The sequence below is a fragment of the Perognathus longimembris genome, chromosome 8, assembly GCF_023159225.1.
Source record: "Perognathus longimembris pacificus isolate PPM17 chromosome 8, ASM2315922v1, whole genome shotgun sequence".
Lineage (NCBI taxonomy): Eukaryota > Metazoa > Chordata > Mammalia > Rodentia > Heteromyidae > Perognathus > Perognathus longimembris.
The window spans coordinates 8,419,178-8,697,426 of NC_063168.1; the positions used below are offsets into that span (position 1 = coordinate 8,419,178).

General features: G+C 45.6%; 2 protein-coding genes and 1 non-coding gene across 3 annotated transcripts; 2 read left to right on the top strand and 1 right to left on the bottom strand.

The window, feature by feature from the left end:
• The first annotated feature begins 27,656 nt into the window (after positions 1-27,656).
• Positions 27,657-157,359, top strand: Nck2 (NCK adaptor protein 2). The gene is made up of 5 exons (XM_048352480.1): positions 27,657-27,928; positions 98,655-98,822; positions 121,735-121,976; positions 142,876-143,618; positions 156,065-157,359. Exons 3-5 carry the CDS (start codon positions 121,751-121,753, stop codon positions 156,257-156,259), a joined length of 1,164 nt encoding a protein of 387 aa, XP_048208437.1. The 5' UTR covers positions 27,657-27,928; positions 98,655-98,822; positions 121,735-121,750; the 3' UTR covers positions 156,260-157,359.
• LOC125357008 lies at positions 48,590-48,699 on the bottom strand. Its single transcript, XR_007212040.1, has one exon. It is a non-coding gene; the product is annotated as a U6 spliceosomal RNA (small nuclear RNA).
• Positions 157,360-258,825: 101,466 nt separating the features above from the next.
• Positions 258,826-270,109, top strand: Ecrg4 (ECRG4 augurin precursor). Its single transcript, XM_048353542.1, has 4 exons — positions 258,826-258,952; positions 262,942-262,989; positions 265,560-265,717; positions 269,595-270,109. The coding sequence occupies exons 1-4, from the start codon at positions 258,865-258,867 to the stop codon at positions 269,754-269,756; spliced, it is 456 nt and encodes a 151-aa protein (XP_048209499.1). The 5' UTR covers positions 258,826-258,864; the 3' UTR covers positions 269,757-270,109.
• The last annotated feature ends 8,140 nt before the right edge of the window (positions 270,110-278,249 follow it).

Genomic DNA, 278,249 nt, shown 5'->3' on the forward strand with positions numbered 1-278,249 from the left:
CTAAGCTGGCAAGCTATCGCTGGGCCAACCCTTCAGCCTTTTCTTTGGCACTGGTTATTTTTGAGGTAAGGTCTTGCTTTTTGCCCATGTGTGACCTTGAACTGCAAATCACCTATTTCATGCTTCTGGTCAGAGCTAGAATGACATATATGTTACCATGGGTAGTCTTTTCTCTGAAATGGAGCAACATTGGAGCTGGTCTTGAACCATGATCCTCTTGATTTCACCCTCGCATGAAGCTAGGGCACTCACCTTTGTACCTGACTCCATTTCACAATGATTAGTTGCGTGGTGTCCGATACCTGTGAAGGGATGAGAGCAGATCAGGATAGGCCCTAGTCCACAGGCTACCCAGGATCCCAAGCGCCTTCCCTCCCATGGCTCCATCATCCCCCAGGGCGCCATGCTTGTCCTCATGACCACTTCTGGCTCGACACTGGCCAGGCTGAAGCTGGTCTATGACAAGCAGAAAGAATAAAGAGCATAGGGCTGGGAATATGGCCTAGTGGCAAGAGTGCTTGACTCGTATACATGAAGCTCTGGGTTCCATTCCCCAGCACAACATATATAGAAAACGGCCAGAAGTGGCGCTGTGTCTCAAGTGGAAGAGTGCTAGCCTTGAGCAAGAAGAAGCCAGGGACAGTGCTCAGGCCCTGAGTCCAAGGCCCAGGACTGGCAACAACAACAACAAAAAAGAATGAAGAGCATGCAGTTTCTTTTTGAAGGAAAATGCTCAGGGCGTTGCACAATCTATCTACCTGCCAGAGAGCTGAGTGAGTGAAGGTGGCCATCAAGTTCCCCCTAATGCCCTGAGGGGTCACTGGTCAAAAAGAATAAAAGCCAGGTGACTCCTGCCTGCCATCCTAGCTATGCAGAAAGCCAACACGGGGAAGGAAGCCTATGAGATTCGGATCAATTAACCAACAGAAATACAGAGGTGGAGCTGTGATTCGCGTGATGCGAGAGCCAGATTTGATCCAAAAAAAAAGCTAAGGGACAGAGCCCAGTTCCCGAGTTCAAACCCCAGTACTGGCACTAAAGGAGAATGAGGAGGTAGAGGAAAAGGGGTCAGGGAGGAGGAGGAAGAAGGAGAAGGAGAATAATAATTATTATTAATAATATTAATATTATTAGTTTGGGAGCCACCTTCAGCTCACTGTATATAGATGACCTGCTCTTAACAGAATATTGATTCCCAGAAAAAAAAGCGTGTGTGCTTATTACACTGTACTTATTACACTGCTGTTCTTACTCATTAATGTTTATCAGAGATATTTGTTTTCCAGTTTATCAATTTTGCATAAGCATTTTGCCATTAAATCACTCCAACTAAATCATTTAGGTTTCCAAGGATAAAACATAAACTTCTCAGAGATCTATCAACGAAAGTGTAACATTATTCTAAGTTCAATGGATAATAATGCAGCTTCAAATGTAAGGCAATGTTTAGGATGGGTCTTAGATTCTTTAGATGAGTTTTGTTGTTTGTTTCTCTTGTTGCTGTTGTTCCAATTCTGGGGCTTGAATTCTGAGCCTGGCTGCTATCCCTGAGCTTTTTTACTCAAAGTTAGTGCTCTGCCACTTGGCTCATAGCTCTACTTTCGGCATTTTGGCACTTAATTGGAGATACAAGTGTCATGGACTTTTCTTCCCCAGGCTAGCTCCAAACTGTGATTCTCAGATCTCACTTTCTTTCTTTTTCTTTTTTTTTTTTTAAGCCAGTCCTGGGGCTTGGACTCAGGGCCTGAGCACTGTCCCTGGCTTCTTTTTGCTCAAGGCTAGCACTCTGCCACCTGAGCCACAGCGCCACTTCTGGCCGTTTTCTGTATATGTGGTGCTGGGGAATTGAACCCAGGGCCTCATGTATACAAGGCAAGTGCACTCTTGCCACTAGGCCATATCCCCAGCCCAGATCTCACTTTCTTAAGTAGCTAGAAGTATAGTGTAAGCTACCAGTGCCTGGCTTCAAGTCTTGCTTTTTTTTTTTTTTTTTTTTTTTTGCCAGTCCTGGGGCTTGAACTCAGGGCCTAAGCACTGTCCCTGGCTTCTTTTTGCTCAAGGCTAGCACTCTACCATTTGAGCCACAGTACTACTTTCAGCTTTTTTTTGTATATATGGTGCTGAGAATTGAACTCAGGGCTTCATGCATGCTAGGCAAGCACTCTACCACAGGGACACATTCCCAGCCCATCGAGCCTTGCTTTTTTAAAAAATAAGTAATTTGTGAGAATATCAATGAAGACAGGCAGATAAATTTTCATAATCTAGATAACTTTTCATAATCTGTAAGAATAGAAATGCCATTTCCCCCTACACTGAAAACAGTACCAACTAAGTGGTAAAGGATAGACTAGGTCTGACATTTCCATCACAGAGGTGGTAAAGAATAATTTAAACTTTTTTGGTACCACTCCCGGGCACTCTCCTTGACCTTTTGCTCAAGTCTAGTACTCTACTATTTGAGCCACAACTCTGCATCTGGCATTTTGGAAACTAATTGCAAATAAAGAGTCTCACGGACTTTCCTGACCAGGCTGGCTTCAAACTGTGATCCTCAGATTTCAGCCTCCTGGGTAGCTAGGATTATAGGCATGCGCCACCAAAAAAAAAAAAAAAAAAAAAGATTTTTTTAAGACAATAGAAACTAATTTGTGAGAGGGGATGTTTAGCAGGTACCAAATGCAGGGTGGATAGCAGGAATTACTACACTTAGTGCTATACTATTACTGTTATATGTGCTGGTACTGAGATTTGAGCTCTTGCTTGGTTTGCAGCTGGTGCTATACAATTTCAGTCATGCCTTCAACCCAATTGGAGATGGAGTCTTTTAGACTTCTCTGCCATGGCTGGCTTTGAACTTCAACTGTCCAGATCTCTGCCTCCTGAGTCGATAGGATTACAGATATGGGATTACAGATGTGAGCCACTGGTATCCAGCGGCAGGAATTGCTTCTCATATTTTACAGAACAATGAGATAATTCTGGTCGTCAATAATTAATTGTATATTTCAAAATAGTTCATAGAGAGAATATTGAATGTCTCCAACACCAAGAAATGATAAATGTCTGAGACAAAATATAGGGCCAGTAACTCTAATGTGGTCCTCAAACATTGCTCACATATTGAAATGTGGTACCACACGCCATAAATACGTATGATTACTATGTGTCAACTAAAATGAAAATGTACTTTTTTAGAAAATAAAGATGAGCTTCATTGGAGTTCCCAGAGCTCAGGCCCATTTCTAGAGGTTGTTTCCAGAGCTCAAGAAAAAAAATGCATCCAGGCCGTTCATTTGCCATCTGGGCTCTGGAAAGGGGAGGGAAGAATCACTGTAGGAATTCAATAAATATTCACGTGCAGACTGTTCTGACTGGCAGGCTGTAAGACCGAGTAGTTTCAGAGCTTCAAAAGGAAGGAGAAATCATTTCCTGAAGTAAGTTAAAAATTTAAAAATGAAAAAAAGTGTAACTTCATGGACTTGTCTTCACAATTTCTTCCTTGTCTCCAGTGTGGACAAATGGTTTTAGATCCATGAAAACCATTCCTTTAAAAAGACTTGAGATATCATCCAATTCATCTTGCTGCCCTAGGCAGGATAGTAATTAGACTCTCCGGAAAAAAAGAAATAATGAGAATCTATGTGCTTCCAAAAAGGTCTTTAGAAATAGTTGGTGAGTGTTTCACAGACTGGCAGAGATTTTCTCAGTGGGGATGCATGAGTCCCAGGGAGCGGGGAGAAGGGACAGGTAGGTCAGGGTAATAACAGAAAAGCTCTACAGGCCGGAGGGGCCTCAGGAAGGTTTTCTAACTGCACCTTTCCCTCAAGTGGAAGGAAAGCTTTCCTTTCAAGCTGCAAGGGCTGCGGTCTCAGGCAGAACAATCTTTCCAGCTTCTCAGTGAGAAGGCAGTTTCCGGGTTCAACACGTCCCTGCTACGGCAACCACCTGACCCTCTATCCCTACATCAGAAATATGCTCAGTCTTGCCCTGTGATCTGATGGATGACTGTGCCAGAATGTTCTGTGGTTTCAGGGAAAAGTAGGCCAACATGATCAGTTCTTGGAGAGAACCAAAAAAGGTCCAAGAAAGGGTTCATCTCCCTTCCACTGCCTCAAAATTGTTTCGGTCATGGCTCAAAGCAGATGAGGAGCAGAGATCCGAGGCCGGGGTGCCCAGTAGAATGGGGAGAAGAAGAAACGGACATTGGGCAACGTTAGAGGAAAAGGAAGAAGGGTGATTTTCACTGACCTTGGACCTTATTTGGAATGTAAGAAAATGGAAACAACTAAAATATAACAAAACCTTAGGTCAATAAATATAATAATCATCAAAATCCTGATGGAGGAATAGTTTCTTAAGCCCGGAAGGAATGCAGGAATTCCTAGAGGAAAATTTTGACCATGTGAACTTCTGTTATAGCATGACTTGGACAGCGAATCGCCGAAGAACAGTGGATTAGACAGCTTTTGGTCACTGGGGCAAGGCCTTGAGAAAATCGAAAGGAGGAATGGTTTCTGTGGCTTATGGTTTCCGAAGTTTCTATCCATGGTGAGTGGACTTGTGGAGTGACAGAGCCTCATGGTGAGGAAACAATTTAAAAGATGGGAAAGAGCCAGGGGCCCAAATGATTCCCTTCAAAGCCATGGCCCCATCACCTAATTTCCTTCCACTAAGTTCTGCCTCTTAAGGGTCCCAGAACCTCCTAATAGTGCCACAGGGTAGTAACCAAGCATTTAGCAATGAGCCTTTTTTTTTTTTGCGGGGGGGGGGGGGGGACATTTAAGAACAAAACCAAATAGGGAATTAAAATTACTAACAAAAATATGAGAGAAACCTCAAGGATACTAACTTGTAATCAAAGACAGGTAAGCAAAAGCAACAACATGACATTTTCCATTTTTTATGTTGAAATAGCAGATAGATAGACAGATCGATAGATAGAGACGTAGAGATAGATTGAGATATATTACCCAAGTTTACTCAGTGTGCAGTCCTGGTGTCTGTATTACATTTTTAAGGGAATGTGGAAAAAACCATAAACAATACAAAAATTCATATCCTCCTTCTAATTACTTCACGAGATTTGAGTTAGAGGAACCATTTCCAAAAAAGGAAAGCATCTGTACAAGAAGACAGCGAAGAGCTTGCGTGAAAAAGTCAGAACACTGTCCTGCGGCTGGGTTGTGGTTTCCTCACTCATGCAAACATGAAAATTATAACATGTCGCGAAGAGCATGTATTAAGTAAAGAAAGTGTGAGGTCTGGGACAGGCAATAAAAGGAAAATGCTTTTGCTTTCCTGGGTGCTGTCACAGAGAGCCCATATGATAGGTGCTTCATCAATAACAAGCCTCGCTGTTTGTTTCCCACAGTCCTGCAGGCTTCGCAGAGCAGGTGCCTGGAGGGGCCACATTTCTCAACCATGGAAACTTCTTGCTCTGTTCACACATGGAAGGAGTAAGAAGCCGGCACTCTTGGGTCTTTTTTAGGTGTGGCTATGGCTTCATTGTGTCACCCTGAGTTTTAATGCGCTGGAAGCTTGGTTCTAGGATGGCAATGTTAGAAAATGCTAGAATCTTTAAGAGCCGGGTTCAAGGGAGAAGTAGGACATCGTTATGAATTCATGAATGCTATCTTTTGGGTTTCAAGCTTCCATGGGATTAAATTCTGGTGAGTTTCTGTCAGCAAGAACTATATGGAGTCCCCTCTGCACATGACTAAGTTATGGTAAGTTTCTACACGTGACTGTTACCCTTTCAGCATTCATGACACAGCCAGGGAACCCCTCAGCCCATCCAGTGGCATGCTTCTTGGACTTTCAGCCTTCAAATCTGTGAAGCAAATAAAGCTCTTGGCTTGACAATTTTCCTAGCCGCTGGTGTATCGTTACAAGGTCAAAATGGGCTGATACACAACACTAATATTGGTTGAAAGGGTTGCATCTTGATGACTTGATCACCTCCTAAGCATATCATCTCTTATTTATTAGCATTGCTGTGAGTGTTGGGTTTTAACAGGTAAACTTTACATTTAGAAAGGAATACTCATTTGAGAAAAAAAAAAAGCCGTCAAGGAATGTAAGCCCAAAAGTTAGTAATGGTTAGACTGTGGCCTAAAATGATTTGGGATTACTTTATTTTCAAATGTTTTGATATATGGTTCATAAAACATGTTTTTAAAGAACAGATTGATAAAGCTAGGTGTGATGACTCACTTCTGTGATTTTGTCACTTAGAAAGCCGAGGCAAGAAGACTGAAAGTTCAAGAGAAGCCTGAGCTACCCCGTGGGATTCTTGCCAGCCTTGAATGAAAAAGCTAAGAAACTGCCCAGACCCTGTATTCAAGCTCCAGGACTGGTTCCCCTCCAAAAAAATTTTTTAAAAGTGCTATTTGAGGAACTACTTGGAGAATTCAAATATAACCTTGGCTTCATACTGAGGAGCTCATTAAGGATGTGCTTTGAACTGTTTGCCTGATGAACAATTAATAATCATATTTCAGAATGTATCTTGTGCCGGGTCAAGAATGATCTCCAAAGATTTGGAAAGAATGCTTAGGATGAAGCAAAGGCCCCAGCTGCTCACCCTAATCTTCAGTCTCAGGTTTAAGGGTAACGAAAGTTTATACACTTGGGCTAAGAATAGTTATGCCTCTTTCGTGAATGTGCATGGCCTTAAAATAGCTCCTGACACAACAGAACTCTTGCTCTCCCCCCCCTTTCTAGGATCTGCCCGGGAGAGGCCGGGTTCCCTCTCCCTCACAGAGTCAAATTGCTCCTAGCTGCCAGTCCCTGGCAGCCCACTGAACTCCAAAGGTCCCAACATTACACTTCATCCTGCCTGGCAAAGCCTGCCACCTCAATTTAACTCTTAGAAAGGAAGATGGCCCCTGGCAAGGCACGCGGAGCTGCACATACATTGAGTGATGTCACTCAGATGGATAGAAACCAAAGCCTGTTCGTGCTCAGTGTCCCTATGTCAGTCACTCTGCTTGGGTGGCTCTTAACGGGCGTGACGCTCCATCTTGTCCTCAGGTGGACACTGCCATCGCCTCTTCGTCTACGCCGCCTATCAGGATGAGAGTTAATTTGTGACATGAGTATTTCCATACGCATGCACATCTTGTCACATAGAGACGCTGTGTTTCCTTTGAGTCCATGATGCAGATGTGTATGTCAAGAGCAGCGGCGGCGGCTGACAGGTCAGAATGAAGTCCTGCCCAGGTGGCATTGTGTAGCTGTTGCTAACTGGTGAAGTGGTGACCCAGGCCATCCAGACATCTTGGCATTTTCAGCAGCAGTTGAAGTGAACGTGGGACTAAAATCCAGGTGCACGCCAGGTAGCAAGCTCTGTAACCACTGAGGCAGCTGGCCAGGCTAGGGGAAGGAGGCTCAGCTGCACCTACCTGCTGGACATCAATCTTGATAGAAGAAAACGGGTTATTTCCACCTTAAGAAGTCATGCAAGCTGGTTGCCAGTGGCTCATGCCTATAATCCTAGCTACTCAAGAGGCTGAGATCTGAGAATCCCACTTTGAAGCTAACCCAGACTGATAAGTCCATGAGACTTTTACCTCCAATTTACCAGGAAAAAAAGTAGGAAATAGAAATGATGTTCTAGTGCTTGAGCACCAGCCTTGCCCTGAGTTCAAGCCCCAGTGTACACACACACACACACACACACACACACACACACACACACACAGAGAGAGAGTTTTATATATATATATATATATATATATACAATATTATATATTTAATGTAGATAGTAATTTTGATGCCTACAGCCTCCACAGCCTGTGGAAAATTATAGACCTGGTCTGATAAACTAAGGTCAAGAACTCTCCTGTCTGACATGTAGGAGTTTTTAGGACTGTTTGCCCCTATATCTACAGACCTCAATGAACGTTTGAAGTCTTGGTATTCCCAGTATAGTGCTCCTTCTTAAGCCTGACTGCTCTCCTGTCTGGAAAGTGCACTTTTGCTCTGCTTTTGCAGTAATTTGAATTAATAAACCTGTTCCTGCTTACTCCTCTGTGTTTCTCCTTAAATTCATTCTCCAAAAAAAATCCAAGAGCCTTCTTGCCTCAAGACTTGGTGATATTAGTAATATTAAATGTCAATATGATATATGAAGGGCCCACTCGAACAACAGCGGCCAACTATGTGATTTAGGGCTGACTTGGGTTGCTATCTGCTACATTGGCAACTGGGCAAACCCTGAGAGTAGGACTGCAGGAGAGATGTCAGGTTTCTTCCTAATACCTTGTGGGGATGAACTCTGGGATGAGCTCTGATAATCCCTACCCCTGGAGTCAATATCCTCAGGTAATACCTGTCCCTGAGATTACCTTGGGCGTTACTTCTCGTAGAGTGGGCATGGGAAAAGTGATATACCTTCGCTATTAGGTTACAAAGATCTGTAGCTTCTGTCTTGGCCATGCTGTTGTGGTACTTTTTATTTTAATTCGCTGAGAGGTCACCTGCCATTGTGTGATCTCATCCGTGGTAGAGAGGCCCAGGTGGACAAGAACTAAGTGAGCAGCCACTGAGATCTGAGGTTAGTTCAACAGCCTGTGTGAGAAATTGAAGCTGTAAACAAGCCTGCGGGTCATCACAGACGCAGGTTCCAGAACAGCCTGTGGGTGCGAAGACCACATCCACAGCTACAAGCACAACTGTACCTCATAAAGGGCTATACACAGAGGCCCTCAACTAAGCTGTATGAAGAATTCTGACCTCTGTAGTTTGTGGGATAAAACATATGCATTTCTTTTTTTTTTTTTTCCCCCCTTTATTGTCAAAGCACAGTACAGAGGGGCTACAGTTTCATATGTAAGGCAGTGGGTACATTTCTTGTTCAACTTGTTACCTCCTCCCTCCTTTTTCCCCACCTTCTTCCTCCCCCTTTCCCTCTGCCCCCCACCCTCCCGCCATGAGTTATACAATTGGTTTACACCAAATGGTTTTGTAAATATTGCTTTTGGAGTCGTTTGTCCTTTTATCCTTTGTCTCTCAATTTTGGTATTCCCTTTCCCTTCCCTAGTTCTACTACACCTATATACAGTATCCAGGTTACTAAGATCAGATACAGTGATAGCAGGGGTAAAACCACAGGAAGGGAATACAACAGAAAAAAAAGGGTACAGTTTCACATGGCATGTTGAAAATAATTACAACAAGGATATAGCACTTGCTTCCATACGTGGAGTTCATTTCACTTAGCATCATCATATGTGTTCATAAGGGCATAGACATTGGGCTATTGTGATCTTCTGCTATGACTAGCTTCAACATGTACTAATTATTCCTATGAGGGAAACCATCAAACTGCTGAGCTTCTGCATGGCAAAGGACATAGCTTGCAAGATAAATAGAAAGTCCATAGATTGGGAGAAGATCTTTACTGGCCATACAACAGACAAAGGCCTCATATCTAAAATATACATAGAATTAAAAAATTAAATTTCTTCAAAACAAATCCTCAAAGAACCAACTGCCCCCTCAACAAATGGGCTAAAGACCTAAAAGGAGACTTCTCTGAAGAGGAAATGAGAATGGCCAAGAGATATATGAAGAAGTGCTCTACATCACTGGCCATAAAAGAAATAGTAAAAATGGCCATTATCAGGAAAACTAATAATAACAAGTGCTGGAGGGGATGTGGCCAAAAGGGAACCCTACTACATTGTTGGTAGGAGTGTAAACTTGTTCAACCACTCTGGAAAGCAGTATGGAGGTTCTTCAGAAGGCTAAACATAAAGCTCCCCTACAGCCCATAAATAGGTTTTATACATTCAAATTCATAACATTACTCACAGTGAAATTCATTGAAAACATTAATGTGAATGTACATTTTAGGAAGTTCAGATGTTAGAAATGAGAACCAACCCAGATGCCCCTCTGTAGATGAGTGGATCAAGAAAGTGTGGTACATATACACAATGGAATTCTATGCCTTTATCAGAAAGAATGACATTGCCCCAGTTGTGAGGAAATGGAAGAACTTGGAAAAAAATCATACTAAGTGAAGTGAGCCAAAGAAACATGGACTCTATGGTTTCCCACATTGGGAAGAATTAGTACATGTCTAGCATAGTCCTAGCAGAAGATCACAATAGCTCAGTAGCTATGTCCATATGAGCACATAAGATGATGCTAAGCGAAATGAACTCCAAGTTATGGAAACAAGTGGCTTGTTATTGTTGTTATTTTCAACATACCATGTTAAATTATGCCCTTGTTTTTTTTGTCTTTCTTTCCCGTGGTTTTATCCCTGATATCACTGTAACTGATTTTAGGACCCTGGATATTGTATATGCGTGTATTGGAACTAAGGAAGGGAAAAGAAATACCAAAATCTAGAGAGAAAGGATAAAAAGCAAACCAATGCAACATCAATACTTACAAAACCATATGGTGTAAACCAACTGTACAACTCATGAGGGGGAAAGGAAAATGGGGAGGGGGGAATGAGGGAGGAGGTAATAAGTTGGATAAGAAATGTACTGAATGCCTTACATATGAAACTCTAACCCCTCTGTACATCACTTTGACAATAAAGAAATTTTAAAAAGAAATGTTTATATCTTAAATCCCTTTTGGTGTGGCTGTAGACTAGTCACATAATTGTCATTCATAAAAAAAAACAGTCTCAAATGGCAAGGAATTTGAAAATGGTTCATCTTAAAATTTAACATTCATGCTAGTTACACTAATCCAGACACTTGGGTAATAGTGATTTTTAAGCATGTTTCACAAATCTTATAAAACCCAACAGTTCTTACTTGATAATCATTAAAGTTGAAGTACATTAGCCAACCTTACCACTGGGCAGACGGCACTTTCAATATATCTTTGTATAGTATAAAAATATAAAAAGCATAAACTGAACACTAGGGGCTCATACCTGTAATCCTAGCTATTCAAATGGCTGAGATCTGAGGACTGTGGTTCCAAACCAGTCTAGGTAGAAAATTCCATAAGACTCATATCTCCAGTTAACCAACAGAACTCGAGAAGTAAAGGTATGTCTCAGATGGTAGAATGCCAGACACCCTTGAGTGAAAAAGCCAAAGAAAAGCACCCGGACCTTTCAAACCCCAGTACCAAATTGCTTTCCCAATAATCAGATACAGTAATCCATAGTGTGTGGTCAAATCATTGTTTGATGTTTCCAAGTAGTCTAACTTCCTTTGTTTAGCATATTGACTCCAATCCATATCTCTTTGTTTCATGCTGACATTGTTAGTTGTAATTTTAGTCTCAATAATATAGAATCCTAACACTGCAAATTTAATTATTTAAAAAAATATCGCCAAGGTGTGTAAACCAATGTAGCTACGGTATATTTAAGAGTTTTCACCGAAAACACTGCTACTACACAAGAGTAAATTTCCATCTCAGTGGCAGTCACCACACGATGCCTTTGCTTCAGGACAGCCAGTGAATTTCACCAGGAAAGGAGATTCTGTTACTCACCACATTTATCACCCAAAGACTTGAAACATGAAACCAGTCCCTTAATAAAGTTATCCATTTCTGCGACATCACCCATTGCTTCAAAATCACAGTTGCCTTTTTCTGTTTCTGTCCAAGAAACAGTACTTGTTATGCAAAATATGCTACTTCTGCACATATTACCATTGATTTTTATAGGAAGATTTTTTGTAACCGCTGCTGTCATTCATTATATAGACATTGCTATATATTTTTTGGGTGATAGTGGTACTGGGACTTGAACTTGGGGCCTCAAACTCTTGCTTAGCTTTGTTCAAGGCTGGTGCTCTACCACTTGAGCCATATCTCCATTTCTGGATTTTTGGTTATTTGGAGATCCCAGGCTCATGGGCTTTCCTGACAGACTGACTTCAAACCATGATCCTCAGATCTCAGTGTCCTAAGGAGCTAGGATACAGCTGTGAGCCACCATTGCTCTGGAAACATTGCCACATTTTAACACAATTGTTTGTGGTGTGTTACTTATGTCCCAATCATTTTGTTATCTTCTCCTGCAGATCCTTCAATGGTAAATATTTTATATAGTGACAATTATCCTTCTTCCCTAAAGAACATAGATAGAAACAGTCAAAAGGGAACAATCACTGATACCTATACACTTGTCTATTGGAGATGTAAAAATGATGTTAATCTCAGGCTATTATCCCTCTTAGATTTGCACTCTAAGAGACTTTTTTAGATCATGCTGATGGACAATTGTAATCTTCATGTTACATAAATCTCTTCTCAGTCTACATTTTTAGTAATAGCAGCAACACAGCCAATAATATTTTCTGAATATTAAACACCGAGATTTTAGAAAACTTACTAACTGCAAAGTCAGCATCCTGTAATATCATGAATGCTGGTCAGGAGATAAAAGATTCTCTGGTCCGAGACAAAGGGTATTTGGTATACAGGCCAGTAGGGAGCAAGAGCTTCACATTTGTTTAACGCCTGTGTCTTCTGGGTCCTATGATGAGATGACAGAGCATGGCACAGGTAGCAGAGGGTGTCATCACCACCGAGGACCCCAGAGCTCAGGGAACTCGAGCCTGCGCAACCACTTCACTGGAGAGAAACATTTTCTTCCTTCCTGGACAGTGAATGAGGCTCCTGATGGTCCTTTGGAAGGCACTACCTCTATTCTCCTTTTGAAAAGACAATCTGGAAGAAAAGTTGCCAGTGCCTCTGTCTGCAAGCTATGCAGAAACATGCGCGCTCTGTGGAGAGCTCTCACAAAAGCCAAGGGAGCAGTCTCTCGCCTTCCCCTGAAGTTTTGTCATTTAATTTGAATGATTTTATAAATGTCTTTCATTTCCACATTTCACTTTTGTCTGGAGAGTCCTTCAAATAGTTCAGAGGAATGCCATGGCTTGAAAAATCACTGTTCCAGTACAAATCCTTACTTTATAATGAGAAATGTGCCCACAAAGAAATAGCCTGTCCAGATCCCAGCTACTTTAGTGTCAACTTCAGGCAATGGAATTACAAATTCAAGTGGTACTCGACAATAGGCAAAGCATCCCCTTTAATTAAGGAATTGATGCTTTTAAATACATACAGTAAAGGAGTTTCCAGCATATCATAAAGCGGGTTTTCCCACAAGCAACCTGAGACACGGATTAGATTGCAAGAAGGAAGGAATCCCAGGAAACAGCACCAGCAGAGGAGAGGAGAGGGGCAAGGGAGACAATGTAAGGTTTGTTGTGAACCAGGAGACTGCTAGGGACACCTGGCACTTACTTGAATGGGGAACTGTGGGCCAGTGTAGAATATGCATCTCAGAGGTGCCCAAGGGAGGTTGGAACTGGAGAATATAGCAAATATCAGTTCCCCTCAGTCCTCAGTTGAGGTGACTCTGGTAGCTCTAAATATACCAACCGTCTGTCACACATGCACACAGATCAGACTGTGTTGACCAAAAAATACTTCAGAGCTGGATAGCAGTTGCTTCTGCTACACTGAGTTCACCGCTTGTTAATAACCAGCGTACCTTCTCCAGTCTCATGCTGCACTTCCGCATTTAGTTGATGTGTCTGAAAACCTAATAGTGCTAGTGATACAGTTCAGACAGGCAGATGGAATTGAGGTCGTTTTATAATGAAATGGTGATTGCAAGAAAGGGTAAAGAATATAGAAAGACCCAATCACAGTGAAGTAAGGAAACCTACCTGAATGGAATGAAAAGCATTAGCTGAATAGAAAAAGACAGAGAAGCAGCAGCAGAAGACAAGCAGAGCTAGAAGAAAAAGAGATGTTGTCTCAGCAAATTCCACCAAAATAAACTATCCAGGGCTGAAGGGACTACAACAGGAAGCAGGTGGCAGATTCTGTGTAGGTCACCCACGGACACTCAGCTGAGATACGCATAGCTTTTATTCCAAAGGACAACAATGACTCCAAAACCCTTCAGGAGACAAGTGCCAGTGGTTCACGCCTGTAATCCTAGCTATTCAGGAGGCTGAGATCTGAGGAGGGTGGTTCAAAGCCATCCTGGGTAGGAAAGTCCCTGAGACTCTTATCTCTAATTAGGCACCCAAGAAGTAGAGCTGTGGCTAAAGTGGTAGAATGTCAACCTTAAGTGGAAAAGCTAAGAGATAACACACAGGCCATGTGAGTTCACACACACACACACACACACACACACACACACAAACACACATATTGTGGGGGGATCTCTTTGTATATCAATGATGGTTGCCAAGTTCTTCATGTATTAAAGGTTATAGTTTAACTATTTACTAGTTAAAATAAAATAAAAACAACAATGAATTTAGTAGTCTCACAAAGTGAACTTTGGCTTTAGTCTACAGAATGACATATATTTAAGAAAACAGCAACTTAAATATTTGCAAGATGAGACTTGTTAAAATCCCATGTGGAGAAATGCACTGGTTCTAAGACCTGCCACAGTGGCTTCGCCGGGCCCTGGTCTGAAAGGTGGTCATGATGGGAGAAACCTGAGAGAGATCTGCCTACCATGTTTTAGAGGTCTCCAGAGAAGGACCTCCCCAGGGGGATCTGTCTCCCAAGCTCCCCCATCAAGCAACATTAGTTGCGCACCTAGCTGCAATTACATTGAACAATGGCAACAGGAAAGCAATAAAGAAATAGGTACAGAGAAAGAAAAATTTCTTGTATCTATACTTGCATTTTTTTGTGCCAGGACTTGAACTCAGGGACTCACACTATTGCTTTTTTTTTTTTTTTTCACTCATGGCGGGCACACTGCCACTTGAGCCATATCTCTACTTCTTGCTGTTTCCTAGTTAATTAGAGATTAGAATCTCTTGGACGTTTCTGCCCAGTGTGGCATTGAACTGGGATCCTCAGATCTCAGCCTCCTGATCAACTGGGATCACAGTTAGGTTCACATAGCCTGGCCATACTTGCATTCTTTGTGGGAGAAAGGCTGCACTATGAGCTCCAGCTCTAACTTTGGGGTTTTGCAATTCAAGAGTTCAGGGAACCTGGCTTGGAATATTCAGTTGGTGATTTCTGATTCAGTGGTGAAAAGACTCTTGGCTTTGTCACACTGATGTGCGTGTGTGTTCTTTTTTATTTAATATTTTTATTATCTTTAGTTGTACAAAGGAGTTGCCATAATAACTTTGGGTTGATAAGTAATTGTCTTAATTTGAATTCTAACCCAGGGATAAGGATTTGGGTGTAAATAATTCATTGATAAGTAGGCATTGGGAACTAAATTGAGTTTGCAATGAAATTCATTTATTGAAGACCTAACCTCCAATGTGACTCTACTCGGGGAAAGGGCCTTAAAAGAGGTGATTAAAGTTAAATGGAGTCATAAGGGTGGACCCCTAATCTAATAGGATTGGTGTCCTTACAAGAAGAGGAAGAGACACTTGGGTCGTTGTGCTCAACAAAAAGGCCATAATGGGGGGTGGAGGGGGAATGTTCCCCTTCATAAACGAGAAAAGCCTCTGAGAAGCCGACCTCTGCCAGCACCTTGGTTGTGAACTTCCAGCCTCCGGGACTGTGAGACAATGAGTGGTTAAAGTCTATGGTACGTTGTTACGACCTCCCTGAAAATTTAATATATCAAGTGTCCCAGCAAGTATAGGAGACAGTTAGAAAGGGAAAAAGGAAGGAAGGGAGTGAGGGAGGGAGGGAGGGAGGAAGGGAGGAGGAAGGAAGGAAGGAAGGAAGGAAGGAGGGAAGGAAGGAAGGAAGGAAGGAGGAGAAGGGAAGGGAAGGGAGGGAAGGGAAGGGAGGGAGGGAGGGAAGGAGGGAGGAAGGATTGGCAGACAGGTAGGCAAGGAGAAGTAGGTTAGGTGGGGCTCACTTCTGCTGGGGAGGAGACTGTAGCAGATACCTCAGAATCCCCTCACTGGAGTGAGGAAACTGAGTCACTCACCAGCAGACACACTTCCCCATGGTGGGTTCTCCATGAGTTCTTAGGCCGCTCATACTCTGCCTTCTGCCTCCCAGGACCAGACATATTCTCATAGCCAGAGAAGGCCCAGGTGAGAGCAACCAAGGCCTGAGCTAGGAGGCCATGGCCAGGAAGGGAGTGGGTGGCCTGTCTAGTAACACTACCAATGAGCCTTGGTTGGATGGAGGGCAGGTTGGTGAGTGATCACAGTATCTGCTACAATACTTTGAGTTAAACTATAGCATCTACGTTAGATTTACTTTAGGATGTATAAACTAGTATGGGCTTTAAACCAGTTCCTTCAGCAGGATCACTTTTTTTTTTGCCCTCTGCTCTGACTAACTGGATAGGAAAGAGAATGTACTGGCACGCCCCCTACCAGTTTCTATGTTATTTTGAGACTCCATCTATAAATACCATAGGAATTTAAAGGTTTCAGGCTCTAAGGCAAATCATGCTGGGAATATGTGAGCCTCGGGCTTGAAGGAATCCAAGGGTAACTTAGAAGAGTCCTTCCACAGGGTGGCCTTAGCCGCGAAGGGTGAGACCTGACATACACAGCGGAGGTGGAGTGGAGTCTGCGTGCTCTGGAGGATGGGGGGAGTGTCCCTCCTCCCAAGGAGCTCCCCTGAAGTGTGATGGGGCTTCTGTTAGGATCTCCAGCTGGTGGCTGCTCTCCAGATCCCCCATGGGTGATGAGAGCATGGCTGCTTGAAGTGGTACAAACACTCCAATGAGCCACGTCAAGGCAGCTGCAAGGGCCTCCCCCGAAAGTCAGGGGAGCCCTCCGGGTACTGGTGGCTCTCACCTGTAACCCTAGCTACTCAGGAGGCTGAGATCTGAGGAGCTCAGTTTGAAGCTAGCATGGGCAAGAAAGTCTGTGAAACTCTTATCTCCAATTAACTGCCAAAAAGCTGGAGTGGAGGTGTGACTCAGGTGGTAGAGTGCCAGCCTTGAGCAAAAATACTAAGGGATAGTGCCCAGGCCTCGAGTTCAAGCCCCACTTCTGGCACAGGCACACACACACACACACACACACACACACACACACGTCATGAACATAGTTAGGAACAGCATGGAAGGTTTGCCTGCAAATTTGACAGCCACAAGAACAGTTTCCCTTTACTGAAGAAGATAAATTGATACATCCTCTCTTTACTTCCACACTGATGCTTGGATTGTTTCTCCACCTGTACCCCAGTGAGAACTAGGAAAAGGAGAGAAAAATATTGGAGCTTCCATCTGAAGGCATTAGGAGCTATGAGATCAGCTAGAAATGGCAAGGCCATTGTCTGGGAGAGGATTTTCTTTTCTGGCTTTCCATCTCTGCATGTTACCCACCTCCCAAACTGTTCATTCCTTAAGCTACTTACATGCAAGCTCTTTTCTCAGGCCCTCTGCTTTGGGGGCTGTATGGTTAAACTGCTGATAACCTTATGGAAATAGATGGGACTCAGGTAGCCAAGCAAGAAGCCAGATGGTAGCAGTCTAAAGCAGGCTCCTCTTCCTCAGATCTGGAATGAATGAACAATGGGTGTCTGTAGGAGAAAATGTTGGTCAGTCTGAGGGCCACATCCATTCCAAGACCCAACCAGAGGCTCCACACAGCCTGCAGGAGCTCTCCATGCATTCTTCAGCTCCTCTGACAGGGTGACCATTGCGGCCCAGACCTCTGGGGTCCAGCTAGATCATTGTTTACATGCAAGTCTAATGGGCCATGATGATATGCCCAGGGGCATACATGAAGGTCAATTTAAGGCCATGGTGATGTAATGTCTAGGGGCCTGTATATAGAACTGGAGGAGCCCTTTGTTTAGATTGCCTAGCTGGGCTTTTTATTCTATTCTCATCAACACCATGACCGCCACATTTCCTTGCCTGTCCCTGCACCTGCTTGCATTCTACTCAGACCCATCACCTCCCAATTCACCATTTATGTCCTTGATAACTAGAGCACACCTACCTAAATGAGTGGGCCAATCAACTTAAAAGTCAAACATCCGCTGTGGTTTGGATAGGATATGAGGGTGTCCCCCAAGATTTCTGTGTTGAAATTTGAATTCTCACATGAGGATTAGATCACGTTGGGAGGTGATTAAAATTAGATAAAGTAATCAGGGTGAAGCCTCCAGTACTGAATTGAATAGTGGCTTTACAGAAACGGCGAGGGACCAAAAGACACACATGCTGTCTGCCTCTTTTTCATGTTATGTCCCGGGACACTTTGGGATTCTGCCAGGACAAAAGCCCATTACCATGTGGCCTCTCGACCTTGGGCCAGAATCATGAGGCAAAAGAAACCCCTTTCCTTCAAAAGTACCCAATCTCTCCTCTATTCCAATGATAATGAAAAGTACACTCATAAACACCTTTATAGCCACAGCACTCACTCATAGTCTAAAAGACCCCTTCAAATTTCTTCCTTTCCTTCTAAGAGCACTCTGTTCTTTCTGTTTCCCCTCAACTGGAGCTAATGTGTTGAGTCTTTTATCCTATTGGTCCAATGTCCATCTCTCCTTCTTTCTTGGTAATATTGGTGGAAGGAGGCAGGTCTTTTATCTTGAAGGTCCTCACAGTGTGCATTTTGCTAATTACATTCCTAATATAGTTGGGTATATCCACTGGATTTCCTGTAATTTTATGGTTGGATCCAAAATATCTTTTCAGTGGTGTCACTTCCTCACTCAAGAAACCACAAGCTTCTCTGAACGCCTCTGGGAGGTTCTGAGGTAGGGTGCAGACTTGTGAATGGAAATGGGCCTATTTCCATTCACCTACGAGGTTGAAGAAAGCGTCCTCACCCATGATGCCCTGGGGCAAGGGACTCCAGGATGCACTACCAGAGAGAAGTTTTCATTTCTACACACCTGGCACACTCATTCTCTCCCCATATCCTTCAGGCGAGCTCATCCCTTTCCTCTTGACTCAGCATGTAGCGTTCTTGGCCTGGCCTACCTCCGGGCCCTCCCCCCCCCACCAAGTCTTCCTGGAAGTCCCTCCAGGATTTAGCACTAGAATCATGCAAGGCATCCTCACTCTAATTCACAGGACCTGTGGCAAAGGATTTACAGAGGTGAGTTAGGTATGAACACTGAATTTGGAAGGTGACCTTGGATTCTCCACGGGGAGACCACTCTACCTCCAAGCCCCGAGGAAAGGTAACCTCATCCAGTTGGCGGGAGAGTGACTGACTCAAAAGGGGAAGCGTGATCAGGAAGACACATCTGTCTACCACCTGTCAGGTGGCGTCAAGTGAGGGATTTTCCATTTGGCACCATGTAGATACGATGCTGAAAAACATTTTGGAATGTGGTGCCTATTTAACTTTGAGTTTTCAGACTAGGGGCGTTCAACCTAGAGTACACAGAGAAACACATCTGTATTTCAAATGGATAGTTCCCTAAGTGGCTGATTTTTATTTCTTACCTGTCCCTCCCAAAGCACTATTGACTTTGCAACATCGTGTGGGATGTCAGCAAGATCCTGTGGGAGGTTCAAACCGATCATTCTTGCCTTTAATCAGTGTACCATCTTGGAATATCATCTGGACATAAATTACTAGAAAACAAGGCAGCTTTGGCGAGGTGCCCTGCAGAGGTTCAGAGAATAAGAGGAGCTTCCAAGGAAAAAGAGCTTCTGAATCGCGAGTGGAGGACGCTATCAGGCATGGGCCACCAGGCATGAAACTAAAGAAGATTATTCTCAAGCATGGCCAATTTCTAGTCAGAAAATATCCATCAGATTCAATGCAGTTGCATTGCATAGGGCACTGCTATTAAAAGAAGACACATAACAGTATCTCTAAAGCACGCTTTCCTACTAACTGATTCTTCTCCCTTTTTCTTTTGGCAGTGCCAGAATTTGAACTCAGATCCTCATGTACGTTAGGCTGTTGAGATAGTGCTGCACCACACATTCAACTCTGCTCTTTGCTGGTTATTTTGGGAACAGGGTCTCACTTCCTACCTGACACCCACATACTTTAGGCTTCACAGGTGTATGCCACCACATCCAGTTTCCTTCCATGGGGACCATCACAAGCACTTTTCTTTCAGGGCCCTTCTAATCTCAGTCTCTCCTGGGGCATGTCACCATGCCTAGTGACGGGCTGAGAATGAGTCTCACCAAGTTTTCTGCCTGGGATGATCCTTCCATTCTCAACCTGCTAGGTAGCAAGGATTACAGGCATGAGCTACTGGCACCAGCCTACTTATTTGTTGTTTAGCAAAGAACGGGATTAATAAAGGAACCATTCTATTCATCAGTGTCCTGGGTGGGAACTGCCTTTTATTTTTGATGTTTTTGCTCTTAAAGTGTGCATGTAAGCACTAAATAACTAGACATTGACTAACTAGGACATTCATTCAACAGAAATATCTCAACAGTTTTGCAAAAAGACAAGACAGTATTAAGTACAGCAAAACAAGTCAATTTTGTTGGTCCTTAAAAAAGGTAATCAGCACATGGCTAGGATTCACACAGATCCCACTCAATTGGTTGCTCATTTGCTCTGTATGATGAAGGTCTGTGTTCAGGATATTGACCCTGAGACACTCAATTCCTTTACTATAAGGCGATATATCAGTGGGAAATACAGGAATACTTTTAAATTTCAACTTAAGTTCCAGATAAAAGGACTTTCTGATTAATCTTTAAGCGACACAGAAAAGTAATTAAGTATCATCTTGTGGTGTTCTGATTAATTGAAGGCTGATTGTATCACAGAAATGTCTCCAACATGGATGTTCACCTAAAGGCAGATTCTTCAAAATGGAAATCTAAATGAAACACTTTTACCCTCTCTACAGTTGTAGAATTCTCTTCAGATTGTTCCTAGCTGAAATGAATTCTGCCCTGCTGCTAGCAATCACACCCAATTTCAAGTTTGATCATTTATATGCTTCAGAGCAAGTTATACCCTTCAAGGTTTTAAGTTAGGATGCCTGGCCTCTGCTACCACAATAAAACTCTGACCAAACACACACCGAGAGATTAGTTACCATATGATCACACTTACTTTTCTTTTTATTCTGAGTTACATTCAACTTTACAGTGTTGCTTTGTCTTCTTTCCTCCGCATTTAAACAATTAGTAAGTGCATCGTTTTTTTCCTGGATCCAAGATCATAATTCAAAGGTATAAGCAGGAGAATCATATTGATCTCATATGAAAACATCTCACTTTTGGGGATGCTTACAAATGTAACTTTTTGCAATTATGTGTGTGTGTGTGCGCGCGCACACGCACACACATGTGAGCTTGCTTGCTTTTGCTTGTTTGCCATGCTAGAGCTGGAACCTTACGGCCCAGGTACATGAGTCAAGCACTCTACTAGTGAGCTACACCTCCATTCCTACAACAGTGAGTTTTGCAAATGTTCAGTGCTGTCAGTCACTGAGAGAGTTTCCTCGGTTTCTAGCTTGTTTGCTGCTCCCTTTAGAGTCACAGGAAATAGAAGGTTTTTAGTAGTTTGGGTAAGAAATCTCCATGCCATCTGAAGATGCGCGTGACGCTTCCTTTCCCCGAAGCCCACGTAGGTGAAAGGCAATCTCAACAGCTCACACGGCTGACATCTGGGGATCATAGCTTGAAGCCAGCCGGGGCAAGCGAGTCAGCGGAGAATCTTATCTTGCATCAACCAGCAAAAAAATTAGAAAGGGAGTTGTGGTTCAAGCGGTAGAGTGCCAGCTTTTAAGGCCAAATGGCACAGGCACGCACACGCACGGCACAAAAACACACACACACACGCACACATGATAAAAGGCACAGTTAAAGAGAAAAAAGATTCTTACGTCAAAGGATTTTCACAGGAGTAATGGCTCATTTTCTTGCAAAAAGACACTTGAGGACAGATATTTTTTGACTTGATTATGAACTTTCTGTAGTGCCCATTCCATATAGGAAGTTGACCAAAAACATTAAGTAAACATAACAGTATATACAACACCAAAACCTGTTCTACTGTTATAAGTCAATTTCCCTAGCTTTCTTTTTGTTTTGTCCCAGTCCTAGGGTTTGAACTCAGGGCATGGGAACTGATCTTAAGTTTCTTTTGCTCAAGGATAGCACTCTACCACTTGAACCACAGCTCTACTTCTAGCCTCTTTGGCAGATTATTGGATAAGAGTCTCACGGACATTTCTGCCTGGGCTAGCTTTGAACTGATATCCTCCCATCTCAGCCTCCAGAGTAGCTAGGATTACAGGCTATCAGTGCCTGGCTAACTTTCCTATTTTTGATGTTGGTACCATCATCTTTACAGTTATCTACATCCAAAGGCTCAGGTTTATACTCATTCTTGCTTTCTTTGGTTCCTACATCAAATGGCTACCAAATCCTTTTGAGTACTTCTTCTACATTCTCCCAAACCATGTTCCCATCCATTTCCTGATGGAGAGCTAGTTATAGCTAACAGATACATGTCATTGATGATATATGACACACCTGGTTTGGGTTATTACTTTTGTAAGTAATATAAACTTATACCTGTTCTTCTGAGCTCCAGGTATTCTTGGGTACATGCACCAAAGAAGCTTAAGATGTTCAACACTGACTAACGTATCCCCAGGCCTCTATTCAGAATCTGTTCCCAGAATCCTCTGCTTCACGTAGACCAAACAGCCATTCTAGTTCCTCTGGGGTCTGAATACATCCCCATTCTCTGCAAAATTCTATGATGCTTTCTACTGGGATTGTCTCTGTCTTGACATTTCCAAATTGTACTTTTCATTCAGGGGTTTGAGCTGTAAGAGCAAGTGCCTTGTGACACCTTAAGCAGAATAGAATTTATTGGAAGCATATCAAGTAGCACCAGTGAAGTAAGAGAAGGAGTGAGAACCAAGTGGGTTAATGGCTGCTGGTGCCATTTTGGACACAGCAAATGGAATCTCATATTCCCTAGTCCCTGTCACCCCCTCCAGTTTCAAAATATGAGTGGGAAGTTCTGTTGAGAATTCCCAGGTTCTTCCCTGTCACAGGGCCTCCTCAGGAGATGAACAGAGAAAGGGAGTTCACCTCTCTCTCTCTCTAAAGTTCTTATGGGGGCCTTCCTAAACCGATGAAGGACTTTGTATGGGGACAGCCACACTCTGGCTTCCAGCTCTCTCCTGGACCATTTCTAATGCCAGCATCCTTCATAAAGCCAAAAGCCACTCGTGATTCCCAGGACATGGAAAGCTTTCATATTTAGCTATGTATTATAATGATTGGCGTGTGTGGTGTTTTGGGTTCTGTTTTGTCTGAGAACAGGATTGAAACTCTTGATGCTTCTGAAGCTTTTGATTATTGGCTGATGCTCTATCACCTGAGCCACACCTCTAAGCCCTGGTGTGTGGTTTTACTATCTTTATTTGAGTTTTTTGCTCTCAGTTTTTTTCCTGAATAGTTTTTTCCCACTTTGGTGCCAGTACTAGGGCTTGAACTCTGAGCCTGGGCTCTGTACCTTATAATAATAATAATTATTATTTTTTTTTGCTCAAGGCAGGTGTTTTACTACTTCAGCCACAGCTCCACTGCTAGCGTTTTGGTGGTTAACTGGAGATAATAGTCTCACAGACTTATCCTGCCAAGGTTGGACTGGAACTGTGATCCTCAGATCTCAGCTTCCTGAGTACTAGGATTACAGGTATGAGCCACTGGAACCCAGCTAGTTTCAAAGTCACTCACTCTACTCTGGGCTCTTTACCACTTTGAATAATGCAAATTTACCCCTGCTGTTCCTAACTTTGGCATTTTTTGGTGTATATACCGATGAATGAATCCTGGGTTGAATCTTACAATGCCTTCCAAATGGAAACATACCAGGCATGCTTAATTGAAGTGAGGGTTAAGATAGAAGGTCATAGAACAGTCAGCCTAAGTGTTTACCCTAGCCAGCACATTGTTGACTTGAGCCATGTTTATCACATTTAATTAGAAGAGTACTAGTGGAGTCAGATCTTGAATCAGCCACTCAACCCTCCATGAGTTGAAAAAATGTTCTGGAAAATAAATGTATCTGGTCTGACTGTGTACAGCTGTTTCTCTTGTTGTTACTCCCTAGGTAATAAAATACACATTTTTTTGTACAGCATTTTATTTACATCCTATTAGTATTATAAGTCATGTAGAGATGCTGGAAAGCACACGGAGGATGTGTGCAAGTAAGATGCAAATATGACACCATGTATACAAATGACTGGAGTATCTGTGGATTTTGGCACGGGAGGCTAGCTCAGCACCTCTGGGTTTGGACATTGGGAGAGGGAGGGTAGTCTTGAGAATAATCTCTTACAGATACCAAGGGACAACTGTATTATTTGAGGCCCAGGATGGTAAATAACCCCAAGTCCCAGATTCATGGGGGAGTCTTGAGGCTCTGAGGTCTGTCTAGGACAGCCTTCCCAGCCTTACCTTGTGTTTTCAAGAAGTCTAAAGATGGAGTTGGAATAAATCTTGCCTGAAATCTCTAGGAAGAAGAGGGGATAGAATTACCAGCTGCCTCCATACTTGAGGAGGCAGAAATTGTACTTGGTAGAGCCCTGTGGTAAGTACAGTAACTGAAGCAGATAGCTTATACTGGGCAGAGTTAAAAAGAGGGAGAGAGAGAGGGAGATTGTTAGGGCAGGAGTAAGTGTGAGAAGCCTTAGAGAATAGATCATAGGGATTAATGCTGATATGATCTTAGGAAAACATTTACACGTTTTGCTTTTAATACCGCGTTATCGAAGGCATTTTTAACTGTAAAACAATGGACACAGGAATGTAGTAGAAAGCAGAAATAAATACCGTTTACACTTTTAGATGAAACATAGGCTCCAGAAAATACCTACTCAGTGTCGGGGCCTGTAGCTCATTGAATAATGGCCCCAAAGATGTGTTTATCTGGAAGTTTGAATGTGGTCTGGTTTAAAAAAAGAAGTCTTTGTAGACACTGCAAGCGAAGGGTTTTGAAATGAGATCATCCTAAATTAGAATGAGATTTCAATCCATGGACAAGTGTCTTCATAGAAAAGAAGAATGGGGAGAGGACAGACAGACAGGGATCAGGAAGAGACAGGTAGGGTCTGGGGTGGTACTGCTATACGCCAAGGAAAACCAAGACTCACTAGAACCGGGAAGGTGGTAAGAAGGGTTCTCTCCAGCGTTTGTAGAGAGGCTGGCACTCTTGATTTTCAGACTTCTGATTTCCAGTCCTTTGAGAAAATAAAATGGTCTAATTTGTTAAAGCCCCAGCACACTAATGCAGCAATTTAGGGCTCAATCCTCCAGCCTTCCAGAGCTGCTCCGGTCTTGTGCCATGAGAGAACTTTTGAGAAGACAAGGGTGGGCAAGGGGAGCACAGATGGAGCAAGGAGGAATGTAGTTACTGAGACACCAGCTGTGAAACAGTGGGAGTAGGGAAAAGAACAAGAGATTTGGAGAGGGGTACATGTAGCTCTGATCCTAGCTCTTTCCCTTACTATTTCAGTTTTTGCATCTGCAAAATGGGAAGAACACTCTGTGGATGAGAGCTGACAGATGTCAAGAATTCAGCCAAGATTCATTCTAAGATTCATTCATTGCTGGGAGTGATAATGTTTGGATGCTATACTGGATATATAAAAAGAAGGCGCAGTGAGAGAGATGTCTGGGAATCAAAAGGAGCTAGAATCATGGCGTGGACTGAATGGGGCCCTGGGGTCCTCAAGTCCTTTCCTCTTTGCCACTGTGTGGAGCGGAAAGAGAAGAACAGAGGCAGTCAAGACAGTATTGAGCTTTCTCCTGGGATGCGAAGTGGACTTTGGGCCAAGCTGGAAGCTGACAGAGGAAGAGTTAGTTTCTGAAGGTCAGTTTCATTTTGAATTCTTCCCATCTAGAAGAGAAACAAGCCATCTGCAAGGAGGGCCAGTGAGCCACAGGCTCTACAATCACAGCACAGGAATGAAAGTCCAGACCAGGACCAACTCCTTAAGAGAATAAAGGTATTTCAGAATAAAAACAAAGAGCTGCATCGGCTGCTAGAAGCCGAGAGGCAAGCTTATCCTCTAAAAAGGAGACAGATGAACAGATAAAAACGGTAGCAGAATCAGAATAGAGGTATGAGATAAGCAAAGAGATAATGGAGCTTATAGGAAACAATTGAAATGCCATGTGCCAAAAGTTTGGATGGGATAGAGTTTGAGAATGGACCACTGTGTTAGGATAGAGAATGCCATTGAAGAACTTTATCAAGAAGCCTAAAAGAAAAGGAGCCTAAGAGCCATGATTCCGTGAAAGTAAAAGCAAACAAGTAAAGGACTGCATCAAGGCTGTTATATCTATCTTTTGAGTAAGTAAACTTAAAATGAGGTCCGGCTATTGATTAGAATCTTGGATTCCTTACCTTGTAGCTAGATGTAAGCAAGAGATCTGCTCAGAGGAGTGCCCAGAGGAAGCTGCTTTTCCAAGGTCAAAAGAAGGAAGTGGCTGTCAGATTTCCTGACCTTTCCTTGATTCCTCTCAGAGGCTGGTACCTCCTTCCACATCCAGAGCTGCTGAGACTGCCCAACTGTCAGGCAGCCTGCCAGGCAGTTTACATAGGTGCTAAGCAAATATTATCTCATTTGATAAATTTCAGAAAGGTTAAGAAGCACCTGCGTAAGGTGACACGCTTTGAGGGAGCCGGCTGCCAAACACTTTGTCTGCAGAGTGCCTGTCATACCATATCTAGTTAGCCCCATGTAGGTACTTCCCTTTGGAAAGGAGGAAAAGGAGGAAGGCGTCCAAAAGTACCTTGCCGATTCCCCGTGGGTGAGCTCTCCCTTCTGAAATAAGGAGAAGCCAGGAGACTATGGAAGTCATTTCGGTATCATGGATGCAGGCTAGCCCACCAAGGAATCAGAATCATTTCAGCATTAGGCTTTCCTCTGGGAAACCATATGGGAAAGTGTTTGGAGAAGAAACATCTGGATGCACGCGCTCGCTCCTGGGTTTTCGCCTCCTGTACGTTTGTTTGCCAACGGGGCAGCCAATGCTGGAGGATGGACCATGGCGATTCCCTCTGGACCCCACCCCCACCCCCACCCCCCACGCCGTGGGGTGTGCAAGGAGAATTCTGAGAATGCCACCGGCTGGGGGCTGGCCGCAGGTCCGGTTTCCTCCCCTCCCCTTCGGAAGGCGCCGGGTCGGGGAGGAGGAGGATGGAGTGAAAACGTGTCTGGTTGGGAAAGTAAATAGAAGCAAGGCAAATAAATAAAAATGCCCACCAGCAATTACAGGGAGGAAGTGACATTTTTATGTAAGTGACTTTTCTGATGGACACCAGGCCTGCTCGGCTGCGAGTGCCGTGGGAATGCTTCCGGGAGGGGGGCAGTCGCCAAACAGCCGGGGCGCCTTGATAAGAAAATCAAACAGAACCGAGGATGCCAAGCCCGCCCGGCCCCCCCTCCGGGGCTGGAAGTTGTGGCCAGCGAGCATCTCCCCCTCGGGTCTTGGTCTTCATCCGCAGTGACACCCCCCCCCCCTACCTGGCGCCGGGCGGTTCCAGGTGGGGACCCTTCCTCCGCTGGGCGCGCGCGCAGCCCCCTTCCCCGCCCCGGCTCCCCGCCAGGTGCAGCCTCCCGGAGCCCCGTGCCCGTCCCGCACGCGCGCGCCTTCCGGAGCCGGGCCCCGGGCGCCCCCAGGTGGGTCTGGGCCCCCGCCCCGCGCGCGCTGGGCCTGGGCCGGCCCCTGGGCGGCGTCAAGGCGCGGCCGGGGAGGAGCGCGGAGGAGGAGGCTGGGCGCGGAGGAGGCGGGCGCTGCGCGCCGGGGGAGGGTCGCCGCCGCTCCGCCGCTCCGCCGCCGCCGCCGCCGCCGGGATCGTCAGGCCGGAGCTGCGCGGCCGTGCGGGCGGCGGGAGGCGAGCCGGGCTCGGCGGCCGGGAGGCTCTGGGCACCTGGACCGGCGGGGTCCGCCGGGGCCGGCATCGTGCGCCCGGCGGCGGGAGGAAGGAGCGGCGCAGACAAAGAGCGGCGCCTGGCCGGGCGCGGTGCGGCCGCCGCCCCGGGACCCGCGCCGCTGCCCTCCGGCCTCGGCGGTGCGGCCCTCGGCGAGGTGAGCGCGGCCGCGCCGGCGCCGGGTGGGGGCTGCAAACTTGGGGCCGGTCGGTGGAGTTGGGAGCGCGGCGGCGGGGCTCGCGGGCCGGGGCGCGCCGGGAGCCGGGCTTGTGGGGTGGGTGGCGGGCTGGCAGGGGGGGGAGGGCCGGGAGAGCGAGTCCCCTCCGCCTCCCTCCCCCACGCCCTCGGCCCCGCCGCGGCCTGGGCGTCCCCCGCGGCTGACCGTCCGGGCTCCTGCACCCCGCACACCTTCCTGCCCGCGCGCCCGGATCCCCAACACCCCCCCCCCTCCCTCCCAACCCGGGCCCGCGTGGGGGCGGGGCGCCCTGCCAGGGCGGGGGCCGGGGCGCGAGGCGTCCGGAGCCCCCGAACCCCGCGCACTGCGCACACACACACACACACCCCGGGCGGGCGGGCGGGCGGGTGCCGGGCCTCGTGGGACCGCGCGGTGCCGGGGGCGCCGGGCCGTGTGTGCCGGGGAAGGGTGAGCCGCGCGGATCGGCGGGCCGCAGGACGCCGGGACGCGCGGGAGGCCGCCCTGGGCCGGGAGAACTTACTGTGTGGGCATCCGAACTATCCGCGGTGCCGCACGAAGCTGCTGTCACCGCGCCGGAGGAAGTCCTGGCCTCGGCCAAGGGCGCTTTTGTGCCGGCTTCAGCCCCGGCGCCCGGCCCCGGATCCCCGGCACGCGGCGCAGCCACCTGAACCAAAGTTTCTCCCGGTCGCGCGGCCCCTCGTCGGTGTATTCGGGGCGACTGAACCACCCTAGTGGCTCGGGGAGAATTGGAGGAGCCACTTGGAAGGCACCGGCGCTTGTCAACTCCCTTCAGTTGCTGTGGCATTGTGTGCACGGGGTTTAACATTTGCAAAACGCTCGGGTTGGTGGACAATAACGAACGACTCTCCCTCCCGGAAGGTCTGCGTGCCTGGTTGAGCCGCTGGCTGGCTAATGGACACCTGATTTAAATGACTGTTGCAAATAGCTTTGGAGACAAAGCAGGGACCCTGAGTGGAGCTGGCTTGTGGCCTTGGGCCCTGGAGGTTGCCGTGTCCCTTTATTTGGCTTGATTTATTTTCCCGGTGGGTTTGAGGCTCATTCTGCCCGCTGTGTATCTGTGTTAGGGGAATAGCCACCCCACCCCCTTAACCCAGTGTGGGCTGGAGGGGCCCTGGCGGCTGCTTACTTTGACCCAAAGAGAAAAGGAACCCCGGAGGCCAGTGGGCGTGGCTTGCCCGGGACCCACGCGTGGGGGGAAGTCCTCCCCCTGAGCAGCCTATCCCAGGCCCTTCTGGAGGGATCTATTTGGTGTAGAGGTGAAATTCGAGGCGTGTCCCACGCCAGGGTTTGTTTTTTTTTTTTTGGGGGGGGTACAGTTACCCACCCGTGTGTTTTAAAAGTAACTGAAAGGGAAAAATTAACCTGGATTACTTTTAAGTTATGCTCCTGAGCACTCCCCTTGATTCACTTACCAAGTGCTTGTAGATGAAAACGAATGAATGAATAACAGGGTTTTCAAGCATGTGTTTGAAGCTCACTCTTTTGTGCAACTAAAAACTAAAAATAAAATATGCACAAAAATAGATATGAAGCCAGAAAAAAAAAAAAAGAGAGAGGGAATGCACGTGAGGAACCAGAAAGTGTACTTCTCTCAGTCAGAGGCCCTGGGTTTTAGACGTTTGGAGTAGGGTTTTCCTAAGATTTGGTATTGATTCAATTTGTGAGAATGTGGCCACTAAGGAAAATTCTACCTTAAGGTCACTCTCCTCCTAGTAGTAGGTAGATGTCAGTTTGAAGAAAGAGGCCTGCCCTTTGTCTGGTGGCTACCTGAGGCTGAAATTGAGACCCTCAGCAGCGGGAAGCTGTGGAGATTCTGGCTGCTCTCCTGTGCGCTGAGCTTAGCTGCGGCCTCCACCATGGGGCTGAATGGTGGCCCATAAGGTGGAACTGAATGGTGAATTGCCAGCTGAGAATGAATTGGCTACTCCATGCCCCTTGCCCAGTGGTGGAAACAGTGATCCTATGAAAGTGGGCGGAGCCTGCGAAAGACCTTTTTCAAGTTGCTGAGGTCGGTTTCCAGGCTTTTGAGTTTTGCTCTCTTACATGCCTGTGTCATATTCCCAACCTCTGTCATTTACATTGGTGGTTACAGAACTTTGTCAACACATAGTAGATCCTAAATAAGCAGCCAGGGAAAGGCGATGCCACCCATATTAAATACACCGGAAGTCCCCCTTGCATGGACACAGACTGGATAACCCTTTAAGATGCCCCCAAGACTCCCAGCGTGCACAGAATGACTTAGAGTCCTTTACTTGATCACTCGCATTAGCTTAATTCGTCCTGGCAACATCGGAGTGCATTGCTCTATGGGATACAAATCTCCTAACTGCTCAGACTGGCTAGCAGTGTGCCCCCAAGGTGACAAGACAGATGCAGATGGCTTTCTGACATTAAAAAGTGAGGCTTCATAAGCGAAGAGCTCAGGGTTTCATTGCTAGAGCTGCAGGGGTGAGTGATGTTTGGGAAAACTAGTAAGCTAACTTTTCTCACAAATGAACTGGAAACTCCCAACAACTCCCCCCAGAGGCTTAGGAAATGAGTTTTCCTATCCAGAGGGACTGCAAATGGAACTTCTAAAATGTTTCTCTTTCCTAAAATGAGGGATGGAAATACTTCACAGCATGTTTTCAAAGTGCCTAAACTAAAAATTGATATCATTTTTGTAGCTAAAATGCATGAATTAAGGCAGCTGAGAAGGAGGTCAAACAGCCTTTCAACATTTACCAAAACTATGCAGCTACAGTGGGAAATAATTTGTCATTTTTTCAGGCCATTGGGGTAGTGTAATTTAAAGGATTAGACTTTTTCTGCATGATACTTTGAACAATCCCAGAGTATCTTTGTCTGTCCAGTTGGTATAAACACAGAGCCAGGATGAGCTATGCTTTCCTCCTACCTTAAGACTTTGAGAGGCCATGGTAATGAAAAAAGTTCTTTGGTTGGCATGTAGTGTCATGGTTGGGGTCACAGTATCTTGAGCAGCCTCTGTGTTCGCTCTTACTTTGCTCAAGTCCTTGGTGTCTCAGGTACTCATGCTTCCCAGTGCCCTTTCTTCCCACATCTTCCCAACTCTCTTCAGAGTTAGTTTTGTTTTTTTTTAACCTCCATAGTATTTTCTTTGTGTCTTTCACTTGGTATTTGTGACGTTCTTCCCTGTGTTTTGACTTCATCTTTTCTTTAATAGACCCCAAGCCACTTTACACACTGTATGCCTACTTCATGTACAACATATACTTGGTGACTGCAGAAATACTGAGTTGGAGCTGTAGTATTGGGGTGCTGGGTTCTCATGGAGGTGTTAGCTATAAGGGAACTCCAGAATCCTTGTCCCTTTGCCACTTCTTGGATTGCCTGGTCCCTAGGATACCCAGGTAGTGGGATAATTGGTATAGGGATACATTTGGTAACTTCTCTGCCAAAAAGATAACTTCTCATTTTCAAGTTGTATGTATAAAACAGAATCACAAAACTCATTTGTTCCTTTCATCTACACCTGACCCACAGAGTGTGGGTAATTTTATATAAGCTTCCCCCTCCTTTTGCACATGTATATTTTAACCTCCACAAACCAACCAAACCCAATTTCTTAACCAGCTGACGTGCTGACAAGATTCATCAGTAGATAAGTGTCAATGGCATTTCAAACTGGAAGTTGAAAAGGTATTGATGTTGCTGCTCTCCATTACTTAGGGTCACCCCACTTCTTTCTACTATTAGTATTTTTAAGGAAAGAAACCTCAAGCTCACTGAGAAATTAAATATGAGTTCAGGATGTCTGATCTAAACATCTGAAATGCCCCTAAATTAAAGCCTTCTGAATACCTACATGGTACCCCAAGTGGAGAATTCTTAACCTGGTGTGACAGGTTGGAATCCAACTGCAGGGGCACGTAAAACACTATATAAAGTCACTGCGAGGTTGACTGTATAAGGTAAAAAAGAAGCAAGTAAATTTAGCTTGGGTCCAAAGTGTATTTAGACTTGAGTCTTTTCTTAAAAGTACTAACAGATATGAATGAAGAAAGAAGTGGACTGACTGAGAGCAAATATTATACAAGCTGGCTAAGCAGTGCTTTGCCTGGGTTTCCAGTGCATATATATCTTGTTCTCTAAGTAAAAAAAAAAAACACACACACACACACACACACACAAATTTCCAAAATTTGAGAAAAGTTCGGAATCTGAAACACTTTTGCACCCCCCTCTCCTTTTTTTTGGTTGTGGGGCTTGAACTGTGGGCCTGGACGCTGTCCCTGAGCTCTTCAGCTCTACCACTTGAGCCACAACAGCACTTCTGGTTTTCTGGTGGTTAACTGCAGACTTTCTTGCCCAAGGTTGCTTTGAACCGAGATCCTCAGGTCTCAGTCTCCTGAGTAGCCAGGTGCCCAGCTCCTCCTCTCCTCCCCTTTTTGGTATGCTGGTACTGGGTTTGAATTTAGGGCCTCAAGCTGTTACTTAGCGTCTTCACTCAAGACTGGTGCTTTACCACTTGAGCCATACCTTTACTTGGGTTGTTGTTTTGTTTTGCTGGTTAATTGAAGGTAAGAGTCTCATGGATTTTCCTGCTCTGGCTGGCTTCGAGCTGCGATTCCCAGATCTCAGCCTCTTGAGTAGCTGTGATTATAGGCATGAGTCACCAGTGCCTATCTTAAGACAATTTTGGAAGAGTGGATGCTTTTACCGGCCAGTTAATTGTTAATGTAGGCCTAAGATGCAATAACGAGAGAAGAGTAATGCACAGTAATGATGGTATGGTAATTTGTAGCTTATAGAGTTCTCACATGTGCCATCTGAGTTAGTGTTCTGAGTAGCGTGGCAGAATTGGCTCTCATCCATAATTTTATGTGAGGAGGCATAGAGCTAACTTAAGCAGGCAGTAGATAAGACGCCAGCTTCACTGGGCGAAGGTGTTTTCATCAGAGGCCTACATGGAGCAGAATGTCCTGGGCCTTTGAATGTGTGCCACGCCACCCTGTGCCTGTGTGTGCCAGCGTTGATAGGAGTGGTCCCTGGATGGAAGCTGATTCCTGGGAGATGAGCTGTGTGAGGGCAGACAGGAGCAATGTCAAGTATCCTTGTGTCCCTGTTAGGGACCCCAGTTGGTCTGGAAAGCCACCTCCCACTCGGGAGTGTTTATTCCTGCTTAATAATGTGTGTGTTAGTCTGCTTGGGCTTCCGGGAAAGAATCCCACAGACTAGGAGGTGGAAGCAGCAGAATTTGCCTTCCCATGATTGTATGGCTGGAAGTCCCAGATCAACGTGCTGGCGGGGTTGGTGTCTGGGAGGCCACCTCCTGGCTCACCTGAATACGTGCCCTTCCATGACCTTCTCTGCAAACACAGCAATGTCCGACCCCCGTGTCTCTTCTTCCCATAAGGACGCCAGTCCTGTTGGATCAGGGCTCCGTCCTTATTACTTAATTTCCTCATTAAATGCCCTGCCTCCAAATATCCACGGTGGGCTGTGCATCACAGGATATTCAACCAACTACAGATAAAATATTTGGAAAAAAAAAAAAAACCAAAACCTGTATCTCCACCCAGTACCAGATAGAGGGCCTTTAGAGAGGTGCAGGTGGTGTAATTTTTCTTAAACAATACAGTAACATTGTATTAGATATAAGATATTTTGAAATGATTTGGAGTGACCCAGGAGTATGTGCTGTGTGTAGGCGATAAGCAAATGTGATGTCATTTTATATAAGGGAACTGAGCTTGTGAAGACCCAAGGGGCCTGGAACTAATCTTCCACCAAACCAAGGGACCATTGCATTATCACCTGGCGGAGTAAGGCTTGAACAGGAGTAAAGGGGGTTGTTGTGCCTTTAAATGTGACTCCTCAAACAGGGCTGATCCTAGAATGTGCCATTCCTCCCACCAGCCCAGATCTGGAGTCTGTTTATTCAGGGCCACCTGCCAGTGATGGTTTCAGAACAGTCAGAGGCACGCGGGGACTGTCAGCTCCGTAAGTGGTAGTCAGAGATCCCCATAATAGGCAAGAAGCCTTGGTGCTGGCCTCCCAAAGGCTGGTCAGGTTTTAAGCAGAATGATTCGAGAGAAGCTTGCCTCGTTCCATTTACAGGTGCTTCCTTCCTTCCTCTCCACGTGTGTGGATTCCCCTGGGAGGTTTGGTCTGTTCGTTGTCCATTTTTCTTTAGGGGAACCATGATAAAATGCCAGAAACATCCGAGATGTTGGGTTTTGTGTAGGAAGGAAGGCAATTCCCCTGCCCTGGATGAGGCCTGGGTGGAGAGGTTGTCTGGCCTGGGCTGCCACCCCTGTGGCAGAGCCTGGTGAGCTAGTCCCCTTGCTGGTGTGTCTGTGTGGTGGTGGTAGTGAGGGGCTGAGCCCCGTGGACATGTTTCTGATGTTCTTGTTGGAGATGACATGGGAAATATGCCAGCTCTACAGCTCCAGATAGGTCTGTCCTTCCTTCCCTCCCTTCCTCCTTCCTGCCTGTATTCACACGAATTGTCACTGGTTGTTTGCTTCTTTGCACCAGTTCTGGGACTTGAACTCATGCCTAGGTGCTGTACTTGAGCTTTTTTGTTTTTGTTTTTGTTTTTTTTTTGCTCAAGGATAGCTCTCTATCACTTGAGCTCTATTTCCAACTTTTTGGTGGTTAATCGGAGTTAAGAGTTTTCTGGATTTTCCTTCCCTGGCTGGCTGCAAACCCAGAGATCTTTATATCTCAGCTTCCTGAGTAACTAGGATTACAGGCTTGAGCCACCAGTGCCTGGCTGTCACTGGCCACTTTTAAAACTAAGTGTCCCAAACTGTCCAGTTGTCATCGATTCGTCCATTCATTCTTGGATTCCCCTATTTCCCCAATCCAGTTTACAACCCCAATTGATTCTCCCTCCCACGGATCTCTTGCAGCTGAACCTTTCTGTGCTCACTTCTTTTTCTTTTCCACTTGGGCATCAAAACAGCATTCCCACCACTCCAGCCAGACTGATGCTTGTTGCATTCTTACATTCAGCTCTGCTCACCTTTTGTGCTCGGTGACTTTTGATTGTTCTCCGTTCCTTGTCCCAAGTACCCAAAAGGTGTGTACCTGTCGCGTTCACCCCTTCCCACTATTCCCAGAAAATGTCCTAATAAAACCTGCCCTCCACCCGAGTTGTTTGCTAACAGTGACACCAAAACAACAAAGTTGGTAATCTGTTGGCTTCTGTCTGTCAGGACTGGTTTAGGGTTATCCCTTGTAACAAGGGCCTAGTTGCAAGCGACTGCTTTACATAAAATTCACCCTGATCCCGGCTTTCCCTCGTGGGAGGAAAGGTTGCCCTTGGAAAATGGGCTGTATCTGCTAGGGACAGGTAGCTCCATGACAGAGGCCACCGAAAGCTATCTGTGGCAGGAACAGTGCTATCCCATTGAAATGCCATGTGAACCCAGATGTGAGCCCCAGTTGTGTGTGTGTGTGTGTGTGTGTGTGTGTGTGTGTGTGTAGGGTATCATCATGTAGCCCAGGCGGGCTTCAAACTCAAGATCCTCTTGTCTTAGTTCTGAGTGCTGAGCTTCCAGATGTAATTTAAAATATTCATGTAAGATTAAAATGTAAGGGGGCTGGGGATATGGCCTAGTGGCAAGAGTGCTTACCTTGTATACATGAAGCCCTGGGTTCGATTCCCCAGCACCACATACATAGAAAACGGCCAGAAGTGGTGCTGTGGCTCAAGTGGCAGAGTGCTAGCCTTGAGCAAAAAGAAGCCAGGGACAGTGCTCAGGCCCCGAGTCCAAGTCCAAAGCCCAGGACTGGCAAAAAAAAAAAAAAAAAAAAGTAAAAAGAAATAATTATACACACAGACAGACAGACAGACAGACACACACACATACTTTTTTTATTTTTAAAGCAGTCCTGGGATTGAACTCAAGACCTCTTGAGCTTGCTAGGCATGTACTCTACCAGTTGAATCCTGCCTACAGCCCTGTTTTACGTTGGTTATTTTTAGGGTAGGGTCTCACTTATTTCCCAGGTTGGCCTAGACTCATACCTCTTATTTGTGCTTTCCTATGTCAATAGAGATGACAAGCACTGTCACAGAGCCTGGCCATTGTGCATCCCTTTTGTAGCTGGATTAACAGGTTGACTCTACCACATCCAGCCACTGGTTGGGATGGAGTCTTAGATGGAGTCTTGAGTACTTCTTCTGGCCCTGGCTGGCCTTGAACCATGACATTCCCCCTCCCATCTTTACCTCCCAAGTAGCTTGGATTATAGGCTTGAGTTACTGAGTCTCAACTCTTTTACCTGATGTATCCATAATACTTTTCATTTCTACATGTCATGAATCTAAGACGTAATGGGAAAATGAACATTCTTTGTGTGTGTGTGAAGTCCTCAGAATCCAGTGTGTATTATATTTTTACAGTATAACCTGATTTTCTCTTGATACATAGTCTTTTCTAGTCGCTTGGCACAGGTGGCTGGAGCTACTGCACATGGAGAGTGGAGGGGCGACTCCATACTTCATGATTTCTGCCTCATTTGTTCCACATTTTCAAGTTAAGATAGCTCAAAAGACATAGTGGAAATAACAGAATAATAATAGTGGTCGTTATCATTTGTACTTTATTGGGAAAGGAATAACCTGTGGAGTTTTAAAGAATAATGTGATATATTGTACACGCAGTTGTAAAATGCTAACCATCATATTTGGTTGGAAGTGAATGCATATAATCAACATATCTTGTTTGTTGTCCAAATCTTTTTCAGGCATGTTTTAATTGTAGAGGTTAAATTGCTAGTGTAAAATAATCTTTTGGAGGAATCGGTCTGCACCCTATTTCTGATACACGTTAAGTGCTTAGTCCATAAGTGTAGTAGCTAAAAATCATGTCTTTAAAAAAAAAAAAAAACCTTAGCATTAACTTCTTCCTCACACAGAGACATGCATATACACCACATAGCAGACGCTGTAATTATGCATTTGCATGTATCCTCACTAGAACTGAGTCAGGAACTTTGTTTCTATCCTTATGGAAAGGCTAGGAAGGAATTGTGGAATTCACACGAACCTTCAAGGTTACCATCCCTTCTTAAGATGTATCCATCCAAACATCCATAAACTTTTCTGATTACATAAGATTTGGGAAAAACACTGATAGGGAATCGTGGATAAGGAGAGGAACCTGGATGTAAAGGTTCCTGCTGGGAACTTGGAATTGGCCATGTTATGGAGGAGGCCCTGGACTTTGCGTGGATGAAATGAGTAACTGCTCAGGTGGCCCTGGGTGGGTAGCCGTGAAGGGTTCCATTGACATGGCCTGTCTCATCTGGCCGCTCTGCATTATCCTGTAGGCCTAACTGACCAGCTCTCCAGTGCTTATGTGAGCACCGGCTCCCTAGAGGAAGAGTTGCACTGGCTCATTGGCGCTGCGATTTGTGGTGGGACTTGGAGATTTTGCTGTTTTAATCTGTTCTCTGGTGGTATGTGTTGGGATGGGCCTCACACTTTGAAAGGTTCCATCAGAGGAACTTGCTCCACCCTGGGGTGGGGTAGGGAAGCACTCGGTTTAGTACAGTTTGAGTATTCCTTCTTTAAAATGCTTGGGACTAGAAATGTTTCAGATGTGGGATTCTTTTCTAGAGTTTGGAGTTTTTGAAGATACATAGATAACTTGAGGATGTGAGGCGAAACTAATCAGGAGATTTATTTATGAGTTCCATATACCTGGTACACTTAGCTTAAAGGTTATTGTAAACAGTGTTTTTAGTGTGTCTGTGGCTTTTTTTTTTTTTTTTGCCAGTCCTGGGGCTTGGACTCGGCCTGAGCACTGTCCCTGGTTTCTTTTTGCTCAAGGCTAGCACTCTACCACTTGAGCCACAGCGCCACTTCCGGCCTTTTCTGTTTATGTGGTGCTGAGGAATTGAACTCAGGGCTTCATGCATGCAAGGCGAGCACTCTCCCACTAAGCCATATTCCTAGCCCCTGTGTCTGTGTTTGACTGCGTCTTTGCCCTGTAGGTACCATGTCATGGGCCTGTGTCATAAAGGACTGTGGTGGGTGCTACTCAATCTCCCCCCAAATGGAGGCTGAGCAGGATAGAGCCCGTGTCTTCTGGTACTTTTGATTGGTTTCTCACCTCTCATGGGTTGGAATTCCTCTTTCTGGCTGTATGATTTTTTTTTTTAAATGAGTTACTATTATCCATGTATAGGTGAATAGGGTATTTGTTGCCACTGTGAATGCTGCTGGTACTCTGTCCTTTTCCTTGGTGCTCTATGACATCTGTAAAGGTCTTGAAGAATTCCAAGGTGGTTATTGGCTTTGTGTCTACTTCTCATCATCTTAATCTAGATTCTTTAAGCAGCTGCTACCAGGTCCCTACGGGAACTGTGAACTTGGCTGCCATTCCAAATTAGTCTTGTATCTGCCAGGCCATCCTAAACCTACCCTTCCAGGTTTCAAAGGCTCCTGGGGTCATCTGAGGGCTGATCACCTTTCTTCCTGTGCAGATGGGCCTGAGATACAGCCAGGAGTCCTGAGGACATCCAGAGATCACTATCTGTTGCTCCAGATGTCCCACAGGCTCCATCTTGGGCAAGACCTTCCTATTTGTAGGGTTAGATTTGCCATCTCATTTCTCCCTGTGGAGAGCACGTTCAAGGATGAGTAACACAAAGAGACTTGTTTAGTTGTAATAATTCATGAGGCCAGGATGGGTGCAGCTAACTAGTGAGAGATACGTTAGCAGGCAGCAGGACCGCAGTGAAATGCCTAGAAAGGTGCCCTGTCCATCCGAAAGGACCAAGTCCACGGTGCCTCCATTGATTTTCCCTCAAGGACCTGCTTCAGTTTAATAAAATGTGAATGTTGGTTGAATATTTAAGGATGTCTGCCAGCCAACAAGTATTTAATTATGTCACTTAAGAGCTTGACTATGAAAGACAAGAGCATTTGCTGCGTTTCTCTCCTCGACAGCTGTGTTCATTTCAAGGACAATCATTTTAAAAGCTTGTATTCCTGTGTTCAAGACAAGTATGCAGAGGGGTTAGTCAAAAATGGTGGAAACTTCTCTTTCTTACCGCTCTGAGCAAGGGAACATTAGCCAGTTCCTTGAGTCTTCATTATTATTATTTTTTCCCTTATTAACTAAGAAAAAAGGGATTCAGGAAGTTAGTTTTGTTTTTTTTTTGCCAGTCCTGGAGCTTGAACTCGGGGCCTGAGCACTGTCCTTGGCTTCTTTTTTGCTCAAAGATAGCACTCTACCACTTGAGCCACAGCGCCACTTCTGGCTTTTTCTGTGTATGTGGTACTGAGGAATCGAACCCAGGGCTTTGAGGTGAGCTCTCTACCACTAGGCCATATTCCCAGCCCAAATTAGTTCTTTTTCTTTTTTTGATGCTGGTTCTGGGACTTGAAATCCAGGCTTTGGCTTTTTGGCTTTTTTTTTCCCCCCCCTCCTACAGATAAAGCTTCTCCCACTTGAGCAACACCCTTCTGTTTTTTGTTGTTTTGTTTTTTTCTGCTAGTTACTGGAGATAGGAATCTGGAGGAATTGCTGACCCTGTCAGGCCTCAAACCTCAGTCCTTGGCTCTCAGCTTTCTGAGAGGTAGCTAGGATTATAGATATGAGTCACTGGAACTTGGTTTTTGACTTTTGTAAAAAAAGAAAGTTAGCAGAATCTAGCAAGAGATGAAAAGAAATGAGACTCATTCATTTCCATCGTTCCCATGCTTTTGGTACCCCCTCCTCTTATGTTTTCACAGTTATATATGTCTCTGGCATCTCTGCACTGGGCCATTTATCTTGAAGTTGGTATATTTGCCATCTGGTCTGTGGAGTGATACTTGTGGTTTTCCTTTTCCTTGTTTCGGTTACGGTTTTCTTAGAACCTATGTAGCTTGGAGTTAGAAGTCTGATGTGTAGGGTATAGGAGACAAGACGCAGTGGCACTTATGAAGAAATGGCATTGTTGTGTATGCGACTGTGTCATGGTTACTTTGATTTAGGAGCTTTCCTGGAAAGAACTGGAGCTCCTGTGATTGGATCGACTATAGATCAAGAGCTCGGTGGTGTTGCTTCTTGAGTTGGATTCTGCCATGCACTGAAGGTGCTCAGCCACCACGGGCAGAGAATCTGAAGTCATGTTTTGTCAAAGCATGTCTCTTCATGATTGCCTATGGTGGGCCAGCATTCCAGGTCTAAGGAAAGGAACACACTTTCAACACTAAGGAAGAAAACATATTTTCAGGCAAGAGGTGTGTGGTTCAGTGGTTCAGAGCAAGCAGGGTCTTGAGTTTAAGCTCAGTACTGAAAAACAACAACAAAAATCAACAACAAACCCAAGCTTCAGGAAAATGCAGTTGCAACAAACTGTATGTTCATGCGTAGAGATTCCTGTTAGTGGATTGGGTTAGCTATTAGATTTGGGTTAGAAAGTGTAGACAAGTTACTTTTGCCAGTCCACAAGAACATTTTCAAGGTCAATATTTTGGAAAACTTGACCGAGACATGAACCTCTTCCACTTGTATATGTGAACTCTTGGTTCTCCACTGGGGCAGTTTTTCCCATGGGAACATTTGGCACTATCTGAAAGCATTTTAAATTGTTGTGCCCAGGGATGCTACAGGGAGGCATTCGTGGGGACAGGACCAGGGTGTGCTGAACACCCTGTAATAAACAGGGCAGCCCCCACAATGAGCAAATTAGCTGGTTCAAAACGTCAGTATTTAAACAGTCTAGAGATAAGTGAAGCTGCTCTCTTAGATTTCTTAAGTCAGTGACATATGTACTCTTTTACACCATTGCCTTTTGGAGATGAATTTCATTCTTCTGTTTCAATCAACTGAGTGAAAAGCAATGCACCTGTAGAGACCTAAACACAATTTGTACATCTGTGCAGTTAAATATGTAAAAGAGAAACTTAATTTATTACAGTTGACTCAACTGAGTTGTCTTTGTACTGTTAGTGTTAAAGCATGGTACAAACTGCTTTTTGAAAAAAAATTCTAATTCAGCATGGTTTTTTTTTTTATCATACTCGTAGGACAAGATGATTTTTGCTGGAAATGTCTAGATAGCTGGATAGGATGTGATTAGAGCCTTAGAATGCCCCATGAGTGTTGGAGAGACTTTGTCAGTCACTGTAGCGCAGTGCTAGTGGTTTACATTGGCAATCCTAGTTGCTCAGGTGGCTGAGATGTGAGGATCATGGTTGAAAGCTAGCCTAGGCAGAAAGGTACTTGAGACTCCATTTAGCCTCCAAAGAGCTGAAAACAGAACTGTGGCTCAAGTGGTAGCGTGGTAGCCTTGAGCACAAAAGCTCAGGTACAGCAGCCTGGCCAAAAACGGAATGCATGTGCAGAGTTTCTAGGCTAGTCAAAGATATATGTCATTTTAGTTCAGAAGCCTTACATTAGTAATTATCCTTGGAAAATTTTTATTAGTGATGCTTGTAGGGTTCTGGATTCTATCTAATCATTTTTTGAGTTGATCATGTGTAAGCTTTTGAATGTTTAATTTTTTTTGGTATAGTTTTAAAACTCTTCAGGGAAGAGAAAATAAAATACCACAAATTAGACCCTGTGGAGGAAAAGGAAAGGGAGAGTTCTAATTTGGCTGTTAGTTGCTGACTTCCAGTGTCTGCAAAGCTGCCTATTAGCCAGCCTGGGATATGATGTTGCTGTCTGAACTTTTTCTTTACGAATTCACTCTTACCTGATCAAGTAGTAAAAGCCTAGAAAATCAAGAGACCTGCCAACTGGACAGTTCCTTGGCTTGGTTGTGATCTGTTTTGTGTAAATTATTTCCTGTTCTTGTGTTCTTTCTTTTGACTTTATTGTTTCTTATCACCCTTCTTCCTGTTCTGTTACCAGGGCAAACACAGAATCAGCACTTTGCAAATGGGCCAACTTCCTGAAATCCTTAGAAGTCCAATACATCTTTTATTTAATCTCTTGTGGACAGAGAAAGCTCACTAAAAAGTTAATAGTAATTCCTTGAACAGAAAGGAACATTCTGAAGTTATTACTGCTGAACAGCAGCAAGTATCTTTGTTACTTGTGTCTTTGTTTTCTAATACTGGGCTTTCTATCATGGATTCCTCCTGGTTGTGTGGAGAGAATGTGTTCTGAATCAGCTGTTTTGCAGGTGAGAAAATTATAGGTCACTCTTGCTTGTCCATAGGCATCCCAATTTTGAGGCTTAGGGAGGCCTTGCCAAGGATCTGGGCTTAGATGCAGGTAGGCTAAGGAGCACCCCAAATCTAAAGCTGCAGACTCAGCTCTATTGTGACTTTTTCCTGACTTTATCCTCCCTCCAATAAAACGTAGCCTTTAGCCAGTTCCCTCTTGACTTTCCATTGTAACAGGATCTGGATTAAACTGTAACATGCTGAATTTGATGAATAATAGCTCTTTTAAATTTGAACTTCAAAAATATTGATTTATGTAAGTAGAGATGCAGAGGCTCCTTTTCCTCTGGTACTGATTTGGCTAAGTTACCCAATTCATTTCATCTGCTTGACACCTGTCATTGCTTTTGCTGCTGATGTTTGCCATATGTTATTTTTTTTTTTCTCCTTAAAATCAGCTCAGAAGGAATGACTTTTCAGTGTATGTTGCTGGTACTTTTTTTCTGAGTGTATTTGAGGTTGGTGCAAAGATAGACAAAATGGCATTATTCTACGGCATAGGTATTACTCAGCCATAAAGAAGAATTGAGATGATGTCATTTATAGGAAAATGGGTAGAACCAGAGATCATCAAGTTAAGCAAAATCAACCAGATTGAGGAAGACAAGTATCACATGTTCTCTCTTCCACAAGGAATCTAATCCTGAAAAATGGAAGACAGGAATGTAAAACAAGTTTTGTTTATGAGTGAAAGAGAGTGAACAGGTGTGACTCTAACCCAAGTACTTTACACAGATGGATGCAAGTGGACTAGTGAAACCTGTTAAAATTGTTTAAAATAGGGGAAAGGAATGAGAAAAAGTAAAGGAGTGTTGGGTTTGATTAAAGTACATTGTATGCCTGTATGGAAATACAATGAAGCCCATTTGTATAATATATGCTAGTTGTGCATATATACACAATATATATTTATAGAGATATCTATGTAGATAGAGATACATATCAATCATGATTCCACCTATAGATGGGACTATTGGACTATATTCAGGATATGTTCAACTAAATTGATTAATTCTTATTGATCCCTGCTATGTGCCAAGGGCTATGAGAAGCAGCCCCAATCCTCAAGCCCTCGAAAGACCTATAAACCAGTGCTGTGGAGACTTTGACAGGTGCACAGTCAACCCCAATCTTAATTAATGAGTATCTGAATGACAGTTCCTTACCTGTATGTGTGTGGAGAGGTACCAGGGAAGTCTCTCCCACTCGAGGCAAGGGAGAATTTTTTCAGGTACGTTAAGGAAATGACCCCGTTTTCTGCAAATTCCGGGAAACCCATGCAAAAGTACCTCCCGGAAGCTGGAGTTGTCACCTTGGCAGTTGGCACACGCAAGGCCAGTGCCATCCTTCTCGTCACGACTGCCGTTCCAAAGGCAGGGGGGCGCAGTGGGACCTTGTGTTTACATATGATGAACACTTGATCTTGGGCCACCAGTCCTTACCTCCTAGATCGTGTAAGCTTGTATAGTGGCTCTGTGCCTCAAACCTTAAACTCTTCAAACATTGGTAAGACCCCTTGTTGCCGTTTGCAGTGGAATGTTGGCGTCAGGTAACCAAGGATTATTTGCAGAGTTCATCCTGATTCTGGCTTGAAAGTTAGTACTGCCATTCTAACCAAGAGAAGATTTAGTTCATCAAATTACTACTACTGGACTAGCATTGAATACTGCAGATCAATCCTGTGCGGACATTTCACAGGTTGAATTTGTGTCCTCCGTATGGTCTGATTTGGAGTATGTTGCCTCTGAAATTTAAGCCATTTCTCACTCTATTATAGATTGTATTTGTGTGTGCTTGCGTGTGTGTGTGTGTGTGTGTGTGTGTGTGTGCGCGCGCGCATGTGCATGTGTTGGGGTTGAACTCAGAACCTCTTGTATATTCTTTGGATGCAGTACTTTAGATGGCTGATTGTGCTCTGCTCACACTTTGAACACAAGCTATTTTGACAGTAAGGAATTACACAACTTTTTTCCAAAGGTGGTTATGTGTCAGCGTTTACTTTTAAGCTCCATTTACCATCTGAAAATAAATTAATGCTGGCTTTCAAAACAAATAGAGTCATCATTAGTGTTCCCTCTTCTAACTCATGATGAATCAGTCTGCATTTCCTTTAGCTTTTGATGATGTGGATTAGTGTAACGTACTGTTTGTGCAATATTATAATTAATGGTAGGCTATAATTAATACTTGGTGTTTCTTGTGAGCTTAATTTGAGAACAAGACAAGTTTAGTTTGAGATAGCAATTTTGTGATGTAATGTTAAAGGTAGATTCAGTACTTGGATTCCTGGTTTTTAGGTGTTCAGGAGAAAATGTAATGTGTTAAATAAGTCTTTGTTCAGTATCATTTAAGAGAACAAGGTTTTTTCATTTGCAGATTCATGCAGCGTATCATTTTACATACTTAAGTGTACATAATGCATGTGCTTCAGTCGTCTAACCTCATGCTGTTACCATGCTACGCTAATCAGTAGGAGTCTCTATCTGTTTTCCCTCATCCCTCCCTGCTTATTGATTGATTGCTTGATTGACTACAGTGTTAGGGATCAAACTGAAGACTTTGAACCCAGGGTCTTGATTATGCTAACTAAGCAACTAAGTTATATCCCCATAGTCCCTCCTTTTCTCTGTGTGTTAAATATTTGAGTCATGTCCCCAGCCTTTTGGCTTTAGATTTCATTTTTGATATCGGATTTCCTGGCTAACTTGGTGGGCCTCTTGTAACTCCTGATTCTTTTGTCTCTACCTCCTGAATAGCTGGAATTATAGGTGTGCATCACCATGCCTCGCTCTCTCCTTTTCTGGAGTTTGGTGGTTTTCTAACCTTTCCAAAGTTCAATTTGCCATACTTGAAAGTTGATGGTAGTGTGCTGTGTGTATGTGTTTTTTTTTTTTTTTAGTAATATGTGTTATATAGATGTGTTTATATATTTTAAAATAAGCCTCTAATTTAATTTATTTGTCAAAAAGTTCCAAAGATAGTCTAGAAAAGTTCCAACTTTGTTATCTAGCGTATTAACCATAATCATGACTAACATGAATGCACTATTGTTAACGAAGGTCTGTGCTTTAATGGACTTAATTAGCTACATAATTTATTTTGTCTGTTCTAGGATCCTATCCAGGACCTCATTTCATTTATCCCAGGCTCTTAAACTCATCTGGTCTGTGACAGTTTCTCAAGATTTGATGACCTTGGTAGTTTGGTAGTCTATCTCTTACATAAGTCACCAGATATTTTCTCATGACCAGAGGAGGGTTGTGACCACGGAGGTAAAGTTCTATTCTCTAAATGCCAAGGGTACAAAATGTCAGCCTGACTTGTCATTGCCAAGGTTGACCAGTCCAGGTGAATGAGGTAGTATTTGTAGTGCTCCTCGACAATGAAGTTCATCTTTCCCTTTCTTCCCCACCTTGTGGTCATCGAGGAAAGTCATCTAGGGTGCCTGGGGTTAGGCTTCATCCCATGGAGGGGTTGTTTCCTGCTGTTGATCCTTGCAATTCTGTGAGGAAGATTCCTAGTCTCCCTGATTGGAGGTGTTGGGGGGGGGGAGGCGGAGTTTTCCACTGGCTTAAAGGGCATGGCAGTATGGACTCTTGGCACTCTGGTGGGTATGGAGATGAGATGATGTTCAGCCTGGTTCGTCTAGAATGTCGTCCTGGGATGTGCCTGGGACCACTGACCGGCTCTCCTGGGCCAGGAATTCTCCCCGTCAAACAAGTTCCCCAGGTGGCTCTAGTGACTGCTTAAAATTGAGAACCTCGGCTACGCGTTAACATTTGAAGCCTTCCAACTCTTTGCTCTACCTGTGGGGTTACTCGTGTTTGCACCTGCTGTGAACACATCTTTTTTGTGTGGCATCAAGGCAACAGCCCCCCCCTGCCAAGTCCTGCCTGCTCCTCCCGTGGTTTTCACTGGCTCTGGGCAAGCACTGCCAGAACAGCCAGTCCTTGGGGTGAAGCAAACCTTCCCTTGCCTTGTGTATACCGCCTGCCTATCTGATGGGATCAGACTCTCAGTAGACAGAGAAACTACTGGGAGCTCTACTGTGGAAATGTCTAAGCCAGAGTAGGGAAACCCCTAAATGCCTGGCTTGTCTGCAAGTTGGAGCAGGTCAGAAACCTCCAGCAAATCTTCATAGTTTCCAGTGTGTCTGATGCACTGTGCTTTGAGACAGCCATGCAACTCAAGCAAAATCCTTGGTTGGAATAGGAGGGCAGTGGCCTTAAGTGTTTTTTTGTATTCTGGGACCTGGGAAATAACCCTTGTCTCGGTGCTGCCTGCAGAAGTTCAAGGGGCTAATAGGGTTGGCACAGTAGTCTCGACCCAGTGCCAGGAGATCTGACATCATGGGATACAGAACTCCCCTCTGCAGATCGGGGCCAGAGTCTACCCAGAGCCTGCCCCTCCCCCCAGGTTCTGTGATGTGCTTTGGGTGTAGGGAGATGTCTCAGAAGCTGTTTGGGGAAGTGGCTTGCAGGTCTCTTTCCAGAGAAGGAGAGAGAGAGAGAGAAAGAGAGAGAGAGAGTGTGTTGAGGGGAATTGATTAGTTGATCATTATCTTGAGTGCATGAAAGGTCATAGTTAAGGCTGGTAGCTAATTTCTATTTCTTGTCACCTTTCCAATAATGGTATCACTTGAGAGTAGCGGTAGGAAGTCAGGGGTTAGGGGGAGTGCTGAAAATGTCCCTAAAGAAGGAGCCCTTACCCTAAGGATCCTTCCTAGTGGGGAGTGGGTGGACGTGACGGGGCTCCATGGACCTGGGATGGACAAAGCTTGTCTATGGATGCACATTCCCTTTCATTTTTTTATTGGTGGTATCAGGATTTGATCTCACGGCCTTGAGCTTGGTGGGCTGGCACTCTACAACTCGAGCCCACACCTCCAGCCCTGCTTTATAATGATTAGTAGGAGGTGTAATCTCACAGACATTTCTACTTGGGCGGCTTCAAACAGTGAGCCTCTAGATCTCAGCCTCCTGAGTCGCTAGAATTACTGGTTTGAGCCGTTACTGTCTGGCTCTTAATTTTAACTTAATTTTTAAATTGTCTAAAATGAAGACCATTTAAAAGGTGGCAGTACGGTATCAGGAAGTCCTCCCTTTGCTGGGGGGATAAGGAGGCTTGGTGCCCTGTATCATCCTGAGCCTGTAACACCCCCCCCCCCCCCCACCGCAGTCTACACAGGCTCTACAGAAAAGTAACTCAACACTGCTTGCCTAACAAAGCTCATTCCCGTGCTGCAGTATTTTACCAACCGGAAGAAGAAAAAAAAAATCTCTTCACCAAAAGAAAATCCAACAAGAATTTTGTTAAAGTTGAATAAGAGCCTAGTTTTATTGTCCTTGTAAATTTTAATTATTTAAGATGTTGTGGTGGGGGAAATGCACATTCTGTTTATTGGCTAAAAGAAACACTAATGCAAATTTGTGTTTTGGGAATCTATGGTTATTTAATATAATGGCAGTTGGGCTGGGTTGTGGATTGGGGTTTAGATGTTTGTAATGACTTCCAGTACCAGGAAAAAATGTCAGCGACTTAAAAAAAAAAAAACCTCACACGTTAAAGAATTTGGCCTTTTAATTCTCAGGGGTATTGTGGCAACGTGTCCCTTAGTGAGTTTGAGCATGCTGCTATAAAATAGAAAAGGAATTTGAAAAAAAGAATTGATTCATGATGCTTCCCTGTGTGTGGAACAGAGAACACCAGCTGTCAGAAACGTTCACCAACAATACCGGAATGGAGTAAGGTGCGTTTTCAAAGGATTAATGTGGCAGGAGTAATAGCTAATATTTATTGAGCCCTCCATGTAGCTGAGCATCTCATACGCTGTCTAACTCAATTTTACTCTACAGTCTTATCTAGCTGCCCTCCGTCCTGTTGAGCAGAGATGAACTGACCAACATGAAGAAGCCAGGCATCTTATGCAAGCACAGTTTTGCTTTGGAGAGTTCTCATGTGGGGGCTGACGATCTCTGTGTCAGTGCTTGCTACTGGCCAAGGCTGCTTTTGTCCCAGCAGTGTGCAGTTTCTTGGGGACATGTGGGCAGGCATCCCCCATCCTTCATTATACCAGAGTACCTCTAGTGGCCGTGCCTTCTCTGCGGCCACTGAACTCTGCACGTTTATCAGATGTAGTCTTGCACAAGCCTGCATCGTGCTCTGGTGCTTCAGAGTTCAGCCCCTAACAAAACACCATGGAGTTGCCTCAAAACATGTCGGTCTGTCTTACCTGACTGAGAAAGGTGGAAGGGAAGGAGAAGAAGGGTCCTTGTCTCTTGCTTTGGTCTTCTCAGTGGGGTGTGCAGTAAAGCAATGTTAAGCCCTGAAAGTGTAAGCAGAGTGCAGCTTTGTCAGGCTCAGATTGCTGAGACACATTTCCCTGGCACTGCAACCTGTTTATTTGCTTTCTATGAGTGTGGCTTTTCTTGTAATGATAAGGATTTTTTTTTTAAATCATATGAAATATGTCAGGAATCGTGTGTCATCCTTGCCAGAAGGCCATGCTAATCTTCTATGTATTGTTCCAGTGTTGTAATGTGTGTTTTAGTGTATGTACCGCCAAAGCAGGCACGACAAACGAATTTTTCAGATGGCTTTTGCAAAAGAGGATACCTTGCCGTTTTACTGTTTTAAGAAGCCTTTTGAGTTGGGCCCTCCTGCCTCACACCTGTAATCCTAGCTGCTTAGGAGGCAGAGATCTGAGGATTGAGGTCCAAAGCCAGCTCAGGCAGGAAAGTCCTTGAGAATCCATTTCCATTTGGCCAGCCAAAAGCTAGACTGAAGGAATGGTTCAAATGGTAGAGTGCCAGCCAGGAGCAAGCAAGCCCAGCAAGAGTGTGAGGCCCCAAGTTGAAGCCCCAGGGTCGGCAAAGCACCGAAACAAAGTTAAAACATGAAAAAAACAAAACACATTTCATATACGCTGGTCTTATGTTTATAACCATGTTATACTATTTCATGTTCTTGCTCATGTGATCCTTTTCTCCATTTTATTAATAATCTTTACCATGTTTGTATTTCTGTTGTGCCATAAAGTAGAAAGTTCCATCTCTTCCAGAAAGTCTGTTGATTTGTCCCCGAAGTCTTTTCTGCAGCAGATAAGGTACTTGTGGGCGTCTTCATTCTCCCAATAGAATTGTTTCTTTGGCATAAACTCCTCAGAGATGGCTGACCAGTTCCATGGTATGAACATCTATGGTTTTTGCTTTGTCTTTCTCTATTGTACCTCCAAAAGAGTGTGCCAGTTTTCAGGAGCCTGGAAGTATCAGTTTACCCAAACTGCTGCCTTTGGAAGTCAGAGTTTAAATGCCTCCAAACTACTCTTGAGTTCATCTGTTCCAGAGAACATTGTCTGAGAGTGGTTGGACAACAGTGTTGTTGCTGTTTTCAAACAAAGTGACTAGAATTTGAACACACTGTGACTGCTGTGTCCTTGGAAATTGGCTCCCTCAGAAGCAGTCCTCAGGTTTCAGGAACAGCGCCCCAGTCATTGACCTGGTACCACCCCAGAATTGGCCTGGGACCTGCCCTACTGCTTTGGAGCCGTCTTGGCCCCTGCTTCTAAGGGAATCCCTGGCAGCAGATGGAATGTCTATAGTCGTCACGTTTCTTTTTCCTTTAAAGATGATTTAATTTTTGTTAGGAAGCATTTCTTAGAAGCCTTGCTTGGGGCAGAAAGTTGGCAGTGATTTTCATTATCATGTTTTAAATCACTGGTCAACAATACCTAGGAATTTATTATTATTGTGAGGTCTTCCCTGGAGAAGTGGCCCCTTCTCTTGGCTCTCTCCCTGTACACCCCTAGAAGTTCCCACTCAGCAGTTGTAACTCAATCAGCTGGCATGCCTGGGGGCAGTGGGTAGTCCCCCAGGCTCTAGTTCATTTCCCCATCTCCTGAGATCACTTCTGCTGTGGCCATACCCCATATATAATCTCTCTCCTCCTACCATAATCTCTTTCACTCCACACAGTTCCATCTTGTGTGGAGGTTTGCTCTCTCCCTCTCTCAAGAAACCCTCTTCCCCTGAAGGGCATGGGAGTTTCCTTTCTGCAACCCTTACTGTTACCATCACTGTTATTTTATTGCTATCATTGTTGTTATTACTATTACTATTGCTGGTACCAGAGTTTGCTCCCTCAGTTTGCTTGTTTGGCTGGCACGCTACCTCTAGCCTGGCTTTTTACTGGAGTTGAATTGCAATCCCATGGATATCAGCATCCTGACTTGTTAGGATTAGAAGCATGAGCTACTGGCACCCAGTTGGATGAACTGGTCATTTGTTCTCTCTAAAGACACTCAGAAGGAGTTTCCATTTCATCCAAGTGTCACTTAATGATGGGATAATTCCTGAGAAATTCATCATTAGGTGATTTAATCATATTTGTGCACATGTCTATCGTATAGAAATACCAGATAGCCATGTTGCACACTTAGGTCATAGGCAATTATGTATGGATGCATGTGTCTGTCTGCCCATCTGTCCATCTATCCATCCATCCATCTATTCTAGGGTCGTGAAATCAACATAAGATTAAATTAAGCACAAGAGAACAAGAGGCAGTCAGGACATAGTCAGCAACTACATTGTAATCACATGGGACTATCAATGTGTATGTCACTTGGATAACCTGTTGTCAAGCTGTTTAGAAATGTCTATGTAAGTCTTGTATAAGCTCTTGTAGTAGCTACTTCTTGCAAAATTAAGAACCCACATGAGCTATGCCAAAACTCGAGGCTCGCAGAGACATAGGTAATTCATTGTGTATCTTTCAGCTGCTAAATTTGTATTGATTTGTTACTCAGCAGCAGGGAGCTAACACAGTACATCTGACAAACTTGTTCCTATTGCTCTGTGGTCAGAATTTACTTCTGCAAAGCAGAACGCTTTGGCATAGCTAGTTCTGTCATAGCCGAAGCTATTACGCTCCTTCTTTGCAGTGTGCCTTTAAAAAAGATCTTTAGAGGACCTGAAAGAATGAAGAGAGAGGGTGTCAGTGTGAAAAGCCACAGTGCTAGCTTGCAACATGGATATGGGAATGTGGTCACCCCATCCACCCTGGCAAATGTCTGGGTTGTGGAAAGCCTGGGAAGGACGATACGGTGAGCAGAAGGACTCGATGTGTTTATTTCTCTCTTTCCTACTTAGAGCTTATTTTCTCTAGTGTTGCCTTCTCCTTCCTATTACTCTCCAGACACACTTGACTCCTGTATGGATATGCAGGAGAATCCAGTGAGCAGTTTCTCTCCAGGTGCCCTGGTTTCCATCTGCAAACCTTTCCTCCAAGCAGGGTGTACCAACATTTTGTTTCTTCTGAACGATTTCTCCCTGTAGTTAGCTTTATGAATTAATATTCTCAAGGCCTTCAGACTAGTGTAATGATTGACTGAGGCGTTCTTGCTCCAGCTGCCTGCTGTCTTTAGAGTGTGAGACTAAGGAAGGAGGGGGTGAAGATGGCCCCAGAGAGAATGGGACATGCCGAAGTGTGACTGACTTCTGTCACCAGGTGTGTGACACCTGCATAGTATGGTCACACACATAGTATAGCCAGGTCACACACATAGTGCTGGGTTGGGTGCGGTGTGTTTCTTCCATGCTGGTTCTGGCCTGGGAGGTTTGGCCCTTCTCTATTTAATCATGGGTTCCATTCTGTTCACTTTAAATTTTGGTTATGTCACATACAGTATTGAGCCATATGCCATTTACCACAGTGACATTATCATAGTAGCGTTTTATTTGTGATGTCCAATAAAAGCTGAGAAGCCCGACGGTTCACTTGCAGAATTTTACATTCTTCATTGGATCTTGCTTCAGCAGTAACCTAATCACTGTTGTGTAAAAGGTCTCCTTAATAGATGTTATATTTTTGGTATACTGATGATTGATACACTAATTTATTTTGGTATGTCTGTTTCTCTCTGTGGCGTAGACCAGGGGCTGGCAAACCACCCTCCATAGGCTATATCCTGCAGTCTGCTTTTGTGGAACTGGCTTCATTAGAACACAGACTGTGTGTGTGTGTGTGTGTGTGTGTGTGTGTGTGTGTGTGTGTGTGTGTGTATTGTCTGAAACTGCCTTCATGGTTTAGTAGCTGATTTGAGGAACTGTGACCGTGTGGCTGGCAAGAGCTGAAACACTATACTTACCAGGCTCTTCGCAGAAGAAGTGTGCTGATCCTGGTGTTCAGAGTAGTGCAGGGGTGCAGTTGGAAGCTGCTTAATTTGAGGCCTTGCATAGCCTTTGCTCCCACAAGGACTCTGTCCCTTTTTTCTAGGGCAGGACAGGAAGACTGACCTCAGCTGAGGGTTCAGTAGGGTGAAGTTGTGTGAGAAACTGGGTAGTTTCTGGTGTGATATAAGCCTTCCCCTCTACCTTATTACATCCCTGGCTCTAATCCAGGTGAACATTTGAGATATAAGATGGTTTCATTGCCTAGATTTTCAGAAATGAAAACATCTTAGCATGTTATATTGGGTGGGAATAGAATGCCGGCTACGACTATGAACACAGTGGGTAGCTTTCAATTTCTTAGTGTAACCACATTAAAAAAGAGAGAGAGAGAGAGAGAGAAAAGGTATAGGTTTGTTTTAGTGATGTTTTGAGCAGCCAGCCCAACATAACCCAGACATCATGCCAATATATATTTAATGCAAGAAATTGCTAGTTTTATTCATTTTTTTTGGTTCCATGTATATGTGTGTGTGTTATATCCAATCACAGCATAACTTGAGTGGCCATGGCACTGGCCACATCCTGACTACCTAGAAGCCACGTGTGGCCAGCGGCCACTACAGTTGAACAGTGTGAGACTCTGACGTCAGCCAGGTGCCCTGCAGTTCATCTCTGACATTTAATTCCTCAGAGTTGGTGCCGTTTGCACAAGGCTGTCCCCACTGGAGATGACAGTGGCAGGTTCTGGGAGTCTCCCGTATTTCTGCCCTCTTTCCTGTAAGTTGGTGGTTCCCACAACCCATATTCAGTAATGTGCTGGGACACCCCACTTACTATTACTAGTTTGTTAGGAAATACTGAAAACTCAGGAACAGCCCACAGAGTGGGAGGGATGGGTGGGAGGAGGCGGGGGAAGGGAGGTCCACCCCTCTGGATTCCGCAACCCCAGAACTTCCCAGGTCCTGTTTTTGAGTTACATGGCCACCCCCCTCTCCTCACAGTGGTGGTGATAAGCACAGGCCATGGCTTTCTGGTGACCAAGCTTTAGGGTTAGGCTGCCTAGGGAACCACCCAGTGTTCTGGGCACAAAATGGGGGCTCATCTCATGGACAACAAAAGGCACTGTTATCATTCAAGAAATTCCGAGGGGTTTAAGAAATCGGGAACAAAGTCCAAAGACAGTTTTTATTGTACATGACAAGGCAGCCCTAGCACGCGCGCGCAGGCGCTGCTTGCTTGTCTCTCCTCAGCTGGTAGAGTCCTATTTAAAACATGCCTCCTCAGTGAGCCAGAGGTCTTCTTATTTTACATTCCCTGCCCTCTGGCTGACTAATCATGACTATCACTGCGGGTAACTCCCCCAGTTCTGGGTTAGCAGGAAGCAAATGGAGGGAAAATATAGTAACATTTCTAGGAAAGCTTAAGAGATACAAGATGTCTTAAATGTAGCACACAAATTGTGACTCCGCTTAGAATAATGTACCGAACAACTGGGTTGTGGGAGATAGGCCTTTCTGACTGTAGGTTTTCTGTGGATTGGAGTGTGGAGATACACCCAACACCCTCCTTCCCCATGTTCCCTGGGTGAATCAGACTTGACTTGCCAAGCCGTTTGTATAGATTTACACAGCTCTGGCTATGAGGTGCTTGTGGGTTGTGAAGGAGCCCATGGCATGAAATGTTTTTATCTTTGCACTGTTGGTACAATTACTGTAGGAGAAAAACTAGAGGAAAAAATAGGATTTTAGTCCACAGGTCCTCAGTATGGCTTCTTTCTTCCTTGTATGATTCCAGTCCTCCCTGTTACCCCTCATTCTTCTCTGGGATAGAACCTAGGGCCGGGAGCACACTGAGACAAATCCCCAGCTTGAACTCTAGGGCTAGGCATTGCCCTCCCCCCCTTCATGGCTGGTGCTCTACCACTTGATCCACACCTCTACTTTGGACTTTTGGGTAGTTAGTTGTAGATAATAGTCTCCTGGACTTTGCTGTCTAGACTGGCTTCCAACCGTACTCCTTAGATCTCAGCCTTTTGAGGGGCTAGTAGTACAGGTGTGAGCCACCTGTGCCCACATGCATTTTGCTTTTATCTTTTAGATGGATAGGTAAGATACATGTCTCTGATAAATCAGTGCTTTCTGTAAGAAGACCTGGAACTTAAAGTAAGTAATAATATTTAATGTGGATGCGTTTATATAAATGGTCATATTTAAGGCAATTTTCTTAGCAGGAGAACTCTGTAGAATCTGTTGTTTTTTAGTGTACATTTGCCTTCGAAAGGCCATTTATCAGTAAAATGATTACATCACAATTCAAAATCTGTATGTGGTGGCACACCAGATTTTAGTGTCTAGTATGAGGACATTGATAGTAACTTGAATTCATTTTTCATTATCTTACACTTAGGATTCTTGTGGGTTTAGAAAATTAATCATGTCAAAAATGTAAGTTGTTTTAGGTAATAGGTGAGGTTATAGCCTCACTATTCAGTGTTGATTCTCATGTTAATATCACTAACTTTGTGTTCTCTCCCACTTTTTCCTTTTTTCTTTTCTGCATGTGGGTGTGTGTACTGGGACTTGAACTCAGGGTCTAGGCACTGGACCTTGGCTATTTTTTGCTCCAGGCCGACACTCCACCACTTGAATCATACTTCCACTTGTTTGTCTTTTTCTTCCTTCCTTCCTTCCTTCCTTCCTTCCTTCCTTCCTTCCTTCCTTCCTTCCTTCCTTCCTTCCTTCCTTCCTTCCTTCCTTTCTTCCTTTCTTCCTTCCTTCCTTGCCAGTCCTGAGCCTTGGACTCAGGGCCTGAGCACTGACCCTGACTTCTTTTTGCTCAAGGCTAGCACTCTGTCACTTGAGCTACAGCTAGCACTCTGTCACTTGAGCTACAGCGCCACTTCTATAGATGTTTTCTATATATGTGGTGCTGGGGAATCGAACCCAGGGCCTCGTGTATATGAGGCGAGCACTCTTGCCACTAGACCATATCCCCAGCCCCCTTCCACTTGTTTTTCGGCTTGTTGATGGGAATAAGAGTTGGGACTTTTCCTGCCTGGTCCAGCATCAACCCCTGCTCTCTAGATCTCGACCTCCTGGAGTCGCTAGGATTATAGGTGTGAACCACAGGCAGCGCCCAGCTGTCTCACACCCTGTTCATTCTGAGCTTCTAGCAAGAAACTTGCCAGCTAATTTGGACAAATATTTTAGGAGTATTTCCCACTCTTACTATGTCCTTTCAGTGGAAACCCATCTTTGTTCCTTATAACCGAAAGGCATTTTTTTATTTAGGGCTAATGTTCTTAGAGGCTGTTGAGGCTATCTGTTTTTCTAGAATGAGCTCATGTGCCACTGAAAGTGATTCCCAACCTTTTCTTCTCCACACAAAAGCCTTCTTTCCTTGGTGAAGCCCTGTGTATTTTCCCTCCAGCTGTTTTCCAGAGCTTCCCTAGGCTGACTTGGGAGGAAGTCATTTTCTACTGTTAGGCCTGGATCTCCTGTAAGAACTACCACTCCAGCCTCCTTCTGGGGCCCTGCTGGGGCTGAAGGGGCAGGGCTCATGACTTGGCCGGGGGAGGTTGGATAGACTGGTATCTGGAGGAGGTTGAAGTGATTTCTTCTGGTATCTTCCCAGCAGTCTCTCTTGGGAACTCTTCATCTCCTTCCCTGAGTTTGAGAAGCATGGACTTTACACTTAGACTGTTGACTTTGACTTTGTCAAGGCTCAGTGAAACATGCACTTATTTACTTGGTCCCAAAGGGCCGCTTCTGGCCCTTGCAATGACTAGAACTGAGCATCCTGTCTTCTGCTGTGCGTTTAGTTAGGATAAAGCCTACAGAAAGGAGCGTACTCCTTGCTTTCCCCCCTGGGAACATGGGCTTTCCCCCTGGGCTTCAGGCTAGCTCATCCTTCCTCATGCTTCAGCACTGGGCCCTGCCTTCTGTTTTGGTTACATAGTTGAATTGAGACTTGCTTGTCACTCCCATTGACTCAGCTTATCATCATCACTGTGGCAGATACAGAGAGAACAATGACAAAAATACAGGGCCTCTGACAGTAACCTTGAAGCCAGAGTGCTCCCCATCCTCCTTGCATCCTGGGTGGCTGCTCCCTCCTTCCTGGTCCCTCCGCCATCAGCCCACATGTCTTGCCTGGCATTTTCCTTCCTATTAGATTCTGCCAGGAGCTTTCGTCTGCCGTTTCCTCATGAACAAATGTGGTTGTTTCTCGGTTCCCTTGACATTTCCCTCCGGTTTCTCGCTGCCCACACGTCTTCCTTGCAGGTAAGTGAGAAGGTTTGATCTGTCTCTGAGCCTTTCCTCATGGCAATGCTGCACGGTGGAATGTTTCCTCGTTTCTCATGTCCTCTGGACCTTCCCATGTGGGCCGCTTTTGGGGTTTAGGAACCTGCTGGGCAGGAAACCTTCAGTAGAAAGACGCCTGTGGTTACTCGTGCATCTTAAAACAAGATCTTTTCTTCCCATTCTCTAAGTCCTAGTGTAGCACTAAATACAGTCCGTGGCCATCACTTTCTACACATCCAATCAGTCTGAGACTGATAATGCCATGTTGTTACTGGCCTGTTCTATGTCAGATGATTGTGTGTACTGAACATACACAGACTTCTTGTGTTTATCCCGTAAACAGTCCAGTATAGCTCTTCATACGGCAGGTAAGTATTCTAAGTCATCTAGAGATGATTGGAAGTACGTAAGAAGTGTGCAAACATGACGTGGTGTGATGCTTTGGTAATCAGGGAGAGCGGAGGTTCCTTGCAAACAACCTCTGTGGAGGTCAAGGGACAACGGTGCCTAAAGTCTCTTTCTGAGTTGTATGTTTAGCCACATAAATATAGCTTGAGAAATTTTACATGGATCGCAGTTGAAAAGATGCTTCCCCGAATCATTACCAGATGGAGCCATTTAGAAATCAAGTCATGCCATGTCATTTGGATGCCTTGTCATCTGATGTTAACTGGATTTTGCCAAAAAAAAAAAAAAAAAAAGTCATCACAGACGTGACAGTTGATGAGGGGTGGTGTTTATATGCTAGTCCTGCTCTAAGTAATCCGCACCGTGTGTGGCGTGTGGGGGCTTCCCTGGTGAGAACATGCCTGTTGCTATGTGAATTTCTAACTTTTCAAAATGGGGATTTTTAAGTTACAAAGTATTGTAAATCCTTGAGCTCAGTGCCAAACTAGTTTCATCTTCACCTCCCCATCCTGCCACTTTCTTGTATTCCCCACTAAGTTACTTAAAGCAAATACCATCTATAGGCCATGTAATCTTCCCCTCCCTCCCTCTCCCTCTCTCCCTTTCTCCTCCTTTCTCTCCCTCTCCCTTCTTTTCTTCCTCTTGTGTCTATACTGGAGCTTGAACTCTGTACCTGGGCTCTGTCCTTAAGCTTTTTCATTCAGGGCTGTTGTCTACCACTTAAGCTACAGCTTCACTTTCAGCTTTTGGTGATTAGTTGGAGAGAAGAGTCTCACAAGTTTTCTTGCCTGGGCTGGCTTCAAACTGCAGTCCTCAGACCTCAGCCTCCTGAGTAGCTAGGATTACAGGTGTGAGCTACCCCTGTCTGGCTTATAATTTCTTGATATTATAATTATTATTAGTGGTGGTGCTGGGGATTAAACTCAGCCTCACACTTGTTGAGAAGAAGACCCTTTTATCACTTGAGCTATGCCTGCAGCTGCTCTTTACATAGGTTTTGTGTGTGTGCATGTGTGCATGCTAGTCCTGGGTCTTGAACTCCAGGCCTGGTTGTTGTCCATGAACTCTGCTCAAGACTAGTGCGCTACTACTTGAGCCACAGTTTCACTTCCAGCTTTTTGTGGTTAATTAGAGATGAGAATCTTACAGACATTTCTTGCCTGGGCTGGTTCTGAACCACGATTCTCAGATCTCAGCCTCCTGAGTAGCTAGGATTACAGGCGTGAGCTACTAGCTCCTTGCTTTGTCTAGGCTATTTTTAAGGTAGAGTCTCACTTTATATGCTGGATGGCCATAGCTGTGATTCTCCCACTTGCTCTTCCTTGGAATGATAGTCACATGCCTCTGTGCCAACCCATTGTGCTTCCCCTGTAGCTGAGGTAATAGGCATATGCTATACATCCTATTAGCTATTAGTTGAGATTGGGTCTTAAAAACTTCTATGTTCCAGCTGGCCTTGGATTATACTCTTCTCATCTCTTATTTCCAAATAGCTATGATTACAGGTTGAGCCACTATGCCCAGCTTCTTGATATTATCATTATCATCATCATTATTATTAATTTTTTGGTGTATGTGTATTGGTGCTGGAGCTTGAACTCAGGGCCTGGGTGCTATTCTTGTACTTTTTGTGTGCAAGGCTGGTGTTCTGCCACTTGAGCCACAGCTCGCTCTTCTGTCTTTTTTTGTTGTTAATTGGAGATAAAGAGTCATAGACTTTCTTCCTTGCGCTGGCTTCAAACTGCAATTCTCCAATCTCCTGAGTAGCTAGGATTACGGGAGTGAGCCACTAGTAGCTAAAATTGGTATTATTTTTAACTTGAATGGAATTAAAAATTATTTGTAAATTGCTTTTGTATGGACATAATTATTTTGCCTCTGAGTTGCATATTTTTCTCAGTTGTCATCGTACCCCTTTTGATAGGTTTTTTTCTTGTCTCTAGGTTTTAAGCAGTATTTATGATTTTTGTGGATTTGTTTCTGCTATAGACCAGAGAGCTGTCTGTTTCATGCTTCTTTTCGAGTGAGAAGGAATCGGCTAACTGTAGTTGTTGGGAGATGGCTTCTCGCCTTTTCTCCTTCTCACCCTGAGTGCCTGGCTGTCACCACGAAGAGCAGGGCATGGGTTGCCAGACCTGCATGGACTCACTTGAGCCCTGGTGAGCTGAATGTTTGTATTCTTGTACACAAATCATACTTACCGTGTGGAAACGAAAGGGTTGGGGGGGGGTGGTTGTCAAGATTCCCTTTATTTACCCAAACACAAACAATAAATAGCATAAGGTATAACTGACCACCATTGGTTTAGGGAACTAATCGTGTCTTCCATATAGGAAACAACTGGAAAGGACGCACTCACTGTGTTTTGGTGTGGCCTATTTGGTCGTGACATTGAGTGTCCCTTATTGTAGGCACCTCTTGGGAGAAGCCCGTGTGGGCCACTCATGCCTAGATCCTCCCCAGTCAGCCCGGTCTGCTCTACTGTTTTTTGGGTGCACTGCTAAATGCCCTATCTGGGAACACCCCAGTTTTTGTTCCAACTCTTGGCTTTCTGTAAACATCCTTCCACCTTTACTCATATTTCCAGGAGTATTTTAAATGTCTTGAAATTTCAACAGCTGTTGCCATTGTTACGGAGCCTGTGACAGTCCAGTCCTGGCTGCCTTCCGGGGTTTGCAGTCCTCCAGCTGACACCTCCTTAGGCCCGATACCTTCCCGTGGAGAGCTGCTGCACACGGACTGCCGTGGCTGGCTCCTTGGCCCACCTGGGGACCTCTGTGAGAGGGAACTGGAGACCTCTTGTGCCTCATCTAGTGGCAGCCAGATGGGCTAGCCAGGTGCCTTTCTCCCCCAGCTGGCCCGGCTGGTTCTAGCTCAGCCACCTAGAAGATGCTGATCTGTGCCCAGGTTCTGGAGATGTTTTGGCGCCACACCGTAGGTGACTGAGTAATGACACAGCCTTTGGGCTTCTTTCTGTTTTGACTCAACTGCTAGTCATCACTTCTGGCTTCATTGTTTGTATGACCTCGGCTTCCTCTGCCGGCCTCTGTTGGTAAATAGAAGCCTTGTAGGTATTTCCTACGGGCTCGAGCATACTCTAGTCCAGGGAGAATGGTTATAAATGAGTATGAGGGGCTAAAACAGCTTAAGAACTTGGCTGAGAACAGAAGTGGGTAAGCCTTTGTCCTTCCTCCTGCTTTTCAGTGTCACGTGGGAGGTCTTCAGCAGACCCTAGCCACACTCCAGCTGGCAGGAGCCTGGAAAAATGTAGCTAGCGTTCAGATTTTTAGCCCCAGCTATGCAGAGTAGGGCGTGTGCAACCCTGATACCAGCAGGTCACGGCTAGCACACAGTCTCCAAGAGTGTGGGCAGAATTAATGGCCCAGTGTTTGGCCACCTGGTACGGAGTGGGTGGACCGTGGTAGATTTTGTTCATCTCTTCTGTGTGGGTCAGAGGAAGTGGAATATGGAAAATATGCTAATGGTGCAGATATGCACGCCCACCTAGATGGGAAAATCTGAAACAAAAGTTTGACGTGACCCACTTTAACCAGTGGGAATGGCTATAAATTATTCATGTGCAGCTAGCCTTCAGGGAATAGGGACTGAATATCTCTGTGCCTGTGTGTCCCCCCCCCCCCCCCAGGTGTTGCATGTAAAGATATACCCTGGTTCTCACAGGTATAGAAACAATCACTCTTTGAAGCCTTGGTGCAATTACTCACTCCTGTCGTAGAGGAAGCATGCAAGTGTTCTGGAAAACCCTGTGATCTCCTGTGCCATTCTGTGCTGGAGAGAAGCACTGGAGTGACCGCTGATGAGAGTCCCCACCAGTGAACTGGTTTCGCTTATCCGTTCAGCTCCTGCTTGTCTTTGAATCATGGAAAGTCCTTGGCTCATGGCTGTCTGGGCCTTTTCTCCCTGTCTTCTTGAGCCGTGCTTACAGAGCTTTGGGTGGGTGTCAGAATCCCCTGAGCTGCTTCAATCAAGAGAGGAATTTGGGGAAAGGTAAAGAGAAGGCCAAGGTGAAGGAAAGTCAACAGGCTCCTGGGACAGGGTCTGAGGGCTTGAAGGGCGGTTGTGAGATCCTAGAAAGCTGGTTGCCTCTTGACCCTTCCCTGTCTACACTTTATATAGATCAGCCACTCCTCCCCAGTACCATGTGCGTGCGTGCGTGCGTGCGTGCGTGCGTGTGTGTGTGTGTGTCCAGCAGGCTGGTGTGATCATCTCAGTATTCCAGCAAAGGGCATGTTTGGCCCAGTTCAGTCAGCTACCCACCCAGACAATTAGTTGACCCTGCTCTGTGGAGGAGGAAGGTAGTATTGTGTAAGAACACACGCCTTCCCTGATTACCACCTCATGCAGGGGACCAAGAGGTGGGCAGCAGTGGCCCAGAGGGGAGCCATTAGTTTTGGTTAGAGTCAAGTGGGATTTGCCAGCAGGGCAATCTGTCACAAGTAATACGGAATGCAGCGATGGTGCCAATCACGGTCATCATTACCTGGAGTTTCTGCACATTTCTCCCCAAGCTGGGAGTTCAGGTCCTTGTTACTGCTGGGTAATGACATACAGCGAGATCATGGCTATTACCAAAAGCACTTTACCCTTGTGCTCTAAGAACATCTTTTAAGCTCAGAAATTCAGTGTCCTTAAATTACTGACTTTCAGAAATAATCAAAAACAATTCTTCTTAAGAATCAACAACAGTAAGATGTGTTTGTTACAATTATCCCTAAAGACCCAAACTCAGAGCCTTCCATTAATTTGAAACGTTTCTTGTTCTGCTTTGCATTACTGTGAACGACAGTTTAAATTTTAAAGAAATGTTTGGTTCATGGTGCTAGGAGGCCAAGGCCAAGGGGGTCTGTGACGGATGTGATGACTTCTTGCTAGTTATAGTCCTGGGATCCCATTGTAACAGTGTGTGTGTGTGTGTGTGTGTGTGTGTGTGTGTGTGTGTGTCTGTCTGTCTGTCTGTCTGTCTATTCTTAGTGCCTTTTCTTAGAAGTCCACCAGTATTTGGTCACAGGGGCTACATCTTAGTGATCCTATCTAATTTTAATCACTTCCCAGAGACCCCACTTCTAAATCCCATGGTTAGGTTAAAATTTCACTCTTCGGAGTACTTCACAGTGGGATTAAACCCATAGCACGGGGGATGCATTAAGCTGATTGTCGTCTGATTACCGCAGAGAGCACTTACCTAGCAGAATGTGGCAGTGTTCCCATTTACCCCCTGACAAATGATAGATAGGTTGCTAGGTTGCAGCATTCCAGCCGACTCTGGTTTCCTAGGGCAGAACGCAGCCCCTGGGTGTGGACGCATGCCCCGCTGCGTGCCTGACCTTGTGGGCAGATGCAGGAGGGAACTTGCTTCTCTGCTCCTGAATGTGGCACAAGGAGGAGGCGGTGAAGAAAGACCTGTATACTTTTCTTCCACGTAGACTGCAGCCTTTGAATTGGGCCTCTTTGTTAGCCTGTGGCTCTAAGTGCACACTCACAAATATAGGCACAGCAGTTCCCTAGCAAAGATATTTGCGTTGTGGAGTCATCTGTTTTGTATAACAGGATTGATTTCCTTAGCTGTAGAACCACTGGATTTGTGAACATGTATGTGGCGAGCCTCCTGCCAGCTTCTGGTGCTGTCCTAAATGTGCCCACCCGCTTCAACGTGGAGTGAACCCTGCACCTTGTGGGTCTCCCTCCCTTACTTCTTTAGTTTGCTCTGTGCTTCACAAGCGGCCCTTCTTTCTTCCTATTCAGTCACTTTTGTCTTTTCTTTACATATGACATTATCCTAACCAAGCATATCTCGCATACATTAGAGGTGAAGCATAATTTTACTTCAAATGTCTGGGTTCGAAGATTACTCAAGAATAATGTTGATTTGTGGAATTTTTTTAAGTGAAAATTTCAATACTAAAACTCTTGCTGTAGGCACTCTTTCTATAATCCTAGCTACTCAAGAGGCTGACTTGGAGGATGGCAGTTCAAAGCCAGCCTGGGAAGAAAACTTTGGAAGACTCAATCTCCCAAATAACCAGCAAAAAGCCAGGCTAGAGGTTGGTTCAGTAGTAGCATGTCAGCCTTGCAAGCCCCTGAGTTCAAACCCTGGTACTGGCAAAAAACAACCAGACAACCTTTGCTTTCAGCATCTAGATTTATTTAGGGCCTGATGGTCACAAATATTTAGATATCCATCAATGTTCTTCATGTCCACATGGTTTGCATATGTGCGAGTTTACCTAAAGGGGCCACCCACCTGACCTTTTTATTTTAGCATATATTAATTGTACAAAATGATGAGTTTTATGTACCCAGCCCTTGTGGTTCACGTCTGTTATCCTAGCTACTCAGGAAGCTGAGTTCAAAGTCAGCCTGGGCAGAAAAGTCCTGGTAGACTCTTCTCTCCAAATGACCACTCAAAAGCAGGAAGTGGTTTCTAGGGTCTTATAAATTTTGGAATTGTGGACGGGAGTTGTAGACCTGTCATATCTTCTTTTTTCCCCCAATCAACTTTATGTTCTAATTTCATATGTTTATATCAAGCGCTTTGGGATATCACAATTAAAACAACTTTGTACAAGTAATCTATGTTAATATAAATTAAAGGGTTGGTTACAAACTAAAACAAACAAAACTGGAAGTGGAGCTATGGCTCAAAGTGGTAGCGCTTTAGCCTTGAGCAAAAGAGCTTAGGGACAGTGCCCAGGCCCTGAGTTCAAGCCCTATAACTGACAAAACACAGAATGAGTTTCATGATGATAGTTAAATGCATGTGTGCATGCTACACGCTCCTTTCCTTTCACTTAGTGTCTGAGTTTTAATTCTGATGTTCATCCTCGTCTTCTTTTCTTCTGCATGGCCTATGTTTTGTCCAAGTGGGTCTTGTCTCACATGAAACCCATGCTTTCGTAACACCATTGTGAATGGTGAAAAGCAGTCCTATGTCAGAGTGTGACCGCTGCTTGGCCTGAAGCTTTGTGTTCCTCCGGAATTCATGTGCCCTGTGGTGATCAGATCATGAGTGTGAAGTCTCCATGCATGGGATTGGTGCCGTTGTAAGAGAGACCAGAGAGATCCTTGCCCCTCCCACCGTGTGAGGACACAGACAGAGGCGCTGTCTGTGAGGCAGGAAGCAGATCTTCACCAGCCACCACGCTTTCCCAAGCTTCCATCGTGGATTTTAGCCTGTGAAATTCTGAGGAACGACTTCTGGTGATCTGTCGTTGACAGACCCACCGGTGGCCTGCGGTCTTTGGTTCTGGTGTGGACGCGATGGACTCCCGGACAGGGCTGCCCTGAACTTCAGAAGAGGCTCCCATACCACCTTCCTGCTGTCGCTGGCAGGGAAGCAGCTGGGGACCAAGGTAGGCCAGGAAGCTGCTGGTCTGGAGACTGAAGCAAGTAAGTTGCAAGAGCCAGGGCTCTGAAAGGTATTTCTCCAGTCTCCTGAGCTCTACTTTGTTTCTGCCGAAACAGCTGGACCAGCAGAATGAGCTTGTGTTTCAGCTGTCCCGGAATTAGCGCTGAAAAAGTAGCAGACTTTTTAACTTTGGGGTTGTTACCTTGAAGAAATACGTAAAAATGGAGGGAAACAGTAAGAACTGTGATGCAATGTGTTTGAGGAAAGATGGCTGGTGTCCCCATAGAATGTGCTCCGAAACTCTGACGGTAACTTCAGAGATTAAACGAGGGTAGGGAGGTGGGGGGGCGCATTGATATCTTTTCTGTCACTGTAATGAAATGTCTGAGGCTCAATGATTTCTGTAGAGGAAGGGTTTGTTTATCTCACAGGTCTGGAGGCCAAAAGTCTACTATTGCCAGTGCCATTTGTTTGTCCTCTGGTGAGGACCGGAAGGCAAACCAGGGGTGTGGGAGAGGGAGAGGCTACAGGTGAGACTGGAAACTAGAGCCTGGGGAGGGACCAGGTTCATTCTTTCAGACCAGGTCTCTGGCAGAACTAATTGGAGTTTCCCAAGTACTGCTACTTCCGAGAGCAGTGCCTCACCCCAGTCACCTCTCCCCAGTCACTAAGGCCTGCCTCCTACGGGCCCCACCCCCTCCCAGCGTCTGCATTAGGGATGGGCTTCTACACCAATCCCTGGGAGTCCTACATATCTAAACTGTAGCAAGCACGCGCAGTCTTCCTGGGAAACCAAGGCCCTGGGCTTGAGCTTCGCAGGGTGAGTTGATTACAGTAGGCACCAGTGAGGTCCACAGTGGTTGCTAGACAGTAAAACGAAGTGCCAGCCGTCCTGGGCCAGGCCCTCCCCGCAGGTGGGTGAGAGATGGGAAGGCACCGGGCAGAAGCCTTTGTTTCTAGTGACTTTTAGGACCCATAGGGGCAAATTAGGAGGATGTGATATGTTTGCCTATCTCCAGCCATGTTTGAAAAGTGTTTGGAACCTGATGTTATGTATACTATGTCTATTTGAAGTACAAAATAATGTGTTAGGAGGTGGTTTTTGTGTTGTTGTTTTTTAATCAGTAATGAGGTTTGAACTCAGGGCTTTATACTTAGCCATTGGTCAAGCCTCCATCCTTTTATAGTTTAGCTATTTGCCAGAAGGGGTCTGGTTTTCTGCCCAAAGCAGTCTCTGACTATGATCTTCCTACTTACGCCTCCACCTAACTGGAATTACAGGTGTGAGCCACCATACGTGGCTTTAGTAAATGTTACTGATAATGTTACTCTTACTTGTGTTGACATTTGGCTTTTAAAAAATCATACGCTTTAGGATAATTTGGGGTTTACAGAAAAGTTGCAATGGCAGCACACCCCCAGATTTCCCTGTTGACAGCCTCTGCTGTCATTTGGACCTTCCACGCCTCCTAAAGGTGTGGCCTTAGCTCTGTTCGCAGGCAAAGGAAGCATTGGGAGAGCCCATGGTCGCTGAGGGCATGCTCTCAGAGGTAATGATGGAACCCCAACTCCTCCCTCTTCCTCCCATTCTCGAATCCTGGCCGTTAGGGGAATAGTTTTGCTCCAGCATCCATTCTTACCGTATGTTGCCACTGATCCAAAGCAATGGGGCCAACTGACCGTGAGCTGAAAGCTCAGATTAACCTGTCTTTGGGCATTTAGTACAGCTATAGAGAGGTAAGGCAGCATCTCAGTTTACTTCCCATAGTTGGTCACAGTAAGGAGCCAGTCTACTACTTGGAGATGACAGTCTATTGATTCCCCCCTTTCAGAGCTTTAAATTTGGTCTAAGTGCCTCAGTCATTTCTTTTGGAGCTTCTTCGGAGCATTTGGGAGTCCGCAGGACATTTGTGGTGACTGGATTCAGCAATGGTTGCAGTGTCTGTCTCCTTGTCTGATCACCGGTATTTGAATTTCGTTGAGTGTAATTAAATAGGGACACTTCTGTAGGGTCCATGTTTGAACTTGTGGTCATTCCGAAGGCTTCCCATATTGTTTCAGCTGAAGAGAAAATAGGTTGGTTCTTTGTCAGTGCTGGAGCCTCTTGATGCCTGTAGGTTCCATCGCTGTGGGCAGTGAGGCTTCTGGCCATCTGGGAGGGGAATCTTTCAAAAGGATAGCCACAATATGGCCATGGAAATACTCTTTACTTTCCCAGAAACTTAGTTTCCTAAATTGACGTAACAAAGTACTATAAGCCAGGAAGCTTAGAACAATGAAAGTTTCTTGCCTCACAGTCATGGAGGCTAGACGTCTGAGGCTAAGGTGTGGGCAGAGCTGTGCTTGAAAGCCCATAGGGATGTCCTTCCCGTCTCTTCCGGCCGCTGGGGGTTGTTCTCAGCTTGGAGCTGCATCACTGCAGTGTCTGTCTTTGTGGTCACTTGGTGTGGGCCCTGTGTGTCAGGGTCTTGCCTTATCATATTGGATGAAGGGCCGGCCTCATCTTGTGTAGCTATAATGGAAAGAGCATTTAGTAAATGTTTCTTGGTGGGCCCCGCTGGTCTTACCTTGGTTTACTCTTAGATGCTGGCTTATTGGTGGAATGGGTGAGCTCAGCTGCTCTGCGGTAGAAAGATACATTTGAGGGAGACCATCACCACACAGATACTTCAGTTGGAGGGTGTGATCTTCGTGACAGACCAGCCTCTGTCTGTTAGAGAAAACATTTAGCAAGTTCATGAATCTATTGCAGCATTGCCATAGATGGGTTCCTTTTCTGTAGATAAAAAGCTAGCAAAAGATGTTCTAGTTTGTTTAGTTTTCTTGGTGTGAGAGTTGGCTTTCATGCCTTTTGCTCAGGGCCTCGGCTGCTGTGTCCTTGTGATGTGAACATTGCTGGTTCTCATAAGGGAACCTGGAGGCCACGTGGCGAGAACATTGGCTACTTTTGATTTTTCAGTAAGTAAGAGAAGCGTGTGTACTCATCCATGCATGAAAAGAGCTGGAAACATATTTGTTTACAGTTTTTGAAAAGGCCAATTATGTGTGAATTAGAGCTTTGATAATTGATGTGTTGAAAAGGGCCAAGGCTGCTGCTCTTTAGAGGAAACAGGTCTTTCCTCAAATTTCTTGGGTGTTATCAGACTTCCCCGCCTGGAGTTCTAAGTCATGTGTGCTAAAGGCTTATTTAGGAGCCTAAAGGGAACTTGAAGATGATTCATTCGGTTCTTTGCTTTTCTGTTTTCAATTATTGAGGATTATACTTTTTTTTTTCCCCTCAGTGCTGGGGTTTGAACTTAGAAGCCGTATGCTTGCCCAGCAGGTGTTCTAAAGCCGAGCCATATCTCTAGGTGTTTCTTTGCTTCCTGCCCAAGCCTAGACTGTGCTGTTTTAGCCTTCTGATTGTTGCTGGTTTGACAGACGCACCCCACACTACCTACCTTCTTCCATTGAGATAGTCTTGTATACTTTTCTGCCCGGACTTGCTTCAAACTGTGACCCTCCCAATCCCAGCCTAAGTAAGTAGCTACATTTAGACGTGTGAGCCACCAGTGCCTGGCTCTTTAAGAAGTGACCCTAGGCTGAGGACAGGGCTGACCTGCCTTGAGACTGGGCTGAGGGATTGTTGTTGCTCATGCCATCCCCACGCTGGGCCCGGCTTGCTGTGCTCCCGAACCTCCTGCCTGCTGCTTCCTGTCTCCTGTCCCTGCCTGGTCTAGCCTCTCTCCCTGACACACATCCTAGGCAACAGTGGGCAGGCCATGTCCCTCCCTCCCTGTGGCTGTGCACGACTCCCACAGGCTGCGCTAGGGCATGGCAGGATACTATGTTTATCTACAAAGGTTTCGGACGGGCCTGGGCCTGGGGGGCCTCAGTGCGTGCCCCCCCTCCTCTCTTGGGTGATGTTCCACCCTGGCCCGGGCACGAGTTGGGTGCTGTTTGCCTGGGGTCAGTCAGTTTGACTTTATTTACTCTTGTGGACTCTTGTTCTCTTACATGAGAGACACAGTTGGCTCTGCTTCAATCCTTAATTTCTTGAGGCTGAGCCCATAAAGATGCTGACATTTATCTGTTTCTGTCAGCGGGGCCCTTGGGTGACAGCGGCAGTGATAATGTTTGTGATAAGATGCTGAATGCACTGTGCTTTTTGTGCCCAATCCCACTTAACTCAGATGACAGCTTCCTGGCCACTCAGCCAGTGACGCAGAGGTGACAGCTGGGTAGACACTGGTGTGTCCAATGGCAGTCCTTAGTTCTTCAAAGCTTCAGTTTTTTCGAGCATTTGTGTTAGGAATAGTTGAGTCAACAAAATGTTTTTATGCTGTGTTGAGTCTTGGTTACATGCTGAGCCTCTGTCACCCATGCCATCACCTGCTACTGACGGGGCTACCGAGCCCAGGCCAAGGAGGAGACAGGTTTAGAGGTGACATGTAAAGCCACCCCGAACATCTGCGGGTGGTGCTGCTTCCTGTGAAACACAAGGGAAGCGTCGGAGCCACTGAAAGCTGTCTTAGGCGATGTCACAACAGCGCTTCTGGGGGCTCCTGTGGAGGAGAGGCGGGCCTCAGCTTGCTCCGCTCGGAGGGGTTTTCTGGGGGTGCAAGGCTCACCAGGTGCATAGGGTCAGCTCCCTACAGGTTCCGCATCTGTATTGAACCTGCGCAGGCTAGGTATGGCAGTCGTGGAGATGAGTTACCAGTCTGTGGAAGGAGGTGCGTTGCTTCTCTGGATATACGGTGCCATTTTATGTAAGGGAGTACATCGTACACTGAAATCCAAGGAGGGTTCTGGAACAAATCCATCCTGGACAGATAGAGAGCGGTGATTGTACCCTGTCCATATGATCCCCGTGAGTCTGCATGCCCGTGGCACGTGGACACCATCTGTCCCTTCCCATTAGTCATTCATGTAGGAGAGGCCTCTTTAGGTGAGGGAGGGAACCCCTTCAGCACACGTGGGTAGCAGGGAGCCAAGTCAGCGAAGGCTCTCGGGAGCACAGGCCTGCATCCAGCCTGGCACGCGGGGAGGATTCCCGGTCGAGAGGTGCAGGGGATGATGAAGTGGAGGTTTGGGGGAGCCAATGCGGAGCCCATAGGCCTGTGGCTTGGAGGGTGCTGGTCCGGGTAAGGACGGAACTCGGGTGACTTGAGGGGAGGGCACCCAAGCCATCCTCACACAACACGGCCTGTTTCCATTCTAACCCAGTTTGCTTGTCAAGAAAGTGGGCGAGCCAGGTGCTCAGATTCTACCATTGAATAGTTTAAAACCAGCCCAGGCAAGAACATCCATGAGACTTGTCTCCAACTAATCACTAGAAAGTGGGAAGAGGACAGGACATCACCCAAGCCCTGAGTTCAAGCCCCAGTAATGGCACAAAGAGAGACACAGACAGACAGAATGAATGAAGAATGAATCGGTGAGTGGGAAATGTGACATGACACTGGTCCAGCACACCAAGGCTGGCTGCCGTCCTCATTCCTGGGAGCCATGGGCTTAGCTACTGGGTAGGTGAGGTTGTAAATGAGGTTGGCAACAGGAAGGGAGGGAAAAGAGCAAGTCACCGAAAGGTCGTGCAAAAGAGGAACTAAGGAGCTGTAATGGTGGAATTGGATAGCCCAGCTACGGGAGAAGGAAAAGTTTCAAACGCACTTACTCCAGCCCTGGGGAAACAGAGGACAGGACGAAGGCCTGGCAGAGAGAGCTTATGTCAGTTTTGTTCTGGTGAGGTTTGACAGCTGTTCAGTCCCCACGAAGGTGAAAAGCAAAGCCGGTCATGCAGTGACGCCCACATTCATCCAGGGATGTGTACAACATGCATTATACTCGGGGTAAAAATAGCTGGAGGCAGACGTGGTGCTCCCCGGGCCTCTGGGCACCCAGGTACCTGCTGGTGTAGACTTGGCACATGATGTGGCCCCCGATAAGGTGAGTACAGTTCCTGAAGAGGCCATTACTGGGGAACCGTGGTGAATATGATTGAGCTTACGCCTTTGAGGATTGTAAAATATGTTAGCAGGAGTAAACTCAATAAATATGCAGGGTGATAGCCTTACATACATAGACAGATTATCTCTCTTTTTTTTTCCTTTCAAGATAAAAAATGAAGACTTCATGCTTTTCAAGAGAGAGGAGCTAGTGTACTCTGTCCCTGAGCGACCTCTGATGCCCTTTCACTCTGGGGGATTTACCACTGGAAACTCTGAGGAAATGGAGAGGCCCTTTTCTCCTCTCTGTGTGTGATTGCCTTGTGAGTGATGAAGATAAATTTGGAAATTTTCGGGACTAAACGAAATACCCTTTGCCTGCTGAACAGAGAGTGCCGTTTGTCTTTTTGGGTCCTCTTGTTGCCGTGGGGAATCCCTGAGTCACTGTGGGAAGTTCCCTGTGGCATGTTACTGGCACCCTGAACTTGGGGCATGGCATTTGATGAGGATGAAATTACTTCATAGCCAAGAAAGCACCTACCCCACTGTTGCTGTCCTGGTCCCATCCTAGTGTCGTTCCCAGGGAGCCGTGTTTGCACCCGTTGGAGTGTATGGGTTTGGGGAGAGCCAGGAAGCAAGGCAGTACGAATTGAGTTTGTGGCAGGCTGTTTCATGCAAGCTTTTCAGGCTAATAAGTGTTATTTGTATTGGCTTTACCAAAGCAAAGGGGCATGTTAAATTTCAGAAACGTCTTTGATTTCCATCCACTATGTGCCAGAAACTGTTCAGAATACACAAGGGGACATGGCACCCTTTTCTTTCCTTGTCCCACTAGGGAGAGGTAAAGGTGGTACAACCTAGAGACATTTGTCGATCTTTACCATGTAGATAAGTAAAAATAGGTTTTTATTGTTGTAATATTGTAATCGAGGTCGTTGTGTGTATGTGTGAGTACATGCTAGTACTGAGACTTGAATTCAGGGCTTGGCTTGGGTACTGTTGGTTAACTTTTCCATTCAAAGCTGGCTCTCTACCACTTGAGCCACAGCTCCGATTCTGGCTTTTTGCTGGTTAATTGGAGATGAGAGACTCATGGACTTTCTGCTCAGGCTGCCCTCAAACTGAGATCTTCAGATCTCAGCCTCATGAATAGCTGGTGTTACACGCATAAGCCACCAGCACCTGGCTAATTGTGGTCATTTAACTCGAGAGGGTCGGTAGGTCAGAAGATACGCATTCTTTCCATGTGGCCTTCTCACAAAGGCCGGGGCAGTGGTGAACCGAGGCGCAGAGGGCTTGTCTGGATACGGGGTGTGTCAGGTATGTTCCCCGGCTGCTGTTCCTGTCCCTGAGTGATCCCAGGGTACTGGTGATTGTGATGCGTACCCTTTCAACCTTCTTACAGTACGTAGGGGTGCTTGGCATCATGGGATATTGGGGGGGGGGGCTAAGAACAAGTGGGCACTGGTCAGGTGTGGCCCGATATTTGATGTTTAAATGTTTGTTAGTGATATTGGCACTTTAACTAAGGTACTCTACTACTTGATCCACACCTCATGCCTTTTTCCTTTAGTTATTTTTCAAACAGGATCTTGAGGGTTTTTTCCTTAACCTATGGCTGGCTTCAATGTGGTCCTTCTATCACTATTTTCCACGTACCTGGGACCACAGGTGTGAACCACCCCAGCCGACTTTCACAGTGGTTTTTGAAGTAGGTGTGTGGTTCTTTGTAACATCGCTTGGCAGCTCAGGCGACCATGGCCTTGGTGTCTGTGTGGACAGTACACAAGGAACCGAGCTGGAAGGCATCTTCCCTGGAGATGCCTGTAGCTACCGCACAGCGTGGTGATGAGGCCCTTGCCGGTGGCGGAGGGTGAGGGGGCATTAAGTGTAATACCTGAAGCTGAAAGAGCATCCCGAGTGTCTCCACTAGAACAACCAATAAAAAAAAATGCTAGATTTATGTTCCTTGTGCACTTTCCGGAGAGCCCAGGAGCTCCCACAAATGCAGGGAGAGGGTCCGTGTCACAGGCCCCCCGTGAGCGGCGCCGTGGGGCTTCAGCACCCGTGCGGGCGGCTCTGCTCCGCAACGTGTCCAGCTCCACCTGGCGCACGGTCGTGTTTGCCTTTGTGCTCTGTGAGCAGAAGCCGGGGAGGACTCTGTCACACGCGAATGTCACTCGAGAGCTTAACAGGAGGCCGGATGAAAGATGTGCGATTCCTAGTAAGTGCTGTGTCAATTTATTTATCGGCTCTTATCTGGTTTGCTGAAGAAAATAAATATTATGGCTGGTGGTGGTGGCGATATTTTTTGGTCTAGGTGACTCTGAGGAGGTGCACATTGCTTCACCTGGGCAGTCCCTGTTCCTGCATCTACTACACACACACACACACACACACACACACACACATTTCCAGACATGTATGTGGCTAGTCTTCATCCACGTGTAGATTTTCTCATTTGCCTTCTGCTTTTTATGTGCTTTCTTCTTATGTCCTTTCCACTACCATGAATGGTCATTTAATGAATCCATTCATCTGGCCGGCCTTTTGTTGATCCTGGGTTCTGCTAAAGGCCCCGTCCTCAATGCTGTGGATGGAATGATCAATTGAGGATCTTGCAGCACCCTGTAGAGAGAGGGAGGAAATGCATGCACAGACAACTCTGGGAGCAGACAGGTAACACTTGCCCTGAGTCTGCAGAGAGCACTCTGCCGTGTGCTCACTGCTCTAAGCGCTGGCTTCTTTCAGTAGCCATGGGGAACAGCCATGAGGCCCAGTGTGTGCAGCCTGTGGTTTGAGAAGACGAGGCTTGACTGGACACAGGACACACGTCTGTGTGGGAGCCTCAGCTTCCAGTCGACCCTGGTCTCCACGGAGCTCTTTGTTCCTCCTTAGGCACAAGACACAAGCACGAGAGTCTTGTCCATATAGTTAGGCTAAGGAGGAAGAAGGAGGTCTTCTGCCGGGGTTGTGAGTGAGCACCAGCATGGGCTATGTCTGCCCATAGTACTACAACCTGGCCTGCCTTCCTGCGGGAGTCTAGGGTGTGGCCCTCATCTCCACTACTGCTAACACACACAGACACACACACACACACACACACACACACACACACACACTACCTCCTCCATGCTTGTCCTCTCCTCTTTGGCTTTGATCTGGCCTTCCTCCCTGCTCATGGGTCCCTTCTCTTCCTGCTCTCATGGCCCTTCTGCCCCTAGACTCTCTTCCCCTTCGTCCGGGTTGCTGGCCTTGGGCAGGACCTTGACCTCTGCTGCTTAGTACCTGGTCTTCATGGTGATGCCAACATCCGGTCTATAGGACCGTGGTTAGACTCGTAGGAGGTGAGTTTTGGTATCTTCTAGGGGTGATGTTGGTGGTGGCGGGGGTGTCCCCTGTGCTTAGGCTGTTCCTCAGTTCTGCCTTTGGCCCCGTGATGGGTCCTTTGGCCCCATGATGGGTTCTCCTCACCTCTACTCCCAGCCTTGCATCCCCCACCGTGCTGATGGGACCTCAGCTCAGCACAGTGGAAAATGTGGACCTGGCTTCAGCTCTGATGCAGTTCCATCTGGAGCCTTGGCCAGCTCTGCCTGAGTCTAGTGAATTAAATGTTTGAGTAGCCCTAACCTTCATATGGCAAATTCCAGGTTGGCAGTCTTTGTAGATAGGGCTTCTAAGAAAGGAGTTACTAAGTGAGGGTAGAGCCCTCACAAGGGAATTAGTGCCTTTAAGAAGAGACAGCAGAGATTATTGTGGCCTCTGTGTCCCATGGGGGAGAGCACAGGAAGAAGCTGGCTGTGTAAGCCAGGAAGAATCTTCACCAGGATCTGCCCACATCTTGGTCTTGGACTTGTAACCTCTGGATCCGTGAGACATAAATATCTGTGACATTTCGTTAGAGCAGCTGAGCAAAGCCCTTGCTTCACTTGGCCCTTGCTGTGGTAGAGAGCTGCTCAGCAAATGTTGGGACACTGGTAACTTCCTCACCTGACAAAGGTACGTCCTTCCTGGCAGGACTCCTTCGGGATGGGAAACAAGACTGCTCTTCCCCTGATGAGAGTGAAGGAGTGGAATGGGAGGTTAAGCCTGTGGCTCTCGTTGTAATGTTGCCTAAGCTGAACTTCTAGACCACTGAACCCGTTTCAGGGGCCTGTTGCAAGTACCTCATGGGCCTGGGGCTTCCTGCTGGCCTCCCTCCCTCCTTCATTCCCACTTTTCTCTAGGCAGTGACAGGTCACAGTAGGAAGGTACCCCCTTTCTAGGTTGTCCTGCTTCTGTCAGAAATGAGGATGCTTGCTTTGGAAAAGTTTCTCTCTTCTGGCTTCATTTTGTCTGTTTGAATTATTGGAAAGGGTTTAGAAGGAGGAGACCAATTTGGGGTAAAATGAGCCTTTCAAATCAGTTAAGTGAATTGGAGGGAAAAGTTAGAGCACCTAGATGCTATCGCTGTTACAAACTTAAAGGGTTACTGGGCCCTGGTAATTTTTGGTCATAAAATCGTCTTTGATGGAGTAAAGCCATTGTGTTGCTGTTAGAATTCATTTCTGTTTCTGTCAGCCACATCGATTTTCATTTCTCTGTTTATTTTTTCCTTTGTTTTGTGTATAGATGCCATTATAAGTTGGCAGACAATACATAAGTCAAAAATACATTTAACAACACAACATACAAAGCATCCCAGCCTACCTTAAACCTGTCTGGTTCACTTAATGTTAGCCTCCGTTGAGCAGAACCATCCCCCACAAAGCCTGTTTTCTAATAAAGTGTTCATTTTCTTATATCATTTATTGAATACCTATATGAAAAGTGCTGACCTCACAGCACACTGAGGAGTGGGTTTTTCCCCTTGGGATGGGTGGAGCTGACGGAGACTTCTGTTTGCTACCTCTACCAGAATCTTCAGAGGGAATCCAACTGCATATGGTTGACTGATTTCTACTTGACATGTGTTGTTTTCTGCCATTAATAGGGATTGATATTCTGAAATCCTTTAATCTTCACATCCTCTTGAGAAGTTCTTAGTATTCTCATCCATCTGCAGTACAGATTACCCAAGATGGTCCTCTGGACCTTTGCAGAACTGTTCACCTGAGTGTAGACATTGTTTAGCTCCTGCTTCTTAGCTTCCTGGTGGTCAGTGAGACACTGAGGTCTCAGTTACATGTGGCACTTGAATACCCAAGTGTTTCATAGAGTATGTCCAACTTCTTTGCGTCTAGATGCCTTCTCAGCTGAAGAAAGTTCAGCTGATGAGTCCTTCTGTTGGAAATATATGTGTAGATCATGGCTTAAGACGACAAGAATATATGCTGGAGGGTCAAGGTATAAAGCCCTTATTGTCCATCGTGATGTGCTACTGAGGAGGATATACTTTGGTTAGTATCCTCAAGCTTAGGTTTGCTATATAGTGTCATAAAGACCCGGGCTTCCGGGCACAGGTAACTGAAGCCTGTTATCTGAGCTACTCAGGGACTTGAGATCTGGGGATCATGATTTGAAGCCAACCCGGACTGGAAAGTTCATGAAGCTCTTAACTAGAGAAAAGCTGGACCTGTAGCTGTGAATCAAGCAAGACGGTGCCCAAGCCTTGAGTTCAAGCCTCAGTAGCAGCAGTATGCATGGGGGACACACACACACACACACACACATACACACACGACTTGGGCTGCTGCCCATGCACTTGCCGACTTTCTCCTTCAGTTGTCAAGAGTGGGCCCCAGCATTTGCATTTCTGAAACTTGCAGCATGACTGCTCTCCCATCAGATACAGAGGATTATACAGATTGGATCCGAGCAGTCTTCAACTAAATCCCACACACAGAGCCTGGAGTTTGTCTTCACTTAACTCCTTGGGGAGATGCACATGAATCATGGTAGTACATTCATATATTGACTGCAAAGAGGCAGAACTGGCGCATCTTCAAAATATCTTTATTTTTATTGCTTCTGCTATATACAATGTTGTTTCGTGTTTGTAAAGGAGGAAGAATTAGAAGTTGATTTGTGAGCTAAAAATATGGTAGACTGTTTCTTCCTCAAAGCCTATAAATAGACCTGAACTTGTAGACATGAAAGTAAACCATTAAGAAACAGTGCTCTTGTCATTAGGATTTCTTGATCAGATTAAACTGACAGCCTCATTTCTGGACTTCCTGCAGCGAGTGTAATTGCCTGCCGTCTATTTATAGTCCATCCTGTGCGGCTGACACAAAGCGGGAACGGTGGTAAACATGGGCTTCTTGGTACTTTGAGGTTTGCGGGTGGTCAGGCTGTCGGGACAGGCCCTGGCACGGAGAGGGATGGTGAGCCTGGGAGTGGGGGCCAGGCCACCTCCACCTGAGAAAAGCCACAGTTGGACTCTCGCTCCCTGGCCCTTAGTGAACTGGGCAAGCAGTGCTACCTAAGACATCTCAGTGCTAATAGGGTATCTGTTGCACCTGCCCTCTTCTGAGGTGGAGGTGCTATCCACTGGGGTGGGCTGTTGGAGCTCCTGGTCCCTGGCCTCCCTTCTCGGCACTGGGGGAGATGTACAAATAGGTGAAGTAAGTGTGTCCTTAGGTCTCTCGGCCTCTCTCTCTCTAAGGCTGCTGGATGAGTGAGAATCTTGCCTCCAGAAGCCCATAAGGCAACCCTAACTGACAGGTGAGGCCTCTGAGTTGTTCCAGAGGAAGGCCTGGCTGGCAATATGACCTCTCCTCCTGACGAAGCGGTTCCTTGCTGTCAGGGCCCAGCAGCCACGGAGAGAAACTAGGGTTGCGCCCTTGGCATCAGAGCTTGAGTAGAATTGGACAGTACCACGTGGGTGTTTTTGACCACAGCTCAGGAAACGTTGGGGGGTCTGAAAGTACCCTTGAGGAAGGTCACCGAGAGCAGTTAGGAATGCACGGGGGAGGCATCCTGAAACTGGGGTGGCCTGGGCGCTGCTGTTTCTGTACCTTTATTTTCTGATTTGCGAAATGAAAGGGTTGGAGCTGAAGCTCTTCAGTTCTTCCCCTCTAGGATTTAAATTCTAGTTATTGCTAAGAGAAAAGTTCATTCATCTGGAGAAGTAGTATAAATTACAACCTCACTGATACGCACTGGGTCCTATTTTATCCCTCCCAAGGAACTTCCTAGAGCCCGCCTTTGTTTTTCCCTTGGTCTGGAAAATGAGTGACTTGGTGAGAAGGGATGTTGGGAACCTCGCTGCTATTTGGGGCAGGCGGGAACAGAAGTGATGTAGCGCTTAAAACCCTCAATATGGAGACCATATCCTTTCCCCTCTTCTCATCCTCATCAGCCAGTGTAGGCTGGAAGCTTTAGCTTTACCCACTGCCCCTCCAATGTCTTTCTGTGGACTTCATCCCAGCATTCAGTCATTCATTTTATCTGATAAACTTCTCTAGAGCAAGGAGCATTTTGACTGACTCATATTAGAAAGGATCACAATAACCTAGTGCTGATACAGGCCTCCTATTTCTACTGTGATAACTCTGGCAAACCAGTGGTGGTGCATTCTCCTTACAGCCGCTGAGAGGCAAATGCAGTTTCCTTTGTGTAAGAGCGATCTTGCTGCTATTGGTAGTTAGGCTTTATGTGTCACCAAATGTTTGCACAACTGTTGTGTATTGTATATCTGGGTTATTGGAGTTCGAGCTACCAAGACGTATTTCTTTTGGAGAGTATATTCAAAAGCAAGAGACTTGACGTCTTAGCAAGTTAGTTCTAAGGAACAAGCTGACAGCTGTCTAGCAAGTTGGTTCTAAGGAACCAACTGACCCTTCCCCAGCCTCTTCCTGGACCTAGGTAGTTCTCGAGCATCCTTAATCTGGGTGATTAGAGATTTGGGGTCTTGGCTGCATCACTCACTGTAACCATTGGAGGGATATGGTTTGCTGGACTTAACACATAGCAGGTAGATTGAAGCCTGGTAGCTTCTAAAGGCCCTTTAAATTGACACATTTTATGATGATCTTGACTCTTGTAAGATGTGGTTTCTGAGTTGCCAGGTTCATCGTATTCAGTGTTGGTTTTTAAGGTGGAGAGAATTAGAGAATGAATCGCCTACATCCGCATTTATCAGTTACTGACAATCTTGTTTCACTTAGGCCCCTCTTTGATTATTTCTAATGTGAATTCCAGATATTTATTCATGTCATCTGTAAACATGACAGTATTATAACTCTTTAGTAAACATAGTCAAGTGCCCAAATTTCCAACTAATAGAAAGCTATTTTCTTTAGAAGTGATTATGTACGGCAAGTCCAGATGCAAGTAAGATCTGTCAGTAGGATGGTCCATTGATCTATTATCCCATTTACCACCACCCCCCTTCTATTGCTGATTTTTTTTTAATGAGAAATCACACATTTTCCTTTGGCTTTTCATAGCCAGGCATGTGCTGACTGTATCTCTGTGATTCCTGGATCAGATCTGGATTTTTTTCCTGTGATGGTCAGTTCTTGATCCCATCTGCCTTGATTTTCTGGAAAGATTCTATTTTCTCTGGTGTGAATGCTTCTGTCTGGGCAAGCACCTGTGAACAGCCTGGTGTTCATGTGTAGTTTGTGAAAGTAACTGGTCAGTTCCTGCCACGTTTACCAGCTAGATAAAAGGCACACTCAACTCTTACCCTAAAGTCTAATCTATCCAAGCAAGTCTTTCCCTCTTTCTGGAAGTTTACAGAGTCAATAGTTTGCAGTCCCTAACATCTCCCAAACCAGCTAATGAGTTTGCTTTTAAAAGGACACAGTCTCCCTAACTTATGATAATTTGAGATAGTTTTTTGACTCTAGGATACTGTGAAAGTGATATGCAGAAAGGAGCTGTATTTAGAGTTTGTAATTTGTATCTTTTGGGGGCTAGCATTCAGCAGGATGATACTAATTTGTCCTGCTGGACAACAGCAGGAACCACAACTCCTAGTCAGCCCACAGTCACAGGGAAACAAGCAGTCCACAGTGTGCTGTTGTGCTGCTGAGCGAGGGTGTTCTGTGGGCTAGATGTAGTTAAGACAGTCTCAATAAAGTGTTATCACTGTACAGTGGCTTACGGGCATATAGCTTCATCATACAGCAATGAGAATCTATAATTATGAACCTCTGACTGAATGGATCTCTTGAGATATTTTCATCTGTGGTAGTTGACATTCAGATTGCCCAGGCTTTGGCCAGTGAGAATTGCCTGGCGTGGCTACCTGTGTTTTTGTTTTCCCACTTATCTACATATGTGATGTTACACTAGAACTAGGGAGCTGTAGGTTATAAACTCCTCCAGATGGAGCCTGTCACGGGTTAGAGGGGCCTTCTGTTTCTCTTCCTTTGCCTTCTTTTATTGTCATATTCAAGTACATACAAGTAGTACAGAGGGGTTTTGATTAAACGTATTATTTATAATAGAGTGCGTCTTGATCAATGTCACCCCTGCCTTCTGTGTTTCTTTATGGTCTCCTTAGTAGGAAATGGAACCTGAGATCACACTGTGGGATTAAGGATGCACATTGATTGGATTGGCCATTGTTTCTTGGCCTCTCTCCAGCAGACAGAGGGTTTTTGTTGTTGTTTTTCTTTGCTTGTTTTGTTTTTAAACATAATCAATTGTAAATTTATACTCTGTTCTTTATCCTACATTAGAATTATAAAAGCTTTACATTTATATCAAGTCTTCTGCTGAATATCTTTGTCCCTGCCTGTATTTTACACATTTGCTGGATTATTTATTCTTTTACACAACACATGTTAATATTTAAAATAACTACCATAGAGGGGCATCAGTGGCTCACGTCTGTAATCCTAGCTGCTCAAGAGGCCGAGAGATCTGAGAATCAGGGTTCAAAGCTAGCCTGGGCAGAAACATCCACAAGGTTCTTGTCTCCAATTAGCCAGAAAAATGCAATACTGGAGGTGTGGCTCCAGTCGTAGAGAACCAGTCATGAACAAAAAAAGTCAAGTATGTGAAGCCATGAGTTCAAGCCCCAGTATTGGTGGGGAATACTGTATATATATGAACATATTGAGTACATTGCTAGCAATATGTGTGCCGGAATAGCTGAAAATGTTTGTCCTTGGGTTTAAGCTCAGTAGGGTAATACTGTCAAATTATTGTATTTCAAGTTCAGATTCCTCTTTGTGTTTATTTATGCCACCAACTTAGTATGTAATTTAGTTACTCGTTTTAGTCTGCTTTTAATTTTTGGACATTAAAAAGCTAGCACTAGGCAATTATGATGCAAAGTATTTACGTAGGTTCCAAGCCAAGCAAGGTTTATTCAGAGCAGGCTGGTTTTGCGTTGCATTCATCCTTCCATAGCTGTGGGTGTTGGGATCCACAGGGGGCTGGCCTCGCAGCTCAGTAAATTGGATGGAAAATGTTGCACTGTATAGTTGCTCCTGACAGGCAATTCTGTACTGCACATGTACAGAATTTGTCTTGTCGTTGTTGCATAAATAATACAGTATAATAACTTTTTGCACACCATTTACATTGCATTAACAACCGTAAACAAACTAAAGATGATTTGAAGCATACAAGAGGATGGGAAAATGTACATTACAGGCTGTAGGCAAATAGGGTAATTTTGGATAAGGGACTTGAGCCTCCCTGACTCATCCCCACAACAGGGGTGCATTTGGCATACCAGGTGTCTACCTAAAATGCCTACAGCGACCCACCATTACTATCTAGAACCATAGTTTATATTATAGTCCACTCTATTTTTTGGGGGGGTGCCGGTACTGAGACTTGAACTCTGAATGCTGTCCCTCAGCTCTGTTGCTCAAGGCTGGTGTGCCACCACTTGAGCTACAGTTGCACTTTAAGCTTCTTTGCTGGTTAATTGGAGAAAAATGTCTCGTGAATTTTCCTGCCTGGTCTGGTTTCGATCTGGGGTCCTCAGATCTCAGCCTCCTGAGTAGTTAGGATTACAGGAGTGAGCTGATGCCTGGCTTACAGTTCACTCTTGCTGTTATAATTTCATAGATTGGGACAGATGTTTGCTATTATTACTTTTTAATGTCAACATATTTAATGTCAACATATATACATACATTTATGTTTTTCATACATTTATGTTTTTCCTTCAAAAAAAAAATCAACAGCATACTCTATACTTTTCCCAAGGTTGGATTTTAAGAGTATTCCTAAGAGTATCTCTTAATTATGTGGCATGTTATATAACTCTAGGTAATCATGACATTGAATCACATTCAATATGCCTGTTTATTCAGTTATTTTGGAAAGGGTAATTATAGCAACTGGTGCTTAAGTATTTAAATCATATGCCGAACTAAAGAACACATGAATATTCCTGTTTGATTCTTGTGTTTGTGTGATTTACATTCATTTGTTCAGTGGTCCCCAACCAGGATTACTGTATCCCTCAAGGAACATTTGGCATTGCGTAGAGGCAGTTCTGGTTGCCCCGCTCAAGGGAGTCAAGGTAGGGTCTGCTACTAAACACCCTACTATGTTTAAAACAGCCCCGTAATAAAGAATCACCTGTCCCCAAAGGACAGAATGCCACTCCTGAGAGACCTGCCTGAGTTCAATCAGGCATTGAGAGCTTGGGTCCCTCCACCCATTCATCCTCTCTTTCCCCTTTCTTCCTGTCTCCTTCCTCCACTTTCCTCTCTGCTCTCAGAGGAAAACTGAACACTTACACGCAGGACTTTAGGAAATACATTAATCATTTAAAATGGAAAGACAAAAGAACATCAGTGGTGTGTTTTACCAGTCAGGCAGAGAGTGCAAACCTAATTTAGCTCTCGAGAGCTCTGGAGAGCTCTGCCTACTCTGGTATAAATCATGGATGTAGCCAAGTACTTCTTGGAAAACTAATTTTGGTTTGTTACAGGTCTCAGGAAAGCAGGTTTCCTTGTGTTTGCACATGAATACTGACTGGATGTTTCAAAGTGATTACAGTCAGCTTCCTGCGTGTTCTGGGCACTTGGGCTTTAGTGCTTATTATGATGTGGTCCTTTGTGATAGAAAGGTGCTCATTCAAAGGCATGTGTGGTGATGGATGGGAAGGTGGGCAGATTTGTTGCTTCTCTTGTCAAGTGACTTGCCACTAATAGATATGAAGAGCTCGGATGGTTAAGTGTAACCTTTGCTTGCCTCAGAACTTCCTGTTACTCTCTTTACTATCTTAGGAAATTGAGCCAAGAGTCACTTAAGCCATTTACAGCCAATGAAAGACCATAGAGAGGATTGTGGCCCCATAAGATTATATTGCCTATCGACATGGTAGCATTCTTAGTCTGAGATATTCCCGCAATGATATAATCACCTACCAATGAATGCATCTTTCCATCCCATCTCCATTGTTAAGTGATGCACGACTCTGTCAATTTCATATAATCTGAGGAGTCAGTAATTCAGTCTCTGCCCTTTTAAAGGTCACATATATACATACTCTCATGGAGAACTGGAGATGTGCTTCATTGGCAGAAAGATGACTCAGGAGCACATGTAGATCTGGGAGCATGTGTATGTGATGGACAGGCGTAGCTGATCTTCCTTTGGGATGATGGTTTCGGGGTAAAGTTTCCCTTCCATTTAGTAAGAAGAAGAATGTTTGGTGGTTTGTTATTCTACAGGTTCTCAGCATTACTTATCTTCTTTTCCTTTGTGTTTTCCCAACACTTGTATCAGGTGAATTCAGTGAATGAGGAGGAAAAACAGTAACATTTCTCTTTGACACAAGTTAAGTGTAGGGTAAATTTGATTCCCTGAGAAGGGACTGTTTATAACTAGAGTAGTTATAGACATTAGTGGTGACAATTCACAGGTTTCCTGCTCGCTTTATGAGCTGGTTGTATAGAATAAATTTTGTGAAGTATTTGACTTGTAAACCAGCTCTCCTCTGCTTGGTTCAGCACCCCCGTGGGTTCTTTGATTGGTGTTTACAGTGATAGTCTTTCAGAGGTGGATTTAGTTATCAGAATTCCTCTTTGTTTTTTAACTTTCTGTCTATAAGACAAAAATGGATTACGCTTTTTAGGTACTGGGCTCTCAATTTTTGTCCATTACTTTTTCTCATCTGTTTACCCCTCCAACTTAGATAGCGGTTTCTAAATTTTCTGGTCACAGAAGGCTCTTGAACAGAGCCTATCAGCTCTATCTTAACCCCTATATTTGTATTTTGATGAAGTTTTCAAATATGGACAAGATTCTGAAGCTTTGGCTCGGTTATCTCTGTTACATAGGAAATGAAACGCCGGTTTGTGCCGTGTCTGGATAGTAAATGCTTGTCCTGGCCTGGAAGGAAGTGGCAGCCACACACTTCTGTAGTGTGCAGTGTAAAGACAAAGCTTGTTTCCAGGCTGTTCTAAAGAGCAAGAGTTGGCTTGGCCAGGCAGCCAGCTGCTAGGCTGTATGAAGAAGCGGGAGGGACTCTCCAATGCTCTGTACATGCCCTAGGAAAGCCAGACTCCTGAGGACTTCCTAGGGCCAGCATGGGTGGGGTGGGGGGAGGGCTGTCTTCTTGTGCTTCCTCTATTACCCTTGGGAGGAAAGTGGACTACTCGTGAACTTTGAACTCTTTGGCTAGCAGGGTTCCTAAGCAACACAGGATGTTGTGATTCTCCCCAGGTGAGATCAGATGCCAGACCTCTCTGATCCATGCTCAAGGAAAGACAGCAAGTTGTGCCTACAACAGAAAACCAGTTTACAGGTGTAGCACTCAAGAACTCTTTAAGTAATTTGGTGGGGACATTTGCTTATTAGTTTATGGTTTCTAAGCTTGAGGCACCATCAGCAGATTTAACAGTTTAATCATCCCAAGTAAGGTCTGGCTGTAGGGCGATGTGTTGTATTAATCTGATTCAGTTCATTTCCTGAGAGAACAAAATTATAACTACATTTTCATTAATTTACAGGTGTGATCCATCTATTTCAGAGCCAATATTAAATTATCTCCTACCTGGAGAAGATGGCTTTTGAACATAAGTACCTTTAGAATTTAATCTATAAAAAGAATAGGAGCTAATGTTAGCTTGTTATAAAATTGGTTTTTCTCTCCTACCGTTTTTTTATTGACACATGCATACACACACACACACACACACAAAACAACAGCAAAATCGAGAAGCGTATGGCTTACACTATACTTGAAGAGAAGCTTTCCTCCCCTTCTCAACACTCAGAGCCTCATCAGAGGCAAGGTTCCCAGTTCAGAATTTTCCAGAAACTTTTAACTGCTGAATTTACCCGAGTCATTTTGTCTTTTTCCAATAGAATTACTGGATTGTGCCCTTTTTCAAATGGCAGATGTTGATGATGTGTGAATTATCCTTAAATTTAATCAAAAGTGACCTTAGTATTTGGGGATTGATATAAGAAGAAGAAATAGACATTTACAGTCTTTTCATCTTTAAGGGCAGGCAGGAATAGGAATCTGGTGGAGGGGGTGAATTTGTTCAAAGTGCGCAATGTGTGTAATCACAATGGAACGCTTTCACGTATGCTGATTCAAAAATAAGTTTTGAAAATCGTAAGCCGAGTGCTAGTGGTTTGTGTCTAGTCAATCTCAGCTACTCAAGAGACAGATTGAAGATTGAAGTTCAAAGCCAGCCCAGGCAGGAAAATTCATGAGACGTCTGATGTACAATTCACATCCAAAAAGCAAGAAGTATAGGCATTGCTCAAGTGGTAGTGGTAGTGTACCACCTTGAATGAAAAAGCTAAGGAACAGTGCCCAGCCCTAGTTAAACCACAGTGCTAGCGCGCGCGCGCACACACACACACACAGACACACACACACACACACACACACACACACACACACATCTTTATATCATTATCTGTGAAGAGTGAGCTTCCCAAAAGACCTGTTTGGCTTAGAATTAAAAATGTTTTTATAGATCACTTAGATTGGGAACCCTGGAGTGAACCCACCAAGTTAATGGTAATTAAATCAATGTAGGAAAATGAATCTTAGAGTAATGAGGACGGTTCGTTAATATCGTGAAACTGCTTAACCAAGCAGCAAACCTTTCCTTTTCTTTGTAGACAGATAAATTTGGGGGATAATCATATAGAATCTTCTTATTTTTCTGAGTTAATTTGTCTTTAGAGGCTTTCCTAATTAAGTAGAGATCACACTTTCACATGAGAATTGCCTGTTGGTGTAAAGGTGCACTTTGTCTATGTGCTTAGTTACTGAGGGACATTCAAGCTGTTTCGATTTCACTCTGTCTTATTAAGAGGCCCTTCCAGGGTTTTGCCATTCTCCTTCCTACCACAGACTTGAGGAGACTTGCCTCCTCACAATCTGACAGTTTTGTCTTTTCTCTTGAAATTTGTTCATTTTTTCCACATTAACTTTTGAAATAAATACAGGTTTGCAAAAGCATGTAAAAGTAATCATTTCTATCACGAAAGCCTCACCTGGCTTTCTTGAATGTGAAATGAATAGTAGCAATTCAGCTTAAATAGCAGCAGTTCAGCGATTAAAATCTGGAAGTCACCTTCCTGGGTGGTGGGATTTATCATCACACTTTCTCATCTTTTCCAGTCTGAGAGGTGGTGTCTTAGTGTTGTAGTTTATGTTTATTTTACTATGAGGTTCGGTACTGTCTCACACGCTGGGCAACTTTGATTCTTATTATTTCCTTTGGCCTTCATTTTCTTGGCCTGCTGGTCTTTTCTTAGAACTGATTATAAGGAAACTATTAGATTTGTCCTTCATTTCATAAGTTGGGATATTGTTTTCTAGATTTTGTCATTTGAATCTGCCTGTGGTGTTTTTTGTTAGTTGAAGTCATCTGTCTTTTTGGTTGGAGTTTTTGTTGTTGTCTTTGTTTTGTTTTGCTTTTGGTTCTAAGGGCTTGAATCAGGGCCTAGGACTGTCTCCTAGCTGTAGCTATTTCTCTCAAGGCTTTTTCTTGAGACACAGCTCCACTTGTTGCTTTTTGCTGATTTACAAGATAAGAGTGTCATGGACTACACCCCCCGCCCCGCCCCCGGCAGCCTCAGAACTGTGACCCTCAAATGTCAGCCTCCCAAGTAGCTAGGATTACAGGTGGGAGCCACTGGTGCCCAACTAGTTTGGAAGCTTTGAGACATAGATTTTGTTGTTAAGTTCTTTGGGGTTTAAAGGATGGCTTTCATTTTCCTACCATGTTTGTACTTTTTTTCACTGTAAACTATAGCCGTGTGTATAATTGTAGCTGTGTTTAACATCCTGTTGCAGGCTATTAGGTAGCCCCAGGTTTTCTCCAGATGGTTATCTGGAAATACCTCATTGACATTTGTTGGTTCTTTTCATCAGTGATAAGAAGCAGTAGCCTTCATTGCTTGCTAAAGCCCATGTGCACTGGGTCTACTTTCTGGGTTACTGTTTTCTTATGGTTAGCCCCTCTCCTTACATTCCATTCCACGATGGACCAGATGAATCCTTTGGCAACTTGCTATTATTTTAAAGCAAATAAAACAGAACACTACGTCAAAAAGTCTGGGGGAAAAACAATTTCTTATTCTGCATCCTCAAACTCAACCAACTTCAGAATTTCCAACCTCAGGTGGAAAGTATTTGGGAAAAGATTGCATCTGTACTGAACATAGGAATACTTATTTTCTCATCTTTTTCTGTAAGCAGTACAGTATAGCAAGAATTCGCATAGCATTTATATAGTTTTGGGTCTTATGTAAATGATCTAGGGACGATTTAAAGTTTATGAGAAAGTATGCAAGTACTGTATCATCTCATATAAGGGACTTGAAGTGTCTACCAGTTTGCTAGCTAGGGGTATCTTCATAGTTACCAAGAAGTGTGATTACACATAAGAAAATAAGATGGTAGCACTGAAGAGCCATGTAGTCGTTTCAGCAGGAGGAGGAGGGCAGATGATTTTTCTCCATTTTCTGCTCAAAGGTGGCTGTAGAGCCGGTGCTCATGGCTCACCCCTGACATCCTAACTACTCAGTAGGCTGAGCTCTGAGAACCATAGTTTAAAGCCAGCTTGGGCAGGAGAGTCTATGATACTCTTATGTCCAATTAACCACTAAAAAGCTGGAAGTGGAACTGTGGCTCAAGTGGTAGAGTGCTTGCCTTAGGCAAAAAAAGGCTCAGGGATAGTATCTACCTACACACACACACACACACACACACACACACACACACACAGTATGTATGTATTGGGGCAATGATTCATGCCTGTAATCATAGCTATATGGGAAATGAAAATGGGAAAAATCTAAGTTTAACAATAACAAAACCGGAAGTGGAATTCTGAGGCCGAAGTAGCAAAGTGCTAGCCTTGGGCAAAAAAAAAAAACCCTCAGAGATTGACAAAAAAAAAAAAAAAAAAAAGGGGATCTGCAATATTTATAAGAAGAAGAAGTCACTGGTCCCAGGGCAAGTTTATAATCCTACCTATGCATTAAGCAGAGATGGGAGGAGGATGGTTTGAGGTCAGCCCTAGGCAAAAATATGGAGACCCTAAGTCAGAATCCCAGGTGTATAAGAGGCGGAGATAGGTAGATCCCATGTCGAGAGGCCAGCTATAGGGAAAAGTGTGAGACCTTACCTGAGAAATAAACGAAAGCAAAACAACATAAACATTTGGGAGCATGGCTTAAGTCATAGAGGACTTCCCTAGCAAGTACAAGGTCCTAAGTTCAAATTCCACTACTGCAAAAAGACCCTCCCCTACCTTCACTGCCCCTCTGCTGCCTTTCTGCTTGCTCTGGGCTACAGGTGGTAACTTGGCTGAATACCATTAATAGAACAACATGTTTTTGAGAGGGAGAAAGAAAAAGTACATTTTAGAAAGTATATAAGAGTTCCCAGAAGTTCTTTTAGAAAATACGCCAGAATTCCCGGAAGTTTTTCATTCGTTCAGCTTGGATGGCGAGGCAATCTTTTACTTGGAAACACTGCTCACGTGCTTTCCTCAGGTGTACACCAGCATTTTACAGAGTGTACTACTTATTTCCTCTCAGCACCTGCTCCACAGGCCGGAGAAGCCAGTGCAGCTTAGCAGCCCTGCATGCTGTGTGTGATCTGCTCCTTTTTAGTCTTTAGCCCAACACAAGGGACAGGAGACACAGGCCAAGGCCATGTCTCTAAAGTCAGCAGGTGCCCAATTCAGAGTGTGCTGCTTAGGTTCTGTCTGCCCTATGCATGTTGCCATACATATTCCTCTGCTGTGAATGGGGGAATGGGGCGTCATTCTTCTGGTAGAACTGAGTGTAGCAATGCATGGTAAGTGTGTAACCATTGTGGCACCTGACAAAAGATTATTGTTATTATCGTTGGTCTATTCCCATTCCTCCTTAGCATATGCAGCTCTAAGACACATGTGAAGAACTTGAGTGTGGAGGGCAATGGAAACTAGGGTGTATGGTCCTAATGTGGCCTGTATCTTCTAACACCACCAAACCCTATATACTATGCTTTCCTACACATCCACTTAATTTATAACTCAGTATAGTAAGAGATTAGCAAGAGCACCTAATAATAAGGTGGTACAATTACAGCCATATACTGTAATAAGTGTGAAGTGCCTGTGGTCTCTCACTTGACAGGGTCCAGAGAAGTAGGACTATGTTCTCACTGTGGTTAACCTTGGGTTCCTGAAAGCACCGCGTGAGATCTCAGAGGAGGACTGTTGTGGTTTAGGAGTATGGAGAGCGTGGTCATGCTTGAAACGCTGCGGGCTGGATCCTCATCCTGCAGAAGGAGAGGGCAGAGATGTGTGAAGAGCGCACAGAAAGCTGACACTCAGATGAGGTTAGCTTCAACCTTCTAAGGACAGAGGTTTTCTTTGTTTTTCGTCTTTGCTATGGTTTGCTGTGCCTTTGTGTTTAAAGGCTTGCTTGGTCTCAGTCTTTGGCGCTGTTGGCATATGGGGGAGCCTTTAGGAGGTGTGTCCAAGAAGGAAGGGAGTTTGGGGACCCTACTCATCTCTTTTCTTCTTGCTTCCTGACCACCATGAGATGAGAAGCTCTCTGCTCCATCATGTGCTCCTGCCGTGATGATCTGCCTCCTTCCAGGCCCAACAGCAGTAGGCCAATTAATTGGCCATGGGCTGGGACTTCTGAAGCCTTGAGCCAACAAAATCCTTTTCTCCTTTTAAGTGGCTTCCTTCAAATGTTTTGTTATAGTTGTGGAAAGCTATGCAGCACACTCTGCTGAAGACAGATGGATGCGGAGAAGAGTCTAGGTGCTAGGGTCTGATATGACCCGCCGCAGGATTATTGTAGTCGATTACCTTTCATGTCCATCTGGTGGTGGTTTTTGCTGCTTGTCAGGAATAATCTTCGATCACAGCCTCCATAACAAGTTTCATGCAGAAGGAATCCGGGTTCACCATGGGGCGTTGGGAGGTGTCAGAGGAGGGCGCCTCGCATTCGGAGCCCAGGGTTCCTCAGCACTGCGTGCCTTTCCCTGTGATTGGCGGCTCCCCTCAGTGTTCCCCCAGTGGCCTGGCAGGAGAGAAGTGCCAGAAGGCTGGTCTTCTCTAAATGGAGAGCAGGGCAGAGATAGGAGAGAGAAGCTGGACCAGATTATAGAATGGGGTGCAGGCTAGCAGCAGTGAGCCTCAGCTTTTTCCTCACAGGGATGCAGTGTGGCTTGCTGTGGACAGAGAGCCCTCCTCTGCCTGTGCTCTTTAATCTGTAATGGGAAAATCCCTTCTCCCCCTGGACCTTCCTCCCTCTGGTCGCTCTGGACCATCTCATGTGGGCACAAAGACAAGTCTCTGAGCATCTACCAAGACCTTCTCCCCCCCACCCCCACCCCGCCCCGGTCCATCAACATAGCACAGCCTGCAGCCTCGCAGGGCTGTGTAGCATCCTGTGCACAGAGTACAGGACTTGGGAATATGTTCTCTTTTCCCTTAACCAGCATCTATTAAGTAAGAAATATTAGCAGAAAAAGAGAGAGAGAATGAGGGAGAAAACATGGGAGAGACCTTTGTCCTGGGGTGGCAATAAGCTGAGTAGAGAGAAGGATACTGGCTCATGACACAAAGGGAAGAACGAGTCCCGGGACCACTTGAGGGAGGCTCGGGGCCCCGTTACTGCCTTCCGGTTCTCTCTCCACCATCGCAGCTGGGAACGAACGGATCTTTGTCTTCCTTGAAGGGTGGACTCGAGGGTTGGATGTTCAAGGGCAAAGTAACTTCTGAGCTAAGCCCCATTTATAATGTCTAGTTGGGGGAACAGGGTTGTGTTTTCTTCATGAACTGACTGCTTTTTATGTCACTTAGTGTGTGTAACCTGTCTCCAAGATCATTCTTCCTCATTTCCCCTCTGCAAGTTAGAAAATTCGGCTGAGACAGTAAGTTTTGTCACCAGTAAGTGATTGAGCTCATTTGTTGTTTATTTTGAGACTAGGTCTTGCTTTGTAACTCTGGCTACATAAAACTACTATTATAATTGGAGGCTAGTAGCTCCTGCCTGTTATCTTAGCTACTCAGGAGGCTGAGAGCTAAGGATTGCAGCTCGAAACCGGTCTCGGTAAACAAACCTATGAGACTCTCTCCTCCAATTAATTTATATCAAAAAGCTGGAAGTAGAGGCGTGGTTCAAGTGGTAGGTGTGTCAGACTTGAGTGAAAAAGTTAAGAGACAGCATCCAAGGCCCTGAGTTCAAGTCCCGGTACTGGTACAAAGAAAAAAATACATTATGTAGTCCTGACTGGCTTCAAATTTATAATCCTCCTGCCCTAGCTTCGAAGTGTTGGGGTCTCAGGTGTGTATCACTACTCCACACCAGGAGTAGTGATTCATTCCTCAGCTAACAACAGTCTCACCTCCCAGCCTGTCGGACTGTTACGTGGATTTGCAGTGATTGAATGGCCAGAACTAAGGTTTCCCTTCTTTTTTTTTTTTTTTTTGGCCAGTCCTGGGCCTTGGACTCAGGGCCTGAGCACTGTCCCTGGCTTCTTCCCGCTCAAGGCTAGCACTCTGCCACTTGAGCCACAGCGCCGCTTCTGGCCGTTTTCTGTATATGTGGTGCTGGGGAATCGAACCTAGGGCCTCGTGTATCCGAGGCAGGCACTCTTGCCACTAGGCTATATCCCCAGCCCTATTTTTTTTTTTTGCCCCATTGCAACTGTGCAGTAACCATGGCTATGAATTGGACAACAGCTTGGACACAAACCTAGACACATGCTCCCCAGCTGGGCAGTCGGTGAGTAAATGGAGTGGTGAGTCCTCCCTCGTTGGTCATGGCCGTGGACTGAGGCTGACTGTATAAAGTAGGATGAGCCCAGGTGGCCTGCACAGGCCCCTCTGTTCAACTCAGGAATCACATCCCAAAGGTAGGACAAGAGGCCAGCCCAGCTGCTTGCAAAGGTACCGGTGATGTGAACATGCCTGTTGCAGCGGCGTTTCCACGTTCTGTGGCACACGTCCCCGTGTGAGGTTGTATGTCACACGTTCCGGCTGAGGGTACTGGCCAGTGACACCGGAACTCAGGTGCCTTGTGGAGATGAGGAAATACCTGTGTCTCATCTAGTGTGTGTCTAGCACCCACCTCAATGTGAGTGGGGGTTTAGGAGACACCGTTGGGTGAAGTAACTTGAAATATATCTACAAGATAGTGCTAGCATGATAAGGTTTGGGATGGCTTGTTTTCACTTGTCAAGTTACTTGGGGCAGGGGAGGGGGGGGGGGCTTTTCGTTTTGTTTTTGTAGTCCTAAAGAGATATCATGCCTCCTTTGGCTTTTTTTTTTTTTTTTTTGGCCAGTCCTGGGGCTTGGACTCAGGGCCTGAGCACTGTCCCTGGCTTCTTCCCGCTCAAGGCTAGCACTCTGCCACTTGAGCCACAGCGCCGCTTCTGGCCGTTTTCTGTATATGTGGTGCTGGGGAATCGAACCTAGGGCCTCGTGTATCCGAGGCAGGCACTCTTGCCACTAGGCTATATCCCCAGCCCCCTCCTTTGGCTTTGAAGGCCAGTCCCCAAGAGGCAAAATGAAACTCTCTTAAATTAGATTTTGTCTGCAACAGTTATGTGAACATTAACACTCATTTCGCTCATCTCCCTAGAATGTTTTCTTCCAAGGCAGGTTTAAGGAGCTACCTAGGAAATTTTCGGTGATTTCTTTTTTTTAAGGCATATTTTGTTAGAACATATGAAGAATCCCTGCTGTGTGGTCTTGTGTTTGACTTTTATTTTTGGGGGGGGGAGGGGGTGGTTTACTGCATCTTGAACTCAGGGCCTCAGCACCGTCCCTCAAGGCTGATGCTATACCACGTGTATACCAGCTTTTTTTGTGCTTGGTTTATTGGAGATACAAGTGTCAAGGATTTTCCTGACCAGGCTTTGAAATAGCAATCCTCAGATCTCAGCCTCCTGACTAGGATTACAGGTGTGAGCCACTGGGGTCAGGCTCTCATGGTTGACTTTGATCCCCCCTAGCTTGAACCCCCCTAAGCTCAGCATCTGTGCCGTGCCTTCCCTGTGTAGTGTTTGCACAGGATAGATATGTGAAATATTTACATTGAGTGGTAAGTTGTTCCGCTCTGGAAGTGTGGAGATCAGCAAGCTTGCCGCGCCCAGTCCAGTGTGGTCAAAAAGTTCATGAGACTTCACCTCAACAGAAAAAGTGGGATGTGGTCGGACGTGGCTATCACCCCTGCTATGATGGGGAACATAAATAGTCCAGAGTAGCCTGGGCAAAAAGGGAGACTTAGACTTGAAACAACCAAAACAAAAAACTTAAAATGAGTTTAAATTATACTCCTTCTCTTCGCAGTGATGATCCAGTTCACAAAGCCGGATGGATGTTCAGGTTACACGAAAATCCTACGTGTCACGACCACGTGCTCCTGGCCTGGCTGGCTGTTCATCCCCTGCAGGTCAAAGTGGTGTGTAGCTCAAGTGGCAGGACACTAACCTGGCAAATGCAAGGCCCTACGTTCAAATCCCACACTGCCAAAAGAAAAAGGATGCATTGAGGGTGACTTCCATTCGTTTACTGGCACGGCGATGAATGTCAGTGGTGAGGGAGCCTAGTCTCTGAGGTTCAGTGGCAGCTTCAGCACAACAGAGATAGAAGATTCAGACTTGGGCCGGATCGGACGTTTGTCCAGTTTAAAACAAAGCCCGGGTCCCCAGCGTTCCACGCAGAAGCCTTGCTCACTTCCTTCAGCCCTGTATTTGTGTCTTGATTTGGCCCTGTGTTGTTGGTTTGTTTCTTCTCTGCTTGTAGAAGTTCCTGACCACTGGGTATCATAACCACCTGGGCGCGTTTATGAACTGCAGCTATCCTGATTCTGTAAGGCCCGAATAACCAGGCCGGGAACACCCGGTTACCACACTCGTGGTTTAACCTGAACATACTGTTTTGTGAGTTGGTTCATCGTTGCAAGGAAAAGGAGCATCCTTTAGCTCATTTCTAATTCGTTTTGCTTGCTCATTTTTGTGGGACATGTAGACAAGACTTGCTGATTTTATGGATGGGTTTAAAAGGCATTGATAGACTAGAATTATAAAATCCAGAGCAAGCTTAAACATCTATTCTTGACAGTGTTTACTGGGTGTACAAACTCACATGATGGAGCCAATGCTGCTCGTTGTAAACATGTATGTGGATGAATAGACCACAGGTTTCCTTTGACACTTGTGCTAGTTGAGGGTTTCCTGGAAGACCCGGCTGGACAAGAAATGGGTGTGGCTTTCTGCCAGGTGGCCAATGTAGTCTCTTGTTTCTTTGTCCCCCATTAAAAGGGGAAGCCTGTCGATTGCTCTGCTCTTGCCTGGCTCCAGCCTTGAAAGTGCTTTCACAGCGAAATTGGCATTTCTGATGATTTCGACTTCCAGCTCAGCAAGCAGTTCTTTGGGGGATATTCAGACAGCAGTGGCTTCATTGGATTTCAGCCCAGACAGTGTTTGAACGACTTTGTGTGTGGATGGTATTAGTTGGGTGGCTGCCATGGGAAGTCATCTATATATGCTTTTGAGCTTTAGAATTTAGAAGTACGTTTGGACTCAGTCCCTTTCATTGGCTCATTGCTAATTCATTGAATAAATGAAATACCTAAGAAGAATGGCCTTGAAATTAAGAACTATGGTTTGTAAGCGGAACTGTCATTTAACTTGGGCATGTTGACATTATTATCTGTGCTTGGGATTCCATTTTGATGTGTATTAGCTTGCCCAAAGGCACAGTTATGAGAGATTGGGGGTCTAGAATTGGAATCTGAGGGAATGTTTGTGGGGCCGGTACGGCACTAGACGCTGCAGTGTGTGTTGGGAAATTCCAGTAGTCTTAGATAAGACACAATAAGGAAGAGAGGGCTGGGGACTAGCAAGTAGCCAAGAGTCAAGCAGGTGTTAGCCTGTTACGCGATCCTGCATGTGCACGTGGGAGGCCTTCCTGTGGGGATGATCGTATCCATGGCGATCTGGGATTTTATGGAGTATGATTTCATAAGGCGGGGAGGCCGGCTTCCCTGAAGCGAGTCCATTTAAATCCACTCGTGAACCATGAATGGGATTTGGCAGGGCAAGGGGCTTTACGGCTCCTGAGCGCACAGAGGCATTCCCAAAGGAGGGGGACAATAAAGACACCAAGGCACACAGCAGTGTGTGGAGAGAGAGTGGGTAATTGTGCTCTGACAGCTTTAGGAATACTTGAGAACTGCTAAATCTATCTCAAAAGCAGGGCAATATTAAGTTCTTCGTGTGCAATTAGAATAAGTATAAATCTGTGTAGGGTAAGTTTTTATAACTATGTGCCTTTTAAAATTCTGTTAATTTTTCAATTGAAATCAATATTTGGTTTATAAAACTGACTCATCTTTTGATTAGCGTGTTGAGCCTGTTCACTTAAATCCTGTAGTTTTTCCCACTTCCAAGTCACTGGCAACCAGCTTTCTATTCTGTTTCGGTGAGTGCAACATCTTTAGCTTTCACATACATGTAAGTGAAATTTCGTGGTGTTTGTCTTTGGTACTTGGCTTACGTCACTAGGAGTAGTGATCTCATCCAAGTTGCAGTGGCAGTGTTTTCTTTGTTGGACCAACTAATATTCTAATTCCTCCATAGGTCACTTATTTTTGTTATCTCTCCATCCCTCGGTGTATGCTCGAGTTGTTTCCGTACCTTTCTTAGCTTGGTGAGGCAGGAGTTAAGGACAAGTCACAGTGAGGATCACCGGAAGGTGAGCGGACATTCTCTCGGATTGTTAGTGTGTTTCTGTCCCTTGGGGAGAGGACAAGCTAGGCCTCTTAGGTTTTCTGCGTGGTGACTTCTTGGCGACATCACCCACGTGGACAGATAAGATGGTTTGAAGCTTGGAGCATCATGGGGTTTGCCAGTATCAGTACCTTGCCCACAAGGTACAGATCCTTGGCTGTCATCAGAACAAGGTTTAGAGCCTTCTTAGGAACGTTGGGTTTGGAAGGGAAGGAGCTCAGACCACACAGACGCTGTGATGGGTCCTAATAATAATAGAGTAGATGGGGATAACTGGCACGGGAGCTTCCGGTGTGTGCCTGTGCACCTCCGACAGCTGCCCTGCTGGGATATACTGAGCACTAGGCCAAGGCATCCCCTTGCTGTTTGAGTTAAGCTGCGCCACAAGTCCATCACCCGCAACAGACTGTGGGAAGCTCCAAGGTGTGGCTTTAGTTCAAGAAAAGGAAATCCCATTGTTACAGAGAAGTCAGACAGAAATCACATTTTTCAGTGGCCGAATTTTGTACTGTCAAGTCTCCAAATTATAGTAAAGACACATATGATACCTATGTTAATTTGTCTTTTTATTCCTAATGGGCAGTATGCATGTATTAGTGGAATTTGTTTTACACACACACACACACACACACACACACACACACCTACCTCTTTCATCTATTCTTATCTGCCTAAGCCTGGCTATTCAGAAACTTGTTGAGTGAATTCTGTGGTGAAGGCCTTCTACTTTGAACGTGAGCGAGTCCCTGACACTGACTATGTGGGTGTGTGGTATTTTTGCCTTCAGTGTTGGCTTTCCTGATGGGTTTAGATCACAGTTTGTCACGAAGACCTTGCTTAACCTAAGTTTGAAGTAAGCGGATAAGCCCCCATGGACAGAAGCTGTGGAGAACTCTGTTTAAACCATAGAGAGTGCACTGCGCTTGTTTGTGATTCTGGGGCAGGCGGTGTCCTGACAGCTTGCCAGCGCAGTGCTTTTCTCGAGGAGACACTGCAACCTTCATTTCTCACACTTGAATCCAAGGTGGCCCTTGCCACCTCGCAGTGAATTTTACACAGTTTTACTTGCATCGTAGCTCCTCATCAGGTCATGTTCCCTTTTTTCCCTTTTTGTTGGACTTTTCCTTTGCTGGTTTGTGCTCAGAGACGTCGTGCTTTGACTTGGCCTATTGTCAAAAGACTCGGCTTCTCAAATCCAGTTCATTATTCTTTTGCTTGGGGCTAGCACCTAACTTGCTAGCATTTGTTTTCTATTAGTGTTATGCAGATTCTTCTACACTCACAGAAGGGGGCCTGGCTGGGTGTATGTACGGTGGGTCAGACTTGGAGTTTGGAAGAACCAAGTGAGTTCCTAACTCTAAAATCTATTAAGGAAAGTCTTTAATGACCTTGTTATAGTTGGGAACCATAAACATCTCCCTTATAAATACTCTGTGATAAAGACTTGGTTACTGATTTGTGGCACTGTTGGGAGATAGGGCCTAAAGGAAGGAAGTTAGGTTATTGGGGATGTGTCCTGAAGGGGATTTTAGGGGCTGTGTCTTTCCTAACTGTGAACTGGATATATTTGCTTTGCTTCACAGGCCCACAGACAACAGTCAGCCAACAAGTAGGAACCTTAAAACTCTGAACCCAAACAAACCTAACTTCCTTATAAGTCAGTAATCTCAGGAACCTCAGGAACCTAAGAAGTTAACTCCTGAGTAAATTTGGGTATTAATGTCTTATTAGGAAAAAAAATGTTAGAAAGATTCAGTAATATCACTTGTCTGATTATGAACTTAACCTAGCTTTGGCCTGGGGAAGTATGATTCCAGACCAACTCATTTTTCAATTCAAATCTTAGAAGTGTTGCCTATTTCTGAAATAGCTCATGAAAATATGAATTGGCAGGGGTTTTGGGAGAGTGGGTGCCTGGAGCACTGCTGGGTATTGTGTTTCCTTAGTAAGTGGCATAGATAATGAAACCATTGATGTCAGCAAGAGGAAATGAGATCCTTGTCTCAAGACCCAAGTCCACATGCCAGAACTTCTACTTTTAGGAACCCAACACATGATCATAAGCACGTGGTGGGGGAAGAGTAATTTTTGTAGTGTGCACCTAAATATTCACTGTATTCAGACTCCCACTCTGTTTACCGATCACCTTGCCTTACATTAAATCATATGCATTTTTTTTAAATGGAGGGTTCATGATTATACAAGAGAATACATAAAGAAGGATGGTTAGGTCAAAATTTATGAACTTGCCTTTTAGCATTTTTATGATGGCCCTCCTTGAGTCATCTTTTTCTGTCTGGCTGAAATAGATTCGATTTTTTTTCTGCAGGGTAGTTAACATTTTGGATCATAATCATGCTCAAGATGAATTACTAGATGGCCTGTGAGTGAACTGTCAAGGCAGATCCCCTCTGGGTTTGAAGTGTAATTAAAGACGCCAGTGAACTCACTCAGAAGTCTACAGAGCACTTTGGGTTCTCCTCAAGCGTGGCGAAGGGCAGAGGTGTTCATGAGCTGGCCAGGCACATGGTATTAGACTCTATACAACAAAGGGGGAGCTGCGGCCCCTGGGTCAGCTCCCCCTCCCTCTAACTGGGTGCTTTTAGCCCATGATCAGGGATCCACTTGGAGTCTCTTCTCAGCAAATAGCCCTTTTCCAAGGGTTCCTGACCCTGCCTCCTGTGCACTTGGGCCATGGAGCAAAGGACCGGAAGGCACTGAGGCTCCTCAAAGTCCCCTCCGTTATTGCTGCCTGTCCCTCCTTCTGTCCCTTCTGTACCTGCTGGCCTTAGGATGTGTGGCTGACTCTCCCTGACTCCTACTGCAGAGCTGGTGCTGGGAAGGGAAGATGGAATGTTCCTCTAGGGTGTGCTCAAAAATACTGGGTTCAGGCAAGTCAGTGGCTACTTCTGCTTATTGAAAGTGGTTAATTTCAAACATGCACATTTGTATGTGTGTGTATGTGTATGTGAGAGAGAAAAAAGTACACACACACACACACACACACATGTGTGTGTATAGAGTTTAAACTCAGGGCCTGGGTGCTGGCCCTTGACTTTTTTTGCTCAAGGTTGATACACTATCCCTTGAGCCACAGCTTTTTGGCTGGCTTTGGACAGTGACCTTCAGCTCTCAGCCTCCTGAGTTAGTTAGGATTAGAGACACAATCAAACATGCACTTCTAATACATGCCCCCCTCTATTCTTCATAGGTTTCATAGGTTCCTTTTATGCAAGCAATGTCCCAGATGCAGATTCACTGAGATCTGAGTTGGACTCGAGAGTTTGTCAGATCTCCACATCTTTGTAAGTCCAGTGGTGACATCAGCTGAAAACCTCACCTGTGTTTGCCAGTCACCTCCTGTTGCTGTGTGCCAAAGGTAAGTCTGCAGTTTTCTTCATAGAACAAGCACTTTGGGAAAAGTTAGAGACACCTTACGTCAAAAATAAATGTAAAATCCAGGTGCTGGTAGCTCATGGCTATAATACCAGCTATTCGGGAAGCTGAGATCTGAGAATTGCAGTTCAAAGCCAGCCCAAGCAGGAAAGTCTTATCTCCAATTAACCAGCATAAACCAAAAAATGGATGGGTGGCTCAAGTGGTAGAATGCCAGCCTCGAGCGAAAAAGCTAAGGGACAGTGCCTGGGCCCTGAGTTCAAGCCCTAGTTACTGGCAGAGAAGGGGAAAAAAATGCTGGAGTGTTGATCAAGTGGCAGAGTACTTGGATAGCATGCATGAGGCTCTGACTTGAATCTCTAGTACCAAACAAACAGTAACAAAATAGATCCTCTCCCGTTTCCAGCGCTAAATGGATGGGTTAGGACTCCAGACAGGAAGGACGTAGAGCAGTAGACACAGTGCATTCATAAGACCAGGATAGTGCCTCCATTCACCTGGCTCAGCCCATGTTTCTAGAACATGTTCTGAACTGGAACCTGCTATGCATTAGGACAGGTAGACACTTTTTTTGTTTGTTTGTTTTTCATCAAAGCTTTCACTCCAGCTTTGATGCTGAGAAAGTAAGTCTCCATCAAACCAAAACATAAACAGAATAAGAACTCTTAGGAAGATTATGCTGTGTGAGAGATCTACTCCATATGTATTCTGATAAAATTGTAACTAATTGTTACGGATTCTAGCACCTAGAAGTTCCATCATAGCCTGTAATAGGTACTTGTAGACAAAACATGGCTGTGCAACAAAACTCTGTGTACGTTTGCATGTGTGGGTATGTACATATACATGTGTATGCATGTGTGTGTGTGTGTGACTGAGGAATGAACCCAGGTTCTCATGCATGCCTGGCAAACACTCTACCTCGGCCCACACAAATATTTGTTAAACAATGGCTGGACACATTTGCCTGTGAGGTCCTTCCTGTTGGGTGGTCCAGTTCATCAGATGCCCATGTCAAGCTGGATGGATAGTCAGAGACACAGCTTTATAGCCAGTTATGTCTCAGGCTGCAGGGTAACACGTACTACTTCACCTTTCTTTGAAAGCCATCTTTTGCTTCTACTATGTAGATTGTCTGTGTTATTGTTGAATTTATAGGCTGAGATCTCTTGGAATAACTAACAGTTTCCATCAATTTGCTGCTTTAAGCTAGTCTGAAGTGATTACTAAAGTACTTTGTTAATATGCTGTTTCTCCTTAACCACGTTTTGTGTGTGTGTTTCTGTGTGTACGCGCACACCAGTCCTGGGGATTGAACTCAGTGCCTGGGCACTGTGCCTGAGCTTTATTGCTCAAGGTTATCACTCTACCACTTGATCCACAGATCTACTTCCAGTTTTGGGGAGAAGGAGGGAGCACTTAATTGGATTTAAGCGTCTCGTGGATTTTCTGCCCCAACTGGCCTCAAACCAGGAACCTCAGATCTCAGCCTTCTGAATAGATAGGATTACAGGCATGAGCCACCAGCACCTGGCTCACAACCACATTTAAAATGTGTGTGGAACCTTCTTTATTTCAATTATGCCTCTTTTGATGTATCACATTCAGAAGGCTATGAAATGAGTATATAGTATTTCATGACAGAGCGTCCAGGCCCTGAACTGGGAGCGGGCACGCACACGTGCACGTACACAAACGTGGCTGAGGAGAAACAGCATGTAGTATTTCATGAGTGTCCCAGAACTTTCATCTTGGTATCCCTATGATATCCTTTAGAGAAAATGATACATTGTTCCACTTACTTAGGGCATTGTTTATTATGATATCAGAGCCAGCTTGGTGTGGAAATGAGTTTGACTGGCTGGTTGATTCCCCCGGGCCCTCCCTCTAGTCCTGATATCCCAGGCCTTGCCACCAGGGGTACTGTGGAGCTTCGAGTCCCCACCTGCCTTCCTGGGGCTTTCCTGACTTGATGCAAGACCAACTCCATGTGGGACCAGGAGTGTTCCCGTGCCAATCCTGAGATTTAATTCTCAGACCGCTGGTGATTATAATTTAAAAAAAAAATAGTTATTGAAACCTTAGTGAATTTTGCCATTTGTAAATGCAGTCACTTGTCAATCTGTCAGAATATATAATTCTGTTCTCAAGGGAACATGTGCTAGATTCCGATGCTGCTTCCTGAAGTTCTTATTCATCCGTGGCACGAGCAGACTTGGAATTCTTAGTCCTCTTCCAGAGTTCCGGGGAGAACCGGGTAGAAAAGTGGGGAGTACTGTGTTAACCAGGCCCAAGCAGCCAGTAAGTCACGGCAGTGTCAAGAGAGTCACACATAAATTATCAACGTGAGCATGCTATCAAAATGTCTGCACTCATGTAATTTTAAAGGTCTGTGTTTATTTCAGAAGTCTTTGACATCTATACAAAAAAAAAATCCTTGTTTGCCTATTTGAATTCACTTTTGTTTTTTGAAAAAAATGTTCGCTGAGAAAACCATGTAATATATTTACTTGTGTATTAATTACTTTATTGCAAACACCAGCCATAAAACAGCACTTCCTAAGTGTTGTTTTAGTGCTGTATTGTCCTGCTGTACAAAACCAGGCAAAGTAGAGGTCCAGATGCCTTTCTGACAGCCTTCAGGAGAGGCTGGACCCCGCTGCTAAGGGTCTCTGACTGCTACAGGAATAGAAAATACGCCTCCCCTGTGCCTGAGGTAGGGCTGCACAGACCCAGTGGGAAGGCCTCTAGAGAAGCTACTGGAATAAATTTAAGAGCATGAGAAGCTGTCTGGGCGGAGAGCTCAGGCAGTGTGGAGTAGCTGTCTAATGGATCCTAGAGACTGACATGGAGCATTGAGTTGGGGGCCAGGCATGTGCTGATTGGTCTTTGCAAAGCTCTGTCATCTGGTGAGTCAGATGGATGCGAAAGCTGTGCTGGCCAGGAAGGATGGTGAGCGGAATGTCAGCCTTGACTGTTTCTCCCAGTTGCTGGTACTCAAGGTGTGTGGACCTGCTACTAGATCAAAAATCAGCTGCCATTTCTTGTTGTTGGGGGCTGGCAGTTGCTCACTCTCTGGGATTGAAGGACACGAAGAGCTTTGTGTGCTCCACTGTGGGCTTTGAGGCTTTGAAAAGCTATTGGTGGCTATTTCAGAAGAAAAAGCTCTCTAATGTATGGAAGGATGTTGGTGTCCCGGGGAGGAAAGATAGTGACTTAGGCAGCAAGACTTCTAAGCTAAGTAAACAAGACCTGGATTTCACAAACTTCTCAGTTGCTCACAGGCATAGCCAGAGTGTAAATGTCAGCCATCATCCTGTACACACAGCAACAGCAGTGGCTTGGAGAAATTCAGCAGGGGAAAAGGACAAGCCAAGCGGGTCCTGCTCTGATCTTCCTAAGAATGTATCCAGTAATATGTCTTTTAATTATATTCACAAGAGCCTGAATTTACATAGGAACAATGTTCCTCCACTTCGTAAATCTTGTCAGTCTGGCTTTTTGTTTGTTGGTTTTTTTTACTGCAATGAAATGCTTGGTGATGAGTAACTTCTTAAAGAAAAGGAACTTGTTGAGCTTGCGGTTCTGGACAGTCTTGCAGTTCATCTGCTTGTGACCTTGCTGGCAGAGTCCTGAGGTTAGTAAGGGCATCACAAGGCAAGAGATGGATAACTTGTGCTTGTCTTTTAGTCTCCCTCTTCATACAAAGCCACTAGCATTCAGTCATGGAGAGCCACTCTGATGATTTGATCTAATCCCAATCAACCGGCAAAAACCAGTCAGCTCAAGTTTCTACCCCCTTCAGTACCTCACAGTGGAGATCAAATTTCAACACAGCCACCCTTGGGGGACATACTCAAACTATATCCAGATGGTAACAATAGTTTTAGAAAAGTTGCCTGAAATCTGCTCCTTACACTATTATACTCTAGCTCTTTCCTAGCTTGGAGATTGCCACCCTTCAAGAATGACTGAGAAAGGCTTTTTATATATGAGGCCATTGCTCAGACTTTAGGTTTTTTAGGGCTCTATTTGCTGTTGCAGGTGTAGGGTTAGGGAAGCTCTGGTACATAAGTTGCTTCAGTGAAATTAGGAATGACCATGTGGCCCTCTTATTGTCAGCCAAGGCCCTGGAGGTCCAGAGGGATAATCTATTTGGACTGACCACTTCTTCTTCTACAGGTGGGTTCCGAGTTTCACAAGATGGTTCCAGCCTTTGGTGCTCCAGGATTTGCAGTAGCCAGGTCAATCTAAACAATGAAGCTATTTTTCGCTTGTTGGAATCAGCCCCTGCATTTGCAATCACCTGGTGTAGGGCCTGTTGCCTCTGTGCGTCTTTTCTGGCCTCGGGTGCGGATGTTTTAACCCCATGTGTGGCATGAAAGACAGAAATCTCACTGGCTTGACTGATGGTCAGCCCATGTTCTTGCTGCTCCATTTCCTTTCATTGCTGATGTACCTGGAAACGACACAGTGACAATCCATTCCCAGAATGCTTAGCTTGAATCTGGATGAGTCTCTGAGAAATCAAACAGCTGGTTAAAGCCACACTTATAGGAGGCAGAACAGGTTGGGAGCCCACTCCTTCCTCACCCAAAGTCTTTCCTTCTTCGTGCAACAAAATTTCATTTGATCCTGCCCCCCCCCCCATAGAAAAAATCTCCAGTCAGTAATACTGATTTTGGAAAGTGAAGGAAGTCACTTTTGGATGGTAAAGGAAGGCAGTGTAGGAAGGAAGGAAGGAAGGAAGGAAGGAAGGAAGGAAGGAAGGAAGGAAGGAAGGAAGGAAGGAAGGAAGGAAGGAAGGCTGGCTGTTAGAAGGTTTCCAGGAGACAGGGACTGAGTGGCCCTTCCTGGTTGGGCTGAGGCGAGGAAGACACGAGCCTCCTACCCACGGGAATGCTGTTCCTGAGTTGTGCAAAGGATCGTCCGGGCCAGGGATGGCTGACTTACATCAGACTTACCGAGAGGGAGATTATCCATAGAGGCAAGAGGGCCATGTATTCAGTGGCCGCTTCCTGTGGAGGGCTGTCTCTGGACCCTCATACTTCCCAAGGAGCCTGCACGGAGCTTTTTCTCAGCACTGTGTTTACATCTCCTGGCTTGGTCAGTGAGTATTCCATTTTCTCATGATTAAACTAGTAACCATAGTCAAGCCATGAAGTTTTATTTTTTTTTCCTCCTGTGCCTTTGTCATATGGCTTTCTAAAAAAAGAGGAACAAGTAGTAGTAGTAGTAGTAGTAGTAGTAGTAGTAATCATCCTGCCTTCCTGTTCTACCTCCTTTTCTCTGGACAGATTGTAGGTGCTGGATATATAATACTCTGGTTACTTGTTAACTAAAGTAATCTTTCCTTATCTGAGGTTTCCTTTTCTGTAGTTACAGTTCCTTGTAGTCAGGTACTCTCTGGAAGTACAAAATGGAAAATTTTAGAAATATATAATCTGTTGTTTTAAATTACATGCAGTTCTAAGTGTGCTGCCCGCCTCCTGCCCCTTCCACATTGCTCAGTGTATCGGTGCTGCGTACTCCACCTTCCCATCAGCTGTTGGCTGTCTGGCTTTTACACTGTTTGTCTATAGGATTTGGTGTGATTCCTGGTCCCAGGCTCCCACTGGGGCTCTTAGAAGTCCATCCCCTGTGGATTAGTGAACTCTGTAATAGTTTCTGAACTTTTACCTTAGAGTTTACAAAAATGTTTCTTTGAGATTAGGTTATGTGAGTTTCATTTCTCACCACCCGTGGTATACAAGAAGAGAATGAGCCCATTGTATTCAAGAAGAGAGATTACTTTTCTTCCTTGTACGGGGTTGGGTGGTGACCTTGTCTTCACACCTAAATGTTGTTTTCCTAAAGGAAGCCCCAGATGAGGCCCATCGATGATGTGGACGTGGGAAGGTATTAGTAAAAGAAGCAGGTCACATAGAGCTTTGCTTTTTATTTAATTTTTATATTTTGAGAGTATTGGGGACCACTCAGAGCCTCATACTTCCTAGGTCAGTGTTCTGCGGCTTGAGTCAGGCCCCATCTTCCTGCTTTGTTTAGTTTGTTTTTCAGTGAGGGTCTTGCCCTTTGCCCTGACCAACCTCAGACTGCAACTCTCCTAGCTCCACCTCCTGACAGAGCAATTGGACTTTTAGCAAACTGTACGTTGTCTACTTTGCTAAGAGCCCACAGCCCCTGCCCTGTGACACACACATGTTGACACACGTCTGCCAGTGTGAAAATACCATACAGGATACAACTGAAGTGTGCTGATCTGCAGGGCCTATCTGTCTTTTATGTCCTGGAGCACTGGAGTACAGGTCTCAGGGCGGGGGAGCTCTGCCTTACAGGCCTCACTGCAACGAGCCAGCACAGCCCCCGTTTCAGGTTTCTTCCACCAAGAATTGATTTTCCCCTGACTTTTATTACATTATTGGGAATGTTTTCTTTGGGAATATTACTGGCTCCAAGATGTTAAATTGGATATAAAGACAAGAATCAGTTGGACCATATGAGATCGCGGTTTGTGAGGCATGATTCTTTGGTGTTAGGTGAATGAAGGAGCAGGCTAGAAACAAAATGCATGTTTTGAGCCAAAGCGAAGGCCCTTCAGTGCTTGCGGGAACAGGTACCTGTGTCTGGCGCAGCTGCGATCCTGGAGGCCAGCCCTGCACCTCCCTGGGTGGTGACGTGTACCCTCCAGGTCTCTCAGCGACACCCGATATATTAGACGCATTCACTGATATGCTCTGAGCGGGATTGTTCGGCATGAAGTAAGCATGTTCATAATTTTGAATGGCTGTGGCTGCTTCCTGACCATGGCCCTTGCTTTGTGACCTTCCTGTCTGAAGGTCACAGCCTGCCCAAGTTGGTGTCAGCAGCAGCCCCGCGCCAGCATAGACTTGAAGCCACAGGGCTCTTTAAGTGGTGACATCCCTTCTGAGTACCCAGACAGCTCATCCCCTCCAGGGACATGGGGCGAAGGGATCCTCTAGACTTGGCATTTTTAGTAGGGTTTTCTTTTTCTCCCCCCCTAAATAGCTTGTCTCTTCTGCTGCCAACATTCCACTCTGGGGTCTGTTTTCAATTGTTCTCTTCTTGTTTCACATGTGAGTGACAGCAGCCCCTCCCCCTTAATTCCCACTGACCATATTGAGGAGTGTTTAGTATTACATCCGCACAGACAGTAATCCTTCCATACCTGCGGGGTGCATCCCAGGACCTCAGTGAATGCCTAGTACCGTGAGTATTTCCAGATCCTTACAGATGCTCTGTTTTCTCCTGTACATACATATCTTTGGTGAAATTTAATTTATAAATCAGACACCAGAAGCAGTTAACAATAGTGGCTGATAGTGTAGCCATATTGACACTATACTGTCATAGAGACTTTGTGCGTATGATGTCTTCAGTATCTTCATTCTTCATTGCAATATGGCAGTCTCCTGGCTGACCGTCCATTATGTGGTCTCTGCACACACAATCTGGGATAAAGGGACTCCTGTACTGGGTTCTGCCTCAACCCCCAGTGGGGGAATGAGTGAAGAATACAGCAGACCGGAAAGCCCTCAGTGAGGCTTGCTTTGTTTAGAAGATCCAAGATGGCAACCTTACCCAGAGATTTCTGAGTTAGGATTTTGTTTGCTCACTAAGAAGTAGTAGAGAAAGCCACTGATTCCAAGAGCTGGGGATAACTGGCCCCTCGGCTCAAAGCCTGGGACTGGAGAGGCCTCTGCTCATTACTTCTGTGAGAAAATGAGGCAGGCCATCTCCAAGGGACCACATCTTAGACTTGAGAACTCAATTTTTGAGACAGTTTCATACAATGCTGGCTATATTTCTTCAGTAGTTAGATACAAGCCTCTTCAGCTTATACTCAGAACAGAGGTCTCTGTACGTGTGCACGTGTACATACGCATGCATGCATATTCTGGAGCTGTGTGCACCCATGACTGTGGGCTAACCTCCAGTCTTACTTTCAGAGGGTCAGGCCTAGATAGAAGCTAACTGAAACCGGATTAGAGCTTGGGGACAGGGTGGAGATAGGCCTTTGGAAGCCTGCTGCCACAGCCTAGCATCATCTGAAGATGCTCGGGTCCTTTTCAGGCCGGTCCTTTCCAGACCTGCCTAGAGTGGGTGGACGGACGCTGGGCTTCTGTGTTGTTCCATCGGCCTTCCTTTGAGGGATCCCTGACTAATTTGAGTTTATTAGAGATTCTGGTCTTCGACCCTGACAGTGAGTTTACTCTCAGTGAAGTAGCATCAGACACCTTAGCCCTTGGAAACATGCCAGCAATGGGAGCTCTGAAGTTCTTCCTTCTATTGTATTTTTCACTTTTGAGATTCTAGCCTGAAGATTGGTGAGATCCTGGAATAGAATCCCCAGAGAAATCGCACAGCAGAGAATGTCTATTTCTCTCCTTTCAGAAACTTTCATGGGGACTTGGTCTTTCTCAATGGAGACATTATCTAGGCCACTTCAGAGCATCTCAGGAAGGGAAACACTTAAACTTCATAGCACAGTATGTGCACACTCTGCTCTGTCAGTACATTAGACCTCCTCCCTTCCCCAAATCCTTTGCATGTACGGTTACCTAATCAGAACCCCCTGCCCTCGGGATTGGATTCCTTATGTTGTAGTGGCTGGTCATTACGACTGGGGCTCCCATCTGTGTAAGATCTTGATGGAAGCTAAGCACAGTGGTTCAAGCCTGTAATTCTACCTACTCAGGAGGCTGAGATTGGGAGTATAGTAGTTCTATGTTAGCCCAGGTAAAAACTTCCCCAGACAACAACAACAACCATCACTGGATATGATAATGCACATTTGTCATTGCAGCTAAGGCAGGAAAGAAGCATAGATAGCATGATCATGGTACAGGCTGGTGCAGTCAGAAAACAAAAAATATCCCCCAAATAACCAGAGCAAAAAGAGGGCTGAAGTCATGGCTCAAAAAGTAGAGCACTTGCCTAAACAAGATGGTAGCTCTGAATTCAAACCCTAGTACTGAAAAATATGGTAGTAATAAATTATGATTTTGATTGAGATTCTGGTTATCCCAAATAATGATATTCCACATCCTTGAGGATGCCGGGCATTTCCTGTCAAGACAGTTTGCTTGTGGCTTAGACAGTATGTTTGCAGGAAGAAGCCCATCATTTTTATTATCAGGAATAGAAGATTTAAAGAGACTAACACATAGAATGTGAGTTCACTTGTTTTTCTCTACAAAATCATAACAATAACCCAGTAGCATTTTATTCCCGAATCAGAACCACATACTTAGATAGATTACATGGTAAAGGGCTTGAACTCTTTTGTATAGTCCTGTAAGTTTGGCCCCATCCTGATTTTTCTCAACATTAAGTTTCCTTTCCTCTTGAGAGCATCCCTCTCTGCCTTGTCTGAACTTGGCGCACTTTAAAGACATTTTGTACACGTGTATGTATATTGAAGATAAAAAGACCGAGAAAAGTACTCAGTGTGAATATTCACAAAATAAAGCTGAATGGTGATATAGTAGTGTTATTGGGTCTATGAAATGTCTCCACAGGCTGGCGTGTTGGAGGCTCAGTTCCCCAGCTGATGGTGTTATTTTTGGAGGTGTTGGGCACTTTAGGAGGTGGGTTCTGTTTGGAGGAAGTAGGTCAACCGCAGGTCTTTGGAGGATGCGTGCAGTCCCCTGCTGCTTCCTGTCTGCAGTGAGGTAAGGAGCCCACTTCTGGCTTTATGAGGCTCTCTTGCACCACAATCTCGTTGCCATGAAGTAAGTAAGCCATGGGCTGAAACCTCTGTAAAGTATGAGCCACAGTGAATCTCTATGTTAGTTGTTATCTCAGGTATTTGTCACAGACATGAAAGGTCTAGTATGGTGGTACCAGATAAGGGTAGAGACGGTTATCAGGGACCGAAAAAGGGCCATCTTTCTCTCTAAGAAGACAAAGCACCTTAAAGTGAGCACCTCCAAACATCAGGGCTATGAAATGAAGAAAGACAGATGTGCTGGAACTACGAGGGGACCGAGTCTATGGTTGCACGTGGGACCTCCACAGCCCTCTCTCTACAGTAGGTAGGGCGACACCATAGAAGATCACCAAGGTCATAGAAGAACCTAGCACCACATCAGCTAACAAGGCTGTGGATCAGCACAGCCTTTTTCCAGGACCCACAGAACAGACATCCTGTACAAACACCCACAGTACATGGACTATGTTCAACTGGATCTTGAGCCAAAAAATCATAATGTCTTCGTATCCTTAAAAAAACAACAACAAGTCAACCTCAAAGGGTCAAACAGTGCATGAATCCTCTTCTGTAAAGTTCTCAACATCAACACGTTGTGGAGACTGAAGATAGGTGAGCTCTCACCTGGGGTAGCTCGAAAGGTAACTCGAAAGGAGAGCATGGGAAGCTCTTTGGGGCCCGGACTGTCCTCTCTGTCTTGATTGTGGGGTGTTTGTATGAACCCATGCATGTGATGAAATGACAGAACGGTTTATACACTCTTCCCCATGTCAGTGTCTTGGGTTTTGCTGTTACACTGAAGGGTGTACAGGTAGAACTAAAGAAGAACTAGGCAAGGGATACATAGTTGCTACATCTTGTACAAGGTAGTCTGCACCAGCTTTGTAATTCTCTGTGAATATGTACTTCAAAAATCAATGTTTGAACATGTTTGCTAAAGCAAACCTTTTTGAAGGACAACTTATTTCCTCATTTTGCAGTAGTCTGTAGTTGGGAGAGCTAGAAAATTTCTAGCTTTAAGTAGCAGTTGATAAGTCATAAGATAAATGTGAGAATCGGATGGCATAGGGAAAATTGAGGTCATTTCAGTGTTTGTTGTGGGATATATTTTCCCCATCAAGAGATTTCCCTGTTTTCTTGGTCTTCAACCATCTTTTGTGTGTACACATGATTATAATCCACAAAATGTACATTGCATTTAGTGTCCATCAGGTGAAAATAAAATATAAGCTGTGTGTATGAACTTTAAGATTACTGCAATTAAAACTATGATAGCCCTCACACAGACGCACACACATACCCTTACATACACACATGGTTACTGCAGCCACGCACATGTAATCACAGCCACGCAGTTATGTACTTACCCGTATATACACAATTATATGATATAATCACACACATACATGCAGCGTCACATACACAATTGCAGTCTCATATACATAATCCAGTTATACACATACCCATAAAGTCACACGCATATAGTGTCTTATACACAGTCACATACATATGCATATAAGCACAACCATACACATCCCTACAGAGTTTCATATACCCAGTTACATACATGTACATACAGCACCTCCCCACAATCACACAGGATCCTATACACATTAGTCTTGTTTATACGCACATATACACTCTTATATACACAGTCTCACATGCACAGTGCCACACCGTTACACGTGGATCTCCATATAACACACAATTCACATAGCATACCAAACACAGCACACCCAAACAACGTGGAATGCAGCATTTAAACCCTATTTTGGCTAAGTCTAAGAAGCGAGGCCAAAAAACAATAGACAGCTTTGTAAGCCATGCCAGATGTTGGAAAGAAGTGCCTATTCTCATGGTTGTGCTCGTATTAGCGCTAACCTTGGGCCGTGGACGCAGGCTGAGGTCTCGGCTTGTCTTTGATTGGCTGCGGCATCCTGAACAAGTGACCCGTGAGCACAGGCTCCATTTCCTCGTTCCTAACTTGGCAGAACCAGTTCATCCCTTAGGCTTTGGGGAAGGGCTGACATTCGTTCCTCTTTTCAGCCGTGCCTGCAGAAAGATCGGGGCAACTGCGGGAATGTCATCCTTAGTCATCCAAATGAAGGCATTGTTTTTCTCACACCCCAAAGGAACTGATCCCTTCATTCAGGGCCCAGCCGTCGCGGTACAAACTTCAGGGTACACAGCGACCTGACAGGCGTGCCAGGAAGCGCCAGCAAATGGCAGCTGGTGACATACGAACTCCAAATGGCCCTGTCGTTTTGAAGCCTCTACACTACCTTCGTAAGATTGCATGTGTTGGATAGGAACAAAACACCCGGGTTGCCATTCCTTCACTGTTGGGCATGATGCCCGCACTCACTGGTCCACGTCTCAAATGCTCGTGTGTTGCTGGACTGAGGAACCTGTGGTGTTCTCCGCCCCCATCCTATCCCGGTGCTCCCGGGTTCCAGAGTCCTCCAGATGCCTCCAGTGTCTACTTCCGCTCCTGTTCCTCACGGTAGCTCCTCTGCCGCTGTGCCGCACTGAACCCAACTAATGGACTAGTGCTGTCACGTGATTAGGACCTAATGCCCGTGCCTCTTTGGAACTTGAAAACTGTTTTTACCAAAATATCCTCTTTTTTTTTGTTGTTGTTTCAAGGGCCCTTGCTGGATATCACATGGTATTTAGTCGCCCTGTCTGCTTAGGCTGAACTTGAAATCTCATTTTGATGAACTTGATGGTTTTTAGGCTCTATTAGGAAATGTAAAGATATTTCCTAGGCAAGTCCCTCTGAGAGTTACATGATTGTTTTTCTCACAGCAGGACAGGAGCTGTGGGTTGTTTGGAGGAAGACCACAGAGGTGAAGCACCCTTCTTATTTATGTTGTTTTCAAAGGTGGATATTGTCATTGTGACTGACCCTGCTAGGGTTGTTGGCCTTGGGAACTCACAAGTCTCTCCACTGCAGTGGCTCCTTCCTTTCCGTACCTTCCTCTGTGGAAGGAAGTCTCAAGTACAGCCACACCTGGGGACAGGCCTTGGTGCTCTGCAGCTCTCCCTGAGAGCACTCAGCCCAAGTTATTTACAACCCTTCTGCCCATGAGGTTTGTCTCTTCTTCCCCATTTATTTACACTACCCTTCACCGCATTCCATTGAAGACTAATTTCATCTAGAATGTGTGTAAGTCTGAACAGCAGTGTTTCTCTTAGGGCTCTGAAATGGAACCATGTAGCACATCGTCTTTGGACATTTCCCTTGGTTCCCATAGTGTTTGTCACAGTGACCTGCATGATTCTTGGATGTGCCCATTGCTTCATTCTCCCTACTGTAGAGTTCTGGGTTGTGTGTCTGTACCACCTGCCTATCTCCTCACTGTTGATTGGGTGATTCATAGCTCTCTTCATTCTCTTCTTCCACTATCTCCTTGCTGTTGATTGGGTGATTCATAGCTCTCTTCATTCTCTTCTTCTACTATCTCCTTGCTGTTGATTGGGTGATTCATAGCTCTCTTCTTCTCTCTTCCACCATTCATTGGACTGTGAGTCTCACTGTTCAAGTTCCCTGGCGTATGAGAAGGGATCTGGAATCTAAGTAGGAATGGAACCGTGGCCTTGTATTTAGATTGGTGTTTGGCTTTGGGGGTTAATCATGTTTTCCCAAGTAGTCATTCCATTTTCCTCCCTCCCAAAGAACACATGACCCATGTTGCTTCATGGCCTTCTGAACACTTACATATCAACCTTCTTACTCAGCCATTCTTACTCAGATAGTGTTAAAATCTGGTTTCAGATGATGAATGAGGCAGAATGGTTTTTTATGTTTAGTCAACATTTGCAGTGCCTGTTCAAATGTCAGTGTCTTTTTTCCTACTTTGTTGGTCTTTTTCTTTGAATCGTAGGAGTTTTTGTAACTATGTATGTGGCTTGCAACCGTTTTTAAATAAGTATATTTAACCATATTTTGATCTCGGAAAATCTGTTAAATTTCTACACATTAACCCTCTGTGGTACCAGATTTTGTCTTTCACTATGGTAACGGTGATTGCCACTGTTCATAAATACCAACATTTTCATGTAAAAAGGCAGTCTTATATTCACAGCTCTGCCAGAAGACCCGTGTGTATTTTGTATTGTTTCAATGTTCAGCCGTCTCATTTTTAAATTAAAGGTTGGGATGGATAGAACTAAATGCACATTTTTGAATGTTGGAAGTTTTCAAGAAGCAGGTAGCTTGTTCCTCAGGTCAATAATGTCTTGTCCTGCTGTCTTCCTGGCAAGTTCGTGGCCTTGGCTAACCTTCGTTCCTCTGAGATGTGCTTCTGCACTAACCCCTTGTGGGAGAGGGAGAAACAGTTGGCTAAGAGAAAAGGGCACGCTCTAGATCCCTGGCCAGGGCTAGGTAGTAGCAGAGGGGGGAAGGAAGTGGTTGGGTTCAAGGCGCATTTTGAAAAGAAGCCTGTGGGGTTTGCTGGTGCAGCGAGTGGAGAGAAAGAGAGAGGAGCGTCTGAATCGAGAACCTCAGATTTGGGCCAGGTGAACTGTGGGGTGGCTCTCTGCTACCTGCTTCACTGTGAAGAAGGTGACTCGGGGTTGCTTTTTGCTGTGTATTGCATGCGTTCCTCTTGTTTTGGGTGGGGAGATCAAGACATCTGTTTCGGATGTGGGAGATTTGGAGTGCTCACTGGATATCCCCATGGAGATGTGCTGTAGTCAGTGGGGTAAAGAACATGGGCTGTTTTGGGGTAGTACAGCAGGGGTAGAGAGGAGAGGCTCCCCCTCGTCTCTAGCACAGAAACAGGCAGCGTCAGCTGGACCTAAGAAGAATTAGTCAAGCAGGAAGGCCAAGCAGCCCAGTGACTCGTGCATTTGTGGGAGGGAAATGGGTGCTGGCAATGGTAGCACTGTGTGGAGGGACTGAACGTAGGATAAAAGTGAGATGTCATCATCGGTATTATTGTGTGTATTCTACCACAACTTCAGGAAAAACTGCACGACGTACTGTGCCCTCAGCATTCTACAGGAATACGGTACCGCTGTTCACGAGGGAGTCACTGCGGCTCTGGGTGTGTGAGGGTGCCCTGGGGGGCAGAGTAATGCCACTGGGAATGGGAAATGCACGGCGAGGGGGACACAGGGGCTTCTGGGGTAGGTGCAGAGGTATCCGAGGGGGAGAGGGCCGCTTGAATACATCAGGGCAGAAGCTGCATGGTCACCGTCCCAGATTTGTAAGGGTCTGTGTTCACTAGCTGGCTGTCTGCATTCGTGGGCAATCATTTTAAATGTAAGTGTGTGTGTGTGTGTGTGTGTGCGCGCGCGCGCACGTGCCAGTATAAGGGCTTGAAGGCAGTGCCTCCTGCTGTCCCTTAGCTTTTTTTTTAACTCAAGGCTGGTGCTCTATCACTTAAGGCACACCTCCATTTCAAGGCTTTTTGATGATAATTGGAGATGCAGTCATGGACTTTCCTTCTCAAGCTGGCTTCAAACTCCTATCCTCAGGTCTCAGCCTCCTGAGTAGCTAGGATTACAGACGTGAGCCACTGATGCCTACCTCTTCAGCGTGCTTTTTAAATAAAAGCTTGGCTATACTTGTTTGGGTTCGGATGCATTCTAGTAAGTAGTTTGAGCCCATGAAAACTCTCCCTGGAGACCAGCCTGTTACAGTAGTACTAGCCACAGTGGAATTGTGAGAAGAAAGCTGGACTGCCCCTGTGTAAAACTTTCTAAAACGGGTCCACAGTAGGCGACCTGCCAGTTTTAGAGCACTGTCTTTGAGCATTGCCAGGTTTCCTCAGAGCTGGAGTTGTGACTCGAGTGACAAGAGTGCCTCCCTAGCAAACGTGAGGCCCCGACGAAGCTTCAGTACTGACCGAAAGCAAAAAACACATAGTTGGCTGGGAAAGGAATAAAAGTTTTCCCTCCTTTTTGCTGATAGGTATAAGCTTATGCAAGTACCCTTGGAGTCCCTAACAAGATTGCATGCAAGCCTAGTGGCCCCTACTGCCTCACATAATTGGACATGAATAAAGTGAGGACAGGCGTTGGCTACTTCCCATCCTGTCTCATTTTAGTCCTTAGAAGAGTGCAGAGCAACTCGGCAAACACAAACGGGGCTCCGAGTGCTCTGGTACCTTCCCCCCGGGGACACTCAGCTAAGGTACTGCCAGGGCTGGCTTTCAAAGCCTGGCTGTCTCCAGCCGGAGAGAAGTGTGCCCATCCCAGAGGTAGACGGCGTAAGACATCCCAGTTCACCTTGATCCAACAAAGACCAGACCAGATCATGAAAAGACCCTCTCCGAGGTCACCCCCACGCAGGCTAGCTGAGGTCTTAACTGGCTCAAACTTCTGTCCCATAACTTTCAGCAGCCAGAACTGACTTGTTCTTGAATAGCAGTGTCTGGGAGCCGGGAAGGGGGCAACCAGAGGAACCCCACCATTTAACTCTGTGCTTAGCAGCCAGGAGACTTTCACCTTGTAACTTCTCTGTAGAGCTTCCCTTTAGCTCTCTTCGGCAAACTATTCAAAGACAAATTCTCGCCTGAGTCGCGCGTGGATGATCAGGAACCATTGCTGTTTCTCCCTCAGTAATTCCGCTGATTCATTTATCGAAAGAAATTGAAATCCAGTGTTTATCAGCACCCCATCTTCCCCGTGGGATTTGTTTTCTTAATCTGTGCCACCAAATTCGAGCACTCACTTAACTCTTACGAGTTGGTAAGAGTGCTAGCTAAGGCTGGCGAGAAGACTCTCCTAGTGAGCCCGTCCCAGCGTGAGTGCTCCCTGGCTTGTTGGATTTGGGTGACTGACAATGTGCTCCCACCCCAGTTTCCCCGTTTCTGATGTGTATTTCGTGGAGTGCACCGGTGAACACCTGATGAGCTCATCCGCGTGGAGCCACTCCCACAGGTAGCACGTGAGTACTAGTCCCTTCTGCAAGCCGACACCACATTTCTCAACCGCTTGGACATTGAGCAGCATCCTCTGCCTTTGTTTGGGACAAGAGCAAAAAAAGGGCTGTTGTTTTTGGGTTTTTTTTTTCTCATTTACATGTACCGTGTTTCTGTGTCGCAGGGAGTCGGTAAGACCTTGACTCTTGTCACGACGTAATTAACTTACAGAGAGTTGGAACAGCCATGAGATTCCATATCATGTCCTAGTTAGAGCTGAAGTGCAGGAGCTGTAATTAGTGATACCTGCTGTAAAAAGCCACCAACTGGCCTCCCTGTTTCCCTACGGGAGACCACAGGTTCCTGCCAACTTTGGTCACATTCGTTGGCATCTGACAAGTCTGATCTACCACAGAACGTGAAATTTTAATTAAGAGTTTCCGTTGCTTCTAGAACACTCCCATGAGTCAGCCTCCTTAATCCAAACTCACTCCTTTTAAATATTTGCAAACACATACCACAGGAGAAGAAAAATGGTAATAAGTGGGAAAAACAGAAATTGTCCCTTTCTTTAGACTGACAGTGGCATAATTGCTCACCCCACCAGTTTCTCACCTCTTTGGCAGCATTGTTGCAAACTTGGGGGGGGGGGGGGACCTAGCACAACACTCCTTCTCTTATAGCTGTGACATGAGTCTCACCAGATGAAAATTTGGGGGTGGGGGGGTGTCATATGGGCCACATTTATTTTGGAACCTTCTGGAGATTTCGTTCATCCTTTGGCAGCAGTGTATTACTTCTGAGTCTCTCTCTGACCCTTCTACCTCTGTCTCTTGTCTACAAGGGCTTTGGTGGTTACTTGCAGCTCCCCCTGGGTAATCTGTGGTCTTCTCCTCCCTTTGGAGAGAAGGAAGTGAGCAGTCCTGACTTCCCCTTGGCTATGCAGTGTCACCATCACAGACACGGGTTCTGCCTGCACATTTACGAGAGCCTTGCATTTGAATGCCTTTCCATAAACCAGTTGATTACATTTCCTCCCCGAAGGCATGCTGTATGGCAAGCCTGAGTCTTTTAGTAGAGTAGATGATACTATTTGAATAATTCTGACAGTGTGTCAAATCCAAAAAAGGGCTGTCTCAACAGCTACCTTCACCTCTCTGAACCAGTTATTGGCTCAAACACATGTCCCCATAGTATTTTTTTCTGAAATTTCAAGTCACTATCCTGGGCTTAGAATATTAGAGGAGCTTGTTTTGCCAGTCTGTCTATGCATGTATTTTTGAATTGAGTTTAGGAAATCTCTATGCTCTCTCCTTGGCCTGATGTTTCTTCTGCAAATGGAGGCGAGCAGAATTTTAAGCTCTGTGACTGTGGTCTTCTCTGTAGCAGGCCAGGGTTGTGAGTCAATAGGTGGATAAATGAGGTAGATAAGTGTTCACTCCTTTTTTTTTTAATGTTAACTTTTAATCATCAATCTGCCTGGTATCTGAGCTTCTATTAAATCAGATGATGTCAACATACCGTGGGGCCTGAGACGAGACATGGACAGGTTATTTCAGGGAGCACTGTAGCAAACAGAGGCTTTGTACAAAGGAAGTTAACTGAGACACCAGGACAGTTGTGGGGAGTTCAGAGAAGGGGGTTCTGAGAAGATACTCGGTGTCCCAGGCCCTTGTCTCACCTGCTTGGTCCCCTTCGCCATTTTGGAAACACCTGTGCCTAGTTGTAGTGTTGTGAGAACCCTGGTCTTTATGCGTAACATGAGTCATGGATAAGTTGAGTCTGAGAATATAGGGTTGGCGTGATTTGGGGAGTTTAGTTTATTTGGGACTACTAAGCCTGTAAAGATTATCTAGCTCTTTTGTTCAGTTTCTGAATCTTCTCCCATTGAAGACTTGTGAATTTAACCTCACTTGTGGAAGATCTTTGGGAGCTGCTGTTTTTCATCATAACTTTGGGGATTTGCCAAAGTCTGTTTTAGAGAAGTCATGTGACATGCAAGATGTGATCTGGTCTTAGAATATTGGATTTGTTCACTTTTCTCCCCGGAGGATAGACCGACGTGGTGAACTTCATTAGCTATACTTATCGAAGACAAAAGTTAAAGTTCCTTTAATTACCTTTGCTGGAGAGAAAAATATGACTTTTGCTTTGGTATTGATCTCTTTGCTTCTATCTTTAGAAACTAAGTCAGTATAGCATCACTGACTTAAAATTTCAGTAGTTAGAATGTACCATTTCAGATGCCCTTTCTGTTTTCAAACAGGCTTTTTGACTTTTGTCATTTAAGTCAGGGTCCATGTCTCACATTATTGTGGAAGAGTGATACATCTTCAGTCCCATTCTGTTCTAGTCTGTTCTGCTCTGCATTATAGCGGATTATTGTGGCAATAATAATGTGGTGTTGTTGAGCTCCCAAACATCAGTCACCTAAGGGGAAGCTGGGAGAGAAACCTCATCTGAGCAAGAGAATGGGCTTTATCTGGCCTTTGCAACCTTTTTGGCAAAGAGCAGAAACATCTGACATTACAGAAATACAAGTTGATTCATTTTGTTTTATCTATGCCTAGCTACAATTTGGCATCAAAACAAGAAATGGGTGGATTCAGAGTTCCCTGGGGAAAAGGAAGAATACTAATTTCTGTTCAGAAAACTGGGCTACATAAAATGTTTTGGGAAAGCCATAGTTTCAAAAAAGAGTTTAGGGACTGGTTGTTCTTAAATGTAGTAGACACTCGGTCTGTAGAAGCTGATTGGCTGGGAGAAGCTCTGTTTTTGATTGGCTGATCCTCTGAAACACTCACTGGAATGACAGTTGTAATTGGCCATCTGAATTAGTCTCACTGGAGGCAGTTTTTGATAAGCCTATATCCCTCTGAAGCAGCCTCAGTGGGAGCCAGGTAGTTGTTGATTAGATTCACTGTTGTGATGCAGTTGATGGGCCTTTTTTTCCCCCTCCTATTTTTTTTTAAAGACAATCCCACTGTGCAGCCTACAACTTAAGAGCTTTCCTGTCTCAGCCTTCCTAACTCCAGGATTACAGGTGTGTGAACCACCATACCAAGTTGAAACCATTCTTGTTGAAGAGTGGAAGCCATTAATTAATTAGAATAGGGTTAAAACCCATTGCTGTGGCCAAGAAACAGTGAGTCATTTTCTAGGTGTACAGGAGCTAAATTTCTTGGGTTGGAGTAAGCCTATCAACATATAGACTACATATTATACCCCAACCACCCCAATACCCCTATGTAGCTCCTGAACACTGATTTGGGAGCCACAAACCTGGGCTCAGATGGATCCTCATGCTGTTATTGCACAGTTCTCTTAATCATTGTGATGTCTCCTGAAAGACAATACTGCCCTGAAAAGTGAGTGTCCTAAGGACTAAACCAGTTGATGAGAGTCATGTGCTCATCACAAGGTCAGAGTTTACTTCCTAGCTCTTTCATCGTGCCTTCATTGCCACAATGCTCAGACCCAGAGAAGCGTCATGAAGAGGCAGTGACTTGAGTTCTTTTCTTGGTTTTTCTAGTCTAAGGCCTGGAAGAATCACTTGGCAAATGGGAGAGGAGGGTGGGAAATTGGTCCCTGGATTTCTTTCCTAGAGATTTCGATATGATTGGCTTGGGACAGAGCTCAGACAATAGTATTTTAAAAGCTTCTGCGTGGTGTTCAGTGTGCACTGATATACATTGGGGTGGCCAGAGCCGGCCTTAACTTCTTTTCATGCAGAGGAAAAATGATTGGCTTTGATTGGCTAGATTTCAATTAGCCTGTGTGATGAATGGTTCTTTGTAAAATCTAGAAATTGTGTAATTAAAAAGTTAACCTGGTATTCAAATGCAATACTCCCAAAGCCCCATTTCTCTTACTGCAATTGTCTCTGTCCGTTACTTAAAATGAAAATCTATGTTCAGAAGTCCAATCTGCCAGAATGGTTAAGATTTGTCAGCTGCATAGTATAGACCTGAGATTCTCTAGATGTAGGTAGCAGATTATCTGTACTTTTGAAATGAGCTTTGTGCAAATGCTACCCTCTTGGACATTGTGTGCATTATAAACAAGGATTCCACGAAGTTTCTCTTTCCTAAAAGGTTTAATCTGTAAGTGTGGAATAGATCAGAAGAACATGCGTTATTTATATGTATCTTACTACTTAGTATTCATGCTTTCATGAAATCACTGGTATCTTGGATTCATTCCTATAAGTTGACCAAAACTCTGGAGGGAAGGGTAGCTTCTCATCCTTACTGCTTGAGTCATGGTGTGTGTGTGTGTGTATGTGTATGTGTGAATGTCTGTGTACACAGACATTCTGGTGCACACCAGTACTGAGGCTCCAACTCAGCACCTGGGCTCTGACCCTTACCTCTTTTGCTCAAGGCTAATAATGCTCTACGACTTGAACCATACCTCTACTTCCAGATGTTTCGCTGGTTATTTGCAGTTAAAAGTCTTACAGACTTTCTGCCCAGGTTGGCTTTGAACTGTGATCCTCAGCTCTCAGCCTCCAGACTAACTAGGATTACAGGTGTGAGCTACCAGTACCCGACCCTGCTGTTGTGATTGTTTTTAAGGTACAGTCTCACTCCCCTCGCTTCTGCTGTCCTGTACCTTGACCTCCTGTTTATACTTCCCACTAGCCATGATGACAGTGCCACCTCACCCAGCTCTGTCTGAGATGAGATCTTACCAACTTTTCTGGCCAGACTGGACTAGAATTGTGATCTCTTGATTTCTGTCTCCCAAATAATAGCAATGACAAATATGAGCCACTAGCACCATGGTGAATGTTGTGGGTTGTTTTGTTTTTGCTAAAAGAATGCTTGCCCATGTTACACCTAACAAGTACAGAGTTGCTGAAATATATTAACTTTTTTTTAGTGTATTTAGTCAGGCACACTTTTATTGCTTACTAATTCCCAAGTTGACTTGACTAGCTATGAGCTATGTTATATATTGCGTTTACTTCTTAGTTTGTTGTAGTAAGCTAAGCTAATAGGTCAAAATTATAAACATACATGAGAATATATACATGGTCATATGCTAATAAACATGAACTAATTTACTATAGTATGTTATGCTGGAGGAAGGATTCTAATGGTGTAACTTCTCTGAACAATTAACAAACATCTTAACAAAACAAATAGCTGGAAACTGGAACATGTTTTGTCAGGGACAGGAATGTCTAGAGGAGGGAGGGTAAATGAATGGAGAGAAGAGTGATGAATACAGGGATTACGTAATGTACGAATGTGAAAATAAACCCAGGGAACCTGAGGAGGAGGATGGAATTGGGAGAGATGGGAGACAATGATGAAAGATTCATCGCACACAGAAACTGATTTGTTGAATTGAAACCCCTGTACAACTACTTAGAGATAATCTTTGAAATACTTTTTTAAAAACCTAAGGTTTTATCATTGATTCAGTACTCTTTTTTTATTATTATTTTATTTATTCTTTTTTTTTTTTTTTTGCCAGTACTGGGCCTTGGACTCAGGGCTTCTCTTTGCTCAAGGCTAGCACTCTGCCACAGCGCCACTTCTGGCCATTTTCTATATATGTGGTGCTGGGGAATCAAACCCAGGGCTACACGTATACAAGTCAAGCACTCTTGCCACTAGGCTATATTCCCAGCCCAATTTTTATTATTATTATTATTTAAGTAGTTGCGTAAAGGAGTTGCCATTTAATCAGGCAATTTGTGAATATAATACATCTTGATCTCAACATTATTCCTATTTCACCAGTGTTTCCACCAGTTTCCTTTTTCTGTTTCATGATCCAACCCAGGGGATGGCATTGTGTTAGTTCCATTCTAATATAAACTTGTGGGAGTGTGTGTGTGTGTGTGTGTGTGTGTGTGTGTGTGTGTGTGTGTGTTATATTTTTAAAACACATTCCTAAACTTCAGCATCGACTGAGAAAATGAGAGCGATCCTGTTGGCTGGGCGGAGCCGTTGCTACTAAATCAATTGGACACATTCCCGTGGCATAGTTTAGAGCGTGTTGCAAGTTGGTTTGATTTTGGTAGAATGTGTGGGATTCCTAGTCCACAAGGGACAGCAAAGCAGGATTTCTTTCACGAACCTGCTCTTTCTAAGGGAGACACGAATGCTTGTTAAAAGAAGGTCATTTCAAGGGTGAACCTTGGAAGGTTCTGCCGAGTAGTGAGAAAAGCTCTGTCGTCTAGTGAGAAAAGCTCTGTCGTCGTCTAACTGTTCAAGTTAGTCACAGGGCAAGTGGTCAGGTGATTCTCTAACGAGTGTCTCCAAACGTTTCGCTGGCAGACGGACTCCATGAAAGATGACAGAAGAAGTTATAGTCATAGCCAAGTGGGACTACACGGCCCAGCAGGACCAGGAGCTTGACATCAAGAAGAATGAGCGCCTCTGGCTGCTGGATGACTCCAAGACGTGGTGGCGGGTGAGGAACGCGGCCAACAGGACGGGCTATGTGCCGTCCAACTATGTGGAGCGCAAGAACAGCCTGAAGAAGGGATCCCTGGTGAAGAACCTCAAGGACACGCTAGGTGAGTGTCCACTCGGGCCTCTGCCGGACCTGGAGCGGGAAGCCCGGGTCTCCAGGCAGGACGGATCCTCTTCCCAGTTCTTCGTTTTTGTTTTGTGCCCATACTGGGGATTGAACTCAGGGCCCAGAGCTAGCTCTCCAGTAGCTTTTTTGTTGTTGTTGTTCAAGGCTGGTGCTGTTCCACTTGAGCCACACCTCCACTGGCTAATGGGATGACACTTTGCTGCTCTGCTTGGCTTTGAACCGAGATCCTCAGATCTCAGCCCTCTGAGAAGCTGGAAATACAGGTGTGAGCCACCCATGCCTGGTTTCTTTGCCTTTTTTTTTTAAGATCTGTTTAAATGTTGACTTCCTCGTAGTTGTCTTCTCTACATCCGTGAGAATGAAGAGCTCAAGAAACATCAACATGTTTGTTTTGTTTTGTCATTTTCTGGTGATTTTAGAATCCGGGGTCATTCGCATGCTCTGTATTCCTGCACAACTGTGTCTCCCGCGTCTCCTGCGATAGAAGTGCCACCTGAAAGTGTCACTCTGTGTCCTCCCCTCGACTCTTTCCTCTCCTATAAGAGCTCATCTATTTGGCTTTGGTGCACAGAGCATTTTTCCCTGAGTCAGTGATATTTCATACCACAGTCCCGGGCACTGTTCGTCAGCTGGCAGCTGGAATGAGTGACATTAGATTATCTCCACTCCCTGTGTTCGGTCATCATGGCGTCTGCTTCTCTCCTCTTGTGCTTCTTTCCTTCCTCAGTGTCACCGTATGTGTGTCTTTTCAGCATCACTGTATGCGTGTCTTTTAGTGCTCACAATCTCCTCTCTTGTCTCCCTTTCTCCCTCTCTCTGTTGCCATGTTTTGTTTTTGTAGAAAGAGTCTTATGTAGCACAGGCTGGCCTCAAACTTAGAATCCTCCTGCCTCTCCCATCCTAGCACTAGGATTAAACGCCTGGACTATCAAGCCTGGTTCAGTATCTTTCTTCTTTCAAGCTACCAGCATTCCACTGTGCTGTCTTTTTCCTGATGCTTTTATTTAACGCTAGTGACCACCCTGAAGTCCTAACCTCTAAACACCACAGTAGGATTAAGTTTCCACCCTGCTAACACCACATCTGAAGTGTAACACTTGGTGCCAGACGTACAGGTTGCCACGTCTTATGACACGACTGGTGCCCAGCCTCCATTTTGGTGTGCATTGGGCTACTTCATATGGTCTGAGGAAATAAGTGAGATGACCCCCTTTAATAAGCGAATGACTGATCTGAGCTGACATTTTAGCAATTATTACTTCCTTGTGTGAGTATAAAGTTGTATATAGTAGATAGTACTGGGTTATCGCTTACAGATTGCTGTTGAAGTAAGCCAGTATTATCACCTGTGCTATATTTACATAGGTTTTGCTTTTTATGACTTGAGAGAGATTTTTGTTTCATTTATGGGGGGCGGGGAGAAATACATGGGGAAAACTTGAAAAGAAAATTACATGTCAAACGGGGTGGGTGTTGGAAAATGTACATTTTTCATTTTCTGCAACCCTGGGAAGTCTAAACTGTCTGTTCAAAATCATTGAAAGCTTTCATTGGTTGGGTGGTATTTTTGTGTTGTGATTAAGGTTTTTGTCCTGATGATTTGGAAAAAGAAGTGAGATATTTCTTGGTAGATACTTTGTGTAGATCATACCAGGTCCGTGTCAGTCTTGGATGTAGAAATTCTGTGTCCCATTGGCATTCTGATCTTCTTTCCACTGAAGTTTCTCTCCTTAAGTCTCTCTCTCCTTTCTCTCTTTTCCACTTTACATACACATGTCATGAGAAAGCAATTCTCTTTTCCTATTTTCTCCACTGGTAAGGCCATGAGGAAAGCATGCATGGACAAATGCATTAGAATTTTCTGAAATTAGTTACACTTATCCTTTCCAATTTCAACCTCTTAGCAATCTACCTTCTTTTTGAGCATATTGAACATTGTTGGCTTGTTTGATCTGCCTTAAAAAAAATATATATATATAACAAGACATTATCTTCAGGATTCAATTAAAGTATGAACTGCCCCCAAACTGGTAGGCAGTAGAAAAATACAAAACGAGCCTTCCAGGTTATCTAGAAATTCCTTTGAGCGACTTGTCTTTTTACTTCTTCATTTCCTTAGAATGAGGAAAGACAAAGCCTCAGAGTAAAAGTACGAGCCCCGTCTTCCGGCCAGTGTGTTTTATTCGCTTTCTCCCCGAGCTGCCATCGGTTTGACAAGTTCACGTCGTCCCTGATCTCAGGTGCCACGCGCATCCCCCACGCTAGTCCGAGAGCCTGTCCCCGACAGATGGCCACCCAGCTCTGCGGGAACACATTCCCGTCTAGAGTGGGCCAATTCCATTTTTGGAGAACACAGATTGTTAGAAAGCACTTCCTTAAATAGAATCAAATTCTTACATTTCTCCCACTTCCTCTCCTTGGCTCTCATTTTGTCCTCTAGGGCTGTGCTGAGCGAGTCTTCTCTTTTGTAGACTGGCAGTTCTCCCGTGGGCTTTCAGACTGAGTTCAGGCGTGCATTTCTTTGGAAACATTTGCATGAAGTATGATATACTGTAAAAAAAAAAAAAAAAAAAAAAAGAATACTTAGAGTGCGTTTCATATATCCCTGCTCCCTGGTGGCCCTGGAAGACGAGTACTCACACAGTGGAGACGCAGCCCCCATTTTTAGTGTATCGTTTTGTTTGGCTGTATTTATCATGCTCACTCGAAGGTTTGCTATGTGTTGGACAGGCAGGTTCCTTGTTACCTCAGCTTGAGTTTTGTGTGAGGTTTCTATTGTACTATTTGAAGCATCATTGAGGAGAAAGAGTAGCACCCCTCATAAGAAACCTCCATGTGGAGCTGCCTCTTGCTCTGTAACCCGACTTCCACGCAGGGCAGGTAGACAAGAAGGAAGGTGACAGCATCCAGTAGCCCCTCCTATCTCCTGGTAGTCTCTTTTGCTAAGAAGGTTGGAGCCAAAATGTTTCAGCTCCCTGTTTACTTAACTGTCACCTATGTGTCCTTGTAATCACAGCGTGGCTTTTCAACCGATTGTGCAGACCACAGAAAAGCTCTCTGCTGTGTGTTAGGAGTGAAAGTAGCATTAAAAACTACCCAGTGTCATTCACGTGTCATTTTTACTGCTGTGGGAACCCTCTTGATTCTAGTGTGCATGTGCACAGTAGGATTTTCCCGGAAATTGCCCGGCTGAGAATAGATTGCTCTGGACTCCCCCACTAAGGCGCCGTGTTTGAAAACCAGAGCCTACACCTAACTGCAGGTGCCTGGCTTAGGTATGTTTCCCTGCTGTTTTCTTAGACTTGTTTGTGGTACTAAGGTTAGTAGCTAACTTAACTTTAACCCTTTGTTTGAACTTAACCCTTTGTTTGAGCAACTCAAAGAAAGCAGCGCTCTCTCTTTCTCTCTCTCCATCCCCCTCTTCCCTCCCTCCCTCCTTCGTCTCCTCTCCTTTTTTTTCCCTCTCTCTTATAAAAGTAACCTTCTTGGTGCTTTCTGTTGTTGTTTTGCTTTGCTTTTGGCAAGTACTGGGGTTTAAACCTAGGGCCTCACTTTTGCTAGGCAGATATTCCACCAGTTGAGCCATGCTATTTATTCTGAAAGCATTAACATTCTTTTCCTTTAATAATTCGTGACTGAATAGAACAATATGAACTCTTATTCTCTCACATGGCAAAACATTTATACACTGGATCTTCTTTCATGTTCTGCGTATTACCATGAATAGTCAAGAGAACTTTTCCACAGATAACAAGGAACAATTGTCAGCAGTGATTTCAGCCAGCAGAATCCACTTGGTAGTTTGAAGGGCTCAGACTCTGCAGTTCTGAACTCAGCAGTGAGAGGTTCCAGGCTGCCCTCTGGCCTTGACCTTGCTACCTGACTCACAAACCCATGTGGGTTAAGCATTGGGAAAGCACTGTGCTAAATCTTTGGAAATGGAGGAGCTGCTCCCAGGTGGTATTTTTCAAAGATGTCTTGCAAGTTGCTGAGGAACAGTTCTACCTGCTGCTCTGACACCAGCTGGAGTTCTCCTCAGTCCCCCAGAGTCAAATTCTCTTGTTAATGGCTCACTTAGGTCCAGGAATACAAAGAGTTTCATTTATCACTTAGCACTAGACCCCTCCAGAGGGCTGTTGCGATGTGCCCCTCGCTAACCACCTCCTTGGGCATCTCCAGGCTTAAGTTGCTTGCCCCTGGGGTTGTTCCTCCAGCACCTGGCCCAGTGTGACTGCACCCCGCAGAACACCTTCCTCCATGATTCCTTCCACACCTGCAAGCTCAGAGAGGCCGGAGCCTCTCTATTTTGATGTCTGCTTTAGATTGGGATGTGGGCATGGCGTGGGATATGGGAAGGGGTCGTGCCGGTGACATCGACATGACCCTCAGAGGTCTCTCCTCCCACAGATCTACAGACCCAGCCCCTAAGAGGGCTGGGTGTCTCCTCCACACACACCAGCCGGGACAGTGCTATCTTCTCGAAGCCAGTTTTGGTTGAGTGCACCTGCCAAGTGCCAGCCTTTGTCCTGGAAATCAGATAGGCACACAGAGCCTCTATTCTTGAGGGTTTGTTTGTTTTGTTCAGGCTTTTGAAGCCTAATTTGTCTCAGAATAGGGAGTGGCATCGTCTTGCTGGAGCATACATTTCACAGTGGGGAGACCGAGAATGAGATTGTAAACACAAGTGGAGATCCATGCACAGGACTTACTACGCCTTTTGTCTGGGTGCCCATGCGCAGTGAATATTTCAACAGAGGTATTCTGAGGTCCTCTGCCGGGCTGAGGAGAATTGGGGGGTAAAGAGATGTGGAAGAGCAGGAGGCAGGTATGCACTGCCGGGTCAGAAGGCCTAGAAGCCCGAAGCAAGGCACATAGGGGAGCGGCAAGTAGAGGAGCCAGGAGAGAGAGGGAGTGTTGGAGAGAGACGGCGCCGTCCGGATGCTTACTTCTCTCAGTCTCATAACCACTCCCTGCCCTCTGTGTGGTGCACAGGAGGCCGGATTTTTTTTTTTGTCTCTGCTTTCTCTGTGTGTCCACTCGGGAGGGGTGGGGGGTGGGGAGCTCCCAGGCAAGACCCCAGGGGCTCCTTCGCTGCACTGTGGAAGAAGAAAGGAAGGGGCATAGGCCACGCAACTAAGGCAGGTCTAGTCTGGCCCGGGAGCCCACTGGTTGGGCAGGGACTGGAGCAATGTGCGTAGAAAACCCTGTGCCAAAGTGAAGGGCATATCTGCCTTTGTTGAAGATCCTTGAATTTCTCTTGTGTGACTCCCTTGCTCCTCTCTCAAGTCCAACCTTGCGTTTTTGAGTGAACTCCATGAATTCTCTCTTTGTATAAAATGCAAACGTCTACCTAGTTTCAACACCTGGCATCCTTAACAACGTTTTTTTTTTGAAACACCAGGACCTTTCAGGGAACCCTGTTCTTGTGAAAGGAAGGAAGCTAGTGCCCGGCTCTCGAAGCTGTGGGCCCCACAGAGCCAAGCATTTTCCTTCCCCCGGGGCCTGAATGGCTGTTAGTGTCACTTAGGTCTCTCTCATTTTAGAGCACACTTGTTTTTCACAAAAGACACTACTTGTAGCCTAGTCACACATAGCTGTTTGTCCTATGACTAGCCTGGCCTGTAATTTTCTGTGACTTAATGTATTGGCTATAGGGAGCCGGAAGCAGGAGACAGGCTTTAGGGCCAGAGCGGAACAGAAGATGGCTTTGACTGGGGTCCATAAATGCCTGTGGCAAGTCCTGCATAAATAACCACAAAGAGAGCAACTGCTTACAATGGACACCACATGCTGCCCCTTTCCAAGCATCCTACCCTCCTTATATTTTTTATTCTAGCTGCCCAGGAGGCTGAGATCTGAGGATCATAGTTTGAAGCCAGTCCAGGCAGGAAAGTCTGTGATACTCCTGTCTTTAACAGGCAAAAAAAAAAAAGCCAGAAGTAGAGCTGTGACTCAAGGGGTAAAGCATTAGCCTTGAAAACAAAAGTTCAGGAACAGCACTCAATGCCCTGAGATTAAGCCCCAGTACCAGCACAAAACAAATACAACAAAAAGGTTGATATTCCAGAATTCTGTGTAGGAAGGACCCGGGGACTTGAAACCACTTGTGCCCAGTAAGCATGTTGACTTGACTTAGATTAGAAGGTATAATGTAGAAGAATAAGTGAGATGTGTTTTGTTACAGGGCATAAAAATTTAAGGAAACATCAATTGATAGGAAAGTAGATAATACTACTAAAGGGCTGCCTTGATCGTGTTACTAATTCCAGACGGGAAAACTAAGCTCTAGTAGTCCTGTGCCTTTTCTAGGAATACACTCATCACAGATAGGAGGCACCGAGAGGACTTTAGCCCTAACCTGAATACTTTCTTGCACCAGGGTGACTAGATTTAGTGGTAAACGTTTTTGTGCATTTGATAGGGGAGGGGACACAGTCCCAGAGTCAGCAGTATGGAATAGTGTAGACATTTCAGCAGTACCACCTTTGTCTTGGACATGAAAAACTAGGTCTGAAGTAGCAGAACTTGAATGAGGTCCCAGGGGTAGATGGCGGCAGTGTAAATTTCTTGAATTTGAAGGTTCTTGTTTGTGGAAGCAACAGAGTGTGGGAGCTAACATGGGTCTTGCAGCTCAGCATCAGATGGGCCAGGGAAAATATGTTAACTCTGCTGTTCTCGTAACTTTATTGTACTGTTACAGTAGACCTACACACCCGGGAGTGCCGAGAGACTACACTCAGCCAGAAAGTCAGATAGCCGCCCAGAACATGCTATGAACCTGGCTCCCGGCTCTCTCGGGGCATTTACAGTTGCCACAGTGACTTCAGTTTGGCCCATGCCCTTCAGACACTATAGAGTGTGTCACCAAGTGTCTGCTTCAATTAGACCTGGAATGTAAGGGAAAACAGCATGCCCCTGTCATCAGCTGATTGTTCACAGTGGTTCCCCTAAGAACTGAGAGCTTCACTGGTTTACAGAAAGTTCACTGGCTCTCTTCATGTGTGTAGGGCACAAGTGAGGAATCCCCTGCTGGATTTCCCAGCTGGGTTCTGAGCAGTGCAGACCTCTCTCTTTGGCTGGAACAAAGGCAAGGGGCATACATGCGCTCCTAGGCTCCCAGACTCGCTAGTTGCTAGTTGTAAGGAATTCTCATTTAGGCAGTAGAGGACCGTGGATCTGTCGTGAGCTGGGGCTGCCCTTTCCTCTCTCCATCCCTGAGACATAAATCTCTTTTAAGCTACTGCTTTCTCTGCAGAGTGACCTTTGCAGGTAATAACCAAAGGCTTCGAAATGGGGATCTGTTAGGCATTAGGTAGGGATTGGCCCCAGGTAATAGGGTGTATACGGACCAGGTAGGGGAACCTGGTTAGATGGGATTTCATCTGGTGGGGCCACGAGGGGAGGAATAATACTGCTACAGTGTCCCTGCCTCCGTGGATGCTAGGGCTGGATTGTAATTTAGCCAGGGGACATTCAGAAAGTGTCATAGGGGTCAGGAACCGGGAGGACTCAGGAGCTGGAGAATGGCTGCACTCAAGTTCATCCTTTGCCAACTGCCAGATGAGTGACTTTTTCAGGTTTCTGACCTCTCTGGGCCTCATTTGCATCATCTGCATAATGGGATAGGTCTTCTCCTGTCACCAAGGTTCTGAGAATTAAGTGAAGTCGTCATAATGAAGGTGATTCCGGTCTGAGCCAAGGCCAGGACAGGGGAGAGGATTCTCAGTGGAGGGAGAAGGAGAGCAAGTAAGAGGTTGGCTAAGTGTCTACACCTGGGCACCCGCTGTCCGTATGGCCAGTTATATGTCTGTGAAAGGATGTTGAAAGTCAGTGCCCAAGGTGGTTCAGGAGCTTCCGGGAGGCCTTGATGTTGAGGTTTCCCACATCAAAAAGGCCTGGACAGCAGAAGTGACTCCATTCGAAAAGAGTACCCAAAGTATTCGTGTATGGCTGGTGGAGTGTGGTGGGTCTCCAGATCCTGCTCTTCACCCTGACACTAGAAGGCCGAGCCTGGACTGGGAAGAGACTGAGCGCAAGGCCTCCGAGCCGTGGATGATGGCGCAAGCCCAAAGCTCAGCCGGGAGCATGGGAGGAGAGAGGGGAGTTTTGAAGGAAGACTTTGACTCTGCTGATCCAATATGGGGTACTAGAAGTATTCATCACAGATGACTTGAGGGTTTTTGAGCCAGAATAATCCAGAGTGAGTTAGGGAATTGGGGAAGCAGGAAGAGAATCTGCGCCGGGCAAACCAAGTGATCTGCACAGAGGGCACAAGGTCCAGGGGAAAGGGCAAGTCAGATACTTCCTTCCGGTATGACTCCAGCTTAGAGGACTCAGAGGCATCCTGAGTTTTGTCACAACAGCTGTCTTAGTTTATTTTCTGCTTCTATAGTAACATCAAAGGCTAGATAATTGGTCGAGAAAATGAAATTATTTCGTTTTGGAGGCTGAGAATTCCAATGTGTTACAGCGCCTCATGGCAGAGCAGAAGGGCCACGCTTAGAACAAGCCCACTGTTGTGCTAACTAATCCACTCTCGGAGAGTGGCATTAACCCCTTCTTCACCCATTTCGGGAAGACCTTACTTCGTCACACTGCTGATCGGCATTTCAGTCCCCAGCCCGTGAATTTGGAAACCAAAGCACATCCTGTCTCAGTGGATTTCAGGTTCTTGAGTCATAGAAATACTGTTACCTGGTGGCTGCAGCCCAGACCTGGCTTTCCTGTGCTACCTCAGCCACATCTTGAACATCTCTTGAGCACTGGCTCTCCAGGCTTCCTGTCCATTTTTCAATGCTTTGACTTCTTTGGACATGAATTCTGACTAAACTCAGAGCTTTTGCACTTTGGGCCAGATCTGTGACCTCTGTCAATGACATGCGTGCATACATGAGCACAGAGGTGTGTTAGCACTGGAACTTAAACTAGAGGCCTTAAACTTTTGTTTGGCTTTCTTGCTCATGGTTGATGCTGTACCGTTTGAGCCATATGGCATTTTGCCAGTCAGATATGGAGTAGTTTTAATGTTTCTTTTTCTGCCCGGACTGGCTTCAAACTAGGTCTCAGCCTCCTGAGTAGCTAGTTTTCTTGGCTTGAACCACCAGTGCTCAGATCCCTTTTCTTTGCATGTAGATGGTTCTGAACTATTAACACCTTTTGAATAATGCTAGAGAGAGACCGGAGGAAACATCTCCCCAAATCCCATCCCCATAGCCCTGCCTGTCAGAAAGGACAACCCAAAGACTCCTAGTGACAGCATGTGATCACTGGTGCCCAGGAATGTGCTATCTTCTGTATTTCCTGCCCTCCTTGTTTAGTAGTGCACAGCCTGTACCCCAAACCAGACAGAGATGCATGCAACAGAAAACCCAAACCAAATCCCCAACCGATGCCCTGTGTGTTGAATGGCCAGCAGGGACGGGCAGCTTGTACCAGATAGCATCAGACAGCACTCCATGTAGCACATGCATCTTTCATCTTCTCTATAGCCCTCAGAGGCGGGTAACAATAGCCTTATTCTCCATGTGAATAATCAAACCTTGGAAGTTAAATGATATACTAAGAACACATAGTACTGATGGGACTGAAATTCAAACATAGGTCAGCCTGACTAGTCTCTGCGAGGCTGTTCAGTGTTAGGAATCAGAGACTCTAAGGGAAAGAGGGAAACTAGATGCCTGCCTGGTGGTATGATGATAGTAGTGAACTCAGTTGCTCCCTGCTCACCAGCCCTACAGCTGTTTTGATTATTTGCTAGCCTTACGATAGGCCCTGAAATGCTAACTAACAGTTACTTCAGTGAACATGGCATTAGCCCCAAGGGATTCACTTTTTAGTAACAACTGTGCCTGGTTCTTTAGTGTCAAAAATAAGAGTCATTCATTCACCCATCCATTCATTCAAATGTTCCAGAAGCTCAGTATCCCAGGGATATACTTTCTTGAAATAGATAAGTGTTTTGAGTACAGACTTGTGCCTTTTACGTTGTTTTGGTAAGGCGTGTATACTCTTCCAGCCCTTCATGGCTCTTTGCATTAGACAGGTGAAACAGATATTCCTAGAATTGTATTTATAAAGTCATTTGTCAGTTGTCCCCACTCTTTTTTTTGGAGAGAGAAAAACAGAGAGGAGAGGGAGTAAGAGCGAGAGAAGAGAGAGCGCATGCACGCATGCCGGTATTGGGGATTGGATTCAAAGCTTCACACACTCACACTTGTTTTTTCACCCAAGGTTGGTGCTCTACCACTGGAACCACATCTCCACTTCCAGCCTTTTTGCTGTTAATTGGAAACTACAGGCATGAGCCACAGCACCCAGCTAAAGTCCTAACAGATCTTTTTGTGCCAGAACTGGGACTTGAACTCAGGGACTCATATTCTCAACTTGTTTTTTCGCTCAAAGCTGGCACTCTACCATTGACACACACATCTACTTCCTAGGTGACCCTAGTCTTAAAGTCAGGCATACTTAAAAAATAAGAGAGTATATGAAGAAGTTGTAGGGCAGACAGTAGAGCCTGTATTTTCATCATTCTGTAATAATTACAGTTAGAATTTGTATCTATTTCTCCAGTGTTTATATACATTTGCTGTCAGGATCAGGTTTTATGAATGAGTTCAGGCTGTTGTCAAGATTCACTGTCACCGTGCAGTTAAGCTAGATAAAATCGGGCTCCTCCTGTAGATGTTTGACCTATACATCTGTCTTAGAAGTCAATTGTTTTTCTGCATCCAATGTTCTTTGTGAGTAAAACATTTGTGTTAGTCGTCCTGCGTGTCATTGAAACGTGCTTCCCAAAGTAAGCCATTCTTGGTGAAACCACTTCTTCATTGCAAAAATATGACAAAGCCAAGCCACCTCCCATAGAAGTATGCATGTAACCTAAGGAAGAAAATCAAGATGTCTCGGTTCTATTGTGACTGTTCAGCTTCTCCAATAATTTGTGAATCATCTCTCCACTATGTGAAGCCCGGGACTGAGAGTGCTCAGCGTTGTATTGAACACCTCAGGTTTGCTTTTCCTTCATTGATATACCCTTATGCATTTTATACACCTCGTGTCATAATTTAGAATTCATCGTGATGCTGTCTTGCCAGATGCTTCACAATAGAAATGGGCTATCCACGTACTATGGAAACTTCAACCGTGGTATGGTGCCAGACACTCAAAATAAACTCAGGATTTGTTTTAGTATTTCATAAGCTTCTAAGTATTTAGAACCAAATACGTAAAACAACTCACAACAGATTAGTGGGAGGATAATCAGAGAGAAAATAAAGACAGATTGTTTTGAAAAACATTACTAATGGGACAAAAGCCAGGAGAGACTGTGAGACATGTGTGAGGTGGTAGGTAGGGTTTATACCTTAGAAACTAACTAATGGAGGAGATGATGTGGAGCTAATCGTGAGGTATTTGAAACCCAGATTGCTCTCCCCAGTGGGAAGTATCCTGATGAAGGGTAGAAATCAAATCAATCTGTGTCCATGTCTATAGGTACTACCAACCATGAGCAGATCAAAATAGTTGGGGGGAAAAATAGGTCCATACAAGTGGAGCTGTGGCTGGAATGGTGGAGTACTAGCCTTGAGTGGAAAAACTAAGGGACAGAGCCCAGTGGAAAGAAAGAAAAATTGAGTCAGCAATGAATACATATTAACTCTTTAATGTCCTTATTCTACAGGCAATACACTATCACAACTATTTACACACTCCTTATATGATCGAATGATGCAAGTTACCTAGAGGTGATTGTGCCGACATGATAGCCTTTTTATATAAGGGACTTGAGCTAACTGTGGATTGTGGAATCTGTGGCCATATTCGCAGTGATGACACCTTGATCACTTCTTATCTCACTGTGCCAGTTTTCTAAGGAATGAAATGAACACCTCTTCCTAGCTAAAGAGTTATTGACAAGGAATCAAGGCATCAATTAACTATGCCTGGAAATGAGAATAAAACCTTCTCAACAGGCTTACGACCATATTTCCCCATATGGCATGGATACCTTTTTTTTTTCTTCCTAACTCCTGTCCTTCTAATTATTCCTTTTCTCTACAGTCCAGAGCACTGTCTGTCTAAGCTACTGTTGCTTTCCATCCCTTATTCTAAATGTTTGGGTTTTGTGAGTGGACTCAGGTTTTCCTCAGTGACTCTCACAGCTGTGGATGCCACCAGGAGGAGGAAAGCTCTGTTTTTGAGGCTGGGAACAGCAGCAGGCCAGGCTGTAAGGGTGTTGGCAGAAAAATTCCTTGCTTGCTTTTGTGTTTTGGTTTCTTTAAGGGACACAACAGTTGATTGGCTAACTTGTACAATTTACAAGTGAGTGTAAGCAGAGCATGAATGAATAGTAAATGTACCAATCAGATCTCTAATGCTTAAACTGTTGTGCATTTAGTAAAACACATCGATGGCAAAAGTTAGCTATGCGATGCCTAAAAGGACCACTGAATCCTTTTGTGGCTTTTCCCATGGTTCCCCCCCCCCTCAAATATAGGCAGTTTAAAAAGTGAGCTCTCTTTACCCTCCAATATAGTTTTAAAATGAGCTGTATTCCAGTTTACCTGATGCAGTAGTTTTTGAAGGTCAGGCAGGGGGCGGGGTTCCGTCAGCATCACTAACGTGCTACCCTGCAGAGCAGGCTGCCAGGGCCCCAGGCGAGGCACTGTCCACTGTAGGCTCTCAGTGGATGAGGACTAGGTCCCTCCAAGCCCTTCTCCTGAGCAGAAGTGGAGAGGGAACACTCCGGAATCTGGTCCTTGGAGATCTCCCAACACTCTTACTTGAGACATAGGCTGCTCTTTTGCTCCTTCCGCTAAGACTCATTCTGTGTTGACTGCATGTCCTTTCTGTGGCTATTCGTAGGTATCTCCCTGCCTCCCACCCCTCCCCCCAGGAGGAGACGGGGACAGGGAGGTAGACCTGGTCCCAGAAGTGTCTGAAGAGAAAAGCAGGTCCATGCACCTATCTTGAGAAAGCCCCACCTCTTCTCCTCTGCACTTCCTTCGCCTCTGTCACTGCTCACAGCAAACAACGTCAGCCGTCCCTTGGACTTGTGTGTATACCATTCGCTGTGCTCAGTGCCATCTGCATCCGGGTACAGATGGAGATGCTATGGAATTCTGGGGGCTGAGAGCTAGGAGACAGGATGCCAAGTTTGAAGCACAGCTCATCCGTGCCGTACTTCACCTGCCTTTCACCACCTGCACGGTCCCCTTCCTTCACTTGTCATATTTCTTCTTAGGGAACAGGTGTGGCTTTCAAGAGTTGGGCGTGAGTGCTGAACTTTGGCCCGTGCAGTGAGATTTCACACTCCAGAATGTCACATGTAGTCGGTGCCACATTGCATACACTCTTTTGCATATTCAGAAGTGCTCCAGCTCCTGGATCGGGTATATGTGTTGAGAGGTACTAAATATGTATTCTTAATTAAAAATTGTAATGACAAAAAAAAAGTTCTTTTCATTGGCATCTGCGTTGCCATTTGACTTTCACATTCTGGAGAAAACCCTGTGTACTCCAAAACTATATATTCTTGAAACTTAAATATTCAGTCATGTTCTTCACCTGCCTGCTCATAATTTTCTTATGACCACAGATGGGACTTCGGATCCAAAGCCCTGCGGACAAGGTCTTCTTGTGCTAGGGTGGGGAAAGAGAGTGGGCTCTTAAGCCCCTTGCTCCAACACTTCACCCCCACCTGGCTCCTGGCCTGTCTCCCACTGGGCAAGGGACCGCCGGCACATACAGTGAACAGTGACAGCTCCCATCTCCCCTAGAACTCTCTTCCTCTCCACTCACTCTTATCCTGTCCACTGCCCTCTCCCTGGACTTGGGGGAATTTTCTGTGGCACTCAGCAGTCGTGTTTTGTTGTGTGGCATGTGGAACAATCTGGATAATCCCACTGTAGAAAAGGAAGAAAGTTGGGGTGGATCAGGAAGTAGGGTACTGCGAAACCATTAGACGGTTCAGCCTCCACGGCACGTAACGTTATGCTCCTGAAGCTTTGCTGGGGAAGAAACGCTCACTGGAGGGGGAAGGGTTAGTGGGACACGAGCTCTGTGGCCTGGGTGATCTCCTGCTGACCCCTCTGGCAGTACGGGTGCTGACGGTGTGGATGCGGCTTCGGTCATCAGATCTCATCAGCTGAGCCAGCCAGGGTTGAATGTCTGCCTGTGCCTGCCAGGCCGAGAGCTCACACTAGAGAACCCACGTGGTCTCACCCAGGGAGACATACCCTGGTGCGGCGGGTTCTGTAAGACCTGTGTGGGGCGGACGGGCGCTGGTCAGGCCCCTCATGGATGCCTCTCGTAGCACTGTAGTGTTCTTAGTCATGTGGGTGTTAGCCAGTCTTCGAGATAGGACCACAACACACGATTCCCTTGTAAACTACGACCTGCCTATGTAGCCAGGACATTTTCCCATCGCTGTGTATTGCATGTTTCCTGGGAGATCTGTTATCAGGGAGATCCAGGGACCGACTCGGCTTTAAAACAGACGCTCGTTTTTTATTGTTGCAATGGAGTTAGCCTACTGAAAGGAACAAAGGTCCTGGGCCAACTTTCTATCCCATCTTCAATCTCCTTTGTTTCTAGCACATTCTGGCTGTCAAGAGGAGGGGACAGGGCTGGGGATATAGCCTAGTGGCAAGAGTGCCTGCCTCGGATACACGAGGCCCTAGGTTCGATTCCCCAGCACCACATATACAGAAAACGGCCAGAAGTGGCGCTGTGGCTCAAGTGGCAGAGTGCTAGCCTTGAGCGGGAAGAAGCCAGGGACAGTGCTCAGGCCCTGAGTCCAAGGCCCAGGACTGGCCAAAAAAAAAAAAAAGAGGAGGGGACAGTCTTCCTTCTCACTGTCAGGACCTCATAGAGCATGGCACTGACGACAGCAAGGCGAAGGTTGCACGTGGGTTGGGGTTGTGTGGGAATACACTTGCTGCCTAGTGCAGATGAAGACCAGGTTCGTGTGGGTCTTGCCCGTGGTCTGGCATGGGTGGCAGGGGCCCTTTAATCACGAGAAGAGTTCACAAGTACTTGTCAGATGGTAACAGAGTCCGTGCAGTCACCGTTACCTGGTCATCTGTGTCCAGACATGCTTAAGTTTTGTAAATTTGAATTTTATCTTACCCAGTTCTAGTATTTTGATGAATTTTGCATTGGATGTGCTGAATAAGTGCAAACTGATCTTACTTGCACACCTGAATGACTGGATATAAACAGAGTCATCATCTAGCACATGAAAAAGCTGCTAACCACCGGATAGAAGACGCATGAAAATGCACTGTGGTTACTGTGCTCCTTAATCAAATCTTGTCACAGCTCCTTGGCGTGTAGTGGCCTTTTAGTGATAAAGGCTCTTCATCATTTTTAGTTAACTGTAATAGGTCCTCACTCTTGTGGGAGAAATACCCACAAGCTAACAACCTCTAATTCTAACAATGTAAATAGTATTTTAAGTACCAGGAATCTTTTAGTTAAATCTGGTTTCATAGCAAAACTTAACTGACATTTCCATAGAGCTCCTAAAACCTGACTGTGCTCTGCCTCAGTGAATAGGATTGAATATATTTCTGAGCTATCAAATGCATTTGATGTTTTATCTTAGGTCTCTAGAACTCCAGCTGGAAGATGACAGTCAGAGTATGTTTTAAAGGAGTCTCTTATAACATCCCTTCATCTTAAGAAGAGTACATAAAAGATTTTGACTTTTAAATCACCAACATTAATAATGTATGACACATTTCAAGCTTTTATTAGAACTCAATCTTCAATATATGTAATTTTATTCAGCAAAGTTAAAATGTGCCTATTATTGCCAATAAAACTGTAACTCAGAATCAGGGATCTAACCGCCAGAAAAAAAAAACAACTCACAAAAGTAGAGCGATGTAGTATACCTTTAAATCCAGCTCAGCGATTTGCCACTTGACATGGTGCCATTCCTCTGCTCACAAAGCAAGAAGTACCGTAGTGTCTGTGATTCATTTTCTCTATTATTAAATGCAGATTGAGCCGTTGCACAATGATGGCTGGTCTTCCATATGACCGCTACAAAGGTAGCTTCATCAGAGAGCTTGGTCACATTGTTCCATGGCTGAAAACTCTCCCAGCCTTGGGCATCTCCCAGCTGGCCTGGCTCCGCTTCCAAGACTGTAGGCTGTCTCATCTGCAGAGCACATTGTTGAGGGTTCCCGTGCCAGAGACCCTAGAGCAAACAGCATTACAGCTGCACCGGTCCTAGGCGGAGGGGGGAGGGGGTGGGAGGAGGAGTAGCAGAACCTCCTGCCTTCCTCAGTGCTCCCTGGCAGTACACACACAGGACCCTCCCCCCTCCCCATATGGCTCCCTCCCCACAGCAGCCGTTGACCAACCACTGGCCCACCAGCTTTGAACTGAATGTTTCTTCTGCAAAGTCCTAACCCTATGTGATGGTAGTAGAAAAGCAGGACCTTTGGAAGGTAAGAGCATCATGAACGCAGAACCCTCGAGGATAGAGGACCCCATGCCCTTACAGAAGAGTCTCCAGAGAGACCCTTTTCCTCTCCCCTTTGGGAGGACCATCTGTGAGCTAGGAAATGGATCCAAATGGGACCTGACATTGATTGGTGCCACGGTTTTTTACTTCCAGCCTTCAGAACTGTGGAAACGAAGTCTTGGTGTTTATGAGCTACTCCTTCTATGCTATTTTCATGATAGTAGCAGGGCAGATTAAGGCACAGTGGATCTCAGGTTTCTCATTGATCTTACACACAAGGGTTATTTTTCTTCATGCAGGTGATAGAACACAAAGCAAGCTGGGTATACTGGGCAAGTGCTCTACCTCTGAGCCTTACCCTCAGCCCACCACTATAATTTTATGAGAGATTTAAGGATAACGATAATGTCTCTTAAGTCTAATCTTCAATGGAAGCATTAAAATCCTGTTCATCTTGATTTTCCTTCCTTTTTTTCTTGTCTGGCTTTTTCTAAATTGTTCATTAGAGGTTAGAGCCTCACAGACTTCCCTGCTTCGTCTGGCTTCAAACAGTGATCCTCGCATCTCAGCCTCCTAAATAGCTAGCATTACAGGTGTCAGCCACCTGGGCCCAGCACTATGTAGAACCCTTGCTACATCTCTTAACCCAGACCTTGGGCTTGGACACACAGGAACCATGTCATCTAAAATCGGGGAAGGGAAGTTGATAACTTCTTGACCTTCAATTCAAAGTCTTAGAGGTATTTTCTTTAGAAAGCATGCCACTTGCCAGTCTCTGACTGAGCTGGTGTCTTGACAGTCATGGATTCAATAGGCTTGGGTTGAGTGCATGGGTCTGTCCCACTTCACTGGCTGAGGGTGATAGGCCAGCTCTTCAACCCCTTCCAGTCTTAGCTTCTCACCACAGAGATACGACAAATACTGGCTTCGTCAAGGGCTGTTGTAAGGGTTAACGTCAATATCAGCAATGCTGAGTCCCTTCTGACCTCCAGGTGACTGACTGCCTCTTGAATTTCACCACACCAGCAGCTACATGTGTTACAGCTGCTGTCACTGGGCAGAAATCTGCATGGCAGGTACCCTTCCTAGCTCAGGGACTATCTGGTACCCACTGGGATCAGGCCAAGCATCTTTCAAGAGGATGTCGGCCATTGACAAAATTCTTTTATATGCAGCAGGGAATTGAAAGCAGTCACTGGGTTAAGACCAGTTTTTCCTACAATAACTTTGTGTACTTGCACCTGTGGAACAGTATCTCTATCAAAGTCACAGGTTGGAATCTTGTCCTCCATTATCTCAGAGTCGTGACAACCCGGTGTGACAGGTGTTCTTAGGAGAGATGGTGCCATAAAGGAGAGACCAGGGAGAGAAGGTAGTCACCTACAAGTCAAGGAGCTAGATCTAAGAAGAACCAAACCTCCTGGCACCTTGGTCTTGAACTTCCAGACTCTGAGGACACAGATGTCTGATGTTTAAGTGCCCAGTCTGTGACTCTTGTGTTAGGCCAGCCAAAGAAAAACCAGCACAGTATCACTTGTTTATGTTTGAAGAATAAGAAAACTCCTTCATACAGTGATGTTAAGCAGATAGATCCCTGAGCAACTTGGGGTTCCTTCAAATCATGCCCTTAGCCATCTTGTGACCCCAGTTAACATCATTTCACATCATTTTACATCATTTGGTGTGGAGAGCTCCCTTTGGCAGGAAATGTGAGTTCCAGATAGGCAGCAAGCACATCAGTCTATTCCTCTCACTCTATAAAGTCTAAGTTGCTGCCTGAGTTCACTGAAACTACCTTGTGTAATCATAAGTCAGTTCCAAAATATCATTAACAGTATACTGTGATAGCCAGTGTCGATCCTATCCCAGTGTCTTCCTGTCCTGGTAAATCTAACACCTGCTCTTTAACACGGGTATTTCCTTAGGTAGCTTTGGTGACTCACACATTTAACACGGCCTATTAAAATATTTCCAGTACTATTACCTGACATCATCAACGTGGCGTGACAGTCTCGTCATGGCTACATCAACATGTCCTTTACTGAGAGATTTTCCTGCCTATTAAACAAGCTTCAGGCACCACTGCCTTCTGGACAGAAATTATGAATCCCTACTCCAAAATGCTTATGGACCAGAAGTGTTTTAGATTTCAGATTTTTTTTTCCTTCACACTTTGTAGTATTTTTTGTTTACGTGAGATTTCTTAGAGATGGAACTTTAAGTTTGTCCAAGAAATTGACTCTTATACACATGACCTGGAGGTAATTTTATACAGTATTTTCTTAGGGGAAATGATACTTTTTACTAATGCACCTTTGATAGACCTTTTTACACATGGTCAAATGTGAAACTTTCCACTTGACAATCTTCTGTGAGTCCTCCAGAAGTCCTAGATTTGGGGGCAGTTTTGAGTTTCAGACTATTGGACTAGGTGATGTTCTATACTGTATGCTGTTAGGTTATGAAATTATCATAGTCCTTTCACCGTATAGTTAAACTGTCCTGCATTTGCAGTCATGTGAAAGAATGAGTTGTAAGTTCTGGCATATCCTGTTTTCCTATAAAGGTAGATAGCCCTCCGTAGAAATCTAAATTTGAACTTTGTCCTATGCTGGTGTGTTCTTGTGTTTCTCATGCACTTGAGTCAAGTGTGGTCCAAGATGAAACGGCAGATGTCGTTAGCTCCCATGAACTGGAGTGTCCCCTTTAAGTCCTGCTTGAGTGGCCACTTCCTGTCCTTCACCAGCTTCGGGCTCTGAGCCTGGACATGTGCCGGGGGGGGGGGGGGCAGCAGCCCCACTGGACAATGGTGCTGCAGCTGTTAATGCACTCCACCTCCTGCCTGCTCAGCAAAGCAGTAAGTAAAAAGCACAAGTATTTCCTAGAGCCAACCTGTCTGTACTGCAGGTTACAAACTAAAGCGAGAGGAAAGTAAGTTGGAAGGGATGAGCCCAGTGCTGGTGGCTCACACTTGTAACCCTAGTTATTTGGGAGGCAGAGATCCAGGCCATGGTTTGAAGCTAGCCTGGGCAGAAAAGTCTGTGAGACTCATAACCAGCACAAAGCTAGGCTGCAAACAGCTCAAGTGGTAGGGCACCCCGCGGAGCAAGCAGCCTGAACCAACTCAAACCGCGGAGCAAGCAGCCTGAACCAACTCAAGGCTTTGAGTTTAAAAAGAAACTATAGCGTTGTAGACTTCCTTTTCCCTCTTTTTTTTTTTTTTTTTTGGCCAGTTCCTGGGTTTGAATTCAGAGCCTCATACTTGTTCTGCTTGCCTGTTCCGCTGGCACTCTTTATCATTTGAACCCTCCCACCCCCCCCCCCACCTCCCCACCCCAGTTCCAGCTTTTTCCTGGTTAGCTGGAGATGAGAGAATCAAGGTTTTGTCTCCCTGGGCTAGCTCCAAGTTGCAATTCTCACATCTCAGCCTGCCGAGTAAGGGAGCACTGTGGTGTGTGAGCTGGTACCTACGGTGTCTGTGCCCCCTCTCCTCCACAGGGGCTAAGGGTTGAAGCAGAGCTGGCTGGTAAGCGGCATGTCTGGAAAAGCCAGCCACCTCCCCCAGCTGCCCTACAGCGCTGGTCCCCGGCTTCCCTGGGATTCTGTACATTTTCCCTTTCTCTTTCGGGCTCTTCACACTTTTTCTCATGTGCGGAATGTGTTTCACATTACGAGTCAGCCAGAGAGCCCTTCCTAATCCGGACCACCACCACCACGATGCTTTCTGAGATTTTCTGGTTTATCCCTCCGAGCCCCTTGCATATCTGGGAGCGGATTGTAGCCCATTCGGCTACCCACATGTGGGTTTTCAATCGCAGTGTTTAATGTATTCACTTTTTTTTTTCTTTTTCCTAACTCATAACACAATCTGTTGTGGAAAACCAGTCCCAGGTTTTGAAGGAAAAGTGAACAGGAGAGGCCGGTAGGGAGGTGCACCATCCTGGGCGAGGGGGAGAAGAGAGGTGCATGCAGGGCAGGGGTGCAAATCCTGCTGAGACGTGACCCCCCCGCCCCCTTTCAGAACCCAGCCACATCCCTGCATTTGTTCAGTCCCATTTCCCCCGCGCATCCTAAGACTGTTGGATAACATTTCCCCTTGCCTTTCGGCCCTATTTTTTTTCCTCCCAAACGGACCCCCGTGTCCCGGGCGAGCCGGGGCCCAGTTACACCACGTTTGGGGCTCTTGGTAGCTGGACCACCCACCCAGCCTGGGCTCCGGATGGCCGCTGCCATTGGTGACCGTCCTGCGGGGGCCCCCCCCCCCCACCTCGGCGACACCTCCGAGCGCCCCGGGAGCGTGGGAGTCGGGTAGGTAGGTGGCCCGCCCGTGCCCGGTGGCCCGGTGCCCGCTGAGCCCCCCTTTCCCCCCCTCCTCCCGCCCGATCTGTCTCCGCAGGCCTCGGCAAGACGCGCCGGAAGCCGAGCGCGCGGGACGCGTCCCCGACGCCCAGCACGGACGCCGAGTACCCGGCCAACGGCGGCAGCGCCGCCGACCGCATCTACGACCTCAACATCCCGGCCTTGGTCAAGTTCGCCTACGTGGCCGAGCGGGAGGACGAGCTGTCCCTGGTGAAGGGCTCGCGCGTCACGGTGATGGAGAAGTGCAGCGACGGCTGGTGGCGCGGCAGCTTCAACGGGCAGATCGGCTGGTTTCCCTCCAACTACGTGCTGGAGGAGGTGGACGAGGCGGCCGCCGAGGCGCCCAGCTTCCTGAACCTGCGCCGGGGCGGCGGCGGCGGCGGCGGCGCCGTGAGCAACGGCCAGGGCGCGCGGGTGCTGCACGTGGTGCAGACGCTCTACCCCTTCAGCTCCGTCACCGAGGAGGAGCTCAACTTCGACAAGGGGGAGACCATGGAGGTCATCGAGAAGCCCGAGAACGACCCCGAGTGGTGGAAGTGCAAAAACGCCCGGGGCCAGGTGGGCCTGGTCCCCAAGAACTACGTGGTGGTCCTGGGCGACGGGCCCGCCCTGCTGCACCCCGCGCGCGCGCCCCCCATCAGCTACGCGGGGCCCGCGGCCAGCGGGCGCTTCGCCGGCCGCGAGTGGTACTACGGCAACGTGACCCGCCACCAGGCCGAGTGCGCGCTCAACGAGCGCGGCGTGGAGGGCGACTTCCTCATCAGGGACAGCGAGTCGTCGGTAAGTGCCATCCCCCCCGCCGGCTTGCCACCCGGAGGGGGTGGGGGGGCACCCTGCTCTCCCCACCACCCCCCAACACCCATGGGTTCAGTTGCCCACGGCCACCCGAGTCTGGCACTTCTTGAACCCCCCCCCCCCCACACACACCCAGTAAAGAATTCACAACATTGTAAGTTAACTTTGATGCCCCCCCCCCCCCCACTGTTGTCATCATCATCGCTGTATCCTTGGTGGCTCGAGGAAACCCGACACACACAAAAAAAAAGATGTTATTTCCGGGGTTCTGTGTATTCTCGTGGCGCTTGGTCAAGTCTTGTCCTGGTCAGGACGGAGGAAGAATGCAGTGAGTAGACTCTACAGGTGTGACCTTCGGGGGTGCCCTCCATTCCTCTTGCGGGTCCTGTGAATAGACCTGCTGCCCACCGGTGGTGTTAGGTGAGTGGGATTTGGGCTAAGGCCGGCAGGCAGCCTCCGTAACGGTAATGGGGGAGAGAATCAGAAAAGGGCTTTTTCACGCATGAAAGTTGCCTATCTGTGAGGTACAACTCTCTCCCACCCCCTTTACCCTAGACGCCCGGCTTTCCCATCCCATGCATGTGTGATTTACTGGGCTCTCCTCTGTCTGCCCCAACCACACAGAGGGTTCTCAGCAAGCCGGCGCCTGGCTTCTGATGCGGCTTTTTGTTGCTTGGTTTGCTTTTCTTTGTAAACTATATAATCCCAAGGTCATCTCTGCGGCAGGCCCAGCCACTGAGCTCATCTCTGAACAGCTTGTAAAAGCACTTACGAGCTGAATTGAAAAGAAAGCTACAGTCCTGGCTTGGGATGTGCTCTGAGGGTGTGAAGTGAATCGAGGAGGCGGCCACTTGTCTGGCGGCAGCAGATCTTCTTCCAGCAGGCTGCAGATTGGAGGGTTGTGTGGGGTGGGCTTGTCTGGAACAACCGGGCAGCTTCACCACAAGGAGGCCTCTTGGTTTGGGCCTTACAGATTCACTCCGCCAGTTTTGTATTCATCTCACCAAGTACTTCTTCTCCATAGAGTTCATTCAGTGGGTTTGGGGATTTACTGGTTCTGGTTCTTCCATAAGGTGCAAGCACGTGCTCTGTGGTGATTATTGGCTTTTGAGTGGGTTGGTAGCGTAATAAGTGCCCATCTACTCACTCTGACTGATCAGAGAAGAGTGCAGTGGTCCATCCTCGGAAGCAGAAGGAGCCTAGCTGGCAAGACATCACATGGGATTGTTCTCTGGACAGAAGCACTCTGAACTTTCTTGCCATCACAGTGAGGGGTCTGTAGGGAATGGGGAACAGCAGTGCTAAATTTTCGCTCTGAAGAGCAGAAACTTGAGAGAAATCCTTCGAAAGCCACTTTGAGTGGAAAGTGTTCAATCCAGAGTGCTTAGCTCAATTTAGAATGTTAGCCGCCGAGAGGCTTCTTAGAAGGGGAAAGGCGGGAGAAAACACATAGTGGGAGACATTTTCCCCATTTGTTTTGTTTTCTTCATATTTGAGACTAGGGGAGAGAATTCCTTAGGGAGAGGGTCAGCAAGAAGGGGGCATCCAGGATCAACTGACCGACGGAGACTTGTCACTTTCCTGTGGAACACGTGTAGGTGGTTGGTGCTGTCAAAACTCTGGAACCAAATCCTCTTATGGGGAGAAGCACCTGTTAATTGGGTTCCATCTCACAACATGAGACTCACCTTCTTACATTAGACAAGTGACTGGTCAATAAAACAGTAATGGTGTGGACCATTTTTATGGATATCATTCCAGATTTGTGTCCATTCGGTCTTAGTTTAGGAAATCAACACCTCATGTCCAGGCCTCTAGTCCAAGGAGCAGGGGCTGGGAGGGCTTCCTGAGGACAGGGGCATCCATTGGCTCGGCACCCGTAGTGGCCTGGCCCGGGGCCGGCTGCTGAGTTAGGCAGCTCATCCTCGCGGGTTTGTTGCGACCCAAGCAGTTCTCAGCTGTTGGCCCCAAGCCCTATGGGGACTCCAGGGTGTTTTCCTCTTTGCTGCCGAGGGCAGAATAATCCAAGTTTGCTATATTTCTCGTTCATAATCCAGTCTTTTCTCAGCTCTACTCTGCAGCCTGGCCCAGTGGGTCACCATGTCCAAGGATGACAAGCAGGCGAAGCACTTGCTTCATCTTTTTCTACCTTCTTCCCATGCCCTCTTCTTTCTCTTCCTTCTTTTCCTTCCTCTCTTAGATTTGAGCCTGGTTTTCACAGCCGTCTTGAAGCCACCGAGAACCCTTAGGTTTGTGATCAGACATAATTACACAGCACAGTAGAGATAGAAAGGTTAACAAGGGACTTGGTCTTCTGTGGGACTCAGAGGTAGGTGTCTTCTTTTTACTTCCTGTTACTTTCTTGCCATTGTCCAGCCTTGGGACCACCCCATGCTGAAGGGTCCCGTAGGAAGCCTGGCTTTTGAAATAACGCTGGCCGCTGGGGGTGGGGAGGGCGCATTGTCTTCAAATGGGTATCATTTTAAAACATATTCCCAAGTGATTGTAATAGAAACGAGCTGGTCTGCACACCCTCCTTCCCACGCGGCTTCTTGTCTGAGGCACTGGAATGTGGTATCGAGGCCAGGCGTTCGCTAGGCTTGCTTACTTGGTTCGTGTTCTACCCCTTGAGCCATGTCTCCAAACCTTTGGGTTTTTTTTTGTGCTGGATAATTGGAAATGGAGCTTCCTAGATTTTTCTACCTGGCCAGAAAGAGTAAACATTTTTAATGCAAAATATCAGCCGGGATGGTAGCTCAGGTTGGGAGCCAACGGCTGACACGTGTAAACCTAACTAATGAGATAGAAGTTTCACAGTTTGAAGCCGGCCCAGGCAGAAGTCTGCAAGACTCCATCTTCAATTTAACAGAAAAAGAAAAAAACAAACAAAAAACACTGGACTTGAGACTTGAAAGATAGAGCTGTCTGTGAGCACTGGAATTCTTGCTTTTTTGATGGGAGAAATGTACCCTTCCGGAAGAACCCACCAAAAACCTTGCCACCTCCCTGTGTCTGGGGTTATCAGAACTACCTGCTATCTGGAGTCATGAAGGACCAAGCACACTCGTTATCTCCATTGTCATTTTCCTCAGCAGCTAACGGGAACACCGTTGGTTCTTGTCCGCCATGTTTAGTTTTCTGAGCACTTGTGACCTGTCACACCTCTGCAGTAGTGTAAGGAAATCCTGCTTCGGTCTCTATGCTCAAAAGTTCTTAGGTATCTGCCCACTTTGATTGATTGGAGACAGGAAGCTGGACTTGCAGGTACTTCGGTTTCAGCAAGCAGTGCAAGGTGTGGACATTTTCTCTGTTAGTGCTTCGGTTTCAGCAAGCAGTGCAAGGTGTTGACATTTTCCCCGTTACGGCGTTCGTCATCCTTGCACAGGGTGTTAGGATGCTGAAAAGGTGCTGAGCAGCACAGGTGATGGGACAGCCTCAGCCCAGGTCTGAGGGACACCTCCCTCTTTCCCTCCCGGTGAGCACGTGGTCCCTCCTGTGCATTATTTTCTCATTTTCCTGGCAGGCAACACATTGATTTCAGGTAGAGAAAAACTGCCTTGCTAAGGATAATTTAATGTAGATATTACCAACAGTGAGTGCCCCCTTTGTTGGGGGGTGGGGGGGTGCCAGTCCTAGGGCGTAAACTCAAGGCCTGGGAGCTTTTATGAGCTTTTTGCTCAAGACTAGCACTCTCTCACTTGCACCACAGTTCCACTTCCAGGTTTGGGGTGGTTCATTGGAGATAAGAATCTCTGGGGGCTGGGGATATGGCCTAGTGGTAGAGTGCTGGCCTCGTATACATGAAGCCCTGGGTTCGATTCCTCAGCACCACATATATAGAAAATGGCCAGAAGTGGCACTGTGGCTCAAGTGGCAGAGTGCTAGCCTTGAGCAAAAAGAAGCCAGGGACAGTGCTCAGGCCCTGAGTCCAAGCCCCAGGACTGGCAAAAAAAAAAAAAAAAAAGAATCTCTGGGACTTTACTGACCAGGCTGGCTTCAAACTGCATTCCTTAGATCTCCGCCTCCTGAGTAGCTCCGTTTACAGGTGTGAGCTGCCAGCATCTGGCTTCTTTTTCTCTTTAATCTATTAATATTACTTGATCAGGAAATGAGAGCATTGCAAGTTCCTTGCAGTGCTTTTACATTTTAATATTTCCGCTGGTTTCCACTGACTTAGGCTCGTAATCCTAGCTGTCAGGAAGCTGAGACCAAGAGCTCCGAAAAGTCATTAGACTCCATCACCCGCTAACCAGCCAAATGCTGCATTGAAGATGTAGCTTGAGTGGTAGAGTGCCAGTAGAGCAAGCATGCCAAGCAAGCTCGAGCTCCTGAGGGCAAACCCTGATGCTGGAAAATATGTGTGTGTGTGTGTGTGTGTGTGTGTAAATGTGTGTGATGTACATACATGCATATATATATTGTGGAAAACACCCGTAACAACAAGTTTCCTCAGTCCTCTGGTGGTGGTGGTTCTTACCCCAGAACATCCTCCCAGCCCTTATCATCTATTTTTGGTGGTTTTATACATTTTTATAGCAGTTATTAAAATTAGAACTCTACCCCACAGTTTAATTTTACATAGACCTATTAGCATTTGTTAAATAGAATTCATCTCCTAAAATGTTTTGCTGTCAACAGTTTTCCCTCTTTTGAGTTTTAAAAATAAAGCTGTAGCCATCCTGTGTTTCTGTTAGCGCAGCAAGGACACGCTCATTGTCAAAGTTCATGCTACTCCAGGTGGGCCCAGAAGTTCGGCCCAATGGAGTGAGCCTCCAGGGACCCCTGACCAGCTCCCCTCCCGTCGCTGGTCCTCCGTTTCCTCCTGACTGCATCAGTATTAAGAAAAGGCAGGGGGCTGGGAATATGGCCTAGTGGCAAGAGTGCTTGCCTCCTACACATGAAGCTCTTGGTTCGATTCCCCAGCACCACATATGTGGAAAACAGCCAGAAGGGGCGCTGTGGCTCAGGTGGCAGAGTGCTAGCCTTGAGTGGGAAGAAGCCAGGGACAGTGCTCAGGCCCTGAGTCCAAGGCCCAGGACTGGCAAAAAAAAAAAGAAAAAAAAAAGGCAGGCTCCCACAAGCAGTGCCTGTGTGCATCTGTCTAGTTTCAAAGATAGCAAGCTATTTTTAATTGCCAGGCTTTTTGCCTGGTACCAAATGGAAGTTTTCAGCCTGGAATTTTATACTATTTCTCACTTTAATCCTATTTAATTCTTAATCCTAGAAAGCTCTAGGAGACAGTCCAGTGTGGGCTCTTTGCTAGAATTCCATTTCCATCACCTTGATTGTGTTCTCCAGATTCCCAGGTGAGCCAGAGACCTTGGAGCGAGACCTTGCCTCAGCCGCCCCGCTGGGAGGCAGGAGCTCTCTCTCCTGAATTGCCCCACCTTTGGTGGTTGTGCCCCCAAGCTGGCCCGGAGCCACGTTCCTTCAGCCCGCAGCCCGTGGCGTGAGGATGCCGGGTGCATGCCACGTGCCCAGCCACCGGTTCAGAAACAGATTCACCCAGCTTTCCTGCCCAAGTAGCCTCAAAGCGCCGTCCTCCCAGGTAGCCAAGGATATAGGCACGAGTCACACTCAACCTCACATGGCTTCTGTCACTTAGGTATCAAAGCAAAGGTGGGGCTGATAAGTATCTGCACATCATAACGTATACATATAAACTTTCTGGAATGTTTCCTTCTCTTTTGGGTTCTTGGCTATGGCTACAGAAAACATGAAGCATGTTTGTCTACCCCAGGGAACATACAGATCCACACCTTCTTTTAAGAAGATGTATATGACCACTCAGCTTTTTGTTGTTGTTGTTGTTGTTGTTGTTGTTGTTTTGCCAGTCCTGGGGCTTGAACTCCTCAGGGCTTGGAAGTTGTCCCTGAGCTTCAAGGCTAGCGCTCTTCCACTTGAGCCACGGCACCACTCCTGGCTTTTTCTGCCTATGTGGTACTGGGGAATCGAACCCAGGGCCTCATGCACGCCAGGCAAGCACTCTACCGCTAAGTCACCTTCCCGTCCCCTGACCACTCAGCTTTACTCAGCCGTAAGGGGAAATCCAATGGCCACAGGTGTCTTTGAACTGTCATCTTTTTCTTCAGAAAAGCACACATGCAGATGCAGGGTGGGGGTGCTGGAGCTCCAGGCCACGCTGGCTTCGAGCTGGAGCTGGTGGGTTAGGGTTTTGATCTTGAGATACCCGCTAGGAAGGCGCCTGCCCCACCGACATGGTTTCTGCAGTTTCTCTCGTTCCTAGCTCCAGAGTCCGGCGGAGCAGAGCCGTGATTCCTAGAGAAGTGCGCCTGCGCGGGGGCCGGGTCGCCTTGGTGCTCGCCGAGGGAGGGGTCCTCGTTGCCCAAGGACATCCATCCCCCTAGCTCTGCGCCCTGGGCCCGGCCCAGTGCCCTCCTTTCCACCACCGCGTCCCCTCCAGCCCCTCCTCCAGCCATGCACCACGCCCATGCCCCCCCCCCCCCCCAGGGAGGCTAGTGTGGCAGGAAGAGCACACCTTCCCCACCCAGCATGCGCTGGGGTTGGTTTCCCCGGTGTTTCTATCCGAACTTCAGAAACCTGCGCCGATGAGCACTTTTACAAGATTGTTACTGAGGCAAGATACATTTAATACAAAGTGAACCATCTTTGCTTTCTTTTTTTATTTTATTACTTCTTGGCCATCCTGGGGTTTGAGTGTGGTGCCTCATAGTTGCTAAGAAGGTGTTTCACCACTCAGACCACACTCCCGCTCTTTTTGTTCTCCTCGTATTGACAGGTTGTACTTTGCTGGTTTGCAGTCTTCCCGTTTGTGCTTCTCATGTAGCTGGGATGACAGGCATTTGCCACTGTGCCCAGGTTTATTTTGGTTCAAATGGGAGTCCCTCTATGATCCTAACTTCTCAGGAGGCTGAGATGTGAGGATCACAGTTTGAAGCCAGCCTAGGCAGGGCAAGTCCATGAGACTCTTACAAGACTCCCAATTAGTCACACACACAAAAAGTCTGGATGGGAAGTTGTAGCTCACATGCCAAAGCACTGGCCATGAGCAAAAAAGCTCAGGGATAATGCCGAGGCCCTGAGTTTATGCCTTAGGACTGGTGCAAAAAGAGAAGAAAATAAAATAAAAAAGATGGGAGTCCCTGGAACCTTATATCCAGTCTGGCCTTGAATCACTCAATCTCTAATTCTAAGTAGCTAGGGGTCACAGGCATGAGCTATGGTTAAAAATTGTTGTAACACGGGCTGGGGATATAGCCTAGCGGCAAGAGTGCCTGCCTCGGATACACGAGGCCCTAGGTTCGATTCCCCAGCACCACATATACAGAAAACGGCCAGAAGCGGCGCTGTGGCTCAAGTGGCAGAGTGCTAGCCTTGAGCGGGAAGAAGCCAGGGACAGTGCTCAGGCCCTGAGTCCAAGGCCCAGGACTGGCAAAAAAAAAAAAAAAAAAAAAAAAATTGTTGTAACAGGGCTGGGAATATGGCCTAGTGGCAAGAGAGCTCTCCTCGTCTACATGAAGCCCTGGGTTCGATTCTCCAGCACCACATATCTAGAAAACGGCCAGAAGTGGCGCTGTGGCTCAAGTGGCAGAGTGCTAGCCTTGAGCAAAAAGGAAGCCAGGGATACTGCTCAGGCCCTGAGTCCAAGGCCCAGGACTGGCAAAAAAAAAAAACAAACAACAACAAAAAAAAAATTGTTTTAACAAGCTAGGCACCAGTGTATGAAGGCCAAGATCTAAGAATCATAGTTCGAAACCAGCCCAGGCAGAAAGGTCACGAGGCTCTTACCTACAAATTGCCCAGCAAAAAGCCAGAAGTGGAATTGTGGTTCATGTGGCAGATCACCAGTGAACAAACTACCAGTTCCCTCCCGCAACCTGTGAAACTTGGATCTCAGATGGGGGAGGGGGTGATTCTGTTGCTCAAATTTGAGAACCACTAAGTTAATGGTTCACCCCTTCCATTATTACAGTGTACTTATATGTACAGTAAAATTCTATTCTAAATTACTATCATTTGGTTACAGCCAGGTCGACGGAGTGACAAGGGCAATATTCTAAGTCTTTGAAGTGAACTGTTCACGTTTAACTTTAGGAAATAACACTGGGAAGGGGTACGAAGGCAGGAATGAAGAACAGGTCCTAACTTGAATAGGACTAAGCAAGGTGACATGCGTTTATAAAGATTAGGTAGATGGGAGTGCCAGCATCGTTGTCTAGTTGATGACTGGTTTTACTTTATTAAGATACTCTTATTTATTTCACACTAATGAATATGTGATCGTGTTATATATGGATTGCTTTTAGGACTGTGGAATAAATATTTCAGAGATAAGTTTAGAAAATGTACCTTGCTTCTCTTGGCAGTCATGTTTCTGTTCAAAGACTTCACTTTTCTAGGGATATTTCTTATGGTCCAGTCACTAAGTATTGCTTTGATGACTACCCAGAGCAGCCTGGAGTGATAAAGTGCCCATGCTATAGAAATGAGAACGGATAATCTGATGTTAAAATAGTATCATCCATTGACAGCTTGTGGCATTAGTATGGACGGTGAGTCACTAAAAAAGGGGACTGACTACACTAGGGAGGGTGACCAAAGGTGGGTCTTTTAATTGAATATTAGTTACTCAGTGGAGCAATGTCTGCTTCTCACCTGTTGGTTCTCCATTCTGAGGTATCAGTGAACCACTTCTCTAGACATGAAAACATCTTCCTTAGGGAGTAAAAAGAGAAATGTATTTATTTACCTAATGGAACTAATGATGTAACTTTGAATAAAGATTACTTGTCTTTAGGGGATCAGAGGGAATGCCTATATATGTGCCTTTTACAATAATGTGTAGATTACAGATGCTTGAAGATTGTGGGTCTAGAGTCCTTGTGGAAGTCCAAGAGTTTTCTGCTGTTGCCAGGAGTAAATGAAGAGATGTCTTAAGGTTATATGATGTCCAGGAGCACAGCCCAACACCAGTTGCTCACACCTATAATCTTAGCTACTCAGGACCCTTCAAAGTCTATGAGATGTTTATCTTCAGTTAACCAGCAAAAAGCTCCAAGTGGAGGTGTGATTCTAGTAAAGCACTAGACTTGAGTAGAAAACCCAAAGGAGGGAGAGCACAAGATCCTGAGTTCAGACCCCAGTACCATCACACTGGAAAAAAACAAAATCCAAGAATACCTGGGAGCAAGGTTCTGACCTCTCTTCTTTCTTCCTTGTGACCACCATCATGCTTAGGAGAAAATAGCATTAATACTTAAGCTCTCAGAGATTAAGAAAGAAAGAAAGGACCTTGAGAGCTGTTCTTGGCATTGACTTTCCCCTCTATGATAAAACAGTAATTACATTTTGAGTGAAAGAAAGAAATATCTGAGCATGTTACTGCCTTATGAAAACAAGGTGCTTTTAAGCAAGTATTTGAGGCAGTGAATCAGGTTGGTGCAGCTGTAGGAACCAGTTGGTCCTATATAAAGAGCACTCAGGAGCATGTTCTTTTGGAGTTCCTTTCTAAAAACACTCACTTGGAGAGCAGAAATGGCAGAGCCAAGGTGTAACAGTGACAAGACGGAATGAATCGTAGAAAGAAGTGGCCCAACTTGGGAATTCCTAAATCATTGCATTACCCAGCACCAGATACTTTGAGCCCTGATACCAATGGGGAATTAAATCAGGCCCAGGCCCTTGGATTTAGAGGGGATTATATTCCAACTGGAGACCTAAAACTTCAGCAAAGCCATGGTCACAAGGGCCCCCAAAGAGGCTGGTTTTATAGCAACCCATTAAATGTCTTCAGATTCCACCTGGAAAATACCTTCTGAAAAAGAAGAGAGCAATGGATTCATTATTAATCCTTTGGACCTTGTGATTGACAAACAGCAACTAGAAGAGTCATTCCTTACAAGAAGCTTTCAGAAAAAGATGACTGGAAGTGGTCTAGCATAAGAGATTATGAGCAGTCGGCCCAATGGTCAGCAAAGAGGAATGAATGTAGAAACAACCAAGCCTAGGTTGGGAAAATAAAAGGATAAGGACACTTGGACATTGTGGAGGGAGCCAAAGAAGGGAATTGAAGAGGGAAGGCTGTTTTCAAATGAAGGAGAAAAAAAATGGAGCCTAGTTAGGTCTCAGTCCAGCCATAGATCTAATAATAAGTGTGTCCTTAGGGGTGGCATAGAAAGATACCCTCATATTCTTGAGTGCTCCCCCCCCAAGCCGGGAAGGTAGAGCCTGATCCTCTCCCCTGAGTGAGGGCTGCCCCCCAGCAACTCCTGATGGGGGGAAGGTGGCAAACATGGCGGGTAACTGCTGAGACCGGAGCATATAATGCACCACGGCCTCCTCGCCCCCTCCTATCGCTCCATCTGGGACAAACCGGTCCACGTGTTATACAGCCCCACAAGGAGCCCACGCGGTTCTGGTGGGCCGTCACCAGGGTCTTGATGGCACATTTCTGAAATGTGTTGTCCCTGAGGACAACAAGTTTTCATGCTACCAGGACCCTGCTGCTCATGGAAGGGGTGGTGCTTGCGGTATGGCCACAAGGAAAAAAAGCTTACACCATGAAATGGTAGTGAAACAGACAAAAACTGTAATGAAAATTAGAGATGAATTTGATGCATTAGCCCCCCAGAATGCCTTTTGAACTATGCAAATCCTCAAAAATGGAAAGCATCCAAAATCCAAAACATCTGGTCCCAAGCAGATGTTGGGTGTGGGACACAACCACCACCTAAAACAGGTAAGAGAGGATACTAGTACAGATTGCTCACTTTGAGATTGCCTGTGAAAAGTTTACTTGGTCAGAGTTAATAGTCCCAAACTTTCAGCAGTCCTGCTAGGTATATGTTGGTTCTACGCCCTTAATTCCCAAGTTTCTGCTCAGGAGCCTGTGAAATTAAAAATTACCTTTGCTTCTGCATAGTTTTACTGCTGTGGCATGCACATGCGTGCGTGCACGTGAGCACACACACACACACTCAAGGTGGTCAATTAAGAAGCTCAAATTAAAAGCAAATTTCCCTCCTCAGAAAGTTATCGGCTGAACATTGGACTTAATTCACGTCAGGTGTAGCATACATTCACCACCGCTCACCCATGAAGATGAGGCTGCTTCGTCTGTGTGCTGATTAGAGTATCCAATTAGCACAGTGAGCAAAGTTGAGATCACCACTGTCTTTTTTTTTCCTTGGTCGTATTGGGCCTTGTGCTTGCTAGACCTGTGACCGCCACTTGATGCATGCCCTCAATTCTTTCTGGCTGCCATTTTTGCCTGGATCTGACTGGCCTCAGATACGGTGATCCTTCATGCCTCGTGCATTTAGCTAGGAGGTCGTTCACCACCATGTCTGTCCACACCTCTATCTTTAAAGACTGGGCTTCTGACATAGAAATGAATATTAATAGCACGGAACCTGATTCCTGAAGCCATGGGGGAAGAGGGTTGGGCATTTCAGGTTGTGACTTGGACACAGTTGAACACAAGTGTGTGCAGTTGGCCTTGGTGAATTTCAGTCACAGTGACCATGACGTGGACATCTAGGCCTTGAGGTTTGGTGGTGAACCTGCTGGGAATTAACTGCTTCATTGTTGTTTTACTTTCAAAACTACACGTGGACTAACTTGAAAGATCCCACTTGTATCCATCTTGTAATTTTGGTCCTGCAAAAATAGAGATAAGTTGAGAATTGTGCAGCCCTTTGACCGCTTAGGAGTGCGGTATTGGGTACGGTGGCCCTGTGGGATCCTTGCTTTTCCTTCAGTTTGGGTTGCCGATGGAAAACCACAGTCTAAAACATTAAATGGAGAATTTCAGAAGTAAAACTTCAATCCTACATTCCAAATCGCACGCTGTTCTGTGTCACATGGAGAAGTCTCTCACCATCCCACTCGGCATCCTGAGGGATATGTCCCCGTACAGGACGTGCTATCCACATAGTCGTCGCCGGTCTTGGAGATCAGATCGTCTGTGGGAGTGTCACATTCAAGAAATCTTTACTTGATCATGCCCCCATCCCCCCACAGCCAAAGAGTGAGTGAGGCAGTACAGGTCTACCAGCTAGAACCTGTAAACTGCCACCTTCCATTTCTACTGCAAGTCAAAGAGAGATGGAACATGTATCTGCTCCTTTCACGCAACCCACTTTAAATCATTCCCAGTTAATCGGAAGTAGTTTGGGAAGGGACAGTTTCAAGCTTCTTGAATACCCAGGTTAAAGTGGTGCTTTGTATGGGGACTTTCTCCTTGCTACAAGGTCAACATGTATTTGGTTATGACACTGAGAACACGGGATCTCGGCCTGCCTTGGGCCTCCTGGGCCCTGCTGCATTCTGGGTGACAGTGGACAGCAGGGCTCTGCTAGGTGGTGGTCTGGTTCCCGGGAGCAGGGCTAGGCTGCTGACCCCCCCTCCTTCTCGTGCTGGTTCTCACTCCCCTTCTGCTTCCTCCCCAGCCCAGCGACTTCTCCGTGTCTCTCAAAGCATCAGGGAAGAACAAGCATTTCAAGGTGCAGCTCGTGGACAATGTCTACTGCATTGGGCAGCGGCGATTCCACAGCATGGACGAGCTGGTGGAGCACTATAAGAAGGCACCCATCTTCACCAGCGAGCACGGGGAGAAGCTCTACCTCGTCAGAGCCCTGCAGTGACAGTGGCGCAGTGACCTCGCCGTGCCACCCCCCCGACTCCGGGCCTCACCAGAGCCGCTGCCCACCCGGCCCTGCCACCCACCCGGGCCCCAGCCTGGATCGGCCTCACAGCTGATGTTTCTGTTCGGCTCCGTTTGTTTCACATCTGCCACCCCGGGCCCTTACAGCCTCGTGCTCGCCCACCGAGAGGGGCAGGTAGAGGGGCAAGCTGGCCTGTTCACTTTCTTTTTAGTTGGAAGCAGCTGTTGGTCAGTAGGGCCTCTTGAATTGCTCATGTCGTAGAATCCCCACTGAAAGGCAACGGGTGCAGCTGGAAACGCAAGGCCGTGCTCGAGGAGCGAACCTCAGCCCCTCCGAAAGCCCAGCCGAGGGCCGAGGCTCCCCCGTGGCCACACAACGGTACAGGCCCAGCCGGCAGCCCTGGTAGCAGGCCTGTGCCCCCCGGGGCCTCCAGACCCTACCAGGAATCCGTGCATTTGCAGAGCAATATTGGAACCACAGGGAGGTGGCAGTAAGGAGACTGTCAGTGCCTTTGAGGCTGTGATTGCAATAATGAAGACTGTGACGAGAGTTGACAACAGAGAGTGAGCCCTGTCGCGGAAAGACGTGTTGTGGTGATTCCGCCCTCGTGCCATCCATATAGTGCTTTTTTTTTTTCCTCTTGCCCTTTGGCTTGTTTGAATTTCACAATTGCGTATTTGATTCTCAAAGTAATAGGTATCTGTAGCCTTTTGTTGACACTAATAACAGATGATTAAGGAAAACAGCTGATCTTTGGGGAAGGGGAGCTACCAATACTTTATATATCTACACTATATATATATATATATAATATATGTATATTATATATATATTATTTGCTTTACAGGGAAATTTTTCAGGGTTTACAAAAGAATATGTGATTGGTAGTAAGAGACACAGAATGTTTATGAAAATACTGCATTTTCTTTTTTTCTTTACATTTGGACTTCTTTCTAGTTTGAATATACAGTCTTGAGATGGCACATTCCTACGATTGAAGAAGGGGCGTCTTGAGACCCTCTAAACTTGCATACCCAAGATTTTTGGATATTGTAATAAAAAAAAGTATTATGACAAGGCTCTGTGTGTGTGTGTGTGTGTGTGTGTGTGTGTGTGTGTGTGTGTGTGTGTGTGAAACCTCTCTGGTGACTGGCTGTGGGTAAAAGTGTTTTAGCCAGGCATGGTTTCAGCCAGGTACCTGCCTCCCAACACTCATTTACAGTTAATTGCCACTGTGCATAAACCTCCCCTGGAAGCCCCAGGGAATTGCCGTGTGTGATATAACCAAGCCCTTCGCCAGTGACATAACACGTTTCGAGAGTCACGTTAAAACTGATACTCCCAAACTATTTATAGTGCCAACACAAATTGGATTTAGACCCCTGTGTGTAAGTTGTTGGTGATTTTTTTTTTCCTCCCCAAACAAGGTTTGAACTCAGGGCTTCACAAGCTTGCTCAGTTGGTGCTCTGCCACTTGAGCCATTCCTCAAGCCCTGCTTTTTGCTGAGTAGAGATAGTCTGACAACTTGTCTTACCTGGGCTGCCTTTGTCAGTAGCTACAGTTACGGGCATGAGCTACCGGCATCCAGAACATGACCTACTTTTCAGCCCTGTCTCTGCTTTTCAATGGAAGAACGGCAAGATAATTTAAGACCAGAGTTCAAAACTGATGTATGGATAGTTGGAAAGCATTATAAGACAGTCATGTGTCACTTGATGACAGTTACACACTCCAAGAAGTGTCAGTATCCTTGTGTGAACATCGTAGCGTATGTTCCAAGCAATTGGATGATGTGACCTTATACAACCATGCTTGAATTTCTCTGCGTACTTTATATTGTATACATCTGTATTATATAATGTATAATATGTGTATTATACATGTGTAATATATACTGTATACAATATACAATATTTAATGTGTACATTATGCATACTATATATATGTGCCAAAATGTCATTATATGTCACATGACTATATAAAGTTACTCTTTCCCCTAGATTTATCCCCTGTCAATATACTATAGTGTAATGGCACTGAACTGGGTCTGTCTGCCCTGCCGGCAGTGTAGGTTACCAGGGACAGAAACATACCACAAGCTTTGAGTTTTGCAAAAGAGTATTGGCAAGGCCTGTGGAGATGAGGGGGAGGGGGCCTCAGCTCCCCCTCTGCCGAGATGGGGTGCGGGCTCCTGATGGGCTGTCACGTGTATCGAGCTGGAGCAACTGTTGCTGTTGTGACCCACACCCAGGGAGTTTGCTGTCATCACCTGAAAACATAACGAAAAGCACATGGGTCTAGACAGTTTACTCCGGAACCAGGAGCAAATGGTTGGGTACAGAAAGGAGCCTGAGGGTCCCTCCGAAGCTTGTGTCTTAGAAGCTTGGTCCGTGGCACTATCGGGAGTTGTGGGATCTGGAAGTGGGACCCAGCAGAAGTTCAGTCATTAGGGGTGTCGCCTTCAGGGGAATACTGGGACCCTGGTCCTGTCCGCTCTGCTTACCAGCTGCTTAAGGCCAACAGTCCTCCTCTGCCACATGCTCCCCCTCCCAGAATGCTTTGCCTCCCCGCAGGCTCAAAAGCAACCTCTGACACCGGGAGCCAACGCAAACCTTTCTTCCTTATAGGTTGATTCTGACACAGTCACAGAAAGCTAACCCACGATTTGCTCAGGTCTCTCCTCAGTTTTTTTAATGTTATTTCGATTCTGATGTTAATGAGAAGCTAGCTGCTGTCCTGGGATGTGGCATCTACACACTGGAGGACCTGCCCAGAGCCACACAATCGGAGGACCAGCCCTGCCCAAGCAAGACACCCAGCTTTTCTGGCTATGGCTGCTCATGAATACAGTAGGCGTGCTAGCCATGTGAGTGATGCTAAGGTCTGATGCCACCTGTCAGTAGCTGGGCTCCCTGGGACTGAAGCTGCAGTGGCCTCTGCTGCCTGGGTACCAGAGGTGTTGCTTCTCCTAGCAGCAGGACCCAGCCACATGCCACACACACTGGGCTCAAGGCCAGGTCAGTAGACCCTGTGGGATTGACCTCCAGCAAGTCCCCAAACTGCCTCCTGGTCTCCAAATCGCTGACACAGAGCAGCATATTTTATAGCTGTTTAAAGATGGGATCACAGTTCTTAGGCATTATCATACATTAGATGAGGTGGACTGTTCACATGCTTTACATAATAAGTAATGTGCCTAGAATCCTTGTTCAGCTTGTTAAATAAGTTTAATGAAAATGAAAAAAGCAGGTGAATGTACTCACGTGTTACCTATGTGAAGCTGGTAATGAGTAATTGAGATTCCAGCTCACACCTGCTGGTGGTGCCATGGAGACTTTCTCTCCAGTCACACGTGGGTGCGCTGCCAGCGGGGTATTTCTACAGGTGCTAAGGAGTCAGCAGGAAAAGCAGACTGTAATACACAAAGGAAAGCATGACACCCATCCAAGTCATGGAACCAATTACAGTGTTGGCCAAACTCTGTTCTCCAAATAGCATCCAAACAGCCAATCTGATCACTGGTGGTTACAGGTGTTGGAGAGTCGAGGGATCCTGTCTTTGCTAAAGGTGCTTCTGAAACCTGCCATTGGGAAGGGTCCTACCCTTCCCTTACTGTGGTTGCCCTTTAGCTATCCCAGTCTTTAGGAAATATTATAAAACAGCAATCTATAGTGCCCTTGGGGGTGGGGGGAATAATGATGAATTTGGCTAGATATAATATGTGCATGTATCCAATTTCTTCTTACGAAATTTTAATTGCACTCTGTCATTGTATATACCATTCATTGTAAACACTGGAACACATTATTGTGTTCATAACTGTGAGTAAGGCCACAGGCTTCAGTTTCTGCATAGCCTCAAACTCCTACACAGCTTGACATTAAAAAGTACACTCAAACCTTAGTTGCACGGGTGGCTAAAATCTGAGGACCATGATCCAAAGCCAGCCCAGTAGAACAGATCCACAAGACTTTTCAACTAAATAGCAAAAAGCCAGAAGTGGAGATGTGATTCAAGCAAAGAAGGCAAGAATAAAAGGTCCTATTAATCGTCAGCACCAACACATACAAAAAGTACATTCAAGCTGGGTTCCAGTAGCCCACACCTGTAATCCTTGCTACTCAGGAAGCTGAGCTCTTGAGAATTGGGGTTTGAAGCCAGCCTAGGCTGGAAAGTCCCTGAGAGTCTTATCTATAGTAAACTACTTAAAAAAAAAAAAAGCCAGAAGTAGCACTGTGGCTCAAGTTGTAGAGCACTCACTTTGAGCTAAAGAAGCTAAGCGACAGCTCCCAGGCCCGGAGTTCAAGCCCCAGGACTGGCCACCCCCCCCCCCAAAAAAAAAAGTCCATTCAAATTAAGTAATACTGCCTTAGAAGATATGTATAAAATTTACAATAGAAAAGCTGAACTCTAAAGGAAACCATGGAACTGGGGGGTTCTAAACATAAAAGAAGTTAGTGCTAGAAAGTAATAGTAATAAAGAAGAGCGTCTACCTCCCCTTGATGCATGACTTTGAAAGTTTTGATCCATTAGGCAATGCAGGCAACGCAGCCCCGCTGGGGTAGTGTGGGTGGTTTTACCTGTGTCTTTCCACTTCAGATTGCCTGGCACTTTCAGGCATATATCTAGCTCTTAATCAAGGTTTAGATGCCAGGCTCTGATAGTTCAATCATGGGATGCACTGCTATACAAATGATAAAATAAACAAATGGATATCTCTGCCCTTGGGAAACTTGCATTTTTAAGGAGTAGTGACTGTCAGCGTACAAGGAAGCAAACGTGTGTGAATTTTGGATTGGTGAAGGAATTCTAAATATAAGCAAAGTTTTGATGGGAAATGAGTTTGCCTGATTTAATCATGATGACTGGAAATAAAAAGCTTCTTTAGTGAGTTCCCATGTAAGTGGAAACTTGGGGAGGGGTAGAAGGGGGGCAGGGAGAAGGGACAGCTTATGATCTGCCGGGGTCCTCAAGACGTTGGGGAAGAACCAGCTTCTCGTGTGGGATGAGGATGGATGGTTTGAAGAAACATTCAAGGATTTGTCAACTACAGTTAATACGAGTGGTCCGGGAACAAAAGGTGGTGTTTGTGAGAACACCTGCTGTCCTGTGGATTAGGAAAACTCCCTGACACACTCATGTGCTGAATGTCTGGTGTCCAGCTGGTGACGCTGTTTGAAGAGTTAATAGAAACTTTAGTAAAGAAACCTTCAAAAAAAAAAAAAAAACACTTTAGTACAGTTAGTAAAACTTTAGTAGCTGAGGCCTAGTGGCAAGAAACGGGAACTCAAGATGTACCTTTCAATGCTATGTCTAGTTTCCTGTCCACCCTGAGGAGAAAACTTCCTTCATCACCAAGTCTAACCACCAAGATGTTCTGCTCAAATGTCTGCAAACAAGAATCTGGGAGCCAAAGTAAATCCTGCCTTTGGTTGTTCTCTTAGGTATTTTGGTCACAGCCATCTAAACCTAATTAATACAATTAGCATTTCAAGCCAGGAAAGTGGATGGAGAAAGCTGTAGGAAGATAAGAATCACTGCTTGCGGAAATCTCTTAGACCTGGAGATTAGGTAAAAGGACCAAGAAAGACAAGAATAGCCATTGTTATGCCAAATTTGCTATCCAGGGGGCAGTTGAAAGAGAGGTAGGCAGGCACTGGTGCCTCACACAGGTAATCCTATTACCCAGGAGGCTGAGATCTGAGGATGTGGGTTTGAAGCTATCCCAGGCAGAAATGTCTGTGAGACTCTTTATTTCCAATTAACAAGTAAAACGCTAGAAGTGGAAGTATGGTTCAATTAATAGAATGCCAGCCTTGAGCTAAGAGGTTAAGAGACAGTGCCCAGGCACTGAGTTCAAGTGACATTACTGGCACAGAGAGAGAGAGAGAGGAGGAAATCCTGAGTAAAATAAGACCGGCTAGGAGCTAGTGGATCCAGCAAAAGTCTTTGATAGGACATCCTCTTGCGCGGTTTGAGTGGAACTGGGAGAATCCCAGAGCAAAGGTGACCAAGGAATGAGCAGGGAATGCAGAGGAGTTGGAGCTAAAGGGCTTGTGGGTTCCTGACACCAGACACCAGAGCTTGTCCACATGCTGAGATGGGACACGAGGGGGGAGCTGATAGAACTGGGGGGATGAGACCATGTAGTTCGGGAGTGCTGCAACCTGAAAGAAAGAAGGAATGGTTGACGCAGTTGGCCTGTAGACAGGAACCAGGTAAGGGTGTAGTTACTGACTATCTGAAGGCCTGTGTCCCCCGGGGGAAAAAAAAGATGCATATAATTACCAAACTGATTCTTCCTTACGTTTTAAAGTTTGCAGAGAAATCTACTTCTTAGAATCTTTTTGAACCTGGCATTTAATACTTCTTTGTAATTACTTTGATTAATGCTTCACTTTTAAAGAACACCAAGTTAAATGTCTGTGGCCTTGCCCAGTGGGAAGGACTTTCCAAGCACAGAGGCAGAACCCGTGGAGTTGGACTAAACTCCAACCTTCCCTGGACTGAGCCAGATGGGTGGCTCCCTTACCCTCTCCCCCTCGTGGGAGAGACCCCCCATGACCTTTGTGTTCATATTTGCCTTGTGTTCATATTTGCCTCTGTGTTCGCATTTGCCTCTGTGCTCATATTGCCTCTGTATTTACACCTGACCCTTGCTAGGGCAAATAGGCTTCCCCTAGTTCTTAAGCAATGAGCCAGAGCTGTCCAGTCAACTGTGGTCTGGCAGCATTATGCTGCTTTTAGCCATTTGGGAACCCTATGAGGTTGGTCATGGCCCCTACCAGGATGTGCAGTCTGCCGGAGTGTACAGGCGTGAGGCAGAAATAACAGGGCTTTCTCTGAGTGCCAATTCCACTCCCCCCGAGTTCTTCTACTGGGCTGGCCGGCCCTGCAGGTAGGTGTGCCTGAAGAGCTAGGGTGTTAGCCCATGACGGGTAAGAGCTCCCATAGGGGAGGCAACCTAAGACAGGCGCATTCTCGAGTAAGGTGCCTCCTGCTATATAAAAACAGAAGGGGAAGATGTTGGGCACTGGCTTGCAGCTTTGAGAGGCGGTCCTAGCCAGCCCGCCTCTTCTCCAGCCCTGGGGCTGCGCAGCTGCTAGCCCCGCCTGCCTTCTCCAGGTCCAAAACCGGAAACATGGCGAAGGTGGCTCTAACCAGCCCCACCTCCCACCTCAGACCACACATGCGCCAAGATGGCGGCGGGCAATCAACCCAGTGGGCCGTGATGTCCGCCCTTAGGGGAAGTCCCATGACGTCACCCTTGATGGACAGCCTAACCAGCCTATCACAGTGCCTAGCTAGCCGCTCCAAATCCCTCCCCTTCCTGCCGCCATTACTGCTTTATAAACGCAACCCCAGAATAAATCCTTGGACGTTTTTTCGACTTCTCCCCGGAATCGTCTACGTGTCCTGTGTCCTGCCTTAAACGTAAGGGGGGCTTGGGGTGGGCGGTTTCACGACTCTACCTCTTCTCGGCTCTACCCCCCTGGGATACGCTCCCTGCTCCTCCTGCCGGCGGGAGAAGCACTAGAGCCGAGCATCCCCGACACCCCTGGCTGAGGGCAAGGGCTGAGGAAGCCCAGGGAAGGAGAGACTGCAGTCACCTTCCAGGAGCCTGGCGCTTTTATGGGCCCTCCAGATGGTTCCGCTCTGCTTCTTGAGGATATGAATGGGGCTTTGTTCTGTGATTACAGATGTTCTGGCACCTGTCTACTCCAGGCTTACGTGTTGCTGTGAGACATAATTACACTCAAGTCAGTTCTTACGCGTCATTTGCTGTTTACTCCATTTTTTGAGAAAACTAAGCTGGAAATGGTAAAGGAGGCTTTATAGTGCTTTAAGACAAGCAGAGCAATGCTGGCTTACCCTTTGCAGACCCATTTTCAATGAAAAGGCATGAGGCTACCTCAAAAGACTGGTGAGTGTACTGGGGATATACCTCCATGGTAGAGACTGTGCCTAGCACGCACAAGTCCATGGTTCAGCTCCCAGCACTGCAAGGAAACAGAAGATTCCGAGTGAATGCTCATTTGTATGTTGTAAATTATAAGACCCCTTTTCAGAACTGCCAAATTTGGCTGAGCACAGTGTCTCATGCTTGTAATCTGAGCTACTTGGGAGGCAGCGATGGAAGGATCTAGGTTTAAGGCAACTGGAAATAAAAGTTCCTAAGACTCCATCTCACCTAGTGGCTTGGCTTGGTCACGTCGCCTGTGATCCCCGCTACAGGAGAAGCACAGTGGCTGAGCATAGTAACACATACCTGGCATCCCAGTGACACAGAAATACAAGGGGGAGGGTCACAGCCCAGGCCAGCTGAGCAGCGAGAGAGGCAACCTCAAAAATAACCAATGGAGAAAAGGCTGCAGTGGCTCAGGTGGTAAAGCATGTATGTCCCCAGAAAACACAAGGCCTTGAGTTGAATCCCCAGTACTCAAAGTAAAGTAAAATAAAACTCTCACATTTAAGTAAATTTTATTTTGTACTTAAATTGCCAAACCAGATTACATTGGGTGAAACAGCCACCACTGTAGTTATGGACATCAACCCTGGACTCTAAATTGGAAAAAGGGGAAATGCGTGTAGGAAAAGTAATGACGTCTTTTTCTCCTGATCTCACACCATCAAGAGGACTTCCGTGGCCATGAAAACTGTAGGATTCCTCCCCACCAGCAAGCAAGAAATGTTTGTCGCAGACACCAGCAGGTGTCTTCTAATTCAACCCAACTCTGATGCTACCCATCTGGAGATAGATGCATCCAACAGGCTAGGGGCTCAGTGCACAGGACTGCCCTCACTCCATTTCATATGCCAGTTGCTGAGCTAACCAATTGGCTATAAATTGGCACTCCTATGTCCCTGGCATGGATTTACAGGATTGGCTTCAGAGAACTCTGGGAAACAAATTACCATTTAATATAAGGATGTTATAAAGGGTATATAGATAAAGGATACATAGGTTTCCATTTGGGGGGGTGTGGTGCAGAGCTAACACGCCCTCTCTGGGCATAGAATCATTGAGAAACCTTCAGGATTGTTAAGAGACAGGATGGAAAACCCCCAGCCTGGCCTGTCTTCAGCTTGCAGCATTCCTTCCTCTGGGGTAAGGAGAGGATCATGGGAATGAGAGTCTTATGACCTATTGGCAGACAAAGTAGGTCACAGAATTTCTTTATAGTTCACTGAAAGCAGGAGATTAGGTTTTCTTTTATAGAGGGGGTTATAAGACAGGAACCGTAGAAAACACACTCATACAGAGAGAGAGAGAGAGAAGGAATTGAAAAAGGAAAGGAAAGGAAAATGAAATGTCAGGGATCAATGAATTGGGAGGTATTAGTGAGATTGAAAGATTAAGTAAATAAGCCAGAAGAATGGCCAGTTTCAGTTGGAAAATAGGATGCAAATTTGGAGGTGGTGCAATTGGTGATCAAGAAGGAGAGAGGAAAATGTCATTAGGGGGATGAAAGCAAGAAGCTAGATTGATCTGGATGGTTTGGACCACCTCTTACTTAAAAAAAAAAAAAAGAAATCCACTTCAAAAGTGTGCACTCATGTCAGTGATCATTCACCATCAAAGCCTGCTTTGCTTCCTGGAAAAGTGTGTGGGCTGATAAATCGTATGCCTCCACTTGTGTGGGATGCCCGTGTCGCTGGCCGAACTAGCCGGGGACCAGCAAAACAAGTCACGAAAAGACAGAGAATTGAGTGAATTGAATTTTCGGTGTCTTCTTGAGTGGAGCCCAGGCAGTGCTCCAGGCAAGCCCCCAGGGATGCCACCAGCCAGTGCTCCAGGGATGCCCCCAGGCAGTGCTCCAGGCAAACCCCAAGGGATGCCCCCAGGCTGGCTCACTTGCCTGCGGGCCTACCTGCATGCCTTCCTGGGGGCTGGACTGCCTGCCTGTCTGCCTGATTGTGGACCTGCCTGCTTGGGGGCTGACCTGCCTGCCTGCCAGCCTGCCTGGGTGCCAGCCTTGGGGCCTACCTTCCTGCCTGGGGGCTCACTTAACTGCTTTCCTGCATGTTTGCCTGTTTGCCTGCGAGCCAGCCTGTAGGCGTGCCTGGGGGCATGCCTAAGGGCATCACTGTCGGCGTGCTTAAGGGCATACCTAGGGGCATCCCTGGGGGCATGTCTGGAGGGTATGCCAGGAGGACAGCCTGAGGGAGTGCCCTCATACCTAGGGGCATCCCTGGGGTCATCCATTGAGGACTACCTGGGGGCGTGCCTGGGGGCATGCTTGGGGCATGTCTTGAGGACTGCCTGGAGGAATGCCTGGGGGTGAGACTGGGGCCTAGCCTGGGGGTGTGCCTTAGGGCATCCCTAGGGGCGTGCCTGGGGCATGCCTAGAGGACTGCCTCAGGGCGTGCCTAAGGACATACTGGGGGCATCCCTGGGGGCATGCCTGGAGGACTGCCGGGGTGTGCCGAAGGGCGTGCCGAAGGGAGTCCCTGGGGGTGTGCCTGGGGTCCTGCCTGGAGGACTGTCTGGGGGCATGCCTAAGTGCATCCCTGGAGGCGTCCATAGGGACATCCCTGCGGGCGTGCCTGGAGCACTGCCTGCGGGCATCCCTGCGGGCATCCCTGGGGGCATCCCTGGAGGCATTCCTGGGGCTTGCCTGGAGCACTGCCTGGGGGCGTGCCTGGTGGCATCCCCGGGGGCTTGCCTGGGGGCCTCCCTGGGGGCTTGCCTGGTGCCGTGCCTTAGGGCATCCCCGGGGCCGTCCATTTCATGGCATCGGATACAAATGGCACAACTGGTATTGTGGTTCAAACACAGGACTTATTTTAAGATACATACATGCTTTCAAGGAAATATTAAGAAATACGGTTGCTCAGTTAGGCCCAACATTTGAGGCAGGTAAACGGTCAGTGCTAAGTGATTGAAACGAATGAGCGGGCAGTGCAATGGCATCCAATAGTTATGCAAATGAGCCACACATATTCTGCTTGAGGAAAATCAATTTAATCCCAAACGTAATTTGTGTTGAAAGGAAATGCCACCTGTACATTGTCCATATTGGCATACATTAAACTCATTCTCACTGTGGTGAACTAAAGGGGAAGAAAGGAGTATATGGAAAAGCCATGTCTTTTGCTCACTGCTTCTGTCCTAATCAGGACACGGATGATTGCTGGCTGTTAGTCCCCCAGAGCACCAGGGACAAGAATCTCTCAGGGTTTTTGAGCCATACCTGCCCTCCAGCTGGCTTTATGTGACTCTACCCACATTCTGTGAGCTTCTCAGGAGAGATGGCCTCCGCAACTGGCAGTCTTAGGTGGAAACATTCTAAGATGGTTTCTGGATGATGCTTTTCTAGAGAGTTTTCCAGAATGTACCAGATCTGCATGACCTTGCAGGTGAGAGCATGCTGCTTGTAGCATAGCCTGTTCGTATTCTGTTACCACTAAAGAGATGGCGTAGCTGTTAGGCTCAGTAAGTCGGAATCAAAAAGTCCCCCTTTGTCTCCAAGCTCCAGAATGCACAATGTCTAGGATTTCGAATAGTCCTTATGAAAGGCAAATTCCTCTGCTTCAGGTGAGAGATGGCACTTCCTCTCCACTGGGTTGTGGGACAGACCAACACTTCCCCAGTCATCCTCCCCCTCCACATCATCCTCCAAGACCACTTCCAAGGTTTTCATGGGCCATGTTGGCAGAACTCATTCTGTATGCCTCATTCACAATGTGGACAACTAGAGGTCTCATCTTTGAATTGTCATTGAGGCTCAGACTTATTCTGAATGGATTACATGAGCTGAGGCTAGAAACAGATTTGCAAGAGAATTCCTGACCCTCAGGAATGAATGAAATAGAGGAGGCCCAGGAAGGACAAGAGAAACAAAAGACCTCATATCTTTCAGAGAATTGTCTTTACCCTTACATCATGGATCTCCAACCATGAGTTGAAAATATTTTTAAAAGACTTTCATTTGTGTACAGGTCTTTATTTTCCTTGCCAGTATTCTCTAAATAGTACAGTCTAACAACTATTTACAAAGCATTTATATGCATTTGTATTAGGGGTGACTTACAGTAGAATATGCAGATTTTATGCAATTACTATACCATTTTAAATGAGAGACTTGAATCTCCATGGATTTTGCTACCTCCGAGGGGCCCTGGATTAATCCTTGTGGATACCAAGGACCAACTATATATGTAATTCCATCAAAGTATTGTGTTCCATATATACTGATGGGATTTACTGGTTTGTGCATAGCAAATATATGCAAACAGAGAATACAGAACACAAAAACAGGCATATTCATAGTAAGCTATAATAAAAGAAACTGAAAACCAAATCTCCACAAAATAACACATTGTCAAATATATTGTGATGCATTGGTACAAAAGCATACAACAGATCTAAGTTTGTGAATGATTGCAGTGATAGAAACACACCTGAATGTGCCATTAGAGTAAGAAATCCTAACTTCTCAGGAGAATGAGATCTGGGAATTTCGGTTTGAAGCCAGCCCAGGCAGGGAAATCCATGAGACAATGCCTAGTGACCTAGCATCATTACAAGAAAAAGATGACTATGATGAAGAGGAAGAGGAAGAGGAGGGAGAAGGAGGAGGAGGAGGAGGAGGAGGAAGAGGAGGAGGAGGAGGAGGAGGAGGAGCCCTAGCATCATTACAAGAAAAAGATGACTACAATGAAGAGGAAGAGGAGGAAGAAGAGGAGGAGGAGGAGGAGAAGGAGGAGGAGGAGGAGGAGGAGGAGGAAGAGGAGGAAGAGGAGGAGGAGGAGGAGGAGGAGGAGCCCTAGCATCATTACAAGAAAAAGATGACTACAATGAAGAGGAAGAGGAGGAAGAAGAGGAGGAGGAGGAGGAGAAGGAGGAGGAGGAGGAGGAGGAGGAAGAGGAGGAAGAAGAAGAGGAGGGGGAGGAGGAGGGGGAGGAGAAGGAGGAGGGGGGAGGAGGAGGAGGAGGAGGAGGAGGAGAAAGAGGAGGAGGAGGAGGTTCAAAGGAAAGTTATAGGTGGTCTGAAATTATTCATACAAAGTTAAATCTACACAACACAGTGCCATCTATTAGATAAGATTACATATGTGCCCACATGCAAATGTGCCCACAAGCAAAATGAATGGAGTGATTAATAATAAGTTCAGAAATCACCTTGGTTGAAGGAGAGATGCTGTCTTCAGGGAAGGACCCACAGTGCCTTAGACTGTGTAGATGCCTCATTTTTCAACTAAGTTGGTGCAGCAATATCAATTTTTCTTTGATCTCTTTTTCCCTTTGTTTTTATACCAGTACTGGGGCTTGAAGTCAAGGTCTGGGCATTGTCCCCGAGCTATTTTGCTCAAGGCTGACGCCTTACCTCTTGAGCCACAGCTCTATTTCTGACTTTAAAAAAAAATGATTAACTGGAGATAAGATTCTCACAGACTTTCCTGCCTGGGCTGGTTTTGAACCTCAGTCCTCAGATTTCCGCCTCCTGAGTAGCTACGATTCCAGGCACGAGCCACCAGCATCCAACTTTACCTTTCTCTCTCTTTTTTTTTTTTTTTTTTTGGCCAGTCCTGGGCCTTGGACTCAGGGCCCGAGCACTGTCCCTGGCTTCTTCCCGCTCAAGGCTAGCACTCTGCCACTTGAGCCACAGCGCCACTTCTGGCCGTTTTCTGTATATGTGGTGCTGGGGAATCGAACCTAGGGCCTCGTGTATCCGAGGCAGGCACTCTTGCCACTAGGCTATATCCCCAGCCCTACCTTTCTCTTTTTAATGATCATTCCGAATTGTGAGATGTTCTACGCCTTTACAATATGTGTAAAAGCATGCATGCACAATTGAACGTATTTTCCAGTGGCTCCCAGAATGAACAGATAAGGACTTTCAGTTCCTTAGGTCCGCTCACCTGTAACTGCTCTCCCCTGAATGGACACAGCCCTGCTCTGTGGAGCTCACGACTATTCTCACTTTAACACAGTCCTCTGCTCTCTCCTGCTTCAGCATTTCTGTCCTCGAGCAGCGTGGTTTGGCTTAGCTGACATGTACGTCTTTTTTTCTTTTGTTTGTTTGCCAGTCCTGGGCCTTGGACTCAGGGCCTGAGCACCGTCCCTGGCTTCTTTTTGCTCAAGGCTAGCACTCTACCACTTGAGCCACAGCGCCACTTCTGGCCATTTTCTATATATGTGGCGCTGAGGAATTGAACCCAGGGCTTCATATGTATGAGGCGAGCACTCTACCACTAGGCCACATTCTCAGCCCAACATGTACATTTTGTATAAATGCCTTCTGTGCATTGCATTATTTTGCATCTGGCTTCTTTCCCTCCACCTTTCATTAAAAAAAAAAATCCAAGTGTGCATAGCTGCATCACTCATTGATAGTAAACCCATTGTGCCAACATATGAAAATACATTTATTCATTCTACTCAAGCCGTTGCTGCTTACTGGAAATGAATAGTGTATGTTACCGTCTAGATTTTAATATCAAGACTAAAAACATTACTTGGTTAAAAAAAATCTGGAGAAGAAAACCTAAAAAGCAGGGAGTATTTTGTGAATTTTACTCCAAGTTTTAGATCAGTGAGGAATAGCTTTTATCCCCTTTTTTCTTTTTCTTCCTGGTGATAGACTTAGATTATACAGAAAAAAAGACATTGTAAGTGAATTTATTTCCAGACATCATACTCTATAGACCAGTGATTTGGAGCTGTTAAAACCAGCATGGCAATCCCTGAAACAAAGAATGCTGGCTTGTCCTCCCTACCCCCTTCCAGCTACTGACTCAGTGCGGGTGGAGCTGGAGAAATCTCCTTTATAGTGTGGATGGACCTTGGAGAAAGACTGCTTGCTGCGCACAGTCCTTGTGTAAACGCGGGCATCTTGATCTTGAGCCATTCAGGACTGCATACTGATTTTTGCATCAGACAATCACTTTCAAGCCTCTTAACCTGAAAATTGCCAAGGACAGGAGCAGGGCTGTTCTTGTGGGTGTGAAAATGGAATTGCACTACAGCTACACTGGACTTGGCTCAGACAGTGAGGGAGCCTTCTGCACCCAGTTCGGAAGCTGTGACCACATCTCATCGGGTAATGGGTAACGCACGTCACAATGAGTGCATTCATCCTGGAGCTATCAGCTCATTTCGTTGCTCAGCATATCACTGGAACAAACCATTCCTGTAATAGGGAGCCCTAACTTAAAGTTTTTTTTTGTTTTTTTGTTTTTTTGGCCAGTCCTGGGGCTTGGACTCAGGGCCTGAGCACTGTCCCTGGCTTCTTTTTGCTCAAGGCTAGCACTCTGCCACTTGAGCCACAGCGCCACTTCTGGCCATTTTCTGTATATGTGGTGCTGGGGAATCGAACCCAGGGCCTCATGTATATGAGGCAGGCACTCTTGCCACTAGGCCATATCCCTAGCCCCTAAGTTAAAGTTTTGATGTGAGAATTTTACCAAGACATATTTGCAATCATCCGTATTAAACTCACTAATTTGAATAGCTTTTTTTTTGTGGTAGATTCCACAAGATTTTCTTCACATTGGGAATCAAGAAGAGGTGTTTTCAGATGCTGGTGGCTCACGCCTGTAATCCTAGCTACTCTGGTGGCTGAGATCTGAGGATCTTGGTTCAAAGCCAGCACTGGCAGGAAAGTCAGTGAGATGCTTATCTCCAACTAATGACCAAAAAGCCAGAAGTGTATGTAGCTTTGGGTCAAATGCTAGGCCCTGAGTTCAAGCCCCAGGACAGGGAAGGAGAAAGAAAGAAGGAAGGAGGGGGAGAAGGAGGAAGGGGAGGGCAGGAGAGGGATGAGGCTCTGGGTCCACCTCCCAGAGAGAAGAAGGAAGGGCTTCTGCGGCTGCGATTAGCCACCAGGGTCCAGAGGACCAAAAGCTTCAGCCTCAGACCCACCGAACTCCATCAATTCCTGAAGAAGTGTCCCACAAAGAGGCACGAAGTCTTAGTGCACACGTGAGGCCTACTGTACCTTTCCTCACCTCCACTCACGACTCCTTGCCGCTCTGCTTCCTTTTTTTTCATATTTAATTGTGTGTTTATTTTACGGAGGTTTGAATTCAGGGCCTCCCACTTTCTAGGCAGATACTCTACTGCTTGACCCATGACCCAGCCCACTTTGCTTTAGTTATCTTTAAGGTAATGTCTCAAGTTTCTTTCTCTAGGGCAGGCTGGGACCATTATCCTCTTAACACCCTCTACATAGCTGGAATTACAGGTGCATACCTCCATGCCCAGCCTTTCCCTACTTCTTTATCTCTTAAATTCCCCTAAACCTTGGGGAGGCAGATTTGAGTCTGGGGACTCCCATATCTTCATTTTAGCCACTTCATGAATATTGACCCGATAGCCTCCTCTCTCATAGCTTAGCACGCTCCTTCCTAGGCAACATTAGGCTCATTTAGTGAGGGCTGTAAATAATCATCCTCCACCCCCCTTAACCTGGAGATGGCATTCCTTTGGGGCAGCTACAACTATATAAGGCAACAAGATCCCCTTAGAGTGGCCTTTAGGTCTGGGCAGCTGCAAGACCCCTTATCTACTACTTGGGCAGCAGCCATAAATCCTGGTCTGCCATGATGAAGGCCCTGGTCCCCACCTCCACACCAGGGTCTCCGTCTCCTAGCCCCTCCTAGCCCCAGTAGGTTACATAGGTCACCTCAGACAATAGCTGGTGAGAGGGGGTTTTGCCAGTCCCTTTGTTGGCAATAAACCTTTCCCTTGTTCTTTGTACCTTGTTCTTCGTGGTTTTCTGGCAAAGTCTAATACAGTCTAACAAAGACAAGGTGGAAGGGGAGAGAAACTGAATTCAGCAACATGGAGGTCATTGGAAGAAAATCCTGGCTGGAGTCTTAATGGAGGGTGGGAAGGCACAAATCTCTCAATTGTAGATTTCTGGTCTACCATTCTGTGTGTGATTGTCAATTTTATCATAAGGGACAAACTGACAATGACAGGAGAGGAAAAGCACAGACAGACCAACTGCGGCTTTTTGGGGGGGGGGGAGGGGAGCAGAGTTTTTCCTGAAGTTTCTGCTTTGGCCAGGTAGCTTGTTCCTGGTTGACTGTATTTTAGTAATGTACTATTCTTGTTACATTCTAATGAAGAACTCCTGTTGCAAGTTCATTGACTATTAGCTACATCCTGTTCTTGTTAATTAAAACATCCTCTTGCGGTTCATTAAGTCACACCCGGTGCAGACTGTGAACCTGAAGCTGGCCAATCCGAGCAGAGGGGTAGGGCGCACTGAGTCAGGGATCTGAGAGGGAGCAGCCGCCCGCTCTGTGCGCTTGCCCGCTGGATTTCAGCGGATGGTGTATCCTCCTGAAAAAGTAACCTCTGCCTTGCCAAATTCTTTTTGAGTTGGTATCCTTATTCCTGTATGACATCTTCACAGTCCAAGGCGTATATCTAATAAGAAGATGGCTCAAATTAAAATAAAATAAGGAGAGGCCAATACAAGGAACAAAAACATGGGAGATGGGCTAGAATTCAGGAGGACTTGAAATGCCCTCGTGGCCCTCTCCATCCATGGCCTTTCTTCTTTCTGTTTTTCGACTTCCTTTGCTCCTCACTTTGTCAGCTGCTCAGTCTAAACAGCAGAACTCTTGGCTTCTAAGAGTTCCTACGATGCTTTGTTCAGCCTTAGCCACGAAGGAGTGTTATACTCTGCTATCTTAACTTTCAGCCCACAGTTCAAGAAGAGACCCAGTGGGCTCAGCTAGAGTAGTTACGTAGCCCTCCGTCAGTTATGGTCATCTAGGGGTGACAATAAAGCTGTGCTGAGGGGAAGGTAGGCCTACCAGGCTAGGTAGAATATGGAGCCTGGACCACCCCAACATGCAGAGCAGGAAAATAACCCAGCAAGATGCTGTACCCTCTGTGGGTGTGGCTCAACAAAACCCATGAGAGATAGAGGAACCAATCAGGAAGACGCCCACGTCACAATGTCCACCACTCAACCAATCAGACCAGGAGCACACACTAAGAGGGAGTAAGGAAGCTACCCATAGCAGTCCCCTGGAGAGAGACTGAGGGCACCTGTCTCCAGGACCCTTCCTTGTACAAGGAGTCCATTTTTGTGGTTTTATTTGCTGTTCCTTTGCTTTTTCTACCTCTGTTTCTTTTGCTTTCAAATAAATCTTCCCTATATTCTTTACTTAACTGGCTGTGTGTGTTGGGGGTGGGGAGGTATGGGTGTGTGCTGGTCCTAGGGCTTGAACTCAGAGCCTGGGCACTTGAGCTTTTGTGCTCAAGGCGAGGTCTCTGTGACTCGAGCCACACCTCCACTTCTGACTTTTGAGTGGTTAATTAAAGACAAGAATCTCACAGACTTTCTTGCCTGGGCTAGCTAGCATCGAACTCAGATCCTCAGATCTCGGCCTCATGAGTAGGTATGATTGCATGTATAAATCATCAGGGCCCAGCTGCCTTTTAATTCTTTAATCAGCAGAGAAAATGAACCCAACTGTGTACAAGTAAAATGCTCAACAAAAATCCAGCAATGTTGACTAGAGCTTGTCAGAAAGTTAGGGGCTTCAACCAGTAGAAATAGGTCCCCAGGCCTTAAGCTAACTGTAGAGATGTAGTGTGTTGTTTTTTTTTCATTGAAGAGATGAGTCTTTGCATGTAATAGTAACAAACTCTATAACAATCAATGCAAATAATTCACATTATGACATATGATAACCAAATTGTCAAATGACAAATAGAGAATGCTAAAAAAAAAACCCAAATAGACACAGATTGTTTTGTGTTTAAGTGATTTTTGCAGTGTACCTTCCTATGCTAATTTTCTTCTCTGTGTGCCTTTAATTATATTCCTGGGGAACATAATTAATGTCTTAAATTGGAAAACAATCTAGCTTGAATTAATACCAACTTAGTTTAATAGTATATAAAATTTTCCTCCTACACATCTATATCCCTTTTCTTTATGGCCTTGTTTTTAAAGGTACTTATTAACATAAATTTATAATTGTTTTATATACTTAAATAATACATGTAAAATGAGGAACAGCCAACCAAAAATATAACAAGCTTTTATGTTAATACAAGGTATGCCTTGTACCAGTTCTCTCTCTCTCTCTCTCTCTCTCTCTCTCTCTCTGTGTGTGTGTGTGTGTGTGTGTGTGTGTGTGTGTGCCAATACTAGGGCTTGAACTCACAACCTTTCACTCTCCCTTACCTTTTTCACTCAAGGCTGTCACTCTACCACTTGAGCCACACATGTCCACTTCTAGATTTTTGCTGCTTCCTAAATTGCTCAGGATACTGGTGTTGCGAAGAGCCCAGGAAATGCGCATCAAATTGACTAGATTCCTTCACAATTGGGGATCTCCCACTCACTCATGCATAATTCTTATGGCCAATGACATGAGACAGGGAAGCAATCAAGAAATAACAATACTACTATTATAATCTGAAGGAGAACAACCAACCAAGAAACCTTTTAAAAGGCGTGTGGCTATTTTCCGTAAGTCAAACAAACATAAAAGCAACCCCTTAAGGCCCTAATTTCTTGCCAATCAATGAAGGGCTGTGCACATTTAGATGGTAGTCAGTCGTTTAATTATCACAGAGTAGTGGTGCAGATTATATCAAACATTTTTTTTTTACATTTGAAAGCCCTGGAAATGAAAATTAATAGATTCACACAGGAACACCCCTGCTTGTGGGGGACCAGCGATTCTGAGTAGGCCAGCAATTATTCATTTTCCTTTGAGTTCTTTTCTATGATGGAAACAAAAAAAAAAGTGATTTCAAGAAGGAAATTGTTGCACGGAAATCTGGCAAGTTTTCCTAAGAACTGAATTGTTCTTTTGTTTCCTGAACTGTGGTATCAGATGGCCAGCCAAAACCAAATCTCTGTCGCCTCTTGCAAGATGCTAGTCCTGCTTCAACATGTAGATGTGACGGCCCGAGGAGGCTCGGCCTTGGGACTGGGCACAGTGGAGGTTTATGGGACTAGAGGGCCATGGGCATGCAGGTGCATGAAGGGCCAGTGCCTTCCTCCAGACAAGGCAATGCAGGGTGAATTCCAAAAGGAAGAGGTAGGGTTTCAAGGCAGCTAGCCGGCAGCAGTGCGAGTCAAGATCAGCCTTTAATTTAGCTCTCATGAAATGCAAAAGATGAGGAGGAATACTGCATTTAACCAAACAAGCCCAGGGCTTCTTTGTAAACCCCAATTCTTTATAGAGTATTTCCTCACTTATCCAAGTGGAATGTTTCCAAAGATGCCCAGTGAATGTCTGAAGCCACGGGGAGTATCTAATCTGTCTCCCTATAATGTATTCTTTTTGTATAGTACAGTGTGGTCCTGCTGGACAAAGGAACAATTCACATCCCAGATGGGACACAGCAGGATAGCTTGAAAGGGTCTCATGCTACCAAAAAAAAAAAAAAAAAAAAAAAAGATACAATTTAAAACTCATGGCTAGTTTATTTCTAGAATTTTCTACTGAGCCTTTTCAGGTTGTGGTTGCCCATGAAACCTCAGGACATGAAATCTCAGCTAAGGAACACACTGCATTTACTGATACAGTGGCCCGCAGGTAGCCCCAGTCTGGTATAGTGAAACCACACCCATGTGGCTTGATTGTGAAGACAAAGTAAATGAGCTTCTTGATCCCCTCTGGCTAAACTCAGTCCCAGTTTGCTGGCTGCGTTCAGCTAACAGGCCAAAGACAGCCCTTCCCCCCCTCCCCCTTGGCGGGAGCTTGATATAAAACAATTATTAAGGTCTTCCCAGAGTTCAAGCCCCATGACTGATTAAAATTAAAAAAAGTAAGATCTTTAACCTTTCAAATCCTAAAGTCATCTGTCGGGAATTCATATTGTGTGTACGCACATGTGGTATGTGTACATGCTGTGGCTTGCACAGTATTTGTGCTTACACGTTCATGCCTGGCACTCTACTACTTGAGCCATACCCCTAGTTAGGCATTTTGCTGGCTGATTGGAAATAGATTCTCTTGACTTTTCTCCCTCAGTTGGCTTCAAACCAAGATTCTCCAGATCTCAGCCTCCTGAGTAGCTAAGATTACAGTTCTGAGCCACAAGCAAATTAGGTATTGATATAAAGTGCCTTTTAAAATTCACAGTATTCATCTAAATACACGGATGGGCTGGAAGTGTCAATATAGTTCAAAATATTTTTTTCTAGAAATGAATACACTGAGATCTCCTGTGGTCATACAAATCACAGAGCAATTAAGCTCTCTGTGATCTGGGTCTGGACAAGAGAACAATGGTCTCTTCCAGGTAAATATCAGCAAATTCTTGTTATTAAATCAGGGACTGTTTTCCAAATGGCAAAAACTAGAAATGACTGCATTTCAGGAAGCTGTTCAGGGAAATTTAGAAGCCCTTACACTCTTTCCAGAGGGGGAACAGTTTTGAAGAAGGGTAGGTGATTTTTTAAGAGAGATGAATGGGGCCATAGCTCATACAATGGCCTGAGACAGAGTTCGTCTGGGCTCAGAGTGTTAATTCTAATCATCTTTCTTTTAAGTTAATTTTTCTGGGGGATTTGGGCTTTAGAAAGATGGGGAACTTCAGAGGAAGCCCTTCCTTGAGTTTCAGGGAAGGATGAGGGTGAGAGATGGTGGATACAATGTCAAAACGACCTTGGTTCTGACATCACTGGCTTTAGGTGAAGTACTTGGCTTCATTTGGTGTGCCATATTTTATAATATTGTTTTCTGAGCCCTAGCAGAGGCTCACCCTGCTGGATGGAGATATTTAGGTTTACTTCTGTGTTTTCTTCTGTCTTCTAGAAAAACGAGAACTCTTACTTACCATGAGATCCTTATAAGCATTGGCTTTTAATAAATACACAGATGACCATATCAATTCATTTGTTTAGGCATTGTTTGTTCATTTTTTTTGTGTTCTCTCTTTTCAGGAGTTCACTAATAAAATATTACTGGAAATTTATAGCAACTAAGTTGACCTTGGCCTTTGTATATGGCCAGAGAAGAATGCAAGCAAGAAGTAAACACAGTAAAGATGCTAGGAAAGTTTGTTAGGAAAGCAACATGGCAGAGGACGAGTATGTGTGATATAGACATGCCAGAGGAAACAGCGTGTTAGCCCATCCCAGCCATCCTGCTCCTCAGGGTGGGGGTGAGGCGAGATGACAGAGATGGTCCTTAGGCTAAAAAGGGAGTATTGGGAGTCAGAAGTGAGTTAAAATAGACATACGTTGCAGGTGACTGAGCACTTTCATTTCGGTCAGGTACAACAAGAGTCTTGGATGTCTGGTGGGAATCAATGTTGTTTCTAGATTCCAAAATGGCTCCAAGGTGACTGCAGGAGAGAAAAGCTCAGGAGCACGAAGTCCCTTCCTAGGAACAACCAATGGGGCAGAGTGTGTCCCAAGCGCCAAGAAGGTTATAGAGGTAACATTTGACCTCTAGACTACAGCTTGGTTAGGGGAATTAAACCTATCTTGTTTCAAAATTATTTATTGATCTAGCTGAGGCTAGAATAAAGTCTGTCATCAATCCTTAGGTCAATGAAGTACTCAAAAAAAAAAAAAAACCCACTTTATGACATTGTATGATGTCCATGGCCATGAAGGCTGGCAGTTTACTCGTCTGTTGGTTCCTTGCATCTTGGCACATATACAAGTTGCTGTAATTTGGATATGGAATGTTCCACAAAGGTCATGTGCTTAAGGTTTAGTCCCAAGCTTCCTTTTGTTGTAAAGGGTAAGGCGGCCTATTGGGGTGGGACTAAGTGGGAGGAAGTCAGGTCCTTGGGAGGCATGCTTTCAAAAGGATTATTGGGGCCTAAGTCCCTTCTCTTTCTTCCCTTCCCAGCCACCACAAAGTGAGAAGTTCTTTCCATTGTGTATACTGCCTCACCTAAGCTTCAAGAACAACAACAGGACCACTTAGGTGTGTACTAGAACCTTCAAAACTGCGAGCAAAAACAAACCTTCCCTCTTTTTAAGTTGATTGTTTCAGGGATTTTTGTTATAGCTGTTGAGAGAGCCTCACATTGGTGTCTTCTTCTTCTTCTCATTGGCTGTGCCAGGGCTTGAGCTCAGGACTTCACGTTTGACAGGCAGGTGGTCTTTCTATCATTTGAACCATGCCTCCAGCCCTTTTTGCCTTCTTTAACCTTGAGATAGTGTCTCGCTTTTTGGAGGAATCAGCTTGGACCATAATCCTCCTATGAATGCCTCCTGTCAGGGCTGGGCTGACAGGCATGCACCACGATGGTCAGCTTTTTCTGTTGAGATGGGGGATTCTTGGCTCAGCAAGATTGAAGTCTGCGACGTCGGTCCTCCTGATCTTACCCTCCTATGTGGCTGGGACGGCAGGTGCATATCATCAGGTCCAGTTATTAGTTGATAAGGAATCTCTTAAACCGTTCTGCCTGTGCTGGCCTTGAAACGTGATCTTCCTGATCTCACTTCCAAAGTAGGATTACAGGCATGAACCTCAGCTATGCCCATGTATTCCAGAGATCTCAGGAGAAGAATGCATGATTTTACTTGTGGCCCAACTCCACTTCACACCTTCTCCAGACCCTAGTTATTGCCTTCAGGGGATTTGGCTACCCAGACACCCTCCCTTTACCCACACATAGCGGCCAGCCGTTTCCCCCAAGGGATCTAGATCCAGTCCTCACGGAACGCCTCCAAGGCCAAGTTTCTAATCAACTCATCTGCTTTTCCCTTTGAAATGTGAGGTAGCATGCTTGCTACAGACTTGAGAGCTTTTGGCAAGAGGATACAGGTATAAGAAAGTACTTCTCCATTGTGTGAGGATATGACAACATTTAAACAAACCCCCAGAAAGAAGGGGATCTGGCCTCAAGACATTTCTCAAGCCCTCCTTGCTTTGTGATTCTAGAAGAAACCCACAATGGAACAGTTAAAATATTTGTCTTGGTAAAGTTGGACATTTAACCAGCCCAAAGAGGAGGGCTCAGGAGCCCACAGTTCTGAGCTTTCCTTTAGGCCTGCCTATTGGCTTTCTGTGAGATCTCAGTTTCCCCACTGAGGATCTGCCTACTGCTATGGTCCAGGACCCTACAGTGAGGTGAATGTTCTTGGCTTATGAATGACTCCACATAGGCCCTTCCTTAATAGTCAGGGTGGGACTTTCCCAGCTAATACTAGGCTCTGAGTTTAGTCCTGAGCACCAGGAAGACAGGAAGGAAGAAAGGAAGGAAGGAAGGAAGGGAGGGATGGAGGGAGGGAGGAAGGGAGGAAGGAAGGAAGCAGGGGAAGGAGAGAAGGAAGGAAGGAAAATACCCAAGCTATGCAGGGTACAACCTATATTCCTAGGTACCTAGGAGACAGAGAAGGGAGGCCACCTGGGTTCACAAGACTCCATCTCAAGTAATGGTTGAGTGCGGTGGCATGTGGTTGTTATCCTAGCTACTGAGGAAACACTATGGCTGGTTTAGTCCTGTCATCCTAGCCCAAATAAGAGAATCTTAGTCTAGGCATGCCCAAGTGTATCTTTCTGAGATCCTATCTGAAAAATAATGCAAAAAAAGCCTGATTGTAGTGACACAAGTGGTAGAGCTCCTGCCTAGGTAGTATGAAGCTGAGTTCAAGCTGCGATACCACTAACACAAACAAACCTAAGGTGATGGGATTGGATGGAGATAAGATCAGAGAACCCCAATAAGTGTTAACTGGGCATTTTGGAAGTTTCACAGAAGAAACGGGCCTCAGAGATAACCTCTTCCATGGCCTGCCACCCCAAGAAGAATGTGGAAACATCAGAGCTAAGGAGGGCCCAGAGATCCTTCAAGAACATTTGTAAATGATCTCCAGTAGTCCTGACACCACAACTGTGCTGTGCCCAGCTGGTGAGAACTGCTGCTACGGAAAGACCCACTGAACCCAGGTGTGCAATCTTGTGATGGGAAGATCAAGTTCAGGATCAACATGGTGGTGAGTTGAAAGTGTTCTTGTAGCCACAGAGGGGCGGTTTCTCTGATGATGTTTCAGAAGTGAAGTCAGCCCACAAGTATTAAAAGCTTCCCACCAAACTCCTTTGGAGAGAACAAAGAACTTTGGGAGCTATGAGAAAAGACTAAAAAATAAATGAGGATGGAAATGTACAAAACTAGATGGCTATGCAAAGAGAACTGGATAACTAGAAAGTTGTTTAGGTAGTTGATGCAAAGGAGATATTTCTCAATGCCCTTGGATTTCTTAAGGTCTTTAAGTTAGATAGAATCTCATCTGAGTCAGAGTTTTCTTCCTGAAATCGATGTGCACCATCATTCTAACCCAAAAGCAGATAAGTTTGGTTCACAGGAAATGACAGTTAAAAGGGTTAAGTGCAACTCTTAGTTATACATCTGTTCCTTTGAACCAAAAGCGTTCCATGAATTTGCAACTGAAAAAAAATATTACCCCTTTATTTATAGTTAAGCTCTTGATATAATAAAAGAACTTGTAAGGTTTCTCTATCTGTTTTGAGGACTCCATCCAAACGTTGAGGGCTACTTTTTGGTCTTTAACAGTCCACTGCCTACCAACAGCTTCCATACCCTTCCCCAATTCTGTGTGCCCAGGAAGGTGCCAGAAAGCCAAGGTAGGAAGCTAGACCTCCTTGTCCTGCTCCCTCTGGCCACTAACTGTCTATTGTCTTGCAAGTTAAATATCTATGGTCCCAGCACATGCTGGTACTTCCTCCCTTGGAAATAGGAAAGTTGAGCTACCTAAGGGATGTTCAGTTCTGAACATTCTCTTCTGGAGATAATGCCTGTTGTTGAAGTAAGTGCTTTATTCATATACTGCATTCAGCATTCATACTTTCTCTCTCTCTCTCTCTCTCTCTCTCTCTCTCTCTCTCTCTCACACACACACACACACACACACACACGCCTGCACAACAGACAAGCATATGCATATGTTCACATGCAAACGCATATAAACTCACATATGACCCATACACATTGAAACTGCTACCCAACACACATACTTGATCACACACTTGTTTCCACAGCTCACACTCACATGCATGCTCACATACACACATCCCTTTTGACATATAGTTCACACTGTTCATCTTCCATTTACTCCATCCTCTGTCCTCTTCTATGTTGACTATGAATAAGAATGCAGTGGGGCCTGGACATGTTCATGTCTGGGTGAGCCAGTGATCAGGAGCTTGGTTGAGATGTGGATTCCATGTGGTTGGTCCTGTGACACTGGCAGTATGATTAGCCCAAAGGCAAATAGCCTGGTGTCCTGCAGTTGTTGGCTCTGGAAACAAGGTGTAGTGCCAGGTAATTAAAGTAACACCTCATCAAGCTCATCTACCTTTGACAGGGCAGGTTCTATTAAGATGGACACTGGGAGAAAGCCTCAGCAAGGCTGGGCCCCTTTCAGAAGCATGGTAGTCTCATAAATTCTCATGTCCACACTGTGATTCAGAGCAGGCGGACGCCCCATCAGCTCGAACGCCACAAGGAAGTATGGAGGACCGCGCAGAAACGAAAACCCAGGTGACTCCAGCACCACAGGTCCATTTCTGAATGCTCAGACCTGGGGACGGCTGTGGTTTGAAAGTTTCCTCCCCGATTCACGTGTTAGGAAACTTACTTCTCAAACATTATATTGATGGTTTTGGAAAGTGAACACTTTGGGTAGTGATTAAGGTTTGGCGAGGTCATGTGGAGGAAGCCTCCGGGTTGGCGTCAGGGGCTGTGTAGTTAGAGAACGTGCCGTCTGAGCTCGGATTCTTGCTCTGTCTCCTCACATAATGCCATCTACCATGTTCAACGTAGCACGAGGCCCCCGCCAGATGCTATGCAGATGTCTACATCATGCTCTCGGGCTTCCCAGACACCACATCTATGGACTAGATGAACTTCTGTTCTTTAACATTACCCACCTTGCGTGTTTTGTCATAGTAACAGAAAATGGATTACAACAAATGCATTCCTCTGGAAATCTTCTTTATAGTTCTTTCTCCTTTGAGGACATCAGTGTCCTCTTTTAATCAGCTTTTAAAAACTGGGCTCTGGAAAAGAAAGTTTTTATTGAAAGGGGAAAAGGTAATGGTGGTCAGTGATGACATCACCAAATAAAAAAAATAGTATCAGAAAAAAAAATGGCCAATACCTACCAGTATCTTGTCTATAAGTAGCTGGAGATAAATGTGAATTTAGTAAGTGTACTAATAATGCTGTTACAACCTGTCAGACTATGTTATAGCCTTCTCCATTCCTCAGAATGCATCATGTAAGATGATAGATGCTAGCCAATCTGCTCACAAAATTGCTTACCGTACAGAAGCACAATAACCTAGACTCAGAGTAATTCTATTTGTACTTAACAGTCCTCAAAGGATGTGTCATTGTGCTTTTAATTGCATGTTCTTTCCCACTCTGATTTAACTCCAGGTTTTACCTTCTTAATAGACCAGACTGTTCCTGGTGGCGGGCGTCCCCAGTGGCACTTCTTCAACAGCACTTAAGGCTCCCGAATGCAGTCTGGCGCATGGTGGTTTGCGCGCTGAGAGGGAGGTTTGGAATGAGCACTGGGAATGGGGATTGGACAGAGGGCATCGCCAGCATCTCTGAAGAGCGAGACTGGATGCGGAAGCAGTCATTACGAAGCGGGAGATCTGTGTTTGGTGAGAGTGACAAGTCGTTTGTATGACTCATGCTATGGACTGAGTTGTATCCCCTGAACATGTCAAAGCCTTCCCATGAAGCCTCTTGTACACTCTTGTACAGAGACTACAGTGAAGTGAGATTGCAGGCTTCCAGCTGTGGTCCTCAGCTTTCAGCTGCCTTCATAGTTAGGATTATAAGCACACCACCCAGCGTCCTGCTTCGCTAGGTAAATTTTAAATCACGTATAATTCACCACAACCTTTTAAATACGTCAGAATTTTAAAGGTAAATTCACTGGGAAGTATGCATTCACAAAGAAGTTTAAACATTTAAAAATAATCTCTTGGTGAAAATTGAAAGTTACTAAGTGATGACTAAAAAAGCAATGTCAGGCTAGTGTTCTTTCCTACAAGCCAATTAGCTCTGAAATAAAAATAAATGTAAAATCTGTTCGTGTCTTAATGTAAGTCTAATTGTCTCAGATAATTGTGGGTGTGAGCAAGGGGCTGGGGGGGGGGTGTGAAAATGCTCAGTGAGCGGGGTGGGTGGTTGACTTCCCTGGTGCTGGGCTAGCATTGTCTTAGAGCCGAGAGGCCTGGGTCCTTGATGCCATTCTTCCATGAATGACACGATTTCCGTTACAGCTTCTTTCCTGCTGGCTACTTGGGAGACGGAGATCTGGAGGACTTTGGTCCAGAGCACACAGAAGGTAAAAGTTGTTAAGACTCCATCTCAATAATTCAACAGGTGTAAGGTGCATGCTTGAACTGCCAGCTCTAAGGGTAACCTAAGTAAGGGAACTTGAACCCCAGGCCAATCCTGGGCAAAACTCATGAGACTCTACCAAAAAAGATTTTAAAAAAAGAAGTAAAGAAAAAAAAAAAGGATATAACTCAAGGGGAAGAGTGCCTGCCTGCCAAGCACAACCCCATGAATTCATACCCCAGCACCACAGGAACACAACCCAACACAAAAAGGACTCCTATCCTCTTGCGCGGTGTCCGTCCTATTCATGACGTGTCCATCATGTTCCCTAGTTTCCCTGATTCTGATATGCCTGCCCCTCTATCCACAAAAGATGAAGTTTTAGAGGAAGAAGGTCAACAACGAAGCCATGCACAGAGATAATATCTCATTTAGGAATTACTTTCTTGAAAAAAAAAAAAAGGCAAAAACTCTATCAGATCCGCTCGTTGCCAGGCATGCCGTTCTTTGCATGAGACCCAGCCTCCTCTCTGTCGGAAGACGACGCTGTGTGACACTACATGCGGGCTTCTCTGTGCCCTACGCTGCAGCCTCTGTGTGACTCTGCCAGCAAGCTCCGTGCTGAGGACAGGCAAAGGGAGGGGTAGAGGGAGGGCCTCAATATCCAGAGTGACAGCTGATAGCAGGAGGCTGCCATGCCGGGTGTTGGGCACAGGAAATGATGCCAGCTCTTGGCAGCTTGGTAAGTGGGAGCTTCTAAGTAAGACCAAAGGAAGACTTCCAGGGCACAGCCCAAGCCTTGGATGGCAGAGGATGTGAAAGAGGCCAACTGAACCAGGCTTAAGATAGGAAGCAAGTTGGGCGCCAGTGGCTCATGCCTGCAATTCTAGCTACCCAGGAAGCTGAGATCCGAGAATCTTGGTTGGAAGCCAGCCTTGGCAGGAATATCTGTGAGACTCTTATCTCCAAGTAAGCACCAAAAATATGAGAAGTGAAGGGAAGCTGTGGCTCAAGTGGCAGAGCACCACTTGAATGAAAAAGCTAAGAGACACAGCATAGTCCTCAAGTTCAAGTCTCAGTACAAGCATGCACGCACGCGCGCGCGCACACACACACACGATATGAATCAAGAGTATTCTGTACTTAAGCATGCTTAGATGACTTATTTGCCAAATATTATTCTGTGATCTTGTAGCTTCTACTGAGTAGGGCCAGGACTTCTGGAGAACTTGCATGTGTGAGTGACGATAGAAGTTGGGGTGTCACGCTGTCAGCTCAGTGACTGTCAAGGCTGAGGTCCCCAAGGTTCTGCGTGTGAGGTTGGATTCTTGTTGGGGACTGTACAGGACACACAGCTGTGGAAGAAGGATCAGAGAACAAACCACCAGGAAGGAGGACCTGGGCTGCAGTGCCCCAAGAGCCCAGGAGGTCACAGGCGCCTCTGGGCAGCATGGTTTCCCCCGCATACCCCATCGGAGGTTAACGAGGGACAAAGGGTGGGCAAATGCAGCAGCACTACTCACTGGACACTATATTGAGAACGAACTATACAACCTGTGGGTGGGAGTCGGGATGGGAGGGAGAAACTGGGAGCGAGCCAGGGAAGGGTGACACTGTCCAAAGAGAAATGTATCCTTTACCTGAATTATGTAACTGTAACCCATTTGTACATTGCCTTTATAATAACAATAGTGCTTGTTGGTGGTGGTGGTCATGGGGCTTGAATTCTGGACTTGGGCACTGTCCCTGAGCTCCTCAGTTCAAGGCTACCACTCTACCACTTGAGCCACAGTGCTACTTCCGGTTTTCTGGAGATAAGAGTCTCAAGGACTTTCCTGCCTGGGCTGGCTTTGAACAATGATCCTCAGATCTCAGCCTCCTGAGTAGCTAGGATTATAGGCATGAGCCACCAGCATACGGCAATAATGTTTTGTAAAAAGCGGGGCCAGGCTATCACACCCCCTAACCCCATTATCAGTGGAGGGGGTTGCCTTTGGGAAGGAAGCTTGGGCAAAGGAGTTGTCTTCAGGTAAAGTCGCGCCCAAAGGGCTTATGGCCAAGGATAGCTGGGAGAACCGCCATTCATCCCTGAAGAGGAAGCTGGGCTTCGCGTCACTGTACCCATCCCGGGCCAGGCATGGCTGGGAGGAAGGAAAGATGAGGGGTGGAGTTGGGAAGTGACAGAGATGCATCGGTTTCTGCAGTGGCTGAGACACCGGGCTGACCGCTGCTCCAAGAATGTCTGTGGTGCATGTCTGGAGGACGCTGCCATTTAACTTCATCACCTGAGTCAAACAGCCCTCTCCAGTGAGCAGACCTCACTCACCCCTGGGGGAGGCCTGCGTGCAACACAAAGGCTGAGTAAGGGAAACTGCTTTCTCAGCTGACTGTCTTCCAGGTAGACATCTTTTTCTGTCTTTGATTTAGATCTGACCCGGAGCTGTTCCATCAGTTCTCCCGGCCATCTATGGGCTATAGGACTTCTCCTCCCCCACAATCAAGCAAGCTAGTTCTTTATTCTCTCTCACATCCAAATCTCCATCCATCCATCCATCCATCCGTCTATCCACACATGCATGTATACTTAGGCTATATACTCATATACAGCAGCATCTATTATGGTATCCTGTATAATATATGCTCTCTATATACTATATATTGGTATTTATGAACTAGTATTAGTATGTGTATGTTAGTTTTAAATATATAGAATTGCATATGTATATATAGTGTTATGTATATATGTAGGGTATATGTAAGCATATGCATGCATATAAATACATATTACATATTATAATCTCCATCCTGTTGATCCTTTTTCTCTGGGGAACCACATGACTATACATTTCCACGTGTGATGCCTTCATCAGAAGCCAAAGGAAGACTAAACAGAACACATTAACTCTTGCTTACACGTTGGGATGTGTAGGAAGCAGTAAGCACCCAGGATTAGAAAGCACGGGGGTTGTTTCTGGAAAGAGAGGAAAGCCAGACTAATCCTTCTCTGAGGGGAACTCAGAGCCATCGGGCGGGACGGTGGCACTCTCGGGATCCTGATCATTCCGACAGGCTCGGCTTTGCCAGTGCAGACAGGCTCTCAGGCCGAGGGGATGCGGCCGAGAAGCCCAGCTCCGGCCTCTGCCGGCTGCGCCTACAACCTCGCTTTCCACACAGCCTTTCTCTCCGGCCTCTCCTGAAGTTTCTCCTCGCCCCTTTCCCACAACTAGCCCCATGTTGTATGTCCATTTTGTGACACCTGTGGTTCCCTGGTGGCATTACCTCAGACAAAACCTAAGCCACTTGCCTTCGTGTCCGCTACCGCAAAAGGGCGCCAGCTTCCAGCAGTGACTATTAATTGGATCAAAATCCATCTCTACAAGACTATGCTCCAATTTTCACCGGTCCAAATTCCATGTAGGTCAGGCAGCTGATGTTCAGCTAACCAGAGGCTCCCAGAGCCCCTGCAGGACGGGAGATGATGAGGGTCTTGTAACTTCAGAGACAACGTCTTCCTGCAGCAGCGCAGCCTTCTGAAGAATTCTAATCTTGGCAGGCCTTGAAGCAATTTAAAAATAATGAGCCCGTCAATGTAGGAGAAGACATCTGAGTCGCAGCCTCCCTCTGCTGAGCCCTTTTTGGATACTGTAGGGCTTTTAGTCTCTCTAAAAAAGGAAATTTAACAAAATGCCTTGCCGAGTGGGAAATTGCAGTCATTTCTTCTACAGGGAAGGCAGAATGCTTTGGGCAAAAGCCTTCAGGCCAGATCCATATGGGAGTTAAGAAATGGGATACAGCCAGGCGTTAGTGGTTCACACCTGTAGTCCTAGCTACTCAGGAGGCTGCAGGATCTGAGGACTGAGGTTCAAAGCCAGCTCAGGAAGGAAAGGCCATAAGACTTATCTCCAATTAACCACCGAAAAGCCAGAAGTAGAGATGTGGCTCAAAGTGGTTGAGCAAAAAAGTTGAGGGAGAGTGCCCAGACCCTGGGTTCAAGCCCCACAACCCACCCCTCCCCCAAATGAAAAGAAAGACATGAGATCAAACAGCCCACGTCACAATGCATTAGCCGAGGTGGGAGCGTCAGCATCCTAGGTATAGTCAGCCCTCAGGAATCAGGATTGGAGTTCTAGGTCTCCTTGCCACCTTGAGAGGTACGTGGTTGTGAAAAGAAAATGCCGCTGGACAGGCAGTGCACCCCTGTAATCCCAGCAGGCTGGAGTTACAATCCTCTTAAGGGAGAAGGATTGTATAGTCAGGGTTTTGCCGGGCTATCTGGCGAAACCCGGTCTCAGAAACCCAAGAGATTCAGGTATAGGGCAATGGTGCGCACTTGTCTAGCATGGAGAAAGACTCTTCAGTTGGATCTCCAGCACCTCACTAAAAAAACATGATAAAGATTAAATAAAAGAGGAAGCGTGGACAATAGCAGCCTGGGTTTCTGTGTGACTTTGTGGAGCAGAGCAACTCCCCCCACCACCATCAGTCCCCAGCGAGTTTTCCTCAGGGACTGTCTGGAACAAGGGGTGTACGCGATGAAGGAGAGGAGAAGGGAGGGAAAGGGCTGTGTGCGGTCTCACCAACAGACCTTGAGATGAAAACCGCAGTGAAGCGAGTTTATTTGGGACATGGGAATAGGAGACCGATGGGAATGGGAGATGGAAGGGAAAGCTGGCAGAGAGAGGCAGTGCCCAACCCCCCTGGAACTGCAGCGGCCACGTTAGAATCCAAGGCCGGAGAGAACGTTGGGTATTTCTGAAGTGACACCACCGCACACTGACTGCGGGCTGTCCAGTTCCTAGGCAAAGGAATGCAAGCACTAGCCTTGGGGGCACTCTAAGATCCAAGGGTGCAACATCTGCCACAGATGTTAAAGGAAAGCCACATCAGTGCTTTCCTCACGGAGGCTGAGATGCACACGCAACAAGCATTGATTCTTTGGAAACTATCTGCTGGTTGTTCTTCTGTGTTCTTTCCAATTCTCTAATCCGGAAGCATATAGCTGATGGCCTGATAAATTTCCTCTCTCTCTCTCTTCCTCTCTCTCTTATCTATACCACTGACCACTTTCTACCCCATATGACAGCTACTGTGGACAAATTATCCAGAGAAGGAGCTCTCATTCATATCCCCACACGCCTCTCACGGCACCGAGTCACACCTAAGACGTTCTCCTATGTGCTGTGGTTTGAATGTGTCATCCGCGCATGGTGGAGCACCAGATGCGTGCATGCCTCTCACCCAATGATCAGGGCTTGGGCTGACGTCTCTGGGAGCCTATGGCACTTGTTTGACGTGCTGCTTGAATGGATGTGGACACCACCTTGGAAGATGGGCATACTGATTCTATCTAGTTGGCTGGATGCCAGGGGTCCACCTCTGCCATCCTGGCTACTCAGGAGCCTGAGTTCTGCGGGGTGAGGTTCAAAGCCAGCCCAGGCAGAAAGGTCTGTGAAACTTTGGTTTCCAATGACCCATTCAAAGAAAGCTGGAAATGGAGGTGTGGCTAAAGTGGTAGAGCACCAGCTGGAAAAGGGAAGGAGAGCTCCCAGACTCTGAGTTCAAGCCCCAGCACAGAAGGCGCACGTGCACGTGTACACACACACACGCACACACACACACACTTTACCTGATTACAGAGTTATCCAGTGGGATGCCTCCACTCGTGTGTGTGGTGTAATGATTGAACCAGGGCATCAGCACTCCCCTACCTTCCAGTGCAATCATGGCTTTGTGGTGAGTCCGTTCAGACTCCTCTCTCTATTTTGAGATGCAGAATGCAAGGCTGTTAGCTATGGGAAGTGTCCTTCGCACATGGGGAGAAGAGAGGAAAGAGAGTAACACAAGGAATCCTTTTGACCAGCTATGAAGAGCTCTGCACGGCAGGTGGTCACCCCTGTGCTGTATTTCGTTCACCTCTGTAGCTCACTGCCAGGGATACAAATCAAAGAAAAACAGATCAGGGCCTCCCTACCACAGAGCCCGAACTTCCTGAGCAGAGCTTGCTTTGAAACATCCCTTTGAGGCCTGGGGAAGAAAGCGCTATCCTGAGGCATCACTGGGAGGACATACCGTGAGCTTCTCCCTTCCTGGTCTCGGGTGTTGGTTGGGCAGCAAAGCTCCAGGCTAGTTTAGATCAGGAGTCTTTGTTAGTACCCCGTCTGGGCCTGGAGCTTCCCTCTGCTCCTCCTTGGGCAGAGAAGGAGGAAGTCTGCCCTCTGTGCTGCACTCAGGGCCCTGGCTCGATGGTGGAGGTAATGAGGCTGAATGAACTGGTGAGATGAAAGGGAGGCACTTGCTCCGGGAGCCGCATTCACCTGGCAGGGCTGGCAGGGACCATTGAGTCGGTGTGTCTTTCGGAGCCCTGAATGGCCCCTCTGTGCCCTGGAAGAGTAATTTCTGCTCTGGGGAACAATCTGTTCTCTTCATCTGGAAAATCAGAGCACTGTCTTCATAATCTCTGGCTGCTTTGGGACAAAGGTGCTGGCCGTTAGTACCAGCTGTATAAATGGCACTGAAATATTGATATTGTTTAAAATTACCTACTGAAGAGTAAATGGCCAATGTTGAAGTCCTTTAAAATAAATGTAGAATAAATGTAGATTGCCAGCTGGGCAGCGGTGGCTCATGCCTATAATCCTAGCTACACACACACATTGACACCTCCCCCCCCCCACACACAGGTAGTTCAAATTAATTGATCTGGAGCTCATGATCCTCTTGCCCAAATCTCCCTAGTGCTAGGACTTCAGGCATGCATCAGTACACCTGGCTAAAGCCAACCCTCCCCCCTTTTTTTTCTTTGGTCCCGGGGCTTGAACTCAGGGCCGAGGCACTGTCCCTGAGCTTCCTTTGTTCAAGGCTAGCACTGTACCACTTTAGCCATGGCTCTACTTCTGTTCTCCCTTGCCTTTCTCCTTCTTACTACGTTAAGGTAGAGTGTAAAGTCCCACAACAGATGCTGGCTTTTGATCTTGGGCTTCCTTCTCTATAAGGCTATGAGAGATACATTTCTTTTCTGAATAAAACATGCAGTCTCTAGTGCTCTGTTATAGCAGTATGAATTATGATACCAATCTAGAATAAATATTCCAAAAATAAGATTCAGAAGATCCCACAGTAAGAGTGACAGCTGTTCTTTTTCAGTGGTATAAGCAAGCAGACCTTCCATAACCAAAGAAATGTGCTTCTCTTTAAAGTTAAGCCATGCATAAAAAGGTGAGGTTGGAAATATTCTCTAGTTCAATTAGAAGATCACATGTTCTGCTGGTGTGTGTGAGGCTCTCTAGGAACCATTTCTTTAGCATGAGCAAGCTCTGAGAACCTTCCTCTTTGTGGAAAAAGGCAGCTATTCTACGAGTCATGTTTCTGCGTGTCTAAGTCTACCAGTTCTTCATCTCATCTCTCACCTTGTGCACAGTAGACTCTCCTTTCCAGTGAAGTATATTAGTCTGTTTTCTCCTTGTAATAGCAAAATATCCATGGCTGAGTACTTTATAAAGAAAACAGGTATCTTTCACTCTTAGTTTTGGAGATTGAAAATCCAAGGGCAGAGAGGAGATATACTTAGCCTCTGGTAGGGGTCCCCGTGGGTCTCACAATATAACATAGAAGTAGCAAGGAAACAAGCAGAAGACAAGGACAGTCTCTTGATTAAAGCCAATGAGAAGTACATTATTCCCGTCCAATGGCAGCACACCCAATGGCCTAGTCACTTCCCACTGCATCCCACCTTACTGAGGCCTTACCACCTCCTTACCACTACTGTAAGGGGACAAATGCCGAGTTATAAGCCCTTGGGGCAACAAAACACATCCAAACAACAGCACAGATTCATTTACATGTCTGTGTTGTGAGCTGTGTGTGTTCTTTGCTAGGAACTGCTCTTACTTTGCCCATTCATTTTAGCACGATTGTATCTAGTCCTTTGTAGACAAATTGAAATTAAAGTCTGGAAGATGTAAGCAGAGAGACAGAACTGAAAAATTAGCAAGGCTGTTCGAAATGGATGAGGGGCATTCAGCAAAGGGCCTCAAATACTAAGCAACAGATGTGCCTTTTGCTCTGAGGATGAAACAAATGTCTCATCTTCTTGTATATTTTGATTTTTGTCCGAATAGCCATGTCCACATTACTGCATAATCCAAAGATGTGCCTCGCTTCCCTTGCAGCTACAAGTGGCAGTGGTGAATGGTCTAACTTATAAGATGCACTCAGAAATGCCCGTGGCTTACAATGGGAGCCAGCCTGCCATTCTCTCTCTAGAGGTCCAAGTGGCTCAAGTTCCATCCTGGGTCATGAAGATGGCCAGAGACCCACATATAACAGAACCCTTGGCAATTTCAGAGTCACAAAATACCTCAACTGGCCCCCACTCTGCAAACATTGTTTTAAATGTGTGAGAGAGATCAAGGTATCTAACATTTAAGCCACATCTCTGAGTTCTTGGTTTTGTATCGCTCACAGGAATACTACTATATAGGATTCTTATACCTAAGGAAGGTAAGTTCCAAGGTAGCCAGCAAATGCTCACATAATACTGAATGCTACATACACTATGATATATATGATATATATGTATATATGTACATGTATATATACATATATATGCACACACACATATCTCCACATAGTAATGAAGTTAACCTGGTCTAAGGTACATGCCCTGGGACCTCCTTTACGGTATTACTGCTGTACTTTGAGATCATTATCAAGTAAAATGACAGTTATTTGAGCTGAGTATTGCAATGCCCTGACAATTGATCTCTGATAATCTAGGTGTCCACGAAGTGAATTGTAGGTGTGTAGCATATACAGTGTGGACCCAGTGGACGAACTGATGATTCATGTCCCCGGGATGGCCTGAGAGTTCCTCCTTCTGCTTATAACAGCATGCAACTTAAAAGCCACGGATTGTTTATTTCTGGAATTTTCCATCTAATACTTTCAGAAGGTGGTTGACTTCGTGTGGATGAAACTGTGGAAAGCAAAGCCATGGTATCGAGGGGAGACAACTGAGGCTACAACGGTGGCTTCTCTGTGTGTCTTTTCTAATTTAGTCGAAACCCATCTTCTCAGAAAGGTTATTAGCATTTTATTTTGCTCAACTATGTCTTAAAACTTTCCAATTGTATTTACTTACTTTAAGTTTTTCTTCCACATTGAAAGTCCTCTGTGAAACTTCTTGAATAAATAATTAGTCTTTGTGTTTGGAAACTTGTGACTATTTTGCCTCACCAGGAAGTACAGAACCTGCAAACACTGGGCGTTAAGGTTGGAAGACACCTCCATATTTATTTGCTCCACTTTCCACCTAATTAATAAAAACAACTCCGGTAGCAAACATTTCCTGTTGCAATAGAATACTGCCTTTTCTTTGCTACTTTCACTTCCAGCCCCAATAACTAACTCTTTCCCATCACTTGGAAAAAATTGCTTCTAGTCACATCCCCCCTTCTTTCAGATGGACTCAAAGGATTCATGACTTCTGGAAAGTTTTCCCTTTGGCTATAGTCAAAGGGAAAGGCTAGCATTTGGTACACATCCCACCCCAGTTAAGAGCAGCTTTGTGTGACTCAGTATCCTGGCTACCACCACTCCCAGCAAGGGGAGTGTTCTCTCAGTCTGAATATAGCTGCAAACCTTTAGCACCCAGAACATCAACTGCTATAGTGGGTTTTTCTGCTTCCCTATGACCAGAGTGGGAAAGGGCATGAAACCAGAAGGGAACAATGTTTCCATATTCCCTAGTTGCCTAAGGGCTAGAGCCCCATGAGAGCCCCTGAAGCAAAGATCCCTACACAAAACTGGATGTATTCAGATGCCACTTGTGAGAAATTCAATTTTAAGGAGACCATGTAATAACTGATAGCTTCATATTCTCTCTCTCTCTCTCTCTCATACTAGAGCTTGAATTCAGGGCTTTTTACTCTCACATGAATTTTTCCACTCAAGCCACACTTTCTCTTCCAGCTTTTTGCTGGTTAGAGAGCAAACCTATATCCTTAGATCTCAACTTCCTGGGTGGTTTAGGGTTGTAGACACAATCCAGTGGTGCCCAGCTTAACTACACTCTTCTAAAAAAAATTGAGTAACAAGTACAACCTTTAACATTCTACTCACCTCAACTCAGTCTTTCACCATCTTAATAGAGACTGTGTGCCTACTACCTACTGAAAACAAGTGGCAAGTTACCCCCAAAGCAAGTTACCCAATGGCATAAGTACGTTGCTCTGGCTCATAGCTCCATTCACTCTCTCTCCTTTGGAACGTCTCCCTCCAGCTCTAGGGACTTCCCATGGCCTATCTTTCCCCTGCATAGGTCACGACCTCTTAGTCTCCTTGGAGAGAGGCTCAGGACTCGATCAAAGCCTTGTTCCTCTACTTTCTCGCCATAAGAGATCCAAGCCAGTATCCCAGACATCCCAATTCCCATAGACAGCTTTCCCTGAACCTCAAGGTCATATTTATGTAGTCTTTCCTGATGCATATGCACATCCTTCACCACCACTCCATGCCTGCTTGTCTTTCCCATTACAGACAACGTCTGTGCCTGCCTCCGGCTACCTCCAAATCCAAGAACGATCTTTGTTTCTCTTGATTCTTCTCCCTCCCTCAATATCTCTGTTTCACCTGTCTCTGACCCTTCGTCACCACCATCCTTAGACTATGGCATCAACATATCTACCTGGAGATTTACAATCACCATGTTAATTTCCCTCCCTCTTGCCTTCCACAATCAGTTCCCTTTCCACTGTCTAAGGTGAGGATTCTACAAGTCAAGCCATATCCCGCAGATGAGAGCAATCAGAAGCTTCCCTTTGCCTCTCTGCTCTCAAGCCTGAGAGACTGCTCCCTGTTGCCACATTACTTGGATTGTGTTTACTCTTCTAACCTCACCTCCTCAACCTTCTCTTTCCCTATACTCCAGCCACATAGGCCTTTCCTCCCATCCTCTCCAATAGCTGCATGTGTCCCCAGCCCCTCGTATTTCATGTGAGCTGTTTGTCCCTGTCTATTTTAGCTCATCTCACCTCCCAGCCTCTCAGAGAGGCCTCCTTGTTACCCTTGCCCATCTGGTTCTTGATCAAGTCACCACTCCTCATTGCATTCTGGAATAGCGTAGTTATGTACTTGGGAACTGATTTGCTGCCCTCCCTCATTCCAGTGCGAGCTCCAGTGGGCAGGGCATCTTCCAGCTCATCATCACTACATCCTCTGCACCCACAATGCCTAATGGGGTGCCCAGATCAGACATAGTTACAGAGTGATGGAAATCCCAGGGAAATGTTACTTCTAAGGGTCATTTCTGAGTGGTGCACTGTCTGCCCATCTCCATGTCAGTTCCTTTTATACACATTATCTTCTTGAATCACTCCAGCAGGGTTTCGTATCCCCGTTTGAGAGTTGTGGAAACAGGCTCACAGGGGAGGGCGTTGCTTCCAATCACGCAGCTGGTTTGGGGGCTGAGCTTGGCCTCAATCCCAGATCCGCCTGGTTCTGCTGTCACCAGAGAGAACAGTGCGTTTTCATTGGAATGCTGGAACTATTTTAGTCGTCCTCATTGTTTAAAAACAGCTGATGACTGGAGTCAAGGTCTTTCCTTGGAAAGCCATTTCTACTGACCTCTGCTTCCCCACAGCTTCTTTCAGATTTTTTCAACTGGTTCCCAAATCCCAGAACTGTCTTCAACAAATCCAAGATCAGGGCTCATTTTTTTCTTACTAATGGGGGACAGGTGGCAATGGGTGTTTGGGGGTCTGGAGGAGACTTGAAAGCCATAGTTTCCTTTCCTTCTGAGTGGTTATTCATCAAAGTACCCAGTGGTCTAATGCTTTCCAGATGGGAGGCAGCGGAGCCTCGTGACCAGGGCTCTCTTCCCTGTTGGGCCAGTCCTGCCTAGATAGACAAGTGGGTTTGAATGTTGAAAGAAGAAAACAGGGGAATGAGCCCTGCTCTTTAAAAGAGTCAGAGACAGATTCTAGGGAGCTGCAAAGGTAGATACACTCATCATTCCCCCCTTAACCAGCAGGCTGTGTGTAACTGTACATACAGCTCAAAAGTTTCCCAGAGTGAATGTACACAGTCCATCCAGATCAAGAAAATGCCTGTGTTGTGTGCCTAAAGCCCTTTACCTGTCATGCCCACCAGAGTAACTACCACCTTACCAGAACTTCTTGTCCTGTCTTGGCACCTTGAAGAAGGTAATCTTGCATGTGTAATTCTTACCCCAGTCTTGTGCCTCTCATCCACTCACCTGTACTGTACACGACATTGTAGAACATTAGCTGCTCTTAGACCATGGTGAAGTGGTTTTCATAAATACACTCCTAGTTAGTGTTATTTTCTAGACTGGACAGAAAAAAATAAACACATCTGTATAGTAAAGTATATAACTATACTGCAGCTACCTCTTTAAACTTGGGATCACTCCATAATTCTGTTTCATTTAACCTCAGTTTTCCTTTCACTTCTATGGATCCATTTCATACAAATATGTTGTTGGAACAGCTGAGGCTAAAACTGACTTTCACAAGTGGATTAGTCAGCTTTACAATACTGTAAGAAAATACTCGAGACAAGTGCTTTGGAAAGAGAAAAGGAGATGGGCAACACTGACTCAAAACTGTAATCCTAACTACTCAGGAAATCGACACTTGTAGGACTTCCATTCAAAGACAGCCCTGGCGAGAAAGTCTGCAAACCCATTTCTATTAATTAACAAGAGGCACAACTCACAGCTGTGAGCAAAGAAACCAAGCAAGAGCATCCCTAAATTCAAGCACTGGTATCAACACTGGAAAGAAAAAGAAGGATGGAAAGGGAAGGGAAGGGAAGAGAAAAGAAGGGAGGGAAGGGAAGAAGAAAGAAAAGAAAGGAAGGAAGGAAAGGAAAAGAAAGAAAGAAAGAAAGAAAGAAAAAAGAAAGAAAGAAAGAAAGGAAGGAAGGAAGGAAGGAAGAAAGAAAGGAAGGAAGGAAGGAGAAGATGAAGGAAGGAAGGGAGGGAGAAAGGAAGGAAGGAAGGAAGGAAGGAAGGAAGGAAGGAAGGAAAGAAGGAAGGAAGGAAGGAAGGAAAGAAGGCAGGCAAGCTAGTTGCTTGGCTCCATTGCTTCTGAGTCCATGGTAAGATAGCCCATTATGGCAAGAGCTCATGGCGGAGTTCACTTCGTAGTGGCCAGTGGTGAAGAGAAGAGAAGAGAAGAGAAAAGAGAAGAGAAGAGAAGAGAAGAGAAGAGAAGAGAAGAGAAGAGAAGGAGACAGTGCTCTTATTATCTTTAAAGGCACACCCTCAATGACCTCACACCTCCCATTAGGTGTGACCTCACACCTCTACTTATTAAAGGTTCCTTCTCTTCACAATATCCTAGCTGAGGACCAACCTTTTGCCGCACGGACATCTGAGAACATTTCAGATCTGAACTAGCAGCCACTGTCAAAGATGTGGGATTGCAAACTTGGAAACAATGTCTAGAGTTGGTTAAGAACCAACATGGAATATTATCATGGATGAACTGATTCCAGTGACATAGAACTCGTAATATCTACCCTCCTCCTTACAGAGTTAATCTGAGGTACAAATAAGACAAAGCAGACATAACACAACTATTAATGTAGTATTATGACAACTTCATAAAAAAAGACTCAAATGTGTTCCATTTAGGGGTAAGGAAAACTACAAGGGATATCCCTCCCTCCCTCCTATCCTCCCTCCTATCCTCTTTTCCTTCCTTCCTTCCTTCCTTCCTTCCTTCCTTCCTTCCTTCCTTCCTTCCTTCCTTCCTTCCCTTCCTTCCTTCCTTCCTTCCTTCCTTCCTTCCTTCCTTCCTTCCTTCCTTCCTTCCTTCCTTCCTTCCTTCCTTCCTTCGTTCTTTCCCTCTTTTCTATAGGAACTCACTGTGTAGTGCAGGCTGGGCTGTCCTGGAAGTAATGGTCCACTTGTCAAATTCCTAAGTGTTGGGATTACAAGTGTGAACCGGGAAGCATTACGTGTGTGTGTGTGTGTGTGTGTGTGTGTTTGTGTGTGTGTGTGTGCGTACATTGTGTGTCTGTCTGTGTCTGTGCTGGGGCCTGAACTCGGGGACTCGCACTCTCACTCAGCTTTTTTCTTTTTTTATCGTGCCGTGTGTCCTACCACTTGAGCTATGTTTCTAGTTCTGGCTTTTTGCTAGAAAATTGGAAATAACTGTGTGAAGGTTTTCTTCTGCCCAGGCTGGCTTCAAGACTGATCCTCGGATTGCAGTCTCTTGAATAGCTAAGTGCATAGATAGAAGCCGCCAGCACCTAGTTAGCGTTACTTTTTAAATAAGAAAGATGCCATACAAATCAAGGCACTGAAGAAGGGCACTGATACGTATTCATTACCAGAGAACTGAAAGCAGGAATGTATTGTTTGAGTGGTTCAGAAGGATATATCTTGGCTTTTGAAAAACACAAAGTTTTTGCTGTCATCTCTTTGGCAAAGCTCGAGTAGAAACTTCCCCTATTTCACAGTTCAGGCTGCCAAGAAAGAGACAAACCAAGTGTGCAGCTCCTTGTACCACCTTGCACCACAAGCGGGCGGTCGCTGAGCGTCATGTGGGCCGTGTCTCAGCACCTGCGAGCTGCTCTTCCCATCTGTGTGCTCGAGGTAGGTTCCCGCCTTTGCCTTTGCACACCAAGCTGAGATGGGAACAGCCCCGTCTCCTAAGAAGAGCAATGAGTCTACAAGCCTCGACTTGGCACTGAAGACGACAAGTAGCAACGGATGGAAAACCATGTGCTTTGACCAAAGAAAATAGCTCATCTCACTATCCAGGGCAGCTTGATAAGACTAAAGCTCCATTGCCATTGTTTGGAAAGCCCAAGAAAGGAAGGGTTGTCACTGGACTTTCATAAGCTGTGCATTTGAAGGTAGTTTTTTCATGTTGTATTTTTATAATTATATTTTATTTTTTAAATACTTTTATAGTATTATGTTTTTATGTTATACTATATTCTACATCGTATTTTTATGACTATATCTTATCATTAAGTCGTTGTACAAAGGAGTCACTAATTAGCAAATTGGTTTATGAGTACAACACATCTTAAGCACTTTATTATTGTCCAAGGTCTATTTCTTACCACCTTAGATAAAAAAGTGTGGCCTGTGGAAGCGTAATGGCCATGTCACCTGGAAGCATTAGAAATGCTCCATGTTAGACCTGCCAGGCCTCTGAACTGGTATATTGATGAGTTCACTTGGGAAGCCATTCTCCATAATGCAGTTGGGGAATATCTAAGAGAAGGCCAGTGAGGGTTATTCCCCTTCCTTCCCCCAGTTGTTTGTACCCAGAGCCCCTCCCTTCTTTGTTCAGTTTTGTAACTTTGTTTCCACTTAGCTCATCATAGCATTTCCTCAGTCATCTCTTGCTTTTTCAGACACACTTCAAATCCCTGCACAATGGTCCCTGAAACAGATGCATTCTTCTAGTTAATCCCATTGAACTACTAATAGGACACTTGAGCGAATTTAAATTTTTCACATGGTAAGGTATTTAGCAATAGATAGATTTTTGTGCCTACAAGTTTGCATATGTAGGGCTTTTTTTTCTGGGAGAGATTTCCACAAAACAGTCTAAAATAAAACTTTTTTATTAGGAAACAAGTACATTCTTATTATTATTTTTAATATGTGAACACAAATCTTTATGGTAAAATTGCATAGAAACACACGCACATACACACGTGTATATTAAAACTGATGAGATCTGCACTAGATCTGTAGTGAAGTTTATCGCATGTACTGATGTCTTCTGGGTCTGAGGCTGTCTGTAGTTATGCAAACGTATGTTCTGACTGAGGAGCTGGCACACGGTACCTATGTCTTTCTGTACTGCTTTCCCAATTTTCCTTGAGTCTGTAATTATTTCAGAATAAAAAGCAAGAAAACAAATGACAGAGGGGAGAAAAACACACTAACAAAATCACAACATACAACTTTGTGCTGTCACTCTAGCACAGCCCTGCTATATTTATTTTGGATCTTCTATGTAGGGTTAAAAATAATAATTGAAAATAGAAACTGTTTGTTAAGGTCCTTGACATGCGTGGTGCTCTGCTTGGCTGGGCCTGGCTTGCGTGACAGCCCTGTAACTGGAAGCCTGCACTGTTTGTAGGCTTGGAAAGGCCTGAGACGGCTGAGGTTTGAGTGCTGGAAGCCACTGTAGGGGAAAATGAATATTGTTAATTCACTTTTGACCTTCCCTTCTTCCCGACGAGATTGGCAAGAGGAGCCTGTGAAAATTCTGGAGCCTTTGACAGCGATCACTACAATTTGCTCTCAGAAGATACATACAGAACTGAGCAAGAGTTCTTTAGCTAAGTGCCTGGCCCTGACTCTTAGATACTTTTGCAGAAAGGGCAACAAGCAAATGACTAAGGTGGCCACAGCTAATTAATGCCCCGATTCCTAATGTGAAGCACTTAAGTAAGTTGCACTGAAGACACGAGCCCCCTTTCAATTCTACTTGCTGGGCTCTCTCAACTACCAACCTCATCTCCATGGCAACCAAGGAACTTCTTAAAACTCAGTTCATATAGCATCCCCTATGAGATACCTGCTTTAGCAAGTGATATGCCCTGCTTGCTGCTGCCCATATTCTACACTTTCCCTCCACGATCGAGTTTCTCCCTGCATGTCTTTGATGTGGGTTCTGGTCCCCCTGTTCATTGTTAGACACCACTGGCAGAGTGCCACACATTTAGGAGTTGGTTTTCAACAAATGTTTACTGATGGATGGATGGATAGATGGATGGATGAAAGGAAGGAATGGAAAGACGGAGAGAAGGAAGGAAGGAGAAAAAGAGGGAGAAGGGAGGAAGGGAATGAGGGAGGGAGGGAAGGCTCGAGGGATGAAGAGAAGAGGGAGGGAGAGAAGGAAGAAAACCTAGCCATATCATGAATGTGACAGTAGCTTAAGCAGCCCTTCTCAGGCTTGTAGAACACCTGCCGCTTTCTTATGGACATGGCTAACCTAATTTCCTCCTCCTCTGGACTTTATGTTAACATGGCACACATAACATCATGGTTTCCAGTTTGGGTTTTGTCATCTGTTTGTACTGGGGGATCGGTAGTGATGTCATCCCAGAGACATTATGGTGTCAACCACTGGGTGTGCTCATGAGCAGAGAGAAAGACCTAGCACACTCTACCTTCAAGAGAGTCTTAGCTTTGCACCTTTGGCTTTTCAAGTTTGTTCTGGAAAGGCTGCAGCAGACTTGGCTTTTGGTGTCATCAGTGGATGGGTTCCAGGTCTCTCCTTAGATGCTCAAGTCCCTTATATGGTAGGATGTAGTATTTGCATGTAAACCAGGTACATTCAAACACCATGTAATGAACTATTACACTATGTTAGGAATATGTTTAGGAATAATGACAAGAGGAACATGTGCATGTGTCAACAGAGACCCAGGTATCATAGGCCTAACTACATAGTACACAACGAGATGTAGAGCTGACACTGGGTGCTAGAGAGTGACTGCGAGCCCAGGACCAGCAAAGCAATGGAAGCTACAGCAGGGTGATCCACAGATCACTTGCTTCTCATAGTCCTCAGTGCATGGCAAATGCAAAGTCTGCTCTTTTGACATCTCTGGGATGTTTTTGTAAGTCGATTCATCTACAGGTGGTGAAATCTGCAGATGTGCAACTGGTGGATGCAGAGGTTCCGTGTGGGTAAGTCCATGCTCCAGTCCCTTCATGATCACAAACCTGGAGATCCAGTAGTAGGACAGTCTCTGCACCTAGAACCAGAGGGTCCACAGGTCCTTCAGCTTCCTTGGTGCTAAGAAGCAGATATTCTGGCAGCTAGGTATAGGAAGGGAAGGAACCCAAAGGCCCCACTCCTCTGAGCATTTAAAATACTGCTTACCTATAACAAAAACAGCCTGGTATTGGTATAAAAACAGACCTGAAGACCAGTGGAATAGAATTGAAGACCCAGAAATAAAACCACACTCTTACAGTCAGCTGATATTCAACAAAGGAGCTAAAGACATACAATGGAATAAACATAGCCTCTTCAACTATTGGTGCTGGGAGAACTAGGCAGCCATATGCAGAAAACTCAAAGTAGACCCAAGCCTATCACCATGCACCAAGATCAACTCAAAATGGATCAAGGACCTCAATTTAAGACCTGAATCCTTGAAACTATTGAAGGACAGAGTAGGAAAGACACTAGAACTTATAGGCACAGGAAGGAACTTCCTGAATAGAGTCCCAGGGGCAAAACAAATAGGGGAGAGACTCGACAAATGGGACTACTACAAAATAAAAAGTTTCTGCACAGCTAAGGACATAGCCACCAAAATAGAAAGACAGCCAACCATATGGGAAAGGATCTTTACCAGCACAGCAACAGACAAAGGCCTAATATCTGTCATCTACAGAGAACTCAAAAAACTAAGCCCCTCCAAGCCCAGTAAACCAATTAGGAAATGGGCAAAGAAGCTAAAGAGAGACTTCATAAGAGAAGAGATAAAAATGGCAAAGAAACATATGAGGAAATGTTCAACATCCCTGGTAGTAAAGGAAATGCAAATAAAAACAACCCTGAGATACCACCTCACTCCAGTTAGAATGGCCTATACTCTGAACTCAGGCAACAACAAATGCTGGAGGGGGTGCGGGAAAAGAGGAACCCTCCTCCATTGTTGGTGGGAGTGCAAATTAGTACAACCACTTTGGAGAACAGTATGGAGGTTTCTCAAAAAGCTCAACATAGACCTACCCTATGACCCAGCCTTACCACTCCTAGGCATCTATCCTGAACAACAGGTCCCAAGATATCAAAAAGACATATGTACTTCCATGTTTATCGCTGCACAATTCACAATAGCCAAAATATGGAAACAACCCAGATGCCCCTCCACAGATGAATGGATCAAAAAAAATATGGTACTGATACACAATGGCATACTACATAGCGATTAGAAATGGTGAAATATTGGCATTCGCAGGGAAATGGTCAGAACTTGAACAAATAATGTTGAGCGAGACAAGCCTAGAACACAGAAAACAAAGGGGCATGATCTCCCTGATATATGACTGTTAAGGTGGGGGGAGGGGGAGACAGTAGAGACCATGTCTGAGAAACCAAAAACTTCTTGTCAAATGGTATTTCCCACAGGTTTGGGGCAGCGACCCAACAGTATGTAACTAAAACCAAACAACTACTCAACATATAAAGGTCAAAAATTGACCTCTCAGTGGATCACAATAGTTCAAAAGCTATGTATGTATGTTCGTATAAGACTATTGTCAACATATTGTCTATTGTTGACATTACATTTAAAGCCCTAGGCAAATTTTCTTGGGCGTAGGCCACGTGGCTACTGTATATGTTCTTGGTACATTGTATATTGTATATATGTCTACTGACCTAGGGAAGGGAAAGAAAAACAGGATGTAAGATATCACAAGTAATGTACACACTGCCTTACTATGTAACTGTACCCTTTTTGCACATCACCGTGTCAAAAAAACTTTTCTTTTACTAATAAATAAATTACAAAAAAAATACTGCTTACCTAAATGAACCCCATGATGGAAACACGGGGTGGGGGGGAGGGGAGGGTTGTTTTTGTTGGTAGGCGTGTTGGTGTTTATTTTGGTTTGGGTTTCTTTTTAAGGGGGAGCAAGAGGGCCCAGAAAGGGAAGGAGGAAGGGTGAACAAACGTAGTCATGGTACTCAGTGGACACTGTGTGGATAATGAGCTGTGCAACTTGTGGGCAGGGATGGGAGGGGAGAGGCGGTGGAAAGCAAAGGAATGGATGACATGGTCCAAAGAGAATTGTAACCCATCACCTGACTTACGAAGCGGGAACCCTTCTGTATATCGCCTTAACCATAACCATAAGATCATACTTCAGAAAGAAAAAGAAAAGAATCCCAATAGGTGAGGACCAGTGTTAGGGGTGGCTGGTGCCAGGAGGACTTCAGGGACGGGAAGAGGCTGGGCCCATGTCTTGCAGAAGTGGAGAAGGAGTCCTTTCAGGCTGTTTTGAATCCCCAACATTGAGTCCAGTCAAACATCCCTGCGTGGTCAAGAGTGGTTGGCTAACACTGGACCGGCTGGGAGCCTGAGCTCCACCCCGGAAACCTAAGCACGCGAGTCATTCTCCGCAGGGCCCAGCGTGGAGACCTTAGGACACTTCCCAGGGTCCGTCTGTAGTTTCCAAGCTTTCCAGGAGGGAAGATGTGGCTAGAACGGAAGAGTGCCTCTCTAGCAAGCACAAAGCACTGAGTTTAAACCCCAGCATTGGGAAAGAAAGCGCCAAAATGAGTACTTGGGATTCTGGACATGGACCACCCTGCTCAGTTTCCTTTGGGGCTTGGAGAAGTGACTCATGCCTATAACCCAAGCTGCTCAGGAAGGAGGTGGCGGTTGGAAGGACTGTGGCTCGAGGCCAGCCTGGGCAAACACAGCTCGATGAAACAACCATCCCAGGAGATGCCGGTGTAGCCAGGGCTGGTAAGGGGGGTGGCGGTGGCCCCACAGGTGGGCAGCAATCCCGGGCAGCCAGGGCTGCTGACCTCCTGGGCCTGGGTGGCCCTCTGGAGAGCAGAGGGGCCTCCGTGTGGGTGGGTTCTAGAGGGTTCCACATTCTTCCTTGGTCTCATCTGACCTCACTACCGTCCTGAAGTAGGCAGGGCGACCGTCCATTGCTGTTACCCGACTTTAGGCCGCACGTTCTCTGCAGGACTGGGACTGACCCCAAGGCCTTCCTTTCAGGCCGGGAAGGGATTCCGGAGACGCCCGGCTGCTTGGCAGCTCCTGGCTGTCAGATGGAAATCGGGGCTCTGAGCAGCTCAGGGGTAGCCAGCGGTTTCGGGAGCACTGGCGGCATCAGCAGCGTGTCTGCATATTTCCCAGAGCAATCCTGGTATCTCAGGACCTTAACGCCACGCAGACTCAGGTCGGGACTGGCCAGGGCTCCTGGAAACTTCTTTTGTCCACTTGCCGGTTCCTGTGTGAGGAATCCAGGAGCAGCCAGCACCTCTGTTCTCAGAAATGCCACAGGACCAGATGGCTTCTCCCCACTGCAGGCCAGTCGCAATGCAACCCACAGAAGCACAAGATGGGCCAAAGGGTTGGAGTTCGCATCTGCCAGGGGAAGCTCCTGGCTATCCGCTGAGACTCCCTTGCCCTGGCGCGGACATGGCCCCTCCAGAGAGGTGGAAAGTCAGCTTATGACAGTGCGGAGTTGTTACATTAAGATCCCAGGTGAGCTGAATGCCAGTGGCTCACATCTGTAATCCGACCTGCAGAGAGGGGGCGGAACTGAGGAGCTGCCTCAAAGCCAGCTGTGGCAGGAAAGTCCAGGAGACTCTTTCCCCCATTTACCCATCAAAAATCCAGACCCAGAACTGTGGCTCAGACGGTAGAGCACTAGCCTTGAGAGAAAAATCTAGCAGCGGGGAGGCTCAGTCGGTAGAGCGCCAGCCAATGAGTGAAAGTGTCAGGTATCAAGTTCATGTCCCATGCTCAGACCAAAACATGCTAAAGGACAAGCATCTAAGCACCAGTGCTGGTACATACACAAGAAATCCTCAAAAAACAAAAATCCTCAGCGGGAAGGGGCCCCTCGCTTGACACTTCCCATTATCAGCACATCTGTCCGAGCCAAGCAGGTCTGCTGCGGTAGGTTTCCCAGGAGAGCAGGCGTGGGCGTTTCTCTGATGCTTTTACGTGTCACCTCCCACATGGAGGGGCGTTGGTCTGTGGATCACCGCAGAGCTAAACACAAGTGAAAAAAGCCGACTGAATGCTGGAGGAAAAGGGTCTGTTTTGGGAAGTGACAGAAAGTTAAGCAACAGTATCGCAGGCCTTCGGGAATGTGTTTAGGGTAGACAAATGCAGCGGTAGTACTCACTGGACACTGTTGAAAATGAACTGTACAACTTGTGAGCGGGATCGGAGGGAAAAACGGGGACAGAGCGAGGGAAGGGGTGACATTGTCCATAAAGAAATGGACTCTTTTTTTGTTGTTGTTAGAAGAGATGTACTATTTACCTGACTTATGTAACTGTAACCCCTCTGTTCATCACCTTTATAATAACAATAAAAATTTAAAAATGTATTTAATAAGCAAGTTGACCCACCAAAGAGACTATCCCAGGCAGACACAAGATGCCACCTGCTTTCTTCTTGTTTAGAGCAAAATTTTACAGAAGAGAAACATTAAAGGAGGAGCTGAGACGATGTTTTGGATAACTCTCAGGCTCTTCCAATGACGGATGCTAAAATCAAGAAATGGCTTCTGAGCTAAGATCAAATTCAGGACTCTCTCAGGCATGGTCTATAGACCATAGGCTGTAGCTGTGTGACTGTAAAATCCTTTGTGGAGACTTTAAATAGATCAAGGATGGTGCCTCTAAGTTCCATGTAGTCAGACACAAAAGCCTCTAGAGGTTTACAGGTATCCCTCCCTGATCTTTCCAATCATGCAACAGGGCTCCGAAGAGGCTCAGGGGACTATTTCCTGTGCCGACATCCACAGAAAAGAAGAACTTAAGTGAAAGAGAGCGATGAGCATGGCTTTTGTCTAGAAGAGCAGTCACTTGTGAGACCTACAGTGTTTTAAAGGTGTCTCCTGAGACACCATCAGCTTGGATTGACACAGATGATTCGCAAAGGAAAAAAAAAGCCTTTGGACTCCTTGTCTTTTTAAAGCAGAAAACTTCCCAGGCGTCCTGTGAGAGAAAAGGACGATGACTTAAAGGGAGGAGCTGAGCGCTAGGAAAGAAACAAACGTGGAGATACTTCTGAGACATGAGAGAGATTTACCTCTGCCTGTGGCATTGAGCCAGGAGTTAGGCAGCAGTAGAGCATTTTCTGTGGCACTAGGGATTAAGCCTAAGGCCTTGCATATGCTAACCAGGTGCTCTGCCACTGACAAATATCCCAAGCCCTCTTCAATGTGTTACTTTGAGACATCGTTGCCCGGGCTGGCTTTGAACTTGCTCTGTAGCCTAGGTAGTTATACTTACAAGCCTTTAATTTATAATCCTCCTGCCTCAGCCTCCCAAATAGCTGGAATTACAGATATGTACCTGGCCTAGAGCCACTGATAAATACTGCTAAACCATTGCAAATGTTAATGATAAATCTTTATTGTCATCAATTCCATCCCCCCCGCCCTTATTTTTTCAGTTGTGATACTTGAACTCAGGGCCTGGGTGCTGTCCCTGAGCTCTGTTGTTCAAGTCTAGCACTCTACCACTTTGAGCCACAGCACCAATTCCAGTTTTCTAGTGGTTAACTGAAGATAAGAGTCTCATAGACATTCCTGCCCGGGCTGGCTTTGAACTCGATCTCAGATCCTCATATCTCAGCCTCCTGAGTAGCTAGGATTACAGGCATGAGCCACCAGCTCCCAGCTTGGTTATTTCTTTTCTTTTTCCCCTAGGTCTGCGACTGGGGCTGGAATTAGGTACCTGTGGCTTATACTCATTATCTTTTACTCTTTGGCTAGCTGTCTAGCAACTGAGCCACACCTCTAACCCCATGTCACCAACCCTTTTACTGTTTATTTTCCCTAAGTTAAAATACCAGCAGCTGACTAATTGGCGGTGGTTAGAGCCCTCCTGATGCCCTAGCTGCTTCAAGCAAAGATATATCAGTCAAATAGTACCCTGCCCTCGTGCCAACGCCACTTTGAACACTTGGGGGACAGAGCCACCGCAGCAGCTTGCTGCCTGCACAATCCCAGCTCCCGAAGGCGCTGTGTCCCAGTCCCGAATATTTCAAACAGCTTGTGCCACACACGTCTCAGTGAACTCTAGATGACCGTGCATCCATTCCTTTTTTCTAATCAAAGCCAGAGAGAAAGCCCTGCCCTTACTGGCCCAGAGGAAGGCTTATGTCTTGCTCACATACAATCCTTGAATGGGTGCAAACACCCCCTGTCACACCCTCTTTCTGGCTATAGGAGCAGGCCGTTTGGTTAACGTCCGTGCTGCCCCCTGGTGTCCAACTTTCGGTGCCATCAAACACTTGTCCTGAGCGGTCTTTCTGTTCGTTTTGAACGTTATCATTATATGGCAAGCTGATTGGTTACAAGAAGAGAAGGCAGTGGAAGTAGCATTAGCCTCAGAGGCGACAGCAGTTAACAACAGCGTTCGTGAGGAGAGAAGCCTGCGAGGAGCTGGAGACGAGAAGGGTTGGGTTGTGGTGGCTGCAAGCGTTAAGCACCAAGGGGCTCAGGTACCCTAGCGATCCACGAGACTAAGACCAGCCTCTGGCCAAGGTGACTGGCCCAGTACTCCAGCCTGAGAACGGTAATACCGGCTTCTCAAGCACCTGTTGCTGTAGGGCCAAGGGTCCCAGTATTCAGGACCTGTTTCAGAGCCTAAGGCACTGCTGCTACTGCTCACTGTTACTGGAAGTCAGGAACTACCACAGCTGCCAAGTGTGGTAGACCTCAGAGCAATAAGCTTCTAACCTGAGCACTTAGAGCCATCTGGCTTCCAAAGCCTGAAGCAATGAGCCTCTACCTCTCAGAGCCTAGAACTGAGCGCCTCTGGTTCCGCCAGCCCAGCTCCTAGGCCTTGGGCACTCCAAGGCTCCAGATGGCTCCAGTAAGAAGCTGTCTAAGGAGAAGTAGGTTTTGTGGTGTGTGGCGTGGCGGGGGGGGGGGGGGGGGGACTTAAGAAGCACATTTTCTCTATGTCTTCAGCGTTACCCAAATAGATCAATGGGACAGAAATCATGAGAACCCAGAAATAATCCCATATAGCTATACTACTTGGTACTCAACTGAGGTGCCTCAAATATATGTTGGGGAACAGACAACCTCTTCAACAATGGTGTTGGCAAAACTGGGGAGCCCCGGGGAAAACTAGACCTAGATTCCTTTCTCTCACCTTGATAAAAATCAAATGAGATGGGAGACAAGGTTCATAATGGAAGGGACCAGGAGCATGACATTTCCATCAAAGCCATGCCCCCAGTGACTGAGGTCCTCCAATCAGGTCTCACATCCTTGTAGCCCATTCATATAAACTTGATGGATTGACTATTGATGGTGTAGGTACCCTCGTGATAGCACCTGAAGAGAACACCTCCCAGTGCTACCAGCCAGACACCAAGCCTTCAATGCTTAAACCTCCTGGGAGGGGGGCATTTCCTATCCAAACCATACCAGAGTCCTAGAAAATGGATTTGTGTTAAATTAAAAGCTCACACTTTTGGAATCTCTAAGCCACAACATGTTTCATTTCCAGTTTGTTTGCCACTGATTTGTTTTTCTTGCATAAGTTCAATTACCTTATCCAAAGTACTTAAGACCAGAAATGTCACATTTGGGGATATTTGCATATACACCATGAAAGATCATAGAGACGGGAGCTAAATGGAAAAACAAATTATATTTGCTTCATAGTCACTTTCTATACCTGGGCCTCAGGCAATTTACACATTTTTAGGGCATCAATAACTTGACAGCAGCTTGTTACCTGAGATCAGATGTGGATTTTCCACCTGTGGGGTCGTGTGACTCTCAAAAACGTTTTGGATTTTGGAGTGTTTTGCCTTTTGAATTTTGAATGAGGGCTTCTCAACCTGTGTATTATTTAGGCCATTTGAACCTGAAAACATTCAAGAGGTACTTCAGTGAATAATATTTTAAAAACACACAATGAAGTAGGAATTTGTCATCCTCTCTACTAGGCGATTACCTTTGATCTGGAAATTCTTTGTCCTTAATCATCAGTGCCCTAGCCTCCAGTGTTTGAACTGATTTTCCTTGTCCAGTCAGGGAAGCACATGGAAAACGTTGAGACGTAGTGCCACTGTTTGGCCAAGGGAATTCTGGGTACATGGGGTGGTCTGATCTTCTGAGGGGTCCATGGACCATGACCTTAACCTGCCATCACAAGAAAGATGCAGAACGAAATTCATCCTTACAGTCCCCTGCACTTTGTAATTGATGGTGTTGCCAAATGAAATCCCAACCCCATAATTCATCCATGCCTGTTAGCTAAGAACAATTTCCCAAGGAAAGGGGCCAGGTGAGTGAATTAACAGCATTCTCTGACCAACATGGTCCACTGAACAGTGATGTCTGCATTTCAGAGGAGAACAGAAGAGACCTCTTCAAAGGACCAATGAAAGACTACAGGGCCATGCAAACAATTTGTCAACGGAGCTCCTAGTGAGAAAGATAGATTTGCTTTGCTTGAGCACCTGGGGAACCGAGTCCTTGTGGATGTAAGGGCTTTGAACTTTCTAGAAGCAGGGGCAGGAAGGTTTTATTTTCCAAGGAGTCTATGTCCTCCCTGTCAGGAAAAGTGATTGTTCATGCACACCAGCCTCCTTCATGCTGTTCTAGGCTCTTTATTGAGTCCTTGGCCTGAGTCTCTGCACCTGCCAGACCATCTTCCATCAAAGGCTGAGGAGTACTATGGCTGAGGATGTGCAGATACTGAGTGAGTGAGTAAGTGTGTGTGTAAGTGTGTATGTGTGAGAGAGAGGGAGAGAGAGAGAGAGAGACTGGGGATGGAACCAGGGCTTCATGCCCATGCCAACAATCTACTGCTGTGATCCACTTCCAGCCCCAAAATCTTAAAAAGAAATTTAATTCTTGGTACAGTTCTTTTGGCAATTATAGTTTGCTTTCTTAATCTAGAAAAGATGGCAGGAAGAAGTGTGGTCTGTTTGTGAGTCTCTGGCTTGCAGAGGTTCAGGGAACCGAAAGTCCCGAGTGGCAGACATTATACTGAAGGCACTTTGTGAGTTGCAGATGGTGAGCTAAGGTTTGTGGGAAGCTGGGCGCTGTTGCTCACATATGTAATCTCAGCTACTCAAGAAATGAAATGTGTAAGGATCAGAGTTCAAGACAGCCGAGGCAAAAAAATAAAATAAAATACAGACAACCCCCACCCCAATTAATAAGCCATGTATAGTAAAACCTGCCAGTCACCCCAATGCGGAAAGCAGCGGTAGAAGGATCACGGTATGAGGTTGGACCTAGGCAAAAAGAACGCATGAAAAAGAACGTAAAGAGCCAAAATGGCTGGGGACCTGGCTCATTCACAGTAGAGTGCCTTCCCAGCAAGCGTCAGGCCCCGAGTTCAAACTCCAGTATCCACACCCCAAACAGAAAGATACAGGGAGACCGTTCAGGGGAGATAAACAGGGAGGGAAGTGAAGACTTGATCCGGACTCCGGGAGAGTCCTCACATCATCTCCTTCTGTCACGAGTTAGCCAGGATGAGCAACTGACCTGAGCAAGACGAATAGCTTGAACCCCACCGCGGCCACCTGACTGTGGTGTGAGGCCCTGGGCCATGTCTGGGAGCAGCTGTGTCTTCCATGTGGCCTCGTGAGTGGCCGAGCAGGCTGGCACGTTTACAAGGCAGGAAAAGGATGGCGGCAGCTTTAGCAATACATCAGCAGCTTGCAGAGAGCACTGGAGCCTGCTCCACGCCGATGGAAATTTATAGCGCATGCAATCTGGGAGATATATAAGGCAACTCAGCCTCATGAAGCCAAGATCCTCCCAGGGCCTGGAAATGTAATTGTCCCCACCTGGGCACAGAGGGCTGCCTTATTCCAGGTGACTGCTGGTCTGTGACATTTGAGTACCGGGAAAGCCGAGCTAACCCACCGTTGGTAGAGGTAATCGGAAGGATTTTGAACTGCATCCTAGTCTATGGCTGTATAAAGAGAAGCCAAATAAGGAAATCACGAATTTGTGCTTAGTCTCCATTTTTAGACTTGCCAGTTGAAGTAATATCCAGAAGTATGATCTGAGCGGAGCATCCTTTTGCTCTCCAAATGGGAGAAATTTGAGGGTCTGTTTTGTTTCGGATTTTTCCCATACTGGTGCTTAAACTCAAGACCTGGTACTCTTGCTTGGCTCTGTCTCTGAATGTTGGCACTCTACCACTCAAGCCACAACTATACTACTAGCTTTTTGCCGGTTGATTGAAGAGTCTCACAGACTTTCCTGTCTGAGCTAGCTTTTGAACCTTGATTCTCAGATCTCAGCCTTCTGAGTAGCTAGGATTAGAGGTATGAGCAACCAATGCTTGGTTTCTTTTCTCTTTTTGATTACGGCTACCCTAGTGGGTGTGAACTGATATTGAGACGAGAATTGGATTTTCAGTTTCCCAGTGGCTAATGATATCGAACCTTTCCTTGCTATTATTTGCCATCCATATATTTCCTGTAGAGAGATGCCTATTAGGTCCTTTGTCCTTTTTAAAAGAAAAAATTGATTATTTTTCTACTCTTGATTTCTTTTTCTGTTGTATTTCCTATTTTCTCTGATTCAATATGTTGTCTTTAGAGTTTTTCAGTGTGATTTATTGATGCACCAAAGCTTTAAAATTGGAAGAAGTCAAATTTGTCTACTTTTTCTTTTGTCATTCATCCTTTGGTGTCTTATCTAAGAAGGCTTTTTTTATAATTTATTTATTAATTAAACAAAAAATTTTGACAAGGTGTTGTGCACAAGGGGTACAGTTACATAGTAGGGCAGTGTGTACATTTCTTGTGATATCTTACACCCTGTTTTTCTTTCCCTTCCCTAGGTCAGGTAGACATATATATAATACACAGTGTACCAAGAACATATACAGTAGCCATGTGGCCTACGCCAAAGAAAATTTGCCTAGGGCTTTAAATGTAATGTTGACAGTAGACAATATGTCAACAATAGTCTTATATGAACATACATACATAGCTTTTGAGCTATTGTGATCCACTGAGAGGTCTATTTTTGACCTTTATATGTCGAGTAGATGTTTGGTTTTGGATACATAATGTAGGGTCACTGACCTACACCTGTGGGAAATACCATTTGACAAGAAGTTTTTGGTTTCACAGACCTGGTCTCTACTGTCTCTCCCTTCCCCCTCCTTATCAGTCATATATCAAGGAGATCATGCCCCTTTGTTGCTTGTCTCGCTCAACATTATTTGTTCAAGTTCTGACCATTTCCCTGCGAATGCCAATATTTCACCATTTCTAATCGCTATGTAATATTCCATTGTGTATAGGTACCATATTTTTTGGATCCATTCATCTGTGGAGGGGCATCTGGATTGTTTTCATATTTTGGCTATTGTGAATTGTGCAGCGATAAACATGGAAGTGCAAATGTTCTAAGAAGGCTTTGCTAACACAGAGTCATGGAGATTTATTCCAGTTTTTTTTTGTAGTGGTACAATTTTAATGTTTATATTAAGTTTAATGATACATTTTGAGTTTATTTTTGTGAATGATGTAAAGGGTCCAACTTTATCTGTTTGTATGTAGCTACCCCTGGGCCATTTATTGAAAGGCTATGCTTTCTCCATTGAGTTATCTTGGCATCCTAGTTGGAAATCAATAGACCATAAATTTTCACATTTGTTTCTAGAGTCTCGATTTTATTTCATAACTCTCTAATGTCTACTAGTAGCATACAGGAATATGATAGCTTCGTAATAGGACTCAAAATTGTCTGGACTTCTGCATTCTTTTCCTTCTTTTTCAAGAATAACTCAGTTGAATGGGGTCTTTTGAATGTCCATATTAATTTCCAGATCAGCTTGTCAATTTCTGCAAGTACGATGAGGCTTTTGATGAAGATTGCTTTGGATCTGTAGGTCAGTTTAGGGGATATTGCTGACTGTGATCGCCAGCTTTCTGGTGCTCTGATAAACGTGTGTATAGGATCACACTTTGGAGGTTTCAGTCCATTGATGGTTGGCTTTTGTGTTTTGGGGCCATGGTGAGGCGAGGCATGTGGTAGAAGAGACCATTCACCTCCCTGTTCACCATGTGGTATCCAGAAAGCCAGGGCAGAAAGATCGGAATGGTCTTGGGCCTCAATGCCTTTCCCAGGGCATAAACTCAGTGACCTAACTTCCTCTAGTGAGGCACCACCTCCTAAAGATTCACCACCTCCCACTTAGGCCATAGGCATAACACCAAGTCTTCTGGACATGGCCTTTGAGAAACATTTAAAATACAAGCCATAACACTGTCTTTGTGTGTGTTGTGTTGGTCCTAGGGCTTAAACTCAAGGCCTGGACCCTGTCCCTGAGCATTTGTGTTTAAGGATTGTACTCTACCACTTGAGTCACAGCTCCACTTTTGGCTTTTTGGTGGTTCATTGGAGGTAAGACTACCTGAGTTAGCTTCGAACCTTGATTCTCAGATATTAGCATCTGGAGTAGCTAGTATTATAGGCATGAGGCACAAATGCCTAACCACAGCATATTTTATTCTTTGCTATTCTATTTTAAATAAAATTTCTTTCTTAATTCTATTATTGCATTATTACTTGCTAGTACATAGAAATTACTTTTATACCCTCATCTTGTATCTTACAATTTTGCTGAAGTGTTTATCTATTTTCAAGAAGATTTTCAATGTCCCTGGTAAGTTATTCTTAGCTCATGAATTATTTTAAAGTGTTTTTTTTTCCAAATTTTTGAAGACCCAGTGAAAGTGTTTTGTGCACGTGTGTCTGTGTGTGTCTGTGTGTATGTGTGTGTGTGTGCCTATATTGGAATTCAAACTTAGGGCCTTACACTCTCACTTAGCTTTCTTGCTCACAGCTGGTGCTCTACAACATGAGCCATGACTCAAGTCTCGCATTTTGCTGATTAATTGGAAATGGAGTCTCAGAGACTTTTCTGTGTGGATTGTAGCCTCTTGAGTAGCTAGGATCACAGGCCTGAGACACCAGCCATACTCCTTTTTAATTCTGAAGGGCATACATATGTAATTTCAGTCCTTTTGCATTTTCTGAAACATTTTTTAAAATATAGACTATCATTTAAAAGACCCCATGTACACTTGAGATAAATGTGTATTCTTCTTTCTCAGTCTATTATTATTTACATGACAGGCCTATTGCGTTTATAGTGTCAAATTGTCTTTACTGACATTTCAATTTATTTGTGCTATCAATTACTGAGAAAGGAATCTTGGAATCTTAACTCTAGATCTTGAATTGCTTTCATATTTCATTTAGATTTTGATTCATATAGTTTCAGGGCCTCTTGTCAGATGGATATACTTTTGCCATTGTCTTCTCTTCTTGACTCTTGAATCATTATGACATGTTCTCCTTTGGCTCCAGCAGTACTCATTTTCTTAAATTTGATCTTATTTGGTGTTTTACAGGCTCTCCAACTCTCTTATGTTTACTGTCTTATTATATGCCTTTTTCTATTCCTTTTCTTCAGCATATGTATGTAAGTACAGAATATAGTTCTAGAAGATGGTTGATCATTAAGTTTTTGCTTTGAGCCATTGTACCAAGTTCTGTCATGATAAGTCCATGAACATTACATGGTTTAATGATGAAGTTTGATTTAACCGCACTATTTTATTACTTACTTTCTACATGTCTAATATCATTTTTTACTTCCTTTAGCATAACCCTGTGTGTATGTTAGAATAGAATAGTTTGAACTTTATAGAAAAAGTGCAAAGAGAGTAAAGAGTATTTGTTTCTTTTAATGTCCTCTTTTGGGTTAAATATTTATAGTTGCACCATTGTAGTTCTCTTTTTAGCTGTATTTTTGGTCACTTATTCATTTATGGTGGTTATTCTTAGAATTATAATATATGTATTCACCTGCAGTTACTGTAACAAAATGCAGGAGATAATAAGCTTATAAGGAGAGAGGTTTACTTTAGGTAATTGTTTTAGAGATTCTAGTCTAGGATCCGTTTGTTCTGTGTTGTTTGTGATAAAAGTGAAAATCATTACCATGGGGGAAGTACATGATGGAATAAAACCACTCATTCATGAGCGGGGAGGGGAAGAAGGAGGAAGCGAAAGAGGGACAAGAGGGTACAGGTAAATAGAAAGAATCATGTCATAAGTCCTTAGACTTTCACTTTTTCTCAGGCTCTCTTGAGTGTTCCACAACATTGCATAGCTTTCTAGTGGGAGAGGAGAAGAGGAGAAGAGAGAGGAAGGGAGGGAAAAGGAAGAGAAAGGAAGGAGAGAAGAAGAGAAGAGGGGATGAGAGGGGAAGGGAGGGGAGAGGAAGGGAGGAAAAAGAAGAGGGGAGAGGAACTGCCTGGAGAAAGTAAGCTCTTACCACATGGACCCAAGAGTTAGTGAGGATCCAGACCATAGTGACCTGCACCTTCAGTGTAGCACAATTTTCCTCACGTTGCTACAGACTGCATTTCAGTAATAAAAGCAAAACAAAGGCCACCTCTCCCTTTTTAGCTATTATCACCACATATGTTGTAAATTCAACAATTAAATGTGATAGTTATGACTTCACACAGTCTTGTATAAACGAAATAAATTATTTGAGTTTGAGGTTACCTGGGAATGTCCTACTTTTATCTTTGTGTTTGGAGAATTTCCTGGGATGCTGAACTCTTGCTTGAATGCTGACATGTAGCACTTACTATGTGTACTTGCAAAACTTTCTACTCTTTGTTATTTCTGATGGGACAATAGGTGATCTATTATATGTATCGAATATTTTTTTTCTGCTTTTATTTTTTTCCCTGCTTTCTTTTACTTACCACTGGATAATAGGGCATCTGGATGGGATCACGATATGATTTTCCTCCCTCAGAGCTGTTAAACCTCTGAAATCTATAGGCTACTGTTTTCATCAAACTTTTAAAGGTTTTCACAATTGACTTCTCAAACATTTTTCTATTCGTTTTCCCCTGGCGTGCTAAATGAATATAGTTTTATAGAACTTCAAATCCCAGTTCATTTTATTTGCCCAGTGGTTTTTTTTTCTCTTCATTCTTCAGACTGGATAGTTTCTATTGTTCAAATGTTTAACTTATTGTTTCTGCTGTTATCTGAAGTTCGCAGTGGAGCTCACACCGTAGCTATATTTTTATTTCGGTTATTTTCGAAGTTGGAATTAATGTAACTTTCAACTTGTCCTATCTCATTTTTGAGGTTCTCGGCAGAGTCATTTTCATATTTTCCTTTAATTCTTTGAATATATTCACAATAAGTTCCTTGAAATCTCTATTAAATTTAAAATCTAGGCTCCTTCAAAGTCAGTATGTACTGACTTTTTCTGCTTGATATGAGTCATAGATGTATAATTTTTTGTCTAGTAAATGTATACTAAAACTATCCTTTAAAAACAAAATAAAACATGTTAAATGTCCCTAATCTGAAAATCCAAAATCTGATGAAATTTTAAAAAGATTCCAGGGCATTTTGTATTTGGGAATTTTTGGATCAGGGGTTAGACACTGACAATGTCTATGTGCATATTCTGAAATCTGAAAAGTCTGACATCTGGAGCATTTCTTGTCCCAAGCATTTCAGATAAAGGACAGTCAGCCTATGTGTCGTATTGTACTAGCTCTAGATTCTGTTTCATTTTACTCGGGTGATTATTGTCCATTGTGGCCTGAATTTTAATTCTTGGGTCTGTCTCCCTGTAGTGTGTGGTATATGCCTCTGATGTGGTTTTTAGTTGCCTGTTTTGTGGACTGTCTTTCCTAAGGGCTGCCCTATATCTCTACACCGCCCCTCGTCAGCCCATGGTTTAGGCAAAGTTCCAATACCTGGCGTTTGAGGCCTCTAGCCTTCTGCTAGCTGTGCCAACTGGAGAATGCATAGTAACCTGAAGCCACACCACAGGTTTCCCTGGCTTTCACGTTATGTGAGTCTCCTCCCCCCACACACACTGAATAGCTTTCCAGCCCTCCAGGTGTAACTGGAGGGCTGACTTAGTCCTTCTCTGGTTCTCTCATTCCTTGGATTTCCTTGTTAACTTTCTGGCCGGCCCATTACTTGCCTTAATCAGAGCACTAATCTCAGGGTAGCAGAGCTGCAGGCTTTCTTTTCTCCTTTGTTCAAGAAACCAGAGCTGGAACTTAGTCAAAGCAGTAACAACAGATTTTCTTCAGGAACTATTGCAATGGGAGACAAGAGACCTTAGTATAGAACTGGGCTCAATTCCAAGTCTAGAAGAATAAGTGGAGATTTTTATCCCAGAAACAGGTTGGCCAGTGGAAATCTACTAAAGAGAACCTTCATGGCAGGGAAAATTCTTACTAAACTGACCTGAGTCCTTGCTGACACAGGCCAGAGTGGCTAGAGCTCATCTCTGGGACACAAAGTTGAAGAATTTGATCAGATATTCAGATAATCAGATATTGAAGTTCGGGGAATTCTTGATAAGAGGACTAGAAGGATTCTTGCTTAATTGGATGCCCAGGCCCGAGGACAAGTCCCAGCAGTAAGACCCAGTAGAAGGGCTTGACTACAGTGGTCAAGGAGAGGGCCCCGATTACCTTCTTCCTTTCCAACTTTTTTTCCCTAGTACTTTCAATAACAAGGTCACAAGGGGGATTTACCTTAATCCCAGCCCCCAAATGAGTGCCCACTCTGGGAAGGACTTGGAAAAAATTATACTAAGTGAAGTGAGCCAGACCCAAAGAAACATAGACTCTATGCTTTCCCTCATTGGTAATAATTATTAAATGTCTAGGATCATCCTAGCAGAAGATCACAATAGCTCAATAGTAGGTACATATGAACACATAATATGGTGCCAAGTGAAATGAACTCCAAGTTATGGAAATAAGTGGTTTACCATTGTCATTATTTTCAATGTACCATCTGAAATTATATCACTTTCTTTTGTCTTTTTTTCCCCCAGGGTTTTACCCCTGATGTCACTGTTACTGATTTCAGTACCCTGGGTATTGTATATATGTTTATTGGAACTAGGGAAGGGAAGGGGAACATCAAAATGGAGAGACAAAGGCTAAAAGGAGAACCAATACAACAGCAATACATATAAAACTATATGCCGTAATCCAACTGTACGATTCATGTGGGGGGGGGAAGCTGGGGAGGGGGGAGGAGGGAGGAAAATGAGGGAGGAGGTAACAAGTTTGATAGAAAATGTACTCACAGCCTTACGTATGAAAATGTAACCCCTCTGTATACCACTTTGGAAATAAACAAACAAATAAATAAATAAATGTACAATGCTTTGAAATCTCTTTAGCAGTGGCAACTCCCTTTTTGTCAGGAGCTTCCAATATCCTATTTCTCAAGGTTTAACTACAGAGGACTTGGTTGGGGAAAAAATACAGATTCCTTGCTTCCCACCCCCAGAAAGCCTGGTTGCCCAGGCCTGAAGTGCACAAGCATGGCTTTGCACAGGTGGACTGAAGAGCAGTCCCTGTCCTTGTCCTGTGGAGTATTCTGGTTCTCAAGTTCCCAGAACCCTCCATAAAGGGCCTTTTCTTCAAAAGACAGGTAAGAACATTCTTCCTCGGGTGGAAGACATGAAAGTACATTTACCGGTCCTGTGGAACACGGGAGCACATCTGGCTCAGGGCACAGTGCAGAAGGATGAGCCGGGCCTTCCTGGCCACGGCAGGGGTGAACTCACGGGCTCTTCCCCCATCTCTTTCCCTACTCTCGTGGTGAGAGTAGAGGCTTCCAGGAAACACGGCAGACCTACTAGCTTTGATATAAACTAGTAGAAAAGCAAGCAGTCAGGGATTTGTAGCCTACAGACGTTGCGGTGTCAGGATAAGCGGATGAGCCCAAACCTGCCTGACAATGAAATGGAGGCAAGTGGCTCCCAAAGAATAAGGAAGTAGGACGGACTGAAGAATGAGGCAATGAGGATGGGGCACTGAATCTTTGGCATCACCACCTCACAGGGAAAGAAAGGGCGACCCATCAGTCAGAAAGCCATCTTCAAGGATTCCAATTCTCCCTATTGAAGCCAAGGCCAAGCTCTGGAACGAGGAGGGTGGCGTAGGATGGCCGAGATGGGCTGATGTGCTGTCTTCTTGGGGCAGGTCTATACCACATGTTCTATCTTATTCATATTTCTCTTCTAATCAACTCTTCTATCACCTTTACTTAGGTTTGAATCTTGCCTGAATTCTCCTCTTGCCAGATGCAAGGATCCAAGGTTAAACTTAGCTGCACTAAATTTCTGGAACTATGTTTGGTATGTTAGCCACAAAGTCAGGGACTGACTATGGGTTGGTTTGTTTTTCCTGACTTAGATTCATGATGAATTTGGCAAAGTCTGAGGCCTGAAGTCCTTTACTACTAACAACAGCTATCTAGGAAAGGCAAAGGACTTTGAGAGCAACATAGGAGTGTGTGTGTGTGTGTGTGTGTGTGTGTGTGTGTGTGTGTGTACGCACACACGCTGGTATCAGGGCTAGAACTCAGGACTTAGCTTTTTTGCTCAAGGCTGGTACTCTACCTCTTGAGCTACAGACATACTTCTGTGGGGTTTCTTTTTGGCTAAGTAGACAGAAGAGTTTCACAAACATTTCTCCCAGGGCTAGCTTTGAACTACAATCCTCAGATTTCAATCTCCTGGGTAGCTAGGATTAAGGAATGAGCCACAGGTCCCTGGCAAAATGCACCCATTTAAATGTTAAGCCCCTGAATTTTGTGTCACCACATTGTGAATCTTGTTTATTTTGAATTAGAGTTGTATAAAGGGAGATAGTAAAATTATTTTCAGAGGCTGCTGGAAAGTGAAGGAAAGAAAATGTGATGATCGGGGAAGGCTGGCACACTCCAGCTCCATTTGATCCAGCACTTTCCATGGCTTGGTGACACAAGTCATGTGTCTCTCCTGCAGCTGCTAACAATCTAACCTTTCAAGTGGAAAACAATACTTTTGGCCTAATCTAAAGCACAGTGGCAGTAAAATTCAGTTTCTAAAAATATATTCTGCAGCACATTGAAAATCAGTGTTTTCGTTTTAATTTTCAGCTGGTCAGCGTATTTCATTAATTACAATCCACAGCCTGGCTTTATATTACTAAGTTTTACTTTATATGCCGTGATTTCAACAATATATAAACACCAAGAAAGAGGGAAATAGATGCTTTGTTTCATAATTCAGGAAGAATAAACATAATTAGTAAAATTGCTCTCAAATAAGAAATATTTAAAACTCTCCTTATGTTCTCAGAAAAAAAATATTAAGTTAAATATAGCTGATGGGAGGATCCGAAGACGGGTGTGGGCACTCTATAAATCATCCACTAAATTAAACATAGCTGATTATAGTATGTTTAAAAATGAAGATTAGAGGGGCTGGGGATATAGCCTAGTGGCAAGAGCGCCTGCCTCGGATACACGAGGCCCTAGGTTCCATTCCCCAGCACCACATATACAGAAAATGGCCAGAAGCGGCGCTGTGGCTCAAGTGGCAGAGTGCTAGCCTTGAGCGGGAAGAAGCCAGGGACAGTGCTCAGGCCCTGAGTCCAAGGCCCAGGACTGGCCAAAAAAAAAAAAGGAAGATTAGTTTTTAAATGCCATGTCTTTCCCTGGCTTGTTTCCTATTACCTGGTAACCTGTGATATTCTCTCCGTCATACTTTGTTCCCCCATGTGAAAAGATAACGAAGATACGTGTGGTGTTCTACCGCTTAGTTAATACTCGATTTTTAGACTGGAGGAAATTAAAGTTTGCAGCTTGTGGAAAATATTGTGAGCCCATTTGGTGAGGATCACAGCTATCCTGTGAAGCTCAAATCATCAGCCTTTCTTGTCATCTTTCCTCATGTTGATCTTTGCATGAAGGGGAACTGTGGTTTCCCGGGGTTCATCTGCTCCTGCTGCTCCCCCCTTCCCTGAAGACTTTGTCTTCTGCTGGTGACTGGATGGTCAGTTCTGCAGCAGGAAAGATGATGTCACAGAGGCAATTATCGCCTCAGGTGAGAAAATCAACAACCACACAGATGATCCCTGCACATCTTTAGGATGAGCTGAATGTCATTTTTTCCAGGAAAATACTGCATGTGAGAAAATAACTATAGCCTTAAATACAAAACTAACATAAACATGTTCATTCTAGGCCCTGAGCCAAATAGTCCAGGTCACGTAATCCTTTCTCACTGGTAACCCAGTCCCATCCTCTGATTCTGACTCCAAGTGCAGCACTTTGTCCCCCCGCGGACCCATCTGTTGGCTTTCAATGTTCCTCTTGCAAAGCAAAATGAACAAGCATTGATCTAATTAGAGAAATGTCATGGAGGAATGCCATTAATAAGTCAAAAACAACCATTTTATTGCACAAAAATTAGACAAACTATAAATCCAGGGGGTTTCGACTATGTGGCAGCCACAAGGAGATAGGCCTTTAGGGCATCTTCAACCATTTTTAGCTGCCTGGGTTGGGGCTGGGGTACAGATCCTGGCTAGCAGTTAAACAGAAAATATGGGGACAAGAGTGAGTAAAGAATGCATAGTTAATGCATTCCCAGGTTACAGGTGTATTCAGAGATGGTCACAGGTGGACACAGGTGGTCTGGCGGGTTACTGTCTCAGGATAGCTCAGGTGATACCTCGATCATTGATGCCTGGCAGGTGGCCTTGCTCTTTCTGGCTTCCTCCAAGATGGCTGCAAAGTAACTGCAGGAGAGAATGGCTCAGAAGAGAGGACATAGGCACAGAAATGCTGGCATGCCTAGCCTTTATCCCACTCCTAGTTTATTTGTGGGCCCAAGAAAGGAGGCAATAGTTTTCAACAACAAAGTCAGTGCTTCCTCTGGTCAATTTGAGGTACAGGGCTTCAGCAGGGAAATACAACTCAAGAAAGTACATTAGGTAAATATAATAGGTAAATTACAAGCAGTCAGAGTTCAGTGCCGATCAAGATGTATCAAAGCTTCTAAAAGAGGGGAAAAAAGCAACAAAAAACCCTTACCTAAACAGACCCATGGCTCAACAGAAATGCCAAGCAGGGGACCCAAATCTTTTGTTTATTTTATTTCTCTCTTTCCCTCTCTCCTTCCCTCTCCCCCCGCCCCCATTCCTCAGTCCCTCATACCCACTGCACCGGTGGAGGGGAAAAAAACTCCATCTCCGGATGTGAAGGCTTATAGGCTTGGAAAAGGACAGAAGTGGCGGTGCAGATGGTGGGCACCACTCTCTGAGGGCCCCAGGGAAGCCGTAAACAAAAGAACTTACCAGCAGCTGCACAATCAGCGCTACACCGTAGAAAAGCTACTCTACCAGAGGAATCCAGCACCTAGGATGGAGGAGCAATCTGCTCCCAAGCTCCACACAAGCAGCAAGAAGGGCTGCAACAATCTCAAGAACCCTTCCTAAATGCAGAGTACTGGCTCATGGCCTGAATTGAATTCAGCCGGCTAAGGTGGGTGAGTGCCTCACTCTCAAGCTCTGTAGACACAAAAAGAAGAGTGCAGACCTCTGCAAACATCCAAGGTAGAAGGATTACAATCCACCCAAGCCAGTCCTCAGACTCCGGGTGTGGATTATTTTGAAAAGAAGATTGAGTGGGAAACAAAACCTCTACAAAGAAAGCATGCTGACCGAGTTGGGGACTCCCTCCCTGAACCCTGACTCTTCCCCTTAAAGAACATATGAGTGTTTAAGTGTGTGGATATCACTATTTGGCTTGGGTCGTTTCCATCTTGTTTAAAGGTTGAGCATTACTTCTTTGCAACTTTTTTTCCCCCTCTTTAGTAGACATTTTTAGTAATTGAAACTTATTCATTTTTTACTATCTTTAATAAATAGCTATACAAAGGAGTTGCCATTCAGCAACGTTAATGAATACAATGCATCTTCATCAATGTCATCCCTCATCTCTCCAAACCTACCCCTTCCCTCATTTTCTTTAATTTTGTATGATATTCATTGAAATTTGACTGCATTTTTTTCCCACTTCTTCTGGCTTTATTTTTCTTTTTCTTGTTTCCCCCACTCATTTCTTGTCCTCTTTCCCACTTTTTGTCTTCTCCTTCTTTAATTAACTTTTAGTTCTTTGAACCTAGTATGTGACAGAGAGATAAGAAGTAAACATACCATGGCTATAGTAAAATAATACCGCAATGAACATTGTTGTGCTGGTGGCTTTAGTGTGGCCTTGTTTGTGGTCTATTACATAAATGCCCCGGAGTGGTATTGTTGGGTTATAGGGGGGCTCTATGTTCAGTCTTTTGAGGAATGCCTATGGTCCAACCTCAGAACGATCACTCCTGTGACCTAGGATGACCCCATGGCTCCGCCCTCCTTTCCCGAGAACCCCAGAAGTCCTGCAAGTTTCACAGGATCATTTATGAGGGTCAAAGAAATGTGAGGCACAGGATTTTCGATGAAATATTAGGGTCAAGAGGACATGGAGTGCAATGAGAAAGGACCTGTGCGATTGCTTATATAACTCCTTGCAGAATGATTCTAAAAATAAGATTTGATTTTTGATTCCCGAACTTCACTAGGGTGGCAGGCTAGTTCTGAATGATACCAGTTTTACAGGCAGATTTATTCTGCAGCATTGACTTACAAGTAGAGAATGGAAATGAAATGAAATGGAATGAAAAAATGTTTTTTTTTAGTTCAATTTTTAATTGTACACAAGTTCTCTCCTTTCCATTGATCTTTGCAGCCAGACACTGGTGGCTCACGCCTGTAGTCCTAGCTACTCAGGAGGCTGAGATCTGAGGATCATGGTTTGAATCCAGCCTGGGCAGAAAAATGTCTGGCATATTCTTATCTTTAGTTAATCAGCAAAAAATCTGGAAACAGAGCTTTGGCTCAAGTGGTAGAGCACCACCCTTGAGCAAAAAGGCTAAAGGACAACTCCCAGGCCCTAAGTGCAACCCTTGGTGCTGGCATACACAATAATGATTTGTGCGCTTCTCAGATTTGAGAAGTACCAGTTGGCATATTTGGAATGCTATCCCCCTCCTCCTTGACTGCGACCAGGCAAGTTTCCATTGCAGAAGTTCTCAGAGCCTCCAGGCCTAGGTGAGAAATTACTTCTGGGAGCTCAGCCAAGACCCCCCTGGCATATCGGAGCAGCCATGCTCTAGGGCAGATATGCCCAATCAATGACCCAGCGTGTTTGCAACCTGAGCCGATGAAGTCACTTCCCATTGCACTCAACTTGATAAATCACGAGCCACCAAGCAGCTGCTGTCTGGAAGTGAGCGCATCTTCTCAGTGTGGCCGGCAGTGGTCCTGAATTGGAGCAGGCTGGAAAGGGAGGCTGCAGGGGTGGGGCTGAGGACCTGCTGGCTGCCTGGCACAGCTCCCAAATGCTTATAGTACTTGATCACACTTGCTAACATTAAGACAAGGGCAATAAAACGTGAATTAGATGGAGATGGATGTGCCGTGGAGACTGGGCAAAATCCTCAAACAGATGTGTGTGGGAATTAATGGCGTGGTGATAACAAATTTTAATGCGCTGCACAGTAACTGTGTGGGGAAAACGGCCCACTGAAGCCCGTCGGTGGGGCACAGGGAGGATCTTGTAGATGGAAGGGAAGGAAGGGGGTCACATGGTCGGGGCTGGTGCACTTGGGACACATTGAGAAGCTGCTCTGGCCTGTTGCAGAGATGCAGTTGAATTTATGCTGCCAAAAGGTCCGAATCAATATGCATTGAAAAGCCATGTGGTTTTCCTCTTCCTATCTCTGCTCCTCCTCCTCCTCCTCCTCCTCCTCCTCCTCCTCCTTCCTTCTCTTTCTCCTCCTCCCTTGTCCCCCTCCTTCTCCTATATGTGTTGTTGCTTTTCCTACCTGTCTCCTCTCCAGAAAAGTCAGGGTCACTTAAGTGGAGAAAAGCATCCACCCACCAGCAGGACATGTTGCAGAAGGAGAGCTGATGTGGTCTGTGGGGCCCTGGGCACTCACACAGAGGGGATGTGTTTTGGAAGCTGGCACGCCAGTGATTGGCTTTATAAAATATTTATTCATATTGAAAGAGAAGAAAAACAAATTGAAAAGGCACCACGTTGATGATCATGACAAAATTCTAGCATACAAATGAACTCCCCGAAGTACGCATTCTACAAAGCAGAGCAGAAATTTTCTGGTGGGAAACACAGTGTCTTACAACAGCAATAATTGCTGATTTGGTATTTAAAGACCTGGGTTCCATTCCTTAGGGCTGCTTCTTAGCTGGGAGACTTTGCAAATCTCAGTGATCTTGAAACACTTCCTGTGTCATCACACATGTGTGTGTGTGTGTGTGTGTGTGTGTGTGTGTGTGTGTGTGTGTGTACTAGAGCTTGAATTCAGGGTCTAGACTCTCTTCCTGAGTTCTTTTTCCTCAAGGTTAAGCACTCTATCCCTCGAGCCACAGTTCCACTTGTGGCTTTTTTGTTAGTTGGTGATAACAGTCTGACAGACTTTCCTGCCTGGGCTGGCTTTGAACCCTGATCCTCAGATCTCAGCCATTTAAATAACTAGGGTTACCGGCTTGAGCCAGCAGTGCCCAGCCATCATCCACATTTTATGCCAGGGAATAGTCATTCTTTTTGGTGGCAAATGATACCTAGAAACTAAGATCAAGGGGTCCTTACCTCTTGCTTGCTGCTACTGGTGTCAGATTGCTTCTCCCTCATCGGAGGAGGGGAGGGGAAGGCGAGGGGGAGGAAAGGAGAGGAGAATGAAGAGGAGGAGGACAAGGAGGAGAATGAAAACAGTAATTATTTGCTTATCTTCTCTAATGTTCTACTAAGCATTTCTTACCTTGGTATTTTTCATTTCTGTTTAAAAATCATTTTGTATTAGCTCACAGAGCTCCCTGGCACTGGGCTGTTCAATGTACCTTGCTGTGTGTATACTGGAACTGGTTCCATTGCATTCAGGTATCATTAATATTTTGCTCCCATTATGAATAACCATGTAAATATGTTCTCCTATTTTTTGCCTGGAAGTGGAGTCACAGGGACAAAGGGCAAATGCATATGTGGTTGTGTTTGATATTCAGACACAGGGCAGCTGTGGTCCCAGTGTACAGTTGGGATCCAAGACTGGGCCCCGCCAAGACAGACCGGACCCCGCAGAGACAGGCTGGCTAGACCTGGGCCCTCACATCCATGGGGTCGGGAAGGCTGGGTGAACTCCCACGAGGAATGTGTGCTAGGGGATTCTGTGGAAATCAAGGAAGAAGCTCTGATTTGGAGGACTGGAGCATTTCTTGAATGTCTACTTAGGAAAAACTCATTCAGGCTTACGGACAAGTAGGAATATTTCCTTCTGCCTTTGGATTCGTCTGGCCCTAACCTGCTCTGTGTCGAGAAGCAAGCCACTCTGAGCCTCTGTTAAATGAAAGGCTCTGAGAATTCTAATATTTTGCACTCTATGTTCACAGTTTCATCCATTCCTTTGGGTAACTGTTTTCTTTTGAATGATTGAGATGTGGTTTATATTGAGTACATCCTGTAAGATGTACAGCTTCCTGACTTTTTACAAGCACGCACACACATGGTATCCTGGCCATGAGAGAAAATTCTCAAATCCAGAACATTTGTGATTTTTTTTTTCCAATCAGTAAAACAACGATTCTAACAGTTTAGCTCTTCCTGTTCTGACTTCATACACAATAGAATCAAAGTACTTTTACTGTGTCTTTCCTACACAGAGCTCTCCCCTCCCCCAGAGTTTTAATTTCCATGGCTTCAGTTACTCATGATTGACAGTGATCCAAAAATACCAAGTATAAAATTTTAGAAATAAACAATTCGGCCTGGTATTCTACCTCCTCCAGAGCATCAAGATTTGAAGCCAACCAGGGCAGAAAAGTCAATGAGACTCCAGGATTGGAGGCATGGTCCAAGGGGCAGAGCGCTAGTGATAAGAAAGTCAAGAAAATAAGAAGCCCTGAGTTCAAGTCTTGCTACCATAGAAAGAAAAAATAAAGACTTCATAAGTTTTAAGTTGAACATTGTTTTGAGTGATTTACGACATCTTGAGCTGTCCAGCTCCTTCCCAACTACACATCTTTTTGTTCAGTATATCTGCCCTATATACATTGTCTGCATGTTACCCAATTAATGGTCATCTCTGTGAATAGATCCACGGTACTTTCCCAGGGCTCAGATCAAGGTAATGGTTATTTTACTTAATAATCACCCCAAATTGCAAGAGTACTGATGCTGGAAATTTTATTGCAGTGTATAGTTGTGATTATTCTATTTTATGTTTAGTTGATACCATTGGTCTCTTGTTCTACCTAGTGTGAAAATTAACTTTGTTCATAACAATGAAGGTATAGACAAAACATCATATACATAGGATTTGCTGTATTCTGTTTCAGGCACCCACTGGGGGTTCTGGAAAGGCTTTCCCATGGATGGGGAGCTATACTAACATGCTATGTTTACATTTATCCATGTCATTAAAGGTAACAGTTAAAAGCTGAAATTCATAATTTGTATTTGCATGTGTGCATGTGCTGGTACTGGAACTTGAATTCAGAGCCTCTGAACTCAGGAACTTTTGCTCTGACTTAGTTGTTGTTTTTGTTTCATGTTGTGTATTTAGTGCCACTATGGTGGCTTGAATTCTAAGCCTAAGTGCTTTCCTTTAGCATTTTAGCTCAAGGCTGGTGCTCTACCACTTGAACCATGCTCCCCATTCTGGCTTGTTGCTGGTTAATTGAAGATAAGGGTCTCCCAGACTTTCCTGTGTCATCTAGCTTCAAAGTGCTATCTTCTTTTCTCAGCCTCTTGAACAGCGAGGATTACAGGCCTGAGCAACCGGTGCTAGGCTTGAAATCCATCATTTGGGGACAGAAAGTTGTTATTGGCTTGCAGTCGTGGCTAGATGACGTTCTTTGGAGGGCAGAGGGTTTGCGCGTGAGGCTCATGAACGTGACTCAAGCTACACAATGTGTTTCTGTTGCTAAGGCAAAGATATCATTAACACCAACACGGCAAAGCAAGAGGAAGGGGTAAAGAGCAGGAAGGTGACTTAGGAAAGCAAAGGCAGGGAGGCTGGCCGTGTGCTCTCCCTCTGATTTTTTGAGTGCAGGGTGTTTTCTGCAGATGAGGCACAGTTGTCCACACAGACCTGCGCTTGCTTGGGATGTTCTGAAGGAGGGCAGGGGCTGCGAATGCCAGCGCCTCCTGGGAAACAGGAAGGCTTGCCTGAAACAGGAGCGCGCAGGCCCGCAGCCCGAGACGCCTCGAGATCTCATCCAGCAAAACTGACAACCTGAGAACAAGAGCCCCACCTGGCCCTGGGCCACGGCCACCTGCAATGTCACTGCACCTGTCCTGGGCCAAGTGCTGAGTATGTGTATTTAGCAGGCCTAAGTGCTCCCCAGAATAACCTTGAAGATGGGTGGCGTGGGTCAGAGGAAAGACAATAGCAGCTGTCAGTAATCACTGCGCGCCATGGGCTGATTGACAGAAGCACTGCGCCGAGCTGGAGCCCAGATGGGTTGGGGGGCTTCTCATTAGTGCACGAGTACGGGCACGGCATGAGCCTTCCCTGTACCTCCCGCTGCCCACCATCACCCCGCCCTGTGACCAGCTGCTCCCAGCGTCCCAGCATTTCTAGGAAACCTCGGGATTGGGAGCTGTTTCCTGAAGGAGAGAGGGTAGATGGCTTAGCTTTGGGATCTTTGTTCATCATCAAATGGCGCTGACCCAGCGTTAATTCCATGGCATCTCCTAACTTCCACGTCAGGCTTCGGGTTATGCCTCTTTCCCTGCATTCCCCTTTGTCTTCTTCTTTTTGTGCCAGTCCTGGGGCTTAAACTCGGGCTGAGTGCTGTCCCTGAGCTCTTTTGCTCAAGTCCAGCATGCTACCGCTTGAGCCAGAGCTTCACTTACAGCTACTGTTTAGTTTTGGGTGGTTGATTGGAGATAAGGGCCTTCCTTTTTTGCATGAGCTGGCTTTGAACTGTGATCCTTCAACCTCAGCCACCTGAGTAGCTGAGAGGATTACAGGCTTGAGCCACAAGCACCTGGCTCCATTTTTCTCAACTGCCATTATCATCATGAAATATTTAACATCATTTTTCCTCAATGCAACAAAAGCTGATCTTGTATTCTGCTTCATTCTCTGAGTACTGTGCCTTTTCTGAACTAAGTGTCCGATCCTTCTTATAGTTTATTAGCGAGCTGATGCTTCTGTTTAGCCATAACAAATTCCACAACTTCTAGAACTGCTGCTTCTTCAAAGCTTTGACCTTGCCAAAGTCGTATCTTTAAAACACAATGTTAAATCCAGGGCTAGCCAGTGAAAAATTATTCCACGTTCCAAATTGGCCACGCTCCAATAAGGTTATAAAAATGAAATGGATAACCATGGGCTTGAGTGCATACCTGTTAGAATGGCTGAGACCCAAAAATCTGACAATAATGTGTGATGGTGACAATTTGCAGCCACAGTGACTCTTGCCTTGCTGGTGGGAATGCAAATTCACTTTAGAAGACAGTCAGAGCTTCTACAAAGCTAGATCTACTCTCCCCATACAACTCAACAATTGCATTGTGAAATATTTACCAAACTTGTGTCCATTTACCTGAACGTATTTATTATCAATTATTATCTTACCCATAATTTCCAAACCATAGAAGAAGATTAATGTGACATTTTGAGACAGCAAAGTAGACTAGTGTCCAGCAGGGCCTTGGCATAGAAGAGAGTGAATAGAGAAGTCACAGGAATTTCTCCAGGGCCGTGGCACTATTTCATACGACACTGTAATGGTAGAAATACAACTCATGTTTTTAATCAAAGCACATGGAATCTTACAGAACAGAGTAAACTTTCATGTATTCAGGGTTTAAAAAAGTCACTCAGGGCTAGGCGTTGGTTGATGTCTCCTGCCTGTAATCCTTGCTACTCAGGAGTGTGAGATCTGAGGATCACAGTTTGAAGCAAGTGCCAGCAGGAGAGTCTGTGAGACTCTTATTTCCATTAAACACCAAGAAAAGCAGGAAGTGGATCTGTGGATCAAGTGGTAGAGTTGTGAGCATGAAAAACTCATACACAGGGGCTGGGGATATGGCCTAGTGGCAAGAATGCTTGACTCCTATACATGAAGCTCTGGGTTCGATTCCCCAGCACCACATATGTAGGAAATGGCCAGAAGTGGCGCTGTGGCTCAAGTGGTAGAGTGCTAGCCTTGAGCAAAAATAAGCCAGGGACAGTGCTCAGGCCCTGAGTCTACGCCCCAGGACTGGCAAAAAAAAACCCCAAAAAACTCATACACAGTGCCCAGGCCCTCAGTTCAAGCACCTGGACTGGCACACACACACACACACACACACACACACACACACACACACACACACACACACACACACATTATTGAGGAGTGCAGGAAATCCCAGGATTGAATCCATCCTGTGCATCCAGTAGTATATAGCTGTACTAGAAAGATAGGAGATGACTTCATTGAAAGAGGAGGGAGGACTCACCTAAGCAGCTTAGAGATGATTAAAGGTTGTAAGATTTATGACAAAAGAATCTGCATGAAATCATTATATTCTAGTCAATAAAGCAGTTTTTTTACACAGTAAAACAACACATGCATACCTGAATTAAAAGAGTGAATACCAGATGGCAGATAATAGGAGCCAGGTTTCCCAAAGTTGTAATGGGTGGCTACATGAAAGTAAGAGGGTAGCCTGGAATGAACCATGCGTTGCTTTAGTGTATTAGAATGGAACATTATTGTGGGAATATGTTTAATGTAAACACAGATGGGTCATTCTAGAAAAAGTTCCAAGTATGTTCACATAAGGAGGTAAACAGATACTCATTCTGAACTAATAGATATCAAATTCTGTCTACGTAGAGGGTCTAGAGCTAACAATACTCCAGTATTAATGATACCCAGCACCAATAATGCAATATTCCAGCATTCACAGGACCCTATTAATGATTACTAGTGATACTCTATTTCAAATGATGGCCCAGCACTAACAATACTCCAGCACTCTCTGCCTCTCTGAGCACCATGTCAATGGAAGGAGCCAGGCACAGAAATCCTTAAAGAAACCACTGAGTCTAAAGCTGAAGCAGGGAATATATCTGGAGCTAAATCTCAACCATCTTTGTGTAAGAGAATAAGGAAGAGTTGAATAACCAAAATAATAGAGTTATGGTCAAACAGCACAGGAACCAATTGAAAGAGGTCTAAATGGTAAAAGCCAGAACAATTTGAGCAACATAATTCATAATTTAATATTGGACTGTAACCCAGAGTATAAAATAGTAACCATGTATCCAGATTATAAATATATGATTGAATAAGTAAATAAAGGAGAATAGACAAAATGTTCTCAGAATTCAAAAAGTTTACATAGAAAGCTCTCAGGAGATGGAATATAATTTGTCTTCTTAAGGGTGTGTTGTGCTTAGTGATTTTTTCCCCCCCAAACTACAGCACAGAAAGAGTGGAGATGGCAGAGTCGCTCTAGAGAGGAGAAATGTGGCAGGCAAACCTTCATCCAGCTACACCAGGTTAACACCAGAATACAATGGTATCAACTTAAGGGCACATACCCTTAAGAGTGAACTGTCGAATTTTATTTCTGTGGTCTACCTTCTCAAACCTGTAGTCCCAGTCTAATCACTAGAAACAAACCGGGAACACTAGATTGAGGGATTTTCTACAAAGCATCTGAATAATCTTCCTCAAAAACAACGAGATCACTAGATGCCAATGGCTCATACCTGCAACCCTGGCTGTTCAGGAGGCTGAGATCTAGAGGATTGCTGTTCAAAGCCAGCCTAGACAGAAAAGTCAAAAAGACTGTCCCTAAAATAACCTCCATCAGGGCTGGGGATGTGGCTTAGCGTTTGAGTGCTTGCCTAGCTAGCATGCATGAAGCCCTGGGTTTGATTCCTCAGCACCACATAAACAGAAAAAGCCGAAAAGGGTGCTGTGGCTCAAATGGTTGAGCAAAAAGAGCTCAAGGACAGTGCCCAGCCCTGGGTACAAGCCCCAGGACTGGCAATAAATAAATAACCTCCATCAACCAGAAGTGGTTTGGAGTTCAGATTTGGGAGTATTTGCATATAAATAATGGAATATAGTGAAACTGGAAACCCAATCTAAACATGAAATTATTTTAGCTTCAAATACTCCGATCCACAGACACTGAATGTAATTTTATACAATATTTTTAATAATGTTATATACAAAACAAAGTTTCATAGTTATGAAGCTTCCTACTTGGGCCATTATATATATATATATATGTATATATATATATATATACATATATATATATATATATATATGCCAGTCCTAGGCCGTGAACTCTGGGCCTGAGCACTGTCCCTGGCTTCTTTTTTGCTCAAGGCTAGCACTCTGCCACTTGAGCCACAGCACCCCTTCTGGCCATTTTCTGTATATGTGGTGCTGAGGAATCGAACCCAGGGCCTCATGTATACGAGGCAAGCACTTTTGCCACTAGGCCATATTCCCAGCCCTTGGGCCATAATATTGAGTCAGGAAATATACTTGGAAATAAACCTCAACCATCTTTGCATAAGAAAATAAGGAAGTTTGAAAGTCAGAAAGTTTGAAATTTTTAAAACTTTCTGATTAGGAATGTTTGATTTGTGTAACAATGCATTGATATTGGATCACTAATTGTGACAGAAATGTCATACTAATGTAAAATATTAGTAAGAGAAAACCGGGCAGCTATGGAAACTCTGCATTAGTTTTGTAACTTTTTGCACATCTCAAAGTATTCTGAACCTATAAAAGTAAACTAGATGAGCATTGCTCATCTAAAGAAAGGGCCCAAAATTTCTCCAGTGATCAGAGGCTGAGATCTAAGAATTGAGGTTCAAAGGCAGCCTGGGAAGGAAATTCTGTGAGACTTTTTTCTCCAATGAGACACCTAAAAGCTAGAAGTGGAATTGTGACTCAAGTGTAGAGCACCAGCCTTGAGCGAAAAAACTAGGGGACAGAACTTGGGCTCTGAGTTCAAATTTCAGTACTGGGGCACACACACACACACACACACACACACACACACACACACATACACACACAGGAATGAAAAACAGAAATTTGGCAAGGTATGTGAAAAATATGCTCTGATGGGAGTTTCTAAAGGGCCAAGGTGAACCTTCCTGCTACAAACTGCAAGTCTAACGCCACACTCAGTAGGAGACAAGTAGAAGGATCTGTTTGTTCCGATCACTGGTGAGAGGGATCCCAGCAAGAAATAGGCGAGTCAAGAAAATGAGGATGGACCAGAATGCTGGACACCTGCCTTTCAGGAGGGGTTCTCATTCAATCCCATCAGGCGCAGGGTCAAGCACGCTTCTGCAGCTGGATGTCACTTTGTCTTGGTTTCCTTTGGACCGAGTATAGATTGTCACGGATCAGACACAATCTTTTCTGCAGAGCCAGCAAAGAAATCTTCCTAAACGTAAAGCAATAACCTGGGCACTTGCTCTGATGAAGTCATAGGAGAGAGCCAGCCAGATGGACAGAGTCAGCTGCTCAGCCATACGCTACACAACAGAGAAACAAACCTGCCGGCTACAACAAACCCGTGGACGGGATCACCTGTCCTCCTCTACCTTGGTCGAGAAGCTTGTGGGAACTTGATCCTGGAAGAGCTGGACAGGATCCGGGTTCAGGCAAAAATATCTTCACAGCAAGACAGGCAAGAGCAGCCACTGGAGTCAGGGTACGGATGGGGTAGAGGAGGTCAGGACCGAATCACAGCTCATCTTGGAATCTTGCTTTTAGGAGCCCCTCTGGGCAGTGGCGAGGAGAATGTCAGTAGACCTCCTCTCTTCAGCGGAAGAGAAAGCTGCTAAGGTGTGCATTTCATGAGCATTTATGTTTAAGACACACGTGGTGTTTTGGGGGTGCGGTGCTGGGTAGGGGTGGAATCCGGGTGTGTGTGCGTGCAGGACACACACTTCCCGCTGAGCTGTGTCCCCAGCCTCTTGCACGGACATTGCACAGGCTCTGTGCTCGTCAATGCTTCTGGGAAGAAGTCGCCTCATCAAGTCCCAGAGAGAAAGGGAGGATTCTGCCTCCTTGGGGAAGGAGGATGTGAGTGCAAAGCACGCGTGTGGTCTTCGGTTGCTTTCTGTGGCTGGAATCCCACAGCCACTTGCTTTGACCATGACATGTCAGCTCCCGCTGACTTGCAGGAGACATGCATGTTACGCTTCACGGCTGCCACTTCATGAGGCTCCCTGACCGCCCAGGGAGCCAGGCCAAGTTCCTGCATGTTGTGGGTGAGGGGGAAGGCAGAGGCTCAGACACTTGCTCAAGGTCTGGGGCCCAGGGCAGAGCTCTGGTCTACCCCTAGCATACTACTCTGCACAGCAAGCAGAGATGTTCCCCCTTGTGGTGGGTCCCCTCCTTACCATCTCCTCTGAGGGGCAAGGAGAGAAGTCTAGACTCTGCTCAACTTCCTCGTCACTCATACCCCCACTTCTCTACGGAAACCCCTGGCTATGCAGAAGCAGAGAGGAGGCTGAGTTGCTCTGAGATTAAAGAAAGTGTCTGAGTGGCAGGGGCTCACGCCTGTAATCCGAGCTGCTCAAGAGGCTGAGAGCTGAGGACTGAAGTTCAAATCCAACTTGATCAGAGAGACTAAGAAACCCTTAGCTCTACTTAGCCAGTGAAAAGCCAGAAGTGGAATATGGCTCAAGTGGTGGAGTACCAGCCTTCACACAACAAGCAAGACCGCAAGGCCTTGAACGGAAACCCCAGCACAGGCACAAACCTCTTAACAGCTAGGCAGTTGAAGTGAGGAATACAGTCAGAGCCTAACATTTAGGGTTATTTTTCATTTCCCCCTCACGTGGTATTGGAGATTGAAGTCAAGGCCTCATGCTTTTACTCTACTTCTTGAGCCACACTTCCATTCCTTATGTGGTCTTGTGAATTTTTCCCAGAGTTGGGTAGGAGCTGAGCTATTCCTACCTCCACCAATCAAGCAGTGGGCATTACAGGGGCTCACCACAGCATACAGTCCTTAACATCTGTTGCAAGCACCTAGTCTCATATCTGCCATATAATATGCCTTCGAAAAGCTCCAACTAGTATTATTCACGAAAATTAGAATACACAAAATGACCACAGTAAACATTTGGGTTTTTCCCCCATCATCTCTGTGTGTGTGTGTGTGTGTGTGTGTGTGTGTGTGTGTGTGTGTGTGTATTGCTGTGGTCCTGCATTGTAATCTTTTATTTTAAACACAATTCCTAAAGAGGAGGCACATTTGGGGGCCACATTTGTGCCTGGAGGTCAGCACACCTGGGCATAGCTGTTAGGACCAGGGGCTGACCCTGATCCACTCATGAATCAGGCTGAGTCAATCTGATTCCTCCTCCGAGGTTTGGAATTGCCAGTCTGAGAACCGAGTAAAGATAGTTGCTGGTTCTGACTCTCCTAGAACTGGAGGTGGAGTTAGCTCATGGGCAAGTCAAAGCCACCTTTACCCTAAAGATGTGGTGAAGCAGAGATGCTACTATCCCCGGGGAGGTTGGTCCTTGGAAGGGTTCAGGAGCACAGAACAGGCTGGGCAGAAAGGGAGGCCTTTGCTATCATTCAATGAAATGGAGTAGCTCATAGTTCAACTCTAGCCACGGGAGTTGAACGATGGCCTCAATTTCCAGCTCCTGAATTTTAAGAGCTTGCCTGGAGCGAACCATAGCTTGCTTATTTGTTTGAGCAAGTTTGAGAGGGTCTTTTCTTCCTTACAACATGCCTGAGATGAGCACTGTCTCTACTGCAGCGTGAATGAACGTGTCAGACATCTTGATGTCGAATCCATAGGATTCGAGACCTTAAACCCAGCAAACTTATCTAGGGCAGCAGCCCTTGAAGAGAGTTCCACAGTGCCCTGCAGGGGTCGCAGACATCTGGGGTCTGCAAAAGGAAACTATTTTCATGATAATCCTAAGCACAGTGTAACCAAGCCATGGATGGCTGAAAGGTCATTAAGGACTAATACAGAATAGAGGAATTTTAATGTGGTGTATGAAATGTTATTGATAAAATTTGAGATTTCTCATCTCAACTGTGAAAACCACACTTGGGGATATGAGGTATAACAAAAGCTCTATTCATTAATAGTAATAAGTCAAGACTGAATGTCTGGTGGACAGAAACACCCAGAGAGGTCACAGCAAGCAATTTGCTCCTCCTTAATGGAAAAATCTCTCCCCTCTGTTCTACTGGGTAATTTTAACACGTACACACCTCTTGGGATTGGTAGAAATTTGGGGCTTTGGTTGTCTCCACGCACTTTGTTCTTTTGTGGCTTTGGGGGTAAATGCTTTCTGGCACTTACATTTTTTTTTTTACTTAGTTTCTCATTTCTTCATGGTTCACTTTTTCTCCTGCTAGTTGATCCTTTCCAGCATCTTGTTTTCTGAGGGTGTCACTGTGAGCTCAGGGTCAAGTGAGATACCTACCTTTGAAAAATGGACCGCCGATAATTGTTCCTTACACAGCTAACCTTTAAGAAACTACCACTTTCAAGCTTGAGCTATAATAACAATATCCATAATTACCTGAAGCCAATGCCTACAATACTTATCCACACTCCAGCTTCCCACCGAGTAAGACTACATTATTTTCACGTAATTTAGCCAAAATAACACAACGCAGCAGTCAGAAGGCAGACGAGGAGAACCCACTATGGAGACAGATATTCACCAGAAGATATTATTTCAAGTGAATTGATAAATACGTTAGTAAACCTCAGGTTTAATTTTGAACATAGTAAGTATTGACAGAAACGTTCTTTACAGAGTCTCTCCAGGCTTCTCAATAATTTTTGAGTGCAAAGCAGTCCTGAGACAAAAGAAAGTTTCAGGGTGCTGAATGAAGCCCAGGTACCCATGGGCTCCCGAGAATGGTCATTCAGATCAGCTCGCGCTTCTTCTGTCATAGGAAGCTGGAGAATTTTCCAGACATCCTATTGCTTACATTGACCTGGAGTCTGTGTGCTCGTCACCTTCTCCCATCAGCCCCGTGCATCCCATCAGCCATCAAGTAAAATGATGTGCTTGTTAATGAGCCATCTATTTGCAGTTAGCCCATCTGGCTTCTCTGTTCCTAGAGGCTGCCCATTCCCTCCACCATTGTCCTCTGTCATCGCTGACCGCTACCCACTTGCCTATATCTGTACCCATGCCAGGTTTGTGCTGGTCCAAGATTCCTTTTCTTTTTAAATTGCTTCCAAAGTTCAGGGTATTTTTGGTTATTGGGGTGTGTGTGTGTGTGTGTGTGTGTGTGTGTGTGTGTGTGTGTGTGTACCCTGGGGCTTGAATTCCAGACCTCAGCATCGTCCCTCTCAGCTTTTTCATTTCAGGCTGATACTCTGCCACTTGAGCCACACCTCACTTGCTTCTTTTTGGTGGTTAATTGGAGAGAAAAGGCTCATGGATTTTCCTATCGTGATCCTAGATCTTAGCCTCTTGAGTGACTAGGATTATTGGCTTGGTTAAGGTAAGTGGCAGATGTTTTCATAAATCTGACCCTAGAATATTCTGTAGTGATATTAAGCAGGTTCAGTCATGAAGTCATATCCTGCTTTTCTTCATGAATCTTTTATCTGCATCATACTTGTTTTCTAAGTGACATGATCGTGATCTCCACCTGTCTCTTCCCTCATTTCTGTCCCACGATTTACCCAGAGCAAAGCTAGACAGACCTGTGATCTTCATGGCTGCCCATAACAGGTAGGCAAGTTCAACTCAGCAATTCCAGTGGTCCCATACCAGATTCGATCTCCAACATAATTTTCATCTGTAAAGAGGATATTTTGGTCTCAAAGACCAGTTCTCATCTGGATCTGACTTTTTTTTTCTTTAAGTTTCACACCAAAGAAAGAGATCTTAATGAGTTCTCTTCAAATCCCATCACACTGTTTAAAATTTTTCATTTGACTTCTAGCAATGGTATATATCTATGGTTTGAGATACAAGTATTTTTTTCCCTTAAGCATTTGTCATTTAGTGTGTGTGTGTGTATGTGTGTGTGTGTGTGTGTGTGTGTGTGTGCTGGTATTCAAGTTTGAATTTAGGGCCTAGTGTTTTTGCTTAGCTGGTGCTCTAGCACTTGAACCACGTCTCCACTTTGGGTGTTTTTGCTGGTTAATTAGAGGAAAGAGTCTCTGGGATGCTGTTGCTTGGGCTGGCTTTAAACCATGCTCCTCAAACCTCAGCATCCGGAGCAGCTAGGATTACAGGAGTGAGCCACTGATTCCTAGCTTATTGTTTCTTTGTGTTGGGAATCCTCGAATTTCTCTTTTGTGAATTCTTGTAAAACATGTAACAAATTGTAAATAGCAGTCATCTGTTATTATATGGTTTTTAAAAGCTAAATCTTGCACTGGGTGCGGGAGGCTCATGCCGTCTCAGGATGCCGAGCTAGCAGGATCACAGTCAAAGCCAGCTTTGGCAGAAAGGTCTGTGAGCTCCCCATCCAAGGCACCCAAGTAATTGCCAAAGAGGTAGAAGTGGAGCTGTGGCTCAAACAGTAGAGGAGAAAAATGAGTTCAAGCCCCAGGACTGGCACACCCGCGTGCACGTGCGCACACACACACACACACACACACACACACACACACAAGATAGGGTTGATCATCTAAATCCTTGAATTAGCAAACTTTGATGAAAATGTCAGGAAAACATACTCTGGTGCGAGTCTTAACCTCCACTAAGCTGCTTTGGACATGCGTGAAGGAGTCAGTTGTGTTATGGACAAGGGCAGCTTCAGAAGATAGATTCGGGGAGGGGAGGGCTGGGGAGAGAGTCCTGGAGACAAAGGCTTCTCCTGTGTGGGGACAGCAAGGCCCGTGACACATGTCCACACTGGAACAGCCATCTGGAAGCAGCTGTGACCCCTGCTCCCCGCTGGCTGACACTCAGTCCTGCTTAAGCTTCTCCAGCATGCGGCTGAAAGACCTCCGTACCTGGAGCTGGCAAGGGGACCCTGACCTTTCCATTCGTTCCTCTCCACCTCCGTGATTGCTTGACAGCCGCCGACGCAGGAGAGCGGAGGGGGAGGCCCATCCGGATCTGACGACTGGCCTCAAAATGGCCTGACTTTTGGGTACAGAGCTAAAGGGCAGATTCAGGAATATCGGACAGATTTTAAAGCTCATCAGGCACAGTGGGAAGACAAGGGGGAGATGAGGGCAGTCGCGCTAAACCCTCACACACAAAACCACGTGAGGGCGAGATGGGATGAGGAGAGGCACTTGTGGCAGCAATGACCAGGAAGATGCTATGGAAGATTCTAGAGGAAGCCAATGCTGTGAAATCTCTCCTGCTTGAGAGAACCTGGGGGCCTTATGGCTCCTTTCTACAATTGGCCCTCAGGCTTGTTTTTCACCACGAAGCCTGTGGTAAAGGGATTTCTACCAGTTGGGTCTCAAGAACCAATATGGCTCTCCCGGGCTCATCTCCCCCCATCTACCTTCTCCTTCCCTTGTATAATTTCTAGACACCAGAACGGCATTTAAAAGGCTTTACTGTAATTCAAATGAGGGCCCCTCAAAAAAAGTTTAAACTGAAAGGACAATTATTATTATTTTTTTTAAAGCAGAGTTCTTTATGCCAACAATGGAGATCCTTAGGCCCTGCGTTGGGAGTTGCTGGGGGTTTTGTTCATGCACCTGCTGTGGGGCTCTGAGCCACAGGGATATCCCTGGTAGCAATTCCATCTGCCTTGTACAATGAAATTATGCACGTTCTCATCCCTACGTGACATGCTCACACAAAGGATTTTGATCCTTCTTTCCTGCCTTTCCTCCTTCCCCCATTCTTTCCTTGACTTTGCTGTCTGTTCTTTCTTACTGATGATCAAATGAATTATACAGGCTGACACAGTTTACATTAGTTCAAACAAGTGGTTGGCATATCCGCTCTACATCCAGGGTCAGAAGAACATGTGTACAACATGTTTTATTACTTTAGTGTGTATAAATCCATATTATTGGGGATTTTGTTGTAATTAACTCTAGACAGTCATCACATCAAGCCCCATCTCAGGACATTCATGTCTAATAAAGACTCTCTCTTCGAGTTGTCACATCATTTTGTCAACACAACTTAGTATGGATTTTCAAATATGTGAATGAATGAGGAAGGTGACTTAGTGGATAGTTGATTCATTCATTCCTCAACAGACCATCTCCTTGGTATGGTGTTCAATTACCATGGCTGATTCTGGGCAGGACAAATGTGGGATTGGAATTTGTCTCTGTCCCTTCTAATTCACTCCTTCTCTGACTTTCCCATGCATTAAGGCATTAGTGCTTCTTCCCTGTGAGAGAAGAAACGATGAATACTTTCCTACTGAAGACTTACACAAACGCCTAATCATTTGTCCTTCCCAAGATCTCAAGGTCCAAAAGACTCCAATGCTCACCACCTCTACTCCATTTCTAGGCTTCTCTTTTGACATTTCTACCCATAAATATCGGTGCTCTTCTAGGTTCTGTTCTGGGCACGTGGTTTGCCACCTGTTGCTGTCTCCTTAAGCTCCCTTTCCAGAGAGCCAGAGATCCCCACACGCTGACTGCTCTCCACGTTATCCCCAGCTGCGTCTGTCTTCTGAGTTCCACACCTACTGGAGAATGTCCAGATGACCACTGGGAAAGTCTAATGCCACTGGCTGGAAAATGCTGTGTGTTTATGCTTTCGCTCATCTCCTGTCTCTCTCCTCTTTGAACGTGTCACCAGCCACCTGGCTGCTCGGCCAGACACCTAGAAAGCACCTTGCTCAGCCTTCTTTCTTCTTTTCTATAACCTGTCATTATGTCTTATCAAGTCTACCTTCCAAATATTAGTGTGTGTATATGATTACACACCCATGTGTGTGCTGGTATAGGGGCCTCTTGCTCCTACTTGATGATTTTTTTTTTAATTTAAGGATGGTGCTTTACCAATTCAGCCACAGGTCCACTTCTGACTTTTTGCTGGTTCATTGGAAATACCAATACCTCAGCCTTATCTGCCCTGGCTGGCTTGGAACTGCAATCCTCAGTATCAATCAGCCTTTTGATTAGCTAGGGTAACACCTGTGTGAACCACAGGTGCCTGGCTACCTCCTGGATATCTTCTGAATTCTGTTTGAATCTCTTCACTTCTGAATTCTGTTCTCAGCTCTCCATCCATATGGGTAGCTTTGTCTTAGTCCATTTTTGTTGCTGTGACTGGGACTAATGAGTGGCTTAGCTACATGGACCTAGAGTCCCAGCTGCGTATGCAGAAGGCCTTTTGCGGATAGGGGCTCTCTGTAAGGTCCCACAGTAGGGCATCACATCATGAGACCGAGCCAGTGTGCTCATTCAGGTTGCTTCTCCTTATAAATTCATTCATACCATTGTGGGGGTCTCATTCTCATGATGACATTAATCCCAATTACCTTCAAAAGCCCCCCCCCCTTAACATGACATTAAGAATTGGTTTTCCAATAAAGTGGTCTGAGGTTTGCACCAAATCATAGCAAGCTTCCTATTCAACGCCCCATCAACTGTCAGCTGAAAGGTCACAGCATTTCTCAGTCTTGCTTTCCATCCAGGCAATTCAAAACCCAGACAGTGATCTACTCCACCTCCCCCCCAACTTTCTATTTCTTAAAATCCTTGACTGCGTTTTGGAAGGCCTGGCCCACTCGTTCTTCTAGCAGTTAGAGTTGTAATGTATTCTTGCTTGAAACTTCTTTTTTTCCTATGGAGATATAAATTGTATTTCTCCCCATCTCTATTTTATTTAATGAACTCCGTTTCCCTAGGTATCAGGTCTTCTGTGGAGTTTGTTGTCTCTCATGGCGATATTTTGTTCTTTGTCATAGGCTGGACTTCAGACTTGGGACTCTCATCTGGACCATCCCTTGGAAGGGATGGGGAAGTCTCCCCGGGTTTCTGCTCTGCAGTGTAGATTCCGTGAACACAGATCGGGGCCACGTCCCTGCGCTATGGGGATTGTTTCTTGAAGACTTTGCCAGACACCAAGTGACACGACTTGAGTCTCGGACCAACTGCTGTTGTCTGCGGTTACAGACACAGAAACAGAGCCTGGCTGCGTGTGTGATGTCACAAGGTGGACTAGCCTGAGCATTCTGACCGCAGAGTCCCAGCACCAGTCACCAGATTCCCCCGGCCCCACCCCTCCATCCCTGCCTCCATCCCTGCCTCCATCCCTGCCTCCATCCCTCCATCCCTCCATCCCTCCATCCCTCCATCCCCCATCCCCACCCCTCCATCCCTGCCTCCATCCCTCCATCCCTCCATCCCCCGGCCCCACCCCTCCATCCCTGCCTCCATCCCTCCATCCCTCCATCCCCCAGCCCCACCTCCCATCCCTCTCTCCATCCCTCCATCCCTCAGTGTTTCCCAGACCCGCTGTGGGGTGAGCCCTCCACAGCCTGGACTCCCTTTAAATCCAGCCCTATTTGTTTCTAATTTTGGAACCTTTTCATCATCTTAATAGTGTGTATAGAACAGAGTGTGTATTTTTATTATTTTAATGGAGTTCAATATAGCATCTCTTTTTTTACTCTTGTGGTTATTTTTGTCTCTCTTATCTAAGAAGCCTTTACAGCACTAACTTAAATTTTTTTCTTCTAGTTTTTGTTTAAAAAGTGATTTAAAAGCCTACTTTTTTATTTATGTCTATTAACTGTTTTGAAGTAACTTGAGTGTTGGCTTTTTTCCCCTCGGGTGACTAACTTGTTTTCATGGAAATTTTTGTTGAAAAAAAAAAAAAAAAAAGCTTTTTCCAGTTGGATTACCTTGGCATCTTTGCTGTAAACTGTGTGTGTGTGTGTGTGTGTGTGTGTGTGTGTGTGTGTGTGTGTAGATACATTGGTTCATTTGTGAATACTAATTCTGTTTCATTGGTCTTCTTGTCTGTCCTCACACCAACATTATACTTTCATGCTTATTCTAGCTCTGGGTCACACCTTGAATCTAGACAAGATTAGGGAAAAAGGGGGAAAAGTATACAGGTGGAGCTCATTAGACACTGATGAAAGTGAACTACAACTAGTGGATGGAGATGGAAGGGAGGGGCTGGGAGAGAGAGAGGGAACAGAAGACACCATATGAACAGAAATATACTCATTACCTCATGTAATTGTAATCCCTCTGGACATCACCTTTATAATAACTAAAGTAAATCAATTATAAAAAAAACTTATAGTTATCCATCCTTATTTTTAAAAAATGCTTTGGCTTTTCTGAATTGAATTATACTTACAATTTTGAGAATCCGTTTTCTAACTTCTGAAAGCCTTCGGTACCCTGTGTATTGTGAGACAAAGGACAAACCAATTCAACAGCGACCGTCACAAGAAGGTATGTTGGAAAGGAACTTTACAACTTGGGGGGAGCGGGAAAGTGAGACAAACAAGAGAGGGGGTAACAATGTTCAACAAGAAATGGACTCACTGCCTTACATATGTAACTGTAGTCCCTCTGTATATCATCTTGACAATAAAATACAAAAAAATAAACAGCCTTCTGGAGTTCTGTTGAAGACGCTGTTGACCCTACCCAGTGGGTCTCCACAAGGAATGTGGCAAACATTTCGACAGTTCCCCTCTATTTCCCCTCCACACTGTACGAGCTGTGGGTAGCAGTTTACTTCTTCACATAAGTCCTGCAGTATTATTGTCTTGTTGAACTAAATACTTTTCCTGATTTTTTTAAAAAGAGAGCACAGTGTATGTACTTACACATTTACCCTTTCTAATCATTTCCCGCCCTTTTCAGTGATCTTAGTTCCTTCTGGAACCATTCATTTTTACAAGTCTGAAGGACTTCCTTCAATATTTCTTATAGTATAAGCTTGCTGGCAACAAATCTGCTCAGCTCTTATTTGTAGTGTTGAGTCTGGATTTTGTTGTCTTTCTTTAAAGAGCCTTGGGTTCTACTTTGGCACATGGGTAAGGTGCTTGCAGACTCCTCTGACAAATAACCCTTAAAGAAAAGCTTGCTTTGAAGCCTCTGTTTAACTGTTTGTGTCAAGCAGCTTTTTTTGCTAATTTAGTGTAGTCCTACTAGCAGGTCATTCTTGAGATGCCTAGTGGTTAGTGATCTCTCCCTATTTTTTGACTGGTCAGATTGCACATTTCTAAGCGTTGTTCAATGTAACTGTTTTTAAGCTTCTAGCTCCTCTAGCTCTCTGCATAGCTCCGTGGACTCCCACTTAGTACTCAAGCCTGAGGCAAGGGCCCCCTGAAAGTTCTTGAATGTAAGTACGTTCACTTTGTAACTGTCTCCTCTGGTCCTCTGCTCTGAAAATTCTCCTCACTTCCTCCTCACCCAGCTCCAAGTTCCATGTCCCCAAGTCAATGAGATTGCTGACCCTCAGTGGCTCTTCCTCTCCGTCCTCCACTCTGAAATATGGCTCTGAGCAGGAAGCCAAGAGCACCTTATGGCTTCCTCTTTCATCTTCTTTCTCTTCAGGGTATGACCCCGTGCTGGTCCTCATCCAATATCTGGAAGTGTTTGCCTCCCTTATTGCATCTATTTTTCTAGTTATGTACTGCAGAAGAGATTCCCAACATCAGCTACTTCATCATGCTTGGGAGCCGTGATCGCTGGAGTATTTTCTAATGGAGGGGTCCTGGCTTTAAGCAGTCTCTATGGCCTCCTTAGTTCCTTTCCCAAAGACAGAACCCTTTGAGCCCCCCTCCCCCGCCCACCCACCCACCCAGCACAGTGATGGGCTGGACAGGGCTTGCAACACTTGGAGCAGTTGTCAAGTGTGAGCACACAAATGCACACAATTACTCTTTGAATATCTGTGCTGTTTTAAGGTCCTTAGGACATTTATGGAATCATTATCTCCACGTGACATTAGAGATAGATAATGTGTCAACATTCTTTTATGAGTGTAGCTTCTGTTTTATTTACATTTATTTATTTATTTACTCATCTCCTATTTATTTAATTTTTTGTGGAGCTTGAAACCAGGGCTTTGATGTTTTTTCACTCAATGCTGGAGCTCTACTACTTAAGCCACAGCCCCACTTCTGGCTTTTTGGTGATTAATTGGAGATGAGTCAAGTCTCATGTACTTCCCTTCCCAGGCTGGTTTGAACCTCAAGTCTCAGATCTCAGCCTCTTGAGTAGCTAGAATTACAAGCACGAGCCACCAGTGCCTGGTTGCTTTGTTTGTTATTTTTTGTTTTCTTGTCAGATGGTTTTTTATTTTCATTTTTGTCTCTTGGCTTCCAAAGTTTAATAGTATCATTGTCCTTTCTCCACAAACAGCTTACAATAGTTGGGTGTCACTCTGCTTACCTATTCATTGACTTCGATTCACATGTCCTTGAGCTGCAGTAGCTCCATCTCACTAGAAGTCGTCATAGATAACAGAGACAAGTGGGCAGCAACATCCTGTTCACCTACCCATGTTTCTCCTTCCTATGGCCTTGTCTTTTTTTCTTTTGTTTATTTATTGAACATACATTTTTTTACAAGGTGTTGTGCAAAAAGGGTACAGTTACAAAGTAGGGCAGTGTGTACATTTCTTGTGATATCTTACGTCCTGTTTTTCTATCCCTTGTCTAGGTCAGGTAGACATACATACAATATACAATGTATCAAGAACATATACAGTATTCACAGACTTGGTCTCTACTGTCTCTCCGTCTCCCTTTGTTAACAGTCATATATCAGGGAGATCATGCCCCTTTGTTTTCTGTGTTCTAGGCTTGTCTCACTCAACATTATTTGTTCGAGTTCTGACCATTTCCCTGCGAATAACAATATTTCACCATTCCTAATCGCTATGTAGTATTCCATTGTGTATAAGTACCATATATTTTGGATCCATTCGTCTGTGGAGGGGCATCTGGGTTGTTTCCATATTTTTTTTTTTTTTTTGGCCAGTCCTGGGCCTTGGACTCAGGGCCTGAGCACTGTCCCTGGCTTCCTTTTGCTCAAGGCTAGCACTCCGCCACTTGAGCCACAGCGCCGCTTCTGGCCGTTTTCTGTATATGTGGTGCTGGGGAATCGAACCTAGGCCCTCGTGTATCCGAGGCAGGCACTCTTGCCACTAGGCTATATCCCCAGCCCCCTGTTTCCATATTTTGGCTATTGTGAATTGTGCCGCGATAAACATGGAAGTACAAATGTCTTTTTGATAGCTTGGGGTTTGCTGTTTAGGACAGATGCCTAGGAGTGGTATGGCTGGGTCATAGGGTAGGTCTATATTGAGCTTTTTGAGAAACCTCCATACTGTTCTCCAAAGTGGTTGTACTAATTTGCACTCCCACCAACAATGGAGAAGGGTTCCTCTTTCCCCACAGCCCCTCCAGCATTTGTTGTTTCCTGAGTTCAGAGTATAGGCCATTCTAACTGGGGTTGTTTTTATTTGCATTTCCTTTACTAGCAGGGATGTTGAGCATTTCCTCATGTGTTTCTTTGCCATTTTTATCTCTTCTCTTGTGAAGTCTCTCTTTAGCTCCTTTGCCCATTTCCTAATAGGCTTATTGGGCTTGGAGGGGCTTAGTTTTTTGAGTTCTCTGTAGATGACCGATATCAGGCCTTTGTCTGTTCTATGGCCTTGTCTTGACCCTCCTGATCCCAGCATCCCGTTCCTCATCCCTAGGGTTCAGACCCCCAAGCACAGCTTCTGACTAAATCTAATCCAAGTCTTTCTTTCCTCCCCATCGAAACTGGTCTCTGTGCTATGTGTTTGTCACAGAGAGTGAGTTGGATGGTATAGAGTGAGTGATCATGGCTACTGACTGTCCGTGTGCCCCCTGGATGCCTCATCTTGTAGGAGAAGGCAGGTCAATGAACAAGCAGCCAGGAGAATGGCTCCCAGATAGACTTCAGGGCCTCGGAGTCCCTTTGGTGACGACTCTTTCCTGCCATTTCCCTGTTTCCTTTAGCTATACGTGCATCTTGAGACCAACTAAACTCACAGAAATCCCTAAAAGCAAGAGTCCTTTAGAAGCAAATGGAGTAATTCTGTATGTGAACTTGAAGGCTTAAGATTGTTGTTCAGGAGGTGGTCAGTTCACCATTCTAAACACTGTGCCATTCTTGTTGGTGATGGGTTTGTTTCTATCAACCAAGTGATTGATAGCCCAGTTGTACAGGTAGGAATCCCCAGTGTGGGGCATATTGTGTAACAGAGTCTGGATAAAACAATAATGAGTGCATTTAAGGGATCAAGCCTTCTGTCACAGGCTCTTTCTATTCCTGCCATCATCAGGAAATTTTTTTGGAACTCTGGGCCTGTGCTCCTTTTGCTCAAGGCTAACATTCTACAGCTTGAGCCCCACTACCACCCCCAGATTTTTCTGTGATTTAATTGGATAAGAGTCTCACAGACTTTCCTTCCCCAGGCTGGCTTCAAACCATGATCCTCAGATCTCAGCCTCCTGAGTAGCTAGGATTACAGGCACAAGCCACTGGTGCTTGTCTTCATAAGGAATTTTGATTTTTTTTTTTAAAGCTGATCTGGAAAGTAATTATTTACATCAAAGCTTTGCATAAATGATAGGTTCCCCTCAAATATATAACCAGTGGTCTCTAATCAGAGCCTTTTTTATCAAAATGTTTTACAATGAATCTTGAGCCTACTAAACATTTGCTTAATTTAGAAGTTGGACTTCCACAGAACTGAAGCCAGTTCTCTGAAACACAGCAAACCGTAGCCAACGCACTTTGCTGTGGAATTCCCTGAGAGGCATTTGCTTTAATTCTCACTCCATATCAAAGGCAAGGGTGTCTAGGGAGCTGCTTGAGACCATAAGGAAACATTTACTGTCTGGACTTTTCTTTTGTTCTCGTGGAGTCTCTTTTCCATACAGTGTAAACTATGACTTGCTCTACATAAAAAGTGATTATGACAAGAAGCCAAAATCATCACCACAAGCTGCTTCCACGTGGAATTCTAAAGGAGGCAAAGTGGCTAATTCTATCCGTTTGATCATAAGCTCCACAGAGCTCTTCTGTGGATGTGTAAGGGACAATCAGAGGCCGAGACCACCGGGGTGTACACGGAGAAACCAAGTGTTAAAATCGGGTGAAGGGCCATGCAACGAAGAGCTTTGTTCATGGAGGTTGAGTCTCTTATTATTTTTCCCGGATTCCAGCGTTGCTGTCTGTATGCTATTCAAAATATCTCAACCTCACAGATGCCAGGCCCTGTGGGTGTAAAACAGAAAACACAAAGTGGCTTTGGCTCAAGCACAAAAATGTAAACTGTAACAGAGAATGTTCTGTGGAAAGGGCTCCATTATTTTTATACTGTTTTGGACTAAGTACTGAGTCATAAGTGGCCCATCTCTCTGGAAATTTTGGTGTATCAGTCGTCTTCAGTGACAAAGTCCCGGTGAGCTAACTTGAGCAAGGGCACAAACTCATTGGAAAGATGATGGGACAAGCTCAAAGAGGACTGGAAAGTTATAGACACCAAAGGCCCACCCACACCTCCAGGACAGCCCCTCTTCCTGGGCCCTCTTCCGGCACCTCATTCTCTCCTTCCCTTCAGACGCTTGCTCTATGTGATTCTGACACCGTCCCTTCCCCTTGCTTAGCCCCAGCCATATCAAGCTCCATTGTTGTTAGAACATCAGGATAGGGAGTGAGGGCAGAGGACACTGCTCACTGTAGAGGGCATGAGGCCAGAGAGAGGTTGAAGAGGGGATTGGAGTACTAATACTCCCTCCAAGGGCACAGCCGCAATGACCTCACGTCCTCCCACAATCCCTACCTTTTATTCTTCTTATTCTAATATCAACCGGCTGGCAACTGAGCCTTTTACACACAAGCCTTTGGGAGATGTTTAACCCCAGTGGTTTCAAATCAAAATGTAACAAGCACTATACTAACCAACCTACAATTTTCTCCTCCTGAGAAAGAGAGAAAGACATTTGGTTTGGGGTTATATGGTCTTCTCCCTGCATTCTCTAAACAGATACAGGGTTAAGTGCATATACTAGACTGTGTTGTTGATGGAGGAGGGACTTCCCATTAGTTCTGGATTCCCCAACCATGCTCTGCACACAAAGACATTCTACAAGTGCTCACTGAATTGAATGGGAGAGGGAAAAGCACTCTACCAAAACAGAGCAGCAAATCATCAAAGACAACTGCTCTAGATTTAGTGTTCCTGGTAGAGTCAGTAGCAAGCAGTTCAACCTGGGCATAAAGACAAACCTAACGTCGTGTTACTCTACGACAATGGCATGGAGTTCCCCAGGCTAAGGTACCAGCCAGGGCCTCGAAGCACCTCCTCTTCTCTGCATGGTTTCCCCAGCAAGTCTGTTTCTGTGAGAAGGGACCAGGGATCCCTTGGGAGGCTGGGACACATTTGTGGTTTGAAGGTTATAGGATTCTTGGAATTCTATTGAGTTCCTTTGTTCAGAGTTGTATTATGACTTTATATTTTATATAAATAATTTTGAAAAGGTAAGATAATAGCTTTATACCCAGATCCGTTGTACGCAGGAGCTAAAGAACCTGTGCTGGTAAGTTGTGTGGCCTCTCACGTGTGAATGCTGTCCTCAGCACTGACACAGGGACTGTGCATTTTGTGACCATCAGGGCCTGAGCCACTGTGGACTCATTCACACAGGCCCGGGTCGCCCGTCCCTCAGCCCACGCATGCCTTTCCCTTCTGCCGTGGCTCAGACCTTCTTTGTCTCCAGCGCTCACGTTTTGGAGACGTGATCCTCAGAGCAGTGGCGTCGGAGACGGTGTGGAACCTTCAGGAAGTGAGCCTGGGGGTGGGGCTTGGATGGCTGGGGGAGGTCCCCAGAAGTGATGTAGGACAAAGGCCTCTCTGCCTTCCGGAATGGCCCCGCGATGCCAAACTCGCATCCGCTCCCCCCGCTGCCCAATATCCAGACGTGACAGAGCTGGCCCTGGCCCTTGTCAGAACCTTGCCGTGTTGTTTAGACTTCTGCCCTTTGCGAACTAACAAAATGCTTTCATTCCTGAAGTCAGCCTCCCTCGGGTATTTCATTAGAGTGATGGAAACAAACTCCTAAGCTTCCTGTTATTTTCTTTCCTCCTGTGTTCGGTACACTCTTTTCCTCCCTGGTCTTCCTAGCTCTTTTCTTGCCTTTCCTCTCACCCTGCTCCTCCTCTGTGTACTCATGCCCGGGAACCTCCTTCCTGGATATTTCTGGGGGGCTTCAGCACAGGGCACCACCTAGTTGAGGTGGCACCCAGGTCAGAAACAGGGGCCGTTCAAGCTACCTACAGTTGCGTAGACACACAAACCAGAACGTTAAAAAAAAAAAAAAAAAAAGGACAGCTCATTATTTCTCCCAGTTTTCATGAGTTAGGCAGCTCGTCAATGACAATAGACCCTGAGCAGCCATCGGTGACACTACTTAAGCATGGAAAACTGGACGTGTTCCAGTTTATTTTATCTAAAAACGATAGCTTGTTTATTCTGCTATTTGTCAGAACTATCCCCAGGGCAGTCCAGAGTTAAGGGGAAAGAATGGTATGTGCATTCAGGAGGAAGAGGACTCCTTATAGTGACCATCATAGCAGTGCAAGGCACCGAGTCCCTTGGATCAGTGGGTGAAGGGCAGAAGGTGGAGTCCACCGTGACAATAAGGACAGAGAGGCAGGAAGAGCCCTTCAAAAGATGAGGGATAGTAGTCTGACGCTTTCACTGTACTCTTGGAGAGAGGGCTGTAAAGGTGGGAAAGCTACATTTTTGGTGTCTTCAGTAGCTTACCTTCATTTAAGGCAAAGGCCAGGACTCCATGCCACAAAGCTACTCCTGTGGACGTCCTCCACCACAGAAACAGGATGTGTAGCCTTAAAACTCAAACTCTAAAGCCCTAAAACTCTTCCCCAAATGACTGACTCTCCTCCCTGGGCTCCCATGTTGCGATAGTCTCAGTACCTTTTATAACGGTGCTGTCCTCAAACTCTTCCTCCAGATGTCTGTCTCTTGGGTAGCTGGGATTACAGAAGTGAGTCACCATGCCTTCCCTATGCGTAGTTTTAGTCGTTCACCAACAACCAAGATTTGAAAGTATTAAGTGGAAAATTCTAGAAACAAGTCGTGTTTAAATTAATTTACTATTCTAAGTAGTATGATGCACTCATGAGCCATCATCCTTCATCTTGCCCAAGACACAAGTCACCCCTTTGCTCAATGCACCCATGCTATATAAGCTAGGCAGCTGATGGCCTTCTGGGTAATAGACCTACTATGGTAGCATTGTAGTGTCTGTGCTCACGAAATGGTTGTTTTACTTAGTAAAGAGCCCCATAATGCTCTCATTTATGACTGCTCTTTTGCCAGAAAAGCCAGAGAATCAGCCATAGTGAGTGCAGTATCCTGGCCACCCAGGACTCACACCTACGACAAGAAAGTCACCAGCACTCAGTCAATCGGGCTAGGAGTCTTTAGCTGTGCACAGCGTCTGCTGTCCACTATCAGGATGGTAAAGAACAGCAAGGAGCCACCATAGGGCTGGGTTTTTAAAGGTAGAAGCTATGCATTCTACAGCAGGTGGTCAGGTAGCACAGATGCAGGGGGTCAATGCAGGGGGTAGAGCAAGTCACAAACAGGTTAAGCAAGCCGTTTACAGAAGCAGAATTTTACGGTCAGGCTGACCTAATATCAATTTCATTCTAACAATTGTTACCATGTTCCCCTAATATCACTAAGCAAGCATGAGCGGACTAAAACAATCCAGTACTTAATCATAAGTGAACCAACCTGACAATCACCATGGCATTTCTGTAACTACTACTACGGTTATTTCTATAATCTATTACTATGATCATTTTTACAATCCATTACTATGGTTGCTAACTAGATACAGAGAGGAACGAGGGCTACATGTATTTTTAAATGTCAAACTACAAAGAACTAGCCCTATGGGTGGGGGTACAGCCCTCTAGCCTGGAGTCACCAAAATGGAGTTAGAGAAGCTAAGAGGAAACTCTAAGACAGTGACATTTTACAAACCCTATTGTTTCTAGAAGCTCAGGGCGCTACACTTTTCCTTGGTTCTCACAGAGAAGATGAAGAGTCAAATGGATGTGTATGAAAGGAAACAAGCATAGAAAGTAGAGGGCTGGATGCTATCTGTGGCTTCATGCATCCCCCCTGGCTCTGGAGACATATCCCTCGCCCCCGATAAGGAGAATAGCGTGTGTCTATTTAAATTCAGTAACTTGGTCCTATGTTACCTTCACTGGACGGCTGACTCCCCGCCGCGGACTTGGGCTTAGGGGAAGCTGCTGTCCCTTACGTTTTCTCACCAACCAACCATATGGTGATCCACTTCCGTGGCAACCTAAAAATCTTGTGCACAGCAAGCCAATTGTGACAAAAACAGTGACAAGAAAGGAAAAGGGGGAGGGGGAGGAATGAAGGAAGGAAAGAAGGAAGAGAAGAAAAATTTAGAATAAAACGAAAACCAGGTCTAGTAATTCTGGGGCTCCGTGGAAGGCTGTGGGTACCATCAGCTCTTAGGCAATGAATCCTTTCTGATTTCTGTGTCTATGCTGGTCCTGGGACTTGTACTCAGGGACTGGGCACTGTCCTTGAGATTTTATGTTCAAGGCCAGTGCCACAGATCCACTTCTGTCTTTTTGGTGGTTAATAGGATATAAGAGGCTCACCAACTTTCCTGCTAAGGCTGGCTTTGAACTATGATCCTTAGATCTCAGCTCCTGAATAGCTAGATTACAGGCGTGAGCCACTAGCTCCTGGCTCAGCTCTAATTTTTGAGAAGCTCTGTAGCAGTGCTCTAAAACCAAAGGGTGCCATCACAACAAAATTCCTTTCCCAGCTCCTTGGAATTCAGTGAAGCTGTCGAATGCCTAAAGGACGGAGGTTGTTCAACCAACAAGGAATTCCTTAGGTGATGTTGAGTTTGTTGAATCCTTTGCCTCTATCTGACCTTGTCTGTAGCTGGAGGTAGGTTGGCTTTGCCCAGTTCCTGGCTAAGGACAGAGCATCTTGGAGTGAGGAAGGACAATCTCTGATGCAGGTAGCTGGCTTTGGTCTTGGTGGCTGCAGGCTGGATCTAGCCCCCGTGGAACTTCAAATCCCTGCACCTTGTCAGTACTTTGGTCACCATGCGAAAAACTAAAGTTTGGAAGAGCATGGAAGCTGGCTTCGATCACTGTGCTCATCTATTTTAATAACATCTCTATTTGGCAAAGAAGTAAGTCATTTCTCCCAGAGCTGCTTTGATTGTCCCCAGATGCCAGAGAATTCTCACTCGTGGACACTAAGGAGTCCTGTCTTCCTTGGTTCCCGGACACAGGCGGTGAGGAGCCGGCTCTGCCCGAGCGTCCTGGGCGCCTCCCGGCAGTTCCCGTCCACAGAAATCTTCTATCTACTGGAGTCCTGTACAATAAGGACCTTGTGCTTCTTAATATTTTTTTAGGCTAAAAGGAAACTTTCCTCTTTCCCCACTTTTGGCTTCAATTAGTTATTTCAAATGGCAGAAGTTATTAAAAATTCCAGCATGGAAACTTGCTTCATAAACAGGAAGGTGGGTCCTCAGAACCCACCACTAGGAATGAAAATTAACCCCATCGTGGCTGGTCCCTTGAGTTAGTTGATGGCTGAGGCTGGTTTGCGGCACGGTTCCATCTCTGCAATAGTCTGTCCTTGTTTCTAGTCCTGGTGGTTGTGGTGAGCTATCATATGCGCCGTATCCTTTTCTAATATCAAAATTTGGAGAACAAAAATGCCAGCGTATACGATGATCTTATTTATGTAAGATCTGTGTAGTTATGGATTGATTCACTTCTAGGTGATAGGATGTATTCACTCACGAACTGTTTATAATTTTGGTTCTTCGATGTCATTTAAAAAAGAGAAACAAATGGAGGAGCTCAAAGTCTTCAAATCTTGGAGCGAAAAGAGAAATGAGGCACACAAATCAAAAGCAGAGTGAGGGAAGGGGAAGAGGAAGAAGAAAGGTTGCAGGAACTCAGAAAGGAAGGCGGTCCCAGCCCAGAGAGGGGAAGGTAATGAAAGCCTGGGAGGCAGCATCTGAACTTGGCCCTGACAGAAGGCATAAAGAAGGCTACAACTCCTCTACTGTCAACCATTCAGAAACTAGGTCTCTGTCTCTCTACTGAACATTGCTTTAACCAATAGAGTCCAAGGGCACTGACTTGTGCTAGTTTCCAGGCCAGCACCTAACATAGACATTCTTGTCTTCTGGAATACCTGATCATGAAATGCTCTCTCTAGGAGTCTATGCCACCAGCTGTAAAGACCACATTCATGTACTTCCACAGTGACAAGCCTTCCAGGGATCTGCCTCACACCACCAGCTAGGCCAGTGGAATTCTCTGGAGCTCTTCTAGTTCAGCCTCTGTGGCAGGCAGGCATTCAAAGAGAGCTCCATACGCATTATGGAAGAGAAGAACCACCAGCCCCACACGAATTCCCCAGTAGAAGGAACAATGAACTATAATGAAATGGTGGTTGTGTGAAGCTCTAAGTCTGGGGCCACCTTTTGTGTATTTAGCAGCAAGGCTGTAAGAGCCCAGGTAACGAGGCTATGGCAGGCAAAGCTACAAAGGTCTGAAGGTACAGAGAATAGACTAAAGAATTGAGTCTTGAGAAAACCACTGAAACTATAAGGAAAAAACTGTTGTTCATATTTAAAAGCTAGAGGGAAGATTATGAGTATGTTATATTCTATAGTTAATGGAACATTCTATAGTTATCCTCTAGTTAATGTCATTCTAAATTTTGATTTTATTATGTAAATTTATGAATATAAGCAGATAATAAAGTAATTGTCCTTTGTTTTGCTTTGACTGGGCTGCTATAGCAAAATGCCATACTCTGGGTTCCTGATTTCCTACAGCTCTGGATACTGGGAAGTCTGGCAAATTCTGTGTCTAATGAGGACTCAATACAGCACCTTTTCTCTATGTCCTCCAATGCTGGAGAAAGTGGAAGAGCTCTCTTTATAAGGGTGTGAATCTCATTTATGAGGTCTTCTCTCACGACCTTATCACATCCCAAAGACCCTCATCTCCAATGCCTCACCCTGGGGGCTAGAATTTCAATAGGGGACCGTGAGCCATTCAACTTCTGAATGTTTATTCACATCATAGCACGGAGGCAAGATAGGTGGCTAAGTAATAAAGAAATCAGAAATCAGCAAACATCTGAAAATACCTCAGAGTCAGGAGCTAACATTAAAAATGACTGGAACTGCAAATATTCGGTTGTTTTAACATTTTCTTGCTCACATCACTGCCATTACACTTTCAACTCTGTGTGTGTGTGTGTGTGCGCGTGTGCATGAGCCAGACCTTGGGCTTGAACTCATGGCTAGCTATTGTCCCTGAGCTGTGATTTCCTGGTGCAAGAATGATCAGTATTTGTCACTCTTTTATTCTGAAGTGTGTGCATGTGTGTGTGTGTGTGTGTGTGTGTGTGTGTGTGTGTTTACTGGAGCTGAAATCAGAGCCTCATGCTCTCATTTGGTTTACGCACTCAAGGCTATCACTCTATCACTTGATCCACATCTTGACTTCTGGATTTGGGGTGAATTAGAAATAAGAGTTCCATAAACTTTCTTTCCTGGGCTGGCTTTGAACCCCAATCTTCAGATCTCAGTCTCCCAAGTAGCTAGGACTACAGGTGTGAGCTATCAGTTCCCAGCTTTTTCTTAAGTACTTCCAGGCAAATCCCATACAGTGTACCATTTATTTATAAATACTCCAGCCTGTAGTTCTCACAGATAGGAACTTTTAAAAATAGCCAGAATACCATTTTCATATATATATATGTGCATATATATATATACACACACACACACACACACATATATATATATCACAACTTTAGTCAGCCCAGATGCCCTACAATAGATGAATGGATACTAAAAATATGGTGTCTATAAACAATGAATTTTATACAGCCATTAGAAAGAATACTATTATGTCATTTGCAGGGAAATGGGTGGAATCATGTTAAGTGAGATAAGCCAACCTCAGAGAGATAAATGTTTTTTCTCATGCATGGAAACTAGATCTGAAATAGCAGGACATAATAAATGATACAGGACTCTAGGCATTCACACACAGTGAGACCAAAGGAGGATACTCTTAGGAGAGGAACAGAAAGGCACAATGCCTATGTGCATCTGACCATACAAAATAATATTTATTGAAATGAATTCCAGGAAATGAAAACGAGATTTTTTTTCTTTAAAAGCAACAACTTTAGCAGGACATACTAGTTCATGCAACTCAGGAGGCTGAAGTATGGAGGCTGATGGTCCAAGACCAACACAGGCAGAAAAGTCTATGATATTCTATGTCAAAGGCATTCACACACAGTGAGACCAAAGGAGGATACTCTTAGGAGAGGAACAGAAAGGCACAATGCCTATGTGCATCTGACCATACAAAATAATATTTATTGAAATGAATTCCAGGAAATGAAAACAAGAGATTTTTTTTCTTTAAAAGCAACAACTTTAGCAGGACATACTAGTTCATGCAACTCAGGAGGCTGAAGTATGGAGGCTGATGGTCCAAGACCAACACAGGCAGAAAAGTCTATGATATTCTATGTCAAAAATAATCACTAAAAAGCTGGGCTGGATGCACTGCTTACAAGGTACATTGCCACCTATGTAATCAAGCAAAGCCATGGTAAGGCCCTGAGTTTAAGCCTAGATAGTGTCTTCCTCCCCACATACAAAATAATTAAGGGTATTGAAATGGAACCCATTTTACCGGTCTTGCTGTTGGCTTATGAGTCAGTCAAGCCAGGACACTGCCCTGTGTGGGCCCAGCTGTGTCTGAGGCCTCTGTGACCAATGGCAGTTCCACATCAGGCCCTGTGATGTTCTGCAGAATTTGCCAGCGCTGCGCTCATCTGCTGTCCCCAATGAAGCAATGGCGCTGCTTTTCTGTTATCTCTTATCTGTTACTACAAGTTAAAGAGAGGAAAGAAAGTAGGTGAGCCACTCAAGGCTGGTGATGGTGTGTGTGTGTGTGTGTGTGTGTGTGTGTGCGTGTGTGTGTGCACACTGCTAAGGATGAATCCTAGGCTTCAGGCACATTAGGCAAGCCTAGAACCACTGAGCTACACTGCTTTCCTATCTCTTTCAAAGCAGCCCCCAGACACCGTCCCGCCAAAGCCAGCTTTCAGACAGTTCAGGAATGGAGGACATTCCATAGGCGGCTGCGGAAGCCAAGGCAGGAGCCGGGCCAGCGCCCGCTGAGCCAGCGAGCGGGATGGGGAAGCCCCGGGGCTGGGACCCAAGACCTCGAGGGGAGCCGGGGGCGCCTGGCGGGTGGAGCTGGGCGTGGGGACGCGGGACGCTCGCCGGGCCGGCTCCCCGCAGGACCCGTGGCAGGGGCTCCGGTGGTGCTGATCTGGTGGCTCGGAGCTCAAGTTTGGCCGGGGGCCCGTTGGCCTGTGGCCCACCCGACGGGCCCCGCCCCGGGCAGGGACGCCCCGAGCTCCCGCAGCCGCGCCCACCCGCCCGCCCTCCCATCCACCCGCCGGCGCGGAGCTCGTAGGCACCCGGATTCCGCGCGCGCGGCTGCTCCCCGCGCGCCCTTCGCCCTCGCAGCCTCGCAGCCTCGCAGCCTTGCAGCCATGGCCGCCGCCGCCTCCTCCTCCGCGCGGCCCGCCGTGCTGGCCCTGGCGGGGCTGGCGCTGCTGCTGCTGCTCTGCGTCGGCCCAGGTGAGCGGCCCGGGTCCGGGGACGACCGGAGGTGGAGCTGGCTCCGGAGGGCGCTACCGGGGCGCCCCGGGAAGGAGGCGGGGGGGGGGGGGCGGGGGGGCGCACCCCCAGCTCCCTCTGGGCCCAGGCCATCGAGGGGGAAGCGGGGCTAGGATTGTGCATGGAGATGAGCGCCCACGGGTGCGCGTGCGCCGGGCACCCAGTGAGGGGTGAGGGTCCCCCCCCCCCACACCCCCAGATAGGTAAGCCCTAGAGCTCTTGGCGAACTGGATGGGGAAGCCTGAGAATTCTGTGTCCACGGTTAGAAGTGCACTGCACACTCACCCCAGAAAGACCTAGCTGGGGGGTGGGGGGTGGGGGTTGCAACCAGCAGGACCCTGGAGGTGCGCGGACTCCACCTTACAAACTACAACCGGACACGGCACCCCGTCTGCGGCTAGCACGCTCTGGCCCTGAGATCCTTTGAGGGTCACAAGCCGCCGTCTCAGATGCTCGGGAGCACTTACCATTCCAAGAGGCAGGTAGTGGGGACACCCAGGTGCACTGGTAAAGGGTGCTGATCCTGGCAGGAGCTAAGTGACTCAGCCAAGCCCCTGAGACTGGTGCTCATCCTGTGTGTGAAGGAGCTGGGCACGCCCCAATGTAGATGGAGACCTAGGAAATCTCTCTGGGTCTGTATTTGGCTTCTACAAAGGAAGAGTGGAAAACTAGAGTCCTAGAAGGGGAGCCACAGGCTCATGGAAATCGCCAGAATCCTGTCCTGATTGTCAGGCTCAGTGTTCTAAGTGACAGCTGCTGGCAAAGCAAATCAGTAGTCTCCAATGGGGTGATCTCTAGACCTTCACTCTTTTTTCCTTGCTTTAAAAAAAAAAAAAAAAGCACATACAAGTATGTTTCTGTGAGCTCTGACTCTAAGCCCTTGACGTTTAGTATTCATCTTTCATTTAGTTTATACCAAGAAGTTAACAGTCAGAACCAGTTAAAATATTATTGTCACTGGGCGTCCGTGTCACATGCCCTGTAAATCTAACTACTTAGAGTTCTGAGGACCATGGTAGGAAGCCAGCCTGGGCGAGAATGCCCGTGAGACTCTCATCTCCAACTAAGCACCAAAAAAGCCACAAGTGGAGCTATGGCTCAGGTGGTAGAGCACTAGCCTTGAGCAAAAAAGCTCAGGGGCAGTGCCCAGGCTTTGAATTCAAATTCAAACCCCATCACTGGCACGCGCACACACACACACACACACACACACACGCACACACAGATTTTCATTGAAGCCAGGGGCTGGTAGCTCATGCCTGTAATCCTAGCTATTTGGGAAACTGAGATACAGAGGACTGAAGTTAGAAGCCTGACCAGACAGAAAAGTCTATCTCCAACTTACCAACAAAAATCTGGGCTGGGCTGGCGGCAGGGCTCGTGTGGTAGAGCAGAGCACCAGACAAGGTCTCTGTATGCCTTTGAGTTGCAGAGCTGAGATGGTCTCTCGTCTGTGGAGCAGTAGTAACATGTACTTACTGCAGACATTGCAGCCTTAAGGGAAAGGCTCAAAGCCAATGTCTGTTTCCACATCAGACCACATTTCCCTCATTAACTCTTAAGCACTTTTGCAGAAGGCAACCAGATGGAGGGGGCGCTACTTAATGCACTGCCCTGAGATTTGTTAGAGACCAGCAAGTGTTAAGCTACTCATGAATGCTAAAATTAGTGTCAAGGAATGTATCTGTCTACCTTCCCAAATATATTCTTCGATCCCTTCATTGACTCTTAAGTTGAGTAGGGAAACAAGTGCTCACGAGCCTTCCCACCCATCTAGAGAGATGGTTCTCTCTGCCGTAGGCCAGTGAAGTGCTCAGTACCGTTCGTTGATTTATGCTGAGATCGTTTATATTGTTTCTCTCTCTCTTTTTTTTGGTGTTTTGTGTGTGCATGTGTGTGCGTGCGCACGTGGGCCTGTGTGTACACACGCCCTGGTGTTCAAGGCCCAAGTGTTGTCCCTTAGCTGTTTTGCTCAAGGCTGGCACTCTATCACATGAGCCACAGCTTTACTTCTGGCTTTTTGGTGACTGACTGGAAAGAGAATCTCATGGACTTTGCTGCCCAGGGTCGTTTTGAACTGCAGTGCTCAGATCTCAGTGTCCTGAGTAGTGAGGATTGCAGGCGCGAGCCACCAGTGCTCAGCACTATTTATTTACTTATTTTTGAGACAGGGTTTTACTCTGTAGCCCAGACTGTGCTGGAACTTAGGATTCTCCTGTCCCGGCTTCCTGAGCTCTGGGATCACAGTATTTAATACCACATCTGGCTTTTTTTTAATAAAAAAAAATTACCTTTTAGTAGTTGTACAAAGGAGTTGCCAATTGCCAAGGCAGATTATGAATGCGATGCGTCTTGATCCATGTCAATGACTCCTAACGAGGCGACACTTGGGACGCCGTTCTACCTCTCGGTGGTGGCATAGCCACTGGTAAATGCTTCCTTAGCCCCACAACTCTGTGGGCCTCTGGCCCCCAGAACCGCAGATTTCCTCCCAGACGTTTTAGTTCTCTTGGAGGGAATCTCAAATGCCTTTGTCTTTTATTCTGTTTACCCATACCACAAGCTCAGCCCTCATCTGTCTGCTCTAGATATCCTTATAACCCAGCTCTGGCTGGTCCCTGACCTCCTTCAAGTGCGATGATGTGCAAAGTAAAGAGGCCTGAACAGCGCAGTCCGAGCAGAGACCCAGCGGCTACCTCTTTCAGGTGCTGCCCTTGAGTGAAAAAGTTAAACAAGAACATCCTAGGGCCAGCATAAAAACTGTAGATAAGATAATGTTTCCATAAAGCAATGAAGTGTGTGTGTGTGTGTATGTGTGTGTGTGTGTGTTGTGTGTTGCTAAACGAAATGTAAGAACTCATCCAGCCCTAAGCAGGGATTCTTAGTCACCTTTGGGATCTAGACACTTCTGGAGCTTGGGCAAAACTCCCTTTGCAGACGCAAACATGATCTTCACCCTCTTTCAGCCCCTTGGAACGTGTCCACAGAACAAGACTTGAAGACCCTGCCCTGAAGGCAGGCTCCCCCATCTCAGTGTGCTTCTGCATCCTGAGCAGCCCCGACTCTGGTTTCTGCCTCTGCAGGCATTCTGCTCCCTACTTAGGATGCAGAGGGCAAAGGGGGTCCTCGGGGCCTTGGGGCCTAGCCTTTGTGAGCCCCGGTCCTCTGCAAAACAATTTAAGGACTGGAGGTTTTCTGTAAGGCCCTCATAGCAGCTCTTATTCTTTCAGGCTGGAAATATTATTTTCTATTAAAATGACCAGAATGATTAGAAACTTTAAGAAAACCAAATACCTTCATAGCAAGTAGTCCTAATGATGCTTGATTATGGGATGCTATAATCAAGAGATTATATAGAGCAAGCTAATGGGCGTGTTCCAAGGATTGCAGTGGCCTAACTCTCGTTTCTGCCAGGCCCTGTATGTCAGGGCTGCCTGGCCTGTGTCTTCTCTCCTTATAAGGACACGAGTCACCGGATTTGGAGCCCACCCTATATCCAAGACGCCCACATCTTGAGTTCTTTAACAAATTACATTTGCAAAGACCCTATTTCCAAGTGAGTTCACATTTGGAGGCCCTGAATAGACAAGGAGAGGGGGGCACTATTGGACTCCTTGTATCTTGAAGCAGACATTTTCAGGGAGGTACACGTGACAGTTGGCTGGTCCTAAGGACAAGGTGTCGGGGTTAGGATACTGATGTCACCTTTGCTAGGCAGAGGCTGAAATGGTAACACACTTAGTCATCCATAGTAACGGTCTCCAAGATTGACCACGAGCCCTCCAGATTGCTTTTCCTGAAGAAGTGGGCGAGAAGCATTAGCTCCTGTAATCTCCCCGAGTTGCCAAGCTAGGAACATGGGGTTCTTATTTCCAATTCTGCTTTTTGCATTTGATACATGACGGGGTGCAGGGCGACTCTGAGACTCATTTCCATTTGCATCCTTTCAGGTGGCATAAGTGGGAATAAACTCAAGCAGATGCTTCAGAAACGAGAAGGTAAGTGCGCCTCGTGGCTATGGGCAGGGTCGCAGTCTTCTCAGGGGGAAAATGCCTTGGACTGTAGGCTGTGCTTTGTGTGTGGAGAATCAAACAACTCCCATGGAAGATGTTCGGGTTGAGGGACTTCCTCTGTGGGCATGTGACGTGGCATTTTATTAGGTAAGTATTATTGTCATGAGTGTTTGGCGGTGGTTTTTCTAAGAGCTGTTGATGTCTCTGCCTCTGAAGACGGTCAGAGATCATGTCTGGACTTAGGGCACACAATCAGAGCATATTTAGCCTTACTTGGTGGGAAAGGCATGGATCAGCATTGTATAGTACTCTGTACATTCAGTCTGCAATCGGAGAATGTTATCTACACAAGATAACCTTGTGTTAGCAATATGTGGGAAAATGCTCCTGAGATCTATGTGATAGACAGTAGCCGGAAGTCATGCAGATAGAACATTCTGGGCATCACAAAATATGGGTTCTGGGCCGGATGACATCAGTTAGGTCAAGCGGATCTATTGCGTGGTCTCACGGTCATCCTTTTCCTCCTCTCAATCTAACTCTGTAAAACTAAGTATCTCAGACACAACCAAGCGGACACATTTCTGACCTGGCCATTTAATACCTTATTTTTCTCCCTGTTAGCTTATGGGGAAACTCCTAAAGTGGGACCCGTGATATTGCATTCCCAAACTTCCCGGCTAACGTTCAAGGATACCCCCATCCCCAGGCACACAGGTTCGTGGCCACAGGAAATTTCTAAGCGGGATCCCAACATCCTGGCACCATCACAGTCGCCCGTGAGGCTCTGTCGAGTTGCTCACTCTCGAAAGCATCCCTCAGGAACGTGCTGGAACGAGGGATGCTCTCCTAGGCCCCTCTTCTCATAGTCATGGCTCCTGAGGGTGCTTCCTTGCCCTCCATCTTTTCTCCACTTATGCCAAGAAATGCATCCTGGGGCTGAGGATATGGCCTAGTGGCAAGAGTGCTTGCCTTGTAAACATGAGGCCCTGGGTTCAATTCCCCAGCACCACATATACAGAAAATGGCCAGAAGTGGCGCTGTGGCTCAAGTGGCAGAGTGCTAGCCTTGAGCAAAAAGAAGCCAGGGACAGTGCTCAGGCCCTGAGTCCAAGGCCCAGGATTGGCCAAAAAAAAAAAAAAAACAAAAAACAAAAAACAAGAAATGCATCCTGGGGATCTACTGTGTCTAGAGCAGTACACCAAGCCTGGAAGGGGTTGTATTTTAAAAAAAAATCTCTTCTTGCCATGCACTGGTGGTTCATGCCTGTAAGCCTAGCTACTCAGGAGACAAAGATCTGAGGATCTCAGTTCAAAGCCAACCTGGGTAGGCAAATTCCGGAGCAACTGCTATCTCCAATTAACCAGGCAAAAAGCCAGAAATGGAAGTGTGACTCAAGTTGTAGAGTGCCAGCCTGGAACAAAAATATCCAAGCGAGGGCAGGAGTACGGACACACGATGATCCTTTCTGATAATTCTATTCATGTAACTAACAGGCATAGCGAGCTTTAGTTCGTGGTCCTGTGCATTCCCTGCGATAGTAGCCAGGGAAAGACCGAGAGTCCTGTTTTCTAGATGAGTGATACAGACTAGACAGTAGGGGCCAGGCCAAGAGCACAGTGGCATCTCTGAGCACACCCTGCAGACAGGTAGCAACTTAATGTCAGAACTGCGGGGCGTTGGGGGGAGTCCTGTCCCTGCTTGCTCCTGGCTCATCATTTCAGTTGCTTTATTCTTCCTTGTCTCCCAAGCCCAACCCTCTTCTGTCTGTAGCAACACTAGTTCTGTTTCCAGAGTGCAGAACTCAAAGGGTAAGCGACCAGCGGTCGTTGAGGTCTGGGCTGCGAGCATGTCTTGCAAGGGATGAGCTGAATTTCATGGTTATCCTAAGGAATAGACGTGAACCGTTAGCGCTTGTCTCTTTACATGGCTGTGGGAAAGCTTACGCACAAGGAGCAGGGAAACTACTGACTGACCACATGTGTGTAAGAATGAAGTTGACTCTCACCTGCAATCCTAGAGCCTCGGGAAGCTAAGGTGCAGATTAGGCTTTGAAGCCAGGTAGGAAAGTCTGTGAGATTCCATTGCCAATAAGCTTTGCGCAAAGCCAGGCTGGAGGCCTGGTTCAAGTGGTAGAGCACTCACTAGCTGTGAGCTTGGGCAAGCTGAGCGAGCACAAAGCTCTGAATTCAAGGCCCTAGACTGGCAAAAGGAAAAGAAAAACGAAATCATTGTGTGGGGAAGGGTGATACAAAGAGGTTGAATAACAGACACCGAAATACAGGACGTGGGAGGAGTAGGCACCCATGTTCTGCTACCCAGTAGGGTGACATGTGTAGAGAATAAGAAGAAAAGAGGTCAGACCTTCCCAATAGTAACACATGGTTAGTGGTTAAGGAGGGAAAGTGCTAGTACACTCACCCTGAGTCAGTTCAGGAAAGCAGAAGCAGTTCAAACCCAGAGAAATTCTAATAACGCCAAGACGACTGTATTTTATTTTGGAAAAGAAGAGAAATCACTCTTTGTGCTTTGGGATGGGGAATCACCCCTTTCAGCCCCTGCTCCAGCTAAGACCAACGTGGCGGTGGATGAGAACAAAGCCAAAGCGTTCCTGGGCAGCCCGAAGCGCGCCAAGCGGCAGCTGTGGGATCGAAGCCGGCCCGAGGTGCAGCAGTGGTACCAGCAGTTCCTCTACATGGGCTTCGACGAGGCGGTGGGTGTGCCTTCCTGCTGTTGGCTGGCGCCTTGCGGGGCAGCCTGGGGAAACCGAGGCCTGGCTTGGGAAACAGGACGTGGGGAAATTCAGCTTGCTTGTTTTGCTTTCATCTGTTACCTGATGCTGTCATCAACATGCCCGGGGTGAGGCACATTATAAAGAAAAGAGCATCATGTGAACTTGAAGCTCTAGAAAGTCCAGGGACACGCGTGTCCTTGGTGAGGCTTCGTCGTGGATGGCCCCCACGTAGCAGGCAGAAGTATGTGCAGAAGCAAGCCTGAACTTGCTTTATAACAACCCATTCTGAGGAATGGAGGAGACACCAGCAATGATCTCCTGGGGAGATAAAGGCCCTGGACCTAGTTCCCTTGCACCTCTGGAAGGTCCCGCCCCTCAGCCCTGTCCTCTGGAGACCATGCTTCTACAGGGTGAGCCCTGGGCAGCGCACTGAACGCATGCCCAAAGCATAGCGCCATTCCTTACGAAAGTATGGGCCCTGCTACATGCCACGTGCTATCCAGACATTAGATTCCTTTAGCCAACAGTGAATGGGGAGGAGTTGCTATTTTTCACAAGGAGATTGGGGAGTCCGAATACAGAGAAGCCAAGAGCTAAAAAAAAGCCTGGGTCTCCAATTCCTTGAAAACCAGTTTTTCTAGTCATACCCTGCTTTGTCTGGGCATCCTTAAAATGACAGTGCTGGGAGCTCGTGGTTCACCCGGTAGCTACTCTGAAGGCTGAGATTGGAGGATTGCAGTTCAAAGCCAGCCTGGGAAGGAATGTCCCTGATACTCTTATCTCCAATCAACCACCAAAATAGATAAATAATACTGGAAGTAGAGCTGTGGCTTAAGTGGTAGAGCATTAGCCTTGAGCAAAAAAGCTCAGAGACAGCACCTAGGCCCTGAGTTCAAGTCCCAGGATGGGCACCAAAACAAAACAAATAAAAAGCTTATTCACAGTGCCCACACCTCAGATATACCCAGTTATTTTTAAAATCTCAGAACAATGTCTAGAATATCAGTGTAGGTATGAAAATTGATGAAACCTGTAATATAAAGAAATAAAAAGTGACTACGTTACATAGAAACACATTTTTGCAAATATTAGGAGAAACGTTGCCAATACACTTGAGAAAGTTGGTACAGCTCCAGTGCCTAGGTAACACGAGTGGAAAAACCCAGCAAATTAAGACAAAAGAATGTTTATAATTGCAGACTCCACCTAGGGTGCAGGAACAGCACAGAGCGGGCAGGGCAGGGCAGGGCAGGGCTAACGGCCTAGACTGAATCTGGCTGAGCAGTAACTATCTCCTGGGAAACTACCTAGCCTGCACCGCACCCGAGGACAGATGAGTTTGTCACAGATGGCATCTTCCATTAGGCTGCTGAAACGGGTACCTGCCACATGTAGAGGGTGTAACCCAAGCACCGGAATCAATTGGTTAAGAGAAATCTTTACATATCTCTTGTGTGTGTGCACGTGTACATATATGTGTCTGTGTGTGTGTGCGTGTGTTGTGTGTGTGTGTGTGTGTTGGTAGCACTAAGGCTTGAAAACTCAGGCCTTTGCACTTGCTAGGCAGAGGCTTTACTGTTCGAGCCACACTTTGAACTCTTTTCATTCTGCTTATTTTGAGATATAGTCTTGTTTTAGGACCAGGCCAGCCTCGACCTTGATTTTCTTACCTTGATACAGCTAGGATGACAGGTGAAAACGACCATACGCCATTGGTTTCTGTTGAGAGGGGGTCTTGTGCACATGTTTGTCTGGGCTGTCCTCAAACAGTGATCCTCTGATCTTCTCTTCCTGAGTAACTAGGATTACAAGTGTGAGCCCCTGGTTACCAGCCTAGAGATCCCATTTTTAATGACTGCATAAAATAAAATCATGTGGTCGTGTCGTGGTGTCCTACCCATTGGTTATTCCCTAAATGGCTTTTTGGAAAACAAATATAAGTTTCCTTTTACTGTGCAAACAGGGAAGTGCTTACAGCCAAACCACGTGCCGTGTGTGACGCTAAGTACTTATAGGAATGAACTTATTCAATATTGAAACGGCCCAAAGGGCATATACTATAATTTGCATCTCTGTGACATTTGTCTCTTACTGAGGTTGATGTTCTGCCCAGTGGAGTTACTGCGGAGGTAGATTCACATCTAAGAATTAGTATCTTGAAAAGTTGCATGGCCCTATAAGTCCTACACGAAAGCACTACTGTTTATATCATCTTTAGCATAATCTTATATTTGAAATGTTCAACAAGATAAACCGGGTGCTGAGGCTGAGACCTGGAGGATCATGATTTGAAGCTAGCATGGATAGGAAAGTCTGTGAGACTCTTGTCTCCACCTGACCAGAGAAATGCTAGACAGGAGTGACAGAGGACCAGCCATGAGCAAGCAAATAAAGTGAAAGCTGCAACTCCTGAGTTGAAGCCCTGTAATTTAAATGCACTCGTGTGGGTGTGGGTGTGGGTGTAGGGGTGTGTGTGAGAATACTATATCATTGAATCATTTTCAGTAATTTGTATTTCTTTGATAACCATCCGAAATAGGCATGCAGGATTTAATATGGAGAGTAGCTAATATAATGTACTGGCAATAAAAGCCGACTAAAGATAAGGTGGCTTCATGTAGCTGCTATTAATGGGTGAAGCGGGAAATCAGGCCACCCAGATATCTTGGCATTTTTAGCAGCAGCTGACTGAGCACAGGACTAAAATTCAGCACACACCAGTTAGCAAGCTCTAGAAACCACTGAAGTAGGTGCAGCGGCTTATGCCTATAATCCTAACTAATCCCAACTACTCAGGAGGCTGTGATCTGGGGCTCTTGGTTTGAAGCTGTCATGGGATGCGGGTGAGGGTTAGTGAAGTTTTCCTTTAAAGGTAGGAACTCTTCACTTAGGCTCCTTGACTTCAATCACAGAATAAGAAGTTTTGGACAAGTCACTATGGTAAAAAAAAAAAACTTGGCAGAGCTTTATTGAGTAAGTATTTCCAGGTAAGAATGCATCCGGCCGTATAACAGATCCTTACCCTTGGGACAAGGAGGCGCCCTGCTATGGGCATTTTGGGCAGGAGGTGGCTCAAATTTTGGGAGAAGCATTTTTCTGAGGAAGGCAGACATCCTGTCAGACAAGTCTTAATTCTTGGGGTGAAGAACGCATCCCTCAGGAAAGGCATGAACCCTGTTGTCTCTCTGTGGAGCAAAGATGGCCCTTCTGTGTTTCTAAATACCATATTTGTGAGCTGCCTTCACCAGGCCTCAGTTTCCTTAAGTTACCCGGCTTCATTTCCCCTAAAATGACTTTGTTCCCTTAATCGTAAGAGAAGTACATGAAGGAATAGCTCCTGTATTTGCTGTAAGCTTAGCATACCTCATTTTCCCTAGTCTATCCTGCTTCAAAGCCAGCCCAGGCAGGAAAGTCCATGAAACTCTTATGACCCAACCAACCAGCAAAGATAGATAGGTAGGTAGGTAGGTAGATACATAGATAGATAGATGATAGATAAAAATACCAGAAAATGGAGCTGTGGCTCAAGTGGTAACATACTCGTGTTGAGTAAAAAAGCTAAAGGATGGTGCGTGCACAGGTTCTGAGTTCAATCCCAGAACTGGCACATACACACACACACACACACACACACACACACACACACACACACACACACTATAGGCATTGACTCTTTGGAGGAAGGTAGAGTAAGTTAGTTGTCTGAATATAAAGACATTTCAACAAGGAGTTAGATGTAACCGTTGTTAATCATCAAAGCAAAACCATGATCAAGGAAAGCTATAAGGACAAAGTAATTTTACATGAGCATGCATCTTTAAATCTGTTCTCAATCCTTCTTTCTTTTTTCCTCCAGAAATTTGAAGATGACATCACCTACTGGCTAAACCGAGATCGGAATGGACATGACTACTACGGCGATTACTACCAACGTCACTATGATGAAGACGCTGCCATTGGCCCCCGGAGTCCCCACAGCTTCAGGCACGGGGCCAGTGTCAACTACGACGACTACTGAGCTGCTCACCATGCAGAAAACCAATAGCTCTTGTCCACGGCTGTACCCAGAGCTCTACACTCCTTGTGTAAGGTGCTTTATGTCAGTGTCGCTCAGCAGAGCTCAAACACTAAACGCAAGTGCCTGTGGGTGCAAATCCCTCCCGTTGCATCTCATTTGAAATAGAAATAAAGCATTCTGTTAAAAAGGAAAGAAAGAGAACAGGCTCGGGGTTCGCTTGGGTAAAAATTAAGCTATGACAGTTGTCACTTCCTTCAGATCCTGACGTCGGCCTGTCCCCTGAAGACCCTCTGTGCTGCATCCTACCAGGGAGCCTCGCGCCCCGAGCACAGCGTGGGACAGAGCCAAAGTCTTCACTTTGTTCAAATGCTTATCTAAGAAAAATAATAAAGTTTTGTTAAAGGAAGGAGGGTAAAGCAGGAAGTGAAGGTAATGAATCGTCTTGGAGTGAGGAAAGGGAGAGGAGGAAGGCGGGAAGGAGAGGGGCGGGTGTGAAGAATCTGAGCAGGTGCTCACAGAGGGAAGGTGTGCTCCAGCTGTGGCACATCTGCATCCATCTCCACAGGTGTGGTAGGAGGAGACTTACCAGCATGGGGGGGGGCGTGTTTCAGGAGGGCTGTCCCTCTTTTCGTGGCTCAGAGACCCTGCTTTCATAGGCCCCATCTAAGGAGAACCTTTGCTCTTTCCATCAGAAGAATTGCCTGGCATTGCTGTGTTATCACCTGTGTCACACACCTTCATTGCTAGGGGAGAAGAAGGGGATGGCAGTCCTTAGCGTAATGATATAGAGGCGCATGCGTTTCTTTCTTGGGAATCCTATAACATCATCCTAATCCTTCAGTGGTTGTACAGAGGGGTTTAATTAGGAGTACAGTGCATCTCGATCAGTGTGACCCTTTTCATCATTCTCCCCCATGTCCCCCGACCCCTCCCATCTCTGGAATTTCCCTGGCTCCATTTTCACGTATGAATATATTTACCCACCCTTCCTCCCTACACCCACCTCCCTCCCTTTGTCCTCCCCCCACATGTTCCAAAGGAGTTACATAAAATACCATATAAAATACTATATAAAAATACCTTACTTTAGTTCACTTGCTTGTGTATAGAAGCATGGGACACCGTGCATGTTTATATATATAAGATCTAACTTCCATATATGACAAGAAAACATGCACCTTTTGTCTCTCTTAGCCTGACTTCGTTCACTTAATGTAACTTTACAAGGTCCATCCATGTCCCTGAAAATTACGTAATATTCTTCCTGATGGATGAGTAAAATTCATATATGTGTGTGTGTGTGTGTGTGTGTGTGTGTGTGTGTCTGTGTGTGTGTATACATATATAGGTATAGGTAGGATATATATCACATTCTGTAACACACTGTGATAAATATACACCATGTAAAATTTGCCATTTTAGGTATTCAGATCAGTGGCATTAAATGCATTTACTTTGTCCTGAACATCACTATGCATATTTTGAATTTTTCCAGCCTCCCAAGCTGAAGCTCCGTCCTTGTGGAAAACAAGCTTCCCACGCCCCTGGCTTCCCGTCCTCCCAACCATTACTCCACTTCCTGTCTCTATCTTGACTAAGTACACCTCAGTAGACACAAGGTGTTTACCTTCATTTCACGTGGTGTACTGTCTTCAAGCATGTGTCAGAACTTCCTTTTTTCAGGCCGAGTGACATTTTTTCGTACGTTGATGCCATGCTTTGTTTCTCTGCTCATCTGATGGACTCTTGGGTAAGTGTCCTCTGGTGGCTTAACGTGACTCAGGCTGCCGTGAGCTCAGGGTTCTCTTTGCGGCCTGACTCACAATTTCCTTTTGAATGACTGGACTGTAAGAAATTCTGTGTCGTATTTTTTTTTTTTTGAAGAAGTACCATACTGTTTTCCATAGCAGCACGACCATTTCGCATTCCAACCCTTTCCTTTTACTTCTACTGAGCTGGCTCAACCTCTGTGTTTTCTAGCTTAAAAAAAAAAATAGGTGTCTGAATTACGATTCTCCAGAAAACAGATCCAATAGAAAAAAATGCATATATGAATTTGTTTAACATGATCACAAAGGACGTCCCCAGGCTGAGGTGGGACAGAGTTCCTTCCTCCTTTGGCTGTACTCTAGTTGAATCTGAGATTCTGACCTATCAAAGGCGACAGTCACATTCAGGGCAGGGCTTTCTCTCGCAGATCCAAACCCCAGCTCTAGCTGGCCCTCAGGGACTCATTCTGCATTGCCCCTGCTCTAGGTGGCTCCCAGTCCAGTAACTCTGTAACAAGACCCACCACAGCATACCCTTCTCCAAGCTAAGGAGAAGAAATTTTTATGTCGGCATGGGCAGTGAATTATTTTATTTTGTGTTTGTGCTGACACTGAAGCTTGAACTCAGCCTCGTGCTCTTGCTGGGATTTTTCCACTAAAGGCTACCTACCACTTAAGCCACAGCTGCACTCCTGGTTTTTTGCTGGTTAATTAAAGATATGAGTCTTATGTACCTGGGATTACAGGTGTGAGCCACCAGCACTTGTCTTAGCTTCTGCTTTCTTTATTAAGATTAAGTAACTTTTTCTTAAGTGTGTTCAGTAATGTGGTCAATTTTATTACTAAATAGCCTATCATTAATCAAGTAAAAAAAATCTAGCAATTAAAATCTCAGAATAAACCTAACTGGTCATCTTTTGACTACTTAGTCTGTTTTGGAAGGCTTGCTTCTGCCTCATCAGTAAGATTGGCCTAGGATTATAGGCCGGAGCCACTGGGGCCAGGCCTTCGTTTTCTTTTTCTAAGGCAAGAATTTAATGCTCCAATATTATGTCCCAGGAGTCTCCTGTGGAAAAGTAGCTGGCAAAACCTTCTCATTTCAGTATTTCTCATTTGACCTTTGCATTGATTTATAAGTATTATTACATTTCCAAGTGGACGGACTTTTCTAATTATCTTCCTGGCTTTGTTTTGTAGCTTAATTGCCTTGTAGTACCCAAGGCAGTCTGGCAGGTCCTTGTCCCTTCAAGCGGTCCCTATCAGCCTTCTATTTGGGGTGTGTCACCCCATTAACTGTTCCACATGCTTGAAAGAGGTGTCTTTTCTGATGTCAGCCAGGGGCAAGCTCATTCGTTCAGCGCCTGCATTTTTTTCTTTTCTAATGGGGTTTTTGTCTGTGCTTTACTTAAGGATCTCCTTCTACGATGGGGGTTTGATGTTTCCCCCTTGAATCTTGTGGGCGTGGACAGTCATAGTACGAGGACGCAGAACCCATACATTTGAGACTGATGAATTTTTATAGGAAATGGAACTTACTATGTAGCAATTTAAAAATATTTTTAAAAATTTTGCCTAATTTTTTGTTTGAATCCTCTTATCACTATGCCAATGCATGCCTCTATTTTTTTATTTTATTAATCTATTAGTGGATTGTTTCTACTATTTGTTTCATTCTGTGTGTGTGTGTGTGTGTGTGTGTGTGTGTGTGTGTGTGCTGGGCTTGAACTCAGGGAGCTGAGCTCCCGGGGCCTGGAGCAATCTTCTGTGCAGGCCTGGAGTGGAAGCCTAGTCTGGGCCCATTGTCCCTGGGAGAGCTGCATTTGAATAACGGGCTGATCGGACCCCAGAGGAGTGCACCAGCACAGGCCCACAAGCAGAGCAGCCAACGGGTCCATGGAGAGCTCACAGAGGCTGCATGGAGTCTCTGATTGGGTCTGGGGACCCGTATGGCCTTCAGGCTGCCCAACGATCTCGAGAGTCACGTAGCTCTCTCCTAGGGGCACCTTATTAACCCTAACCCTGGCACAATGCACGGAAGGTGGTGTCTTCCCATGAGACCCCTCTCATTTCCTAGAGGCTCTGTGTATCTTCTTTACTAAATCTTAGCCATTTTACTTCCCCCTCTGTGTGTTGTAAGGTAAATTCTCGGAGAAGCCACCTTTTGAAGGACTGAATCTTGGAGTCTTTATGAGAGCATTAGCAGTCTGCTGGCAGCCAGTTGTTACAAAGGCCTGCAGCCCACAAACACACTTAACACTGTCAGGAAACAGGCCAGAGAGGGAAGATAGAACATAAACAACACCAACAAACGAATTCAGCTCCAATGGAGAGCTGAAGTGGGACCATGGTGACTGGAGATGAGCCAGGAGACAGGGCACAGGATGCGAACGTGGAGACGTGTGGCAGGACACGATGGCGCCTAAGCTGCTCTGACCCTAAAATAGGGTCAGGTCAGGTCAGGGGGCTAGGTCACAGGAAGCTCCCAGTCCCAGCACTAGATTGACATGTTCAGTAACCAATAGGTCAAGTGCCCGCCCCCTCCCCCCCCATCTCCAGGGATTCAGGCACACCCATCAACTGGGGGTGGGACTTCCCTTTCTCTAGGAATTCAGGCACACCTATGAAGACAAGGTGCCAGACCTTACAATTCATATGGCCAAGACGGTGCCGGCCAGACCTGACCTCCTTACTTCATGTGACCGTGGACTCCTCTTTCCAGACCATGGAGACAAAGGAGCATACTCAGGAGTTAACAGTTTCTCAGTATCTCAAGCAGCCATTACTTCCTCATCCTTGCCCAGACTGTAGGAAAAAAAAAAATCTACTGCCAAATTCATCTGATATATTATTGGAATTCTTACTCTGACTAAACAGTGTGTGCACATTTTGAAGGCTGGCAGGACTCAGTGTGGGAATTAAGAGCCCAAAGGGACTCTATTTCCTTCAGGCTGCAGACAAGTCAGTGAGAGCTGGGAGAAGTCCAAGGAGGTGGGAACAACTAACCTACAACTTCGCACATGACCTGGGGTGCTCACTCACTGTAACATATTGCCGCTGCTGCTGGGGTTTTTATTGGGCTCTTTTTCTTTTTTGGGGGGGGAGGGCAGTACAGGGACTTGATCTTACTTGGTATTTTTGCTCAAGCTCCATTTCTGGCTCGTTGTTGATTAATTGGAGATAAATGTCTCTCATATTTGTCTGCCCAGGTTGGCTTGGAACCAGGATACTTAGGTTTCAGCCTCTTGAATACCTAGGATTACAGGCATGAGCTACCAGCTCCTGGCTTTGCCTTGTTCTTTTTATCTCTATTTCCTTTTCTTGCTGGAATATTTTATGAGAGTAAACTGGGCAATGTGGCATGCGAAGCCTCCATTATTTAAGAGAAATCATAGCTCAAAAGATAAATAAATAGCCCAAGTGCTGAAAGGAAACCACTGAGCAGTTCTCTACCACACTGCTAACAGAAAACCTTTGCCTCCTGCTTTTTGATGAGGGAAGCGGAGAATAAAGAATCTGGCTAACTGTCCAGTTGCAAGCCTCCCAGGGACCCAGCTAACTCAGCTGTAGTTGTGTTCTGGAAGGAAAAGATGTGGTTATCGAAACTGCTCTATGGATTTTTTCAGCAGCATAGCACACATCAAAACCACACTGCCTATTATAGGCTATTCTTCGCTAATGACTTACCACAAACACTGCAGCCCAGGCTAATTAGCTGAGTTGAAACTTTAAACCGGATTCTACAACCCACAACCAACATCACCATGGGGGTGGCTCTGGTCACGTTCTGATAACAGAGGTTTGGGCCAAAGGCATCCAGAGTAAACAGCTTTATCTGTTTAACAAGTCCATTCTGTTCCTACATGTAGAACACTCTAAGGACTCTTAAAAATGTGAGTTCAACAAGATTGTAAAATACATGAAAATAAACTTAATGGTACTACAAAAAAAAAAAAAAACACAACAAGATGTGGTTATCATCCCATCTCTACCACACACCTGCCTGACATGCTCACCTCACCTAACGTGGGAAGGTCAAGTGCCAGGCACTTGCCTGCCATTTTCAGTTTTTACTTCATTTTGAAGCCCAAGGTCTGCCGTGTCATTCAAGGTAAATGCTTGCATCTGTCTAACTTGTAAATACGCACACACATTGAGTTGTATATTTCCAACACGCAGTGCCAACACAGGGATAGAGTAAACAAGCCTCTTCCCAAAGGAAGAAATAAGGAAGTACAAATGGATTAATAGTCCAAAGCAAGACTGAAACACAAGGCAGGCATTACATTTTAAAGCTCCATGTCTGGCATATTCAGGTAGAGTCCAAATAGAGGACTCATACAAGGTACAGACTTTTGTTTTGGTGCTAGTTCTGGGGCTTGAACTCAGGGCCTGGGCACTGTTCTATCACTTTTCTACTTAAGGCTGGTACTCTGCCACTCAAGACACAGCTCCACTTCTGGCTTTTTGCTAGTTAATTGGAGGTAAGAGTCTCATAGACTCTGCTGCCAGGGATAGATTTGAAAGTCTCAGCTTCCTGGGTAGTTAGGATTCTAGGTGTGAACCACTGGTGCCTGGCCTTTCAGTCTATTTTATGTCACTAACAATACAGTACTACAGATCTGAATAACATTTTAAAAAGTTTATTTTGGCTCACGGTCGAGAAGCTGCATGTGGTAATGGCTTTGCTGGCAGAGTTCTGAGGTAGTTCAGAGACTCACAGGGCAGTAGACAGTGAGCGTCCCGACCTTTCTTCCTATAAAGCCATCGGAGGTCCACACACGACTACACTCTGATGATCTTGTTCGATGCAATCACCCCCCAAAGGCCCCACCTGAAACGCCACGGTGCGATGGCATTCCCACTCTTCCATCTCCCAGAGGGGCTAAATGTCAACCCACAAACCACCAGGAGACACACTCTAGCCGCATTAAAACCACAGAAAGGTTCTTAATAAAATCTGTATTTTTTCCTTTCCATGACATGCCTGTTGGTAAAAATGGCCCTTATTCCTCTGTGTGGCTGAAATACATACAGGATAGAGTCAGGAAAGCACATCACGAGAACATCCATCCCTGTTGTTGTCTTTGAAGCAGAACATCACACAATCAGACACCGTGGTCCCAGTGCTCAGGGTAGTGCAACTTCCCAGCTTCCTATCAACTGCAGGAAAAGGTTTGGCCAACGATACAAGGCACTTCTATAGCCACACTGAAACTTACAACTCCCGTGTCCCAGAAAATGACGGGAGATTTTCTACATTACTCCTCAGTCTATGAAACCAAACTATAATTCCGAGCAGTGACTAGAGCACCATTTCATTGATGTCAACGTCACATACAACTGAAGAACCATTCACCAACATGGCTGCCCATGTTGGCTAGCATCACAGACAGGAGCAAAAGCACCAATGGGACCCCAAGGGGTAGTGAGAATGCTGGGAGATTGCACCTGGGGCTGGATCAGTATCCAAGTGGACACAGCTCTACCACATACACCTGGCCCGGCCTCCCGTGACCATCATGAAAGAATGTGTCTGTCCGTTACATCAGGAACCATTTCAACAGTGCAGGGACAGCGTTGTCTTCATCTCTCCAGGCCACTGTAACAAAACACCACAGTCTGGGTAGTTTATAAATGACAGGAATTTATTGGTCCTCGTTCTGCGCCCCAGTTGCTGGCTCAGCTGGGGTATGATAAGGCTACTTTCTGGTTCACAGATGGTGCCTACTCACCGGAAGTGAGAACACATGAACACAAGGTAAAAGGGGCAAACAAGCTCCTTTTCTTCTATAAGGGCACTAACCCGTCCATGACTCACGAACACCTCACTTCTTCATATCAGTACATTACAAATATAGTGTCAACTTGGGAACGTGAGGGGGACACAACATTTCAACCACAGAGCCCTCACCTGTCCACCCACTCATCCGTTCCAGGCCCCTCAATTCTACTTTTTTTCTCTGCCTACGATGCGTATTCAAAGCGCACACTACTTCACAAGATGCATTAACCTTTTCCTCCCGTGTAATTACATACTGTTCTTTTATCTGTTTTTCCTACCTTGAAAATGTTTTATGAAAATCACAGGGAGGAAAAATCCTAAGAATGAATTCCAGCTTGGATATTAGCAAGTAGAGAATCTGGGACCCTGAGGCTTTGGTTTATTCCCAAATCACCATGCTCAGCTTCTGAGCCATTCTTCTCTACACACTGTTTCTTCCTTGGCCTGAGTTCACCATGAGCAATTACCAAGTAAGCTTCCCAGCTCTGTCACAGGGAGTCATCTACTTCAGGCCTCCTCTCTCCTCCTCCCTCTTTCCCTCCCTCCCTCCACCTCCCTTTCTTTCTTCTCGCTCCCTCCCTTCCTTCCTTTTCTTTCTTCTTTCTCTTCTCTCTCTTACACCTCCAAGGTTTTAGAAACTTTCGGGGACTTCAGAGACTCTGACTTTAAAAACGTGTTTAATTTAAAAGAACCCCCCCCCCCCCCACACACACACAGGCGACTGTGAAGGCGGAGCAGGCCTGGCCTGCCCCTGGCTCTCCTGTTGTCAGGTGCTGCAGATGAGCTGTTCCGGCCTCTGCCTCCTTTATCCCCTCAGGGCCTATTCTGGCTTTTGTAGTTGCCAGGCAGAGCCAATGTACTTGGAAACTATTCTGCTTTAACTTACTGCATTGCTCTTCACTTAGGATGAGGCAAAAAAAGAAAGTCACAACATAGGCCTTG

Excerpts from the sequence above, each read along its gene's own strand:
- Ecrg4 (XM_048353542.1), top strand. The coding sequence starts at position 258,865 with ATGGCCGCCGCCGCCTCCTCCTCCGCGCGGCCCGCCGTGCTGGCCCTG. Across the intron at positions 258,953-262,941 it reads GCTGCTCTGCGTCGGCCCAG|GTGGCATAAGTGGGAATAAA; the intron begins GTGAGCGGCCCG and ends GCATCCTTTCAG. Across the intron at positions 265,718-269,594 it reads ACATGGGCTTCGACGAGGCG|AAATTTGAAGATGACATCAC; the intron begins GTGGGTGTGCCT and ends TTTTTCCTCCAG.
- Nck2 (XM_048352480.1), top strand. The coding sequence starts at position 121,751 with ATGACAGAAGAAGTTATAGTCATAGCCAAGTGGGACTACACGGCCCAG. Across the intron at positions 121,977-142,875 it reads GAACCTCAAGGACACGCTAG|GCCTCGGCAAGACGCGCCGG; the intron begins GTGAGTGTCCAC and ends CTGTCTCCGCAG. Across the intron at positions 143,619-156,064 it reads TCAGGGACAGCGAGTCGTCG|CCCAGCGACTTCTCCGTGTC; the intron begins GTAAGTGCCATC and ends CTTCCTCCCCAG.